This window comes from Opisthocomus hoazin, chromosome 1 (genome assembly GCF_030867145.1).
Source record: "Opisthocomus hoazin isolate bOpiHoa1 chromosome 1, bOpiHoa1.hap1, whole genome shotgun sequence".
Lineage (NCBI taxonomy): Eukaryota > Metazoa > Chordata > Aves > Opisthocomiformes > Opisthocomidae > Opisthocomus > Opisthocomus hoazin.
The window spans coordinates 61,923,179-62,171,928 of NC_134414.1; the positions used below are offsets into that span (position 1 = coordinate 61,923,179).

At 42.0% G+C, this 248,750-nt stretch overlaps 1 protein-coding gene across 3 annotated transcripts; it reads right to left on the bottom strand.

Moving 5' to 3' along the window:
• Positions 1–23,845: 23,845 nt before the first annotated feature.
• Positions 23,846–180,155, bottom strand: ABCC4 (ATP binding cassette subfamily C member 4 (PEL blood group)). 3 transcript variants are annotated; one of them, XM_075423791.1, is made up of 31 exons: positions 180,013–180,155; positions 165,265–165,375; positions 162,959–163,079; positions 161,727–161,951; positions 156,689–156,778; positions 156,087–156,250; positions 151,801–151,926; positions 148,717–148,966; positions 144,143–144,247; positions 139,709–139,798; positions 139,157–139,348; positions 137,518–137,612; positions 137,326–137,412; positions 126,545–126,641; positions 125,216–125,431; positions 123,190–123,330; positions 121,772–121,809; positions 121,310–121,410; positions 118,152–118,298; positions 90,167–90,246; positions 71,312–71,462; positions 70,557–70,676; positions 66,599–66,709; positions 65,001–65,101; positions 62,638–62,829; positions 58,161–58,316; positions 54,072–54,161; positions 53,428–53,600; positions 46,948–47,053; positions 29,654–29,788; positions 23,846–24,899 (listed from the first exon to the last, which is right to left on the bottom strand). In XM_075423791.1, exons 1-31 carry the CDS (start codon positions 180,084–180,086, stop codon positions 24,792–24,794), a joined length of 3,993 nt encoding a protein of 1,330 aa, XP_075279906.1. In that variant the 5' UTR covers positions 180,087–180,155; the 3' UTR covers positions 23,846–24,791. The 3 variants fall into 3 exon arrangements, with proteins under 3 accessions (XP_075279906.1, XP_075279912.1, XP_075279920.1); XM_075423797.1 differs by lacking the exon at positions 161,727–161,951; XM_075423805.1 differs by lacking the exons at positions 23,846–24,899; positions 29,654–29,788; positions 46,948–47,053; positions 53,428–53,600; positions 54,072–54,161 and adding an exon at positions 55,208–55,662.
• Positions 180,156–248,750: the final 68,595 nt, after the last annotated feature.

Genomic DNA, 248,750 nt, shown 5'->3' on the forward strand with positions numbered 1-248,750 from the left:
CCTCATTGCTCTGCGTTTCTGTGGGCTTGCTTACACAGCTCTCAATACTCCTCACAAGGTTCTGTGAAATATATCTCCCTCCCCAGCACTGGGACAGGGAGCTTGGGACTCCAGAGGGTGCGGAGCAAATGCATGTCTCCATCCCCAGGCCTAACCCCACACCAAAACTATATACAGGTCACTGTCACAGACATATTAAAGCCCTAAGGATGGACTCGCGGAAGAGTTTTAAATAGCGTTTTGAGACTAATGGATAGCTTCACAGGGTGAAATGTGCCAGCCTAGAGTAGCTTCTCAGCATATAAAGAATCAATGACTGTAAACTAGGAGTGGAAATTGGAAGAGGCAAAGCACAGTGCAGAACTGAAAAGAAATCACTGAGCAACTAATGTGATAGAGGAGGAATTGAAATGGAGAAACGCATCCTATTTCTGTGCCTGAAACAGGTGGAAATGTGAAGAGGAGATTTTCTTAAAAAAAAATAAAAATTTAAAAGTAGTAGAAGGCTTTCCATTAAAAAAATGTTGAGGAAAGCCTTGGCACAGCTATGGGAGAAAAGAAAAAGGTGGCCTATGATCATGCTGCAAAGGAACTTGCCTCCGAATCCGAAACGTGTCACGATGATAAATGGAAAGAAGTTAAACCTCCAAATGCTATGACTACCCTCAGTTCTGCTCTGGACAGATGTTTGATGTATTGTATCTCTCTGTGACAGAGACCTGAGGGTTCTGAGGCATTTTTTTATTATTATTATTTAATATTTTAGCAAAACTTGTATAGCTTGTCATGCCAGCAAGGTATTTTTTAATTAAAATGAAATGTATGTAAGTGGGGTGAGCCAGAGTTTATGAGGAGCTTCTTCAGGGGGAAAATGAATCAGTCCAGGATTTTCAGGAAGGATTCCAGGCTAAGCTCGAGCTTACTAACTCAGGAAGAATGTAAATTAGAGTGTACTTACCAGGCAGGGAAATCCTGGGATGGGAGTCCGGTTCTCCAGCCGGGGAGGGCGTCCGTGGCGGCAGCGCTGCACGGCGGGCAAAGCAGGCGTTTTCCAGCAACAGGGGCGACACGAACGGCGCACGCAGTCGGTAACGTTTGGCACGGCGATGCCAGGGCCAGTCGGCGGTTAAAAGGCAGCCTTACGGGTACCTCCAGGCAGGACCCAGCGCCATGGGGTCAGTGGCTGCCGAGCGCGTTTCCCAGGGAATCACACAATCACAGAATGTTCGGGGTTGGAAGGGACCTCTGTGGGTCATCTAGTCCAACCCCCCCTGCAGCAGGGTCACCTACAGCAGGCTGCACAAGACCTTGTCCAGGTGGGTCTTGAATGTCTCCAGAGAAGGAGACTCCACAGCCTCCCTGGGCAGCCTGTTCCAGTGTTCCGTCACCCTCAGAGGGAAGAAGTTCTTCCTCATGTTCAGACGGAACTTCCTATGCTTCAGTTTGTGCGGAGACGGGCCAAGGGACACATGTGCCTCTTGCAGAAGGGAAAAGTGACACTCGGCTCCTCTCCGAGAAGCCGTCACGGCGGCCAGCCACTGGCCGGTCCACAAAACTTCGGGCAGGTACTTTTCCCTTTGCTCCATCTAAAAGGTCGTCCTGCTGCCTGGCTGGAAGGGCTCTGGAAACCGGGAACAAACCGTCTCCTCGTTCTGAAAATTTGCTGCAGCTGTGAAAAAAGCTGCATTTACCAGGCCTGATAAGCTACGTTTTCGTGGCTTTCCTCTGCATTAGAGAGGCTGTTAATAAAAAACAATATTTAGTATCATATTGTATTACATATTTTTCTATACAGTGCATTTAGTATCATAGTGTAATAAATAATAATATTTATAATAAATAATAGTACATTTTCCAGTGATCACAAAAAGGAGCCTTTACTGTCATAAAACTACAACAGGGGACGTGAAAAGAGCCCCACGTTCCGGTTTGCAGCACCAACACTGCTCCACTTTATTGGGACCAAAGTAGAAGTCTTCCCATCGCCCCAATTCCTGGATTTTGTCAATGAATTCGTCTCTGAAGGGAAAATCTGGTCGCTGAAGAACCTGACCAAGAAATGGCATTACACCTGAGCGTAGGACTAGGATTAGAGACTAACGAACAAGGCAGACAGTCCTTTCTTTAAAGGCAGTTGTGTATAAGCATGTACCAGGAAACAAAAGAAACTTAATTGACGGTAAGAGCAGCAGATGAGAGGTGTAAGTTGCTTTCTTCTTATGACACTTAACAAATGCTACGAATATATTCTATTTTCATATCACTCATACTAATTTCCTGAACACATAATGTGGTCTGTTTTTTCTTATGCTGTAGATGAATAGTTCTCCTCAGTTTTTTTATTATTTTTTGTGGTTTTTGATTTTTTCTTCTTCCGTTGATTTCATAATGTGATATACCTGTAATAAGCAGTTGTCCTCTCTGAAATCTTTCTTGATAAACAATACATATGAATCATCATTTTTCAACCTTGTTCTGAACCATTTCAAAATTAATAGACTAATTAGTAACCTGGTAAATTATTACCATAACCATTTTAAAAAAACCAACCACTTTGGTGTGGCCAGAAATTGCTATTGAGATAATATCCATGACAGTCTTTTGCAACCCTCTGCCACAACCCAAGACATGAAAGCTTCCCTGCTATGTGCTGAAGCACGCTCTTGTGGTAGGACTCAGAGTGCCAACTATGAAACGGTGACTCACGTTCCCCGGGATCCGGCGATCCTCTCCTCGAATATTTCACATAGCTGGATCCCTAGTCACCCTGCCTAACTCGAGGCGCCTGGCTGGGATCTGTGGGGAGGTGCAGGCGCAAGTCCTCACCCCACCGAAGGTGCCTGGGGTGCCAAAACTCCTCCAAGAGGCATCCCAGTACAGGGACGCACCCGGCCTGAACTGGGACATATATTCAGGTGCTGGGTAGAGGCAGGGCCACACCAGCTGTGGGCTAGCTAAATTTCACTGGCTTTTTCTGCTTTTGCAGTGCTGGATATCCCTCTCCTGGTACTCTGTCCAGCCCCTGTCCTGGCTTTTTCCATCTTTCTGGAGTTCTAAATCTTCAGTGACACCGGTGTCCGCATTAGTGCGATGCCACCGAGGGATATTTTTAATGCTGCCAAAGCAGGATGACAGCCACTGTGTGGTGATCCTATATCCAGCTGCATCTTCAGTCTCTCCCCACTACCCAGGGTGTTAACCAGATTATGCTTCTATCCGTCTTGCGCAAGATGAATATTTCTAAACTGGCTATCCCAGTCTCACAGTCTGCAGCACTATCTGTGTCCGCAGCATGCATATTTTAATTTAGTCTCCCACTCTTCAGGAGTGATTCTTCTTTACCCTTCCCCAGGCAGCCTCTCTGGAGGTGCCCTTTCCTATTACACCTTCTCAGACTCTCATCTTTAAATCTACGTGCAGGAGGGTGAAGGGGATCTCCCCTCGGATGGTGACATGCTTCTGCCCGCTTAGGTCTCCTCCATGTACCACTCGGTGCTGCAACTATTTTAAGTTGCTCACCTTCTGTTCTAGCACGGGGCTGAAACCCTCCCACCAGCCCCGCTGTGTTTCCACAGGCACAGCAGCATCGGTGGCACGATGAAACATGAGCTCTGCCTCCAACATGGTCCTCGCCCCATTACCGCCAGGAGCGACCCCACCTCCCGCTCAAGCCATCACAAAAATGACAGCTTTCTGGTCATGTCCTTCATGGTGCCGTGGCTTCGCCCTCCTGTTGGTTTCGCTGCTGAAAGCCCAGTGTATCTCAGTAGTGGCATCCCATGTGCCGCGAGAAGTCTTCCTGCAGTGCTTTATAGTATTTGCCACTGTTTTGTGACTTCTTGGTTGTAAATTGAGCAGGAAATTGCATTTTTTTTCCCTCCAATATATGTAATCCATTTAATCAGGCTGCAACTCTCTTTTTGGTGTTTTCTGTGTTTTTTAAAAAAATAATTTCCACTGATCGTCTCTACAAAATAAAAAAAAAAATCATCCTTTCTCAATACAGCAGCTGTTTTTTCCCATGTAACCTGCCTTCCTCTTTAAGAAATCAAACAATTTCTAGTATTTACACTGAAAACTCATGTAACTATACTTTCCTTCCTTCCTTCCTTCCTTCCTTCCTTCCTTCCTTCCTTCCTTCCTTCCTTCCTTCCTTCCTTCCTTCCTTCCTCCCTTCCTCCCTTCCTCCCTTCCTCCCTTCCTTCCTCCCTTCCTTCCTCTGTCTGTCCACGGCATCCACCTGTCCATCCTCTTTGCCAAGTAAAAAAAACCCTTGCCACCAGATCTCCAGAGCAATTTCTGTCCCCAAGTCCATGCACCTAGTGCTACTTCGGACACGCCGGGGCTGCTCACTGGTCCCCAGCTGCTCCTCCAGCCTTCTGCAGCCATGTGTCCCATCAGCCAGCCCCACGTCACACTCCCCGGCGTGACAACTGTGGTGCCTTTAGCGGGTAATACGTAGCTGTTTATGTGTACACTCAAGCTGTTTGTATGTACACTCAGTAAGAGAAAACACTTTCTGTCACAAACTGCACACAAATGCCATACATCATTTCCATCATCAGGTTCCACGCAACCGATGACCGAGGCAGCGATGTCTCTCGCACTCTGTGGCAATGGCTCTGGCTAAATTTTCAGCGTTTTTTTCTAGTGGCACGCGGGAGGGATGTTGCCTGATTAATGGGAAGGCTGTTGCTCCTGTGGAATAATGAGATTGGCAACACAGGTTTCAGATGCTCTCCCGGTATGTGCATTGCACGACATAAAAATTTGGCAAATGAGACCACAGTTACTTGGGGGGTGGGGTGGGGACAGACAGGATCTTGTTCTAGCGTGTCAGCAGATACAAAATGAGCTGAGCACCTTGCACAGGAAAAGGAGAGGGAGCTGCGACACTGGCAGCAGCTGTCCACCCGCCTGGAGAGGCTTGGGCTATTGCAGAAGAAAAGGCACTAGAAAGCTCCAGAGGAATTTACCTCAGCTGCATCTCTGGATGGAATAAATCCTCACCCTTCCAAGTGAGCCAGTCATCAAGCTCCAAAGCAAAGACTGTGCATATCTTCAGCTCCCAGGACTGATTTCCTCCTTCGGCTACCCAGAAATAAGGCTGTCTTGTCAGGATTTCTATCCTGAGTCCTTCCTTTCATACCACTTGAGGAAGAAACCCATCTCTTAATGAGTCAGCCACAGTGTAAGTTTAGTGACTTTAACCCTCCTATTGGTTTTCCACAGGCTTACAAAAGCTGATGCATATCCCTCTGGAAACAGATTACCAGGTCTATATGGGCATACTTGCACATCTGTATACCTCCATTGGCAGCAGCTATGGAGTCAAAGACAAGTGCAGTCACTTCTTGACTGAAGTCTCCGATCCCAACTGCCCCTGTCTTGTGGAGGAGGCTGTCGTGACCTGGAAATCTTCACAGGGAAGTCCATGAAAGAAAGCAAAAAAGCCAGGAAGAAAAGTTTGTATGGTGCAAAGCATCCTCCACATTCCCTAGAAAGCACGTGTTGCTCACAGCAGGACTGCCATGGAGCAGAAAACATTTGCAAACTTCCCCTGGGGACCTGTGTTGAGCCTCTGCAGAGTCTGGGAGGAAGGAAATAGGAAGGCAGATGAGGTTTACAAATTTTTCTTTCAGCTTTCTCTGAATTAGAAGGTGGACGTTTCAATTCAAAGGGATTTACATGTGAATTTAATTCCTTCTCTTGACAGAAGGTAAATTGTGACCTGGGTAAAGGGGTTTTGCACAACGTCTGCTTCTCCTTCTTCCCTCTTCTCTGGTAGATAAACCTTTGCCTCCCCATGCTCCTGGGGTTCAACACCAAGATATATCTGCTTGTGGCCACCAGCATTTGGACACTCACAACAGCATTAGGGGAGATTTTGGCGAGCATTATGACCTTCTGGTATTGAATATGGAGAAAATAAAGATTGACAGGATAGCACAACTCATACTTACTGCAGGCAGTCCTCAGTATCAAGGGCTGTGGAGGTGTTGAGGTGCCACCTGGGCTACCAACTCCATTACGCAACACAGCTGGAGAGAAAAGGCATGGCAGAGAAGATGGCATCAGTGTTTCTGCGTCCTCAAAGGCTATCTGGGAAGAAGGTAAACTCTTCCGAGGTCTATTTCAAACCCTGGGCATTGTGTTGCCCACTGTTGACCAAAGGAAAAACAAACAGCCCTGGCTGCCAAGAAGGCCAATGGCATTCTGGGATGCATCAAGAGGAGTGTGGTCAGCAGGTCGAGGGAGGTTCTCCTTCCCCTCTACTCTGCCCTAGTGAGGCCTCATCTAGAGTACTGTGTCCAGTTCTGGGCTCCCCAGTTCAAGAAAGATGAAGAGCTACTGGAGAGAGTCCAGCGGAGGGCTACGAGGATGATGAGGGGACTGGAGCATCTCTCCTACGAGGAGAGGCTGAGGGACCTGGGCTTGTTCAGCCTGAAGAAGAGAAGGCTGCGAGGGGACCTTATAAATGCTTACAAATATCTGAAGGGTGGGTGTCAGGAGGATGGGGCCAAGCTCTTTTCAGTAGTGCCCAGTGACAGGACAAGGGGCAATGGGCACAAACTGAAGCACAGGAAGTTCCGTCTGAACATGAGGAAGAATTTCTTCACTCTGAGGGTGACAGAGCACTGGAACAGGCTGCCCAGGGAGGCTGTGGAGTCTCCTTCTCTGGAGATATTCAAGACCCGCCTGGACAAGGTCCTCTACAACCTACTGTAGGTGACCTTGCTTCGGCAGGAGGGTTGGACTAGATGACCCACAGAGGTCCCTTCCAACCCCTACCATTCTGTGATTCTGTGATTCTGTGAACACCATTGATACACTATGGAACACTTCCTAGCAGGCTTAATTAACATATAAATACACCGAGGGTGCACATGGTGAAACATTTTATTTTTTCAGACTTTGTAGCTTTCTGTTGTGTTTGCAAATCAGTGTATCTGCATGTCAAAGTGCTATTGTAACACCAGTATGACCAGGTCCCATGATCATCGCACATATGTAAATACAGTTTTCGTCCCCAACAAACGAGACCTTTAGGACTGTAGCTCAGCATCTGAGAGCAGCAGGTCATTTGGTGTGTTTAACACCAAAGAAATGTCCTTCATGGAGTTGCAACATTGATTTTAAAGCTCTTAATTACAGACCTATCAAGCCCAGGAACAAGGGTTTCATATCTTTCAATCAACTCCAGGAGCCTTCCTGACTGCAGCAGTGTCTTCAAGAAAGATATCAGAGCTGAATGTGGTCTGAGTGTGGTCACTGGGAGAGCAGCACTGTATTATTCATAGAAATATGGCGGGTATGCAAACTCATGTTGAGTTTCCAAATTGCATTCAGCTTTTCCAAGAAGTACTCCTGGCATTTTTTTAATTCAGAGAGGAAAGGGACTCCCACAAAGCAGATCAAAGGGAAAGGGGAGCTTACCACTCAGAGAAAAGATCCTTTCCTCCCTTGTGCCCTTTCAGCATAGGGAAAAGTGACAAACAAGTTCCCGCATTACCCGCGGCAAGGTAGGCAAAGCACAGTGCCCGAGAGACATCATATCAAAGGGACGAGCCATGAGGCACCGCTCCGTGCCACAAGCGCTGCTCGGCCTCCCTTCACCCCAGCCGGCACTGGCTCTCCCGGTATTATCTTGCAACAATTTACTTCTATGGGTTGTAATGGGAAGCAAAGACAATCCCTTTCAGGAAGAAGAGAAAGGGCCCAGGTAAATAAAAGGGCCAAATTACCCGAACGCACCAAGAAGAAACATGAAAGGATGAATTCAAAAGAGTCTGCGTGGCGTACTGGGTTCTGTCATCAGACGACACCGCTGCCAGCGGCGGCAGGTCAGAGCAACACCTCTCTGCTCAGGGAGTCTGCTGAAATGAAGCCTGGGACGATGGGACTCTCTGTGGAGCCAAGTGAGCCTTGATGAGTCTCAAGACCAAAATCTCTGTGTTTGGGTGATGCTTTTTCTCCCTCTCCTAATTTTGAAAGAGAATGCTGGGATTCAAAACCATGTTTTCTGCTATTGTTTACAGAAAAAAAGGGAATGGCGATGACAAGGTGAAGCAAAAGGAAGAATTTTCTAGAACAGAAGCAGACACGGTGATATATTTTCCTCCCAGTTGTGTCCTGTAAGCTTGAGCAGCCCCATAGGTGAGGGAAATTTCAGCTGCTCTCTGCAGGGCCCCCAGCCGGGGCAGCTCACCAAGAAATGCTGTGAGATGGAGCTGGGAAAACAGGCCCAGATCCCTGAGAAAGTCTTGATGGGACCAAGCCTTTATGGCCAATGCTGGGGCAGGTGTGGTGGCCATGGCCAAGCCCTCAGCCCCCCGGGGGAAGGCATCCCACTGAGAAGCCAGCCTTTCTAAAGAGCTCCCACACAAACAGGCACTTCATCAGTAGGTAGACGCTGGGCACCAGGGTGTCAGAAAAGCAGGGTAAGGGATGGGTAGGAACATATCAAAGACAATTAGGTGTAAGTAGTTTTTTTTTTCCTAAGTTTTCTCTTCCTCATCCTGCAGTGGAAAAATCCTGAGAGATCATGGACGGAGCACAAAACAATGGATAAAGGAGAGGGCTTAATTTATAGGGGAGCTTGAATTTTTAATCCTGTGCCCCAAAGAAACCACTGCCTAGGCAGCCAAATCCTATCTACAGTGACTAATGAAGGCAGGAGGTACAGCACAGACCCCCACAGCAGCCCCATCTATCTAAGCTGGTGAATAAGCAGACGCTTCAGCCTTCTCCGCCCAGGAGGCTGAAATTCCCCTCATGAAGGGCCCTCTAACATTAATTGCAGAGACACAACCTGCCTTTTTATAAGACAAATTAATAATTTCCTTAATCCATCATCAGGAAATGGAAGGCTTTGATGCTTTAATTCCTTTCCTGTGACCATGGCAACAACAAAAAAGGAGGGGATGTGTGCGTTAATTTGCTCATCCATGAGAATTTCGGCAAATAGCATGTTGGTGTTCTTTGTCTGTAAGTGAGCCTTTGCTGGAGAGGAATCAAGAGCATTACAGGAAAGGCGGGTAACAAAACCGAATGGCTGGGACACGATGGCACGATGATGGGAGGGAAGTCAGAGCTAGGCTCTAGGAACCCTACTCCGGTCAGAAACAAAACGTAGAGGGGCCGTAGCACCGTGATTATTCACCCCAGTCCCGTCATCCTTGAAGGAGAAAAATCAGCTCACAAAAGTGTTGTGCTGGGGGCATCGAAGCCCACTAACGCTCAGCAAGGGAGACCCGTTAAAATTAGCATGGGTTGGCCTACGTTCTCCAAAAAAAGAAACAGAACAACAGGCCATGGTTCTTAGTCTGCAGTATAGATAATTCTAGCACTAAAATTGGGTATCGCATAAAAGAGCAGCATATGTATGCATGTGTGCATGTATATACATACATGTGTTTACGTATACACGTGCATGTGTGTATCCCATGTCCACACCTCACAGCCTAGCGCGTGTTTGCACACACACCACCAGCTGTGAAAGAAGTTTCTAGCACCAGGACGGCAAATCCTTTTTACGTCGTGCACGACTTGCAGATGCATGGCTAAACGCTGCTTCCCGTGCCAGGGAGTGCACCCACTGCAAAGCGTGCCCGGCTGCTGCACAGAGCTCATAACCCTCGAACTCACTGGTGTAGGCAAAAACCTCTGCACCCTTTCTTTAGGAGCACAGGCTCACCCCCTGCGTCCACAGCCTCACTCCTATAACTCCCATCGGTCAGAGTAACCCATGGCACACTCCCACCAGCCAGGGTTCAAAAGGGACGGCTCACGTATGAAAATGCTCGCAGAGCTGATGCTAAAGGTGACTCCACTGCCGGAGCTTACGCCGGTTACTCTGCAGTAAGGAGAGGCTGGATTCCTAACACATGAATCGGGCTGCATGGTCTGAGGGAGGCTGATTCACCCAAGTTTGACTTTGCCAGAGCTAATGGAGCCAAGGCTTTGCCCAGGTGAAGGTATCGGAGCAAGGATCTACCATGCGTAATCCTCAAATTGAATATGCCATCCAGCTGGGAGGAGTCCGCACTCAGCTGCTGTGCGGAGGCCGTGTCTCCTCAGGTCCTTGGCACAAACATTGGTGGTGGGCTGCCTGGTCTGCTCGGAGGAGATGCATCCCTTGTGCTTGCACTCTTTAGTATCATAGAATCACAAATCATAGAATCATAAAGGTTGGAAAAGACCTCTAAGATCATCAAGTCCAACCATGCACCCAACACCACTACGCCTGCTAAACCATATCCCAAAGTGCCACATCTACAGATTTTTTGAACACCTCCAGGGATGGGGACTCCACCACCTCCCTGGGCAGCCTGTTCCAATGCCTGACCACTCTTTCAGTAAAGAAATTTTTCCTAATATCCAATCTAAAACTCCCCTGACACAACTTCAGGCCATTGCCTCTCATCCTATCGCTAGTTACCTGGGAGAAGAGACCAACACCTGCCTCACTACAACCTCCTTTCAGGCAGCTGTAGACAAGCAATAAGGTCCCCCCTCAGCCTCCTCTTCTCCAGACTGAACAATCCCAGTTTCCTCAGACGCTCCTCATAAGACTTGTTCTCCAGACCCTTCACCAACTTGTACCTCTGGTGTACACCCTCTGCTTTCTAACACACACTGTTGGCACACACTCCTCTTTCCAGATGCTGAAGTACCGAAAACACAATAAATGCTGACTAATATCTGCTTTCACAGACATTAAACAAAAACAAGTTTTCACTTTATGGCTGCTGTGGGAGTGTAATGTGATTACAGTTAGGCAGAGGAATACATTCCCAAGTTTCGAACAGGCAAAGAAGTGTCTAAGGGCACATCTGTATTCAACGCTAAGCACTCTCTGATGAACTTTGTGTACATGAAGCTTAGCTACTGACAGAAGCTGGGACAATTCCCTCCTCCAGAGAGCAAACCTCGTTTGGCTAAGTCTTTGATTGTCCATGGCGAGACTCGGCTGGTAGGCTTTTTGAAGCTAAATTTTACCAGCTTCATGAAGCAGCCCTCTTACAGCCTATGCAATCACAGGAGAAAAGGACCTTTGAAAGCCACTGAGGTTGTTCAGCTGCTCCTCAGGGTTTCCTCACCAGGGAGATGCCTCCCCAAGGATCATTTCCTACACAACTCGATGATTTCTCCAGACAACTGCTGCCTGTTGCATTTTTCTAGATCATTAAAACCCAAGGCAGTATTTTGCCGATAGCGCTGAGAAATAGGAAATATTTGCTGCAATGCTGCATTTCATAAGGCTGGGGAGAAATTTCCAAAGAGAATTCTTCATCAGTCCTGAACTAATGCAAGTTTGTTTGCATTCAAAGAGTAAGAAAAGTTGATAAAAAAAGTATCGCACCTCTCAGGGAACCAGAGATACAAAAAGTCCCTAAAATCTTACAGTTCAGAGATGGCACTCTCAAATAGCAGTGCAACCTGAAGATGATTTTCTCTCAGAAATATGAAGACCCACATGATATTAAGATACCCGAAAGTGGTTCAGTTATTCTGACATAGCAAGCTGAAATTTCCACAACAGAATTACAGTTAAATAGAATCACAGAATCACAGAATGGTAGGGGTTGGAAGGGACCTCTGTGGGTCATCTAGTCCAACCCTCCTGCCGAAGCAGGGTCACCTACAGCAGGCTGCACTGGACTGCGTCCAGGCGGGTCTTGAATATCTCCAGAGAAGGAGACTCCACAACCTCCCTGGGCAGCCTGTTCCAGTGCTCCATCACCCTCAGAGGGAAGAAGTTCTTCCTCGTGTTCAGACGGAACTTCCTGTGCTTCAGTTTGTGCCTGTTGCCCCTTGTCCTGTCGCTGGGCACCACTGAAAAGAGTTTTGCCCCATCAAATACATTTATCTTTCTCTGTGTGCTTAATCTGAATTGCTTAAAATACATGTGGGCCCATTTAACCTCGAGGGAACGTTTATTCACTGAAGGTGGCTAGTCACTAACTGGTCCCGCTTCAGCTTAATATCTTGCCTTTTGTACTCCATGCCAGCTCCAAAACCCAGCTGTAAAAAAGAGTATGCTGGTACCCGTCCATCCGCACAAATCCCAAATGAAGAAGAGTTTGAGCATCTCTACTGGCTATCATTCAGCTGAGATGCCCATTTCAAAAATCAGATTGCCTACAGAAGATTGGCACACAGGCCTTGGACACCCACTGGGAGAGTGAGCTGGAGTTCTGCGTTAGGAATGCCCTCCGAATGCCTGTCATACAGAGCGTGAGCCTGTGTAAGACAGGGTTGCTTACAGCAAGGTCTCACGGCGCTGTCATGTTTCTGTGAACTGCAAACAGGGAATGAGGGAACCTGTGGGAGTCAGGGCCCTTTTGAGCCAGTGGCAACCTTTGCTTGGCTGTGTGGGAGGACAGAGAGAGGCACAGATGTGTATCTTGTTTACTGTTACAGAGATTAGTTTTAGCACATGTGTGTGTGTGTGGGCTTAGAGGATTAAGCATGATTGTGCATTCATGGTCAATACTATTTGCATTTTATCATGTGTAAATGATATTAACACAGAAGTCATGACGCAATGCGTGGCAAGTTTCATTATCCCTCATTAAAGCAGCTCTGCCTTGCAAGTGCAAATGTACTGGAAGGCTGACCTAAATGTAGGAGAAGCTGAATGCTGATCCTTATCTTAATGAACAAATACAATTAGCCAAGTGTACGAGTGTCAGGTATTGAAATGATCCTCTATAATACCTTCTTTCTTTTATTTCTCTACGATGAGCATCTCCGGATGGTATCAGAGCAGCATCGCATCACAGCACCTGGCAAAAATTACCCGAGGGTCCATGAAGCTTCATTATCTGGGCAGTCAGTCCAGTCCCAGTGTAACCAGCCACGTCTACTGCAGTTGGACTTCCTTGAATGTTCTTTCAGGACATCCTAGTAAAAGTTTCTATTTAACGCCTTTCAGCTTTCTTGACTGTCTCTGAGAGTAGAGAAAGCCTCATGCCCCTCCAGCAGAGCTGGTGTCCTTCATACAGTAGTGAACAAATGCTTACAGTCAACAGAGAAGGGAATCAGCGTGGCTGAAAACGAACCTAACCAGATGCTGATGGTCACTCCACTGGCAGTTCATGATAATGCAGATGTGAATGAAGGGGTTCCAAGAGGTCTTTGCCATTCTTTGGGGAATTCTCTTGACAAAAGTGTGGCAAGGACAGTGACATTCTTTCTTTATTTTGGTTGCCTGATCACCTTTGATTTGCGGTATCTGCTACAATAAGCCAAAAACTTTAATCTTTCTTGTAAAGACCCTACTGCTGAGCCAGCCTCCTCCTCTCTGGAGTGAGGTTTCTGCCTAGAAAATGAGGGGGAAATAACAGATTTCCATAGATGGAATGTTTTAAAAATAGGTTACACACAAAATTTTCAAGGTTGCGAAATTGCATTTGCATAAGCTTTATTTGTATAATCTCACCACTGAGTACGAGTTGTAAGAGTTGACACTGATCCAGACTTGACTCCATTGATTAACAGGCACCATGTGCAACACATTCATGCTTTGGGAAGCAGAGTCTTCTTCCCCCTCAGTCAGGGCAGGGGACGTTTTGCTTGATCAGAGCAATGGAAACCTGACTCTGTGTGATTCTGCATCGAAGAGACATCTGGGACTGTCTGGGCTTTTCCAGTCAAAGAGCTACATCAGAATTGATTAGCCAGACAGTTTCAAACGAAACTTCGCAGAGCGCAACGATTAAGACTACTTGTGGAGGTTTATTTCTAGTCTAAAGTCTTCTAAAGTTTTCAAAGCAACAAAAATTTTCTTACCTGCATATACAATTATGCAAGCACATCCTGCTTGATCTCGCCTCTATCCCCGGTATTTTTTCAAAGAAGCAAGTAATTTCATCTGGGTTTGACGACCTGACTGAACTAGAGAAACTAAGGTTAGACTCGGGAGAGTTCTGGGCACTGAAATCCCTGAGTTTTAGGTGATCTGGCCTGCAGCAGCATATCAGCTGCACTCAGACTCCCGACGTGGTTGACGGCGAAAGTTGGGTGCTTGAGTCGAGCGCGACAGAGCCGGCAGGACACAGTGGGATCTTCCTGAAGGGAGCATACACGCAAGCAATAGGAAAAGCGGCGGACAAGGGTGAATCTGCAATTCTCTCTCCAACTAAAAGCCCCTTGAGGCTTGGGGTGAGGCAATCCTGTCTGCTTGGGATCCATTGTCTGAAATCTTCTCCTGGAGATTGGTACCTACGCCCTTTCTTTCAAAAGACTCCACGCAGATCAGTCTTTTAAAAACAAAGCAGGAAGAAGAAAAGGTGGTGATAGCTTTTATTATATCATGCTTTGGTATTCAAAGTATACGCTGAGGAAGTGGGAGGTCTGGGTTCCTCTCCCGCCTCAGCCCGAGGGGCCCAAACCCACATCTCCCACAACCCATGAGCGCACCCCGACAGCCGGGCTGGAGGCTCCCTGGGGCGGAGGATCCTCCTCCAGCCCTGCTTCGGAACCGCACCGCTCCGCAGAGAGGGATTCCAGGCTCAGGAGGCCGCGTGTGCCTCGGGCCGAAACCTGGCTCTGAGCCCCGGGGAGCCCCGGGCAGCCTCCTCGCTCCCCTGACGCTCGCCGTCCGAGTAGGTTTGCGCCCTGACTGCGGCTTATGGCATCCACTTTCCTCCCCTCTTCTTGGCACCACGACTTTCGGAAGGGCTTCCAGCAAGGTGGCACCATGACGGGTGGAGACAGTCTTTACCCCCAGGCCCCCCTGCCCCTGAGGGCACCTTGCCGGAAGGCAGCAGGCAGGGTCCCCCTTTGCCCCTCGTCCGCTTGCTCTGCGGGTGACATCTTTCGGCATCGCGTGGGAAGCCACTGGGCACGGCTATCGGGGCCCGCCGAGCCCCTGAACAAGTAAAATACCACTTTTCCCCATGCCAGTGAGGCTTAGGTGGGCATGAGGCACCAGGCTGCCTGGTCTTGGCAGCCCTGGAGACCCCCCGAGCATGGCTCTGGGTACCCGGCTAAGCACCAAGGTACAGAGTTGGCTGTCTCTAGGGTTTCCAGGCAGTTACGGGGTTAAGCGGGAGAAGAGTTGAGTTTTCCAGACAAGAAGGACACATGGACTTCAGTTCAGTTTATACCATTTGGTTTTGATCCTACCTACAGCAGAGGAGGTTTCTTTCTTTCCAAGCGGTCATGCTGGGTGGCAGACGGGGAATTAATGTCCCCTCCCTGATGTTAGACAATAAATCAGCTCCTCACTAAAATTCGGGATTAAGGGCCATCCAGATAAATCAAGCTTTTTCCTCAGCTTCAAGGCAATGGGTTTGAGATGAGGGACACACTCAGCTTGATTCACTCGGTTATGATATGATTAGGTGTTAAAACTCCAGCATGGCTGATGTTTCTCCCAGCACAAGATCAACTTTCCCAGTCAAAAAAAAAAAAAAAAAGAAAAAAAGAAAAAAAGGAATTATGCAAACAATTTAACAGCAGGGGCCAGTCTTTATTACAGTCCCCTCAGGATGGGCAAATGAAAGCCCTGAACAGCTACCAACAACAGTAGCCACAGTTACAGTAACAGGGCTTAAACGTCGTGTGAGCTTGGCAGCTCTCACCCAGCAAGAAGAAGTCACGAAAAGGCGCACCATACGTAGCAATATCTGATAGAAACGTGCCTCAATATCAGTTCCAGGGAAAGGATGAACTGATAATCGCTTCTTGAGGGGAAAAAGAAAGCTGGAAGGAAAAGCAGCCTTTCTGGTAAATCTGTGACGACAGCATCAGCAGCTCTGGCTGGTTTGTTGCTCATTCCTTTTGACAGCCCAGCAAAGTCATCTCCCAGAGATCTGAAGTTCTCTCTGTTAAGTAATCATTGCGCTCACATTCATTAGGCTGCAGCAAAGGCATCCCCATTAGCCAATTAACCAGGCCATTTAGAGGTCCTTGTAAGCACTGTGGGCTGTCAGGCCTTCCTTGCAGAGCACCCAGGAGCTCCGTGGGCTGCCGTTCCGGCACGCACCCTGAGAAGAGGAGGAAAGAGCAACCTCTGGTCTGCGAGATGCGAATCACAGAATCATAGAATGGTTTGGGTTGGAAGGGACCTTAAAGTTTATCTGGTTCCAACCCCCCTGCCATGAGCAGGGACACCTTCCACTAGACCAGGTGGTTCAGAGCTCCATCCAACCTGGCCTTGAACACTGCCAGGGAGGGGCATCTACAGCTTCTCTGGGCAACCTGTGCCAGTGCCTCACCACCCTCATGGTGAAGAATTTCTTCCTAATATCTAATCTAAATCTGCCCTCTTTTAGTTTACAGCCATTCCCCCTTGTCCTGTCACTACACACCCTTGTGAAAAGCCCCTCTCCATCCTGCCTGTAGGCCCCTTCAGGTACTGGCAGGCTGCTGTAAGGTCACCCCAGAGCCTTCTCTTCCCCAGGCTGAACAGCCCCATCTCCCTCATCCTGTCCTCGCTGTTGTTTCCTTCACACTCTACGAAGCTCTCCCTAGAAATTTTTCCTTTTCAGAGGGCTCCTCCTCCAACAAAATAAGCCGGATAACTCAAAATGGGCAGAGGCACAGCCAGCCAGCACGCTCGTGAGGACGACACCCGAGGGGAACGGGCTTCGGCCATGCCTGGCACAGGATAAACAACTTCTCGTGCTTACCAGCAGCGCTTGGCCTTTCACTTTCTGCTTTCAGCAGCGAGAACTGGTTCTGCACAGCATCTGTTGCAACTTCTTATGAGCGCAGAAACACACAAAGAACTCAGGCAAGTAAAACCAGTGCAGGGAGACTCCTTCCAGCCCTGCTCCATCCCAGCAGACCGCAGGCAACTCATTGCTCTCTATGTTCTCTTGGCATGCGCGCAGGCACCTTCCTACTCTCTCAAGGTCACCATAGTCTCTATCGTTCGCTATAGAGACTTTTCCATAAAACTACTTGAAAAATGCAGATTCTCTTCCCTTCTGTGTCGATGTGCACACATGATGTGACACGCCATTCAAGCAAATCTAGCTTTACTGACTTGGATACTCGCAGAAATGAACACACGCCTGCATGCCCCAAACCAGATGAAAACAACGATTTAAATTCGCAGGTACCGACAGTTACACCAACCGATACAGGGACAATACTACGTAGTTTCTCTGACCTATTATGAATACAACTCAAAAAAAAATCAATAAACATGAACCACATACACAAATGCGTGATCTACACAGAATGCTTAGAAGTAATTGCAAAAGGATTTGTTGAGCAATTACAAAAAAAAAAAGGAGGAATGATTGTCAGGAGGCGACTTGGTTGTGGGAAGAGGCACTTCATTCACCGCATGACTGACTCACGGTGAATTACTTGCGTAACGCCACTCACAGAAATCATCTCTCTGCAAAAGTGCGCACATGTTAAATCAACCAAAACACGGAGCGGTCCATGTTCTCGGTACAACGCCGTCTGCTTGAGATGAAGAATGAACCAAAATCCTCCCAGCTGGGCAGGAAGTGGGGAGAAATCCTCTTTTCTGGTATCCTGACAATGTTTTCAAGAGACAGCTCGACAGTGCTCGCTTGCCCTACTCATGCCTGGCATTTCTGCTAAAAGGAGAGTCTGGGCCTGTAATACTGCAGAGCAAGCTCTGATAAATCTGAGGCTGCGTTTCCCACCCAACTCAATTGACTGCCATAAGGTAATTACGGTCCTTTCCTGCAAAATACAGAGCTCTGTGAAGAACGTCAATGGCGTGAACGCTAGCAAGATCTGCTTTCTTCAGGCCGCTCTCCAGGTAAAGAAGTCCTTCCTTCATTTGCTATCTGCGGTTGAACTGTGAGGTAGAAAGCTTACCGGAATTAAACAAAGGGCACTCTTTTTCACTGCCCCCCCTGCCTTTAATTTCCCATAGTAAGTCTCCAACACTAAAAAAAAAGAATAAGGAAGGAAAAAAAAGCCATAGCTCCTTTCTAAGTCTGGCGTGCCTGACCCGATCCACCGGCCATACTCCAGGAGTCAAATTCAGATGTTGGAAGTGACCAGTGATAACACCGGCCCTCAGCTGCAACACAGTAACTTAAACGGCATAAACCAGGAGCTTATTCTCTGGCTATAGTCAACGCAGAGGCTTCAGCTGGTATTTCAGAGCTCTTCTGTTTGGAGCTTTATCGATTATAAGGAAAACCTTGGTCTACAGGGAGAGGAGCAGCTGCAGTAGGAATAGCCGGGTACAGAGAGCATCCCATCCAAAGCAGAGGTCCACGAGGCCGCGCCGAGGGCAATGGCGTCTGTGGGGAGGCAGAAGAAGCACGCTCGCTTTTGTAGAGCTGCCCCACAGCTACAGCACCGAGGCTGCAAGCAGCAGGCCTGCGTGTCGCGGGAGCTGCTGTCCTGGCCACCGCTGCCCAGCTGGGGCGAGGGAGCAGGAGCCAACACAAGCAAACGGATCCTGCTGCCCGGGGAGACCCCAGCCACGCTGACGCGAGAGCCTGGGAGCGGAATCCTCAGCTCCTCCTGGGGTTTCTACTGACAATCGTTGAATGAAGTGCACAGATACTCCCTAGAACTGGGACCTCAGCCTGGGACTTCCTTTGTCCCAGAGGAAACAATCCCCCATGTCATTCACTCATGGTGAACAGCCCCATCAAAAACATCCTGAATACTATGCTTCTGCGACACAGAAGACAGAAAGACCCAAGTGGCTTAGGCTGTGGAAAGCCTGCAGCCCCTGACTCCCGCTTCTCGAATGTGTGCTCTAAAAACCCAGGGTGCCCCATGCAGGAGAGGGACATGAGCTGTGGTGCAGCTCCTAACTCAGCTGTGAGTGGGGACCTTATAAATGCTTATAAATATCTGAAGGGTGGGTGTCAGGAGGATGGGGCCGGACTCTTTTCAGTGGTGCCCAGTGACAGGACTAAGGACAACGGGCACAAACTGAAGCCTAGGAAGTTCCATCTGAACATGAGGAAGAACTTCACCCTGAGGGTGACGGAGCACTGGAACAGGCTGCCCAGAGAGGTCGTGGAGTCTCCTCTGAAGATATTCAAGATCCGCCTAGACAAGGTCCTGTGTAGTCTGCTCTAAGTGACTCTGCTTCAGCAGAAGGCTTGGACTAGATGACCCACAGAGGTCCCTTCCAACCCCAAACATTCTGTGATTCTGTGCAATCCAAGCACCCTGCACCAAGCCCCTCCAGTAACAGTCAGTGGCAGGACGCGGCCTGGCTCCCGAATGGCAGTGGGACTACCGCACCGCCAGTTTCTCCTCAAGGTCATTGTGCTTCTGAGCATGTGCTGGATCTGTGGCCAAGATCCACAGAGAATTCTGTCTCTTGAAATGGACGAGGCTATTGATTTCAGGCAATTTTGGGAGTTCGGTGGTGCCAAGGCGCAGACAGTGGAAACTTGATTTCAGAGGTCAGAGCACGGCCCTAATTTTTTATATGCTAATATTGCTCCAAATCCATGAACCAGCTTTATACACCGATTTTATAAAATTCATGCGTGTTTTGTGGGCAAACTCATAAAACACATCTTTGGCTTTGCTATTTATCAGCATCTCCCTTTCAGGCGAGCAGACAAATCCACCTCACCCATTTCTAAGAGAGAGCTGTTGTACTAACACGGGAGGCACGCGCGTTCAGCAAGTGCATGCTCCAGGAGGACACTGCACGTACCACACATGACTTGTACTGTGACAACCTAAGCCAAATTCCCTCTCAGGTGGTTAAGACAGCTGCATGGTGGTTGCGAGGCAGACTTGTGGTAGAAACACGAGACATCTGTAACGCCTATTCCAGCATCATGTTATAAACGGACAGATGACAACTCATGTTGCTTCAAGTCCCGGAACTTGCTGCACTGAAGGATTATTGACAAATGCACATTTCACCTTGTACTAAAATCTTGCACCAAAACAGTACTTAAGTGCTTGGGACAGCTGGTAGACATAGGGAGAAACTTTGCGCAGTTTTCAGAAACGAGCCGTTTTAGTGTCTTGTTAAATGAAGCAAGAAACTGATCAGACAGCAGCACAGGATTGAGAGATGACACCAGATTTTGGAGTCACGCTGCTAACCCTCTTCGCCCCTGTGTCCATTAACCTTCCACCTCTCGGCTGCCCAGCCCATGGAACATGCCAGCTGCTCGAGGCAGAGACCGCACCCAACCCGCACTTCTGCAACTGCACTGCTTCTTCCATCACAACTTCTCAAAATCTATTTGGATGACTTTCTAGCCTTCGTCACTGAAGTAAAAAGCTTGATGATGTGATCCAAGATATCTTAGACCGCAGACGACTGGCAAAATCAAGCTGGGATGTATTATTCTGTGTTACACCTCCAAATGGAGGATATTCAGCTCCTGGAGCTGGCAATGCCAGCACAAGGTGTCTCAAGATTTCTGAAGGCACGACCTGACTTTGCTCAGCCCAGCATTTCTGCCTTCAACCACACACTCGCAATGACCACAGACTGCTGCATGCTTCTGAGAAACTTTTATTGTGTGACGGGGATCATCGCACAAACGTCAACAAAAGACATCGTTACACAGCAATACCAAAACCAAATTATTACACAAATGCAAAAAATGAAACGAACCCAAACCAGAGTTAAAATGACGAGAAAGCAGCGCGCTGTCACACAATGTAAAACACATACAGAGAGCCACATTCTTCTGCTGAAGTGTCAGAGGCTCATCTCCATCACAGGAAGTGATTTCAACTCTTTCTTCCCCACCTCTCCCCCCCAAAAGAGAGGCATACTTTAAAGTGAGATATTTCAAAGGGTCAGATTAACACACAAAGCAGCATTTTGTACTTTCATTTGGATCATCTGTCCCGTTCTGATTCTTCTTGCAATCTTATTTTAAACATGTATTGGGGAGGTTACAAGAAATTGTCAACATCCCTCCAGCCACCAGCATTACTGACATTGGGCAGCAGGTCCCCCCTCTTCCAAAGGGCAGTACGAATGGTATCGCAGAAGACTGCGTCTATCTGGCAAATGAGCTCTGGTTCAGTCCACCAAAGAGAACTTTGCCCTTAAAGTAAGCAAAACGTGAGATAACCTACCCTTGAGAACTGTGCTGGTTTTGACTCTCCCAGTGGTCTTTTGCGGAGGGCTGGAGCAAAGGCGCACCAAAACGAACGTCTGAAGAACAGTTCTTGAGATCAGAACTAAAGGCTGTTCCTAGTCTTTTACACTGAACAAACAACAGTTCTGTAACTGATGATTTTCCCTATTACTGTATGAAATTATATTTATTAGAAATAAGACTCCAGAATACTTTAAGGCACCTCATGGTGAAGAAGTATTTTAAAGGCTTGAATAACTCAGAAGACTGAGTTCTTTTTCCAAGATCCCCAGGAAGGAATGTAGCTTATAGGAACCAGCTTTGCCATTTCCAAACAAAAGCATGAAAATCTTCAAAGTGGAAGTTTAGAACTATTTGAACTTTTCTTGAAAAGGAAACATAAAACACCTTGCTGGAAAGATAATTCATCCATTTAACGGACGAAGACTTTCACCAGAGGAAGGCCTTACTCATCCCTGATCTGAGTTTCGCCATTCAGGTATGTTGTACTTTTTTATTCAGCTGAAATTAAACGGGTCAGTCAATCCTGACCCACAGTCATATAAACAAAAAAAAAACCTATCAACAATAAAACCAACAAAAGAATCTAAAAACCAATTTTCTCATTAAAATGTTTTTGTTAAACTAAAAAGATGGATACAATGCCAACGATGGACATGAATGACTTGCTTTCACAGTCGTTCTACTCAGCAATTTATGGGTTTCAAGTGTGATTTTGTAAAAAATTTGTTTTCTCTGATATTGACATTTGATACCTACAGCTAGTAAAGTTCTGCCAAAACATGCGAAGAAGCAGAATGAGCATTTTCAGAGATACCTAACATTTCTGTGCGCATTCAAAAAGCTACAGGATCAAATTCATTCTAGTTTATAGACTGACAGCTAGATCTGTCAAGGTCTCATACCAGTGACTCTGCAGCAGCCAGTGTTTTGGAGCTCTGCTCTGAAATATAACTCACCATAGATTCATTTCAGAGCTGAAATGAACTAAAACTGTAATTATACCCTTGGTTTACGCATGCTTACCTCCTCGATCGGATAAAAAAAAAAATACAAACTCAAGGTATATGGCCAGGAGAACATACTGTTCTCTTAGGGTACTTAAAAATTTCAGTGTATTATGCATCATACTTACTCTATTGTAAGAACTAACTATTTAGAAATAAAAAGAATTCACTATTGTAAAACACAGTTAGACTCTGGATGTGTCCACACTGCTCAATAAAAAAGGTAAACAAACGAGCTCAAGCACCAGACTCCACTAAGCGTCCGCAGTGCCTTACTCGTCAGCTCACTCTGGCTCTGTTTTCGCCCACTCCAGCCAGCTCTCCCCATGACAAAGCTCGAGCAGAGTTTGGGCATGGCTCACACCACAGATCCCTTCCAAAAGGGCAGTTACAGACAAGACCATGGAAGGTCGAACTTCCCCCATGCTACACAGTCCTCTGCAGTACCTCTGCAGTACAAACGCCACTACTGAGCTGCACAATAGCCCTATCCTTATTTCAGACAATTGGAATTGAAAAGGAAACCACAACAAAATTCACTAGATGGTAACTGTGTGCTAGGTCCGTAAGCGGACTGCACGAGCCCGCAGAAGACCAAGGGCCACATGATACAGAGCAGTGGATGTGGCTGGTGTGTTCTAAGCAGGACGAGCCACAAGCACTGCACACATGAGCCAATCTGTGCCATGCGGCTTTGGGGACAGCTAGCTGTCCCTCACCGTCTGCTATTTAGCACCCGATGTAGCACACACCTCACGCCGTGCATCACTGCGTGAAGTTCACTTCCTCTGGTCTCTGTGGGATCTGTTATAGTATAAGGGGCTACACAATGCAGAAGAAGAGTCAGAACCTGCCGAAAAACACCTAGGGGCAAGAGCACTTCGTTCTGTAACCTCCTGCTAATGACAGCAGAGGATGTCACCTGCAAAACCAGATGCCTGATGTTTGTTCTTCCCTCCCTCCTGGGGAAGCTGGCTGGTGGCACTGCAGGTAGCAAGAGGTCCTGCCCTCTCTCCTGGGATCTCACAGCAGGACAGCAAGCCCCTGAGACTCGCAGCAGGGAAGATGCTGCCACAGGGAAACAAGGATTCTGCCTCTCATCAGCCTCTCACCACTGGGCTGACTTCTGAGCAGGACAAAGCCCTTCCAGACGAGCCCTTGTGCTGAGGCACAGGCTTTGGCCTCAATTCGCTTCTCAACAAGGACAGAGTAATTTTATATTTGAATCAGTTATTTGCTTGTAGAACTGCTTGAAATGAGAAAGATTTGTTTTTGCTGTACTTTTAGGCCTCTGGGTAAACATGGGGTAAAGAACATTTGTCTTACAAAGGTAATAGCCAGCATCTGCAGTATTTTTTCTTAAAAGCATAGTATTTTCCATGTCCTGAAGAGATCCGTTCATTGCCTTTTAGTCTCTTCTGTGCTCTTGAAACAGTAAGATGCACAGATTTATTTTCTACCAGACTTCAAAAAGTAGGTATCTCACTAAACATGAAAAAACCTGAAGCAGCACAGCACTTGCTTCATTTTTTTTTTTTTTAATTATTTTTCTTTTATTTTTAAGCACAGGAATAGTGCCTTTGTGTTAAAGTGCTTTGCTGAATCAGGACATGGCTTACGGAGACCGAACCCCTCTCTCTCACTGCACTCCCCTCACTATCTGCAACAGCCATTCAGAACTGCAGGTTGCACTTTCCTACCTATTCCGGTAGGATGGTAACTTCAAACAGCTCCAGTTCAACAGAACCCCTGACGCAAAAATTTAAATATACTAAGGTTACATATTTTTAACACACATTTAATGAATTTGTTGTGTACCCTGCAGTTACAGCTTTGGCTTGAAGGCACAAATATTAAGGCACAATAAATGCAAATAATGTATACATTTCAATGTGTTGTGTTGAAGATAACTTTGTACTACACAGTATTTAGGTATAATGACATGTCATTCAAACATTTCCTAAAGTTATTTTAATACCTTTTTTCCTTTGATAACCTGGATAAAAAGAGGAATGTATGTTAAATTATTTAAATATTTCTCCAGTGCAAATGTGGTACTTTTCTTCTAAAGTATAGAAGACTGAGATTGATTTTTCAGCATTTGGATTTTAGCAAAATAAAACTAATATTTACATATTGAACAGCATTATTTGAACCATTTATAAAAAAAGTATATAGTACTTTTTGCTATCAAAAAGAAAAAGTATTTTTGGCTTGTTCAATTCTTTCTTCTACCAACCTGCAGAGCTACTTGTGAGAGGCAGAAAGACAGTTGCACACTACCAAATCGGCTGTTTAGACACAGCTGTCATGCTACAGTGACACTGGAAAAATTTTGGTTTTGCTTGTTCTCAAAATATTTCCAAAAAAGAAAATGGGCACATTCCATCTTTTTTAATAAGCTCCAAATATGCACCCTAGACCTGCTAGGTGTCCTGCACCTGTTTAAATAAAAGACATCTCTACCACATAACTTTCAAATAAAAACTGAGTCTGCCTAATTTCCTTAGCAATACAAACATAATTAGATGGAAAGGAAAACATATTGCACTGAAATTAAAGAAAGAGGGACAGTAAAAATTCTCCTCTCAATATTAAATAGGAAGGATGTCCAGTGCAAAAAATCACCCCCTCCCTTTCCTCTCCCGCTGACACCTGCAAACGTTGTGACTGAGTTTAGACGATCTCAGGTTTATACTCTATGGAAAACAGTTACTGTTATTAAGAATCACAGTGCAGTTTCAGTTACGCATAATCCCGTGGAAGGATCCAAGGAGGAGTCTGTGGCAAGTTGACCATTCTGAACTACTTCTGGGTAATTCTTACTGAAGTACACCTAGGAAAAACACCAGATTCTGTGAGTAATTATGCCTCAAACACCTTTCAGTTTCAAATAAAATTTCTGGAGATAAATACGGTAGAGACAAACACATGTCCTTAAGCAACTCCAACAGGAGCTTCAGGTTAGTGGCATTCAGTAACTCTGTGTAACTGAAAAATTAGTGAAATTACTATAGGATCTTACATTACAACAAAGTGTGAGAAAAATCCCACACAACCTGTAGATCCACTCCAATTCTGGTAATTCAGATAAATAGATATATTTTATCACTTCACATTAAACTGATAAGTGAAATCATTTTACTAGCTCAAAACATGGAGATAAATTAAAAACAGGATGACAAAGAAGCTGTGAAATCTTGCGTCTGCACAAGGGTTTCTCATTTTCACACATAAAATGAACACAATGGATTTGGATGTTAATATCAGGTTGTAATCCCTATATTTTACAAACTATGATTGACAACCATTGAAACTTCGAGGTATATGTATGAAATATCCCAGCGTTTAATTTGTGCTGCAGAGCAGTTACAGGGCCTATAGAAATGTGATCTCTGGATAGTGAGCCACAATAATGAAAGAAGAAGCAAAAGCTTTAACAATGACTCAACCAGGCAACTTCTCTAAAATGTAAGATGATACCAAATAATAGGACAGTTCTTTGCCGAGCCTTTGAGTTCCTGAATTCTACCAATTTCTAGCTCAACTAGAAGAGATACAGGTTTCCTGATAAATGTGTAATCAGAACATAAAGGAAATGAAATGCTGTCAAGTTTCACTGTTCCACAATCATCAGTTTTTAGTAGCTGTATCATATCTCTGTTCCATGACAGATGCGCATAACAAAATGAAATAATGTCAAGACTTGTGTGCTCTTATCTAAAAATGTGTTTGGGTGAAAAAGGACTTCAAATGCATTTTTTTCGAAGAAGAATGTGAGAAGTTTTGTTTGAGTCTTAAAAAACAGAAAATACACTATCTTTCTGAAGCTGACATGTGTCACGAGTCAGGTCTCATAGCCAAGTCAGACTGCTTTGACTACGGCTTATGAAACATTTCTCCAAGTTATATTCAGGAGGGTTGTCAACAAAGTTCAGTTTGTTTGACAATAATGTCCTTCTCATATATATGAATGCATGTATAAGACACGCGGGATAAAAAAGAAATAGTCATTCTATAAAAACATTCCTGTAAGTACCACTGTCGGCTTTTGTGCGCACACGCTAACGTGGGATATATGCATCTTTACCAGTTTCACAGAATATTAAGGTCTGATTTGAATCAACAAAAGAACTGGAAGCCCTGTTAAGAGGCATTCCTCAGTAACTAGCCACAACCGGATGCAACGGAGTGACGTTAACCAGGCACCTGCCTGCACACACGCTGCAGAGACGGCAGCACCAGTTGCGTGTTCCCATCCCCTTCCTGGGTTAAAATAGAAAACTTTGGCGTACCTTTAATGCAGCTTTTGAATGTGAATTTTTTTTTTTAAAGTTAACCAGAAAACCTTGGCACATTACTAGAGATGTAATGAAATGGCAGCTCCTTTTCAACTGTCTCATTGCAATTCTTCCCCTGAGCCCAATCCCTCAAGATATTAAATGCTCAAGTCTTTAAACTCGCTTCTTCCACTGCCAACAGAGCTGCAACCTTTTTAAAAGGCATCACTAAGGTGAGATAACACTTAGTATTTAATATTTACATCTGTCATAGCTTTAAAATAAAATCACCCTTATTTTTTCCTCAAAGCACTCAAAAACTGACTGACGGAAAACCAATCCTATCCGGACGCCACCAAAACTTGTGGAAAATCCTCTCTCAACGCTGCCCAGAGCGCAGAGAACACACCAGGATTTTCTCCTAACAGCTTCCTGTAAACTGAGCAAAGATAAGAACACGGTCTCCCAATGCCAAGCCCAACCCTGTCGCAGTCAGGCTCACAGGCTAGTTCACAGACACTCAGCAGTCTCCACTCTGAGCTGCGCCTGTGCTGTTTCCTTTGACACTTGCACAGAAAACGGGGATACCGAGTCACCAAGTGAGACGTAAAAACAGCAGTGCTGGATCAGTTCGGAAGCCTGAGCTAAGGTTCCAGCAATAGCTCAATCTTGCAATGCTTAGCCAAGATGCCCACAAGATTCGTTTGAAAATTAGGTGTCTTCAAAGATGTCCAAAGTAATCTTCCAATTTAAGGTGTGCAGTCCCTCTTCATTTGCACTTAAAGGATATATGCAGAATCCATACTGCTCCAGAAAACGCATTTAAAATCTCACCTTACTGAAAGAAGCTCTTGCAGCAAGTTTGTTCTGTGCAAGATTCAGGTCCAAAATGCAATAAATCAAATAATCATTGCCAAAGCATGGCCACATTCCAAACCATTTTACTTAGCAACCCACTGTAACGCCTCTTGAAAAGTATGTATATATGCCATATTACCATTTTTTTTTATGTGCAGCATGCTGTTTTTCAACAACAGAAAAAAGCTGTTCTTCATAAAAACAGTTCTTAGTAACCACAGTAGGAATGTACGAGACCAACAGCAATACATGTAACAGACCTACTAGTGTAGAAAGAAAAGCCATCACAATCAGCTCTCCTGACTAAGAAACTTCTCTGAAAGTATGCACGAAGCACAAGGGACAGCAATACCGAAAACCTTGAATTAATTTCCAAGTCCTTCAAACAGAAAGGACGGTAAACTGTGCTTCTGGGTAGCTGCTGACTGGAGATATAGTCTCTCGATTCCCGTATTTTTGGGCTGAGTGTGGATAAGCACGACGCTTTGCATTCTTGGCAGATGCTAAGGCTTGTATCTGCCTTCTAGCCTGGGAGTTAGCAAACTTTTTCATCAAACCACATTTCAGCAGAGACTGGTTCCTGGATCTCTTCCCTTCCTGTACAAAATCACATAACGTTGATGTGGTAACTGCAGATGACTATATGGGCAAGTAACATCAGGCAATCATTTTTATATATTTTGAATTATCTTTGAACGCAATTGTGCAACTGGGGAGGGCTGCAGGGAAGGAAGAAGAGACAGCACGACACAGCTAAATCTCTACAGATGACAGCCGGACAGCCTCACCTCTTGCCATTCCAAGGATCAAGCCGCAGGAAGCTGACCTTCACTTTACAGACAAACAGTGGCCATACGAATTTGAAGCTATCCCTTTAAACACCATTTATATAACCTCCAAACTGTCATACACACACCACAAAAAAACACGGCTAACTCATTCATTTCTAGTGATAAAGCAAAAGAAGCTACACTGCAGCAATGGAGAAGGACAGCACAACTCATCACATAGTCTCGTTAAGGACAAAGCTGTTTCCTCAGTTCTGCGATTAGTGCCACACATGAACTTACAGTGTAAGCTCTCAGCTACACAAAGCTTCATTTGAAAAACTTTAAAAAAAAAAAGAGAAAAAAAAAAGTGAAGTTTAGTCACTCTAAAAAAAAATCCTAAGAATCTGAACAGATACAGAAATCTCTTCCCTAATCTTCCAAAGGTCCAGTAAAATAACCTCCATGACAGCAGCACAATTTATCATTTTTTTAACAACGTGTGGCGATGCGTCTGTGTTTACTAGGAAATAGCCGGGCACCTGCCATTTTGTTTCCTGTCTTTACGTGTTGCTTCCTGCCTGTTGCCCTCCTGTTTCCCCAGGGAACAGTTTAGAGTTGGTGTTCCCCTAGCTCTGCTCCACACATACAGCAGCTTAAGGAGAGGAACGCATGGAGGCTAGAGGCAAGACCTTTGCTTGTCTTCAGCAGGCTCTCTTGGGTCTCTCTGTGCTAAATATCGGCACCTTACTTGCATGATGAAAGTAAAGTTACACGAAAATGAAGCGAGTTGCTGCCAAACTGAGCACTGCAGTCTCAACTGAGGCAACGCTGAAACTTCAGGAGCACTGAGCGAAATAAAACCTTGCTCTGGACATCCTGTGTGGTAAATTGTCAGGAAAAAAGAAATCAAGTCAAAAGCTAGTCAAAATGAGTTCCTCTATCAGAGGTCATTTCTTTATCTTCTTTTGTCTCTGCTTCAGCTTTCCATCTGAAAAGCAGAGATGATACAGCCTCACCTCAGAGGCGTATTACGAAAATTAATCCATTGATGTTTCTTAAACACTTCGATTGCCAGAGGAATGCTCACAATTACGTTACTAATTCTGTACTCAGAGTAGGATTTGAATAGCAAGCAGTAAATCAGGCACACAGACTTGTAAGGAACAAGGAGGGAACACAACATTCAACAGCTGTGCAGATCAGAGCAAGGGTACAAGAACAAAGCAAGAGAAAGCACAAAAATCAGAATGCGACCACACTCCCAGAGACCATAATATAACGCGCAGGTACTCAACCTCAAACTAGAATTTGATAGGTCCTTTAAAAAATATAGAAATAACACATAAATGCCAGACTCCGCAACCCTAACTTGTTTTTACAGCAAGTGTCTCTAAGATCAATGCCCAGCACAGGTGAGCATGTCATACATTATTTACACTTAACCGTTCTGTGTACATACAGAACGACGCAAGAAATCCAAACAGTCTTTCAACTCAGGGTATACAAATACACTTATCATCTGGAAGTCTGTGTATATCCCACTAAAAGAAGTGCTGAAAATGCTGGCTTAGCCTTGCAAAGCCGACAGATTCTGTTGTGGAAGGCTTACTGTAACACTGAATATGCTAACGAGGTAAACAAACTGCAGAGACAAACTTGATTATCCTCTCTTCTAAAATTACCCGTTTCGCTGTTTCAATCAGAGAAGTCGCTTCAGTCTTGCCCACTTGTTGCACCATTTTGTAAAACAAGCCATCTTGTTCTTGCAGCAAAATGTAAGGTTCACCATATTCTTTCAGTCTTCCTGCATCTAACACCTGTTAAAGCAGCAGAAACCAACATATTAACATAAGAAATTAAAAAATAAATATTAGAGACTACAAGAACGTGGGGAATGTATGCACTTTAAGTGCTAAGATGAATTTTGTATCCTGAAAATTAAATACGTCCTCTTCAAACTAGCATAGCTCTTCTTCAGTTTACAGACCTGTCGTATGATTTCAGAGTGCCCTACAGCCATTCCACCTATAGGAATCCAATGCAAAGTTATGCAGAATACGGAAATACAATGGCTGTGAAGCCAACAAAGCAGATTATAAGATTCACCGTGTAAGAAAGAAATAGAGAGGCCTAAAATGGGTTCCAAAGTAAACGGCTGTGGGTAAAAACCACGCGATAACCACCAAGACAGTTAAGGGGAGAACAAGTAGGTCTTTTGGATTAGCGGAGGTGAAGATGTAATTAAAGAAAATGAGGGTGTTGCTGAAAAGATAAACAACTTCTCGCATCAGTTTCTGCCAACTACATTACAAAGATACCTTACCCTGAACCTATTCTTTCTACATAAAAAAGGATGAGATGCCACCAGGGACATAGGTACCCAAAAGAGAGGAAGGGAGAAGGGAAAAACAACAGAGAAATTAAACAGGCATTAAGTCAGCAAGCCACAGAGGATATATACAGTCAAAATATCAGAAAAAATATAAAAATAAGATGACTGAACCTCTAAGAAAATATGCTCATACTAGTGACTCTATTTAAGGACTACATGGTAGCAAATATTGTACTTACATTTTGAAAAGCTTTATGGGATTAATTCAGGGAACTTTTAGGCTAGCATATATATTTTGAGATAAGACAGCAATTTAGTTAAAGCAATCATTAAAACACAAGTAGCAGACACACAGATCACAGGTAGAATTTGCTCTCCGCAGTTTTAGCAAAAGTAAATTGTACCTCACAAATGTGATACAATTCTTAATGCACCAGAAGAAAACTAAAGCAGAAATGGTCTATATGGATTTCCAGAAAGGTATTTGGCGTAACTAAATAGCTGTGCTACAAGGGACAAATTTTTTTCAAGAACTTGGAAAGACAACAGAGATTAGAAATAAACCGTGCGTTTTTCTTTGTGGAAAGGTGACCAGGTAAGAACTGGTGAGAACCACACCATTCTGGCATATGTGGTAGCTACGTATGTGTTAGTCATCAGAAAAAGGGGCTATCAGAAAAGTGACAAACCTGCACATGACACAAACACATGCAGGTAAGTCTAGACCACAGGAGGTTCAGATACACTTAACTAACCTAAGAGAATGAGAAACACAATGGCAGGGAAAAGTCAATATTGACAAATGCAATGCACTCAAATACTTAACTGGCTTATAAATTAATGGTATTGACTCAAGAAAGAGATCTGGGTATCAGTCTACAAGCTCAGTGCTTTAGTCCAGCTGTAGAAGAGAAGTAATTCAGAAAATATTTTTGTTCTTATACAAATAAAAAAATGAATACTCAGGGCACACAACTGAAAAATATACTGCCACAACAGAGGGACTTCAAGGACTCATAATCCAAGCCATAACTGTGGTGTACACACTTGTAAGCAAAATAAAAAAAACTAAAAAATTAATAAAAGATATTATAAGGACAACTTCCAAAATAACAAAAATAGTTTTCAAACTTCTGTTTGAAGGAAGAAACTCCAATAAGCTTGTAGATAAATTCAAAGTCCTGTGAGGAAACATTCAAATGTGCGCTTTGCCTGTGCACCTCCTTAAAAAGCAAAACATCCTGATGGCCAAGAGCTGGGCAGATCATCTCCAGGTGGCCTGGCCCCCTGTCAGTGACAAAACCCGCTGTGAAGTGTGACAGCTGAGCTAATCCCTCTGCCTGCGATGGCGTGAAAATTACACACTGCCCAGGCGGCTGCCGGCTTGTTTGACAACAGGGACCCGGCACCAGGGAAAAAGGCGCCCACTCCGTTGCTTCTGGTTCAACTAAGTACATGGCTTTTGAAACGAAAATAACTCAGTCAACAACAACCGCACAATTACGTCAAATTTTATAAACTGTATACGCAGAAACCTACAAGAAGTTATCTGCTGTTTTCAAAAGCTCGTATCTTAGAGCACTCAGCTTATACCATGATTCTCCTTTGCAGGCGATTTCTGACACTGTTTGGCATGCAGCGGAATAAAGTGCTTGTGTAAAAATTTTGAAGTATCAGTAATACTGCATAGCACAATGTATAGTCACTTAATATACTATAGATGCAGTGCTCCACCTGCAAAGGCATGCTTGTGCAGATGTCAGTTTTTCAGTATGTTTAGTCCTATCCCATTTAATTTGAATATGTAAGGATTAATTACAAATACCATTTTAATTCCCATCTTTTATTACTTTTTTTTTTTACTACAGTATGTCACAGGTAAGGACAGCTTCTTTAAGAATGCAATAAATTAATCTATCATATACAGTTCTACATAATAATTAAAATGGGGTGCCACAGCACAGGACATCTCTGGTGCCTTGATTAAGCGTAGGTTTTTTTCAGCATAGCACTAGATTATGTAACCACTCGTTAAGAAACAGAACAAAAAGCATCTTAATTAAATGTGTCTCTGAAGTAAAAAACTACAATATAAAAGTCAAGGATTTTAAAAAATTTACATTACTGTGGTATTTGAATTTTAATTTTGCAAATATCTGAAACAACCACAAACATGGACAATCCTTCCTCTCCAGAGAACCTGGGAGGGAAAAAGGAAACATTTAGTCTTCCTTGACAAGTTTTAAACAGCCAAGTCCAGAAGATGAATGGACAGAGTAAGCGATTTGTGTGTCCAGAAAAATTCCATTCACATTTTAAACAAACTATTAATCTATTCATATCCTTTTCTTGGGGAATAAAAACAAACGTGTTATGAAAATAGACAGAACAAACACAGGGAAAACAAGCTGTGTTACTTTCTTTCCTTTCTTTTTTTTAAATCTGGAAAAAAAGAAAAAAGAATGAAACTGAACAGACAACATCATTCCTAGAAGTCAGGAACACTCTACAAACTCTGTTCACCAAGGAAAAACACTGTTTCTACACTAACTGCTGTCATCTACGAGACAGGGGACAATTTAAGCTCATTTACTTGGTAGTTATACATTTTTTAAAAAACGCTTAGACAAAGAGATAGGTTCTCTGGAGAAACACGTGCTGATAAAATTTAAATAAATAAGTAGGTACTTTGGCAAAGGCTTTGCATACTCTTACTCACTGACTCCAAGCCAAATTAAAATCATTAGGACTTCAAAAAGCCAGCTAATCATTCAGGAAAGGCGGAATCTGCTGTTTACTAGCCACATATTTTCTGATCAATTTGCACACAACGCTTATCACTACATAATACGACCGAATTGAACTCAGATGCGTTCCAAGGCAGTTGTACCAGTGGAACTTGACACAGAAAAGCCAGAGAAGCTTGTAGCTGGCGAAATCAGATCGGCACCACGATTACGGAGGACACGCGCAGGAGCACGGGACTCTGAATCAGACTGGGATTTCATTACAGACTTTAACGCAGATATTGAGAGAGGGGGATTTGGGAGATTACATTCAACTTTGCAGCTCCTTGGTCCAACCTTTTGTAAAATACACCAAATATAGCCTCATAATCATCCTGTGGGAGTTAAGTGCCTGTGAAGTACTTGAACAGCTCAGAGTAAAATAAACACAAAAAAAAGCTGTATAAATCTAAGAAGCCATATGCAAACCAGGGCCAGATCGTCCACTGTCTTTCATGGGCACTCTTTTACCTCGCCTGCACTCTTCCTGCCTTTTAGTCAGATCCTTATGACCACACTGGTATTTTCTCAAGCAGAAGAGTAACTCCAACACAACAAAAATTACAAAATTGGCTGCTGATGATCATGCAAAAGAGCACGCAAGAAAATTCTTATTCAACGGAATTTGCTGACCTCCTTGTATGAGATGAAATTGCTCTTATAGCTATCCAACCCACCCTTACTCAGACAGCATTATTCAGACATTTTATGTTTAAATAGGGCTTAAATGCTGTATTCTTCTCGAGTTAAATCCTCTCACGCCAACTAATTCCGCTCCCTCTAATGCTTCACCCTGATTGAACAGTCCGAGGCAGGCAGCGACTGCTCATCCCAGCTGTGAATTTTTCAGCAGGATAAGCACTATGTTGGGTAGATGGCAACACACTTTTGAACAGCACTTTGACATGTGGAGGCACAGAGTAACACAGAAAGAGTGGGATTTAAAACATGTTAGGGAAGGGGTAGAGAAACACAAAAGAAGTATTTGAATTTGACTGACCTGCAAAGGCAAACATGAAAATGGAGTTATTAGCCACTTACATACGTTGTGTATGCTAGTGCTAGCTAGCACAAAGGACTACTTGCCTATGCCACAAAAACGTTGCTGAACTAAATTTGTGTAAGTTTTGGCAACTACGAGATAGTTGTCCATTTTTGCCTCATCTGTATCCCACCAGGGTATCTACCTCCACTCTGTCTAGGCGTCCCCCCCAACCCCAAAGGCTGCAGTACTTCCATTCCACAGCCTTATAGTTTAATGTATTAACCATGTCAAAAAAAAGGGGAGAAGACAAAAAGGAAAACATAAAATGATGAAAAAGAAATCAGAGATCTGTTTCACAAAGAAAAGAGAGAACCAAGACAATGAAGTACGAGGACACTACAAAAAGATAGTCCAGGCTCCAGCAGAGACATAGGCAGCAGAACCAGGACAGCATCACTTCTATCTGATGATTCCTGCAACTAATCTACGTTGTTCTGTGGCACAGGACTTTGGAAAAGCAAATATTCAGTTTGTAAGTGAATTTAAAGTCTTCTTTGGGGATTAATATAAGTAAGAGAAGTGTCATTAGCCCCAGAAAGAACACAGACCCTTAAAGAAGCTGCAACAAAGAGCCTGTACTTATGGCTATCCACAGACACAAAAAGAAAGTTCTAAATCCTGCATTTTCTAACTTTCAGCAACAAAAGCAGACAAACCAAGAGAACAATAGTTATAAAACATTTTGAGAAAAAAAAACAGTCCAAGGTTGGAAGTGTTCAGCTACAGAGGAGGGGGGCATGAGAATTTAGTACAATTATTATTGAGGAATGACTAGTATTCCTATTCACGTTCATCTTCACCATAAAGCCAGAGGGAAAATGGGACATTTAAGAATTGATCATAAATGTTTTTATTTCCTATTCAAAAGGAAAATAATTCAAGCAAATTATCTCCTAGGGAATACATCTGATTTAATTTAGACTTTGGAGAAGACATCACCAAACAACAAAATTATTATTAAAGTTCAAAACTCTGCTAGGAGTACAACTTTAAACAATGTTTTCCTCAGAGAGCACACATCAAGATGATCTTCAATGAGGTCCTGGGAAGAGGAGAATATTCAGGAGATGCTTCTGGTTACATCACATTATAAGAAATATATTTACCCAAGACAATACATAGCTTTGTGGGAAAGAGTCAACAGCCTGTGCTCCAGTTGGCATTAAGTTCAGATGCAAGCACGTTCTGTCTCCTCCGTCCAACATGGTTTGTCAAAACAGATCAGAAACATGTACATACTTCTCTGAAGAATCATTTATGAATATCAACTTATCTGAACAGGTTTGTGAACACTGAAGAACAATGAGAAGGCTGCAAATATCACTCAGGAACCATTTTCAAGTTTGGTGGGGGTTTTTTTTTGCTTTTAAAGGGATTTTTACTTTTGTTTTTTTTTCCTTTTTTAAAAATGTTTGGTGGTGGAGCTTTGTTTGGCTGTCTTTTGTTTTTTCTGTTTTGATTTTTTTTTAGTCTTCAGGTTTAATCTAAGCATTCCCCAAGCTCCTTCAGGGTTCCTAGACAAATTACCAGTAACCCCAGACAAATTTGGTATCAAATAATGTACATTTCGTATATCATGTGTACAAACAAAGCAGAGCACACTTGGGCATTTACCTTCTTATAACTGAATTATCATTTCCAGACTTTCCAAATAATTCACCTCAGCAGAACTTAATTTTGCTGTAACAATGCCAAATCTGCCAGAGGTCACTGTGATTTGACACGTACCCCCTGCTTGCCTTACCGATTTCACAGAAAAGGCAACTTCAGACATCTTGTTCTGTAACCAGAAATGGTGGATTTCTTTAAACTGAAATTACTCTTGAGCTATAACTCAGGGAAAACTGAGCATGCAACATTGGCTGGTAAATTGTTCCACATAGGAGTTAGCTACGTTTTTCTTGCAGAGGCTTGAAAATCTACCCTTCTTTTCTTTTTTTCTCCATCTGTTGGCCACACCACTGCAAGCTGGCTGGAACGTTGGGGGAAAAAATATCAATTATATATGTAGTAATAAGTCTTATTCTACATCATTCGATATTAACTCCTTCTCTATCCTGTTGCAAGAAAGAAGCCTGTTAACCAGTCACTGCAGATGTTTCTTGTATTGGTCAGTTTCCTCACCTCAAAACATCTGATACACCAGCACAAGTTCAACCTTTCCCTTAGAGAGTACGAAGGGACCTCATGCCAGTTCTTACCAACAGCTGTACATGCTGACAAAACTCTCCCTTGGTCAATCAGTAATGACTGCTTCCGTCACTGTAAAGCCACATTTCTCAATGGGGATTGCAGAACGACTCAAATGTGGCCCCGAAGTGATATGAGATACACTTCAGCTTAAGAAATCCCACTCTTTAATAAGGCTTTTGAGGGTCTTAGGAAGTCAGATAAGCTACAAGGATATTCTACTTTTCAAGAGGGTAAGGGATACTGTTGCAGATGATTGGGCTTGTCTCTTGGTTTTATCAGTGTCTGATGACAATGAACATGTGGCTGAGCTGCCACGCACACAGCTTTACGTTACCAGAAACTCTCTGCTCAAAGCATCAGCCACCAGCATGTCCAGCGCTAATTTGGTTTTAAACAGTAATATAGTATTTCTGGGAGCACAAAAAATCATTCTCTAAAGATGTGTTAGTATTTCTAGCATGGTCTGGATTCCATACCATCGTGTTTAAAGAAACATGACCTGACCGTCCTGTCCTTACACTGATGGAAACACACTCACTCACAAACGCCTGACAGAATGAGAGATCAAGGCTCATCAAACATTGGCTTCACTTCCTGCAATAATTCAAATCCAGCTCTCCATTTGAATGCTCCCAGCTAAAATACTGCCTCAGTTGTTGCATTTAGGCAAAAGAAGAATCTTGTTGGGCAGCCCTCTGGAAATTGGGAGCAGCTTTTAAGAACTCAAAGATGCCAAGGTTTTGGAGAGGTGTGGCTTAAAACTGGCTAAGAGAATTAACAATCCTAATATCTTTTCAAGCTCATTGGGATTTTGACTCATTTTAGAGACAGCTGGGCCAGGTGTGATATTTACAACTGTCATAGACACTAGCTCAGCTCACAACACTTACTCTGATACATGACCATAGCACACAGCCGTTATTTTACAGAAAACTTGGCCTAAACATCAATGTAATTTCTTCTCCTAATGGTAAAGATGCATAAATTATTAAGCTTTGAAAACAATTATGTTCACTGTTGATATTGGTTGAACTTGTTCATTAAATTCCAAGAAGGAACGTGGAAGGATCTGGTTTTCCCTTGTGGTTTGCTAAACACGAACCCAGTTTCAAAAGATCAGGGAACAGTGGAAGCTGCCTTTGTTCAGATTCAAAACAAAATGATCATTCCTGAAAAATCACTTGCTAAATGCTCAGCTCTTCCAGAAACTCTGTAAGTCCTGAGTTACCAAATGAAAGGAGAAACCTAACAGTTCCCAGGCCCTCTGCTCACCATCAGTTGGCCAGATAGGCTCCAACACAGCCGAGAGCCAAGCAGGTAGGTTGGCATTAGTCGCACCCAACATCTGGTGGAACTGCTTAAAAACTCCAGAGTCTCTCTGAAATATTTTATCAGCCCTTATAGTTAAGTGTTGAGAATGTCCGTAAGTTTTCACATTTGATTGTCCAGATCCTGAAAAACCTGGACATCCACACAATTTACCAGTCATCTTACCGAACACATGTACAGAAGCAATGTTTTTGCTGTGTACATACTGATATTCAGGTATGCTAAGACCAAGTATTCTTCCACCTCTTCTCTGCAAGGCATCTCACCTATCGCCATTAATTTCTATCTTCTGTTCTATGCAGGTTCCCTATCCTTCATATCCCTTTCCTTGAGGGAAAGGCTGTGGATGTTGTCTACCTAGAATTTAGTAAGACCTTCAACACTGCTCCCCACAGCATCCTCCTGGAGAAACTAGCTGCCCATGGTTTGGATGGGTGTACTCTTCACTGGATAAAGAACTGACTGAATGCCTGAGCGCAGAGAGCGGTGGTGCATGGAGTTAAATCCAGCTGGTGACCAGTCACAAGTGGTATTCCCCAGGGCTCAGTTTTGGGGATAGACTTGTTTAACATCTTTATCAATGATCTGGATGATGGGATTGAGTGCTCCCTCAGTAAGTCTGCAGACGACACCAAGCTGGGCAGGAGTGTCAAGCTGCTTGAGGGTAGGATGGCTCTGCAGAAGGATCTGGACAGACTGGATCAATGGGCCGAGGCCAGCTGTATGAGTTTCAACAAGGCCACAACAACCCCATGCAATGCTACAGGCTTAGGGAAGAGTGGCTGGAAAGCTGCCTGGCAGAAAAGGACCTTGAGGTGGTCAACAGCCGGCTGAACATAAGCCAGCAGTGTGTCCAGGTGGCCAAGAAGGCCAACGGCATCCTGGCTTGGATCAGGAACAGTGTGGCCAGCAGGAGCAGGGAGGTGATCGTGCCCCTGTACTCAGCGCTGGTGAGGCCGCACCTGGAGTACTGTGTTGTTTTGGGCCCCTCACTACAAGAAAGACATTGAGGGGCTGGAGCGCGTCCAGAGAAGGGCAGTGAGGCTGGTGAAGGGTCTGGAGAACAAGTCTTATGAGGAGTGGCTGAGGGAACTGAGATTGTTTAGTCTGGAGAAGAGGAGGCTGAGGGGGGACCTTATCGCTCTCTACAATTACCTGAAAGGAGGTTGTAGTGAGGTGGGTGTTGGTCTCTTCTCCCAGGTAACTAGCGATAGGACGAGAGGCAATGGCCTCAAGTTGCGTCAGGGGAGGTTTAGATTGGATATTAGGAAAAATTTCTTCACTGAAAGAGTCATAGAGCATTGGAACAGGCTGCCAGGGAGGTGGTTGAGTCCCCATCCCTGGAGGTGTTCATAAAACGTGTGGATGTGGCACTTCAGGACATGGTTTAGCAGACACAGTGGTGTTGTGATGACGGTTGGACTTCATGATCTTAGAGGTCTTTTCCAACCTTTATGAATCTATGATTCTATGATTCGTATTTTTATCTTCACATTTCTTTACCTAAGAGATTTTGGTCCTACAACACACCTGAGATTTTTCTTAAGTTGAATAAAAAAATAATAAATCTAGTTCTAATATAGTCCTAGTCCGTATTTTCAAGACAGAGCCTCAGACAAAAAAGGAGTTCTATTAATGTCTGTTCCTTTTCAATAATGACAGCAGGTACACAAATATGAATGTAGCAACTTTACAATGAATTACTGCATTCAGATCCACAAAGTAGTTTAAGGTTTTTATGAAGAATTAGACGCCTAAGTATCCTTGGAGACCTGATTCCTTGTTTTCGGTATTAGGCTTTAATTCAAGCTACTATAATCCAGTAAGGTCCCTTTATATTCTTTTAACAGAAAAGACTTCAACAGCACAAGTATAATATCCAGTAATATCTCACCACACTCCAGACACTGGGCTAATATAAGGTCAAAAACCCTTTCAGCTCTGTGTTACAGAACAAAAAACCCACCCATTTTATATTCTTGGAGTTGTCCTACTTTAGAATTTGGAAGGACTGAACAACAGCTCTGGACGCACCCCTAATTAATTCTATTTTTCACAAAGTTTCATGTTTTACCATCCCAGAGTCTGGGAAAATTTATGGTCTTGCCAGCTGACCTGTTTTAGACATCTTTTGCACCTGAGGGCCTGTACATGACAGTAGGTAGCTCTCCACCAAAGAAACAGTCCTACACGCACATACAGAAAAGACAGTCAACACTTAAGAACTGTTTCACAAAGAACTGTTCTACAACTAGGACTGCACATTTCTGTATCTTGTGACTTACTTAATTGTCCCTAAACAGAATGTCTACAATTTACTGTAAAACACATTAGTTTTCCAGCAGTGATATTTAAATAAGCGGCAAAAAAGCCACGAAAAGAAGAGCCAATAGACCACAGCATTTATGGCTTTAACTCAGTACTACAACTTTAAGTGTACCACCACTAGCTTCCTACATTCTCCACATCTCCACCTGAAGCTGGGCCACTGCAGTGAAAGCTCACGTGAAGCTATCAGCAGGGCAGCTGGGGCTTCCCCACTCCTTCAAGACCTCTGCATCTCACTGGGCTGCAGATCCAGACTCCCGTGTGCTTATCCTCCCTCTAGCTCCCTGACTCCTGCGTTTCTGGCAGCACAGGGCTTCAAAGGGAAGGGTGGAGGCTGGCCTTAACCCGACCGCCCTGCGTATGCTGGTGGGTACGGCATCTTCCTGGGAATGGGGAGCACTGTGTCCAGACCTCTTCAGACAGAGGACAACGCAGAACACAGACTTCTGCGCTTCCTGGAAGAGTGCCGTCACCCCCATGCTAAGGAAGGGCAGCACTGCCATAACTATCATGTCCATTTAGCTGTCTGTTAACACCGTTGCCTCATCTCCAACTGAATGAAGGATACTAACGTGCAACACTGGGTCAGATACCAGAACTGCAGAGGGAGACAAGTGCTCAGGCCTTGTCTGCTGCATCGCATTTTCTGTCCAGCTGTAGGTGACTCCCCTTTCACTATGCAAACTGCCTGGATCTCCCTCCAGAGCTTCCCCTTTGCTTTCGAGGTGTTTACACCAACTCCTGGTGGACTGATTGCCCTGCTGAGGTTAGATATCTACAGTGCGTGAAACACGGTCCCTGATTTATGAGGCTCGGATGTTCCGCCACTGTAAACATAATGTAACATCAGAAAAATGGGAACAACTGAACAAGGGAGGCTCACCGTAAAGACTTGGGAAGTAATTTTCTACTGACCAAAAAAACAACTCAAGTCTAGCTGTCAGGTACATTGTATTGTTACGCTGAATGTTAGTCACTTCAGAATGTAACCACAACAGGTTTTCCCATAAATAAATCAAATCTCTTCCCATGATTCTCTTAATGGAAAACTTCCTATTTGAATGACAGTTTTTAATTACTAGATGAAGTTCTGCTTGCATAAAGAGTTTCCATTTCAAAGACACATTGCACTGATATGAAAAGTCTCTGTGGAGAAACATCCTTGTCATTGGAAAATGTACAAGTTTTGACTACTCTGTGGCTTTCCTACAGAGAGACCACGGCATGGCATATAGAACAAACAACTCCATCAGGCTCTTGTCAGCTGCATAGACTTAATTTGCTACTGATCCACTACGTCCCTGGGTGAGCCTGAATTTCTGTACGTTTCTGTTTACCCCTCTGCAAAAACACAGTTTCTAAAAAGTATTGCTCAGCCTGGAGAAGGGAGTAGAGAGGAGGGGGAGGAGTGGGTGATAGGGGTTTTATGAGATCCCACTGGAAGTCTTGGGAGTGGTGCCTCTTGGCTGCCCCAAGCTGCTCCCGGATGGGTTTGGTGAGCTGCAGATGCAAGTTAGACAAAAGGCCCTTGCCCTCTAAGGTGAGGACAGGACAGGGAAGCCGCTGCCACGGTGGCAGGGAAGCTATGTGGAACAAGGGATGAGTGGAGCATGCCCCAGCTTAGCTTCTGCCAGGACTTGCCTTCAGAAGAGAGGCAAGGGCAGCACTTCTGCCATCCTACCCCTCTGCCCGGCAGCAGGGTGGCTGCCTGTGCCGAAGAGCTAAAACGGGCACTGCTAGCACCTGACGGGAGGAGTTACAACGCGAGTTCTCAAGCTAATGAAGAAAAAGGAATGAGAAAACGTCTTACCAAGCTAATGAAGAAAAAGGAATGAGAAAACGTCCTACGAGACTCTGGAGCAGCACAGAGGGAAGAAAAGAAAAGAAAAAAAGAGCTTGAAAACCACTGGATTATAATTTTATGGTAGTATTATTTGATGGCCTGACTTAACAAGTCTTTCCAACTTTGGTTCCAAAGATTGTACGGATACTTCCCTATCTCACCCAGGTGTTTGAAGTTTAATTAATTAATGTTTGTAAAGAGCGTTACAATTTCCAGATGAAAGGTCCTATGCAAGTGCAATGAAGTATTACTCATTGAGGTGATTGGGTTAGAGAGTATCACATTACACAATACAGCTCTTCCCTCAATGATTTTAAGTGTTTGAAGTTCTGATAAAATGTATTTATCACTAAGATAGATATAATGGAAATAATCCTAAGGCGTGACCTGGATTATGAAACCAGAGGTATGGTTTTGGGAATGGAACAAACGAGAATTAAAACAACTCCTGAGGCCAGATTTGTCTACAGTTGTATAAAATGTATTCTGTTCTTTTTCTCCTCTTCCAGTAGGCTTTTCTTCTCTTCTAAAATAGAACCGGTTATTACGATGGGTGTGAGCAGACATGCAACAGTTCACGTTCAGTTCCTATTTCCATACTCATCCAACTTGACATTTTCTCATGACTTTCTCAAAAATATTTTCTATTCTAATTTTTTTTTTTCTTCAATGTTTGGATTAACCCTAAAGGTGAACATTTTCTTTCTGGAAAGTTCTGCTTTAATCAGCAGTTAAATTGAATTAAATCAAAAGCTTGTGGACAAGGTCAAACTGGAGATTGCAGTCAATACGCTTAAGACAGGGTTAACATTAAAGCTATTTAGATCTAGACAGGCTAAAGGAATAGGTCAGCATGAACTTCATGACACTCAACAGTGACAGATGCAAAGTTCTGAATCTGGAATGGATTGACCCCCTGCACCAGTACCAGCTGGGGAGTAACTGCCTGGGCATCAGCTGTATTGAAAAGGAGGTGGGTTCCTGGTGTTCAGTGAGCTGAAGAGGAGTCAAGCAGTGTGCCGTGGGAGTGTCACAGGAGAGCAGGTCAAGGGAATCGCTTTATTCAGTGCTCATCAGATCAGATCTGGAATACGGTGACCAGTTGTGACCTCTCAGTACAAGAAAGATGAAGGTAAATTGGAGCAAGTTTGAAACAGGGTTACCAGGGCGGACAGTGGACTGGAGCACTTGACCTATGAGGAGAAGGTGACAGAACAGGGCTTGGTTCACCCTGGAGAACAGATGGCTTCATGGGACTCAACGGCAATCTTCCCATACCTACAAGGAAGTTACTGAGAAAACTGAAGCAGGCTCTTTAGTGAAATACACAGTGGGAAAACAAGAACTGATTGCCATAAACCGAAGGCAGGCTTCATCTGGATATAAGGGAAAAGAGATTTCATGGCAGATAATTCAGCACTGGGTCAGGTTGCCCACAGACTGTGGAATCGCCACCTTTCCAGGTTTCCAAGACCTGACTGGAAGCTGATCTGAAATTAGTGCTGACCCTGCTTTAAGTGGGATATTAGACTAGAGACCTCCTGAGGTTCCTTTCAACCTGATTCAATGGGAAGGGAGACAAAACCTAGCTTACGTTCAGGTTATGCATACTTGTTCAGGAATGGGCTTGGACTTTTGTGCTTAAGTTACGAGAGTTGAACAAGTTTGCTCAATTTTTGTTTGAAAAAATAACATTACTCATTATTTGTCAAAAGACAACTGTTAATGTTCCAACTGCCATATTCCATCTTTGTTCTTTTTCCCACATTTTCTAACAAACTTACCATGATAGCAAATGAAGGCATTATTGCACCTAGAAGTCTCAGTTAAAGAAGAAACAAAACCAGGGTTTTTAATACCACCAGGTAATGGAAGAACAATGCACTTCAGTTTGTGCATTTTTACTCTTAAAAAAGAATCTGCATGAAGTTATATTTGTGAATTACTAAAACACATTATTGACTGACCAAATTTTAAAATACACTGAAAACTTTCTTTTGCTGAGTTTTCTCAATTTTTGTGATATTTAAGTAAAAAACTAATTTTCCATGAATGTTGTGTTTATTATTAATGGCGCTCATTAATAGTTAGTCTTCCAGAGGGATATTCTTTTTCCTTGCATTTCTAGCACACATTTTTCACAGAATCACAGAATGGTAGGGGTTGGAAGGGACCTCTGCGGGTCATCTAGTCTAAGCCCCCTGCTGAAGCAGGGTCACCTACAGCAAGTTGCTCAGGACCTTATCCAGGTGGGTTTTGAATATCTCCAGAGAAGGAGAATCCACAAATCCTCTGGGCAACCTGTTCCAGTGCTCCATCACCCTCAGAGGGAAGAAGTTCTTCCTCATGTTCAGGTGGAATTTCCTACGCTTCAGTTTGTGCCCGTTGCCCCTTGTCCTGTCGCTGGGCACCACGGAAAAGAGCCTGGCCCCATCCTCTTGACACTCACCCTTAGGATAGTTGTAAGCATTTATAAGGTCCCCTCTCAGCCTTCTCTTCTTCAGGCTGAACAAGCCCAGCTCCCTCAGCCTCTCCTCGTAGGAGAGATGCTCCAGTCCCCTCATCATCCTCGTAGCCTTCTGCTGGACTCCCTCCAGTAGCTCCTCATATTTCTTGAACTGGGGAGCCCAGAACCGGATGCAGTACTCCAGATGGGGCCTCACTAGGGCAGAGTAGAGGGGAAGGAGAACCTCCCTTGACCTGCTGGCCACACTCCTCTTAATGCACCCCAGGATCCCATTGGCCTTCTTGCCAACCAGGGCACACTGCTGGCTCATGGTCAACCTGTCGTCCACCAGCACTCCCAGGTCCCTCTCCACAGAGCTGCTCTCCAGCAGGTCCGCCCCAAGCCTGTACTGGTGCATGGGGTTGTTCGTCCCCAGGTGCAGGACCCTGCACTTGCCCTTGTTGAACTTCACCAGATTCCTCTGCGCCCAGCTCTCCAGCCTGTTATTATTGTTCCAAAATTCTGCTATATTCCCACTAGGAGTTACATGCCTGAATAAACCAAACAATTAGAATTGTAACAAAAGCACACCAGCCATAACTCTGATTATTCTAAATAGGCGATCATACTTCTGACTTGTCCAGAAAGAGAATCAGTAACTGAATACGGATGTTAAGAAAACAGGTTTGTTAAGGGGTCACGTGTCATTTTCCTCCTTTTTTCTGTCCTATGCTTGTCACTCTCCTCTCTCCCCCCAACATTACAGGAATCTGTAAGAAGATCAAAATGGAGCAATGTAAAAAGATAAAAAAAAAAAAAAAATTTAAGAGTTACTAATGACTGTGGACTCAAAGGTACGTCTTCTTGCAGATCTGTTCCTTAATACTCTGAAGCGGTCAAAGGCATTTGAAAAAGACTGTATTAGACAATGTATGAACATAAATGGACTTTTAGGAAACTAGAAATCTTAATAGTGGCTGAGCTGAAACAACATAGTGTTAAGAATTATGTACAGACTCTAAAAATGCAACAGAGTAGCTATACAGTTGGTAATAATACTGAGCAGTTTAGGGTGAAAGGCAATGTCCATGCTTTGTTCCAATGATTTTTGGCAAAAAACCTGCATAAAACATCTAGCTTTTCATTATGACTGCATGATATTAAAGGTAAAACTAAGAAAATATCTTCATGGAAAGAGCATTCTGTGCATAACATGTTAATGGTAGCTAATGAACCAAAACCCACAGAAAACCCTTTGGACAGCTAACAAACACACACAGCTATTAATTAGGTCACAGCTGTTTCCTCACAAGTCTTTTGTTCACTTTAGTTGTAGAAAACACCAACATATCTATTAGACCTGTAGGGAGGTATTCACCAGTGAAGAAAATATTTATTTATTATACGTTAAATGCTTGCAATTATATGACTACTTACGGCACTTCTGCTGGTTTCTCTCTTTGTAAGTAAACTATAATCATTCAGTTCACAATCTATCCTACTCCTCAGAACACCACTCACCTCAGTAGATCCAATTGTTTCATTTTGTGTACTTCAGGCAACCATTGTAACTCAATCACAGATTTTGAAATGTTTTGAGCATCCAGTAAAAAAACACATGGAAAGAATTAACACGCTTCATTTTCACAAAATAAAATTGAAGAAAGTTGTTTGTTGGTTTTTTGTTTTTGTTTTGTTTTTTTTCAGGTGACCACCGGGATGCGAAGGGTTATTTCTATCTGAATCCCAGTTAAATTTGAGTTCCACTCATGAACACGGTTTGCCCACTACGCCAGTTACTTCATTAACTGGCTGTGAAGAAAACATTTGCAAAGGGCTCCTGTTCCTACTGCAGAAAATTGCAAAACTGCCGGCTGCACATCATTGCTAGGACACAAACCAGCCTGATTTCCTGAGAGCCTAGGGGAGACCATTGCCTTTATGAAAAAAATCAGGAAGTATTTCCTAATTTCCACACATGTGCAATGCACCATGGGGCAGACAAGAAGGCAGAGAAGGTATTTCACAGTGGCAGAGTATATGGCTGCTCTGTTGGGAAAAGAGATGGCAGAGGCTGCTATATCAGTAGTGCTTCATCTTTTCTGTCTGAGCCTTGCTTTAGAAAGCTGGCCATGCTCCTTACCTCACCAGTCTAGTTCCACTCCTCCCACCACCACCCTTGCCCCAGGGCAGCTGCTGCCTCCTTACCTCCATGTCTCCTGCCCCAGAACCTCTACCACTTCCTCCTCGCACATCCCACACCATAAACTATTGTCACTGCCTCCCTCAGCCCACCGAGAGTGAATTAATAAATCTGACCGAATCCAGCTGACTCTGTTCAGAGCCTCCCGGGTGTGTCTTCACAGGCTCCTAGTGCTTGGCAGAGTTTATTTGCTCAGGTCTGCTGCTGCGCCTCACCTGCAATGGGTTCATGCCTCACACGTTGGAAACCACAGGGCCAAGGCAACATAAGTAGTCTTTTCAGGTCATTACTTCTACAGTTTTATGAGTTGCCAATCACAGTAACTAGGATAGCTAGGTTAACTAGGGTAAGTCTAAAGTACAACTTAAACCTCTGCCCGCTTCTGGATCAAAGTTAAGAAGAAAGAGTCAGTAACATTATTCTTCATCAGGAAAAAAATAGAGAAGAGTTTTAAGCAGTTAACTGTCTTACCATAATTCTGTCACTGTCAATAATGGTGTTCAAGCGGTGTGCAATGGTCAGCACCGTGCAGTGAGCAAACTTTTCACGGATCGTCTTTTGAATGAACTCATCTGTTCTGAAACACAGCAACAGCAATGCAGACAAAAATAAGATGTTTGCATGGATAACCGAATGGCAGGCAAGTTTTAGGACTTCATCAAACATGACTGTACAGTATATGCTTATAAAGTCATTACAGTGCTTCTTCCTCTCATTATATTAGATGACTTGGAGGCGTATCATGAAACATACTCCAAAATCTATCCTCTAATACTTGAGGTCGAAAGAGCTCTTCTTGCAAGTAGAGCAAGAAGTTTCATTTCAGGAGACTAATTTCCCAGGCTTTGATTACATAAAGAGGAATATTCTGTAGAATCAGATATTCCCAGGTATTTCTACACCAAAAAAAGTCTATTCCTACAGATTTCTACACCAAAAAAGTCACTGTTATCTTAAGCTTCAGTTCGTGTGAGCAGTGAAGTTGGTGAAAGTAAATATCCTTCACTGTAAATCAACGGAAGAATGAACGCAAGACAGCCTGTAACTAAGGTTCTTGATTTCAGCTGCAAAAGGGGATTTAATAAAGGAGGTGGTTGGTAAACTCAACTAGGACTGGATTAGCTCAAGAACTTGAAAACAGAAAAAAAGAAAACTTGGCATATTCCGTAAATCAAAGGCATTAACTGGAACACACAACCCAAGGAAAGGGATAAAAGCTTTGAAGTTAAGATCCTCAATCAACGACATGAATTAACCCCCTAAGAAAAGGTATCGGGAGGAAACAAAAGACTTGTAAAGACTGACAACTAAGCTAGAGCACACACATTGAAGTACAAGGTTAAAGTGATAACTGTCACAAATAAAGCTGAGAACCCTGAAAAGGACATAAAATTATACCAAAAGAATCATAAGACACTAAAATGTTCTTCAGTTGTACCAACAAGCATTACAGCAAAAGAGGTGCAATACTCATAAAACTGGAGATTATTCAAGGAACTAACTGTGCAAGAGAAGCATTGACACCACCTAGCTTAAAGCATACCAGTCAGGCTTAAATGTGGAAATCTATATAGTCCCCTCTCTGGTCACTGAAAGGGGAAAGGCGTGGCTGGAAGGTGCATGGGAGCACCTGAATTAGGCAGCCACCAGGTGATGAACGCCCTCTAGAGGCACCCGACAGCCCACATTGCTCTGGGAGCCTCGGCTCCCAACCCCGGCGCAAAGCCACGCCACGTGAATACTCCCACACCACACATCAGCCTTCAAAAAAAATGATGAGTGGCAACAACGGAGAAAGAGGCAGTGTGGGAATGCAGGTACAGAAACGAAAATTCTCATCCAAGATAAAAGGAAGACACAAAGAACTCAAAATATACTGTGGTTAGTTAGACCAAGGAAGCTCCAGCCTAGAAGTCAGGCACTTGAAGGCATGGGTCTCATTTCCAGGATTTCTATTAAAAAAGGAAATTGTACTTTTATATAATGACTGGAGAATAATATATGCTGTACATACGGTTAAACCAAGACAAAGGAGATACCTGCATAAAATGTTATATTCAGGCAGCCATGCTACCTTCAACCAGTTTCTTGCAAAGACTTAATTCTTCAAATTGATATAAGTAACTAGAAAATCAAATAAACCACAATGAAGATTCATGCAACACATGTCTTCCTCTGACAAATTATTATTTTTTAGACAGAAGTAGTACTCTACATTGAATCTGTCTGCACATGATAAATATTTGGTATCATTTCATAAATTAAGCAAGAAGATTTGTTCTAATGACACCATATCAGGAGGCACTAACAATAAAAAGTGAACAAAGACAACTTCGGAAGAACAGGATGGCTTAGAGGAATGGAGTAACCATTAAGTTTTCACAGTAGAAAGCACCAGCTCGTGCTCTGAAGGACTGAGCAGTAACTTCTGTTACAAACTAAGTTTAAGCAATCTGCATGACAAAGGAATAGACAGATCCCTGCCGATGACAGGACTAATCACCAGAGAGAAGGAAGACATGAACAGTTAAGTAAGAGTTCCCACACATGCTGACTGTCATCTACACCTGGGGACAGAAACATTTAGGCTCTGTCACAAGCTTAAGAGAACCGGGTTCTGGGTCTCAGTCTGAGAAGGCTTGGTCCTTCTGCTCCTGCTTCCTAAAAGAAGCTCAAGAACATGGTGGGGAGCAGGTGTCCCTCAACTCCTCTTTTTGAGCCAAGACCAGTCCGCAATCAGGGAAAGAGATGGGAGAAGCCACGACAGGCTCTTTAGCCCTGTGTGTTCAGAGTCTCCTTAAGAAAAGGAAGTTGTTCATTCTCAGCGCCCCACTAGCATGTGCACGTCTCACATTGCAGCCATACCGGTGCTCTTACCCCAATATTGATGCACATATCTCTTTTGCAACCTTCTCAGCAATGCCTCCATGACCTGACTACTCTTACTTTCAAAATTAAAAAACAGGGCCATACTTTAAAGCACTCCATAGGGAAGAGGCTTATATAGACAGTGGGATGTGTCCTCTGCAACCGTTAGAGATAGCCTACACTGAACAATGAAACAAAAGGCTCCATACTCCCTAGAAGAATGCAAAGAAAGTGCTTTTCTTTCCTTATAGTCAAGCTCAAGGCGAGGTTTCCTGCAGAGCTACTAAGGAGCACAGAGAACTGCAGCTTGCTCAGGAGTTTTGAAAACAACTTTTTGAAAGGCTCAAAATGATTTTTAACTCTCAGGCTATTCCTGCTGTTATCTGAGAAGAATGCCTCATTCTTGAACATCCCTGTCCTCTGCATTCATTTATTATATCTTCCTTTATTACGTGCATTCCTTATAGCACCACCTCTTCTTACATTTACAATAGAAACCACTTCTCATTATTAGATAGATACTATCTAACTTTTATCTTAAACAGGTATTTCTTTAATATAAGCTTATCCCTACTAAAAAAACGCTGGCCATATTGTGGGTGTGACAGATGTTATAAAATGAGACTACAAAGTAATCAGAAACAGACCTAATAGCTCCATCTTTGAACATCACAGTATGAAATCTCATGCAGACACGCCCACTGATAGGGTCTCAACCTGATCCTCTCTAAGGTTCATGGTAGATCTTGGAGTATAGTTGTGGGAGTGGCAGGCAGAAGTACCATCAGTAACTCCAGGAGAATGTTGGGAAGAAGGTAGGAAAGGCAAGAAAATCTAAAAGACTATGAAAAGTATCTCTCTACAGAATTACATGCTGACAGACTGCAGAAACCATATCACATGCCAATTAGAGCCGTCTACCCTCTAGAAAAGTGTCAAAGGAAGCACTTTTTTCAGAGCATGAACGGATCCTTTGAGGTGTCTACCCATACTGAGCAAGCGGCCAGGCAAGTGCCAAGTGATTCCATCACCCACCTCCGTGGATCAAACCCCATCCTCTTTCAGGCACAGCAGAAACCAAAGATGCAACCCGAACACTGAACTAGGGCTGCTGGATGACACAACCTCAACCCCAATCTGATTATATGAAAATGGGAACCACGACACTCCCCATCACAAGGAACAGTACAATAAGAAAGCACAAAATGGTGGTATGGGTGTCACACTGGCACTGCAGGTTGAGGATCTAACATCAAGTTTCAAAGCAACCCAAGATCTGGTGTAACCTGAATCAGTTGACTGTGTAGAAAGAAAGCTATCTAAAGAGTAAGAATAAATATGAGCTGAATGAGAATCAACAAAGCTGCTGAAAGGAACACTGGTTAAGTCATTATCTTCAGTCTACTGTCTTCCTGGGATTGTCCTGGAAGCGTATGTCACACTATACAATACCTGAATGGCTTTGGATCATTTCTTCAAAAGAGAAACAGTTACAGACAGCAGTCAGATGTCAGGAAAGGTTAAACCTTACAAGGTTAAGATGGCTAATGAACTGAACTACGAGCAATGGCTGTTTTTACCAGACTCAGTGCATGACCAATGCAAAAACGTGGCAGTGGACTGGTCCCAAAAAGTTTTCTCCTCTATAAGCAGTAAAAACACAAGTTAATGCATAATACTGCAGTCTGTGCGCAAATCGCTTAGTAAGCTCAGCTTGCTCAGTATTTAGAAAAAGTCTCACTTCGTAAAGATTTTGTTTCATTGTATCACCAAAGCAACTACAGAACGATTTTCAGCTCTCCTGCTCCAGATTTCACCCAACTTTCCAGAATGGTTCGACTGCTATAAAACAATTCCACTCTTTGGGGTAAGAATGCCAGCTTCAGGACCAAAAAGGTAAGATCAAATCCAACATTTGTCAGTCATCATGTAAAACATGCAAGTAGTCAGACTTAGGGCAACCTTCTTTATGGCAAGCTTCTCTGTGTCACGACAGCGCTGACCCCCCTGCAGCACGCAGAGCAGTTGGCAGCTATGAGGAGCAAGGGGAATAATAAGGGTACATATGGGAGCTGGAAGATGTAGGAAGGAGGGAGAAAGGTGCACTCCAAACTCCTTCCCTTCACTGCTTTGCTGAGCTGCACTCACCAGCAGAGAATGGCCCAGCTGAGCTGGAGAAACACAGTGGGGAGTCCCTCAGCCCTGGGAAGGCACACTGCACACCTCTCACCCTCCTGCTGCAGCCACTGCCTCATGCCACCTCACCTTCCCACCCACCCCCAAACCCTGCCTTCTCACATTTGCTTCCAGGTTGAACTGGAGAAGGAACATGGTTGCAGCAGCGGTTGGCACGAAGAGATCAAGAGCCAGAAAAACGAAAAATAAAAGAAATAATATGTCCAGAGCCGGCAGCAGCTCCCCATGGATTCCTATCCGAGGTGCTTGATATGATGTGTGCTTGACAAGGGTGCCAGGTATGGGGGTTTTGCATCAGAAGAGGAGGAGGTTTTCGTTACATGCCAAAAATGCCTCCCTGACCGCTCAGTTAAGCAACCCACACCAGCATTTCCTGTGAGCGTCCTATCAGATTGCGCAGCTGAGAAATACTCAGCTCCAGTTATAGCAACACGTTAAGGAAAAGGTAATAGTCACTGTAATGCAAACTGAATTCACAGAAGAAGTTCCAAGTTATTATTTTTATTGTTATGCCTAGAGTTGATACAAACAAACATTTACCTTATTATAATATATATTGCAGCACACATTAATCAAGATCAATTAAATGGATAGTGCAAGTTGAGAACACACACACGAGATGCCAAAATAGGGAGGATGAGTAAGATGGTATTAAATTTCCACAGCTATGATTAGCTGTGATTAATCACAGTTAATCTATCAAAGCTCAGCCAAAAATAAACTAATAGTAAAAAAAAAAAAAAAAAAAAATTATAAAAGGAAAAAAAAAAGAAAAAAGGAGAACCTCTGGGAAGGGAATGCATTTCTCTAAAGGTTTTAGAAATACACTGTCAGCTGAACTGCAAAGCTACCCTAGTGGCACCACTTCTCCCCCAAGAAGTTGTTATAAAAATGAGTCACGCCCAGATGACATACAAAATCCTTAATGCAGCTGTTTGAGAGACTTGCTGTGTTATTGTCCTCTTTGGACTTCGAGTTCTCCCTCAAGCCACGGTTTGTTGGAACTATATATTCAGCTCATACTAATTGATGCAGTACATTTGCAGTATTGTTTCCAAAATATTTCCACCAGTGTTTCAAATGTTTCAAAAATTAACAGTGGGGGTACTTAGCTATTGGAACAATTTAACAAGGGTTGTGATTGATTTTTTTTTTTTTCTATTGAGGTTGGATGTTCTTCTAGAAGTACACTCTAGTTCAAACAGGAATGAACTCAGGGAAGTGCTGATGGCCTGAGTTATACAAGACAAAATAATGAACGATAAATGAGTCCCTCCTGCAGCTTTAAACATCCCCAAATCTGTTTTGCAATTCCTGTGATGTTTAGGACGCTTACCTTCCCCATCACCCCTATTTTATCTGTAATGTACTACACTGGCATTTGAGCCATCTGAAGGGACAGGACCTCATAAAGAGAAGTATCTGGTTTTGCTTATAGCCGTTTTTCATCTTTCTATTTTTCCGGGTTTTTTGGCAAGCAGATTAATTAATTAATTAATTAATTATTTCCAAGAGACATTTCTTCCAGAAATCAAGAGAACTCAAATTGTTTCATGGCTATTCTGATGTTACTGATGTGCCTTTCCAAGGAGGTTCTTGTCTTCTTGTCTATGGCTGCAGGACAACTAAACTTTGAATATTAACTTCCCTACTCTACGGAACGCACTGAAATTAGGGATATTTCGAGCGCTTATTTTATATCATCTACTCTGCAGCCAAAGCTCAACCGCCCCATTTTGAATAGACAATTATGATGCTATCATTAAAACCATAAAATAGCAATACAAACTACAAGAAATACAAAGCATTTAAGTGCAGCTCTACTGTGCAGATGATCATATTAGAAGAAAAAACGGCTTACTGTAACATGACAGATTTTGCTTTTACCTTGGGTCCACATTTGCTGTTGCTTCATCGATGATAAGGATCCGGTTTTTTTTTAGAACCGCTCTGGCAAGACACACCAGCTGTCTCTGACCAACACTAAAATTAGATCCAGATTCTGCCAGCTGTGTCTCCATTTTATTAGGTAGATCTTCCACAACCTCCTTCAGTTGCACCTGTTGACATGTCAACATATTGTAGGATGAGTAACTCTCTCTTAAATCAGCTATTGTGTGTCTGATGACACAACAATAAGTATGCAAGGTTTACCTTTTATATCCTGACACAAAATGAGTAAGTGCCAAGTTGGATTACAGAGTGTGTCAGTTATTAGAATTCTAAAAACATTAAAGCACATTGTTAAGAATCTATTAATGTTCATTAAAACTAAGATATGAATCAAAATGTAACCAAGGCATCATCCCACAGGATAATTTTTTCATAAAAGACTTATATAACAATATACGTGTCTACACACACATGCACACACACACACGCAAACGTGCACACAATGGTCTACCTTTTTCCATCAACAGCTATGTCCTTATCAAACCTGATGAAAACACCTAAAGCCCAGCGCACACAAGCACTGTAGTGTTATTTGGCTTGCAAATATCAGATGTACTTTATTAGATTTAATAAGTCACCTCTTCTAAGGCATTCCACAGCTCTTCATCGGTGTGTTCATTGAAAGGATCCAAGTTTTTCCTCATAGTTCCAGTGAACAAAACAGGCTCCTAAAACCCAGTAAAATTAGCATGCCATTATAAACACAGGTTTCATATTGCAATAGGTAATTTAATAATAATCAGAACTAACCTGTATCAACAATAGCACAGAAATATCCAACAACAAGCAATCTTCTATGAAATGCAAAGGAGTATTTCACAATAGCATGCTTAAAGGGGTGGGGGGAAGGCAAGCATTCAACCTCTCTGCCTGAAGATAATTTACCAAACAGGACAGGTCTGTTTGCAAATTGCTGTACACAGTTATGTCAGTACTCAAACAGGCATTTACATGCCACTGTTTTGATGCCACAAGCTATGTATATACTTACATGAAATCACTGCTACCCTCCTGGTATTGTTAATGAAAACCAGCAACTACCTCTGTCAATGAGCTCACATTCCCAAATTATGTTTGGGCAGTTTTTAAAATTTGTTTTTGAAGTACATAAACCAGAGAGGAATCAAAGAGTTCACAATGCCTTTCTGGTTTTCCTTGTCTGTTTGGTTGTGTTTTCGCATTTTTTTTCCCATTTCATACCATAAAAGCGCTTCAATTTTACCACCACAGCCTAAGAGCAACAGCTTTCACCATTTCAACACAATGTTTAAACCTATACACGCAGAAGTTAATCTATACTGCCACAGCATCAAAGCAAACTCACTTGGAACTGGAGCACTGCTGGCAAAGCCCTAACCCAAAACACACTCGGGAGTCAAATCAGTACCTTCTCCCATTCAGGTACCAATGTGGGTTTGCCTGTGGTTGCAGCAAGTTTTGTTCTACTTCAGTTCACGGTCAGACCAATGAAAGACCATTAATCAAACTGGCACAAAACAATTCGCACTGGAAAATGTAGTGTTTGAGAACTGGGAAGACGACTTTTGGTCAAGAACTCCTTAAGCAACAGATCAGTATCCACTAACGTGAGTTGCCAGACCTGAGAGTCATGCACTGACACGGCTTTAGGGCTAAACTCCTCTTAATACCATACATAAAGACAACAAGAAGAAGTCAAAAGCTTATGTAACAGTGCTGATCATAAATGGAGACCATTCATCATCTTGTCAGTCGTCTTTAAATTGGAGAAATCTTATGCAAAATGTTTTCTTTTTTTTCTCCCCTATGAAACAGTCTAACTTACATTGGGTAACTCCAGCTTACTCCGAGACTAACCTCTGTCGTGACTTATGCCCCACCGAACCCTAGTGATGCCCAGCTCCAAAGGGCTGCAGCAAATCAGAACAGAATTTAGACTATAACCCGTTTATTGCGTCTTCATTTCTAGTGTAGTAGTTTGAGTTTGCACAACACTGAGTAGTTTAAAAGGATTAACAAAGACAGAACATGCCACAAGTAATGTAAAAGAACACATGCATTTCTTGACATAACATGCCAATTATTTGAAAGCATCAGTTCCATTGGCAACATGTCACTAAAAACCTGTTGAATGAACAAAACGATTAGAAAAATATTACCAGGGTAAAGAACATCTTTCTTCAAAAACACCTAGAAAGCAATTTGTTTAACAATACATATTTTAATACTCCATTTGCTGTGTTTTGAAGGTATTGTTACATTTATTTTCCTTTTCAATCCATTTTTATAGGTTGGCAAAATAAGAGGCTGAATTTATAAAGTGTTCATAACTATTATCAAAGTCCTAACAACAGACGTGTACTGCAACAGAAGATAAGGATAATTTTTAATTATCATTTCTGACACAGATTATTATTTAAAATAGTCTGTTTTATGAGAGGAAAGTAATAAGACAAACCTGTAAATAATTGTTGTAAAAATGCTTGCAGTCAAGGAGGCAGACAACATTTGCATAGAAAAGATTTACAAACACAACCTTCACACAGCTCCATCCAAGCAAGCAATTAGAAGCCTAAGCACATTTTGATTTCTCCAGGTAGTATTTAAACTCACGTATAAGAAAACTTCAGTCATGCCTCATCACTCTCTAGGAACAGTTCTGTTTAGCATGTTTTATGTTATAATTGTAATAAGCATCCCTCTCTCTAGTTTCTTAGCTTTCCACATAATTACGAAGATATTCGCTGCAAAATAACTACCTGATGTTACATTACTATTTCTATTGTTGACCCTACTACTAACACAGTGTAAGACAACGCCTATCGCTCAATTTACTATAGTATAAATCTTCTTCCAAACTGTCCTCCTCCTCTTACTACCATCACTTCACAGTTTTGCATATTTTCAGTGCAAATAAGTCTTCCCTTATGTGGAAAAGAAACGCCTTTTGGGACCATAATGAAAACCTCATCATATAAACTTGATAAAAATCACAGAATTCAGCTGGATTAAAATAGTCTTACAATCATGTCAACAGACCAACGTATGAAAAAAACCCATGTATAATTAAATGCAGTGCACTCTGAGCATCTGCATCCTACACATGTAGGACGTGTATTTGACCAGCAGTTTTCCTATCTCAGTACTCTATTTCATTCAGCTGGGTTGAATTCTTCCAAACATAGAAATCACCCACAATAGCTACAGGCAAGGCTTTCAAAAAGCTGTAGACCTTGAATGAACTGATGATGATCTGCTTTCTGGAGAAAAGAATGCTGCACACAAACAAATAAATAGACCTTAAATCCACATAAAGTCCTCTTCACATACACAAGATGACTAGTTCCAGTGAGTACCTCCACTGTGCAATAACAAAGCCTTCAGCATGTAGAAACAAAAGACATCCTGCATTAGACAACAACAATCCAGTTGTTGGGGGAGTACCTCCCTCCCCCCCCCCCCCTTTTTTTTTTTTACAATAGCTACCTGGTTCTTTTCTCTGACTCCTATTCTTAGGAAAAGAAAAACAAAGCAGGTCATCAAGAGAGGCTTAGAACCACTGATCATTAACATTTTTAGCAGATTCGCTAGCTAAACAAAGTAATACACTCTGAACGCCATCCTGCCAACAGGCTACCAAACATTCAAGTACAAACATGATGTAAGGACTCTAAATACAGCTTCTGTAATAAAATACGGAGATCTGAGAATTAATGCTAAACATGGCAAACAAATTCCTCCACTTTCCAGCCTGCTAGAACATCCCAGATGAATGATTTGCCAAAAACATGACTTTGCATTTACAGCATATGACCTTTTCCCTCGTCGTCCTCCTCCAGTGCAGAGCAAATGATCGTGGAAGAGATCAGGGCTCTCATAAAACATGGTGACCTGCACAGGCTCTGCCTTCAGGGAGATATGAGGTTATACATAACCCTTCTCTGAATTGATGGCTTGGTTGAAAGTAAGACCACAGAAGACCTGTGACCTACTGGACTTCTTGGAACATCCGTTCTTCTGCTCCAGCACCAGAAAAGAAGCTATTCCCAACACCATCTTAGTTTTTTCTCCTGTATTGCAGCCTTTCCTGCATTCAGCTTCTACAGCTCACCAAGTTCATGGGTCATAATGACCCACACTTTTGTCCATTCCCGTGGTCTCTTCCTGTCCAACCTTCTCCAAATAACGGAAAGGCTGGTAGCTCACTTCTAGTCAGCACATTTTTCTCTTTCTAGATCTAGCCTCAGCCACTTTGTACAGGGGTGACTAGAGAGGTGAAAGTGGTCCCTCAAAGTCCCTTACTAAGGAAGCTTCAGGCAATGCATCAGGCAGGAATTGCTGCCAAAAGATCAAGTGACTTCAGAGGACTGCTGCAGAGTAGTATATTCCTGTCAGATTTTCTCTGCTCTTTCCCAGACTATAGGAGGGCAGCATACTGGTAACATGCATGCAGAAGTACTCAGGAGGAAATACACAGGGGACAAAACTAGGAAGAAAACGCTCCAGACGCCAAAGCAGGTTCTGTTTATCTTAAAGTAATCCAGATCTTACTCAAGTAAGAACAATTCGCTGAAGTTTCTATGTCTACTGCACACAGGGGTGCAGCGGGGAACATATCCCAGCAAAGCATTTTAAATACTACAGTACTGTATTGAAAATGTTTATAACAGACCAAGTCACTCTCTTACCTGAGGTATAATTGAAATTTTCCTCCGCAAGTCATGGAGCCCTAGCTCTGACGTCAGGTACTTATCAATCCAAATCTTTCCTTCAGGTTCCGCCAGGCGAAAGAGGGCTGCTATCAGAGAGCTCTTCCCAGCTCCTGTTCTTCCCACTATTCCAACCTACAGAGCAAGCCAAGGTTGTACCATTAAACCATGAGCTTTTCAGGATAAATTAATGTGTCAAGCAGCAGTTTTACAGCATCACAGGATTTATAGAACAAGCACCAAATAAAACTTCTTTATAATTAAAATTTTGAGAGGAAAAAGCCTCCCCCCAAATCAGTTTGGATTCAGGTGACATTTGGATACTCAACAATTTCTTGGATCATGTTCAAAGGTGAAAGATTTTCCCTTAACGTGTGGTGTTTTATTGTGTAAACAAGACACAGTGGCTCGGCGCATAGAGTAATGTGATTCAAGGCTGCTAATTCTTATACTAAACCTGGTTTGCTGAGCGATGTTAGGCAAATAATTTCAGGCATGCATCTACTTCTCAATCCAAAAAAGGACTCCCATAAAGCACTTTGGGAACAATGTATGAGCAGTATTCCCAATTTAAATAACTGAGACTTAATTTGGTTAGCATGGTTAATGAGAAGTACTTTTAAGTAGTCAAACTCTAAAGCCAAGACTAGCAGGATTATAAACCGTATTCATGCTTCAGAAAGTTTCAACAGAGAGGACACAAATATTGAAAGTACAAGGCCATGTGAGCAAGCTGCAATTTCCGATCAGAAGAAAGAGTGAATAATGTGATATTACTGTGATAATAAAATCACAGTGATTCAGGCTTCTGCATGTTCCGAGAGAAAAATACGAAGCTGTATGCAATGTGAAATTCTATTGCTTTCAGAAAAAAAGAGGTAGCAACAACGCAAAATGTAGGATTGCCAACTTCAGTGACAAAGGGTTAAGACCTACAAATATTTCATATGAAAGCCACACTTGGGAGAAAGCAAGTCCATTATAAATAAATGAGAGACATATAATTAGTGGTGATTAAATACTACTTCAACAGCAAACTTTTTTTTTTTTAAATGTTGTCTTCAGGTAAAGGATCCTTAGAGAAAGCAAAGTACAGTAATCAATCGTATCAGAGAAGGTGACGGGCGTAACCCTCTACACAGATCTGATCTGGCAGGATCAGTTATTTTCTGCATTCATTGATAATTGCCACATTTCCAGAAAGAAATCAACACACTGGAAAGAGTTCAGAGAAGTGCAACATAAAATTAATATGGGTTGGAGATACTGATTTGATGAGGATGGATTTCTGAGGATTAAACATATACAACATAGCCTGGCAAACTGACTGGGGTGCAGAAGGGAGGAAGAAACATGAAAACCTTTGTGAATATACGTACAGACACCAGAGGGCAATTACCCACTGCCTGAGACTCAGATGTATGCAGTAATGACTGCTGGAATGAAATCAAGCAGAGGAAACATTACGTCGAAGAGCAAGGAGAAACGTTTTAACAGTCAGAGACACTAAGCTCAGACAAAGAAGCAGTACCCACAGCTGATCAAAAATATACAAAATACTAAAAAAGTATACTGCAAGGAGCAACTTACACTGCATAATCTAAAAGGTATTTTCTACTTCTACTTTCTGATTCAACAATTTCATCCAAAAATTCATTATTGTACTATTGTATATAAACTACTTAACATTTATACAGTGCTTATTATTAAGGATACAGCCTAATTTAAGCAAGTCTGTCACAATAAATGATAAAATGTCTAGTATTCTAAATCATATATGTGAAATAAAGGAAAAATAGTTCTGAACAGTTACACTACAGTTCAGAAAGAAAATGCTGAATGGAGAACACAGACACTCAGAGCTGTGAAAACAAAAGTTCAATTGTTTCTCTGTAAATATCAGTGATATAAAGTATTGTAGTAAGGATATAAAGAAAACACATTAAAAATACATTGATACTTAAAATAAAAATGCAGCTGCTCTGCATATTGTCAAAATCCCACTTTCAGTTTGGCATCAAATGAAAGAACTATGCTCTCCAGTATTTAGAGGAATCTATTTGTATTTTTGGTCCAACTGACTACAGGCTGCTGAAGATTGACAAGAATTTGAAACAGCTCTCAGCACACACATTTATTTATTTTTTTTAATACATCATATTCTTCAGAGACCCATGTTCATAGCCAGTGCAAACACAGCGACGGTCTGCAAACAGGAGTCCCAGCCACCTAACAGGAATCCCACGGCCAGGATTTTGTTGCCCGATGTAAGCCATGTGCACACACAGCAGCACACCTGCTATGCCGGGCTCATCATTTACTCAAGCGTCACTCATACTTCCAAGCTGCACAAAAAACGAGTGAGATTTACAGCATGTCAGCTACTCCACTGAAACTGCCCAGGTCTTTGTTATCCCTCAGGCAACCTCCCTTTCGTGCTACCCTGCGAGAGTATTTACGCGAGCAGCTGCCACGCTGTAAATCTAGACCCTCACCCTCCTTACTTTTTCACGTAACCACACCCTCAGATTTAGGATCTGTCAGGACAAGGTGCATTTAACAATATATCAGTCAACAGGTATTCACAAGCACCCTAAAACAACAGTAGCGGTGTTTGAAAACTACGGCTGCCCATGCTAACCCTCTCCTGCTGCAGCTGCAGTGGCTGAAGCGGTTAATCACAGCAGCTGCCGGCAGAGCTCCTCACCTGAGCACGCGCCTCGCAGAGCGTGCTACCTTAGCAAAGACGGGTAAAACAGAGGGTACTTCCTAGCCTGCTTTGACTGTAGGGAAATACTGAACACAGAGACAAGCAGATCAAAACAGACCCTAAGCCCCGAGTGATCTGCCAGGAACCACCTCCTCCATTCTTACTGTACCTACAGCTTCCCAAAATGGGTGCTGGGGTGGCTACAAGAAAAACGACGAGCATGGCAGAAGTGTAAACTCATTCACCCAGCCAGTGGCACTGCAGACACCAGAAGTCTGTACCGCCCAGGGACTGGAACAGGCATAAGAGCCATCACTGACAGCCGCATGGGCAGAATCCCTAGTGGATCTGGAAACCTGGTTCTGAAGAGACTCTTCTCCATAATTAAAACCAATATAAGGAGCACAGATGCTTGGGGGATTTATTTTACGCAGTGACAGTCTACTGCAGTATTGTGGAAAACATCACAGAAAAACACAAAGTTCTTGGCAATAGTTTCAAGCTAGGCAAATTCACTTTAGGATGACAAAACCACAGCATAACCACTCAGCAAAAATAAATACCACCAGTCAGCACTCCCCCTCCTGCCCCCACCAAGGACTGAGTCATACATTGCTAACATCTCTTGCTTCTGTTTTTTTATTTTATTTTATTTCTGTCTCTCACTAAGAAACGTAAATCTTCTTGTCTGCTATTACACTGGAGTGATACGTAACAGCTAGAGAGACGGCCCATAGGCAAGAGTAGATAAACATCCCTTTTGCTCTTCTTAAACACCATTTTTAACTCACCCATACCTAATTCCATGAGATTATCTCCATACAGCGAAGTTGGGTTGAATTCTTGTAACATGCATGTTATTAAAAAGGTCTACTTGAGGAACGAAAAAGGTCTGGGACTGAATGGAAAAGCATGTTACAAATGAGGCCAAGGCAATGATTGTAGGGAGCTGAACCAGCCTCCTAGGGAAGACATCCTAATCAAAAAAGTACATGTGCATTTGAAATGTAGCAAAGCACGAATTAACACTGCAGGGCTCTAATTTAATTTTGTCTGTGGGGGAGACCTTCCCTGCAGCACTCTTTCAATTGGGATAGCATCAAAATTGGGGAAGAAGAGTCAAATTTACAGAGGAGAAAGTGTTTTATTTCTACGTTTCTTTTGGCTACCAATCTAATTAATGGCAACAGTTAATTGGATTGGTAGCCGAAAGGAACTGAAATAAAATCCCAACTTCTAAAGTTATGCAACTGATTTGTATTTCTTTCTTCTCTCTTCCATTCGGGGCTCTGTGCAAGGGAGTGTACATCCCTCATTTTCAGTTGTCTCTGCTCACCTTGTCTGTTGACATCCTTCGCTCCATTGAGGTTCCCTCTACTGAATCCCAAATTTCCTAATGCAGCTCCACTTGCTTCGGATTTCAACAAATGTTTTGGGCTTAGTTGGTGTTTTGAATGTTTGCCACTTTCTGATGCAACCCAAATTTTATCAGATTATCAAATATGTTTAACCCTTTGTTTTGACAGACAGATACGTCATGTTCCCAGATGCATTTATGCGACACTTTCAGGAAATAAATAGGCTCAGGCTTTTGTTATTAAATATGACTAAGGGTTATTTTTAAAAAGAACATCACTAATTTCCTAATATCCATATATTTAGAATGTATTTTTATCATACAGCTCCTTGTCAACTTATCATCTTTGCTTAATTTCTATGAATGGCCAAAGACAGCCATATACATACCTTTTCTTTTGGTTTAATTAAAACAGACAAATGTCTTAACACCAAAGGTCCATCTAGACTGTAAGTGAAGTTAACATTTTCAAATGTTATCATTCCTTGGCTCGGCCATTCAGGTGGTGGATGCTTGTTGGTCTCCCAAGGAGCTTCTTTTTCAAGGTCTGTGTATTCCATTACTCTTTCTACTGATATCATCTAAGAGGAGGAAAGCAGACATATATACACATATTTCAGCTTTTTCAATATATTGTGTGCATATGTATGTGTGCGTGTGTGTTTTTACTATAAGGATTCAAATCAAATTGTTCCAGAGTTTTTCTTTTAAGCACAGATAAGAGTATTTGGTACCATCCTATGTTTACTTTATATAACTGAAAAAGTGGAAAGAACGCATCTCATGTCCTACCACAGACCCAAATCTATCATGATACATAAATCCACACATAAACATTCATATCTAATCAGTGGGATTAACTACAAATCTAAGTACGTGCATAAGTGGTAAGAAATTTAAGTTATGAACACTGTCTGTCAGTCCTGGCTAAGATGACACCATTTCATTGTGTGTTGAGAAGACAAAACTAGAAATGGAACTGCCATACCAGCTACAGGTGGATGCACGATAGCTACTGGCATCAAGTTACTGGCTTCATCATCCATTTTTCTGTCCTCATCATTACCAATGCACTCACTCCCAGCAAATCTTTTATATATGTTTGTCACAAGCAACTCCACAATCCAAGACAGCTGTCACCTTTTATTAGTGATTTACGTGCAATAAAACTTGTTTTCCTATGTGTTTTATGCCAGATATGGAAGAAACTGCGATATTTGCTGATGCCTCTAATCTTGTAAGAAGGAAGAGAAACAGAAGTTGAGCTATCTAGACACTTTTTTCCCCTTGGGCAAACAATAAAAGCTCTTTTTAGGCTCTGGCATGCGTCCTCATCCATACATCTTCTCAATACAATTAAGTGTACTTAATAGTACCCACGCACAGATGGATTCTGAAAAAAAACCCACCATAAAGATATGCACTAGGCTTATCTTGCCTGGAGTGGCTTTAAGGGCAGAGGTCACCAGGCAGCAAGTTCTCTCACCTCATTGTCATCTACCCTTTCCACATTACAAAATAAGCTCCAAGGAAGAGCATATAAGGAAGTAATGACGGAGCAGAATAGAGAGGAAATGTTCTTGCCTCCGCCAAACGCAGTCAGCCTTTAATAACAAGGGATTTTTGGTGGATGCCCACCTGCCAAATAAGCTGACGCTAATCATAGCTCCATAAAATGATCAGCATTTCACAAAGCCAGTTTAGTGAACAGCAAGCCTTTCTTCTCCAAAGAATTTCTGAATCACAGCCTCCAAGAGAGTAATTCACTACATAAGAGAGTCCCACAGATTGACACTTCCAAAACTTCCCAAGTGATAAAAAAACCCTGAAAGCTTTCTTCCTATTTCTCACCTAAGCCTGTCACTAATTTATTCATGTCTGAAAAATGTTCTGAAGAAGCAATGTGTTAGACAAAAAAATACAAATCTAACATTATTATTAATTTTACCTGTTATTAAACATGGCTTTGTAACTTCTACAAAAGGACTACATGTATTACCTAGACTATGGTCAGCAAATCGTAATTACAAGTAACCTTCACTTGTCAACACACACAAAGCCACCCAGGTTTATGCTCAGTACGTTCTTTTTATAGTCTTTTTTTACATATTAACTTAAGAAAGTAAACAGGCAAACTAGAACACGCTACTAAATACCGTAAATTGGTGGAAGGCATTTTACTTTACGTATTTTGGAAAAAGCACAATCCTCTCAGCTGAACATAAACAAATACTTCTAAATATTTGTTAACTTACAACAAATTAAGAAGATATAAGCCTTTACAATGAATTAACAGGACCCTAAAAATGCTATGACAGATATACATCAAATTTTAAAATGCAATAATAAACAACAGTAAATTAAAAATCCCAAATCTAAAAACAAACTTCTTAAAAATGTTGTTCTTACAGAGGGGGATTCATTTATTTTAATTTCAGCATGTTGCAATGCAGTTGTCTACACTGCAACTAGACAGTCTCCCTTCTGCTGTAAAGGGAGATTATAAAGCCTTCCTCACTACGAATGGAGAGGGACAGTCACTGGACACAATCCATCTCAACAGATATTCAAAATCCGTCAGACAAATTACATCCTAGAAGACGGTGTTTTTCTTTATGGACTGTAAGTAGTGCCTCAATCACTTCCTAAGGTATTAATGCCCAAAGTTAATTAAGAAGAACTCCATCCTTAAGGCCTCATGTCACAACCATGAAGAGAAACCAAGAGGCGAAAAGGAAGAAATAAACGTTACCAGGTTTTCAACTTCAGCACTTTGTCTGACACCCCACTGGAACATTCCCATGAGGGTGATTGCATAGGATAGCGCCAAACCAACCTGCCCCGCATCCAAAGCTGCAGAACAAAGAAGAAAGAGAATCAAACAGGTACACTGGTGATTACACAAAATCCTCGTTAACTTCACTTTCATGAGGTTACTTACAGGATGGAAGCATCACAGCCAGAATTTTGTTTGGTTACACTGTACTTGCCATCTGTGCAATGAGTAGCTCCAGGCAGAACAGCTACTTGCTGCACTTTTTTTTTTTTTTTTGGGTACATTTTGGAAACTGTCAGTGTATTTGAAAAGATAACCCTAATTCTTCTTGGCCTGGCATTTCATCTGAAAACTGAGGTTCTGTCTCAAGACCATACTTACACAGCTTGTCAGGATCATCCCTATGTGGTTGAGCATTAGTAACTTTTCACTTTTTTTCTAAGGGAATCAGAGCAGCCCCTAAACCTAAGCAAAAAATGAGCATAAAACGATTTAGAAATAAGTTATGAATACTTACATCAACTTTGTACTTTTGTATGTGATCAGACAAAATAACAGGACAGAGTATTTCTTCCCCTGTTTATATAAGCATTTATTGTGTTTGGTGGATCTACTCTCACAAAATAAATTAATTCTGTCTGCCCCAATATCAAGCATGATTGTCCTCTGACTTGCTTGAACTTTATCCTAGCATAGCTCTATTGACTTCAAGAGAGCTACTCCTTATCCAGAGGCAAGGAAAGATTCAGGACCATTGTTTTAACTTGTCTTTTTGCATTCTAATAACACCAAACCCAGCTCAAAATTTTCAGTGTTGAGTAGCATAGAGTGTTCAAATTTTAAAACACGCGCGCATATACAGAACTTATCCAAAGGAAAAAGAAAAGAAACAAAACCAGCAAATTAGCACTAATTTTCATGTCCAAGATAATTACATCTTACTTCAGATTTTAGATGACTATCTCATTCTAGTACGTCTAACCCAATTACATCCTGGATGATGTATACACTAATGACAGTTCATGAGTGACAGTGAACATAAAATGTATTATTACAAGGCGATTTTCTTTCTGGAACTGGCCTATCCTGCTGATCCAAAATATCAGAAGACTAATCCTAGGAATTTTAGCTTGCCTTTTGGCCTACTGTGCCATGTGTAGAAAGAAAAAAGTTGTTAAGAAGCAGATCTGTGCGTGTTTCGGTATGAAAAGCAAAGCCCTGTAGGACCAAAAAAGAAAGGCAAAGGTGGGGAAAGAAAGATTTATTTGCTATTATTAGTCTGAAAGCCAGAATCTCAAAAGTGAAGACTACACATCTGCAAGTTTGTCTGTGCATTTGGGGATGATGGTAGATACATGCCTAAGCCCAGAAGATGTCTGAACTGCCTCCAGTATTTGCAGGAAAGCAGATACAGCCCCAATGCCCTACACTGAGGAAGAGATCATGATCTAGACAGAAACATTTAACTTTAATTACAGTCCTTAAACAATTAGAAACAGCAAACCATGAAAAAGAATTAGGCACTACTATACATGGTAATTACTGGGTGAACTTTTTCTAACATCTGTACTTACTCTTGGCGAGAATCAGGGAACCAAAAGCAACCACTATAACAAAAACAGCACAGATGGCATCCAGACGCACAGCAAACCACCTCGAGGTCGTCAAAAATAGAAACCAGGCCTCTAAAGTGTATTTTACAAAGACATAAGAACAGTGGATTATTAGAAAACGAAGCTGTATAATTATTATTATTAAATTAATCCATGTTAATATTCTAAGTTGTTAAAAATAAATCATTGCCATGTTCAAGTGCATGTCTGTATGGACTGATGATGATCAGAATATTGTCCAGTTTTCTGAAATGGTCTAACCTAGTTTTCACACTAATAACAACCACACCTAGTATAACATACAGTAATACGAAGAAAAAGAAAAGCAGTCAAGGCCTGAAGCATGGTCCATTTATTTAAAATGGAAGCTTTTTTTTCACTCTAGTGAACTTGGAAGTCTTACACAAAAAGCAGAAGTACAACTACATTTGCTGCAGCTGGACTGCAGTCTGCAGGCTTTTAGCTAGAACATAACACAACACAACTGTGGGAGCCAAGACTTCAGGAGGCAGCTACAGCTGGTTAAGCTCTCATAAGAGCTACTCAGCACAGCCAGTGGAGCTACAGAGCTATTCAATTGACTAAATGCACATATCCACTTTCGGGGAAGCTCATAGGTGGACATCTCCACTGGGCACTCACACCCAGGTGTCCACAATTTGGTGCTAAATTCCATCCCAGATAGACAGGCTATGGTACAAAATACAGGAGACAGCAGGAAGAGACACTGCAATACAGAAGGCAAAGTGTTTGAATGCAGGGCCAAAACCAGAAGTCAAGTAGCCATAACAAAGTATGGCATTATTTATTGCTTAGGCTGCAGTCAGATGAATTGTTCCAGCTGCTACCAAGACACAGCAGAAGGCTACCAACCCAACCCTTTCTGCACTTCTTGTCAGTGCTCCATGCTACAGATTAGCGCTGCTTCAGCTGTAGTCCAGCGGTGGGAAAGAGTCAAACTGAAAAACCCCTCCCTTTTATTAAAAAAAGGAGGTAAGTCTGGTTGTAACCCAGATCATTTTGGATTGCCAGACTATGGAGTGATCAAATCAGTAATTCAGCCAACAGAAGTGCAGGATAGCAGTAACTTCAGGAGGGCAGCGGAGGAAAAGAGTGAGGACGACAAAAGACAGCCAAGTAAGGTCCAGAGCTGGTAATCTCTCAGTCGCATTTACGTAACTCTAATTGCATAAGCCTAACCAACGGTTTCATTAAGCAAAAGACATCTGATGTGGTCTAATGGACAGTCATACACCTAAGCACATGGAGTGACATATCCGGAAGAAAGTGCCACATCAAGTCATCAAACTAGTTCCAGAAATAGAATTCACCATGATAATTTAGGTACCTCTCTGAAACCCAGAAGCTGAGTGACCCAGGAAACAGAGCCTACGACAGCTTCCTGGTGACATGGAAGGTCATTTTTGGTGCAATAGTGTAGTTGTAAGACCAGGAAATGGGATGCTTGGGTTGTAGATTTTTCAGCTCCATGGTTTTTCTCCATTAATCCTGTTGTCCAGGAAGGTGCACTGAATGGCCAGCTGGAGACAGGTCATTCTGCAACCCCCCTACGTGACTGGGGCCACTGCGTATGCAGGAATACTGCATTCGGGGGGACTAACAAAGACACATCATGATGTAACTTCTGATGACTCCTGAGCTTGCTTATAGAGATGTCGCACTGGCAGGAAGGAAGCCTAGGCTTGGTCAAACCTGATCTAAAGATTATTTAATAGCAAATTCACAGGTATCCCTGAAAGAGGGTTTGAAGCAAGTGTTCTGTTTCCCAGGCTCACCCTAAATGGAGAGGAGGATACCACTTCAGCCAAAAGCACTAAACAAAACCACCGCTCGCTGGGAGAGCCTTCTGCGATGCAGGAAAGAATTTAAAACTCTTTGGGGGACTTCAGAAACCGGGACTCCAACTTCGTGAGCTATTATGCAAGGCAACCTCTTCTATCAGCTATTGTTTGCACACACGTAGTATCAAAGAACCTTCAGGGTGGAAGCAACCTCAGCAGGTCTGTAATTCAACCTCCTTCTCAAAGCAGGGTCAGCTCTGAGCTCAGATCATGTTGCTCAATGCTTTATGCAATTGAGTCTTGAAAATCTCCAGGGACAGAGCCTGCACAACAGCTCTGGGCAACCTGTTCCTCTGCTTGCCCATTCATGAGGTGAAAAACTTTTGCTTCTATCCAGGCTAAACCAATCTTGTTTCAGCTTATACGCATTTTCTTGCTCCTCCTGCCATGTAGCACTGTCAAGAACTTGGCTATCTTTGTGGTAAGATCCTTGCAGGTACTGGAGGGCAGCTATTAAGTCCTCTTCAAGCCTTCTCTTCTGCAAGTTGAACAAACCCAGTTTCCCCACTCTCTCCTCATAGCGAGACCTCTCTTCTTAGTCCCCTGACCATGTTAGTGGCTACTCCACTGAACTCACTCAGAGCATCTCAGAGTTTCTCAGAGCATCTCCTCCATCTGGGGGTCCAAAACCAAATGTAGTATTCCAGACACAGGCTAACAAGTGCTGAGGGGGATAATCACTTCCCTCCTTCCACTGGCTGTGCTCCTACTAATACAGCCCAGATGTTGTTGGCCTTCTTTGCTGCTTAGGCACACTGTTGGCTCATATTCCCTCTGAGGACCGAAACCCACACACACACTAAGCATGCTGGTATACCCCAAATACTGTGGTGGGAAAGACACCAAGATAAGCACGTAGGTACAGAAAAGAGTGCGACTTTAAGCACTGAGGATTTATCTCGAAAGCAGGTTCCTGAACTGCCCAGGAGGGGTGTTATTGACAGTTTTGTTAGAGAGATGCATAACTGTGACTGGAAAATAATTCTTTATGTTCCTTAGATATAATCATAAAATACAGGAAAATATTTACTTCAAGGTCATGGTCCTCTTTTATAGTGAAACTTTTATATGCAGTTAATCCGCTAAAGGTGTCTTTTAATACAAAGTTTAAAAACAACTTCATGTTCCCTCGCTATCAGCTACTGTCAAATTGATTTGGCCAGATACGTAGCGACTTGAAAATGTTAAGAAATGGGGAATTCAAAGCTAGAGGTGCCTCCCTGGAAGATATGTTTCCGTTGACACAGGTTACTGGGCTCAACATGGAGGTCAGTGTGCACAATTCTACAGCCTGTGGCAAACCGTACTTCAGAAAAGATCAGCTGGTCTGGTCTGAAACCTCAGAAGTCTATACATTACAAAAAAGCCATAGAATATACTTGCATGTCTTACGACAGAGGAAATTCAAGATCTTCCCTAACAAACACAGAATTGCAAACTTGCATTTTGCTGTATCTTGAAAAACACTGTAACAGAGAACATTTCATTGACAGAAGGTAAAGAAACACAGCGCAAATCAAAATTATACTACTTATGATTGCAGAATACTAGTGTTTTACACCTTCCGGTCATGTTAATACCGCACACTAGATTTGAGCCCTGAAAGCTGCTCAAAGTAAAAAAAAAAGGCGAGGTTTATGAAACTTTTCTAAGATTATTTATATTAATCATCTCTGCTCACTCCTACCACACCGCTTAATATTAAATGCTTTGTAATATAGCTTGTTTCCTCTTCTCTCTCTCTTTTTAAAGATGGAATCCAGGAAAATGTAAAAAATGATTATTTAAATATTCTTATCAGGCATACTTTAAAATGTTTATCCTAGACATTGTTAACATACGCGTGGTATCTGAAACTATATTACAGCCCTAAGTAAACTCTCCAAATCTAGACAGATAATAACTTTTTTGTTCTAAGAGAGAAATTTTACCCTAAAGAGACAAATGCACAGCTCCTACTGATTTAACTGTACATTATATATATGTGGCTGAGGGCATAAGATATTTCCCTCCTACAGAGCAAAGTATTTGATTTTTCATGTCAATTCATTACAAACCTGAGTGGAGGTCTTGGTGTGCATCAAATAATTTTTGAAATCTTTCCTCTGCTTTCAAAGCCCGAATAGTCCAAAGTCCCTGGAGGGATGATGACAAGTGGGAGAACACTGGACTTCGAGCTACAAAGGGAAATCAGAATAACTTAGCAACAGCTGAAGGACAACATTTAATTCTTTTTGTACCACACTAATCTTTAATCCTACTACTTTATATTTAACCATAAAAGTTACTGTATTGCATCCTTTTAGAATAAATATGGATATCTTTTAAACAAAGTCTTCTTACTCAATTAGAAGCAGTCAGACAGCCAAGCAGATTAATTTATACAAAAATGTTATAAGTTTTTAACAATAGCTGTCACTGAAGAAATTCTTTGAGCTTTATTAATGACATCAGGCACCCAAGTTTGTTATTTATAATGCTTAATATTTCATATCATAGTCAAGCTAAAGTCAGGCACAGGAGTCAGATTAGGTCAGAAACACCACTAGTATGTGCACGCAGGGTCCCAAAGACCAGCAACTTAGCATGTTCTTAACTAGATTTACTTACAGATAGTACTTGTATACCTAAGGTTTACCATTATGCAAAACAGCAGTTAAGCATGTAATTCACTAGTTGAGAACCGAGGCAATAAGGAAGTTATTTGCATAGCAAAAGAAAAAAATCTTTGATGGATTGTCTATAAAATATGAACATTTCACATAATAATAGGCAGGGTTCAAACTAACATTAAGTCCTGCCAACTACATACTTGTGGATTCTAGACGTTTAATATCTCTTGAAGTGTCTAAGAAATACCGTCGAAGAAAAATGAAAAGAATAAATAGTGGAATTAAGGGGATGAGTATCCAAGGAATCACTGCCACAGCCACAGCCACCACACCAAAAATCTGTAGGAGAGTCTGCAACACAATAGAAACAAAATAAAAAACTCTTTGCCAGAAGAATTTAATTTAGCAGAAGTATAAAACTGTTTAACACTATTGAAATGCTTAAATATTTAAACAGAACTACCAAATTTAAAAGCAGATGCAATTTATAACATATGAGCGACATCTATTTTTGAGCAACTTGAAGAAATTACAGTAATACTTGATTTGGTTAATGGTGCACTTTATGTTTTTCTTCTGCATTTTTTCTTCTTTAAGAAATGTCTTTACAAAACCGATTGACTGAACAGTAGTGTCTTTCTTTCTGGACTTATTTTGTGACTGCTGTAACAAAGTAACAGATGATTAATGACACAGACAACTAAACTTTAATGTAGACTCAAGCTACATGGTGAATCAAGGATATGTTTTCTTACTGCAGGTAAACAGAAACTGTTGGAAGACTGACTTTCAGTTGAAAGACCTAACAGCGGGAAGAGTGACTTTCAACACAGGCTTGTAATTTTTTCCTAAAAACAACTTTGTCCCATTTAGAAGGAAAATCCGGTATCAGAGAAAGCAAGCTTTCTCTTCCCAAAGAATTGCATTGGGAAATGTTACAAAATAAGAAGAAAATGTTAAACACTGCAAGAAGCATCATACGAGGCTAGTTTTACCAGAGTACAAGATGAACACTGGGCTAAACGTAAACTTACTCTTAGAAAACTAAATATAATGTGGAATGAAGCCTTGTGGATCCCGGCCAAACTGTCTGAATTGAATTTCACTTTTCCTGCAGACCAGTTCACATCCTTCACATCAAACTTTCAGTTTGAACACACTACGAAAAGCATTATCTGCACACAAATTTCTTTCAGAACACCAGCTGTGTATGTATGTATGTCAGGAGTCCTGGCATACTGAAATCAGAGAGTGCCCATTTGCTCCTTAAAAAGGGGGAAGAAAAAACCCCACATGAAAAGAAACCAGCTCCGTACAACAACCAGACAACTGAAATTCTAGCCCAGCACTAAGCTCCCGTATTATTTTCATTAACAAATTCCTTAGAAATGACAATATTTTCTAAAAGGTCTCAATTTTATGGACCGTAGAGAAGCCACCCTCTTCATCAACACATATGACACAGAAGTAGATTTCAGCTGAACTTTGTGGCTGCCTGATTTTTGGACGCCAAAAATGCATTAGTGACCACTGAGTCCTGAGAATGTGTGTCTGACAGCAAAAAGGCTTCAGTCCCTTTATCTGTGCACTGAGTTGGAAAAGTTAAACAACATGTCAGCTAAGGTCAGATACCAGAGAGCTACCTGCATTTTCAAAGACTTTCAATGGCAGTGCCTATGACACACTGCATTTTCTGTTGCACTTCTGGTAGTCCGCACACGTATGCTCTAAAGCCAAAACCGAGCGCAACCATTTCCCCTACATCTGTTTTTTCTTGAGGCTTCTCTGACTTTATCCTAATTTCACCTGACCAAAGAGCAAACTCTAACACCTTACACATTACGACTACGTGAGTCAGCACAATTCAGTCCTCGTCTCTAAGCAAGATCTTAGCTCACGATAGAAGATTTATCAGCATAACAGCCTCTTACAGATCCTGAAAGCACATTATAGGATCTCATAAATCTGTTAAGGAAAATAGGTATAGGGTAGGTATGGGGTATGAGCTCTGAAGGAAGCTGCATTACCACCACACTGCTCATCGGTGGGTTTAGGTGTTGACGGCATCAAGTCGTTTGACCTTCTAGATACATACAGCAGATAGCAAACAATTTACCTAGATTTCATCATGAGGAGGTAAAGATGGCAGTGAGAGAGCACAGCACTTCACTTGGATCAATTATACACACCGTTATGTCAGCACAAAGCAAAACAAAGCAGCATTGCCATCAGCCCTTCTCCACCTTCTACTTTTCCGGCATTTAAAACCCTGTATTTCATTCTTATTGTGGGATGAGAAGAAGGGAAATAAAGATTCCTGACCTCCTCCAAACTTGCCCCTGTCTAGATGACTGTTTTCCCCAGTACTGCTCGTTGCGCCTGCCAAGCCTGTCAGCCATCCACATGCTAGCCGATGTCCAAAAGCTCCTGCACCTCCATCCTCAACAGCAGAGATCGAAGTCTGTTCCTTGCTTCTGACAACGCGCTCCCAAATCTGCTTTATACGCCTGCTGCCTCCCCCTTCTCCCTCCGCCACCTCCTAGACAGTCACAAAAAAGCAGTCTCTGAAGTGCTTCTGCCTCCTCATACCACCAGCTGCAAACCCAAAGTGGAAGTGCTGAGGAAAGTTGCTTCAAGGAAAAGAATTCTGAGGAAAAGAAAATATTTCTTAATAAAAAAATAAAAAAGCCAAATCGAACTTTTAGTGATGATAATCTATATTATGTTGCAAAGTGCCGGTGGGGGTGGGAGTGGGAGTAGAACTATTAGGATCCAGCTCATGTAAACAAAGCCTTGCTATGGTGAAAATACAGGGAAGGAAAAGATGGTTAGGATGACTAAAGTAAAAATCTGACACCGCCTTTGGAAGGAATTTCAGATGAGCCTGCACCACCTTATCATTATAAAAATTTATGATAGGGTGGATCAGTCATGTGTGTTGTTTTTTTTGAAAACCAAACTTGCATATAAATTAACTCTTAATGAAGTAGTCTGAAAGCCAGACACAACCATTTGCAGACTGTAATCATGTAGTTACGGCATGAGGTAAGGCAAAGGTTTTAGTTTCCGAGTTTCACAAAGAGAAAACTAACTTCTTCAGCTGGAGACTCCCCCAGCTTCCAGTAGACTGACTGTGTGCAAGCAGGAGGACCCAAGATGTTCAGCAGGCTGACAGTAACGATAGCACGAGCAGTCTGACTGCTCTCCTCTCTGGAGACAACCAGCGAGCTAGGCACTCAGTCTGCACAGCAAGAAATGCTCAGGACTGGATATCTATACCTGGTCTAGCAGAATCAGCTTCCAACTCAAAATTGTAAAGAATACACAAAGAAGTATGGCCTACAAAATAGGCACCTTTTACCATATTTCTTAACTTTAGCATTTAAACATCTTCTGTAATGACCGTGCAGAAAACAACAGCCAAATTAAAAAAAAATAGGATCTGATTAATTACATTTTATACCTATGTGCACAGTATTGGAAACAAGACCAACTCACACAAAAGACAACAGATGCACAGGTTACTGAGTCTGAAAAGACCTGGACAGAGAAATCTCATTTGCTTCCAAATGGAACCATATTGTCCAATGTCCACCTTCAAATCTGCTTCAGTCTCCCCGGAGGAAGAAGAACCTCCCACTCACAGTCTGCACACACTCTATCCCCGGAATACAAAAAAGCACGTGCTGTTTCTGTTGGGAGTCATCCTCTTGCTTGCACAAGTCCTGAGAGCTTTCCCTCATGCTTTGGTCAGTCACTCCATTCACCGCGGTTTATTTTTCCCTCAGGAAATCTCCTGCCTTACTGTCTCACCAGAGCAAGCATGCCCTCCTATAACCCTCTGGGGAACTGAATGCCCTGATCAGCACATTCACTTGCGAAACGTACGCTTTCCCTTCATCTTCTGATGACCTACATATTCTTAAGACTTACAGGTGCTGAGAGTGGTATCCTGAAGTTTCTATCTCAAACAGGTCTTGATCTAGGAAAGACAAGGTATTTCTGTACCACGACCACACAACAAAAGCATTTCATGTGAGGTAAAGAAACAATAAGAAAAAAAAACAAAAAAAATCTGGAAAAACATGGGAATTACAAGCCATACACATATCTCAAGCTATAAGCCTTTCCCTTTGTTGCAGAAACTATACAATTTATGTAACATTAGAAATCTTACAACAAAATGTAAGTTGTTTGAAGTAATTTAATAAAGTTGACAGCACAAAAATGCAAAAGCAAAATTTAGAGTTCCAAGATGTCTCATAAGAATGCCTACCCTTCCACGACACAGATCACTGCCCTTCCACATCAGTTATACCCCGAGCTCGGCATTTCATGTTTGGCTTAAGTACTTCTTTGAAAAAGGCACCTGGCCTTCATGTAGAAACCCATTTTGAACCTCTCAGGTCTGCTGGCACTTTGTTTCCACGGCTGCTTAGAGCCCTTTATCTTCTCCAGAAAGTACCTAAAAATCACCTCTCCGTCTTGTCTCTAATAAGCTCAACAGCATCAGATCTTTGAGGTCTTCCACTTTCTTCCATAATTTAAAAATGAGTTTTGTGCTTTTGTTTGGTTTTCAAATGGATCTCTTCTAAAACATGCACACAAGGGGCAGCGTGCAGCTGTGTGCCTGTGTAAGTTCCTAGTGTGATTTGTGATGCCAAGTCATCTGCATGGGTTTTACAGCTAGGATACACGACCTACTACCATAGGAACCACACCATTCTGGACATGAAGCAGGTGACCTGGTAGGATCTCTAATGATTGAGCGGAGCCCCAAAAGATAGGATTTGAGACTTGGAAACCTGAATGTAGGAGTATACATGTGACCTACACAGTGAAACTCCTGTCCTGGTTTGGAAGTTTAGAAAGTGATTCATCTAACCTTTACGTGGATACCTAGTGACCCTATGGTTGAGTATTTCTCCAGAGCCCACTAACTGTATCAGCAAGATGCCCTCTGACTACAGCAAAGTAAGCACCTAAAGCCCAACAGACAGACACTGAAATTCTGAGGACTGAAATCTGCAGTCAAAGCCCACCCAAGCACTGTGGTGTTCCAGAACCGGTTTTACCAACATGTAGCAGAAGTCAAACACACCTACCCCCCAAACTCCTACTCCCAGGACCCCAATACGCACTCCTAAGCATTATATTAGCCCATGTACGCTGCCACAAAGCCATACAAATCTAGTAACCGCAACGGTGCCTATCCTGCATGTCCTGATTTCAAGTTCACCACCTTAACTGCATTAACTCAGGGCACCCTCAGTCAGGCTCTGCTGTGTGAAGTGAAGCCAGGTCAAGAAACTACAAAACCCCAATCTGTCCGTACTTGCTTGGCATCGCCCCTCCTCCTCCCTCTGACTAAAATTATTTCCTCCTTGGCTCTGCCAAATAACTGCACGCACAATCAATCCCTAATCCAGTTCTGACATCTTCTTCTTCCTTGAACACGTTTGGGTATTTTTGACGCGCTTTTTCATCCCGGACTGTTTGGGCTGACCACCCCGCAGCGCCGTCAGAGCCCCGCTGCGTAGGCGGCTGGTTACGCCGGCACACCAGAGGACGAGCTGCCCCGCGGAGGGGGCACTGCAACTCGGGCCCGCTGCATCCAGCCCAGCAGATCGAACAACATCGCAGATTTTTTGCGGTTTTCTCCTTGATTACTAAAAAAACCAGGAAACATCCAAATAGAAACCCACTACCTTTGCAGTGTAATCCCAGAACATAAACAGTCCTACTCAGATAAAGTGGCAGAGCTGAGATCTGTAGTCTTCTCTTTACCTTTTTAATAAATTTTTTTTTTTTTTTTTTTTTTCCAGAACTGTTTAAAAAAGTATGTATGGCTGTTCGCACTATTGCTTGCATCAAACTGTCAGGAACAGATTTGTTTCAGGAGAAAAAGAATGAAGACTTATGAGTACAGGAGAAAACGTGTTGCACATAACTCCAATATTTAAAAGACATCTCAGATTTGGTCCTGTTCTGAAGCAATCAGCGACAGCAATCTTTGACAGGAATGACAGCTCTCAGTCAGCGTTAATTCAGCTTTAGGAAAATGTGCATCCTCAAGAAAACTGGGAACAGAAAGACAAGACAACCTAAGCACTGAAAGGGGGGGAAAAAAGGCACAGTTGGGAATGAAAATTGTGTTTTCTGATAAACTGAGTGAAAGAAAAAAGTTAGAACTAAATATTGCCAGCTCTAAAAGCTTCAAAAACAGCAAGCTCATCTTGTCTTCTGCGAAACACCCTCTCCTCCTCCGAATCCTGCTATTGCTATTAGCCGATGAAAGGTTACCTGACTAAATCCATAGCACACCTGTAAGATGTACCACAGAAATGTATTTAAAAGTCCCAATTACAGCCTTAATGCTAGTACCTTCTATTTGATCTCGCCTCTATAAATAGTTTCTCTAGTTCGTTGCTTTTTTCAGCAAAAAAACATATACTTAGCTCCTCAGGGCAAATGTTCTCTGTGCCACCAACATGCTCATTCATTTGACTTGGCATGCATCTTACCCTAATAGTTGTTTGAGATCACGGTGAACAGCATCCAATTGTTCCTTAACAAGTGACCTTCTAATAAAAAAATGGTGTTTTCTTTAATAAATGGGGACTGCTGCCACTCTGCTGTATTTAAACAGCATCCTATCACTAATCTCTTAGACTACAACAAGGGCTAGAAATAGGCTTTCTGGGCACTGGGGGCCAAGAGGCTTAAATATCTTATGAAGGTCTCTATTCCAACTGCAGCTCTCAAAAATCACAGGCCATTATTGTCTGAGACTTCCAGATATTGATGCTTCAGAAACTGACGCATAATCAAGCTCTGGACTTTGTGATTCTGCCAGACACTCAAAACACTCACCCTTTAAAATTCTGCATTGGATTCCTACATCATATAGAGGTTATTTTCTTTTTTAAAATAAATTATCTTCACTCATGTGAGAAGTTAGTTTCCAGGGCCCTTTGGCCATGGTAATAAGTTACTTCAGGCTAATACAGATTTTCCACGAAAAGACAAGCTTTTATCAGAGCCAGAGATATGGCCCCTACTTATGCATCTCCACATGCAGCTCCTGTTCATACCCACTGTACACAGACTGGAGCATGTCTCATATGATGAAAGGCTGAGGGAGCTGGGCCTGTTTAGCCCAAAGAAGAGACGGCTGAGAGGGGACCTTATAAATGCCTATGAAAATCTTAAGGGTGGGTGTCAAGAGGATGGGGCCAGACTCTTTTCAGTGGTGCCCAGTGACAGGACAAGCGGCAACAGGCACAAACTGAAGCATAGGAAGTTCCGTCTGAACATGAGGAAGAACGTCTTCACTCTGAGTGATGGAGCACTGGAACAGGCTGCCCAGAGGGGTCATGGAGGCTTCTTCTCTGGAGATATTCAAAACCCACTGGACGAAGTCCTGAGCAACTTGCTGTAGGTGACTCTGCTTTGGCAGGGGGGTTGGACTAGATGATCCCCAGAGGTCCCTTCCAATCCCTACCATTCTGTGATTCTGTGAAACCAATACTGTCACACAAAAAAGGACAGAGCCAACAACCATTCTTGTAAATGTCTGTGGACAATGTATTTTTCTATTTATAAGCAGTAAAAAAATGAGGAGGACCTTTAATTTTATTTTTCTCAATGCTTTTCTTCTGTTGCACCTTGTGCCTAACTAGGCACTGCTGCACAAGTGCTCTCAGTGATTTGGCCAGGAAGGCGTAACTCTGGAATAAGTATCTATATAAAAATGAGACATCCTATTCTTGAAGTTAATAGGGAGTTAGTTATAGCTTTATTCTGATCTCCCTATAAAAATGATATAAAAGTTAATATACTTTCTTGTTCAGGAGTGCTAGGTTTCTCATCTTCTCCTCTAAATGTCCACAGTCCCTGGCTATATTCTTACACAGATCTCCTCTTAAGGAAAAAAATGCATGCACACAAAAGCTATTCACGTAAACTACAGTGCTCTTTGTTCCATGACAAATATGTTGTATCTTCCTATGGAAGACCTCAGATGCCAAGCACAATTTTACACAGTAGCTTGAGGAAACAGCATTAATCAGAGAGAGTGCAGAACATGCACACACGCATGCTTTGTCTTCTCAACAGCTCTTGCCAGAACCTGCCTGAAACAATACAGGAAAATGTCTGGCACCAGCCAACTCTCCCAGAGTTACTCTTCTTCATAGGTAGTGGAAAGCATCCCTTTCCATTAAATTAATTTAGGAGTTTTGTGATCTATATGTAAATAAGGACTCCAACACCCCCCCACCATTGCCAAGTGTGGTCACTTTGTTGGCTGTTCCACTTGCTTCACGATTCCCAGAGCAACGCATTTTCAGATCTCCTCTATCAGTCCTTGCTGCCAAATAACTGATATTTTTAAAGGAAAATAAAGAATGGCCTGACAATTTCTGCTTTCATTCCGTAAGAAGGGATACATATACGGAGAACAAAATAAAAAAAATCAACAAATATCTTACTGCTTTCAGGCTATTAGATTGCAGGAGGCAGATGTTACAAGCTAATACAAGATGATACAAAAAATGGGTAGTAAAAGGACTGGGCAGGATAGGCCTTTTGACACCCTCAGTACAAAACTCTGAATGCCGGTGTACTGAAAAGGGAATGGACCACAGAAAGCAGCCAGAGAGCCATGCTCTCCCCAAATAGCATCTCCTACTGCTACTGCTGAGGACAGACCACCGGCCTACATGGACCCCTGCTGTGACTCTGGCATGGCATAATTAAGTGCTTTTACGGTCCAGCCCATTAACTTATTTTCTAAAATATTGTCCACTATTCCTGCGAGGAATTTCTCTGAGCTAATGATAATGTCATCACAACCTTTTCATCCGCGCTGTGCACATTTTTTTCCAGTTCTTCCAAATGCTTGGCAAAATTTTGCCTACCACAGATGCTGCTGCCCTGTATGTTGCAGTTTTGCAAACTCCATTTCTGAGCTGTATGGACTTTCCTGGCTCACGCCTGTTGTTCCTCATGGCCATAATGCCAGCGCAGCCCCCACCCTCCCCAAGAATACTTCATTTTCAACTGCATGACCTTTTCTGCTCAGCCAAGTCTAATTGTTTTGCCAGAAGTCAATTCTGGGTCTTTCAGCAACTTTAAAAGCTTTGTGCTGCATTTGAACTGTGGGCTTTTCTGTTAAAAAGAGTGTAATTTCTTCAGTAACACAGTTCTTCAGCCCTACAGCAATTACAAGCTTTTAAGCATTTTACTGTTTGTTCTTGCTATTTAAAATATACTACTCATATATTTATTTTTAGGTGGAATGAAGTACTACTCATCTTTTTGTAAGTTCCACAGCGACCTCTCTGCGTCAGTTAAGTGAAAACTATGAAAAATATGAAGGACTACAGCATGAGCTATCCTAAGAAATAAAATTACCTTCTGTTCTTTTCTGGTCATGGTCTTTCATAGCAGATATGCAAAAAATGCTTTTTAGCTTGTTTCTAGTTTTTTTCCTATCTTCCCCAGAGCTTTGCCACTCTGATAGGGCTATAAAATACTACTTTCCTATGCAAAATAAACTCCTGACTCACAGTTCTTCAGTACTATGTGTAGTTCAGTGATCACTCAGCTTCAGGAAGCTTAACAGTGGCCTGAAGATTTCAGCAACCCTATTTTAACTAACCAGCACCAGCTTCTCACCACCACCATCAGGTTTCACTCAGTTCAGTCATTCTCTACAGGTGCAGAACCCAGTGGCACCTAAAGAAGTAAAAAGAAATTTCCTTGGCAGAGACCAAATATTATTTACTATGGTCAGCGCGGGCTCATTCATAATTTGTTACAAATATGCTCCAAGATAATCAGGAAGACTTTTCAGAAGTTTATTTATCACAAACCGTCAACAAACACCAAAGTCACTGATACCAGGTCTGACCAGAGACTTTCTATCAGTGAGAAAAATGAAAAATTATTTTTCTCAGTATTATGTTCTGTTTAACAGAAGGATAGACAAGTGAATTGGATACCAAAGCCAGCATGTTTGCAGTTTTAGAAGGGAAGATCTAAAACCAGTATTTTAGCATACAAGTGACTTTGACAGTAAGAGACCTTTGCTTATCTAAACATGAGACAGACTTCAAAACCAGTAGGAAAAACAGAAAGAAAAAGGGATTTAGGGACATGATCGTGGAAAACAACTCAATCATACAGCATCCTGTTCTTCCACAATGCAGGAATAGCTATTATGGAGCCCTTGAAAGAGCCTTTCTTAACACAAACATTTTTATTCTTTCAAGAGTGCAATCCAAACAAATCAATTTTTCTAAATGATACAAAACTATCCTGTAACGTAGATGTAACACAAAGAGGTATAAGCTCCCCAAAGACAAGTGACATTTGGTTCCCAGCTGAACTCTCATCTGCTGTATGAAACTGCCCACACTGAAGCCTCTGCCTTTTGAAGAACAAACGCACCTGGAGTTTTCAAATCAGCTGCAGAGTTCACCAGGCAGCCATGGTATCAACTTCAGCAAGAAAAAAGTTGTTACATTCTGCATGAGTTGCACATGTAACCCTGGCAGCACATTTCTATGAAATGCAGTCTTTTTTTTGCTAAAGATATTTCCTTGTCCCACATGTTTGGTTTGGGCATAAATATGCATAATAATTTAATGCACACACAACAGCTGTATGGCTTAGTAATTCAAATTACTTCCAAGTTTCTCCTTCCCTCTTGAATCAAAAGTGAAATCCAGTCCTTTCGCCAAACAGTGAAATCCTAACTTGTTTGTAAGCACACATTGTCCTATCTATAGTATATCAGTAGTTTAAGGCAATCTAGAAGATTTGTACTTATCACCATTTGGAACAGGATTGTTACAGTCTATGACTGACAGCAGAATTAAAAGATTTCTAGCTACCGTGAAGCATTAGAAATGTTAATGATTGTCAGAAGTCTTCAAAAATAATCATCAGTTTGAGTTACAGATGGGAAAGGTTGCAGTAATGCTTAAAAAGTCAAGTAAATACCTATAAATAATAATAAAACTTCGTACTGTGGCACCAAAAGCAGAAGTAGTATACAAAGAAAGATGGAACAAAACAAAATGGAGAAAACTGCGGAACGTAAGGTCACTTAAGAGTATTTCTTTGCCCTCTTTCACAGTAAGTAAAGCAAACAAGAAAATACCTTCCAACAGATATAAAGAGCCCCAGATGAACAGAATCTCTCTCTGGAACTTTCACAAATTCCACCTTAACCAAAAGCAGGGAAATTTCCTGACCAAACAGAACTGGGACACATCACTGGACTTCCATACAACTATCCTGCTTTCCAGTAGCTGAAAAATGTATTGAGAGTAATCTGATAAAGAAAGCAGAGAAGCCAATCTGGAGAAGGGCAGAGTTAAACCTGACCAGAATTTTGTATTTACAGGTTTCAGCCAGACACAACAAAATACTGCAAGAACAACGACATTTCTGTCTTTCTACCACTAAGCCATACCCCGTTCAAAATGTTAAGAGAAATGAAGAGGAAGACTGCATCTCATGATGCTCACGTGCCCTAGGCAAAGAAATACAGAAAACAGAATTCCACTCAAAGAAAGCTAGCTTTATTTTTCGGAGTAGTATATTCAGAACAGCAGTATTCCACGCTTCCTTGAGAAACTGGAAGGAACAGCACAGTAACAAAAGTAGTATCTACATATTTACTATATGACTAGAAAAGTATAAAAACTAAAAGAAAAAAGAGTTAAGAAAAACAAGAAAGGCAGAAAAGTGGTAACGGAAACCGCAGGAAGCAAGATGACAAAAAAACTAATGAAATAACATTTTTCAATATTATTTTATCTTCTTTCCCTCATTACATAACAAGTTCTGTTTTCAAATTGTATTACTAGTAAGTAAATAGAAACTAATTCATTTTGTTACTACAGTGGTATCTGTTGCCTTGATGCTAATATGTGGAGAACGACACACCTACTGGTTCTTACTAAAATTCTACATGCTCATGCAAATAGGAAAAATAAATGAGATGAGGGAAAGGACTGGGCTGAATTAAATATGAATACTATAGTGAAACCAGACCTTTCGCCTTCCCTAGAAAACTGAGGACCACGTAAACAGGAATCCACCTATTAGCAGTGACTCCAGACCTTACACTTTTTATCCCATACACATGCCAACAGTCTGAGTAAACAAGGAGTATGCATGATGCAAGACACTCCTCCTTACATTGAAAGGAACGTGATGACAGGTACAGAGTAAGACCAGCAACAGCTTTGGCATAGATCATCTCCATTGCTGGTCACCATCAAGAAGACTAATTGGCTACTGGGATTTAACAATCAAGGCATTCAAGGACAGAGGAATGAAAGGTCAATAAAGAACTGCATTATTTAGACAAGTGTCTGCGCTAAACTCACAGCTCCCACATGTCGTTCTTGGAGACACAAATGCAAACCAAGCCTCTTCTTCCTCAACCTCCCACTCTTTTTTTTTTTTTTTTTGGGGGGGGGGGGGGGAAGGGGGAGGAGGGGAGAGACGGGGGACACGGGGGGACGGGGGTTGCAGGGCAGGGAGAGATGACCAGGCAGGCGGGATGGACAGGTTTTTCTTTGATTTTTTTAACAACACAGTGTATAACCCCTTTTTATTTCAAAGAAAATAGCAAAACTGAAAGCACATATGAATATCAAATAACCATACTACAAATGAATAACAAATAACTATACTACAAATTAGGTTTTTACCATAACAATCCTTTTAATCTTTTCTGAAATTAGAGCTCAAAAGTAACATACAAAAAAATATATACCCCTATTAGTTTTTTTTTGTATTTATCATTTTAATTGGTCTTTCATTATGCACTAGCAAGATGCACTGCAGAATGCATCTTGGTAATGTACAGTTAGAGCATCAGTGACACAGAGAAAAAGTTCAGCAAGATGTCTGTAGTCATGCGCCACTAGGCAACTGCTTTTAAAAATTTATTTATTTTTCATTTAAACCTCAGCACAGCGGCAGAATCTTGTGATCTAATCAGCAAGCAAAACTACCAGGATTAAGCAGAAGGGAAACCAACAGGTTGTCTCCAAGATACAGATCTACTCTATGCACCAGGCTAAAGAGAATATGCTGACACTTAACATAGATCCCACCACTGGTTATTTTCTCACAACATATTTTAAACGCTCATGTGCAAACACAGAGGAAAAAATATTCTTTAACGAATAAAAATATCTCTTAAAACTCACACATGCATACATACAAAACCTGGCTGAATGGGAAAAAACAACACAACAAACCTCCCAGAACCCCACCTCTCACAGAAATCACAAAATAACAACGTCATTGTTAAACTAAAAGATCCTGGAATTCCTTCTACACACTTTCCCTGACATCTTCACACAATAAAATGCAGGGGTCAGTGGTACTGAAACAAGGCATGGCAGTTCCACTCCTGTGCACATACGAAAGCAAGTGACCCAAGCTATTATTCCAGTCTGAGGCACTTTTTGTTCCTAATATCCAGATGCAGCAGCTTTTTTTAACTTGGCCTTTTTTAAAAAAAAAAAAAAAAAAAAAAAAAAGAAATGACTGTGGACACCTCCTTCACATTTTCCTTTTCTTCAGCATTTTCACTTCATAAAGCTGCAGTCAATGTGTTTTGTGTGTGGTGAGAAGGGAATGGCACATTCAGTGGTGGTCTCAGCCACAGCCTACATTGGTGGCTCAAGTAGTCTCAGGATTAGGTCTTTGTGTGTGATGAAAGGATATGAAAAGTCAGTTATTTAAACTCAGTCAAGCTGTTGATTTTGGGGAGGAAAAAGGTTTTGCAATTCAGTTTTCCTCAATAAATCACTGCCCTTTTCCAAGGGCAGCTGCAGATAGTTCACATGTTCACAGTGTTCTCCAGAAACAAAACAGATCATGTTGTTCCCCCCCCCTCCAACGCAGGGGAAGAAATCAAAACGAAGTGCCATCACATTAAGTTACTCAAATTCACTAGAAACTAAAGCAGAAAATCAACTCTGTTAACAGGTAATGAGATCACTGAAGAATTAAAAGGGAAAGAAACTACCGGGAAAAACCCACCCTTTAAAATTTATCATTAACAACACAAAAAAGAAGTCTGAAATACATTTCACCATCCTATGTATTCAATCAGTTTATAGATATGATTTTCAACCAGTAGTTTATCCGTTTGGGTATGCATCCTGCATCACTTAAAGTCACAGTTTAAAGGAGTCAAGCCTCTGCAGATCTATCTCAAGTCAAAGTGAGATTCCGGTCCTAAAAACAAGCCTTTGATCAGCTCTCAAAAATACAGCATCCAAAATACTGGCCTAGCAACATCTGGGTTAATGTGCATAAAATGCTATTAAATATAATGGATCCTTAATTCCTAATATATCCTTGTTAAATTCTTTTATTCTGTTCCTTGGCTGACCTTTTCCCAAATCAGTATAGTGTGTTTTATCAGTGCTGCAGTGAGCTAGACATTGCTATGCATTTTTACCACGACATTTTAAACTACAAGCCCCAAACCTACCAGTGAAGTCCACATCAGTGGAACCTCGCACTCCCACAAAGCTTAAGGCAGGAGGAGGAAGAACAGTTGGTTATAGCACTGAGTAAATCAGCTGGTATTTTCAGAGGAGCCTAAGAAAATACAGTAACAAAATCCTAGTCATCTTACATGGCACCTGACTTCCTAAAGTCCCTTTGGACTTACATGATGATCACGTTTGCACCAACTAAAGCAAGAATTTCTGCAATTATTTGTGTTTAGGTGGTTCTTTGAGGCTGCTGTCAGGCCTGCCCTCTGAATAAACTAACAAATACATAAATAAAGCATATATATCTAAAACGAAGTAGATGTTTAAATCCTCTTAGAAAGTTTTAAGAGACTACTCGTGTGAGGTGCTTTACCTGAGGAGATTGTAACTTAGCTGGAAAAGACTTGCCAAAAATACATAACTAAGGATAGGAAAAAGAAAGCGAGATGCAGAACTGAGGCTGAGGAAGCTAACAGTACTAAGGCAAGTAATTAAAACACATGCAAGCTCACCAAAAAACAAAAATACACCATCTTCACCAAACAAGTTCGTTCAGCTTTTTGACTGTCTGAATCAACCTACAAATATTAATTACGACCTGATTTCACAAACATATTTAGTGCTGTATTTAGTAGAAATAACAAGTGTCATAGTGAACACAGCATCGCATTGCATTTTATTTTTCAGGAGAGCTGGTACAGAACCTTATGGCCAGCCAGAATCCATTACAGAACACAAGGCCCAGGCTTAGACTGCAGACTGTTAAGTTTGTTTTTTGCTTTAATAATCTTTGAACCGGACTGTAAATGTACAATTAAAGGTTTCTCTGTTGAAGCACCCAACTTTAACTTTGGTTTCTTTTCATTTTCTATACTTCACATCAAGCCACAAAGTTCTGTTCAACAGCCATGTATTCAAACATAGCCATAAGTGTGCTCTCGTAAAAGACTTATTTTTTATTTATAAATCTTGTGGATACAGGAATAATTTCTACAAAAAAAAAAATAGTCAACTGCACTAACATGACATGTCTCACACACTGTTAAAATTCAGCAGTTAAGAAGAAAAATGACTGCCTCCTCCAAGTGAGGACTGCCCCTCCTGCCCCCAGTCTCTCCAAAGACAGGTGTGCTATATTTTCATGCACTTAAAACCAAAAAAAAAAAGGGTGGCAGGAAACTTAAAACACAGTGAGAGTTGCTACTTTGAGAGCCACTGCAAAGCAACAGTTTTATAAAGTCTAGCCAGGTTTTCAGGGGAATACACAAGGTCTGTGATGCATTTTTGTGTTTGCCACATACCTTTTATTTTTGCTTTAACAAATAAGTGTACAGTAACTATCGACTGTCTTGAAGAGTACTGACTGTTTCTTCTTCCTTGACTCAACAAAAGATGCAAAAATTCAACTCTCAGTTCAAGGAATTAATTTTCATCCAGTATAGCTGTCTAGACTAATCATGCTCATTATGACTGTAGTGCAGTGTATAAATCTTATTAGGGACTTTAAAAAGAACATGATGAATTTTTAGCATTGACTTAAAATCTGTACTCAGTGTAATTACGAAGTCTTGAAACTAGTAGATTTTATTCATTTATTTATTTATAGGTATTTAAATGGGCTTATACTGTAGTTTTTGGGTGTCCAATCACATTGTGTTTATTGTGCAGAAATGATACACTCACTTGCCAATATAGTAAAAGGCTGGAATGCTTCACAATGATCCTAGCAGTAACTCGGAAAAAGGACCACTTCTTCAATGCAAATCCGCTCAAGAAAAGCTTCTACATACAAAGATGAACCAGTTACTGCATTGTTTATTAAGTTTCACTTGATTCCTCCTGACAACCATTTAAACAATGAATGTTGGGAAATGTCTCTCAAAGAATCAACAACAATGGCTGGGATCAGAGCTTTTATATGTAGCTAATACTGTTTTTAGAAAGGAGAAAATATTTCTTCCTGAAGGGATTATAGGAAGTCTTATAAAAGACACCTGCAAACAAAACAAGCGACAAAAGATCTCTATCATAATTGATAACACTTATCCTTTGTAAAAATCTGTGCTTCTTGAGAAACAAATATTATATCATTGCTATTGAACTTCAAAAGGCATCCACTAACCAACAAGCTTGCCGATGAAGAACAGTAAGTTTTAGAAAACCTGCCAAGAAGGAAGTGCTTTTGTCTTATGGATAGCAGCGTGTTGTTAATCAACAGCAAGCTCCTACATTTCCTTTTCTGATGCCAAATGGAACAGGCAAACTTTGAAACACAGTATCTTTTTAACAGTGTACTGGACATGTAATATCTACTTTATTTTTGTGAGAACTTAAAATTCAAACTTCAGAATTTGACAAATTATTCAATAACCAATTTAAAAGAAATGCACAAAGTAATCAATACGAAGGGAAATGTTTACAAAATGCGGTTTACAGTAGAAGCTTGAAAAAAGAAAACAATCACATCTAGAGCAACAGCCTTCATTCCTTCATACCAGACCAGTTAAGTTTTGGTAAGCATATACTGCCTAAAGTATCTACACACCGGTCAAAACAACTAGGTTTTCCCATTTGCTAGTAGATGGCTCAGTCCTCTGTATGGGCTGTACAGGCTAGCTCCTTCCTTAGCTCTGTTTTGGAGAAAACCAGCTGGGTACCTCAGAAAAAAGAGTTCTTCTCAAGACAGTTTGCTTCAGGGTCTGCTCCCAAAAAGGAAGTGCGTACAAGACCACACCAATTTTGGCTCCCTCTGTTTATGCAGACTTCTCTAACGTTCTCCCAGCAAATCTGGCATCCTCAGATAACCCCACAATGCCTCTAAACCACATGCCAGGGCATGCAAAACACCCACTCATTTTCTTGCTACAGAAACACCACGCAAGCGGGCTGCAACACAACTCTCACATTATGGTAAATGCAGGGAACTAAGGAAAAGGGTTAATTGATTTACCTCAAGAACACAGGATGCAGAGGATGCTCTGACCATGAGCAGTATGTAGTATGAACCCACACAGCGCAGTCTGCTGTGAAGGTGACAAACCTGCGCAAATACAAACCCCACTGCATTGCTTGCTCTATGGCCGAGCAGCACTATGCAGAAGAGATGGTTTTGACTTTGTGGATGTACATTCTTTGCTAAGAGAAGAGGATAAGGACTGCAGGACAGCCAAAAAGAAAGGCATGTATGTATTGTCCCAAGAGAGCTGAAAAAAACTAAGATGTTCTGTCTAATAAGACAGTTAAAGAGACTGAAGAAAATTTGGAGTCTGTATGAACAGTAGAAAACAATTAGTATATTATAGAAAGATGTTTATATTGCACTTTCAGGAAAGAATTTGTCATGGCCTTAAAAGCACATGAATTCAAAATTCACTGTAAGCAACTCCCCAACTCACAAAAAACCCCAAGTGCTTTGATAGGTAAAATACATCACCTACGTTTCTTCTCCAAAATGACATGTGCCACTGTAATGCTTTGAAAATCAAGCACACACATCAACTTTAACAACTTTACTACACTAGGAAAATTACTTTGTCTTAAGAAGTGTTTTTACTAACTCCTTGGAATATTTTTATTTCCTATTTTCAAGAGTTCAGCATTAACAATGATTAAACTGCTCAACCCGAAATGTCTTTGTTTCATTTTTCGAGAAGTCAAAAAAGGGTTAGATCCTGAGTAAGTTATCTCCCTAAGAGACGAAGCAAAGTTAGCAGCAGCACCTTAAGAAACATTTCTGACTTCAGCGTGACAGGTCTGATCCACTAAGTGGATCCAGATGATCCACTAAGTCATTTCTTTCTCTAGTCTCCACATCTGTGTATTCTGTGATTCACGTTATTTTGACACAGTATGATCAATGTTTTTGTAGCTTTATTCTTCTGCAGTTTTTTACAAGGAGGATTAATAGCAACCGCAACAGAAAAATTACCTTGATGTCACATATAATACTTTATCTTTTCATCATCATGAAAATCTGAGTGCTTTGTCCATCTTTCTTGTCTGCAGCAACTTATTTCACTTGTTCATATTAAGGCTATTATATTCACCCTATTACTACTAATCTTTTCTTTGTAAATAGCCACACCTATTTTAATCCAAAATGGTGTGGTAAGCATTTGATTCTTTGTGGAAGTAGACACGTAATTAGGTTAATCTGTGCTATCTTTTCATGTGAGTTGATTGTTTCTTTACTATGGACATATTTCTTGTAACAGCAATAAGCTTGCCAGACTGCTTGGAGGCAAATCAGGAGCAATTTACCAAGCATGTAGCTACTATGAACTGAAATCTTGACATAATAGCAAGCTGTGTATAGCCACTCCTACCTGCCAGTTATTACTCATGTTAGCTTTTTACTGACACATTAAATTTCAACCGCACCTTTCTTTCACAAACAAGTGCTTCCATTCAGCTCAGCTACATCTGTGACAAATAGCTGATCTTCGCCAAAGCATACAGGAATCTAAATTCAGAATGCAGTGCTGAAGTCTTTGACAGTAGCAACAGAATTACCTGCATGAAGTCCATAAACGTCAATGGAAGCAAGTCATCCAGGTGGCCAATATCTTTGGAAAAACGATTTAAGATTCTTCCTACAGAAACAGGGTTGGAGAAGAAAAATAAAGCAAATGTAATTCCTGAAAAGATCAAAATATCTTAAAATGTAATTCCTGAAAAGATCAAAATATCTTAAACGCACCATCTTCTACAGTTAAAAGGAAACAGCTGGAGTTTAAACATAAAAAGACACTTTTTGAAACAACCACGAATTGAATCTTTCACAACCACTGCAACACATTTTTGAAGAAGAATACTTTTTTACAAATGCCTTTCACCCAAATATAAAACCTTTACTTAAACTGTTAGGAAAAAATTAAAATGGGCTTTGAAGGTAATAGTTCAAGAGAATTTAACAGGTGAAACACACGTGCTTCATATGCTCAACACGTGCAGGTAAAGATTTACAGTTCCGTCAACTTGATGCAAGTTTCATCAAGTAACATCAGCCAGAATCTGCTCCTGTCCTCGACTGAAACTCACCAGTGCGTGCATGTCCCAGATAGATCATAGCTGATCTAACTGATCCTTTCCCGTATTTCTGTTCCCACCCCTCCACCATTATACACGGATTCAAATTGTAGGCATTTCCAAAATAAAATCTGGGATGCGTTTGCATTCATGCAGCCTTACATTTATACTTCTTCAAAACCTTGACAATACTGATCTATATTAAAGCTAATAAAACAATTTCAATCTGCTGTCAGTGAAGCATTTACACTTCTCTATTTTCACAAGTTCTACTCGAGTGAAAAAATCAGTTATAGCAAGAGTTCTTTAATAATTAAAGTCACAACGCTGCCACCCATAAGTGGATTAGTATCTTTCTCTATTAATTGATATCTCTACTTACCAGGAAAGAAACTAATCTACTGCTGGGAATCTGGCCTTTTCTAAGGTGTGTAATGCCTGTACATGCATTCACATTGCTTTTTTATCTACATATATCTTGATTCAATTATTACTTCTAACTGGTACAAACACATTTGCTGCATTGGCAACAAAAGACTTTTTTTTCCCTCTCTTTTCTTTTCAAAGGAGCTCATTAAACTGAAAGTAGTTAAGCTTAAAGTTTCCACGGAGTGCATTGGAGACGTCATTCAGAGATAAAAGATATTGAAATAACCTCTCTAGCAACCATTGTTCTAGTTTTCTGTTCACAGCTTCTTGGAATTATGAATTTTGTTGCATAACATTGATTTTTTTTATATGGGAATTTCTGTTCCACACCAAGCAATATGCAAAACATCCTCTCCTCAGGCCTGGGACACAACTCCAAAGATAGGTACTGGTAGCAAACAGCTTGTTCTGCAGTACTCTGCTACCAAAGGCAGTTACTTAAGGCAGACAACAGTAGAATTCATCCTATTTTTAGGCTTTGCACACAGAGAGGAAGAGTATATAGCAGCACAAGACTCAACAAAATCTCTTTCATCTGTTTCTAGTGGGAATGGCAGCTGGGGATGTTCCCTTTCACTTTTTCATGTTGGAACAGATACACCAGAAGGAACTCCAAGGCATTTTTTTTTTGAGGTTTCCTTTTCCTGTGATTTCCTTACACAGGGACCGCCCGTGGAAGAGTGATCTAGCACATACCACATGCAGGCTGTAGCTAAGACTTCTTAGTATCCCTAAATACCACATTCCAGGTTATTTTCAAATGAACCAAGGCTTCACAGGCAAAAAGAAAGTAATTCAAAGAGGTTCAAGGCTTCCTTCTGACAGGGCTTTCCTTTGCGGCCTGTCCAGGAGGGGCAGATGAGAGAAACAAGATGGCATAACAGATTTGGCTCAGGGTATTAGCAAACTGTTCCCAGCTTTGTCACTTGCCTCCTGAGTGACTTCACTTTATTTTACAAAGTGAAGAGCAGAGCAAGGAGAGGGCACAGTGCCGAGCCCCTCCGTGAAACTGTGAGACCCACTGAAGACAAGCTGTATGCAAGGACAAAGGATTATTCCTATAGCGAGCAAACGCCCCCTCCTTAACTCAGCCTTAGAATCCCCCTTTGCCTTTTAACCCAAAATAATTTTTATTTGTAGTGGTTTCAGATTGATGTAAGAAGCTACTGTGCAAAGGCCATCCCATGCAACACTGATGAGAGGCAGCAAGGTCACTCAGGCTGGCTACCTTCCATGGCCATAGTGCAGGTCAGGTCAATGGTGGTACACCAGGGCTAGATGAGTGGTCGGTGAGGTGGATTGAGAACTGGCTGAATGGCAGAGCTCAGAGGGTTGTCACCAGCGGCGCCGAGTCTAGTTGGAGGCCTGTAACTAGTGGAGTTCTCCATGGGTCAGTACGCGCCCCATTCCTGTCCAACTTATTCACCGGTGACCTGGACGAAGGGACAGAGTGTACCCTCAGCAAGTTTGCTGATGACACAAAACTGGGAGGAGTGGTGGATACACCAGAAGGCTGTGCTGCCATTCAGCGAGACCTGGGCAGGCTGGAGAGTTGGGCAGAGAGGAACCTGATGAAATTCAACAAGGGCAAATGCAGGATCCTGCAGATGGGGACGAACAACCCCATGCATCAGTACAGGCTTGGGGCGGACCTGCTGGAGAGCAGCTCTGCGGAGAGGGGCCTGGGTGTCCTGGTGGACGACAGGTTAACCATGAGCCAGCAGTGTGCCCTGGCTGCCAATAAGGCCAATGGGATCCTGGGGTGCATTAAGAAGAGTGTGGCCAGCAGGTCGAGGGAGGTTGTCCTCCCCCTCTACTCTGCGGAGGACTACGAGGATGGTGAGGGGGCTGGAGCATCTCTCCTATGAGGAGAGGCAGAGGGAGCTGGGCTTGTTTAGCCTGGAGAAGGCTGAGAGGGGACCTTATAAATGCCTACAAATATCTGAAGGGTGGGTGTCAGGAGGATGGGGCCAGACTCTCTTCAGTGGTGCCCAGCGACAGGACAAGGGCCAACGGGCACAAACTGAAGCACAGGAAGTTCCGTCTGAACATGAGGAAGAACTTCTTCCCTCTGAGGGTGACGGAGCACTGGAACAGGCTGCCCAGGGAGGTTGTGGAGTCTCCTTCTCTGGAGATATTCAAGACCTACCTGGACAAGGTCCTGTGCAGCCTGCTGTAGGTGACCCTGCTTTGGCAGGGGGGCTGGACTAGATGACCCCCAGAGGTCCCTTCCAACCTCCATCATTCTGTGATTCTGTGTGATTCATGACCTCCCTCATCCCACAAGTGGAAGAGCACATCCAAACTTGTTCCTAGAAAAGCACTGTGCTTACTCTCATTTTGTGTGGTAAAGATGAAGCCTTAAGGGCTAGAGGATCGAAGCCATTACAAAATGCTTGATGTTGGAAGTTGTTTTAGTTTCAGTTCCAACAGCATCTCAGAGTTCAGTTCTCACTTCTATTGAAGAACAACCCATTGCAGTTGCTCAAGGAGAAATTTTCCTGATTTTGAGTCTGGGTTTTGGGGTTTTTTTCAGCAATTGTTTGGAGGCTGTGACAATCTCCAGCCATTTTCTGAGACAGTTTCAGTGCTGCGACAAGGAGAGCTTTAGGCTGCAAGCATGATACAGCTCTGCTGTGGTGCTTTTGGGGGTAATAAACTGGCATAGATATAAATGAGAGCTGAAGAATATTTGCCTTCATCCTGCACACCAAGAATGATTGTGGCAATGCTCTCCTCCACAATAACATCTCTTCCAGTGACGTTCTTTGAGGAACATCGTCATGAAGAAAAACTTAGCTCACTTGAGCTGGCCTCGTTAGTCCTCGGGTCTTACTATCTCTTCCATACATCCACTAACCACCAACTACTCCAGTTCCCATTAGTCATCAAGCTGCTAATTAATTGTCAAAACTGTATTTCTGGCAATCGCCTTATGAAATTGTTAACAGTATTTCTGCAGACTGTGTTTTGACAGAGCTGCAAGCTGCCACTAGGAAAGTGGAAATTAATCTAATGTTATCAATAAAACATGAAAACATCTTCTCATCTGCCTAATCCTCTTTAAAATGTAAATACAATAATTCTGTTAAAAATGACTGGGATTAAAATAGAAGTGAGCAAAAGAAATAGTGTATCAAAAAGACAAATCTTGAAAACTGGAACCTTTTACAGTCCACCTGATACAAATAAAGCAATTTAGACAGTGGGGACATGAATCAGCCACTTCCCAAATAAACATTCAGGTGACTCTTTGGTAGCAGAATTCCATTTTTTGAATTTTCAAGTTATTGAAAAAAGCTATTTATGGTCTATTTAGTGTTTGCACATAGTAATTCTGCAAAACAACACCTGAAGTCATTAAGCTGATGAAAATACCTCACTTGCTAAGAGGTCCCCATCTAGCTCTCATAACACTAATCCAGTGAGCATTAATGCTTTTCTACTGTTAAAAGCAAGCGACAAAGCCACAAGCCTTAGCCCTATTCTTGTTGCTGGTTTTCAATGACAGAACCCCAGTGACTGTACAAGAGAAAACCCAGGCCTGGAGATGTATTTCAGATCCTCTTCACATGGATATAACTGAACTGGCATTTTATTCAGCGCTTCCTACACAGAAGCAAGCTACAGTAGACCACTACAGCAAGCAAGTTCCCTCACCATACACCAGAGAGAGCAGCGCATCTCCAAGCAGAAGTGCTACGCGTTGGGAATACCCGCAGAATGCCCCATAGCCATCATGATATTGCATCCAGAGTGATTGCTACATTTATAAGGATGTCTACAAGTAAACGAGGTCTATTTCGCAAGGTATGAAGAAACAACTGTTTCCACTTACTGGAAGCACAGTAAATCAGTGCCTTGCTTATGCATTATTAAGCACGCAAGAGAAAACATTCTAGATAGGAAAGTTAAAGTAGCCATTTTGGGTCAGGACTCAAAATGCTTACACAGTTATGATCACAGTTCCTACTGACATTTGCAAACCTAACTTTTGGGGATGGTTCTTCAGATTAAAAAAACTGTTGCACCTGCTATTCAAAACGCCCAGGACCTGCACTACTCACAAAAAAAAAAAAAAGTATTTTTCTCTGCAGAACTTCTAATAGCTTTCTCTCTCAAACTTATAGACTATCAACATCACCCTCCCAAAACACTTCATACTTCCAAAAAACCTCAAATTCCTTAAGTGAGCATTTCTGTGATATAGATATATGCCACGAGACAACAATTCTTACATCTAGTCCAATTTACAAAAATTTTCAAGCTCACTTCATACTTGTACCCTTTACTTACCCCAATGAGTTTCAGTCTGGGGGCTTCAAAAGCAAAAAGAAAAAACTAAATCTCAAACTTGTAAGGCAAAAGAAATTTCAGGAAACCACTAACCAAAAACACTTTTAAGAAATCAACAACTAAGTATGCCAATGTTAAAACAGCATCCAAATTTGTGATAGTATCTGCTGTTTTAATCACACTCAGGCTTCCACGTGGTGTGCAGCGTCAGTAGCAAGCTGCAAAAGAGAACGTGCTCTCTTCAACAGTCTGATGTTTGTTTTTACATCAAATAACTTAATCAGAACACACACTGTTGTTAGATTTATTCCGAGGTAATCAAATAACTATTCAATGCCAATTAATCACAGTTAAATAAGGGTCTGTCACCAAAGTGCTATGTACACATTTCAGACTATTTAATGGTCAAATACTTGGCAGTATCAAAGTTAAACAATGATTCATTAAGCCTCCTCCACTACACAATAGTTAGGCTAAACTTGAAGTGAAAGAATCAAACCTCTTTTGTTCTCCACAAAAAAGACATCAAACCTCAGTATGTGATATTCTTTTCTTCCTCACTCTGTAAACTGCTTTAATTGCATGAATCAGAATGTGTTCAGGTGCTACATACCCACTTTGCTTCTGCAGGTGCCTACTGATACTCTGGAATAGATGTTCAAACCTATCATCCAAATAGTGAAAACACTTGACAGTGTGCCACACCTATTTAAAATGTTTATACATACTTCATGATGAAAGAAATATAATCCAAACTGAATCAACACTTAGGATGTAAATACCAGAAAAGAAAAGGATTTTTTTTTTTTTAAACAAGAAACTAGGATCCTCCACTGGAACAGCCAAATGCCACCAATAGCATTCAATGTTGTGCAACCTGAATTCCAAGCATCAAGGACCCTAAGAGCAGCAGTACATTATTTCTAAATGTATTTGGCATCTCTAGTATACTTTGCTGGCCAGTGCATTCACTGAAATACTTCTGTATAACAGAATAGAGTGGGCAGATCGATTTTACATACCTTGCAAAGAGTTTACAAAGCCTTTATGCCCACGTGCTTCATCGCACATTGCAGAAATACCTTGTTGCTACTTCTCTATAGTCCACTGACTCGCCTCTTTGGAAAAGAAAGAGGTTTTAAGAGAAGGACCTTCTATGGACAGAAAACATTTGCCACCTGTGTATGCATGTGTGTGCAAGGGTGCACACTCCTGGAATTTTTTTCCCTGCTGAGATCAAGCTAATTCGCAGTCCAGGGAATTTTAATTGCATCACACTTCAGTTCAATACGCAGATGCTACTAATAAATACTGCCTTGCATAGCAACCTAAACTCCTCCATGGCAATTGGCCTAAATACCATTTTTCACGTACAAGTACACTGCATTTACCAGGGGTAAAAAACATTCAAAATCTCTTCATCCACTCTGCAACAGCGAAGCCAGGAACGCTCCCCCAGCGCCCAGCCTCCACGGAGAAAACGTAACAAATTAAGCACCACTGTCTCCCACTCCTCGCTGCAAACTCGCAGAAACCTGTACCGCTAGGAATGGATCCAAGAAGACAGGAAGGTACTTAGTCATACACGTGTAACTGAAAGTACGCAGCCCCAGCCGGGACTGCACGCTTGCCCGCAGGCAGCCACCGAGCCCCGGAGATGCTCTTTTGGAGGATCACATGGAGATCCCCCATTTGGAGAGACGGACGTCGGAGGGCTGAAGGCACGCGCTCCCCCAGCATGGAGCGGCAGGCCAGCGGGGCGATGCGACGGCTGGGCCACCACGGCACGGCGTCCTCACCCCGCTCCCTCCCACCCCTCCGGCTGTGCATGGGCAGAGGTGTTCGCTTGCCTGAGAGAGAGAAATCGCGTACCTTTCACGGCCCAAGTCACAGCGTAGAAAACCAAAGTCATCTCAAACGTACGCACGGCAGCAAAATAATGCCCAGAAGTGTGTATGTGGTAATAGAAGCATACTCAAAGGTAGGAATAAAAAAAATAGCTGCCCAGAACTGGGTATGTTTAAACGTCCATCAATTTAACTACCTTGAACATGGCTCCCATTCTGCCAGTGGTACAAATCGACAGCTCCCCACATATCTTGCTTTTAAGCCATGGCATTCAGTGACTGATAAGTCTTCAGCCGTGCTCAGTTCACACACACACACACGCCGAAAAAAGAAAAAAGAAGAAGAAAAAAAAGTACTGCAACTACAAGCAGCCTTCCATTTCATCAAAGCAGCGACAAAGTGGATTGTCCGTATCAAATGTTGGCAGGAAGCAGACATTACATCAACCTAGTAAAATACAGCTATGAAATCAACAAAATAATTAAAGACGGATTACTGACTTCGAAAAGAATTGGAAGTTTGTGAAATATTTCTTCAGAAAGAAATCTGGAAATGCATCTCCTGCATAGCTGTCAATTACTGATCTACTCTGGCTTTTCTTCCGTATTTCTACAAAGAAACGTCAATAGGTCTGTTATCTTTTTTTAATATATGTTTAGCACCGCATGTCCACACAAACTGCCATATACAGCATTACTGTCTTCCCCACAGGCATCCTATAAATATAAATAGGTAATTCTACCCCATTTTTTTTTTCTTTAGCAGCCTGAAACTGACAGGAATATTATCACTTTCTTAGACATTTGCAAATGGACACAGTGGTGCTGGGCCAAAATACGCTGAGATCATAATATCCATTTATCTAAACTGCCAGCATGTAATGAATTCAGGTGGGATGCCTTCTATCCAAATTAATTTACTACCTGAAAAGGACTTTTTACACAAATGCTGTCAAACAGGAAAACAGTTAGGAAATTAGAAGAAAACGTAAATGTTGTGTTTGATCTTATTTTTAAGTGTAGGGTTTAAAGAAAAAAGGATAACTATGATGAAGATAAGAATGGAAAACAGGCTTCTTTGGAAATGAATTTCTATTTGTACTGCCGATGGAGACATCTACATCACCCAGTACGAATACATTGATCCTAACTGTACAGTTGTTTCTCGAGCTTTCCAGTCCGCTAGAAACACACAGTATTTTAACGACCTGCTGATTAAAATTACCCTGCTTGTAGAAAATCCAAATAGGTCCATGCTCCATGCAAGTTGACTTACTTCTTTGCTAAATTATGTGCTACAGTGGATTTGTCTTTTTTCCTGGATGTGCTAAGAAAAGCATGTGTATTAACATCAGTTATCACCAGCCAAAGTCTATCTCCTCACTTAGGATACAATGCAGAAAGGATACGTAAAGTCTTCATTAAAAACAGAAGCACACAAAGAAAAACATCTTGATTGAGAAAAAAAAATTAAAACTTTCCTTCTTTCTCAAATTGCTTTCATGAAAAACCGTGAAATACCTTCTGCATTGTAAGTGCTTCTCATATTCTGTATGATTACCAATTAACCAAGTCAGCTACAGTTTCAGCTGTAACAATCTACAAAACAGCTTTAACTTTGGTGCTCTATTATACTTGCTAACGAAATGATCTCTTCTACAAAAGCATGATAGATCTAGGATTATATATTCATTAGAAACTTTCAAATTACTGATCCTTGCAATGATACCCCTACCCAATAATTAACATTAATACCAGAATCATTCAAAAGAACGAGCTTCTGGCTATATAACAAAGTTTTATCCCATAACCTCAGTACAAAGCTACATCTCTGCTTCATAAGTAGAACGACAATGCAAGCAGACACCTGTCCCTGTGTGTCCCCTCCCTCCCCAAATCCCTGGGGTGATATTAAACCTTTCATTCGTAATTCTGTGATGAAGATTACTGGAACGAAGTTCTAATAATTCCAGAAGTTCAGCTCTGGATACCTTTTCTGCTTCTTTTTAAACTGATTTTTATTCACTGGAGCTATTTCAAATTACTTTGAGTTTAATGAATAAAATCTACATTTAAGCATACTGAAACAAATAAAACCCTAAAACCAAGCCACCAATCTTAATGTACTGTCAAAATAGAGCACACCTTATTTTCTGCTGTATGCTACAACATAAGCAACAACGTATTTTTAAGGCACACAGTCCAAATGAACCAAAAAACCCCAAGTATTTATACACAGGACAGGGTAGAGGAAGAGTTGACACTTGCTCCTGAAGGGGAAAAAAAAAATATTAAAAAAAATGGTAACCACTTGCAACTTCTTATCAACTGACCTTGAAAAAGATTCAAGCTGTACACTATCTACAGAATTTTCTGTTGATTTACACCACCTTCTTTTTCTATCCCAGATGTAAAGATACCTACTTCAACTTCTCACAATACAAAGCATTAATATAATAGAAAGTTGGAATAGTATATACGAAATATAGTCCTCTATTGGATTTTTACTAGCAAGATTATGAATTTAATTCTTTGCTAAACTATTCAACCACAAACATACCCATTTCTGAAAGAGCATTTGTGAAGTCTAGTTCTCCGTTCTGCTATAAATCCAATTTGGATTGAAAATATGTCCCAAGTGCTGTTTTGCTGGAGGTGTGCTTACACTGAATTAAAACTGAACATTACAAATCAGGATGGACTGAAATATCTGAAGACCATTCTCTTGTTGGAATTTTTACATGAGAGGAAACAATCAGCTTTTAGAGCTTTCAGATTTGGGAGTTATATATAAATATACATCAACACAAGGATTAAAACAAAAATGGAAATACATGTCATCTTTCTTGTAAGGTTTTTCCAACAACAAAAAGGAGTTTTTCTGTGCTATTTATACTATCAAGACTAGGTTAAGAATAGGCTTTAAATACTGTACTTCAGAAAATATCAGAGGGGAGGGGACTCTTACATAGCTCTTCCATATATATTCGTTTTTTCCATCTCCTAAAGATAACTCAGTGAGTAAGAATCTTAATTTACTTCTTTTTTAATACTCTTCTTCCCCACCCCCTTTTTTTTTTTTAAGGTGTTGAGGTTAGAAGAACTCAATCATCACTCCAGTCTAAGATGACAATAACCAGGTCGTACACTACTGAATATAAAACTTTCGCCTCCTGAAATCTTCAGTTGCAACTGCTATCTGGCTGATACAGTTTACCATTCAGAAAATGAATATCGTCCTGTATTTTACCAGTCATATATATTCAGATCCCCTCCCACACACTGAAGAGAATGATTCTGAGGTAGTCCATCAATTTTCTCCCTTTTTTGAAACCATGGAAAAGAATTCTATACGGACTGTTGCTGAGAAAGCCAAGCCAAGACTTTTGGCCTCTATGTAGCCCACCCATTTTGAGGATAAAGCCTTTGGGCAGCACACAGAGCACAGGCATTTCATTGCCTTCATCTGACTTTGTAAACTCTCATCTTCTGCTTGGCACACTCCTTTGGTTTGATCATTCATTTTACTTTAGCTTCAGTTTCTTTTTCTTTCTCTCCTCTTCTGCAAAATGTGAATTGTTTGGCAATGAGAGATTCTCTCTAAAGTTCATTCATTATATACCCATGTAATGATTCCTGAAATATCTTTTGCTTTGTAACTACTCATACAGACTCATAAAAAGCCACTGCAACAACATGGGTTTGGCTATCCAGAATTCACAATGGATGACTGGATAATTTTCAGTGTTTTAATTCACTGGATAATTTTCAGTGGTTTTTTTCCTGTCTCACATGGAATGTTCTTACTACTAAATCCAAGAGAAATTCTGGTATAACTATCAGAAAATTAAAACTGCGTCTCTTATAGTTTGCTGTGCAAATAATGGAAGAATTTGCTTGGAAAATTTGCTGTGTGATACAAGACATCCCCCATGAAATTAAAATTTTGCTTCAATTTAGGACATTTTAAACCACATGTTAGAGCAAAGTCACAGAAAATCTGGAAACAACTAGATTCACAACTTGGGTACCATTCACAAAACCACAAGGAGGAAGACACTGGGGAACCTGTTGTCCTGTTTATAAAGGTACAGCCAAGCCCAGGGGTGAGGACACTTACATGATGAAGGTTGGGCAGAGACGCAAGGAAAGGTGTTATTCGTACCAGTCGGGGCACACGCACTGAACATGGGTTGCCCACCTCTCCAGCGAGCGTGTTAATCGCTCTACTAGAGGCAATTCTGCGGTAGGCCTCCTTCAGTCTCTGCTCTGGAAGCTGCTCTCCCTTTGGATGAATCAGTAAAGGAGTATGGCACCGGAAGAAGGCAAACCACTGCGTGCCTGAAGGCTACGGCAATCAGCATGGGAGGCACTACTGTTGGATTCAAATCCTTTTTTTTTTTTAAACTTGCCTAATTCAGGGCATGGAATGGATGGGCTGTAGGGTATAAGAAGGGATGACTTCACCTCCTCTTTGGTTATGTGATTGGCACCAAATTCCACTTGCAAATCTCGCCTGAGAAACAACCAAAAATCTTTTGTCTCAGAAAAGCTGAAGGCAACCACATCCCAAGCGTTTTCTACAAGCAAGGAGTGCTGTCCAAAGGAACCTAGATATATTCTGACAATGCATTTCTTTGGGCCATCAGCTGCTGGGAAAAAAAATATCACTATAATGTAAACTTCTTTACAATCTAAACAATAATTAACAACACTGAAATGGAAATGCAGGGTATAATATAGATTCAAATGAGAAAAAAACAAAATATGACCTCTTCTCTACTGCATACTATATTCATTACATTAAAAGAATGAAATTTTAATAACTAAGTGATAAATGTTAAGCATTGTCAGAAGTCATATTGCACTGCTTTACTGTACCCCCTCTACTGGGCAAATGTTAGAAAGCTTCACCTCAAAACCAAGAAAGAAAAACATACTAGCAGTAAGTAGCTGCAAATGAGGAGTAAGGAGCTGCTGACCATACTAAAACACTAGTAGTGTACAGACCAAAACCAAACAACATTTAATGTTCATGTAGAAATATACCTTAAATTCATCCACTTAGATTTTTTGACAGCTGAATGCTAGAGGTCAAATTGTTTTAAAAACATATGCTTACATATATGTTGCTTAAAATTAAAGAAAAATCTAACATAGCTCTGTAATTTTCTATTTTTTTCATGGCTTTTCACAGTAAGAAAGAAACTTGGGATGATATATGTTAACAGCAACATTTCTTCACTTTTCTATAGAGAAAAAAAATTCACACACATCACAGAGAAAAAAATGGCTTCACTGATCAGCCATTCAAGCAAAAGTGAATACAATTTACAATCTATTTTGTCTTCGTTGAATTCAAAGACAGACTTCACTGTAAACCGCCAATTTACAGCTCTCCAGCACTTTGTACTCCTAAACAAATAAAAAGGCAAAACCAGAAGAATGCCGCCCGCAACAAGGGACTCCTGAGAACCCTGCCATTTGTTACCTGCACGACAGAAACACCCAACAGAGGATTAATGTATCTGAAGTGGGAGGCAGAGCCTCTCTAGGATGCACACCGGACCATCACGTAGCCAGCAGCGCGCCCTGCCCTGAAGAGTCTGTTGTGTCAGTTACGAGAAACCACCACCATTGCCGATAAAAGGAACAACGAGCAAAGGGAAGAGGTAGCAGTAAGGTGGAACAGAAAGTTGCACGACAAGATGTGTGCCTTTTTTTTTTTTTTTTAAGTACAGGAAAACAAAAGGGTCAGGGAATTAGTGCGTTTCTCCACCCATATGTTTAACTACTCTCAGTGTATAGTCATATTGCGGTTACAATGATACTGGTGTATCTTGAGAGATGATTTTAAGATGAAGAAGAGCCAGCTGTGGATGAACTTTACTGCACAGAGAGCAGGAAGTTACAAAGATGTAAGCACAAAAGATAAGCAGGCAAAACGATGACAGTGGGAAGAAAAAACACAGGAATGTGCCAGCAGCTCCAGTTACCAGCTGTAGAAATAGTAAACGCTTTGCATGGGAAGAAGGCTAATGCTAAAATGAAGTCACACTCCTTTCTGTACCTCCTGGTAGCCTCCCTCAAAGTACATCAGGGCCATAAGGTCAAGAAAAAGTTTTGTCTCCATCTGGCCCTGGGGAGGAGCTGCAAGACAGAACTGCCAAAAGACTAGCTGGTAGTAACCGTCACAGGAGCTGCCGAATCTGGGATGTTTGGGTGTCAAGAGAGCTTTGTACATACTGACTTGAATTTTTTCCCTGTGCAGACTGGCTGCTTGAACATGCCCTCTCCTTCACCCTCTGCTTCCTTCACTGCATGCCTGCTCCCCGTTTCCTCTCCTCCCTTGTCCTTCAGCATCACTTCTTCAACTCCCCTTCCCCATGGAATGGCACAAGCTCTGGATACAAAAAAGCACGCCTGAAAAAGAGGAGAGAATGTCATCCCACGCACAACCAAGGCAAGAAGCCTGACACGGCGAGGCACAGGCTAGGAAGCGTGGAAGAGCTTGGGACAAAGCAAGTGAGAACAGAAGGTGAACAGAACGTGGCTGCAACACTTCAACCAGAAGCGTGCCTGAATTAATGTTCTGGAAACACAGAGTGACAAAAAAAGCCAGATAGGGGAACTACAATAACTACACACGAGCCGTAAAGGCAAGAGGAAGGGTGTTTTACGCTTTAAAAACATGGGAAATCCTTACAGCAAGCAAGAGCCCAGGTTCTGAAATAGTTCCCAAATTAAAACTGGGAGCCAAAAGGCCACTGTCACCTGAAGGGAGATGGAGAAGTGTACCCAGGACAGACCTGCATAACGGTAAGCGTTTGATGCACACAGATGGTTCACAAGGTTATACTTAGATGAGGCAAGACTCGCTATCTATTGACAGGGATGCTTTAGAAAACAACTCCGAAGATTTTAGATACTTCTTGCTTTAAACTGCTCTTACAGGAGCATGTTTCACCCCACAGACCTGCAGGGGCAACAGCTGATCGTGTCTCAAGTTAGTCTTTAGAGTATACTCTAATTAGTTTGCTTAATTTCATTCACACAGGGTCTTAAGATCTCACAATATCAATTAAGATTTCAGGTAGAGGAATTTTCAGTAAAAGTTTTCTTTCTTCCTTCGAAATAAACATGTCTGTCTGAGTCTTAACTGTTTGCTTATTTATGCATTCCTTTTGTTTCTCAGACGTTAATTTTCACAATTTTTTTTTTTTTAAACCAGCAGCTTCTCTGCTGAAACTACATCAGACACATTAGGATGAAAGCAGTTCCAAGACTGCAAGGAACTGGACAACTAGAGGAGCAATACAAAGACTATGACAAAAATACCTATCTATCAGGTATCTATATCCAATATAGACAATACAATATAAAATCCAATATGTAAAATCCTCTCACAGACCTAAAGCACAAGTTAAAATTTGGAATAAACACTACAAATTTGTAAATAATTACTGATCATAATTTGATCCCAGACATTTTGGGAAAGTCTGCTTTAAAACAACGGCTTTGCTGTTATTCTGTGCTAAAAAAAGGCATTAACAAGATCTCTGATAAGGCCGGATTAAAATGAAAAAATACACATATATTAATGAAACTAAATGACAGAAAAATACCTTGTGTTTTTCCTTTCCTCTTCACAAAACAGCATGAGCACAGAACTTGATTCTGGATCAATTTGTGGGATTAAATTATTGAAACATACAAGACAGAAGTATAACTTCAAGTAAAAAAACCACAGAAGGCAAAACTGTGTCGATAACCCACCCACTATTAATATTACAGATTATTAATTACTAACAACTTAGCACTGTAGACATTTAATTACAATATTTAGAGAACAAATGTTGGCTCTGATGGTTTTAAAAATGTTGGTTAACTTTAGAATGCATATGAAAAGAATCCAACTTTTCATCACAGCTGAATGGCATTTACAATGCCTCTTAACTTTCTGAATGTCTATTTTGTCCTTGACTGACTCTGGAGAGGAAGTCCTTAAATAGCAATTCACATTCCAAATGTGAGCATTCAATTCCTAAAGTTCTTAGTGGTCAACTACACAGTGGTCATGCTTTCAGGACAAGGTCACAAACAAGTTTAAGTGTTTAGATCACTCTAAAAGCTTTTAGGACCTTCTGGACAATTGGGGTTTTGTTGGTTGTTTGTTTATTCTTTCAAATAAAGGAGACTGAAATGCCTCTTGACATCAAGGTTTTGTACTCTTTCATAATCCAGTGTTCTTCTGGAAAACCGTCATATCACAGCTGGTATAGAAAATGCTGGTCCTGTAACACAAAAGTCTCTAGTACAGCATATGATCCATGTGGTGAGGTCTATTCCACCTTCCAGAAGGTTCCTTACTTCAGCGGGTACCACCCCTCATACCTGCAGAAGCCTGTACACAATGGACCGCTCAGCACAATTAGGACCCTGAATTTTAAGTCAAGACATCACAAATTACCTGAACTAGAAACCCAAACAAATACTGAAAACAAAACCTGAGGTACGCTGTAAAACAGTATCACTGAAGTGCTATTGCTTGCATGGGTCACACTGTTTCCTCCTCAGTGCATTCCAAGACCCAAAGGACCATTATGTTCAGAAGAGAGATCCTGGAAGAACTGAAAGGTTCTGACATCAGAGAATTTAAACTAGCTGTGAATCTCATTGAGGGGGTATGACTCATCTCTGAGGTTTAAATTAGATTATCAACCAAGTGAAGCAGCACAGTAAATCTACAATAAAAGACAAATGCCTACAGGAAAATAATTTTTGCCCCTAGTGGCAGATGCTTGAACTTTAAAGGATCTGAGACTAAGCTCTTTGTCTAAGACTTCCTGACAGAAAACAATCAAAATAATTTCTTTAGTTGGTCCAGCTTTCCTCCATATGCCACATGGAAACAATATCTAAACCCTGTAAAAGAAAGTATATTGCCACTTCTAAACCAATTGAGGATCAAACAATTTACAGAAACCAAGACTTATTTTGCTGACAATTAAGCTCTATCACCAAGACTTGAGATTCAATGAAATTTGACAATTGTGAAGAAAGAGGCTTTTGTCTGAGTAAGTCTGAAGCATTTGGAAGAATCAACAGAAAATCAGAAGACTGAATTAGATCGAAGTATCAGAGCCTTTGAGGATAGTCTATAATTCACTAATTAAAACAACTGCCTTCCTTGCTCCGTTTCCTCTCTGAATTGCTCTGGTATTACACCAGAAAGGCATACAGCAAGAGGCAAATTTGGTCTAAGGAGCAAGCGTTACACCCATCACGCTTCCTTGTACAATAACAGCATACTGTGTCCATCCTGCTGGTCAAGCTCCATTACGCAGAGCCACCGTCCCTTTAAGATCAGATGAAAGACAAGTAAAAATCACTGCTGTACACCAAACCCTAGAGGTGTGAAGGGCCTTTTATGACTTTTTTTTTCCACGCTGAAAGCCATCACATTTACTCTGGAGTAATTCAGATACAACCCAAAGACATTTGCAAATTCTAGTCTATTCTAGTGCTGGAGGTCACTAGCTGGGATAATATTCTTGCATCTCCTCATGGAGTCAAAGAATGAATATATTCTTCTGTTTTTCCAAGGGCCATAATACTAACTTATTCTCCTTCTGCCTGTTTAATTGAAAAATTACAGAAGATTTCTATTCAAAACACCTCCATGCCTACTGTACAATTAATAAAAAGTAGTCAATAAGCATTTGAATGTCTTGCATCTCACGAGAAGCACAAACAACAGAAGCAGAGCACAAAGGTAGCAACAAATTAAGCGGTGCTCAAAGCACTACACTTTAAACTGAAAACATCTCAGATTATTGTAGAAACTCAGGATTTTGCATCTCACAAAACGTTTGTGTCTCTATTAAAAGTACACAAAAATACTGCTTTATTGTGTGGCTAAGATGGGAAAACAATTAATGAAATCCTGTTTTTTCCACAGGAATGTTCCTATTTTATAAGCAAACAAACACTTCTGGAAAGTGTCAGATTGGACATTTCTACTCTCGAGCACTCAGCAGGTGAACAACATCATCTGTATAAACCCTCATAATCTTTGAGAAACACTTATTTCTGAACAATCACTTCGAAACACTGTTCCTTAAGCCTTCGGTAGTAGCTGAGCAACACTGGTTATTAAATTCAGGTGCAGCAGAGTCTATTTTTTCTTATCTCAATTTAAAAAAAAAATGTTGGGATTGTTTTTTTTCATTTTTTTCTGTTGTGGATTTTTGGGGGTTTAAAAAGTGGCATTTAGTGAACAGCTTTGAATTCAATACTAAACCACACTCATAGTTCAATTATGAAAAAAAGATCATTGTCACTACGTATTTGGAATATTAAAACTTGTCAGCTTTATAAAAACCTCAAGGCACTTCCTTCTCTCAAATTTGGTTTTATTTTGAAAGCTCTCCTTAGATAAGATTTCTTAATATTAGAACAAGTCTACTATAGCTAGTTTTCTGTTGAAAATACTGGGGGGGGGGGGTAAATGTTCTCTCTATATTGTTACTTCAATAGAAAAAAAGACAACACTTCTAAAGCTAAAACCATCCACATTTAACAATTCTGGTGCTTTCAATTTGTAGAGGTTTCTGCAGGTATCTTTTGTCCTAAATGAGCATCAAATATTTTTTATTCTCCAACTGTAAGGGAACATTAGCTGACTGAAGGTAACTACTACCAACTCTTCCTTAAACCATTTTACCATGTTTTAGTCAGGAAATACCAGAAATATTCTGGAAGGCTAACAGTAATTGTTTACTTTTGGCTGGTTGTTGAGAGCAGGAGGAGGGAGAATTGCTCTTCTAAGAGCAGACTGGGGATTGAAGTAAGGGAGAAAGGAAAGAATCATTATACTAACCATCAGGCAAAGCATAAGGGTTTTATATATATACATATGCATTTTTAATGCATATTTTTATATATGTATGTGGATATATATAAAAACAATTACTAAAATTATTGTTCATCCATTTACATTAAATTTAGCAGTAAATTCAGAATATTGATGATTTTAAGATACCTATCCTTAAGCATACAGGCAGCTAGGCACCCTGAGCCCCCACACTGCAGTGGGTAGAAAAGACAGCTCTCCTCCAGCGAGATTTAGAGTAAAAGCCTAACATTAGTGCTCTCAATAATGCCCTGGAAGAGCCTGCCTCTCTATCACGTACCTGGCAAACCTAGGCTAATGTTAACCTTTCTGAACACCCTTCTTTGCCTGGTCATTCCTCATTATACATACTCTTCAAACTAGAATCCTAGAAAATAGATATAATCACTGATTTGAAGAAGTTTTATTATTTTATGCCAGAAAATTGTGGATTTTACTCACTGAACCCTTAACCTCTATTACTGAAAGGATAATCTTACCATAACAAAAAGATGCCGTTTGTACTGTATACTTAATTATTTAACCAAGTAAGCACCATACAGCAAATCTGGTCTGAACAGGCATAGGAACCCCAGAACTTCAGTTTGTTTTTTAGCTTCTCTTTCTGTGAACTTAGGCTCCTATCTCACTAAAATTAGGCTCCTATCTCATTAGGCAATGCACAGATTTACTGATGTTTACAGGTCATAACAAAAATAGACGGTTCCTCATTAAGTCGCCCAGTATTAAGGATATATTCCCCTATTTCAGTGAGAAGGAAGAGAAAGTAACCACAAGTGATAGACAGCAACAGTACTTCAGTACTTCTGAAACTGTCCATTATTCTATGTAATGAGAACATTAACATTTCACTGCGTACAAAACATTTCACATTCTAAACCCAATCTCTCTATGTGAAGACAGACACCACTTTCTCTCTGAAGACCAACATGACAGATTTTAAATACAAAATAAGTGCACTGGAAGAAGAGATGAATGAGATCGTGTAAAGTTTATTTACATCTTTAAATGTTTATATTAAAAAGGAGAGAGGGGGAAAAAAATGAACACGGAACAAACGTCCCCGGCATCTAATCACTTACTGTCCTCTGGGCATGTCCTAGAAAGGATAGGGCAGGAACAGTATTTCTCTACGAGAAAATACTTATAACATCTTAAAAATGGATGTAGGAACTTTGTCTCAAAATTTAGACTCAACTGTATCTATTTTGAGTTGTGAACATTAAACTGATGAACAGGAAATTATGCTGAGACATGAACACAGGGACAAAGGAACGTGTATTCCCAATGAAGGGAAGCTTACCGCAAAGCAGAGGGGTTTTTCTTGCCTACGCACGAATTAGCAATATTCCGCATTGCATCATTTGCATATTAAACAGACAGTAACTTCATTGAGAAAAAACAGGTTTACCACACACAGAGAAATCTCAGCGCATCTCCTAAAATGAAAACCGAGCAAGAGAAGACTTAGGCCATCTATCCTCCACCCATTGTACCTTATAATTGCCAGCAATAATGTCCATGTTCCAAATCTTCACCTTCTCAGTTTTCCATGCACCTTCAGATTATTCTGCGCTCCGTGCCCCAACACTAACACAGGCTAGTGAAGATTTATGCTTGAAGGAGGGCAGGACATATGCAGAAGACACCGGAAAAGGGTTAGGAGAGACAAAGAGCAGCATTCCCAGACACAGAAAGCAGAGGATAAATTCAGGTACACGGTGGGTGAAAACTGACAAGAACCATGTCGGTGGACAGAAAAAACACGAACTTATGAAGAGTTTAACTTTAAACTTCCTTTGAGTTTACGAATGTCATAAAAGTTGCACAAGTGGCACATGATAAAAGCTCAAGTTTGAGGAGTGTTCGTGACCTCTATATTCTTTTTTTAACTGGCGAATCAGGAAGAATGAGGGGATGCTACAACTAGAAGACAAGCAGATCAGTAGCCATTTGTGAGTCTTCTATGGCAGCGAGAAGTCCAACACGGAAACAAAACCACCACCTTCGTGTAAAACGCATTTCTACTCTAAACCAAACAGTTGAGAACGAAGACTTTGACACCCTTCTCCCATATACCAGTCAGCTTAGCTCGCTTCGCATGCTGGCTCTGAGAATTCAATTTCCTACCCAGCATTAGATGAGTAACAGCTGAAGTAGCCTCAGCTTCTCCAGACATTTAGGAACCTCACCACTCCACAACCTCTTGTTAGGGACCACCACTACTCAATATTCTGCTTAAGCCAAAATCAAAAGGTATGGCAACAAAATCCGCAAATGAGAATCACCTAGGAAAACGTTCAACAAGAGCCCAAATTTAAATGAACGCTAAAACAAACCTCCATGACCCTGCAGTTTCACTTTCGAAGCTGCCTACCTCAAAGCTGGTATTGCCAAAAGCAATAACTAATGTCCATTACATACTATTATTTTATTTACAGAACTACTGCCCAGTAACTAATTTAAAAAAAATAAAAAATAAAAAAAAGTGCTTCGTGTGTTTGACGCTGTTTTAAAACACTTTGTAAAGCTCTCTTGCGACTGGTAGTTGTCAACATATACAGCTTGTCATAATGCTGCCTCCTCCAAATACAACATTATCTTACCTAAAAGGACATGAAAAATCAAATCCTGAAGGAGGTCCTGCATATGTATTCACATGCATACATAACAAAAAGCCTCTGACAAAGTACCTACCAATTCTGAGAGAAAAAAAGAACACCTGGGGAAGACAGGGTGGAAGCAAGGAAGTAATCTTGTCTTGTACTATTCACAAATCGCTTAGTAACTAACTCTATCAAGTTTGTATGTTTTAAACTGAACAGCATACTGAAGTAGAGCTCAATTCAATACCTTTGCATCCCTAACTGTTGATTTCTATCCTTTGGTTTTTATTCTGGATTCCCAGAACAGGCATATTCACATACAACATCCATTCTTCTCTACACGAAAATTTTAATTTTGGATTGAGAAGTGCCTTTTGTTTCCAAACACTCTCCAAGATCACCACAGGCACAAACTAATCTCCACTTGTTGCCTGCATCTTGCAGATTATGCAATCTCAAAAAAAAAAAAAAAGAGACTAATTAAAACACCCAGATGCTGCAGTGCAGATTACCTAGGATCATCTGGGAGAAAGATTTCTGCGCAGTGTAAAGCAGAACAGTGCTAATGAAATGAGTTTGCACTGTGATAGTATTCTTTTTATTTTATTTTACAGGCATTCTGTTTAAAAAAAAAAACTCCAAAACATCAAAATAAGCTGTTTTTTCTGCCAACACCACAGTGGTCCAACTCTGTCCATTGTCCGTAAGAGTCAGGAATGCAAGGATATAGCACAGGGAAGAGCCCAGAAAAGCCAAGAGGCTGATGGGTAGGGCTCTCACCTGGGAAGGGAGAGCCTCGTGTCCAAGGCCCACACTAAATCGGAGAGGGAGGTGATCTGGGCTGTCTTCCCACGTTCCACATACATGCTTTCACCACCTGGCTATTCATTAACCCTGCCCTGCTCTTCCCCAGAGTAATTTTTCTGGAAATGCTTCTGCCTTGTTCCAAGGTGGAACAAGTGGGGTTTTGATCAGTTTTTCCTCATTTCTCAAAAATGCCCATTTCCCACCCAGAACAGGCATCCATGAACTGAAGAGAGGAGGTCCTATCCATGTGGCGCCTCCAGTCCTCACTATCCACAAGAGTCACAGCAGCATCCAGCAATTTTTAAGCAGATTAAAACCAGCAAAAAAGTATATATTTAAAATAGTTATTATCAAGACCAAAAAACCCCTCCATCCTTCAGATTCTCTCCAATAGCTTCTTTGCAGCCGCACCACCTCAGCTACGCCCTCTTTTTAAGCCCCTTGCAGTTTTTCCATCGATATTACAGCAATCTCTCCCTCTGTTTCCAAGTGTCTCCAACCAACATATCCTCACCACAAATCTCATCAGAACTGTCTGCCGTCTACGCGAGACTAAAACGTAACACTGTTTTTACCTTCCCGCTACCCCTGCGGGAAAGATACGTCTCTGAGCAGCCCCTGTGCAGTCTCCTAAAGCCAACACTTTTAATTAGGTTTCTCTGTCTTGGTCGACTCCTCCGTGCCCCCTTTTTGCTTGGCTGAGGTGGAGCGAGAGCAGCTCTCTCTGTAGTTGCTTTAGCAAATGAAAAAACTAGACTTTGCAGTATCTGGGCAGGTCAGCATACGGTCAGAAATGAGTTTCGCAGCAGGCCGTTTTCCCCACCGGGGGATCTTAATGTGAAGAAGATAGAAAATCTCTGTGAAGGGACATGAAATCTTGTGCCAGGAAAGCAGCAGACTGCACTTGGAAGTGGCTGTCAGTACAAACTTCGTGCTGTTTCCCTATCAAATAATGTCCCGTCCCCTCCTACAAACAGCTTTTCCGCAAACCTTTTAATTTTATCTCCGGTATTAAGCGTAAAAATGGTGAGCAGACTCGGTGAACTGAAAATGTAATGGGCTTGTCTCATCAGTTTACAGCCAAGTTTCATTCAATTATCATTGCAGAGAAAAATAGGATAGAGTTGAATTGAGTTATGCTAATAGATAATAAACGTAAATGTAACTCCAGAATACTATTTACTAACTTTAAAGACTACTCCTATAGCAATCAACTTTATAAGGTTCCTGACAGAATCATAATGGTGATAAAACACATGGAAGCGTAAGACTATTTAAACTCTTAACAAAAGCCATGATAATAGTAACAGTAAATGAGCAACTCCCACAAAATATCATTTAATAATCACACCCTGATAAGGTTTGAAGTACATATCGCCATTGTTGCATGAAAAAACATTAAAGGGTTGGTTTTATTTTTTTAAACATATGTAGCAACCTAACAGGTTTTAATTACCACACCTACTTCAGTGACAAGCTGTTCCACTCAAACACCCAAACATAATGTTTACAACGTTGTGTGGTCATTAAGGATCTTGATGATTGATGGAACCTATTGTGTTGCCATCTTAATAACAACAAATGCAAGTGATTACCAACACGGAAGAGAGAATCTGTGTTTTTATTTTACAACAAAAGGCTGTCCTATAGGGACTTTTCAACATAAACTAACAAACCTGCGCACACGTGAATGTGCTTTAGAGCTTGGCACAGAGAGTAAAAAACAAAGCCTCTGCTGCTTTAAGGACAATGTATTTTTTTGTATTAGCTTAAGAGAACAAGAAAGCTGTCAAAAGAGCTGGTATAGTTTTTCACAATCCCACAGAATTCATCTTGACCACAAGGAAATATCCGAAAACTGCATCAGAAAGATAGCATAGATCTTGTTTCCGAAAAAAAAAGAAAGCAATTGAGTCATTGAGTCAAATCGGAATACAATACATTTTCTGGCATCGCCACTGAATATTTATATCACTGATGAATGAGACTACAAACGAAATATTTTAACATGAAGCTTTGCCTTGTTAACTGCATGATATGCCAAAACACCACCTACTGTAAATCACAGGGTTTAAGACCAGTATTTCTTGTTTAAACATGCTACTTGTTCAGCAGAATCACTTGTGTGAACAAGCATACATTAATGTACACTAACTAGAGCAGTTTCTCTACCCAACTGATAGAGTGTAATTTAACAAGCTTGTTATCAGCACTGTAATTTTCAGGCTGCTGAAATATCATATTTGTTGCAAATATTATATGGTTTAAATACTTTAACAACACTACCCATTTGACGCTTCTGTCAGATAAAATGCAGATAGGCACTTGTGCATTGATGAACGTGCTTTTAATTCTACAAAGAAACTTTCTCTGTCAAATTCTAGGTGTTTCAACAGTTGATTTATGAACACCATAATTAAAATCGTTATGCCTTAAAGAAAAACAAACTCTTCATTAAAACAACAGCTTTCTTTCACGTTTTTGTCTTTTAATATTCAGAGTTTGCTTTTATATGCCTGCTATTAGTTATCAGTTTGACATGTCATTCCTGGCTGTCAAGACAGGAGAATATTTCTCTTTATAACCTGGTCAAACCTCAAAGTCGGTAAGCACCCAAAGGGATCAATGTTTATTTCTCAATGTTTATTTCCAGCTTCCACAAAGCATTTGTAGGAAAAAAGAAAAACCTGCTAATTTAACTGGTATAGGACCACCATCACACAAACCAGTGCTTTCAATTTCTAGGAAGGCCAGAAATGCTGTAATGTCTGCTGCCTTCTATGAACTGACAGAACCAAGAATATGGAGAGATACAATTAAAAAAAAAAAAAAAAAAAAAAAAGAGCTAGATTTTCATACGTATTCCTGTAGCGGTTCTGGTTCAATTTGAATTTTAGACAGACCTCTGGAGGGGGAAGAGATTCCTATTTTATCTGAACAAATTCATGCATATCATTCATTCATTCTTACAGCACCCATCCGCACAGCAGCAGCAGATTTCAGTTTCCTAAACTCAATGCAGTTCAAAATTACACACAACCTCCACTCAAACTACCATTACTGAAAGTGATGCAGTTACACATTAGCATCCCTTCTCTAAAGAAATCTCTGTCCCCAAATCCCAGAAAAGAACAATTCATTTACAAGCTAAGCAAGTAATCTTGAATCAAATCCTGAAGCCTGTCAAAACTAGAATCTCCTAAACTATCAATAAGAACCTAATTTCAAAAGAGGGAACTCAATTCAAGTCACTGCTGCTGAAGTCTTGGTCCCTTTTGCCTAGGTTTCTACCAAATTAGTTTCGAAATGTTACAAACATCTTGAAAAGAAATTAAAAGGAATAATGGCTAAAGGTCTCCTCCTTGATGAGACCAAAGCATCAGACTCTATAGGGTTATCTGACTTTTGGCCACTCATTACAAAGCCAACAAAGTTCCTGAACTCAGCACTACATGAAGCAGAAAAGCTTACCATGTAAAAGATTAAGAGAAAATATTACACTTGCAAATAATGAGGACAACTGAACAGAATCACATTACAATTGCACAGTGGTGAGGTTGAAAATTCAGTCCTCAAATATCATCTCTAAAAACAGATAAATTTTGTTATCCTTCTAACAAGCTGTTGTAATGCTGGACTGGGATAAAACAGATCATGCTGCCCTCTTGTGCTAGATGTGCACAGCAATCAACCCCTTTATTCCTGCAAGTGACACATGAAGAGGAATATATAAAGCATTCACTATGAAGCAGAAAACCTCCACGTTTTCCTCCTTACAGACACATTGACACACATGCAGTTCCCTTACTGCGATGTGGACAGAAGAGAGAAGGACGTTTCAAGCAAAAGAGTCAAATTCTACACCCCCAAAAATAAAGCAAACAAGTTTTGTCAACAGACTAGTCAGATGTGATAAATCCTAAAATACAACCACACAATCTATAACTTCCCATCAAGCTTTCACTATAGCTGTTTAAGTGATGCTGCATAGATGTCTACTGACAAATTTGAATTTCAGTCATAAATATCAGACCATTCTTTCTGAATGTCAGATAATGCAGTAAGATTTAGTCACTTAGGATTATCAGCTCCATAGGGTTAGGTTAAGTGCTTAAGGAAGACACAGTCGTTTATTAATACAGTTCTTCCAGTGTAAAACATCCTTAAAGCAGTAACATCTAACAATTTTTAGATCAATGCCATATTACAGAAAGGTGAAATCTCTGTACATACAAATATTTTTGGGTGGGAAGGGAGAAAGGAGTGGGGTTTTCATATTCCTCTCTGTCTCTGCTATGCAATCCAGGTTCCCAAAATATATTCAAATTATTCTATCATCTGGGTAAGACTCTCGTTATTATTCCCTTTACAACCTTCCCCTCCCTACACATTGCTAATGCAATCTGTAAAGAGAGATCCTGGGCTCATGCCTAAACTGATTCACAAAACAATTTTTTTAGAAACAAGTCATTTCATTTATTCGCCACTACCGACTGGATCTACACTGCTGGGAACCGACAGACATGTCATGATTCACCACGTATTTCCATCTCTTAATGTTGACTCCCTGACGCTGCTCATTAGTCTGTTCCCCCACTAGGAACTATCAAGAGCTTGGCATATCGATTTAAGTTTCCTTCCTCGACTTTGGAACATGGATCACTGTGTGTTCAAAATAATGACCATGGCATTTTTTAATTGCCGATTATTTTTAAGAGAAATAAACGAGCAAAAGTCAGTTCAGCAATTGCTTCTGCTAAGGTCTTAGGGAGCTCACACAAATACTGAGAACACACTGGATGCTTAAATGACAGATTTGTCACTGCAATATCAGCTTTGCTAATATGGGACATGATAACTAATAGCTTGGCTTGGCTATTACAATCACAAGCCTAGAAAAACGAGCCTCCTATAATTTCAATTTCTTTTTAGTACATTTCTCATAGTCTTTAAAAGAGAAAAAAAAGATGACTTCTACTTAAAGAAACCTCACCCCAATGCAAGAAAATAGCATCTCAAGTTCTAAAAGACAAACATGCCATAGAACCCCAAGTAAATCAGACAATGAAACATAGATGTTAAAAACAGAATTTCAGAACTGCTACATGCTGCAGTTCTGAACAAGAGAATCATCGCACGTGTCATCCTTCCCCTTTTCTTTTTTCCTTTTTTGAAAGATGCATAGATCAGAACAGCAGTACCTTTGCATGCTACCATGACCAAAAGAAATACCAAGGGAAAGAAATATATGCACACTGAAGTTAATCTTCTGAGTATCTGCTGATAAATAGAAACACATATCTGTAAGTCATGACAGCGTGTGAACACCAGCGATACGCAGGTTTTATGAATGTCACTTTTACAAAGCGCTGCTAATTTCAGCTTCACAGTACGTTACAAAGCAAACTGTTATTCCTCTGTATTGTCCCTATGTTTACTCTATAGTATAGTATGTTTGTTATGATGAGCCACGCTTACAGGCATTCTTCCATGATGATTATGATTATGTATACCCTCAAAAATAGTTACTGCATATGCTATCACACAAAAAAAGAGTAAAATCCCTGTCTACGTGACAAAAAAATCCATCAGCACTACGATTTCTTGTATGTGCTCTCACTAGCTCTCCACTAACCTGTCTCCCGAGCTTATGCCATCACCTCTAATTCCTGCAGTGGCCTTGAATTTACACTACCACAGACTCACAGTGTAAGCAAATCAGCCTTCAACTTGTGCAGTTGCAGATTATTTTTTCAAAATAGGAAATTGTACTTTTCATTCATCATATTACTGACATGAACCTTTTCTCCGCATAAATATTCTTTCCCCCTGAAAATATTACTAATTTTAATAACTACTCTAAAATAATAAAGCCATCCCTATACAACCTTACAATCATTAAACAGCTTCTGGAACTATGAGAACAAGCCTGTGTTCCTTTCTTCAAGGGACTGAAGGCCATCAGATTCCTGTTTCACATCTCAGACTGGCTATTAAATCAGTACCACCACACTTTGCCACTCTCTTCACTCTGCTCCAGCTTCTCTCTCGTTTCTTTTGAAGAAAATAAGATCTGGATTATAGTTTAAAATTGCATCCTTTACGCTTTTCTCCATTTTGGAAGGATAGTAAGCTACGCAGTTTCTCAAGACCTGTGAATTACCACACATGCTTAAAATTACTTTCTTATAGGACACGTCATTTTTGGGCTTAAACTTTCAAAGAAAAGCACAAGAAAGGCATCCCCAGAAAATGCATGCATGTACATTCAGCATATGGAAGAGACTTAACCAGAACACCAGCAATGCAACCAGCAGGTCAATGTAAAACAATGTACAATTCATTTTTCTGTAAACTGCAGTTGAAAAGAGTAAGACCAACCATCAATAAGCAGTCAGTCTGCCTTAAATTTTAATGAACACATTCTGATTTAAAGATTTTAATTAAAAGAAGCAAAAAGCCCCCACAAGTGTGCAAAAATACTGCAAGTTCATAATTCCCAGAAATAGTATAGTTAACAATCAATGAGGCAGATTAAACATTAAGGGCATTTTCACTATTAAACTTACCTATAGGATTTCTGTCATAAAACAAGACAGGAGCTTTCAAAATGGATTGAAACATTTTGTTGTGCAAAGTCTGACCAGAATTAACGAGAATTTGAAACACCAGAAGACTTCTTATTATGCCAAACAGTATTGTAGCCACTGTTAAACCTGAAATTAAAAAAAACATGGACAGAGCATGCATACAGATATGGATCTTCCACAAGGAAAATAATTTAAAAATGAACTAAAACCAAATTTTGTTGACTTCTGTATATAGCAAGAATTCAAACTTAAGCCTAGGGACTCAGACTGAGCACAGAACATGGACATCTTATATTTGTCACTAGCTTCAGTTACTATCATGTCATCGATTTAATCAATTTCTCTTTTTCGGTCTGAAATAACTGGTACTTTACAGAAATACAGGAAATGCCTGTTAACCCATAAAATAAATCTGTATTAAAACCTCCTGCATAACAGCTCTGCTAAGAAATTCATTTCACAGTGCCGTGTGTAATTGTGGCTTGCAGAGGTCACTGTGAAGATTCAACATTTGCCAGCAGGTATTAGCCAAGTAATACATACATGGCTATTTAGAGACAACCTTGAGTTATTCTCAATCAGCCCAAACCACTCATGCCATTCTTCCCCTTGTAAACCACATCAAATCATTTAAATTATGTGTATTTCTTTAACACAGTATAAAATGCATCCCTCATGCCATGTGAAATAGAGCCCTTCTAGGGAAATGGTCTGCAGGCTGTTTGTCTTTCTTCTGGGCACATCTCCACTTACAAGACGGGGGTGCTACAGGGCAAAAGATGGAAATAAAGAACGATGAGATTGCTGCTGCTCTGTTTGCTGCATGTAACCTCCAACACACCCACCCAAATTCCGAGTTGATGATGACGAACAGTGAAGGTATTAACCTGGTATCTGGCAGGGCTTTGGGCTCCAGGTGATCTGCTCCAGAAATGGAGCACAGCCACAACAAGCTCAGCCCTTGAGGATACCCTTAAGTTAGACCCTAATTATCAACATAAAACATGGACCAATTCTAAGGACAGGTTAAAACTGGACGCAGTTCAGGTACACCCATAGTAGCAGTGGGGAAAGACTGAGGTTTTAAACTATATGATGTGGTTAAATCAGTCAGCCATTCCATGCTGCTCACTGCTGTATCCTCCCAGGATGCAAGAAAACATTTCACTACTTGATTTGTCTGCTCGCAGTTTATTGCCTATGTTCAGCACAGTGCTGTCTTTAAGAAAAAAGCACGTGGCTGAGATGAGAGCTTGTTTGCCTTGTCTTGACTCCCCTATTCCAGGCCAGGTAAAAGAAAACAACTTTTCCAAGAGTAACTGCACATACCCAAATAGGAAAGCTGGGTCATGCAAAAAGAGAGCAGAAGAGGTACTAAGCGAGAGGCTGTGGCAGAAGCCACGCCTAACAGCAGGCTGTGGGAGCAATGGGAGGAGAGGGAGCGTGTCCTGGGAACCTCACATTTCTGTAAAACTTCATTCAGGCTTAGAAGCCACTGGAAGCTGCTGGCACGACCCTCACCAAACACATCACCTGAAAAAAACTGACGACTGGGGAGAAGAGGCAGGAAGGAGGTTTACTTTCAAGTCCTTCATCCAGTCTGTCTCATGCCAAAGGTTTTTGCTTTCCCCATTTACAAGCTTACCATCTCAGCATGAGAGAGACAAGGACTCTTTGCATGCCCCCTTTATAGAAAAGGTGTGGAACTGGCACCTCAGTTCTGGCCAACAGGGTTTCCCATTAACAGAAACTTTACTCTTCTAAATCTTTGTCTCATAGAAACAACACGGACTAGGAAGGAACTACCATGGTGATGGTTTTTTTTTCCTCCAAACACTGAGAATCAGAAATAAAAATGTTAAATTATTTTTTATAGCTTCAGAGGTTATAGAAAAAGGTAAGTTAGATTATTATGTACTTCATATGAAATGTACTATCTTTTTGTAACTTATTCAAATTCACTTACAATTTTAGTAGGTAAATCAATGCTGTCTGTTCAACTATTGCAAATATCTCACTAAACCATCTGAACACTTCAATATAAAGGTAACTTTTGCTGTTCTGCTATCTGGAACAAAATTTGCCTTAAAGGATAAAATTTTCCGTAAGGTGGTTTAGGTTACATGGTCAGGAAAAGCCAAGTTTGCCACATTTAATCATACTGTGCGGTCCACTGGAATGGCTCATGAAATAAGACCTTCCACAGAGAAAAAACGAGCCAAGTTTATCTGGCTCCTAAATTGTTGCTTCCCAGGCCAAGTACAATACTTTCTGTCAAGCACTTAGATAACACGGATTCCCCCAAAAAAACCCAAAGAAAAAATCCTCCACCTATCCTCTCACCCATAAGAGATGTTTCTGAATACATTCAATGCATATTCTTCTGGTGTTCCACCTGTTTTCTCAGACCTATCATTTACATCTCCACCAAGAAATTACCACGCCATACAAAACTGTGCATCACTAGAAGTGCTAAATGGCAGAGTCTGGGAGCGTATTGCTACACATGACTTTTCTATACCAATTTTTACTACATTTCAGAGCCGTATTTCAAGCTGTTTGGATGCCTCAATACAAGCATCTGTGCCCTTTTCTGGATATTCAGAAGCACATGACTACCTATTAAAATATATTGAAATGTTTTTTAACATCCTGCTTTGCATACCCATCTAGCATGCTTTATAAAAACTGGTTCTTTTGCTATGGCACTTCAGAAGGAATGCAGCCAAGCCAAGTTTTAGAACAGCGCAGAAAGAAGAACATTTCTAATCCCTCTTGCCCATCCATATAATGACTGAAGATTTAGCTCAATGACCTATTAGTATAGACAATAACCACAACCTTACGCTGACTGAGTTTCTGAATACTCAATTCCTCGTTTACTTTCCAAAATCCAGGCAAAGCAAATTAAGAGTCTGCATTCAACCTATTTCTTCTGCTAGATTTTTAAATTTTATTTATTTCAATTAATTTAGTCAGGAAGCAAGACTCAGGCTCCTAATCTGTTAAGACACTACTCGGTTACTGCTAAAAACCACATTTCCCCACATTGCCGTTGCTTCGCATCTCTCAAAACCGTTTATTGTAATAGGTCAGATAATAAACAGTCAGACACACACAGATGCATGTGTAATTACCTGCATAAATTCCCAAATAAAAGGTAAGGTCTAGGCGTTCAGTCTCATTTGCTCCATTATTTCCATTTGTTGTGAAATTCAACTTTTCTTGATGATTTGCCCTGCAGAAATGCATACAAAAGATAATGATCATCAGATCACATTCTACAAATATTCATGAGTACATTTAACTGTTTCTAGATTCAACTCTGTTGGAACCTTTAGTTCAAAAGATCCCATGTACCAATGTTGTCATGCACGACACTATGAGCAGAAGCGATCACAGGCTACACTTCAGCATAAAGTTTAAATGTTTTTCCACATACAAAATAAGTGAAGATCAGAAAAAGATCAAGCATATTCTGAGCATTCCTAGAACAGGGGTTTTCCATCCTCCCACCTATACAACACTGATTTCTACCAGACAAACAGCACTTGACTGAAAAGACAGAAATGGCTGACCAGTTAATATCATCAACTTACCAGTACGAAAGCCACCAGTCCTGGAGCACATATGCCACCTTGAGTAAAAGAGGCAAATACAAGAATCATCTTACAAAATTAAAAAAAACACACATTAGAAAATTAAATTTCTTTGCTATTCTTTCATGTTCTCTGGGAAAACATCACATATTCAGGAAAGCATGCCATCCAGACTTTCAAGACCAGCAGCAATTTGCAAAGCACATTAGAAGGTGCATCAGAACCCTCTACAAAGAAAGAAGTTACCTTAAATTACCTTACCTGATAGCAAACTAAAGGAAAGCAATATACTTACGCAAACAAAATATAGTGGCTCTTACTAATGTATGTTAATTGCACATTAAAGAACGCATTTTTTTCAGTTCCTAAATTTGCCACTAGAGATATTTCAAAATGCTTTTTGATTAACAAACTTTCTGATGTTACTAGTCCACAAATTTGTGTTTATGGGAGATAATAACCAGAAACAGGGTTGAAGGAGGATGAGAGAAGAGAGGGAGGGAAAAACTCCTACTGCCACTTTCCTTCTGTGCTGAGAGGTGACTACAAACTTTTAACAGGGTTTTTTATCTCAAAATACACCTCTGTTCATGTGAATTTCAAGTGGGCAGTCTACTGCAGAGCTTTGGTCTTGCTCAGCTATCTTCACAACAGACTCAGTTCAAGAACAAGCAAACACAAACTAACGTGTCTAAATATACAGACTATATTTTACAGCTAAGACCAATCACTTCCATTAAATTAAGCTTTCTCAGCAAGAAACAAGAGAAAAACACAGTAAGGTATCTTCATGCAGTTTCCTCGGCCCACCATTTCTTTCAGTAAGTTTCAAAATAATTTTCCTTGTTTAAAAACTCTTCTACGTACCTGCTACAGACCGCATTACTACAATATTACCTATTCTCTTCCTCGCTTTCTTCTTCTGCTAAACAGCGACCCTCCTTCTAGCCCTTCTCATAACACACCCTTACCAGCAGACAAGGTTTTCTTTTAACATTTTTGTTAGACTCCCATAATCCAACCTCTTTACCCTCCCTGAACTGAAAACATACTGATTGTTCAGAAATGTTAAACGCTATTTTATACACCTCATGATTTTGTTCTCTATCTCCGAAAATTAGACTGGCTTATAATTTCCATGCCATGCTGCCAGTAAAATAATTCTTTATTGAGGTGTTAAAAGGGTTGAAATAAGGATCAGTGCAAGATCTCTCAATGCTGTACTAAAACTCCATGCTGATATATAAAATTTGATGAGTATACTACAAAATTATTAAAGAACACAGTGTTGCCAAACATTCTAGCTGAAACATCACAGTAACAAGCATACACTGTTTTAAAAAGAAAAAAAAAAAAGAAGAAAAAAAAAGGCAAACCCAAAAAACATTCAGTTCTATTTCTGGCTCCTGAGAACTTACCTGTGCCAAAATATTGAATAATAAAAGTATAAAAATCACAAAGTAGTTTGCTCCTGCAGTGAAATATTTTCTGTAAACCTTAAAGTTTATTTGTCCTTCAGAGCGACTCTCCTCGGGCACTGCAGCCAGTGCACTTTCAGCCTGAAAAATAAACGCAGAACAAAAATCATCAATCTTGGAGTTACAGATTCAGAGTAAGCCACTTGAAAGCCATAGTTCAGAATTAGTAAACAATTAAAGAGATAACTTTAGGTTTGACAAAAAAAAGCAGTCTCAGTGTTGTAATACTGAAAAATCTACCCTGCAGAATGACACTGTGAGGATTTTGTTTTGCATTGCATCACAGTATGCAACATTTCATTTACAGCCAGAAACATTTACTCTAACTGCTAAACCAGGTTTTTCTTTTCTTATACACTACCTTGAATTGTAACAGCTCTGAAAACTCAGGCTTTGACTTGGGAAAGATTCTGTTTTCAGAACGAAAGTGTGTGTAACCCTTCCTTTTCAGAAAAGTATTTAAAGTAAATACTCTTCGGCAAGTATGCACCAAAATCAATCAACATATGCTCGGAGTAATACATTACCCCTAAAGTTCTAATCACCTCCCTGCAAGTACCAACAAAGTACCTGTTAATTGGGAAAACAAGTAAAATGACAAATGAGAAATCAAATTAAGCAAACAATGGATGGGGGACATTGAAAGACAGAAACGGAAAGAATGAGATAGGCATACAGAAAGTAGAAGAACTATTCAAATGAACAAAATTCTGGTTTGGATTCTCTTGGGTTTTTTTTAACAGTATATGTGACAGAAAAACTAGTGCCAGTTCAATGGACACTTCACACTTGATTTTGTTGTCAGCAGATACGGCTGTACAAAAGCAGTGGAATCAACCAACCTGACTCAGCTGTGGAAAGAGAAATCCCACCTACTCACCTATAAAAGATGAGAAACCTATCTCGGTTTTTTGTTTCTCCAGCCTCCTTCCCAGTCCAACACCTCTAACGCTGCTAAGAAGTTTCAGACACCTCTGTGGATTTTACAGTGGAGTCACCACTGGGATGTCAATAATATCGGGTAAGTTTACCGCTTTTGGGCATAAAATCATTCCTCCAAAAAAGGTATGAACAACAAAAGTCTGTAGTAGGTTGGGTTTTTCGGTATCTCACTGCTTTTCATTACAGAAAAGAACAGGAAATAATAAATACTCCTAGCATATGGGTGACAATCATCAGGGACACACGGAGATTACTTGTTCCACGTGTTCCAGGGATGCAGTGCTACCACAAGCCTAGCAGGGTTACAGGGCTCCTGCATGGTTTTGTGGGAATACAAGCACACCAGCAGAAGGCCACCTCTGGCACAGAAACCTTACGGCTGCATTTGCACAGTGCAGACCAAGAGACAACACGGCACCTGGAAGTGAAGCTGGCACCACACAAAGCATGCTGTTTTCACCAACAGAAGGGTTAGGAGAGCAATGCAGTGGCGTCCCAAGGTTACCCCCTCAGGGGCAGCTCAAGATCATGTGGGTATGTTAATACCAGACATGCAAGTGTAGACTTTGTATAAAGCCATCGCTTCTGCATGCACTTTCTAGAGCACAGGATTTCAGGGAAAATATTAATTTGAGCTCAGCACTGCACGATCAGACAGAACCTACCCACTACAGTGGTACTGGCCCTGTAAAGCACTGCTGTCAGAGGACAGGACGAAGGAAGCGCAGCGTGGTGTCCCTGGATGCCTACAGCAATGCTTGCTGCACCAGCAGAGCTGATGCTGAACCTGAAAATGCTCACTCCGACGGGTTTGAACAGAAGAGTGCAGAGCGGCGGGATGCCTGCCCTGTGCAGCCCCGGTGGCAGGACCGCCAGCCAAGCACAGCATTGGGTGGACCCTCGCCTGCTAATGCGATCCAACCATCCCAACTCAAATGCAGCAGGGGAGGAAAGCCCTCATCACAGGTTCAGTTAAAAACCAGCCAGACAAGAACTGAGGCACATCTACCCTTTGAGCACTCACAGGTGGTTGTTCCACTGCTCCATCTTTCTGTGACGGGACAGAAGAATCCTGGGACCAGACGGAGGACTCCGAGAAGGTTCGGCTCCGGGCGGACTTCAGGTTGGGGGTTCCTGGAACTGACAGCTGTTCTACCTCCTCGTCTTTTTTCAAAAGGGAAGCAAAGTCGATGCCAGATCTCAGGAACTCTGAATAGGTACCTTTCCCCACCATTTTACCCTACAATTAATACAAGCTTTGATTATCTTCATTACACACTTTCTAGAAAGGACAATTTTTCCTGTCTGTCGCTGCTGCCTCTGAGGTTTTGCAGCTGCTGAGCACACATCCCACAGCAGCGACTGAGATGAAGCTTCTAACTATCAGTTCCTCACTTAGAAGAGCAGAAACAAGCTCTTCACCTTCTAACCAGTCCCCTCCCAGCAGCTAACCAGGCCAAAGAGCGTGCAACCGGGATGACAAAAGTCCCAGTTACAACCAGTGAGAACTACCTCTTTGGAGAAGCTGCGGGAGACAGCCATGCAGCTTTGGGACAAGCTGTTGAACTACATACGTAACTTTAGGTGTTTTTATATTACACCAGGGTAGGGGTAAACAGCAGCTTAATCTTCTAGTCCTCACAGTGCTCTACAAGGAGCAACACAGACCATTTCCGCCCTTCTTACAGCTCTGTCACAAACAAATGTCTAGAAAGCTACGGTAACTTTTAGACAGATCTGAATGGGAGGAAAAAGACAGTGTCGCTTCTTGCAACTTTGTGATGCATCAGGAGTAATTTGAAGTACTTCCCTACTCAACCTTAAAAAAAAACAAAACAAAACAAAAAACACAGCTTAAGTTCTTGCCTTTGCCCTCTACCCGTGTAATCTGGTACAACGAAGTTTCACTGAAGGCCTGCTCATTCTCAAAGTCATCTATGACCATTTCTTGGCCCCAATTTAAAAACAGGATTGGCTGCAAACCTAACACAGTTCTTAATTCACACAAGTCTAAGAAACAAGAATAAAAGCAAAGTATTAACATAGCCTCAAAAGCAGCCATTCTCTCTCAGTATATTTTATATATGTTAAGATAAAAGTCAATATGTAAGATTACTTACATGCATGATCAAAAATCAAAACACATTTTTCAGGGAAGGTATTCTAAGAAATTCATTCACAATAATTCATTAATAATTATAAATATTTTAAAACATATATGGTCATCAGTACACAGAAAATGTATTTACAGACACAAAAGAAAAACCTTTAACTGCTTATTTCCATCCTTAGATTATAAAAGGCAATTAGACAGTATATGAGATATAAAAGTATAGACACCGATACCACTTACATCTTTTAAGATTAGAATCTGATTTGCAGCATGGAGATATTGCAACTGGTGAGTGACCAAAACAGAGATCTTCTGATGTAAGGCCTGACAAATGCATCTGCAAAGAGATGGAAAAAGAATCAAAAAATGAAAATGAAATGTCCTAAAACATTCTGACTGTTTCTGGAAAAATTCTATTCAATAATACAGTGTTTAAAATAAAAAAAAAAAGACACCCATGATTATCAGAGTTATCAAAATTACACTTAAGACAACACGTTCCGTATTTAACTTTCTAAGCTTTCAAGGTAAGGAAAAGAAATTTTAGATTTCTGGTCCAGGGTGAAAGAGGAGGAAATATCTTCAGGACATTTTATCAAAATTGTATTAAACATCCTCCTAACATATGTACATGTCATAAGCTGAATTACAAAGAGGTTATTTAACAAAAATAAAACTAATGGAAAGAGGAAGCAGGGCAACACACTATGGGCAATTCTGGAAAAATAAAGCCAGTGAAAGTAACTGAGACAAGCTTTCAGAGCAGCTGCTAACAGTACATCACTGGACTGCTGGAGAAGTAAACAGTACTGTTGATCTGAGCTACATCCAGGTATGTACTGAGATGAGGGAGTTAGATCCTTCAACCATCTCTGACCTTTTCCCATGGCAGCAGGGCTTACCTTCCTCTCCAGTATCTGACCTGCTCACCACCCCTCACTGGGCATCCGAGGCTTCCCTGGAAGTTTGGGATTTGTGAAGAAGGGACCGGATATGCCAGAACCAGTCAGCAAGTGCAGTTCAACTCCCCACAGTTTTAGCAGAAAAGGTATCTGATACCTTTCCAGAAGAGCCTTGAAAGGTCGACAGAGCAGAACACACACCCCCCCAAAATGCAGCAGTGTAGCAATGGTTTACAAGCGCAGAAGTCTGCAAGCACACTCTGCACGTGCAACAGGGACAACACAGACACAACTGAGTATCCAACACTCCTGCTGCCTTCATCCCCACACTGCCACAGCAGGGATACACACCCTGCGAGAGGATTCTCCTTTCTCAGCCTCTCGCTATCTTCAGAAAACATGGAAAACTGGTATTGTCTAGAACCGAAGTGTCCAGCGAAGGTGTGTATATTAGCATTTTCCACTTGGATCAGGAACAGATTTTGGAAGATCATTGCCCAGTTACCTCAACTCATTGTGCTGCGGCTCATACCGCTGCGTGGTACTGGGGCCTATGAACCAGATTTCTCCCAGGCGAAACCAAGCGGGAGCCCACGCTACAGCAGCACCCCTCGCCAGCATCCCGCTGCCAAGAAGAACACTGCCCATGGGGCCAGGCTGCAGCCTGCTCAAAGCAGAACCTTCTGCACCACACAGGGACCTGGGCACCGCACCTTTTGCTCCACAGATCTGCTCCTGTTCAGCTCATTTTCACTAACACGCTAACTCCCGTTTGCTAACATGACACAGGAGGGTGGCACTCACCACAAAAGAAAAACAAGCAAAAAAACACACAGAGATTCTCTCCCTCCAGCCCCCCCAAAAAACACAAGCAAAACCACAGCAATCCAGTAGCACAAATTCAATGGAGAAATGCAAATAAGCAGTAAGGGGAATAAGGCAGAAAAAGACCATGAGCTTAACAGCAATGATATCATACTGCTTACAGCGTTTCATACATTCATGTTGTATATCCGATTAACTTCCTATGCAGCTTTTAACATCTATTTTATCACTCCTACAAACACTGTAGGAAGTACAGTACCATAGCATGGTTGACACTAGTACTAAGCATAATTACCCACAGAAAGCACATTATACTGTTCCAATTAAACTGTGCAGTAACCTTGAGTTAAAAGCAACAGTCTTCCTGAGAAAGTTACGTGCTTGCTATGCAGCATTCAAGCAGCAACTATAAAACTATGGTGTCACTCTTAGGTGTCCAGGATAACCATTAATCAAGGTATTTGCAGCAGCTTAACAACTGGAGCAGTTGCAATTATTTACGCACCAAGCTCTTCATGGGAGTATTATTCTGGTGTGGCTACTGTCCACCCTCGGAACAGTCACTGAAACAAACCACATGGCAACCAGAGCACCAGCTGAAGACACGCAACAAAACATAATCTTCACCAAAACCTATACAGAAAACTGGACAAAGATCAGAAAGGATATTTACTTGCCTAGCAGGAAAGCTGCTAAAAGAGAATACATCAAGTATTCACCATCAAGAGATCTAGCTTTCCCTTACATGGTCCCACAGCCTATATACCACTCTGATCACTGAATTTTCTGTGTGCCAGGTGTATGTCTAACAGCTTACAGGGAGAAACTAGCCACTAGAAAATCCAACGGCTGCTAAAACCTTTAAATCTTCATCCTCATCATGGTGAGCCCACTGCACTTCAGGTTTGCATTTGGAAGGGGAAAAAAAAAGAAGAGAAAAAAAAAGTGGGTTATCGCAGCATCAGAGCAAACCAATTAGAACCGTCAGAGCTGTCAGCACAGCAACCTGCATGATCTTGATCTCAGGAGAGAAGGCAAAAATGACCTCTGTGGAAATTTATATTTTCACTGATACATCAGCTCACTCAACTGAGAATTTTTTTAAAAAAACAACAACTCTCGATTTGATGTCTATCTGGGTAGAAAGAAGCTAGCTGAATAGTTTCTTGATAACAAGTGAGTAGAAAAATTGTTGTCACAATTCACTGGCATGAGCACAGGGAGGAAAAATCACAACAAAGAGTGTATACTTAGATCTATTACTGAGTTAAACAACTCACTGCTCAGACAGCTCACTAGAAAATTTTGCCATTTAAAATACTGTATCATCATGAAGCACACAAGTTGCAAAACTAGTAAAATACTAAGTATATACTTAACATCTGTTTCAAAACAAACTCTTTGAGCTTTATGTTGGAAACCTTTTTTTTTTTTTTTTTTTTTTTTTTTTTTTAATAGTCTCTCCCCCATTTGACAAAATCCATTCTGCAGCTTGCAGCGAGCATTAAGTTTGTACTGGGCCTTGGCTGCCACAGAAGACTGAAGCCAGAGTTCAAAGAGCAGCTCAGCAAAACCAAACGTGATAAAAGCGCTGGCACAAAACTCAGAGAGCTCACCACATCCTTACTAGTGAAAACTTGGTATTGTCTTAGAACTGAAAGAGAAAAAAACAAACAAAACCAAATCACCCAAAATAGTCCATAAGTGTTTATGGTATTAACTGGTTCACTAAAGCTTAGTTTCATCGCGCATCTCCTTTTAGAAATACTGCTCTGTGTAACTGAAGAAAAGCAACCATCAGTTCTGCGTGAAACACCCAATTCTAGGTGAACTGCCATCTGATCCTGTCTCCCTTTCTCGCCAACGATGCAGAGAGCCCAGCGAAAGTCTGCCTCAGAAGGAGACATAGCTGGTCCCAGGGTTCAGATGTCTGCTGGAGCACGCCCAGAACTGCCACCACCTTTTCACCTGCTGTTTAAAACTCCACAAAGCTCACCTTCCTTGTTCTTCTCCGTTGCTCTTGAGGGGCACACTGTCAGTTAGACTCTGAGCACATTCGGTGTATGACAACAGGACAAATTACTGCACAAATTGCAGTCACCATTGCCACATTTTTTAAATACACAAGTGCACAGAGACACACACAGCCAGAGAAGATCCAGACATGGAAGACCCAAAGATTCTTCAGCACAAGGGAAAGGGTGACGAAGGAACTATAGAAGTTGCATCCTCTTCCCCAAGTAAGCATCATTTTAAACTTCAAAGTGTTCCTGGTGGATGTTGGATGGGTTGTTCTGCATGCTTATTTGTTTTCAGCTCAACAACAGAAATTCCAACATCTTTGAAAACGTATTCCAGGGGCAAGCTGCCTTCACTGTCACAAAATATTTCTCTGAAGTCCAAGTTTATGTCTTTTGGTGCAATTTAAATCCACTACTTCCCAAAGGTCAGTAGATCAATTTATTCATGTGTACGCAGTCACTTCATACACTAATACATTGTCTTTCTCTTCTAGACCCGGGGGGGTGGGTGTCCCCCAAATCCAAATATACTTATTTCTTATTTTCTTTCTTTCTTTTTTTTTAAAGTGACGAACAGTTTTCTCTTCCCCCCTCCCCGACACCTGAATGTGCTTGATGGGCTACACTGGAGTCTGAACCTGGTCTACATTTTTTGGATGTGCACAAAATTGAAACATTATGCCAGTTGAGACCTTAAGGTACAAAACATAATAGGAAGATTACGCTATCTCTACTGCCAGCTACAGTACTGGACATAAATCCCAGGGCACAGTTTCCTTAACAAGAGCATGACATTGTTGACTCTTGCTGGATCATAAGATCTACCACCATCTGCACCTCCTTTTCCATAAGACTGCCACACTACTGATCCCTGCTCATTGTGTGTTCATGGAGCCAAGACTTTGGACTTGTCCCTCCAGTATGAGTCTATTAAGTGACATCCTGTAACCAAGACTTTCCAAATCCCTGTCCGTCTCCAGAACAGCCTGAAGCATTGCCCAATTGTCTATCACCTGAGCATTGCCCAGTTTTCTATCACCTGAAAATGTAGCATCAGTGACCTTCACTTATCACCAGCAATACCAGACTTGGGACAGAACTCTCCAGAAATTACACTCTTCCAATTAAAAACAAATTAACAAACAAAAAATATTTTAAGTAAACAAATCTAAGTGACAGTATACTATTACCCATTTAAAAAATCCATTGCACTTTGACAGCAAATTTCTACACAATTAAAAAACAAATTAGCTTGAGCTTTGATACTTCAGAGCACATAGCAGAAGACACTTACTCAGAAGGGGGCTTACAACACAGTGCTCCTCTATGCAAACGCAGTGTCTTGGTGCTTTCGTGCATACGAATCCTCATCTGTTCTTCTTTCCCTATCAAGGTTTCTTTTCTTTGAGACAAGTTGGTCTTTAATCTTTTTTAAGTTTTTATCTCCAAGCACCAGCTTTCTTTCACCTCTGCAAAGTGCCTCTTCTTTAATGATTCCACTTTCTTCCTTACCTTTCTTTTTGCCTCTCATTTTTGGAAGTTCACATGCAAGTTTAACTTTAGTTAGTACTTCTGTTTGCTTCAACGGAAATAACCACCAAGATAAAATTAAAGCACATGCAGAAGTTCTCACAGGCATAAAGCCTTTGTTATATTAATTTACTTACTACATTCGCTTTCCTCTCCTTTCCCTTTAAATTTAAAGTGGTTTAGGGAGAACAATTCCCCATCTGTTTTTGTACACTTCGAAGTCTACAATTTTTCAAAAACAAAAAAAGGTGTGATATGTTTTCCAGATACAAAAACCCCACACCTGCTTGTGCTATGCTGTTTCTATTTCTATGTTTATCTCGCTAACCATTTACCTCCATCTCATGACAAGTCCCAGCCTCCACTGGGCTAATGCGTAAGGGCAACTGTTCTGGCACAAAATAAAGTGCCAGTCCCAGGCATCAGCCAGCAATGGATGGCTGAAGAAAGTATCTAAGCAAACATACAATGATACTTCCTTTGGTACACATTTCCAGATTCCAGAGTCCACATATTAGGGACTTTTTGAGACCGAGATCTTAGTGTTTAAGTAGCTCTTCGCAAACTTCTATGAATTTGCGTACCTCCCTCTCAAGCTTATTTCTGGTTTAGTATTCGTAACAACTGTTTTGCAACTGCACCCACAGACCATTTAAGCACAGAACTACACCGGAATTTTGCAATTGCTTTTTTTTTTTTTTTTTGCTTTTGTTATCATGTGAGTTTAAAAACCAAAACCACACATATTTCTGCAAGACAAACATAAAATTTTAGTTTTTTGAAAACCCACAACATACAGTGATCTCACTTATGCTTTTCACTTTTTGGGGGGGGAAAAAAAAAACAACCAACCCCAAAACCCCAAGCAACATATTCATACCTTTTAAACATATTCCCTACAATAAACACAACGAAGCTCAAGGAATTCCAATGGTGTCATCTAAATGTAAACGTATAGCTAGTATGTTTTTAAGAGCAATAGCTGTAATATAAAAGAAGAGGTATACGGCATTCAAGTTTGCCCAGTACTTCTCTTTAGCGCTGTAACCACTGCAGTGGTATCTGAGACATAGTGAGCATGGATCAGGTGTGAAACACAATGTGGGAGGCCTTAGAGACATCCTTGACTTAAAGAGATCCTACCTGAAAGGGAGCAGAGTGAAATCCTTAAATTTACACACCAGCTCCTCTGTACGCTTATCATCAGTGGACAAAGCACGTATAGAATCATAGAATCATTAAGGTTGGAAAAGACCTCCAAGATCGTCAAGTCCAACCATCAACCCAACACCACCTTGCCTGCTAAACCATGTCCTGAAGTGCCACATCCACACGTGTTTTTAACACCTCCAGGGATGGTGACTCCACTGCTTCCCCGGGCAGCCTGTTCCAATGCTTGATCACTCTTTCAGTAAAGAATTTTTTCCTAGTATCTAATCCAATGTAATATGTATATGCCTTTAAACACAACACTGACTTGTTGCATCGTTCCTCTGACACACTGATTGTGTCTGTAATCCCTCTACAGAAACAAGACCTTCTACCTGTTATCTGCTAGTTTTACAGCACTTATGAGCTCCACTTGCTTTTAATTGTCTACACCACTATAATAGTACTTTTTCTTCAAAGCTCCAACATTACAGATCTACAGTCATAGTCCACTTTGAGAGATACAAGACCGAAAGCATTCATGGACTTGTAAAAGTTCCAAAAATCAAATTACTTTCAATGAAGTAAATATTCAGATCTGTGTATTTAATTAAAAACAAAAAATCCTTTTACTCATTTTCCTTACTTCATTTTGCTCCTCCCCTCAAACACTTCAGGGGCTTAGGTAAGAATGCACTACGGAATTCAGGCTCTCCTAATCCATGTGCTTCACATGATGGAATTTCCCACTCCCCTTTGCTGTCTGTTCAATTCTTCCTCACCTTTTTCTGCAATTATGACGGACACCTTTGCTACAAAACCACGCCTGCTCCCTTCCCTCTCTTGCAGAGGGATGCTCAGTTACCTCAGATGGCAGTGGAGACTTTATCTTTGACGACACCCAGTCAACTTGCCAGGTGACTCTCCAAGTCAGCCTCAACACATGGTTATCCCGTGACCCACTGCCCAGCTACATGTCCCTTGAGTTCCTACGGGAGGCCATCGCCTGGTACCATGGTGCTCCATCTGAATGGATGCTAAGGCTCATTGCTTCATAGTCAGTACTGTGATAAATGTAATGATTTCTTCTGCAGCTTTTATCTAGCTGCAGAGGCAAAACAGAGAGAAAAGACAAATGACCACACATTCAAAACAGCTTCCTGCTAAAAAAAGACATTTGCAGAATTCTGTTTGATAATAGGAATGATACACCCGTGCATTCCACTCCAAAGCATCACCACAACTTCCGGTCTCATCTTGAAAGATTCCCAAACTGTCCTGCAACTCTGTCTATTCTCACAAGCACAGAGAAGGAACTGAAAGAAACCAGGCTGATCATCAGCTTAGACTAGCGCACAGCTCCTGCCACTGCATAAGATACAACAGAAGAACAATGCCTAGATAAAACCATTCATCTCGACAGACTAATGGAACATAAATCTCACTCTTAAAAACACCATTTTTGAGTCAGTATCACTGATGCGACACAATTTGATTTCTATCTAAAGGTGATCTAAAACCATACAATCTATAGAAATATGTTTACAAAGATGCACAGGGAGAACAGGGGATTTCTTGGGATCCAAGCACAACAATGATTTTCTTAGAATATCACAGGTCATTCCAAGCTTCATCATACAAGGAAATGTGCTACTACATCTGTATGGGCATCCCTCATTTCAAAACTACAGATCTCCAAATATCACACTCCTTAAGTTAATGAAAGGCTATTTTTATTTATATATATATATACACACAAAAATATATATGCATATTTTTCATACACACACAAATACACACAAAAACACAGAACTATACTGACGCCCTCTCACTGGGAAAAGGCTAAAGCATGCCTACTGCTAACTCTAACTATGACGAGAACTCACAGGAAGAGGCTACAAATAACATAAAAACAAGGAATCTCCAGTTATACCTTACCAGGCCCCAAAGAATCTGACCAGGAGAGAGAAAAATCATTGAAAAACTGGCTTTATCTGCTCCACCATCCACGGAACAACTTGTCTGTACGATGGAGAAATTATTAATAAGGGATTAGGTCTCTTAAGAATATCATGGACTGTTTTCCCACTGGAGCTGTGCTACTCACATTCTTTCTCCTTTGAAAAGTATTTATATATTTTAAACTCTCTACTGCAGTAGTTGAAAAGAACGAGGAGAAGCTGCAAACGTAATGAACCAGCCATCCACAGATCAGAGCTCTGGGGAATTACTAGGAACATACCTATCTTTCGACGTCAACACATACAACACTTGACACTTCTAAAAAAATTAAACATTAACATAAAATTACAAGGCAGGGGGGAAGTGCGAGTGAACTGAACAATATCCATTTCAGATTCTCATTTAATAACCCTGTTTCTTCCATCTTGTCCATTGTTTCATGCCTCGCGGTTTGGACTCCTGGGGGCAGCCTGTAGGAAGTGGTCTCTTCGACATTCCTCAGCACCATGTTCTAAGAAAACATTCTCACCCAAGTGCTCGCTCTCTTCTTCACATTCCTAGCTCTATTCAGGAAGCATTAAATGACATGCCCTGCCTTGTTATTCAAGGCGAGCTACTGTAAGTAACACTCTCCCCACTACCCCCAGCACCTTTTACAGCTGCCATGAAGGCCCCAGAAGACAACTTCTGTTTGTACAAAAGCCCTCCCTTAAGATCTTGATCAGGGAGGCATTGCTCAGTTTTCCTTGCCACTACCACTCCACCCAGTCCATTTTCGCCACAAAATGCTGTCATTCTACCTTTATCTGTTTCATTCAAGCTGATCTAGAGTTGGGGAGGAAGAGTAAATGAAAGTAGACAATCCCAGCTAGTTTTCTGCGTTCCAGACTCTCTGAGATAATCTCCTTATTCCTCCTTACCTCCATAGGTTTATCAGCTAAGCATACACTGTGCTCGCAGAGCAATGGTCTCTGGCTCCTTTATGGCTTTGAACATACAAAAATTCAGACTGACAGTTTTGCAGCAAGATGCAGACGTTCCCAATGTCACAGCTCACATAAAACACAGAATAAATTGAAGAGGCAACCCGACCTCTTTTGCAAAGCACTACTGTACTTTCCCGTTTTCCCCTTTGTGAAAAAAACTTAAGGGAGAGACAGGCTGACAGCTCAGGTGGGTGCATTTTCAGAACTCAGGCACTGATACACTCAGGTGCTGGAGTCGTGGAGCGATCTTGTGCGGAAACAGAAAAGCAGCAGCTAACACCTAGATAGCTTGAACAGGCATTAAAGGAATATGGTAGAGGATGTGAACTACAGAAGTAATGATCTCCATTCATCAGTCATGGCAGGTGAAAATGATCCTGCACAGAATAATGAACACAAAGCCTATGCATCACAAAATTCTTAACTCCATACCGGTTGATGGAAACAAATAGTAGCCGTTTGAAGAAATTAATAAAATAAACCAAAATGCTGATGGGGTTTCAGAGGCATCTCCAGATTTGAAACTGCAAACATCAACAGGATGTACAATTCTCAAATTTAGATACTAAAAGCTTCACCACATGGGGAAAAAGAACACGCATGTAATGGTAGTCAATGCAAATTCTATGATCATTTCTGCAAGACAAGTCTTCATGATTGTGTAGGGGTGGAGAGGACGGAACAACAGTAAAACCAAATCAATTCATGTATTTGGAACACGAAATTCAAAGGACGTAAGTATGCCCAAGAAAATGCTCTTATTTAAGGCTTCAACCAAAGCCCACTGAATTCAGTCAATGTAAGTTTCTCCTTGTATTTCTAACAAATTCTAGATCATACCTTTTGATAGTGAGAGGAACAGGCTATGAAGAACCAAGGACAAAACACTAGCTGGGAATAACTGGATTATTCTCATACTCACTATGTGCTGTAGATTAGGCAGCGTGAAAGAAGAGAGAGATGGAGAAGAGGAAATTTATTGAGAAGGGAACCTGACTTTTAATGAACACTGTCCTATTTCTTCAGAAATGAGGGAAATTTCAATAACTCTGTCTTTCATGGTAAGCTTATACATTCTCCTTTCCTCTATTTCCACTCTCCACAGTCTACTTTGCAGACCACGGTTCCCTGCTCCACCCACATCAGAGAAATTTCAACTATTCAAGAACCAAAGTGAAAAATCACTCGAGAATCTAAGAGAGTTCTGTCCTTTCCTTTAGCCACCTGAATTAAGTGCTTATTACTACGCAAACTAAACTACTCCAGCAAACTAAGAACTGATTTAAAATTCCACCCCACATTATTCTTCAACTTAGTCCCAATATTCATAAAACCCAATACTCATGTATGAAATCTGATGTTTTCCTCAAGAAAATGGCATATATTCCCTTAAGAATAATTGTAATCATCGTATCTTCAAAACAGACTTTTACAGACTTTTATAAATAAAGAACAAAATGACAGAGACATACAGGAAAAAAACTACGCCTTCCAAACACATAAAATGGAGGAAAAACAAATGCAGAAAGTGAATGTGTTAAGTTTTGTGAAGAGATCCATCTCCCCAAAAATGCCTTCTCAAGTTTTTCTACATGGAATCAGAAGATAAGAATTCTATTTTAATTGAAAATAAAGCGATAACATACTTTTCAAACAAATGTCTTCCAACTTCAGCATCTACTGCACTCAGTGGATCATCCAAAAGATAGATGTCTGCATCTTGATATACAGCCCTACAATGTTTAAAGAAAAGTCAGTATCACAAAGTCTTAAGCTTGTTTACTTTAGTCACTGAAGCCTGACAAGTTGTAAATTTTAGAAACAGCAAAATCACTAGCCTGGCGAGATTTACACGGGCTTTCTGTCCCCCACTCAGTGTAGCTCCACGATCTCCTATTACTGTTAGGTCACCATTTTCTAATAATTCCAAGTCCTGTGAATGTGAAAGAACAGATAGCAAGATTTATTTGGGGTTTTTTTAACCATTTTAATTTCAAAGACTGACAAAGCCGCTTCAACGTAACGTTTTCTTGTTTGAAAAGTATTAACTTATCTCACATTAAAATACAAGGATTCATACTAAATGAAATATCTGCAATTACTCTATGACTTTGTACCTTCAGCAAAAGATAATTAAGAAAGCAGGAAAAATAGGTGAGATCTTAAAGTTCACTTTTTCTACAGCTTTGCCAGAGGGAAGTGCACTACTAGTCTTAGTGTTACATGGAATATTTGCTGGTGATTCAGAAAATCAAACTAAGAATTATGAAGCATAACAGTAAGTTAATTATTTTTTACTAGAACAAAACGAGCTGTCACAGTAAATAAAACTGAACTATTATCAGTACATTATCTTCCATTTCCCATTGTCCCCAGGAACTGCATTAGTTTTATTCTTACTGCAGCGTACCCAAGAGAAATAATCATAACATTCACCACACAAATTTGGTTAATTTATGGGGCTTGGGACTACAAGTCAGAGAACAAAATGATGCAATAATATGATGTAGAACACTATTTCCTATTCAGGAAATACACATGTTTTATATTAAGCTACAAAACACATTCTGAAAGTTTATTCACAGTTTTTGTCAGATACATACATTTGAAAAGAAATATGAAAGCAAATCTATCATCAAATATGAAGTGGGGGTTTTTTCCAAATGCAGTTTGCTGCCTTTTAAAGTCACTAAAACCTTACATTTAGACAACTGCATATGACTGAATATCAGCAGGAGATATTAAAACTCTATCTACCATGTCCAAAAACCTTGCAAAAAAAAATTTTCATCACAGTAACCATCTGCTTTTCACCTGTGTCTTTGCTGACAGGAATATCATAACATGCTGCATAAAATCTGTTTAGCTGCCAAGCAAAATGTCCGTTTCTTGACAAATCTGGCTTAATCCTCTTCTATATCTCATGTCACAAACTCCTTTGCGCACAGACCTTTCAAAAATATTTTTTCATAAAACTACTTGGGCTCAGCAAGTTCTCCAATATATGGCACTAAGGTTCTTTTGATAGCTGTCAGCAATGCATAATACATGATATCCACGACATTTATTTTTAAAAAAAGCACAAAGGATATTTCTAAAATGGAAACTGCAGATATTGCTAACTTGATCATTTGTTTTCCACCTTTTATTGTATTTACACACACCCCTACCATAATACCAGTGAAATAGGCTAAACATGCTTATGAAATTAAATAATTGGGAATAGCTGTTTCCAAATTTGTCTGTGCTTCACATAAGCTGTGCCTCCCTCTAGTGAAAGTTTTAGGAATTACAAGAATGTGCTTACTCAGGGATGTCAAAAATAGTTACTTGTATTTCTGTTAAGTGATAGGATTATTTCACATGATAATAATCAATTCTATATATTATATACTGTGGCATGTACCACAACTCTGAAAAAACACTAAGATAAAAACAAAGACAGTGAAAATAAAACATACGAAGACAAAACCATACCTTTTTCAGAGCACAGACTTTTAGAACTTTTTCGTATTTTTCCTTCTCATATTTTTTGTCAAACAGTATATTACTTCTTACTGTACCAGAAAACACCCAAGGCTGCTGAGAAACATAGGCAATTCTTCCAGTAACATTTATCAAACCTTTGTCTTTAGGCAGCTCACCAAGCACAGCACTTAAGAGCGAAGACTGGAAAAGATTAAAAAAAGAAAAGTAAAAATTGAAAAGTTTGATTGCATTAAAGACATCACAGAGATTGAGCAGTGTATACTGGCACGATGGCCTGTTTCACCTTGTCACTCAAACTACTTGCTAACAGTAGAAGAGCACTAGAATTCTTTAGATGCAGTCCAGAAGCAACGTACAAAGTACTGTTTAACACCGAACCACCTCCTCTCCACCCCCAGAAGGATATTTGCCTTTCTTGAATACCAGCATCTTGATGTGAAGTGTATCATACATAGAAAGGAACCATACATTTTGAAGTCTCTAGTCCTGTTTAACAGGCTCATAAAAACTCTACAGAATGGAGTAAACATTAAGACTTACTTTTCCAGCTCCTACAGGACCAATCACAGCCAGTAATTCCCCTCGTCTGACAGTAAATGAAAGTTGTTGAAGTGCTGGGCTTTCTAAACTCTATGGATTTGAGAAAAAATTGGGCTTCCTCAGTAATGAAATACACACCTTCAAAACAACTCTTTAGAAACAGAAAACAATGCATATAAACACTGAAAATTAACAGCCCTTATGCCCACCATATTTTCAGACATAGTTTGCCTCTTCAGTAATTCACAAACACTTCTGAAAGACCCCGATCTTTCAGCACAAACATATTACAGACAAACCAGCGTTCAGGGAATAAGGAGCCCAAAGGCAGCAGAAGCAATGCCTCCCCAAAGCCCACGCATCCTCACTGCAGCTCAGCGCAAGGCTGGGGCGGCAGTCTCGGAAACTGGACCTCTCGCTGGCTGTCGCACCGACATCCGCAGCCCCGGCACAGCACACCCGGCAATGCCGAGGAGCTGGACAAATGCTGGAGAAAGGGAGGGCTGAGGCGCTCTCAGAAAAGCCAGGTCTGTTTTTGCTCTAGTCAAGGCTCTATCCAAAGCGAATACAGAAAAACGTCATTTGATTTTACACAAATTCATCTTGTATATCATGGATTCTCAGAGACGTCTCACAGACTACACAGTGGGCTAGTTGTGTGAAAATACACTACCCTAGGATTGTTTGTTTAATATTCCTTTTTAGTATGCCTATCCTTTATGTTACTCTACTGATAAGAGCTTATTTCCCAACACATTTTGCACTTCTCCTATCAAGGCTGTAAAAATGCCTATTTCTCATGAAAGGGTGCTCACGTCTTTAATAGCTATGCGAAACTGCAATTCCTAAGGGCCTGCTGCAGCTCCCCCTCATTACAGCAAAACACCCTCGTAACAAGATCTGCCTTTACATGCATCTTAGACCGCACTAAGCATGACTGACACTAAAATGCAAATAGGAAAATACATGCATTTAAAAAAAAAACAACAAAAAAACCCAAAAACCATCAACAAGAAAAAAAGAAGCAGTATTTCTGTTAAAGGACCAAAAAAAACCCCTAGCCTTAAGCTTCAAGAAAGAAGAGCAAGGTGCAGAATATCTAGTGTACCTCCTAACAACTTGCAGCCTGCTTAAGATCTCCAGCCCCTGTTTGAAGCTGAAAGGGCTGACCTGGCCACCTAAACCTGCATGGAAGATGCCACATGGCCCAGTTCTGGGACCGTGAAGAGGGGAAGCCTGCAACTCGTTTCAACTTGTATGGGAGAGACACAGTACGGTATCCACGCACAGGCACGATGGTGAGGAGATCTAGGTTGGCACACACGTTTTCACCAGTGCCAGGAGCAAGGCTCGGTTCGGCGGCAGCCAAACCAGAGCTCACGGCTGCGCGTCCCCCACCACAGCTCCCACCTCGCAGACACATGAAATCAGTCGCGCTGGGAGAACCCGAACTTGTGCATCTTGTGTGCAACGCTGCAAAACTACTTCTGTTGCTATTATTCATTTCCACAAGGTGGCATCAACGGGGCTTTTTTCCTTCTCTCTACCCCCTCCCAGTCAGCATTTTACCACGAATTCGATTTCTTGGTCCAGAGTACATCGTTCACCTGCTCAGCTAGTGCTAAGGTCAGGGCAGCTCTACCAAATTCTGGCAGCCAAGGCTTTTTTTTTTAATTATTATTTAACGCAAAGGTCGTAGGAAGAGAAAATACCTCCTATTAAATCACTTAGTCTATATGGAAAAAGTAAATAAGCTTTCAGACACACAGGCCCTTCTTCAGACCTCTTGAGGTTGTGCTTCTGTATTGGCAACAGTGCAAAGATACTCCCACCCACACTAAGGTTTTCAAAAAACTGTAACATCAGAGACTCAAATCATTACAGAAAATTTAAAACAAAAGTTTTTAAACTATTACCCAACTATCATAAGTTCATGCGGTATTGTAAGATATCATAGACCCTATACGAAAGCAGTAATGCAAGCAAACAGCATGGCCACAAACACCTAAGGGGCACGGTATTTTCACAAAATAGCATGCCTTATAATAAATTCAGGACAAATTGTCTTTAGTCACACCTATTTTGAGGCACATAAATTAGAGCAGACTAGTATCACAGCTCATTTCATCTGACGGCTCATTTCCACCAATGCCCCAGCAACCCTGTGCCCTGTCTTTCACCACCTACCCATGTCTTTCACCACCCTCCTGCTGCTGCGTGTTCTTGCCTAACGTTGCAGACGGGCTGCTCACGGGACTCAGCTATCAGAAAACAAACCACATTAGAAGTGACTCATTTTTTACTGCTTTATCCCTCCGAACTCGTTCACCACAGGGCTGCACACACAAGCATTAACACCAGCACAAGGGAGGGAACAGACAGGCAGGGCGCGAGGACAGGACACAAGCATGATCCCTTCAGGGGCAGCGACTCTTTAGGTGAGCTTGGGCAGGCCTTACGTGTCCTACAGTCAAGAGAAAGAAGCAATTCACCCCACCTAAGAGATGCAGAGATCATATATTCCACTGAAGTGTTATACTGCTGAGACTCCTCATTTAAGTGACTAAAATTACAAGGGATAAATTTGGCCTCTGTTCAAACCCTCAAATTTTAAATCTAAAGTTGCTCATTTGAGCAGACAGACTGTTCAGTAAACTCAAGACACACCAGCAAAAACTCGTACTGAAAAATCCCTAGTTCCATGCTGGTGGTATCAGCCTAGCCTGTGGGACTCAGATAATACTTGCCTGAGCAAAACAAGAGTGCGACCATGAATTAATTGGTTTTGTTTATCTTTTGATAAACTGTAACACACCATGTTAGGTTGTTTTCCTAAAAGTATAACTAATAATCCCTTTTTCACTTCCAGTGATTTTGGATTTGTGGGTTGTTGCTTTTCTTTTAGTATCTCTTTTGGCTCGTAATCTTTAAAAATAAAAAATCATCATCCAGCTGTACACTGCCTATACAGAGATACAAAAAGTCATGAGACACCTACTCAGGGTAGCAAGCTAAGTTGGTTACTTGACAAAGGATAGGAAATCTTTATTATTCCTTTTATAACTCCGCTCTCTCAGAACTCATCTTTTCAGTGAGCAACTCTGTAAAGTTATTTTGCATCACTGTAAGAGTATGCAAGAGAAACTTTCTGAGCTGCTCTTGATAGTTCTGGGAGAACTATTCTCCCACGCATACTGCAATTAAATATGAAAATGAAAATTACATTAACAGTTTTGTGAGTGGTTTGTTGGCTTGGGGTTTTTTAAAATCAAAAGGAAACCAGTAATTCCACTCATGCTGCCCTGCCTTATGCAATATAAACAACTCATTAAAAAAAATTAAGGTGTTTTATGGGCACACTTTGCAACCATTTCCTACAAATTGTTAACAGTGGTACCGATTCTGGTTTGGGAAGAAAATAAAGACTAAGAAATACATTTCATTTTGCATTAGAATGTATTCACCATTAAGTTTTTCAGATCAATTAAAAGTCTGTTCAATGTGTCAGAAAGAATTCATGTCACAGATGCAACTCTGAGAAAATAAAGCACAATAATGTAGCAATTTTCTTTTGTAGCTGAGTAGTAGTAGGTAGATCCTCATACCCATTTTCACACTGTATCTTCCTTGTGACACAGTACATGCAGGAGAAGAGGGTATACAAAGGGAAATACGTGACGTGTCTTATTTCCATTACATTTATATGCAAAACTCATTTTTAGAGCTTCCAGCATTTCTTATGGAGACTGAAGCTTCTCTTGTGCAAGGATACTGGCAGCTCCTCATAGCTCCAACAATTCATCACAAATTGCTTAGCATAGCAATTGCAGTTTTAAAACAGAAACCACAGTCAATCTTTGCCTTTCTTACAGAAAAGGATATATAACAGATTTATCACCTGTGCATTGTCCTTTTTTTCTAGTAATTTTGGTGATTTTTTAAGCAGAGAACAATTTGTAGCTGAACAGTCTCAATTAAAATACACAGAGTAACAAATACGTACAGAGTAGTCTCTAAAGCTTTCAAATCTATTATAAGAAGTATAATATTGTACTGGTTCTAGACTAATGGACTGATCAGCATTCAGTTCGCAGAAAAAAAACCATGCACTAAGGCCTGTCTTACTTAAATTGGAATTAAGAGCAGACAGCACAGTATCTCAGCAACAGTACAGTGCTGTTTAATAACAAGGTATTTTCACACAGAAATGCATAGATTTTCATATAGTATAATATTCAGGAACAGCTGCTTTTAAGATGCACTTGATACTGTTTTCAGTACTATTCTATAGAGTTAGCTTAACATACTAAAAGCATTCTCATACACAAAAGACAGAATACAAAACATCAGCACACTATACACAGATATACTGCTTTTTAGACTTCAAATGCCTGCAGCACCAATACACTTTACATTTAGCAGAAGTAAATTTACCTTATCCCAATAGCAAGTCAAATCCTGAACATGAAGACTGATATTCTCATTATTACCATGCAGTTGTGGCTTGAAGTGCGAGACCTCATCAAGTATCAGAAAGTTCTGCAATAAAAAAAAAGCACAGGATTTTGCCTGAAGTGAGACAGGGAATGGGAAAGGAACCCAAGCTCATACTTTTGCAAACAGCATACAGAACATTAATTAAGGGGAGAAAAAAAACAACCACAAACTGATCAAGGCATTACATTTCCAAAGCAATGCACAACTCCTTCAGCAGCATACCTCTAACTGGCTAGCAGTCCCCTCCAAAAATAATCCCAGAAGTGCAGACTTTTTAGCATGAAAGTACTATGGGACTCCTGAAACAACCTGCTCAATAAAAGAGAATTCCTGAAGCAAACAGATCTTAAGAACCAGCCCTGTTTTTCCCTGGAAACACTGACATCCACTATAACTGTTTGATTGCCCCTTCCCACGCAGAAGAGGCGAAACCCTCACTGCAACACCTTATCATTCCACTGATGGTGAAGGCTTATTTTATTTCAGTCTTGCTCAGAAAAACAATGAGGGCAGGGTAAGAAGCTGTCCACTGTTCCCAATAAGCTCTCTTCCAGTGACAAAAATGCTGCAGAACACTATCCTTTTAAAGTCCAGGGAATAAAAAAAAAACACCTTGCCAATGCCCACATAACTGGTTCACTACTGTGCTTCTACACTATATCCCAGTCAGAGAACATTTACTTCAAGCTGCACAAACGTGCACTTTTGTACCACAGCTGCACTGCTAGGACACCTTGCCCAATGCCAAAATACAAATAGCTCAAAGGCATTTAGGAAAGAAAGGGGCAACCTCTACAGAAAATTTTCAAGGATAACAGTTACCACCAGTTCAAGACAAAAACACTGAAAAATTCTGTCACACTCTGAATCACAGAGCATAAAGACCTTAAAAAGGCCTCCAGCAGAGTATTTTATGAAAAGAAGGAAGGCCTTGATCTTGGCAGCCAGGACTAGTTAAGAGGTACTGAGCTAACAGTTCACAGATGCAAGACAGCTGCTGAAGACTTACAGAAGTCAGTAACTGAGAAGAAACAGGAGGAGGATGCCAGGAGCCAGGGGAGGGCAGGAAGAATACTGCTAGGTGTTAACAGGCACAGCGGTACTGCTCAAGCTCCAGCTAGTGGGCATCGTTCCAGAGCGCGGTGAGAACCGGAGCGTTTTAACGCCGCAGCCTGGAAACTCCATGTGCAGGCACACACATCTCCAGCAACAGGCCAGAGTGCAAAGCCACACACGGCTGAGCGCGCCGGCCAGGTGAGCACCGCTGAGCGCTGTTACAGATAGGCAGGCCCAAACGGGTACATGCGTAAAAGAGAACACAGGGTAAGAGGGTGGTAGGCAGGGAAAGAAACTCCAAACGCAGTCTAAATCAGTACTGGGGTGTGGGGCTTCAGAAAAGACCTCAGAAGTGTGATCTGGATTTAGATGATAGCTGAAATACCAGGGCAGTTATAGGCAAGGAATCGGTCTCTGGTGGTTTCTGCGTTTACCAGAAATTTCACTTCTAGCAGTAGCGTTTATCCCAGGTATAAATACTAACTAGCCGTTTAACTAAAAAATGCTACTGTATCACATATGGAAGATTTCAAATAAAACTAGTACAAATGAAAAAAAAAGTTAACACCATGAATTTTAAACGGTAGAGGAAAAAAAAAAATCAACACTAGAAATTAAATCTTCAAATGCAGTAAAATAACTTAAGCCTTAGAAACTCATTAACTTCTCTTAAAACATTCTTCCATTCTTTCCGTACATAATAATATTCTATGAAGGGAAAAATAAAGCTGCTGCCATCCACAGGATGCTGAGAAACAATATGACCGTGTCCTTGACAGAGAAACCTCTATCTTTTATACCCAGCTGAAACTTATCCTCTTTTCTGCATGTTTGCCAAAATAACCCTCTGAAAAACAACCACTCTCACTTGGTTTCACGAGGGGACCTTGAGCCTACTGCTTATCACAAAAGAGTGGATGAGCTTCAAGAGGAGATGCAGACCAGCTCTCAGATGTGCAGCTAGGGTGAGGGGAAAAGAGCTTAGGTGAAAAACACAATAAGGAGACCACAATATACTTTTTGCCACACAGTTCCTACATATGTATAGATGAATATGGAGGGAAGGCTCCTACTTCCTATCTGACTGTTGCTTTGCATTGTCACCTGAAGCATAGTATCTCCTGCTTTCTGCTCTCCATCTGAGTGTACTCTTGAGTGCAGAAACCTCACTTTTTCTACAAAACCTAAGAGAAAGCACTTCCTTAAAAAATATATTATTTTCAGTTTTGCCCAAATACACCTAGCCATCATCTTAATCACATTTCTGTATTTTTCTGTACTCCCTTTTCCTCCTAATTCCTTCCCGCTTATTTACATTTCAGTAACACATCTTTGGTCAGGCAGTATATTTCCTCTCAGTAGCAGAACTTCCAACCCTGAAAAACCATGCAGTTTTGGAAATGGAAGCTAAAAGTTGGTGATGGCATCAGGGATACTACAGATCCATTACGACAACTCTGTGTCCAAAGAACCTCAATTCTGGAGATGGTTTCCAAAAACCATCCTTAAGGAATTGTAAGTGCAGGGAATTTGGTGCCAGCTGTTAGAAGCAAAATCTTGTGACCACCAGGATATGCTAGAATAGGAGACAGGACTAAAAAGAGGAACAGATCGTCACTGCCTCTGCTGAAGTACCATTCTCCTGTTCCTAAGGCATCTTTTCCAGCCATCCATGTGTCTCAACCTCCACAGCTTGAAAGATCCTTTGAAAGAGCACTGCCCTGGAGCTGAGCACTGGGCATATGAGAGTAGAGAAAAGACAGTGCAACATCCAGTATTCCAAGCACTTCTCTCCCCTCCCACAGTTTAATTTAAGCAGGAACAATAAATGCCACTGCCTACAATATTACCGTAGTTGTGATTTTCACGTTAACCTTTTCTAACCACATTTGCATCAACTTTGACAAAATGCTTCTTTGAAATGCAAAGACTACTTGTTTAATACATAGTTTATCTATGGGCTTAGTACAATTTGCAAATTTATCAACAAAGAAACTTGATTTATTATACTCAAGCACATAAAGAAGAAAATAAAATAGGAGATTTTAAGCTACTTTCATCAACAAATGGGAAGTGACACTGTGCAAAGCCATATCATTACATGTAAAGCAGTTCTGTTTTCCCCATTCTAGACTAAATTAACCCGACTTTTTTACAAAATGAAGTTCTAACATGGCTTGTATGCTTTAATCCTATATTTGGATAACCTGACAATCTGGGATTTTTTAAGTTTTAAATTCATAACACAATTTGCATTTAAATCTTTTGCTCTTGTAGTTTATGCTAAAGTACTGTATGTAAAGAAAACACGACTATTTTATTCACATCACACTAAGCACAGCAAACCAAACAATATACAGTCTCTCTGCCAAAAAACAGCAACATTTCTCATGCTCATCCTGACCAAACTTGAGTCACAGAATCACAGAATGTTCAGGGTTGGAAGGGACCTCTGTGGGTCATCTAGTCCAACCCTCCTGCTGAAGCAGGGTCACCTACAGCAGGCTGCACAGGACCTTGTCCAGGCGGGTCTTGAATATCTCCAGAGAAGGAGAATCCACAGCCCCTCTGGGCAGCCTGTTCCAGTGCTCCGTCACCCTCAGAGGGAAGAAGTTCTTCCTCATCTTCAGACGGAACTTCCTATGCTTCAGTTTGTGCCCGTTGCCCCTTGTCCTGTCGCTGGGCACCACTGAAAAGAGCTTGGCCCCATCCTCCTGACACTCACCCTTAAGATACTTACAAGCATTTATAAGGTCCCCTCTCAGCCTTCCCTTCTTCAGGCTAAACAAACCCAGCTCCCTCAGCTTCTCCTCGTAGGAGAGATGCTCCAGTCCCCTCACCATCCTTGTAGCCCTCCGCTGGACTCCCTCCTGTAGCTCTTCATGTTTCTTGAACTGGGGAGCGCAGAACTGGACATGGTACTCCAGATGGGGCCTCACTAGGGCAGAGTAGAGGGGAAGGAGAACCTCCCTCGACCTGCTGGCCACACTCCTCTTGATGCACCACAGGATCCCATTGGCCTTCTTGGCAACCAGCGCACACTGCTGGCTCATGTATTGAAAGCAGCCACAAGACACCAGGTAGGGCTCACCTGTCCTTCACAGCGGACAGGGTGGTGCAGTGCACATGGAACATAAACCTCACAGCTCCCACCAACCTTCTTTGTCCTCCAACTCCCAATTGCAACATATCTGCACACATGTTCCTCTTACTTCAAAAATGCCTACAATACCTCTTTGCACGTGCTCTTTTCTCCTACATTCCAGCCTGCCCTACAGTGCATTTCATGTTTTTGCACATGGTCACACAGCAACACATTCTGTTTTCAAAACAGGTTATTTCATTAAAAATCCCAAACTGTGCAAAACTGAAATAAGGCTGCTTTTGTCAGTGACATTAAAAGAATATTAGAATAAGAGAAGAAATCCATGTACCATTCAAACCAATGACCATACCTTGATTCGCCGTATGCTAACCACTGCCTCGGATACTCTCTCCACAGCCGCAGGGAAGAAGAGAGTTACCGTCAGTCGTACTGCACCATACAGCGACGCTGCAACAAACACCCGACTTGCAGAGATAACATTGCCAAGTAGGACATACGCCATGAAAGTCATGAACACGGTTATTTTGCTTGCCACAAAGAAAGAGGCTAAGTTCAGTCCTCGAAGGTAGGAGCTTTTCATAACCATGGCAATCTCCTTCCTAAAAATGCAAAATATAAACAATCACATCAATCTCTCTCATTGCCGTTGCTCTCAGCAATTGGATGAGGGAAACCCACTTGCAGGATTTTCTTTTATATACTTTCTCCTCCCCTTGCACTACCCGAATTCATATATAAAGAACTGCTAAGAAAGTATATTATATGGTAAATAACAAAAGAGATTTTAAAAGGTTTAGAAATTGAGTGGGGAAAATTATTATCTTTAATATCTTAGTGGCTATAGAAAATAATTATTTTTCAGGGACAGAAAACCAAAATACTCTTTTTTTCTGCTTTGGTCAAGCTAGATTTTTAATTCAGATTCTAGTCTGCTTCAAATATTTCTGGGTTGCATACAAAAGCAAAAAGGAAAAAACCTCTGTGTAAAGGCCAAGCACCCACAAACTCCTTATCCTTCCAATGTCAAATTCTGGTGAAGTTCAGTCACAAAACTCCTAATAGCATCAACACATACTCTGCAGTTGAAAAAACAGGGCAACTTCCAAAAGATACAGAGTTCACCCATGGCCCAAGTATCTGCCATTATTCAGCTGCTGCTCCTCAGTCTGGGATCATGGGATTTGCAGTATTTCCTTTGATCTCAGCCTAAATCCTTCCCAATTTGGACCCTGCTTATGGCTTCTTTTGCTCTAGGAATTCTGTTTCATAATTCAGAAAACACTGATCTGTGAGGCCAATTGTTCCTCCAGTCATTACCCGAGCTAAATAGTGACCGAAGTACTGCACAGATGCGTAAGTCTCCCTCCAGCTACTGAAAAGCTGCTGATGCGTATGTTCTCAATTTCCACTTCAGCTAAATTTCAGTTTCCACTGCTAAATGACTGATGAAGTCCTATCCTCAAAATGTAACTGCACTGTCTACAATGTGGATGCCATCAGGCTTAACTTCTTCTTAATATAATAGTTATTCTTTAGCAAGGGAGCCACAACAACTTACTCCTTCCCCATATAATCTAATTTTATCTGCTTGAAATAATACAGAATATAAAAATCCTGAAACAATTCCTAATTTCTCTTCCCAAATATTCTGTCAATTCTCAGGGAAAATCTTGATTGTTTTGATTACCTTCCACTTGGAACTATATACTATGATTAGAAACTCAAGCTACAATTATACAATTTGAAGTAAATTAAGTCCTCACTTAATGGAGAGAAGAATGCAAGATGCGCTACTGGAAAACTAGTTAAGCAGCTTTCCCACTATACTTGCCAAATTGGCTGAATTGACAGACTTTCAAAGAGTTTCACAGACTCCTTTTTTCAGCTTAAGGGCTTACAATCTCTGATCTCCTCCAGAGTACAGTGAAAGAACATTTGTATGTAAACTATTTGAGTTGGGTCTAATTCAATTACTTCTACAATTCTGGACGAAACACTTTTCCCACCCTCTAATCATTCTTAATAATCCTCTCATTATCTGTGGATAATCAGCAAGTTCTTTGTGCTACTCTCCATAAATATCAGATAAAATTACAGCCTACCCACAGGTTGTATAATATACTACACTGTCTTAAGGCATGGAGTTATATAAAAGGATACTAATACGGACAGCCACAGGAAAAAAGAGCAATGGAGGAGTTCAGATGTCATCTTAGAAACTGTCAATGGCCACTGTGGAAACACTGGGCAATAAATCACCTGGCTGAATTTAAGACTTTCAACTACAGTTTTCCACAGTGCAGTTAAAGAAAAGAAAGAGGGATCAGGATGTGTTTTGGAAGAGCTTCTTTTGCTCCATCATTAAAAAGGAAGCCTCTAATCCAAATGAGATGTTGCACTTGGAAATCTAAAGTTTAGTGATGTGAATACACCCACTGAGGAAGCTTTCAATGAAGAAATATCCTCTCTGGCACCACGCAAGAGAGCAAAGCTTTCAGTCAATCAAGAACACTCAATCAGCACAAGATCCTACAGTCTGAAGGAGGAAGAGATTATGTGCACGGGAAGAAACGTCTCAGGAATATTTGCAAGTTAGCAAGCCTGCACATACATATCATGGAAAAAAATTCCTTTTAAAGAAAGGAATTCCAAACAAAACAAATCTAAAAAAAAACCAACCTAAAAAAATTGGAGAATCTACAGCAGGACAGTAGCATACTACACATATGCTGGAGACAGATATAACTTGAAAATTAAATAATCAGAAATATGCACCTGAACTCCTACAGTTATCCTTTAGCACTGAATGCTCTTAAACTGTCAAGTAAAAATATTGACTGAAAAGCTGAAAAAACTAGTAAGTTTTAATCAGATGCTGACATACCTCTGAAATGAAATGTCTTAGGATAGCAAACGCAGATGGGTCTTGCCAGCTGAACAACTACAGAATTTCTGAGCTGCTGTCTTTCTCCCCACCACCCTTCCCAGATGGCCTGAGCAATACTTCAAAAAGCAGAAACGGAAGCAGAGTACTACCCAAGGGTGCTATCATTTAGGACAGAAAGCCAGATTCCATATATTTCTCACAAGGGAAATGTCTGGTTATTAGTTCCTTCCTATTAGTTTACAGAACTGCGAGGATGAAATTGTTCAGTTAGAACTACTATGGTGTATTAGTTGCTGTTTTTAAACACAACCGTAAAAGGAAGCATAAAAGACCACAGAATTTACAAATATCAACTTTTTTTTTTTCTTTTTCTGTCCCCTTAGGATGTATTTCCATTCCTTCACACTTGCTATAGAAATTTTAAAAAAACACGCCAAAGAAGTTCAAGTAAACTGCACTTTAAGCACAAAATAACGCACTTCTTGACAAGTAAAAAAATGGAAACAGATATAGATCATATACCAAGCTGTATCTTTTCAGAATTACCTTCTTAAAACATTCACAAGTTGTGCAAACGATTTTTCCCAAGCATACATCTTTATTATCTTCATACCACTTATGACTTCATTCATCGTCCTAATCCTGACATCTGTTAAGGCAGCTGTCTTGCTTCTGTAAATAGCACAAAGTAAAAATTCTCAGATTCTCAAACGAAGGGAGACTATTTTTGATTGCATAACATACTCATAATAATGAAGTTCCTGCTTTTACTTGTAAATAGGATTAATATCCTTGTAATTGCATTGAAGGATCTTCCTAAAACTGTATCTTATTAAAGCTGACACACACCAGACAGACTTGGTATGTCTGTATTCCTGGTATTCCCTATTCGCAGGAACTGAGAGTTGATTCAATATTCAGAATTATGTCAGCTTGTACAAACACATGGTATTCCTTAAACAACATATTTGTGTACACGAAAAACATCAAAATAAAAAAAAATTACAAATATTAAATTTAGAACTAAGCAAAAATCAGGAAATTATAAAAATTGTTTTGAAATGCCACAATAACAACCCTTCTCATAAGGCTCTTTTGATGTTGTTAAACAAACTGGCCTCTGTTTCTGTCTTTTTAAGATTAACTCTAGTTGAAGCAAAGTTTACTTAGTAATAATACATGAGCTTTAACTTAGGATAGTTTATCTAGATACGTGTTTTTAAATAAATAAATACTATCTAAGCATTAATTGTAATCAACACTAAAGTAAATAGATCTATTTTAGTGCCATATTGTGTTTGCACTGATGAACAAACTGGAAAATATATATAATTAAATAATAAAGTCACAGTTTTAATTAGGAAAAAAGCATTGAAAGTTAGAAGCCATGTAATGAATGCATAAACCATGCTAATAAGGCCTATTACAATTCTGAATTCATTCATGTAGACAAACATACTTCGCACATAGTGAGCTATGGTAGGTCCTATTTTGATAAAACATAACTTTTCCTGCTAAATTACTTATTTTTGTATGCAGCAAATAAAGTTCAGATTCGGAGAGAATTTCTTTAAAAAAAAAACAATGCTCTTTAGAAGGGGTGGCTGTGTTTTGTCAGCTTAACCTGCCCCCTGTAAGACTTCTCTGATGCTCTGGACTAAATAGCCACGTTTAAGGCACTTAAGTAGAAAGAATGTCAGGGTATTAAGAAACACTTATACAAGAAAACTGACAAAAGAAATGTAGGAACTTGGCTCTAATACAATCAAGGCTTCTTATTAAGACTGAGGAAGACAGCTTTGCCTAAACCAACTGTACTGACACAGAACAACATTATCTTTGCTTATCAAAGCACGGTTTGGGTTGGAAGGGACCTTATGGACCATTTAGTCCCAATCCCCCTGCCATGGGCAGGGACACCTTCCACTAGACCAGGCTGCTCACCGCCCCATCCAGCCTGGCCTTGAACGCTTCCAGGGAGGGAAAGAAAAACAATTCCTCAAAGAATGCAGGAGCTCATCCTTTCTTCCCCATAACACACCATCACTGTGAAAGGCAAAATTTAGCATGTCCTGTTCATGTCTCTGCAGGAGCAAACAACAATTCTCACCTGCAATCTTTTCAAACACTCACCTTTCAAACCTAATGTCCAGGGTTGGTCTCCACATAACAGAAGGTTGAAGATGATTCAAAATAATCAAGTTAACAGAAGTTTCTTTTTTAAATGGTGTGAACCAAAAAGCCTATAGTTCTCATAGACCACTTTTTCAGTTTTCCTGCTGCAATGTTATCATGGTAACCATCCTCTTTCAAATTGCTTTAAAATGTTCAGGGTGGGGGGGTAAGGGGACTGGTGGCATATTTTTGGTTTTTTTAACGTTACACTCCTCTACACTGCAGAAAGCGTATTTTGTACACACATACCAGAAGCCACAGTCTCAGAGATATTATATAACGGTTTAAAGTACACAGACTTCCAGTGCACTGATGGCCACTGACATCAGAGGAAGTCATGTCCCCAGTTTTAAAAACATCAAGTTCACAGTACATACAGATCAGCACAACTGGGAAACACATGCTCACACAGCATGCTTAAGAGCACAGCAGGAAAGGACCTGAAAATTCTTGAAGTGTCTGAGAAGTCCCCTCTATGATACTAATAATCTTTCTAAATAAATCAAGCTGCAGAATTCATTTTTGATTTCATGAGGTGTATTTGGTAGGTTTTAATCATGTCTGACAACAGTTCCACATAGTTTTTCTCTTAGGAAAAAAAAAGGGGGGGAGGCTTTAAATGAGACTATTACAGTTGCATGGCTAAGCAGTGAAAGGGTTAAGCTCTTGTGAATAAATATATAAAAATAACCTTCAGTCCAACAATCGAACTATTTCTCAAATAATGTATTAGGTCATGTGTAGTTTGTAAAATTTCTAGTACTTGTGCTGGTAAAAGCAACACTGCAAAATACAATGTATACCATCCTACGGGATACTGAGTCCATTTCTACAAACTCCTACAGCACTGAAGGTAATGCCTGCATCATAAACTGATGTGCATATTTGTGTTTACAAGACTGGGTCACAAGTACAGTGCTGACTAATAGCACACATTAGCTGCAACACTGGGCATGCCCGGATTTTAGTAAAAGCTTTAATCCTTAAATTGCTTTTTCATAGGCTGATTTCCTTAAATCCACACAGATTCCCAGCAATTGCCATGTGAACACACTCATCACTACAGAACTGGAATCCATTTCAGTTTTTCCATTAACTCCTGCTGTTCACTGCACACTTCCATTCGCAAAGATCTGTGCACGTGTAGACAAGCAAAAGTTTTTCTGGTTAGCAAATTCTTTCCCTTGCACTGCATCCAAACAAGTGGCTGTTAATGAATGGGGGAAAAACCCAAACAACATTACATTGCCACTGATTAACCTTTAAAATACATACCTTTGAGAAGAGATTTTTGTCACCTTGCTGTCTGACCCTGGATATTATCCCTGGGGATAATAATGCTTACCACCATGCATAAGGCACTAGTTAAGAGCTAAGTATTTTAAGTATTGACTCAAACATCAAAAACTCAAAACACCCAGCAGTGAAGCAGCTTGATCCTTATGCACACATATTACACATGCAGTGAAAATGCATATGTAAGAATATATTGGAAGTGTTCTACAAACAGGTTTTATCCTAAGAATTTGACAGAGAACACTGAATGGCTCATTATTTGAGAAACAGCACGTAAGCATAATAACTAAGACTTTCAACACTGGTTACAAACAGAAGGAAATCTACAAGCTGGTCTCATTTTTTAACTCTCAGCTCTCTCTTCACACCTAGCCATGCAACGGCAATACCAGTCTCAATACCCCTGGAAAACTGGTCTTAAAACACAACTCGAAAACAACAGTGACTCACTAAAAAAAGTTTTACTTATCCAAAGAGCTAGAATGAACCCATTCACCCCAAATACAAATGCAGCAAAGACACATAACACTACTAAGCATACGTGTTCACAGCAAAGCAACACAAAAATATTCCCGTTTAGACGCGAAAGCCATTTATAAAATCATGATGCAAGTAGAGCATGATTAAATTACAGAAGAAGAAGAAAGTTAGGAAGTGAGAACACTGAAGGTAATGTAATACTCCCACTTGAGGCAAGTCTTGTTCTTTGGAAGAAGTCACAGAAAAACAAATTAAATTTGTCTGGTAATGGAAAATTACTGCAAACTCATTTTATCTCCACAGCCTAGAATCTTACACTTAGAAACCTCATAGCTGGCATCAAAACCACCATCATAATTTTTTTCTTCCTTTCTCTCTCAGTTCCTTCCCCTTTTTCCTCTCTGCATATTTGTTGGACGAGAGAGCGCAACATCTTTGAACACAAAGCCTTCAGAGCTTTCTGCTACAACTCCTGTATCACCCCAGTAAGTCAAACTTACAGCGGGACAGCCAGTATTGCCTTTGTAGTAACCACTCCCTAAGCATCAATGCAGGAAGGCAAAGCTCAAGGAGTTACACAATTCTATGCCAAGAGCTACAGCAAGGTAGCTACAGAACTAGCCCAACTCTTAATATACTGGACAGCTAATGAGTAGCAGATATTTTCAGCACATCTGAAAGACAAACCCCTTTAAGTCCCTAAACAGCAATTCACAAATCTCACATTAGCAATGATGAAAAACATTGGCAAAGATAAAACACCACACAAAAAAACTCAACAGACAGAAGCTCATCTCAGGGCAGTATTCCATCTCCATCCAGAATGCACATTTTACAATCCAGGACAGAAAATATCTGCAACCCAACACGTGCAACCTTACCTTAGGGAAGAAAAAAGCCTCCCAATGCAGGTCTGGACAGGAAGAAGAATAATCAGAACTGCCATTCCTGCAAGACATGATGGGCCTATCTCCATCCACAGAAGTACTGTTACTGCTACCGCTTGAATTGGTCCAGCCCACAAGAAGTGCAAGAAAATTGTTACCTAGGCAAACAGTGAAGAAACAAAAATTAGCTTTTGGTCTTAGCTAAAAAATTAAACCCTCATAACACAAAGTTGAGGAAGCACCTTTGCCTGTGGCAGGTACTGAGGCATCTAGTGTGAGCTCTGCACCAGATTCAGAGCCCTAAATGTACAGGAAGGCGCCTAACCTGCAGAAAGTAAGCAAATCACCATACTCATTTTGTTCTATTTTCATGCACCAACGTTTCTCTGAGCTTAGGAAAACGGCGGGAAAATATTTAAGGCGGGGGAAAACAGTATGTTTTCCTCCCATATTTTAATAGAGTATTTCTCTCACTACAAACTTTGAGAAACAAGTAGAAGAAACGTTCATAAGAAACACTTAATCACCAGTTGTAAACAAAAACTTAAACCCCACAACTTCTTCAGCCCCTTGGAAAGATCTGTTATACTTCTTACCTGATCAAATTTGTTCACATCATTTGACAGCAGATTTACTATTTGACCAGTGGTAGTTTTTGCCATAGCTACGTTACTGAGACGAAGTGCCTAAAAGAGTCAGAACAGTCTCAAATTGTCACAGCTTATCCAGCACAATAAATCTAGACACAGAAGACTCAATACACAAATACAATACTGGGCAAAAGCTGAAGGCACATCTCAGCTTTTGCCTAAGAACATCTGGGCACAGTTCAAAAACCTTAGATAACATGTGGGTTCGGTTAAATATCCTGAAGAAAGTCCCAAAGAAGAGAGTATAAAAGAAAGTCTAGGGAAGGACTGTAAGAACAAAAGAGCCATAACTATCTTCATGGCTGAAGTGATTAAAAATGGGAAAATACCAACATAGCAAGTTATTAAAACTAAACAAACAAGCCTGTAACTTGCTCTTCCCCACATTACGCGCGTCTGTTCAAAACTAGAAGAGACAATTCCACCTGAAGACCAAATTAAAATCAGGACAATGTTTGGCCAATTGAAAGAATTCTGTTTTGAATGAGATTGCTGACAGCAGACAAAACCGCCAAGTTATTCATTTTACACTGTCAGTTCTTGCTAACACTGCAAACTGCTTTCTGGCTTTGTAATTCAGAGTTAATATCCCTTTACAAATTAATAAATATTTACCTTAATAACTCTTGCAAAATCATAAGATTGCTGATTTATATTAAATGAAGTTTAACACATGCTATGAAAAGCAACAAGAGTAAATATCAAATATTTTTATAGGTTAATAAATAAATTAATCAGTAGAAAATCATATGTGATTATAAAATACTGTCCAAAAAAATCACATCTGGAAATATGCAGTCTGAACATTACTGCAAAGATCCAAACTGAAATAGCTCAAAGATGCAGACAACAGACCCTGCTTCCTTCTACACCTGCTAGAAAGAAAACACAGTTTTGCAGCACAAGTAAAAAAATATACAAAACACATTACACGTTTTTCTGTGACAGGCATAGTTCACCCCTCAAAAACACTTTGCAGTTTTAGGCGGTGCACATCCACTTCTCCTCCTCCAAAGAGTTATTATCAGGATTCCTTTTTGACCAATAATGTAACCTGAAAAGCACTAATTGCTTCAAAAATATTGTTCCAGTGTTTAAAATCAGGTGCAAGAACATCAAAGTACTAGTCAAAGCATTTCAAACCAAGTGCCTTACATTTCTTGCACCTCCCTGGTGGATCACAAAGGTGTTAAGCACAGAGAGAATCCTAGCCCTAACTTCACTGAAACCAGCAAGCAGAAACATTTAAAACTCCCCTCAGAAATTGCCCTGATATTCCAGAAATAAATCAGAGATACTGGGTATATGAGACAAGATTTAATTATCTGAGAAAACCACTGCTTCATTCCCCATCTTAAGCCATTTTCTCTCATACATCTGAAATCCCCAAGAAGCTGCCTGCAGGTAATGCAGCCACAGCACATCCCTGTTTCTATCATGTTTATTCCACAACACAGATCAAGGTCGATCAGTTCTTAGATGTCCACAGACCACAATACTAGGACTTCAAGTGATGCCTGTTGGAAGAAGTTGCCTACCATGGTGTGTTTACAGCACCTACTGCTACTTGCTCCTTTACGACACAGACTTCTCTGCTGTTTGAGGTCCACCTGAGCCACCCGGGAGAACGTTGCACTGGTGTCTTCCTTGTGGCCCAGGGCCTGGGTCTGTCTCGGACCCGCCACCTGAGTCACCTTTCTGACCTCTTCCCAGCTATTGCAGGCACAGGCAGCGAAAATGGTTTCAAAATGTACTAGCCCAGTTCAGTTTTGACGAACGCAGTCTCAGGAGGAGCCACGCAAGCATCCAGGGTGAACAGGCGGGGGACTCATCTGTGACGGATCTGTCTTCTCAGGGAAGAGACAGCCATTCCCATCGTCAGTGGCAATGCAATTTCATTCTTTTCCTCCCTCCCTGCTTCAAAACTACTTCTGAAGCAGCACCAGGTGTTTTTTTGGTTTTTTTTTTTTTTTTTTTTTTAACGTGAAATAATGGAAGGGGTTCAATAAGCCTTATGTTTTCCTGGCTGAATGGACTTGTCTAGACTGCAAAGTATACAGAAGGAAATGGAAACACTGGACACAAAGCAGCAGTTTTATTTATAAAACCAATTTCTACCAAAAAGTCCTGTTTTGGTACTTTCCCTTTCTATTGCACCCGAAACACAGCACTATATGAGTTGCTGTGAAGAAAACTAACTCCATCGCAGCGGCTTTGAATACTGCATTGACCATAACATTTATAAATTCACCCTGAAGGTAAGAAATTCTATTGAAGATTACCTAGAGCCACACACCATTTTAAAAAGCAACTGTAGTTTGAATTTACATTTTATTTCACATTTGCCAATCACCTGTTTTCAGCACAAAGATGTGCTTGATTTTCTTTCTATAAATCTTCTGCACAAATGTATTTCCCAGCAAGCATCCTTTCTCAAGGAAAACAGGTTTTAATTATATGAACTAATGAGGGCAGTTTGTACACTTAATGTCTTAGGCAAAACACGTTTTCCCCCCACCAGATGCAACTGCACAGACCCAATCTCAAGTCTTCAACCACTCTTTGCCTTCTGCACTCCCGCCTTAGTGTTTTAATCTCTCCCTGCCCCAAACAGTTAATTTAAAAGCACATGAAAAAGGGAGAACTGACCATAGAAAGCCATAATATAACTGTCCAGTCAAATAACTTGACACCTCCTTGGCTGCTTTCTGTCTCAACCAACTACTCCACAGCTTAAACTGCTTTGGTGTTTATTCTGAACCTCAAAGAACTTCTAAAAGTTAAGTCTTGGGGGGGAAAAAAAAAAAAAGATAATCAGCCTCCCACAAGTAGCCTCTGGTTTTAAAACATGAGATTGTGAGTCATGAGACAGATTCCATTTTCATTTTTGTTACAGGCTTCCTGCGTGCATCACTAATACTTCTTACTGATCACAAAACATCTTGGAATACAGGGATTTTGCAAATAAGATCTTAAATTTCCAGGAAATGAAAAAGGGTCTCAAACTTAGGAATTACAAGCATTTGAAGTTCTCCACTAAGGATGCTCTCTCATCCAACCCACTCATCCTTGCAAATCCAAGTTTTTATTTACTACAGCAATTAATGAACACCACAAAAGTGCTGGTAAATTAGCATCCAGATTCTTTCAAAAGCCTATACGAGGATAAAGAGAAAGTATGACCTATCTGTAAGTTTCAGATAATGAAGACAAACGATTAGAAAGGTTTATCAATGTTCTGACCTCAGGCTTCACCCTCAGGAGTAAACATTTGTGAGATGAAGGAAGATTAATTTTCCATTTAATCACATATCTAGAAATAAGGGGGCACGTTATGAACATATATTTTCCAAGCTTCTAAGCTAATATCAACACAGCAACAAACATCGCTATATACATATTTCATGAATTTCAAACTGTTATGATAATCAGTTTAGTAAATTAATACCTTAGAGAGATGTTTGTGTACAAGAAAGCAGTGTGCCATGTTAGAACCGAGTTCCCAGAGGATAATTTCCAAGGTATCAGAAGAGGGAGAATAAATACATGCATGAAAAGCAATCGACACTTACAATGGGGCCATTTTTACTCTCCTCACTTTACTGCTTTGCCCGAAACCTTCACGTGACCTGTATCAGTCGTACAAGTGTTTGCCTTAAGTGGATGGTACCTATGTTTCATCATTACAACAACATGGATTTCCTCGCACCCTAAAGAAACTTTACAGTCCCGATCCTTCAACAGAATTTATTTGCTGAGGTAAGGACTGGCAGGGCACTGTTCTAGCAGTATTAAAGCTAGAAAGATAGAGCATTTTCCTTCCAGCATCCCGAGCAGGGACTTCCTGACGGGAAGCAGAGATGGACTCAATGGTTTGGGTATTGCCAACAGCTTCAGAAGAGGGAAGCAGACATGTGCAATTGGGTTGCTTGCTATCCCAAGGCCAGCGTTTCATCCTGGATGGTGCTCAACTCGTTCCTGTAGGTAATATCCATAACGTCTCTTGTTCTACTTTCCATCTGACAGCGGCCTCGGCTCTGTCTCTAGTCGAGGACAGCTATTTCTTGATCAGGACACACCGACAGCAAAGAAGCCACAGCTTACTGAGCGTACATTCCTTCTCATGCTTCATTGGCTTTAGGAAAGTACTCCAGTGCTCCCACAGTAAAACCAGTAATTGATACTAAAATATGGCTCTACCTTACTTTTAGGATTCAGTTTGATTCTGACTCATCTCTCCTCTGCCCACTCCTCTCTCTCTTCCCCCCAGGTACGAGGGATACCAAAGAGACCTGCCTGTGAGGACACCGAGCACCCTGCTGGCCTGGAGTACCGCAGTACTGCTGCCTACCCCTCAACTAACCTGATGGATGCCCCGAGAGAGGGGGGCAGCCTCTCCGACCTGCAAAGGAGGCAACTCACTAACTCCACAGCACTGCTGCAGGAAAATATGAATAAATCCCACCATTAACCACAACAGGGCCGGTGACGCAATCAGACAGTGAAGCAATTCCCAGGCAACTGCGAGTGCTGAAGCAGATGGCGACAGCCCAGCACAACCTCCTCCCTGGGGATGAGGCTGCAGGGCTGAGTAACTGCAAGCATCCCCTGGGAGCTCTGCCCCTCTCCTGCTGTACGCTGGCAGCCTCTCACCGCTCCAGCACACAACCCTTCCAGCAGCAAGGGGGAGGCTCCTCTCGGACAGCATGGGCAGGTGAAAATTAGCAGCTCCTCCTAGGCTTTAGGGCTATATAATTCACCACCTTCACTAGGAGAACTGAAGCTGTCATTCAGACACCACATTACCAAGCAGAGAGCAAAAGCCCATATATACATTTAAGGTCTGATACATATTAGCATGTATTACATTTCAACAAATGAGTAACTTCAATGGAATTGCAAGCATGAAGAAATAACTATTTTTAAACTCCTCTGATGTAACAGCTGTCAAATGCCAAGTATACCTGTAAACAGGTTTGCTTACCTTCCGATAAATCATATGGCACATAGCTACCCTCAGCTTCATGCCAGCCCGCTGTACATGATAGAAGTATAAGTGGTGCATTATAGCTAGAATAAGCGTGCACACAGACAGAGCAGCTGCGTAGCAATATGCAAAATTCAAAGCTTCCTCATTTGAGGAATCATAGTTTTCAAAATAACTAATAATTTTTCCCAAAAATATTGGCTGAATTATTTTGAGGGTTTCCTGGGAAAAAAAAAAAAAAGGGAAAGAAGTATTAACAATTTCATACCGTACCATGCTACCCAAGTTTGTAACCCAGTAACCAAGAGTCAAGTACTGCCACAAGTCTCATCTCCTATTATTTTGTCTTTCATAGAATCATAGTATAGTTTGGGTTGGAAGGGACCTTTAGAAGTCATCTAGCCCAACCCCCTGCAGTGAGCAGGGACATCTTCAACCAGACCAGGTTGCTCAGAGCCCCGTCCAGCCTGACCTTGAATGTTTCCAGGGATGGGGCATCTACCACCTCTCTGGGCAACCTGTTTCAGTGTTTTACCACCCTCATTATAAAAAATTTCTTCCTTCTATCCAGTCTCAATCTACCCTCTTCTAGTTCAAAACCATTGCTCCTTGTCCTGTTGCAACAGGCCCTGCTAAAAAGTCTGTCCTCATCTTTCTTACAGGCCCCCTTTAGGTAGTTTCTTGCACTCTAAAATGTCAAGCCAATTTTTATCGACACATAATCCCAAAGAAATATGTTCCACATTAAAATGTAGCTGAATCTTTAAAAATAACTCTCTCAATTACAAATGAAAACTTTGACTTTATAAGAACTGCAGGAATATTTATTACATTTCCATTTTTAAAGATGACATTGTCTCCTGTACAGCCACTTACATACAGCAAAAAACCCTTTTTCTGTGAGGGACCCCACTTCGATACATAAAATACAGCAAAGTCTCACAAAGCAAGTCAATGGCTTTACAAAGTCAATGGCTTGTAATGTCTCAAAAATATTGCACTAAAAGTAGCTTTCTGTTCTACATCCATAATCCTGCAGTTGTGATTCAATTTTTCAGTCTGTACGGGGCTGTAGCTCTGTTTCACTTTTCTGACAGAGTACACAAACATTACAGATTCTCTGAACAGCCCAGCATGAAGTCACCAGTATGCATCATGCAATTTAAGAGGCCGAGTTTCACACTGCTGTTAGCTAAGAAGTGTGTTGTATGACATTTTACACCACTTACCTCAATCACTGTGAAAATTCCAAATACTAAATAGGATTTCCAGTAACAAAGAATAATGGCTTTTGTTAAATGTGGCGTTTTTCCTCTCTTTTTTGCTTTTTGCACCTCTTTATCCCAGTACCTGACAAACAAAACACAAACATGTTGGAGAAGTAAAATCACAAGGTGATCACTAGGAATAAAATACTTTCAGACTTACAGCCAGGTTACCATGATCACTTCTGTACAACAAAGTAAGTTAACAGTCATGTTTTCTCATTCACATAAACACATTGTACCTACTATTAGAGACCTATTTGCTCTTGCATAATCACAAACAATTCACCACTGTTGACCACTATCGCCTTTGACATATTTGCAGATGAGGAACCCTTTCTTTCTTTCTTCTCCCCAGTTCAGACATCCACTCACTTTAGATAAGAGGCTATTGTCATATGATCTCCTGACTACAGACTGAACCGAGGCAACACGCAGTGTCTTTATCTTCTTACAGGCTCTGTGCTTCCCCAGAAAAGTTGTGATGCACAACCGTTTCTCATGTCTGGCTCTTTCCTTTTCCCACCACGTGCTTCGATGAGGACAAGCAGAGAGGGCACAAGAGCAGAGGGACCTGTCTTGCAGCAGTTTTATCACCTAATACTGCCCACGTCCCTCTGAAGGCAAGGATTACAACAGTAGAGTGGCAAAGACCCTTGTGTTACTGCGTGCCTGCCCACAAGCAGGGCACAATCTGTTTGCACTAAAATCAAAGGCAGAAATAACAAGCATGATTTTAAAAAGAAAGTATCAGAACTTAAGCAGACTTGTTAAAGCACACTTGTGTCAGACAGGACACTCCCCTTGCCTCTGGAGGCTAAATATTTTCTGCCTCTGACCTTGCTAGTTTGAGGGCTGAAATGAGTCTAAAGCCAAATTATTTTGCAATAAGGCACACAAGTTTGAAGCATACCGTATGGATAGGAAAAAAAAAATTTTAATTTTTATCCTCTTTTTTGCTATAAAGATTATAGAGGTTTTGTCTAAATGCTTCAGAACTGCAACTGTGTAGATTCTGTGGGGTTTGTTGGCCCAAGAGAAAAGCTACTTCCTTAGGTGGCTATTTATGAATTACATTCTCTGCTTCTCGGCCAAGTACACTAACGAACTAAAAAACACTCTTTTTTTTGGATGTGGTATTTTCTACCATTTCCTGACTCATACAAAGTCTGTGCTTTTACTGTAAGAATCACTGGAAACAGGCCATCTTCCTCCACAGCAAACTCCCTGAACCGCTTTAGGACACCTCCGTGGAATTTGGCAAAGCTCTCCAGCTAGAAAAATGTTAAAAGCTACACTCCTGTGAGCTTACCACCATCCCTCTTTCTCTAGTTAACTCAGCCAGAGCAGGATGATGTAAGACCTGGTCATAACCTTTTGGTTTTAGATTCTTTTTTACTTCTTGAGGAATTTCTCATCCCAACAAAACTATAAGGAAAGTTGATTTGCTCTACCTTCAGCATAAAGCCAAGAAATAGCAAGCCCACACTTTCTTAATACAGGGGCCACCTTTCATTAGGAGACACATCTTCCTCTAATTATATTTCAAAAAAGATTATTTGAAGACAAAAAATTCTTCCCTACTGCAAGGTTAAAGACAATTTACATAAACTGGTATTCTTGGAAGGTATTTCACTATTAAAAGAAAAAGACAGATCCGTCTGGGTTCATGATGATATGAATTGGAACACAGTCCATGAAAGAGTATTTCTAACAAAATAAAAACACCTCCTAGACACAAGCTTTTAGACATCCAAGACATTTTATCCACTTTGTCAAAGAGTGGCATATTTTCAACATATATACATTTATATACACACATGTACAAAGGGTACACAGCTGTCACTTAATTCCGTTTGTGCTCAAAAACAGCAAAGAAAGAACCTAAAATTTCTTCCCTATTTTTATTTAAATAAAGTTTCCATAGCTGTTCTACCACAGACCAGAAGACTCATTAATTTCTTAAGGATTACTGCAGTAACAGTGCTTGGAAAAGAAGACTTTTCATCAATTCTGCAACGTGTCATATTAATTATAAATGACATAATGGAAATACTCTAATACATCTTCACTATGTGTAACATGAAAAAATTCAAATGTTTCCATGATAAACAAGTTCTAAATATTATTCTTAGCTCTTCAACATTTTTAACAGTAGACCTTGTTGAATTTTACAACCTCTTTTAATTTTAGAACGAGAATAAAACCCTCACCTTCACTAGCAGACATGAAATGAGACAATGAAAGAGAACAATGATTTCTCTCCTTACCACTGCAATTCCTCTCCAAGCTTCTCTGAGGAATCTTCTGGCAGCAGTTTATACATATCATCTTCTTCAAGCTTCCGTTTATGGCCAATAATAAATAAGGGATTCAACCACCTATTTGAATACAAATTATTAATAAACTGATCAGCAGACCAAGAGAGTAATATCTTTACATATTAATATTTACATATTAATTTTTTTACCCTTTTCTTGCCTTCTCATCTCCCACGTCACTCAACAACCACACATTTTATTGCACTTTTCTCTTACCTAAGAACTGTCACCCCCACTTTACAAATGGGAAAGCATTTCCCATTTCCTAAAGCTGTTTATGCCCCATAGCACCTTACGCTCAGGCAACGAGACAGTCAGCACAACTTTTCTTGGCCTTAGGACAACTGTTTTCTTACAGTGTTTCCTTATATTTAAGGACAATCAGCATTCGTTTAAATATTTAGGAAAATAAAGAACCCAACTATTAAAATATTGAGAAAGTTGTAAATAAAATTGTAATACATATTAAAAGACATTTTTTGTAACTAATGTGGCCATTTATATGAGGAAAAAAATAACTGCTGTTCAACTGCCGTCTTGACAAAATATTAAAGGTCAGCAATTTCAAGACAACCACTCAAATGTAAAAATGGGTGAATAACGGATTATCACTAGAACTGATCTTAGCCATGTTTGGAAATACAAACAAGACAACAACTGTCACAGTGTGTAGGTTCAAAAAAGGAAAATATTGTCTAACACCTCAGTTTCCTCAGCAGACAAATTTTTAAAAGCTCAAAATTTTATGAGCACTTTGAAAACAAACTGTAATAGCGCTACTGTAGGTTTCTTGGCAAAGGCAGCATTTTGTTACACCAAATAATACTGTCAGGGAACAGGAAGACTAGTTTTTATGCACCTAGATCCTTCTTCAAGTCTGAAACATAGGTCAAGGAGGTCCAAACAGTTACAGCTGTGCTCCACAGAGCAGATGTATGGCAGAAAGCACAAAAATCACAGAATCATTGAGGTTGGAAAAGACCTCTAAGATCAAGACCAACCATGTACCCAACACCACCATGCCTGCTAAACCATGTCCTGAAGTGCCACATCCACATGTTTTATGAACACCTCCAGGGATGGGGACTCCACCACTTCCCTGGGCAGCCTGTTCCAATGCCTGACCACTCTTTCAGTGAAGAAATTTTTCCTAATATCTAATCTAAACCTCCCCTGACGCAACTTGAGGCCATTGCCTCTCATCCTATAGCTAGTTAGTTGGGAGAAGAGACCAACACCTGCCTCACTACAGCTGCCTTTCAGGTAGTTGTAGAGAGCGGTAAGGTCTCCCCTCAGTCTCCTCTTCTCCAGACTGAACAGCCCCAGCTCTCCCAGCCGCTAAAAAGTGACTAAGTTGTCCATGAGATGGAGCAAAAGAGAATGACACTTCTGAAACAGGTATGGCTTACTGAGAACAGGGCAGGTAAGGAAACTGCAGTTTGCCACTTAGTTTGTCTCTACGGAATCCATGATCCTTGGTTTCCAGGAGGAGTGCAGATTTTGGCTCTCAGGCTTGTTTCCTACAAGTACTTTCTCAGTTGGCCAACACAATCAGAACCAAGAGGTCAGGGATGGACCTGCTTTGGAAAAATACACTCATGGCAAGATGACATCGAGTCATCAAGTCTGATGTTGATTGCCTGTGAAAGTTCCTAACTGCTGTTTAGTTTCTGATGCTTAATTATCTCCTGACTTCATCAACACAGTTTTGAAAAGAGCACCTGGTACACTGGGTGAAGCGTATTATTTTCTGGAAGGCCAACATGTGAGAATTCAAAACTGGGATGATTTACAATGAGGGCATTTATTTATTCACAACCACAACAGTGGTTATGAATACTCATCAACTAGCTTTGCATTTCTTGCTTGGGCATGTTTCAGTTTAATTTTGTATACACTGGCTTATGAGCAGTTTTTTGATTAGAGAGGGTGGAGGGGCAGGCTCAATGTTAGAAGAGGGGGCTCAGAGAGTTTCTTTGAAGACAGAACTGTTGCAGAAACCTTTTTCACAGGCTCCATGGCAGAACTGCATGTAACAAATGGCATTAATAGTGGTTTTCCTTCATCACTTCGCATGTTAGCACAGCGTTTCTGTGACTCATTCAAAGATTAAGTCTCTGTCCTTAGAGTAGCATCTTTGATGCCTAACAGCCCTTTTTAAACTCTTGGAGCGAGTACTGAAGATCTGTATGATATGTGAACTGTTAAGTCCTCCATGTATGCTAAATCTACAATTAGACAGTACTTGTCAGACAAGTCTATTCCTTGGACCGCATGGCCAAACAGCATCAGGGCCTGAATCACTGCCACAGCTTCCCTACAGCTCCTGACCAAATCTCACAAAGATCAATTGCTCCAATCAGCAGACAAGCTTCTGCCTGGTTTGACACAATGAACCTGCTCCACTGAAACATTTGTTCTTCGGTTTCAGTTATTGCTGCCAACCACAGATAAAAAACAGATACGAGGCAAATAATCTCAAGGCCATTCAAACAATTTCTAAGTGCAGGATGAGAGAGGCTCTATTTGCTCCAAGACAGACAGTTATGGGAAAGATCTGCAGACTTCAGTTGACTCATGTGGCTGATACCAAGCATTCCTCCTCTTGCAACATCAGTATTAGCCTACAGTGTACTCCATAACCAAGTTGCAGGTCTCCTTTATGATAGAGAAGGATAAAGAACCAAGTTATCTTCCCCAACTCCTTTAGCATCGGAATCAGTATGAGGCAGCCATTCCAGGAAAATACAGAGATGAATCCTTCTCACAAGATTCCACCAGCTACTGCTGCCAAGGTTGCGAAAACAAAAGTCATTCTGACATTTAACAAGGAGCATCAATAGGATAGTTATTACAGAATCACAGAATAGCTGAAGTTGGTTAGAAGAGACCTCTGGAGGTCATCTGGTCCAATGCCTCTGCTCAAACAGGGCCATCTAGAGCCAGCTGCCCAGGAACACATCCAGACAGCTTCTGAATATCTCCAAGGATGGAGAATTCACAACCTCCCCAGGCAACCTGTGCCAGTGCTCGATCACCCTCATAGTGACAAAGTGTTTCCTCATGTTCAGAGGGAACCTCCCATGTTTCAGTTTGTGCCCATTGCCTCTGGTCCTGTCACTGGGCACCATCGAGCAGAGCCTGGCTCCATCTACCTTGCACCCTTGCTGCAGGTATTAATAAACACTGATGAGATTCCCCTGAGCCTTCTCTTCTCCAGGCTGAACAGTCTCAGCTCTTTCAGCCTTTCCTCACAGGAGAGCTGTTCCTGTCCCTTCGTCTCCCTTGTGGCCCGTCGCTGGACTCTCTCCAGTATGTCCATGTCTCTCTTGTACTGGGGAGCCCAGAACTGGACCCAGGACTCCAGGTGTGGCCAGTGCTGAACAGGGCTGTCTGTTACTGGCATGTAGTGGAATGCAAAGAGAAAAACAAAACACACTTCAAAAATATACTTAACTATACACTTCTAAAATATAAATAACATTCTTAATGTTACTCTGTAAAACCCCATTCCTTTACTTATACTTTTCAAAACACAGAGAAAAACCACAACCAGTCCACAGGAAGAACAATACTTCTGTTGAGGCTGACTGTTCTATCCTGATGTCAACTGGATGCAGCACTACAGCCAACAGCAGCAGAAAGTGTCGACCACAGCCGTAGTGTAGCCCACTTGCAAACTAATCTGATGAAGGATAATGGTCTCAAGTCTACAGAATTGCTAGAGTAATCTAGCTTCTCCCTTGGCCTTAAACTCTCCAAAAAAATTACTGATGATATGCCCAGCTCCCCTGAGTTCTTACGGTTTGTAGCAAATCCTTTCTGTTCCCCCACCTACACAGCAATCGAGTACTGTACGTACTATGAGACTGAATTTCCAAATTAAGTATCACATGGAGATCATAGCGCAGACTAAAATCTGTCCAAAATCCCAAGGTTCTCAGACTACTAGTTCCAGTGAGACCTAAAGCAAATTCAGGGCTTCTCACATTTTTCTGTTAGTTAAAACCATAATTCTGAAAACAGTAATATATTGCACTTACAACCTCTATTTTAACATTAAAGATGGCAAGCAAAACCAGAGTACGCAGAAAACTGTGGAACTTCATTTCATGACTCATTTACTATAACTGACAACATGGCGAAGACTCGGCACAAGTCCACATGTTTCTGTAGGGTTAGGGAAAAAAATGCATAAAAAGAAGGAAAAAATGTTAAAAATCGCCCACTGTTGAGCTTTCTGACTACTCTCCCTCAAAATGCTGATGTTCAAGAGCTACTGCTATGGAGGTCCTTAAGGGTACAAAAGCTTTTAATAGTACGTTGTGTTACTGTAGACTGTACTTGAATATTGAAGATGTTTAGAAGGTTAAAAAAATCGATTTTCAAATTTCAAATTACACTTAGTCCTTGATGAGCTTTTAGCCCAAGAACAAGGTCTTTTATTTGTCCACTGCAAATTCTTGGCACGGCAAGAACAGTTCAACTTTCACCATCTCACTGATGTGTCCTGAACTTCACGCTGGAAGGTCTACTTTGAGACAGAAGACTTAGCAGATGTTCATGTTCAGTCATTAAAGCAAAAATTTCCACCAGGATGCCACATGCAGACTACACCCTGTGGAACCCTCTGCACTTAGAGCAGAATTGAGACCAACCTATCTCACACAGCCTGCGTTACTCGAGTCACACGCTTGTTACAAGCAAACGAACTCAGTTAAATTAAAGAGTGCTGTGAGAGGACTGTTGAAGAAAGCTGGCAAATAAGGCAATGCCCTACACAAAGAGCATCCCCGAAACCTCCACTCAGCCAAACATGAAGACTGCTCATTAGAGTGGTATGTCTTTTGTCCAGAGATCAGCTAACACTGATCTCTTCAAGGGGGAGATAAAAAAAAGCCCACAGAAAAGTAGAATTTGTTATGAACACAGAAATCGTGGCAGCTGCATTATTATTTAATAAAAAAGCTAGAATAATAAACAAAATTTAAGATGACCTAGAGAAACAGAGGCAATATACAGACAGTGATGCAGACTACTCCTCTTGTCCCAAGGATGGGCATACAATGGTCTCGCTACCAACATACTGCCTGAAGAAAATTAGAAGCAACGTGGTGGGGAGGAAGGGCTTGCACCTTAGTGTCACATTTCTAGATTTCCTTCTGAAGAAGCTGTTCAACTTAAAAACAGGACCCCTTAGTCATCGCCTTCTCTTTCCCCAGGTACTTTCCTGCTTGCGACGAATTTTTAACAATTATTTGTTTCTCACACATCACTTTAGTCACTCTTTCAAAACACAGGGTTCACATGATGTCTTTCAAAGAGCTTAGCCCAAATTTTTGCTAGCACTAACTACACATAAAAATGTGAATATCTAGAAGAATCCTGAGCACCTTCTGTTCTGCTGGGAACGTCTCTGTTCTGTCAAGGAGATTAGCTGATCAAAGACATCAGTCTGGAAAGAAGCCCAGAATTAGTCCCTGTTACTGCCAGAATACTGATGCCACTAGGAATAAAGATTTAAAAACAAATAAATCACTCTGTAACCTGGTGCAAACCCAAGAGACAGTCAACTGCAAAACAGTAACTCACTGCTGTGACCCCAAAAAGCTTTCCACCTCTACAGCAGCACCTTAAGCACTGATAAAAACAGGAACGTGACTGATTTCTGAACCAGCAGATACACACAGACCACAATATAAACATTCACTTCCTGCATTTCCCTACTCCTGGCCCTGACATTACACACCCTGCAACATTACAACACAGCCAACCAGCCACCATTTATTTGGTTGTTCAGAAAAGTGCAATTTTTACCAGCTGTAATCAGAGCAAGTCCACCAGATTTTGGAAAGCCTCTAAGGTCTACAGAAAAAGCTAAGAAACACAGGGTTTTCTCACCCTCGTTAAGAGAAGTGAGACCTCCGGGGTCTCAAGCCATCTCCTTCTTCATGGAGATGGCATGTAAAAGAATCAGGCCCTGGTATCTGAAAGGCAGGGTTATTACGCAATCAGAGTACTCATGCTACTCCATTTCATACATTAAGTATAACTTCCTAAATAAGAAAGCTTTTAAATTACGTTTGCTAGCATCTCAAAAGAATCTCCTTTCAGCCAAGGAAGAAATACATTATAGATGGGTAGATCAAACTCATAGTAGTGTCCAGCTCAGCTGGTTCATTACCCGAGGGATGGGACCTGCTGTACCTGTGGATTCATAGAATCATAGAATCATTAAGGTTGGAAAAGACCTCTAAGATCATCAAGTCCAAACATCAGCCCAGCACCACCATGCCTGCTAAACCATGTCCTGAAGTGCCACATCCACACGTTTTATGAACACCTCCAGGGATGGGGACTCCACCACTTCCCTGGGCAGCCTGTTCCAATGCCTGACCACTCTTTCAGTAAAGAAATTTTTCCTACTATCCAATCTAAACCTCCCCTGATGCAACTTCAGGCCATTGCCTCTCATCCGATCGCTAGTTACTCGGGAGAAGAGACCAACACCTGCCTCACTACACCCTCCTTTCAGGTAGTTGCAGAGAACAATAAGGTCCCCCCCTCAGCCTCCTCTTCTGCAGACTAAACAGCCCCAGCAGCTCCCTCAGCCGTGTCCTGCTTGCAAATGCTCAAAAAAGTACCATTCTCACACTGCAGAAGACACCTGCAGAGCCTTCCATAAACCCACACTTACGTTGCCATGTTCTTCATGAACTGAGAAAGGTTGTCACAGAAGAAGCATTTGCAAATACATTACAAAGCTGGCACAAATAAAAAATGTCCCAAGATCAAAGGATGTGTTTGCCAGGGTCCTGGGTGCGCCCACAGGCTTCAACTGCCCTGACTCTAGTCGGTCACTAACATATTACGGTACTTTCCTCTGCAAGTGCAAAATGTTGTTCTCACCAGTTTCACAAAAGCCCTCACTTTATCACTGGCCAAATCAGAAAAATCAGACTAAATGGACTACTTTTCTAATAAAAAAATACTTTCTTTTTGTCCTTCTTTATTTGTAATTATAGGCAGAAGTTTAACTTCTGGGTAATTTTACAGCCCCCAGTCAAAGCCACATCCTGTATACTCTTGTCAACTAATTCCTAAAGGAGGTGGTTTACAAACTGCATTTTCCCCATTCCTCTTAAGCCTATTTGTGCATTACATTACAAGAACCATCTGTTTACACTCAATGGTCAGTTATTTTTCAACAGTTGCACAGGAGAGTCTTTGTTTATTCAAATTCTTCCCTAACACTGGGATTTCGTCTCCTTGAGCAGCTTGGATGCACTACCTCAAGTACTACGCTGCAAAGTAACACATATTTCTTTCTCGTCACCTACTTTTGAGCTGTTTTCTTTAGTAAAATAAATGGGGTTTCCTCATGGGACCTTTTGATTATCAATCCACTTTGCTTATCCTCCACGGCTTATCTCAGGTGTCTGCCTGCTTGGTAGTAAGGTTCATTACCTATCTTCATGACCTGAAGTTCTGCTTCAGCAGTGCAAACCCAACATTCTATGTGCTTGTTCTCGCTCCAGAGGAACACTGCGGGGATGGGATGTACAGACAGAAGGACACACACTGACATTCTCCAAGAATTCACAAATATCGCTGCAACAGTTTGTAGTCATCATGTGATTTTTTTTTTTCCAAACCCTTCTCTATTTCACAATGCCACCCTTTCTCTTCAGTAAGCTGCCTTTTCCCACTTCCCGTCACTAAGGCATTCATCTATAATTAATAAAGCAAACTGAGTAAGTTCTGGTATTTCTTCAAATGCTTTTCAACTGGTATTTTGGTTGCAACTTCCCTCCCTGGCTTACTGCAGCTTAAACAGTAGATCTTCTCATTGCTTACAACAGGAAGAAATATAAATACAATGAAATTACTTCAAAGCCATATTAACTCAAAAACACACTTCAAGCTTCCAGTTCCAATGCCAGACTTACAGACAGTTAGCTTCACCTCATCTTCCGCACTGTTGCTTTTTCACACCACAGTGCAAGCAGCTAAGCTGCTGAACATCCACTTTCTGATGCTGCAGTAACGCAATTGGTATTTGATTGCACTTAGTGCAGGCTATTTTCATGCTGTTCACCTGCACTGCATCAGCCAGGTATGAAATATCTGATTACTCTAACATACTTCCTGATATTCCAGATGGCAAGAAGAAGTACAAACAGGGCAACAGGGAAGGAAAACAAAAACCATACTGCGGCTAACATTTTCTGCACAGCATGGAAGCAGAGAATGGAGGAGCAGCATCACCTGTACCTGTGGCATTCCAAAGACTATTACTAAAATATTGATTTCAAGCCCAGCATCCACCTGCCAAGAACATCCAGAATACCAAAGATTTGATGCAAAGGTCTGAAGATTATGTGTTATAACAACAAATCTTAGTACAAGCCATTTAGGGCCTAAGTAGTCACACAGAACAAAGAGAAGAGAGCTCTCCAATTTTGCAGAAAATAATTGGTCATCCAAACAAGTTTCTAATCTCAGGTTAGATAACTACTGAAACAACTTGGTTGGAGCGAGCAGCTTCTTCATCACTTGAAAAATGCATCTAAACACTGTGTTACAACTCACATATATGTTTAATAGAAAAAAGCAACCAAAACAACAACAACAAAAGGCTCAAACTCTGAAACCAAAGTTACGCAGAAAGTCTAGCTGAGCATAATGGTCTCCGATTTCAATTTCTAAAAGGAAACGCAAATGCTGAAACCTAATGGTAGCAATTTCTGTTTTAACACCCTTTCCGGCAAGTAATGGAAATAGGAGGAATTAAAATCACCTCTGAGTTCACAATGGTATTACAAGTGGTTGGGCACCAGGGATATAAAAATATAGATGATCGATCTCTTTAACCTTCCACTCCCAAAATCTAATTGTGTTATCTCCCTCCTCCACTCTACTTAAGGCCTTGAAGAATGTTCTAGAATTGGGGGGGAAAAAAACTTGATTTTTGGAAAAAAAGAAAAAAACAACAGCAAAACATACTCCTAATGTTGACATTTTGCAGGAATCATGAGGGATATTTTCTTTCATAAATGATACAGCATGCTTTACAAAGGGTATTCCAAAGGCAAATCACCTCAGTGCTCTGCAATACTCAAACAGTTCATCTAACTGCGTATCTGAGCACAGATACTTACTGTAGACAGTAAATGCTAACACTCTGATTGTTTACACACCCTTTCCATAGTCGAGAATCTACTAAGCACTCTTTACCCATTCATTTTATCTTCACTAGCTCCTAAATCATGACTTTCAAACAATATTTTCTTCTGCGTAATACAGCTATCTTGCAACACGTCCTGGTTTTGGTTAAAACAGAACCGATTCTCTTCTCGTGAATATTCCTTACAGCTAAGTTCTTCTAAGTAACTGCATTTTTCTGAAGCTGGCTGCATATTTTTCGGACACTGTCTGCTCCAAAGCTGGGAACACCTAATGTTTACAGTTATACTGAGCTAACGGTAGGAATGGCAGGCAGGAAAAGGCCCCTTTTTATAATTATCACTATAGCAGCCAAGGTCACCGACTGATCTCTTAGGTCCCACAAGTGAACGGTCGTGCAGGGTCGCACTTGCAGGGAGGGGCGGACAGGACAGGTGACCCAACATTGACCAGCGAGGTATTCCATGCCATGCACGTCACACTCAGTTTAAAGCTGGGGGATCACGAGGGTCTCGCTCTCTTCATCCATGGCCTGCTTCTGAAGAGGACCCTGCTCCTTCTTCTGCCTGCGATCCTGATCCAGATCCCAATCCGTGTATTCCTGGGTCCAGTTCCCATCTGCTGCCGAGTCCAGTCCGGGACTTCCTGGTGCTGCCTGGCAGCTGCTGGCGGACACCAGCGCCCAGCACCCAGCTCCGGGAAACCCAGTATCGGGTCTGTATATTTTGTTTTATTCCTCTTATTATTAACTTTAGTAGCAAAGCTGTTTTAATATTGAACTTGTAAGTCTCTCTCCGTCTTCCTCCTTTTCGCCTTCCCCTGAGGGTGGGGTGGGCAGGGGTTAACAGAGAGCATCTGCCACCCTGCCTATCGCCGCCCTGCTCCAAACCCAACCGTGACAGGACACAACCAGCAAAGCTTACAAACGGATGCGGTAGTTCCACCGACTGAATGATTCAGGTTTGACTACAGGACATTAGACAACTGTTAGGCAAATAAACAGGGCACTATCTTTAAAAAAAGTTCTCTTCTTTCAACGCGGAGAAAACAAGAAGCAAGTGCGATTCCATTCTCTGGGTACTGAAAACGCGTAACCTCAGGCACTGCCAGTGGGAACTCAGCAGACATCAGGTGAGATCCCAGTCAAATCACAAAGCCTAATGCTGCTTGACATTTTCATTCATAACCTGAAGTAAACTCAAAATCCTCACAGGCAAACCTATTCACCGACACAGTCAGGAACGTGGATCAGTTTTAACGGTGGCACTGCTGGAAAGGCACGAATTCTCCTCCTAACTTCTTTCAATGCAAGGCAAGACACGCTTTTGAAGAGAGACAAGTTACAGGACTAAAATGCAGGTGATTCTAAGCTATGGGGTGAGACAGAAGGAAGAAGTTAAGGAAACTCGGTAGTTACTTACACTGCTACAAGAGGCGCGTGACACGACTGCGTCTGGTCAGACAAACAGCTATATACTGTGCAGCCACCACTGAAAATCTTGGGACTTACGTGTCTGTGCTCAACCCCGTTCCGTTCACACTTAAATGTTTACCTTTTTTGGTGTTTGTTTTTCTTTTTTTACTCTTCTCCCACCACATTCCAAGTCAGAGCTGCGAAGACGACTTAGCGGTTTTGTCATTCTCCCTAACAACGCTGTCAGACACTGACAGGTAATGATAAACCAACTGTTTCCTCCTTGGAACCATAACTGTGTGGATGCCTTGGAGCAAGTTTTTTTTATTAATGCTGCTATTGTAATGGCAATTGCGACATATCAAGTGATGATGTAAAAAGGCATCCGGCCTCAGGATGCTGACAGCGTCCAGTGCTCCAAAGGAGCCGAGAACCTGTCATTGTCACAGTGAGTCTGTGGCTATGACAAGGAATTACTACGCTTATTAAAAATAAATTATAAATGTATGAAATTTAGCAGGACTTTAATTTCTTTTACTTCTCTGAACAAAAATGCTGGATACCCTTTCCAGGGTGTTCCAGTTTTCCCTCCTTTCCATGTCATGAACGCGCCAAAAGTTATCCAGTCTTTTAAAAATTTAATCATAGGCCACGTTTTGTAACTTTCCACTGAAGTGGACTGGATGCCTGAACAACAGAATGCATAAAAATTCAACTGCTGTACAGCTAGAACACCTTTGATAAATCAAGTGAGTAAATGCTACAAGCAAATAAAAATATACCTGCTACTTCATGAACACGCAAGCTCAAAGATGGGTTAACAGAAAAGAGAAATAATCTTACTGTGTACAGTTACTAATTTAATAACATATTTATTTTAGTTACTGATTTAATAACACCCCCTACAGCAGGAAAAAAAGATGTGAAAAGTGCTATTCTCAGCTGCATAAAGTATGGAGTATAAGACTTTTTAAAACTCGAAACACTTTCTACAACGGAATAGCTGTTTAAACACAAAAAACACTGCACTGAATTCTCTCTTAGACAGACTGAAAAAAGAAAGCAAATCCTGCTATCCATCGTTCAAAACCCTCATTCTCACCAACAATAAAAAAATACAAACTCCCCAAAAAACCCCCACACCAACAAAACATAGATGAAGTAAATCAGAAATATACCCAAGTACTGCTAACTCTGTAACTGAACTACCAGCCAGAGCTTAAAGAAGTTCAGTGAGCATGGGAACTTGCGACTCCGAAGGTCAGTAGTTACAGTAAAATCTGGAACATCCAGAACAGCAATTTGGGCTTTGATAATCCTATGTTAATATAGATAATTCAGTGAGAGATGTGGAAAATAAGAATATTTTGCAGTTTCCCTGATCTTCATACTTCTGTCATAAATAGTTTTTTATTCTTGTAACATCCAGACTAACATTACACAAGGGATGCGCTATAAAAATAACAATATCCACACACAATCCAGATGCTTCTTTTTCCCATGGAGGTAGTACTAGAGCATTTAATGTTCTTCAAGCTCATACTTGTCAAAGTCACAACCCAAAAGCCAGAAGACAAGCTTTGAACAATGGGAAAGAATGTGTCTTCAGCCTACACGCTCATTACCTTAGTTTATAACTCAATGAAAACATCCCTTCTTTTCTCCTGTGAGTTTGATCCCGTTTCTGCCAGGCAGTAATTTTAGCTTTTGATCTGCACCACTGGCAACAAATGAGAGGGTGCTTCCTTACAATGGCAAAATTGCACTTTTGGAGCAAAACATGAATGAAATAAAAATAAGGAGGACCCTTGCCCAGCTACCTGTAACATCCTACTTTCTACCCTCACTGATACCAAGCAGCGAAGACCTGGGATTTGGAGAGCAGAGCAGGTGTGCTCAAGCAACAGCACGGTAGTGGTTGCCACTAGTCCCAGGACGGTCCTCCTCAAGCACAGTTCTTCCAGTTCTCCAGCTGAAAACATCTCAGAACATCTGTGTGAGACAGCAGCTAAAATGAAGCAGTACTCACACAGCTGTCTGCCAGATGCTGTACACTTTATAGGAAGGAAGAACAATTCTTAAAGCTACCCTTAAAGTCAACTTTACAGCTAATCAAGGGTGTTTTAATACTTCCTTGTTTTTATGTAAAACAGTATTAACTTGCAGAAAAGTGACAGCCCCTGCTTACTCAATCTAAGCCACTGCAGACATCCTTTCAGCTGAAATTGTCACTAAGAAAATACCAGTGATTTCCGACTAGTAAACGACAAGGATGTACTGGTATTTTGATGATCACATGCAACACAGGTAAGAGCAGAGATTTTAAAAGGACATTTCCACTGCTGTTAATCTTATTTCTATGAAAGCCTGACAAACAGTAGAAAGGGCAATTTCTAAAGCTTTTCATATACCCCACGAGAGCCTTCATCAAAGCACAAGCCCTGCAGTCATACACTACCATCTGATGGCAACGCATGCAGCCCCAGTTGATCACAGGACTTCCAGCAGGCCTGTCGTCCCACAAGCACAGGCTTCCACCTGCTCTTCCCTCTGCACAACGAGAACCTACAAACGTGTTTCGGGTAAAAGGAACCTTTCAGGTGCTTGCCTGAAACTTGGGAAATTCTAGGTACTTTGTTGCTGCTGTTGAACACTTCACTGCAATACATGGAGATTGATACAAAAGGCCTAAAAAAGGACGATAGGAGCAGTCAGAAAACTAGCTATGAGCACTGCAACACTTCCTTTTTCATGCCTAGCTGGGTTGTTTTTGGCAGAACTGCCAGTGACACTGCAAGATCCCGGCAAGGGAAAGGGAACAGACCAGAAGCAGCCCTGGAATGCTACGTGGCCAACCCAGGCTTATCCCATTCCGTCTGGATTTCCTAGCAAAGCCGTTTCCAACACGGGCACTCCTGGTGTGAAAGAAGCAACTACAAGTCAAAATGCTGAACACAGGGACTTCTGCGCAAGCGCACAATCTCCTTTTTTTGTTTGTTTGTTTTTTACCTTTTGCACAGATTACCTCCGAGAACGTACCCTTGACTGAAGATTTGTTTAGCCGCAATTTATCTGGGCTTTTAAAACCCCCGCTACCTTGCGAAAGGGATTCCGGCACCTGCTCACGGTCGCTTACAGGATCAAGGAATTAAAGAATTCTTTATTTCTGTTTCAGAAGTTTCCAAAAAAGGAGCCTCACGTGCCATGCCCTCTCTTCCTTCCCCCTCCTCCACCACGCCGCACAGCACGTGCACCCCAGCTCCAGCGGGTGAAGCCGAACGAGCCGTACCCCCTCCAAACCACGCTCCTCCAAAGGGGGTCTGCTAAGACACCCAACCCTGACGCTCTCCCATGCCACTCCGCACGCCTTTTCCTACCGTATTTCAAGGCAAGGCTCAACCGCTGAGCTGCAACTCCTCAGCGCTTGGCGTAACCACGCGTGCCCGCGCCGAGCTCCCCGCCAACAGGAGAACAAGCGCGAACTTTGGGCTCGCAGTCACCCTGTGCCACCAGAAGTTTGTGGGGACACCGCAGCCCCGGCCCCCCCCGGCCGAGCCACGGCAGCCAGCTGCCGCCCAGCCGCCCCTCACACCGGGGAGCTCCCAGGCAGCTCGAAACCGCCCCGCTCACGGAGGGGGAAAGCCCCACGACGTCAGCGAGCCTCGCCGAGTCCAGCAACACCCGCCCGCCGTCCGCTACGCGAGCCGGGGAGCGGAACGACGCCGGGGGACCCGGCCGAGGAGGCAGGGGACGCTCCCGCCTTCCCCGCGGCCACCGAGGGAATCGAACCCGTGCTCACCGCCCGCCTGAGGGTTCACCTCGGGAGACCTCGCCGCGCTCCCCGCCGCCACCTGCGTGCGAGGGGCTGACGCGCCGGGCCCGGGCCGCGGCTGCGGAGCCGCCGCCGGAGGAGCGCGGGCAGCGCCGCCCGCCGCCTCCCACCCCCCCGGGAGCCGCGCCGAGCTGCGAGCCGGGCGGCCCTCAGCCGGGGCTCGGCATCCCACCCCCCCCCACGCCCCGCAGCCGAGCAGGCGCCTTCCCCGCCGGCGGCACCCCGGGGCCGCACCTCCCCCCCTTGCCGTCGCCCGGGCGCTCACCAGAAGAAGAGGCGGGAGCAGAGGTTGGCATCCTGCAGCGGGTTGGGCCTCTCCTCGCGGGGCACCGCTTCCATGCCGCCCGCCCGGGCGCAGAACCGCAGCCGACTTCCCCCCGCGGCAGCCGCCGCCGCTCTGCCGCCGGCCGGCTCTGTTTCCGGGAGGGAGCCGGCACCCCCCCCGCCTCGTCCCTCCGTCCCTCCCTCCCGCCGCAGGACGCCTCCTGCCGGCACGGCTCCCCCACCGCGCCCGCCCCGGCGCCGACGCCTCCCCGGGGAGGGCCGCCCCGCTGCGAGGGGGCGCGGGCCGCCGTCGGTCACCTCAGGGCGGGCCGCGCCGCCGGGGCCGGGGTCAGGCGGCCGGGGAGCTGCGCTCTGCCCCGGCGGTTTCTGGGCTGTGCGTGCCCTTCGCTGAGGGAAGGCGTCTCCTCAGCCCGCGCCGCGCCGAGCGGGCCTTTCTGGGCAGCGAAACAGCCGAGTGAGGGGCTTAACGGGAGCAGCCGCCCCCGCTGCCACCTCTCCTTCCCGGGTGTTGCAGAAATTTCTGTTGAAACAAAAAAAATACTCCTTGTCGTTTGACAATGTCGAGGAGAGTTTGGTGGCAGAAAGTAAAGCAGCTGTTTAATAATTCCAGGAGACGGTGCGTCGCGGAGATGCTGGAAGCAGTTCTCAGAAGTTGGGCAAGCCATCGCCGCGCTCCTCTCCGGCGGCGTCAGCGCGGCCTGCCGCGGGGAGCGTGGCCGAAAGGAGCCGAGGAGGCTGCGGCAGACCTGAGGGAATCGGAATGCAGGGCTTGCGTCTGAAGTCACCAAAGAACTGTTGATCGCCATGAAAAAATCATAGGCTGAGTGGGTCCCTGACGTGCCGTTACTTCTCTGCAGTCTCAGAATCGTGGGATGGTTGAGGTTGGAAGGGACTTCTGGAGGTTGTTTGGTCCAACCCCTCTGCTCAAGCAGGACAGCCTGGAGGCGGTTGTCAGGACCATGTCCAAATAGCTTTTGAAAATCTCCAGGGTCTCTACAACCTCTCTGGGCAACCTGTGCCAGTGCTTGGTCACCCTCACAGTGACAAAGTGTTTCCTGATGTTCAGAGGGAACCTCCTGTGTTTCAGTCTGTGCCCATTGCTCCTGGTCCTGTCACTGGGCACCACTGAGCAGACCCTGGGTCTTTGCACCCACTGTACATACTGATGAGATCCCCCTGAGCCTTCTTCAGGCTGAACAGCCTCATCTCTCTCTCAGCCTTTCCTCGTAGGAGAGACGCTCCAGTCCCTTCAGGGTCCTTGTGGCCCTTCACTGGAGTCTCCAGTATGTCCATATCTCTCTTGTACTAGGGAGCCCAGAAATGGACACAGTGCTCCAGGTGTGGCTTCACAGTGCTCAGTAGAGGGGAAGGATCACCTCTGTTGACCTGCTGGCAACCCTCCCCCTAATGCAGCCCAGAACACCATCAGCCTTCTTTGCCACAAGGATGCGTTGCTGCCTGATGTTCAACTTGGTGTCTGCCAGGACCCCCAGGTCCTTTTCTGCCAAGCTGCTTCCCAGCCGTTTGGCCCCCAGCCTGTACTGGTGCCTGGGGTTGTTCCTCCCCAGGTGCAGAACTTTGCCCTTCTGTTTATTGAACTTCATGATGTTCCTGCTGGCCCATTTCTACAGCCTGTTGAGGTCCCTCTGGATGGCAGCACAACCTCCTGGTGCATCAGCCTTTCCTCCCAGTTTGGTATCATCAGCAAACTTGCTGCGGGTGCCCTCTGCCCCATCATTCAGATAATTTATGAAGATGTCAGACAGCTTCAGACCCAGTGTTGACCCCTGATGTACACCGCTAGTTACGGACCTCCAACTAGACTTCATACAACTGATCACAACCCTGATCTCTGAGACTCCTTCCCACTGCATTGCTGAAGAAACAGCATCAGTTCATGCTTGCAAGAATGTCATAATAACCGTAAGTCAGACAAATCAAGCTTAAGCTTGCTGTCAGTGAACATTGATGGGCCTGGCAACAGCATGCGCTGCTGCTTGAGCGTAGATGATGTGCCACAGAATTTCGCAAGCAATAAGTAGTACACTTGTCAACAATGGCCTGTAGATCCTTCCAGATTCAAATAAGGAAATAAACTTAGGTAAACAGCACAGTGGTTTGAAAGGGCAGGCTTTAATGAAATAGTGCTTATGTATTCCAGAACTAGAATAATTAATTTAAATCGTCTCCCAAAATGTATAAGGAAAAGCTCTGCCCATCAGCAAAATCTGGCAGGTGTAGATTTCTGTGAAGTAAATTAGTCTAACTAGATACTCATAAGAGAATTAAAAGGTGTGACAGCCCAAAGCAAGTCCCAAAACGTCAGTAAAGTTTGGGTTAGGCAGTGGGAGAAAGAGAGGTGTAAATCTTAAATCTGACTTCATGAAGCATTACCTTTGTGAAGCAAATGTGCAATGAAAGATTATCCAAACATTCCTTAGTTTGGGCAAGGAAACGGAATACTGGTCGTGAACAAGTAGTTTATTTTAAGAATACAGTTTAAAGTATTAAAGTAAAATACTAAAGTAACTTTTTCCAGTATTGTTGTTATGGTAGAAAAAGGACAAAGAACAAACCTTAAGAAGTACATTTTTCCTTTGCCGGCATTATCAGTGACCAATGTTGACACTACTTAATTTTAAAGTAAATACTGGTGTTTACTTCTAAGTTTGAAACAAAACACTCTACAAAGTTTTGGAGAAGGGCCAACAAAAAGCGGAGGGGAAAAGAAAATTCAACCAAACAAAGAATATCCTGAAAGCCATATTAATCCATAACTCCATCTGTCAAGTGTGCGAGTAACCATTAGAAACTGATGCAGCAATAAAGAAGTGTGAAGCAATTAGCAACAGAGATGCTGAGGAAAATCTGAGACTGCACATGGAGAGGAAGGGGAAGAGAAAATGGCGCAGTAATGAAATCAATAATCTGCTTTCTATTTGAGGTGAAAAGAGAAGCAACTGCCAGTTTATCCATTGAGTATTTTGCTATGGCAACAGTATATTCACAAGATGGAAAGAGCAAGATATATAACAAAGTATTAAAGTGCATCTTAGTAAATCTGTAATATGGCTAGCAGCTGAGCAAAGCCAACTACTCGAACAGGGTAATGGCCGAATTAAGCCAGTGGCGTCTGAATTAAACCTGCCATGCACATACGTTGTTTTAGGGAGATCAATTTGATGATCACAGAGGAGGTCACAAACATGCAAACACAGAAGATGCCTTATTTATTCGGTGCACAAGAAAGATCATAGTCACTAAATAAGCATCTGTATGATGTGTGGCCTTAAGCCTGCTTTGCTCTATTCTCATTCTGAATACAGTCAGACTGACAAATTTCTTCATTTGGGTTTTCTGTGACATTTAACACCAGAGTACGAGGAGTTCACAAACATCTGCTCTTCTCAAAACCTTTAGGAGATAATTGGGCAGCTTCAACTGATTTCCAGGTGGTGAATGTGGATCTCAAGGTGAAATACAGCCGCTGATCTCGATTACGCAATAGGAACCTAAAGCTTAGTCTTTCAGAGGACTTAGCACTATAACCTTTCCTTTTCAGGCAAGCGGCCACTGATTTCAGGGCTGAACGGTTTCTTCGTACCACACCCTAGGGCCTCAAGACAGGTACCTAGAAAACCAAGAAGATGTGAGCATGGGTGTGTCTGAAAAGTCTGAATGAAAGATTTGCCGAGCACTGCGTGGCATCTCTGAGGCAGTGCTAGGGACAGAATCCGATTCAAAGCTGTTTGAAAGGCGTTAGAGGGAGTGGTTTCCCAAAGACAAGCTGTGACAGCAGAATGTGAAGGCTTTACAAGAGTACATTGTTTGAGTTTAATGTTTTTGACTGAAGCCAGGCAGAAAGGCAGACCGTATGCCTGCCTGGGAAACCGAACAGGCAGCCTTGTTTCCCGCCGTGCCGCGGGCGAGAAAGCAGGCTGTCCTGCTGGCTGCGAGCCCAGCTTGTCACTATCCGGTGGCCTGACTCATCATCTTGCTGATGTATCCACTGGAGGATAGTTTCTCATCCTTCTGCAATACAGACATATCGGTCTGTTCTTGCTCAGCTGCAGAACAGAAATGTCAGTGCTGCAGAATCAAGTTGTAAGCAATTTTGCTATTTGGATCTGGTCATCAGTATGTAATACCAACAGTCTTCTTCAGGTGCTCTTCCGATTTCTACCTGTTACCCAACTCGCCATCTGTATTTTCCCCGTATCTTTTTCTGCATCCCCATATGAATTTTCTACATGCCATAGTTTCTTGTTTATACTGACTTATTCATTCGTCTTAAATTATGGTGCAATTCAGGTGCCTCAAGCACAGGTGCCTTCTTCCATTTTAGACATGGTAGGGTATTCCACTGGGCCACAAGTTACCATTCCAGAAGGTTTCAAGTCTTCCATTAATTGTGTTGTATCTGCCCGTCCCATGCTGATGTCTCTGGTGCCTTATAAACGACAGTAGGCACGTATGTTTAAACAGCTGAATCTCACCCTTACCAGCTTCACTACTGAATCAGTCTGGGTTTTAAGCCAGAGTCCTCTCCATCTTTGACTACCGCATGAAGGTTATTTTGGCCAAGATGATTCTTCCTAAGTAACTTTTAATTTCACAGAATGACAGAATCACAGAATGGTAGGGGTTGGAAGGGACCTCTGTGGATCATCTCTCTGGGTTCACTCTGAGGGTGACGGAGCACTGGAACAGGCTGCCCAGAGGGGCTGTGGAGTCTCCCTCTCTGGAGATATTCAAGACCCGCCTGGACAAGGTCCTCTGCAGCCTGCTGTAGGTGACCCTGCTTCGGCAGTGGGTTGGACTAGATGACCCACAGAGGTCCCTTCCAACCCTGAACATTCTGTGATTCTGTGATCTAGTCCAACCCTCCTGCCGAAGCAGCGTCACCTAGAGCAGGTTGCACAGGACCTCATCCAGGCAGGTTTTTAATATTTCCATTCACATTTTTTTACCGAAGTGTCACACACACACATGTGCACACAATATTTCTGTTAACTTTCATAGTTTAGCTATTTTGATGTTTGGATTTCCACTTAGTTGCTTTACACAAAACTATGTCAAAACCATTTATCCATAGCATATAGTTTTTTTTGTCTGCAAAGATAAGATTCAAACCAGTTACTCTCTATTAAATTAAATGTTTGATGCAGTAGAAAAGTATCAGAAAAGGTTGCACTAAAAGTTAAAATTGACGCACCGGCCACCTGTTCAGTTGCCCCTAGCAATTTCATCCCTGTACTTCATACACAGATACTTAAGAGACTGATATTTCTGTAGGATGATTTGGATGAGCTTGCAGCAGGCCTCTATCGGCGGCTCTGTCTGCTATTAGTTAAAACACTGATCCACGAGTATTTACAATATTGCTGTCCTGAGCTACATAGCCCTCTCTTCTGTATTCCTAAGCAGCTAAGAGCTTATTTCACTGTTCTAGTCTCACCAGGTAACAGACATTAAAATTCCTGCTTCTATTCACTACAGTTTCAAGTCTCCCATTTTTTAACCCACATTTCTAATATTGATAATACAGCTTCTAAGGAGCAAAGCCTTTCTTTACATTGTCTATCAACCAATATGTTTCAGAAAATCTGGCATTTTGTTTCCCTTCTTCCTATCTGGATCTCTTGCTTTTCTAGCTCTGTACTAGCCCGCACAGCCCAGGATAATCTCCAAGCAACGGTGAACTACAGTAACAGAAAAATTAAGTGGAACTAGTTTCAGGGCAAGGGTGAGTCAGCAAACAGAAAACAAACTTATGTAAGTATTGCGCAGACTGTGACTGATGGCCTAGGGAAATAAAGACTTCCCATCCCTGCCATTTGAAAACCCAATTAGGTTAATCTCTGTCATGATGTTTGCTCAGCATAGGCAACCTAGTCCAAGGGTAGGAAGTGGATTAGCTGACCTCCTGACATCCATGCTTTCTGTGAATGCCAGTGTCCATGGACTCGTTCGATTAGGAAAGATTGCCAGGGTGTTGCCATGACTTCCACACAACAAATGGGAAATTTATTTTTTAAAACCTCTGCTCAGAGCCTGGAGGTGAATGGTAGCTCTCCACTTCAGCTCATGTAGGTCTGATTCCAGTGATACTGTGCTCTTGCTGTATGGATGAGGATCCTGGGCATAAGAGTTTTGTCTTGATTTTCTAAAGCAACAATTAGGACATACAACTCTGAAAAATGCAAAATTCGAGTGGCTTTGGTAAGAAAATTCTGTTTTCAGAAGTGCCTAAGAAGACATGTAACAAACTACCAACAAACAATGTTCTTCCACTCAAGTTAGTAAAACCTGTGCTTCTTTCAAAGTTTTTCTTGATCATAGCATTGTCTTGCATTCTCCACATTTATTTACATGAACGTGGTTTCCATTGCATGATCTCTTTTATTTGGTGTCAACTTAAATAGGCAAGAAGGACAGGAGAAGGGTGGAAAGGGGAAGCATGGAAGTTCTCCCTTGCCTAAGGAGTAAGAAGGAAGGAACAAGTACACAGTGAGCACTCACGAGTTTACAAGCCACACAGGAAATCAGCCAGCAGGTCCACCATTATGGCCCAGATGTTTCTGGTTGTTCTTGAAGCCACTCTGCTTCCATGCTAAAATCAGAAGAATGGGCATTGTACAGACGGCCAAATAAAACTGCCTTTCTTCCCAGAAGAATTTCTTTCCCTCTAGTAACGACACAAATAATCAACAAGGTCCAGAAGAAAAGGCACATAAGTCACTTTTCAGAATGAAATGTCACCGTCAATATCATCTAGATCCTGATCGTATTTCATTTGTCATTGCCAGACTTAAGTTTAGGAAAGTGATTTTGGGCAGTAACAAGGGGACAGAAGAGAACATGGGCAAATTCATGCACAGATCTGAGGTTTTTCCTTCTGTAACATAAAGCCACAGAAAAGCTTGCTTAAGTTGAATAGCACAGTGTGGCTTTTGCCCTGCTGGGGGTACCAGCTGTGGTGGGATGTTGGCCACAATTAAAATAATTTCTCTTGTTATAAGACAGTACTTCTGACCTCAAAATAGAAACCGCAGATGGTGCCAGCAGAAGTCTTTAGTCCATGCACTTTCTTCAGACAACAATGAACCTAAAAAATGTAATGTCTGTTTCTTCACTTTTTCTGAGGCATGTTGATAGTATTTGCCATCCATATTTGCTGTCAATGAACTAAGCAAAAGCCCAAAATGTCATCCAGCATCCCAGATAAACATGGAAAGAATCTAGAATACTGCTAGGTCAACTATTATTTAGAGGTCACAAAATTAAGCACTCACTGAAATTTTAATAGCAAATGAAACACAGTCACACTACGCACTAAGAACTTGATTTCTACCTTTACTAAGAACCTCACAATGCAAAGTCAAATACAACTGTGTGTGCATACACTGTTAGCTTTAGATAACAGAAGGCACAGAAGGTCACCAGCCATTCTAGCAAGATGCTAAGGGCAGGAAAATTAATAAAAAAACCCAACCACAATATATATACAATTATTCTGAATTTTTCTGCTGAGAAAGGAGACGATCGATTATTCAGTTCTCAATACTTTACTGGAAAGCTAGTGAGAGATGAAAGGGGGAAAAGGCATTTCTTTCCCGATAGAAATAAGCTAAGGCCAGCAGAGCCGTCTTCAAAATATATCACATCTGACCTGGATATGAGGCACTTACCGTCAAGTGTAGGCAGTCAAATCAGAACACAAAGAGCGTTAAATGACTGCAAACATAGTTACTTTCTGCCTTGGGCAAGTCAGTCTGTGAACACTGTTACCACTTGGCCTGCTTCGGCTACCAGCTGCCTCAAGCAGGGTCTAGTACACGTAGGCCCGTGGCCTGACGTTTTGGCTAAAAGTCACATAGAATTTCCGCCTTTTCTGGGCACCCACAGTTTGAGAAGAAACAGGAGTTTCTCTGACACCTCTGGGCACAGCTCTCAGCAGACCACCAGTTACCTGCCAGCGCAGAGCTCCCAACAGGCAATATTTTCATCCACATGTCTTTGGCCCGTGTATCCTACTCCTCTAACCACACACCACTGGGCAAGGCTCTTCTTCCTTAATTCTTTCTTGGCAGACCTGACACCGTTCTTGGGTATTGTAAGCAAAGATGGACTAAATACCAAGAACACAGGAAGCTGTTTCTGAATTGCATGCCTTTTGCGAGTCAGAATTTACATTATAAGATTTGTAATGTAATTGTTGTACTATATTCGTGCTGAATTCATAATTTATTTGGTTTACTTTAAAATTATAAATTTAAGCCCAAATGCTACAAAAGACATATTGACTCACAGGCACTAAGGAAATTTACATACCCAATATTTTTCTCTGTGTAGAGTCTTACAACATCTTAATCACTGTTGCATCTGGGTATCTTCTAGCAACACATTAAGTACCATGACTAACACATGTCCAGTGTTGTTTATTCTTGACCTCAATCTGTTTTGATTTAGTGCAACTTCAGGCTAATATGCCCACAGCTGTGTTTAGGTTAGAGAAAAAAATGTTGGAGCAATACATATTGCTGTTAGAGCAGAAGGCAGTGAGGTCTTCCTTAGTGCTCCCATGCCATGACTATGTGTTTCTCAGTCTCAGACAAACCAAGGTGGAAAATTTTGTCTCCTACACAGGGAGGCTTGCTCTTGCAGAGGGACTTTCTACTTCTTCTCTGGTGGGAAGATGTTTAGCTTGGTTGTTTAGGCATTTATTTAGATCTCTAAGAACAAGCAACAGTGCACTGGGAGGGCATGAACTGAGATCTCGCATTTAACAATAGTTGATGGAAGACAAACCAGAGAACAGACACAGATATATGTGTTTACAGTACTCTGTGTTGCCTTGGGGGTGTGCACTTTGTATTCTGCACTTCAGGGTATTTGCTATGGGCTGAGGGCTTCACATCCAAGTGCACGGAGTGGGTGTAGTTCAGAGGGAACAGGCAGGTGGGTAAATGTAAAGAAGAGAGAAGAATGCCATGGCTCCATATGCATCACACCAAACTAAGTCACAGTCTCCTATTCTATGGGAGATAAGAGAAAGAGGTACCCATGTCTGCAAATATGCAAAAGGTTAGCGTTGATGAGAAATGTGGGAGCACTCCCATGCCATGACTTGAACTGCCCAAATGTAAACTCCTACATATGCACCTCCTGCTCTTGGTCTTAAGCTGCGGAGCATTCCTGGGAATCCTGTGGCTGTGTTTGCATTCATTATATTTTAATTTTTTCCTTTGTTAGTACCCTTGTCCTCGCCAAACAATTCTTATTTCTCTGATCAAATCCTCTGCCTGCATATTCATTCTGATAACTTTTCAGCCTTTATACCATGGGCCAGAAAGATATTAAAAGGCTGTGGATGTTTTCAGAAGAGGAGTAGTAGTCCCAGGCACATCACAAGGAGGAGAAGTAACCATGAAGTTAGAAATGTCAGCATAAGATCAGCAGTTGTGGCAGTAAGGACTGCTAGGTGAACCGCAGAGAATAAGAAGAGAACAAGGGCTGGGGACAAGAGTTCTCCAAGGCTTGGGAGGATGTGGGTCCAAACCAGTGCCTGAGAGACAAGAGAGGAAAATGAAGTAGAAGGATAGAAGACTGAGCATGATAAAAATAAAAGAGAGGTGAGGTTACCCGTGAAGGGGGGACAGGGGTGGATGGTGGTGTCAGGTGCTAAGATGACCAGCAGATGGAGAAGGTGGAACAGCTGCCTTCTCCAACGAGCCAAGGGTGTGCATCAGGCCCCGGCAACAACTGAAATTCAAGACCGAACTGACACAGAGGAAACAAATCCCCTCAGTTGTGACCAGGGGCAGGCAGGAATAGGGGGGATAAATTTGTGTGCGTATTTATAGGCTTACATCTCTGTACATGGGAAGGCTTTAGGCTGTATCAGTAGTCACAGCTGTAGCTCTGTTTCTGTAACTAAATGCATTTCATACCCTTCAAAACACACTCCACAGCAGCAAACTGTTATACCGTCATCGCTCTTGACACAGAAAGTCAGTGCCACCATGTGTGCTCCTTGCTTCTCCACATCATCTTCAAAAGAGATGACCAGCTGTCAGGGGGTTGCACAAAAGTACCACCCTCTCTCTGGCAGCAACTAGAATGAAACACAAAAGTTTCCCACCTCTTAAGTGCGGGAAGCACCAGAATTACCCTTTCCCAACAGGAGGCTCTGACTGAATTAATTTTCCACGAACCTGCCACACTGCTAACAATGTAGATCAGATCTTTTTGTATCCCCCCTCCAACATGGCTCTTCCTTCATAGCTCTTCTGGTAAACAGAGGAAAGTGGAGAGCAAAAAATCTTGGTGAACTCTAACAGTCATTGTCCTACCAGATAACCTGTATAATGCAGAGTTTTCAAGAAGATTAGATAGATCACTGCCCTGATACTTTGATGCTTAGCTGCTTTGGGGCTTGACTATCCTTTTTGTTCTTTGATTGTCCAGTACTGGTACAGTGATTCTACTTTTGGAACAGAATTTTCAGGAGCTACATTATCGCTGAAAAAGAATAAGAATAATCTGGCCAGCTTTTGTTCTACATGTTAAATAATGACCCTTTGAATGAGCCATTTAACCTGCCAAATTTTTAAAGAAATTTTCCTTAAGTGATTTTGTAAGAATGATATTGCCATATAGGAAGGTGGTTCTTTGAAAGAAGAAGGCTCACCCAGAATAATACGACCATGGCATTAGTAATTTCTGCATTGGAACACTGGTGAGGAGGTGAGCTGGGTAACTGCTGTCCACTTCCTCCTGCAGAGCTTTTATTCAGCAGGAGTGACTCTGCACACCCAGTTGTTCAGCTGGACAGATCTGCACATACATTAGAGTGAGAGGACCCAAATATGTAAATAGGAGTAAATAGGACTTTTGGAAATGAAAACAAAAATAGCATCCTACTGGGCTCCCGGTAGGCTCCAAAGCCTGTTCTCTTTCTTCGTACAACCTCTCAGATGAGTCCAAATATGAAAGACATCACTAAGCATCCCTACAGCTCTTACTTGTTCAGAAAGATTTAAGCTGCTGGGAGTCCAGATCAGATACAAAGTGTCACACGTTGTCACTTCTATGTGACCTTGGTGACATTTCAGATAATGTACTTTATTCTAAAAGTGTGGCAATGTTACAAAAGAAATATGGAAATATAGTTCTCGTTGTCTTTGCCACAAGAAGAAAAATCACACATCAACGCAGTGGTGATAGAATATGGCCTAATTCCATAAACACCTAACTGATGTACGCCTGCGTTTCAGTTTCTGCTAACTCTGACTTACAGTACCCAGTAAACAAGTTTAGAGTTTTACTTCAAGATGAGAACTATTACAGGTTATAAAGCAAAATGCTTGAGCTAGGCGCATTCTTATCTCCCTAATGGGACATGATGCTGAAAGCATAATTGGCAAAGCATGTTTAGGGTGGATGTAATTTGTATGAATGACAACGGACCAACACAGAGAGCAGAAAAGTACATGTTCTTCAGCAGACTGCAACTTAAAAAAACCCACAACTGAATTTGGTGGCAGCTGAACAAGTAGAGAAGAAAGCAGAGAGAGATCTACACTACATTCCTAAGGCCAAAGAATAAATCTCTAGTAGCAGGGGCTCCCAAATTTGTGGCCTGACCAGTGAACGATCACAGCTCCCAACCCTTGGACAGGGAAATTTTAGCTGCCATGGCAACCATTTTTTTCTGGTTAACTGCACTCTGATAAATATTTGATTAAACCCTTTTTATTTATGATCTCTAATATCTAAAAGGTTTCTTTAGTGAGACAGTTAATGTAAAGGTTTTGCTACCTGATCATGCAGCAACTAGCACAGTTAAGCCCTGGCTTGGATGAATGGCAGCACCATTAAATAATAACAATAAATGACAGATGACAGAGAGTCAAAGCAGTAAGGGAGGTGGCAGACGGATGATCTTTCGGTGGTTAGATGGATGGATGAACCTATGTGAATGATAGTTTTTTTATTATTTAATGGCTATTGCACAGAAAAGGTTAATTTCAGGTTTAAGAGAGCTTTTTATTCAGCCTGTGAATCTGAGCACTTTATGTTTTTAATCTTAAAAGAAATTCCAAACTGAACAAGCAATTTCAAATAGAAGAATAAAAATGTTTTATTTAACATAAAAATAATATTTTTCTTTGCTTTTGCTGTTATTCTCCATTTGGATTTTTTTTACACAACTCAGTGAATCCAGAACAAATTCTCTTGCTAGAATTACTTGTTTTCCATAAAAGACTACTGAACATTTTGCAACATATTTCAAGAAAACTATGATCCGAGGAACCTTCAGAAAATTCTTTTTTTAAATTTTATACTTGGCATATCTTAATCCCTGCATATCCCCTTCTCTTTCTTTTCATGCGGACTCAGCAATAGAGATAGTACTCCTCTACATATTCCCACTAAAAAAATAACTTTAGAATTTGTTAGCTAACTTTTAATTTATATTTTATTAGGCCTGAAGCAATCTCTCACTGCATTTCATTTCTCTGGGCCCACACTTAAATTTATCACTAGCTGGCTTTTTATCAACATGCCCTTCTAGCAGGTGATGACTAGCAGGCATCGATTCTCGCCTCCTCTAGGGCTACAGGTTCATGTGTTCTTTTTAAACTGACTCCTAACCAACGTTTCTAAAACTTGTGGTACATGGGGCACATGTTTTTTTCTGTCTTAAAACTGGATGGTTCATGACGGATATCAGTCACTTACCCTGCTGGCTCTATAACTCAGCGGTCCTGCCCTTCAGCTCTGGGGGCCAGCAGCTCTTGCCAGGCTCACGCCTCTTCTTGCACGAAACCTTCTGTGAGCTACTGCCCTGAGTAGGACCAGAAGGCAAACAGACGGACCTGAGCAACTGTGGAGAAAACAGAAGGTAAAATATCGAACAGGATGATGGGTTTTCAAACCAAGAATGTTATATTTGTTACTGGATTTAGTCAGTATCTGGTTTAAAGATTTCTGCTCTTCTGATCCTATGAAACAGCATTTTTATCTTCTAGAATCAGTGTATTTATGGGCTGAGGATGCAAGTAACTGAAGACTTAAATGAAGCAATATATAATGTGTTTCAACCCTCCTGATTTCATTTATGTTTCTTCTTTGTTGCTGGGATATAAAGCTTTGCTATTTTACAAAGGGTACTCAGAATAGAATTTGTCTAATGAATGTGGTAATGACAATATTTTTTCATAGTTTTTAATACTTGGTTTATTTGCTCTGCACTCTCAAACTTTATATTTCTCTTTCCTTTAAGGATTTTTCTTTTTAAAATTTGGCACAGTATTGGGGTTTCTCCTTTCTTTTGTCTCTTTGAAAGTCAGAGGTCTTCTTTGTTCATGTTCTTTCACATAAAAGGCATTATCAATAACATCTGCACAGGCACTGGAATAATTAACCTTTTCGTTTTTATTATAACCTTTTTATGATTACATAGATGCATTTCTATATTAGTCAGAGGATGCAATCAAAATTGAAAGCATGCACTGCACATATTCTTACACAGACATAGACACAGCCACTTCCCTAAACAGCTGCGCACAACTGTCTCCATCCAGTCGGTCTCCTCTCCTGCCCAGAAATAGATCTGACATGAAATATCACAGCAGACAAAAAGAAAATCTTGAATATTTAAATGTGAATGTATTTTTTTGAAAATTACAAAGAAATAAGAAGCCACTTATCCCTACTCGTCCTCATGTAGAACTTTATTGCCAACTGCCCAATTTTAATGGGTACCACAACATATGTGGGGATGTGCTTTAGAAGAACAGTTTCTCCCTAGCTATGCCATTTTGAACATTAAGTGCACACTTCATGCGCAAGTGCTTTAACCACAGTATGAAAGATGAGCAGCACCAATAACAACTCCAGCAACCATTTTAAAAAAGGAAGCACTACTCAATCAGCAGTTTTGCCTAGGAGACCACTGTGTATGCTGCAGAGCGCTCAGAGTGACGGGGCCCAAAGGGGGGGCACCATACCCGTTCCACGCCCCTCACCTCTCCCACACACTGCCTATGCCACACACTCCTCCTGTGCACGTACACCCACTGACCGAGGCCACACAGCTGCCTCGTGCCTTTACCCATTGGGGTCTAATAGCAAAATGGGAGGTAAATATCAAGAACCAGCCGTCCAAGCTAACAACTTTCTATACTGTCCCCGAAGGGTTTTCCTGGGGTATACCTGGCAGCCCTGCTGGGGTCATGGGCCTGAACCCGTGGCCCAGCCTGCCTAAATGCTGATGTGGGGCAGGACCTTTCTGCCTCCCCACTCTATCCCACAGTGAGCCATGAGCTTCCCTCTATCGCTGGCTTTTGGCAGGCGAAGCCAGGAGAAGGGGCTACTTCAGGCAGTAAGGCCCATCTGCAACAAGACACATTTGCAACCAACAAAAGCCAGTTACCATTGCAGAATTGAGGATAGATGATTTTCATTCTTCTCACAAAGGCCGTGGGCAAGTGTAGACCCTCACAACCAGCACCTAAAGAACAACAATCCTGTACTCTTGTGCTCCCTGTGGGCCTCCCAAGGCAGTGTAACATGGGGACTGTCACTCTCAGACCACCACAGAAAACTTAGAAATTTGGCATTGGGTAGTGGACCTTGACCATCGAGGGTCTGAAAGACTCCACAGCATCACGTGAAACTGTCCCTGCTATACCTTTCATGGAAGATTCCTGAATTAAATGTGCTTTTTTGCCTAAAGCTTTTAGCTCCATCCAACTCAGACCAGGAAACTCAGCCAGCTAATGTGGTTAGAACACCACAAAACTATCTAATGAGAAAGCCCCAAGGATAAAACAAGATATCTAAGCTCCCCGCAGTGCCTCAAGGCCCGTTCCTATTTTTTACCCTCATTGCAGAAGGAGCTTGCAGTCTGTTGCAGGCACAGCCCCCAGCCAAAACCAGGCTCTGGTATTCTTCCAGGACAAACCATGAATTTTTTTTTCTCAGACACGGGAGAGCAAAGTTTATTTTCTGTCAGAGATGGTGCCTTTCCACATCGCCAGCTCTGGCAGGCTGCGTGCATTTCTAAAAGTCCTGGAAAGTATTTTTCCCTCCCCCAGATCAAGCATGTTAGACCACGGGGATGGCTGCATCTCTGCAGAGGAGCAGCACGACACCCAGCCAACACTGAAAGCCTTGTTTGCTAATGCTGTTCTGCTGGGAATGCCTTTGACAGAGCAACACCACTTCTGTGCTAAGAAACTAAGCAGTGCCAGGGTCACAGTTTTAGGCTGTCTAGGTAACACAGAGTACACTGAATGGTGTTTCCTTCTTGTGTGTCCAGTCTAGCCAGAAACTACGTAGGCGTAAGACAGGTAATGAGTCAGTTGTCTTGTGCCATCTTTTTTCTCTGAAGTGTGTACCACTGCAGTTTGTGGAGAAGGTGAGGGCAGAGCCAAGCTTTGAGGCCTCTGAGATGCAGGCTGGTTAGAGGTGGATGGGAAGAGACAGCGAAGGCCATGAAGAATGGTCGTTTGACTTTCCTCTCTCTCATGTTTCTGTGTACCAGCTTTGGACGGTTCTGGTGCCTACCACGGTGTTTATGCTGAGACACATGCTACTGACTGAAGAAACGAGGGAAGGAGGACCATGTCCAGGCAAACACAATGTGATGTAGCTGTTGCATTAAAAGTGACATCAGCCTAACGGCAGCAGCTAACACACACCGAATAGCTGGCGAGCAGCATGACATCATCACTTAGCTATGCTTCATGAACTGGACAATTTTGCTTTCTATTTTATCTGCTATTGCTTGTGACATTAATGTGCTTGTAATAAGCTGAACTCTTCCTGTTGCATTTGGTTGTACAGGACCTTGTCCTTGAAGGCATTCCCTTGACGGTGTAATAGCACAACAGCCCCTGGAATTGAGACTGGCAGGGGTATGTAGGTGCCTGGGCCCTACATTAATTTAAAACATCCAATGTAAGTATCCGTGTGACAAAGCCTGTGGGTTTTGCAAACATGAGCAATGATCATTGACGATACTTGCACATTAAGGCAATCCACTTGATTTCACTGCAAAGCAATTGCAAAAAACATGATCAATTTGCTCTTGCAGGATTAGGATCTTAGTACATATCCTTGTGAGCGGCTACAGGACACTTTGTGAGTTGCAATAAACTTCTTAACTGCTATTACTTTATCCTCCACAGGCCCAATCTGTGGCACATTTGTAGCATGCCTGAATTGAGTCCATTAGAGATTTTTCAACAAAATCACCATGACAAAGTTTTAAAGAAGATCAGGCTTTTTAAAGGCATTGTTTTGTCTGCATTTTAAATAGAGAGTAGTACTCTATGGAGAGTAAAGCCTATCAATTTAAAGCACTCTTTACATTTGAAACTGCATGGAAAGCCAGAGATAGAGACTTTAAAGTAGATATCGTCTATGTGAACCCCAAGCCTGAGTTTCCAAATACAGGTCAGGTCAAACATCTTAGCAAATGTGGGGTTTTTTGTTCCATCTGAACCCTGAGGTAATCAAAAGTTTTAAGACTGTCTCCAGAGGAAGGTAAAAGCTCTGCTCCTATTCAAACTATTGAAGAAACAGGGGAACTGCTAGACCTGCTGTTCCTTTTTTGCAGCAAAGAATGGGACTTCTGTTACTTCGAAACATTTGAAAATTAGATTAAAAGATTTTGCAGATGATCCAGTCATTACACATGCAGGAATTTTTAATTTGTAAAACTGGCCTAGTGACAGTGACTCCCTCAAGACCTTGGTAGGAAGAAGCAGTTCCAGTAGCATGGTCACGCTGCAGGCACCTTTTGGAAGCTGAAGGATACAGAGGCACTGAAGCGTTGCCACAGGAGAAAGAGCCCAAATCTGCATCCAGAAAGTGAACCCTGCACAGATTGCTTCCACACTGTGTGGCAGAAGGTATTGATTTCCTCACTCATGTGGAAATTATAAAGATGTTGTGTCATTTTTGCTTTAATGTCACCCTGAAGAATCTCAAAAAGTTTTGCACGCTGCAGAAGGAGTTTGTGTCCCACTAAGTGCTGATATCAATTATGAGGGGAGAACAATCCAAATGGAAGCTTTTCTACTTTATTGATTTTGAATGATAAAGATAACACAAGCCTAGACTCTCTACATCAGCCTGTGTTTAGGTGGTTCCTCACATCAAAATTGTTTCAGCTTTTTATCCTGTTATACTGGATAACATAAAACATACAAGAACTGAAAGATGAGATTATGTTAGGTGTCTCCGTATCTGACTACATCTCTTACTTACTAGACACCAGGGTCAGGTCTGATGTCTTTTCTGAAATCATGAACCTTTCATTGGTGGCTGTGTGGCTGCCTAGGGTAGTGGCTGAAGTGTGTCTCCATCCCACTTGCTCCGTAACCCACTGGTCACGTAGTCTGCAGGATTCACCTAGGAGCTGAGGGATTTGGATTTACACAAGTCAAGGAATGGGACTTCCACTTCTTTGCTGACCGATTTAATTAATATATTATTCTTCAGAACTGATTGCTGCCTTTTCCCTTTTATTCCTCTTCGCCGTCTTTGCTAAGGAAGCCATGAGCCAGTGATCTGCATCCCAATGTATAATGTATGTACTAAGCACAGAACTGATCCAGGCCTCACGGGAGCACTTCTTGTAGCCCTTAATGGGATGCTTAGTGACTGAGAGAGTTGGGGCTGTTCAGCCTGGAGAAGAGAAGGCTCCAAGGAGACCTCACGGCAGCCTTCCAGTACCTGAAGGGGGGCTACAAGAAAGCTGGAGAGCGACTTTTTACAAGGGCTTGTAGTGATAGGACAAGGGGCAATGGCTTTAAACTGAAAGAGGGTAGATCTAGATCAGATATAAGAAAAAAAGTCTTTACTGTGAGGGTGGTGAGGCACTGGAATAGGTTGCCCAGAGAAGCTGTGGATGCCCCCTCCCTGGAAGGCTGGATGGAGCGTTGGGCAACCTGGTGTAGTGGAAGGTATCCCTGCCCACGGCAAGGGTATTGGAACTAGATGAACTTTAAAGTCCCTTCCAACCCTTCCAACATTCTGTGATTCTATTGTTCTAAATCCAGGAGACAGACAGCATTTTAGACCACCATATGGTACTCTCTATTAAGTTTCACATGTTCCTTAACCCTACAACCTCCTGGTGCTACAATTCCCATTTGTAGTGCTTACCTCCCCACAGTCAATGCATAACAAACTCAGACACCTGCACAGGCACTCCCAACTGGGTGCTGGCTGTAGCACAATCCATGTCCCTTGTTCGATCCAACCCTTCATTTTGAGTTCATACCAGCATAGCATTAATATTTACCTCCTTCTTTGCATATAACTGATCCACATTTTCTTTCTTTGTTCTCTCTTACTTTGTACATATCAACACCTTTTGTCATTTACTTTGAAGTTCTCCGTGAGCTTTGAGTCGGTTTGATTTTTGACATTCCTGATGTTATCCCATTGCATTCTGAACTACAGATAAGTACTTTGGCAGGCTAAAATGGTCTCTGTAACTCACTTTTTCCTATTCATCCAGTAGGTTTGAAGCTGTTTTTTTCCCTGTTGTAGAGCTGCAGGTTACAGACTTCCTCTACATTCAAGTCCCTAAACTTAATGCAGCTGATTTTACTGGTAAGTCCTATGAATTCATCATCACTTCTGCTTTCAAAATCAGGGAGCTTAGTTGCAAAACTCCCTTAATTTCTCCTTTTATCTTAAATTGAATCATCTTGTGACCCCTTCAATTAAAGTTTTACCCCAGAACTAGATCTTCCATAAAGCACACATTTCAAAAACAAGTTTAAAATTACATCAGTTCCTGATGTTTAAATTACTGTTCAGAGAAGAACCTGTCATCTCTCAGAGTCGGAAATAATATGCTACAAAAGAAACAGGAAATGCACATACTCAGTACATATCTAGAAAGTCTGTGAGTACAAGGAGGAGTAAAGCAGCTGCTCAGGTAGCTAACATTTTGAGATGACATCCGTCTATGTCTGCCAAGGTTTTACACTACAGATTGGACAGGTAGGAAAGGACTAGTCAAGAAACAGGGCGAGGTGGCACAACAGGAACAACAAAGAACAGAGATAGGGAGCAAAAGAGGCTAATCAAGAACAGACAGAAACCGCAAAGGAATTTGTTGCCAAAGTATCATGTCCTTTTTGAATTCCGAAAAGTTACGTTCCACCACAGTGATTCCAAATTATCAGAGCTATTTACCTTTTAGATACAATTGCCCAGGTTTGTGTTCCTCTGCAAAACTGAGTTAGGTCGTCTTTACCAGCATTACCCAAGCAGGTCATCTTTTGAGGGACTTTGACCTAGATGGCTTCTTGTCTAGCCACATTTTCCTTCCTAATTTTTTACAATATTATGGCATTAGTGATATGCATATCATGTTAGTGATATGGGCTGCCTTCATATTTTCTTTTTCTAAAGCAATATATATCCTCTCAAATGAGTATTTCACTCTTAATTTCTGCTTCGTTGTTTGTATATGCAGTCACATCCTTATCTTAGTTTTATCAGAGCAAAGTACTCAAAGGCAAAGATGCAAATTCCATGCTTTCATTTAAAGAGGATAAAAGACATGTTTTGTAAGTACAACTTTCAAAACATTATCTGTCTATCTGTGTTCAAGAAGCAGTGTTAGTATTCAACACCTGAAGTGGGTAGAAAATATGTAAGTAAATAAAACAGGTGAGTAACATCAGCTTTGTGGAAGGTTTTCACACCAAGGGCAGTTCCACTGACCTCAGTGGAGCTGTGGCCAAATGAGGCTCTGCTCTTGGAGCTGGACTTTGGATGGAGATCTGTGAAGTAGGTGTGTGATGCAGCTGAGCATGGTGGGTAGACAAAGAATTCTACACTTTAAAATGTGTTTTGTCATGCTTCTCTGAATGAGATTTTGTAAGTTTCCAGAGCCGAGGAGGTGGCAATTCAGTAGTTAATCTTCTCTCACAATTGACCTTCTCACTAAACATACAACTCTTGCTTCCATCAAATCCCAAATAGGCCAGTGATTGAAGAAGATTATAAATCATCAACCAAGAGTCAGAGAATGGGTATATACCTGTCAAGAAATGCATTCTCTTGTAAGAATTAGCATGATGAATTGTATTGCATTGTAACAGTGATGAATACCAGGACATAACACTAAATCAAACCATATTTTTTGCAAAGGGCATGTTTTTCACTGCTACCAAACTATGCATGCTATTGGTAGGAAACAAGTGACTGTACTGACATCTGATAACAGCTGTGTAAACCAAAGTCCTCTACTTTCTGAGCCCACTGAAAATCTGTTGAAAGGCACAGGGAGAAACACTGGAACATTTGGAATGCATGTGTAACATGATAAAGGCTTTGGCATGGCATCACTCAGCTGTAAAATACCTGCTGCAGAAGGTGTTTCCACTTAGTCCCTTCCAAAACTCTGAGAACCATTTGCTTTCTGGAATTTGACCAACTGCAAAAAGAAAATGGCAGCTAAAAAGTTTGGCAGTGCCAAGCAGATACAGAACTTTCAGAAAGATTGTAGCCGCCAGCCCAAATGCAAAAGTATTTTTTTCTATGCTCACTAAAGTTGTGTCAACAGTCTTATTTTGCCTGACACCTGTACGCAGTCTCTTTTAGACACTCTTTTAGAGTCCATCCTCAAAAATGAAAAAGCTTCCAGAATGAATTATCTCTTGGCTGTGAGTAAAGAACTCTCGCGTGCGAGATGAACGATGATTGAGACAAGGAAGTGATGTTGGCTCAGACAAGATGAATGTTTTCAAAGCTCATCCCCATGATGCTGCTCCATCAGACTCAAAACTGTAGCCGATCTCCTCAGTCACCCAGGGTGAGGATGGAGGTTTGGTTCAGGATGTCCAGGCAACAGGCTTTTGGAACATAACAGAGTAGCTGTTATTCCCACTATGTGTTAAGCATTCGCTTCAGCCCTAGGCATTGTCCCACTGAGCTACCAATGCACATCCATATTCAGGAGTGGTTCAACACCAGCCAGTGAATGTAACTGATTGCAGAGTCCTCCCATCCCTCACCCTGTCCCCCCCTCCTTTTCTCTTCCCTTCCCTCTCCTCCCTTCTTACTCGGTTTCTGGCCTTGTCATCGGCTTGTCTTTCAGGAGGGAGGAGGTGGGGAGAGGGAGAGGAGAAGGAGCATTCCCTCAGCCCAGGGCCAAGGACCAGATAAGAGGAGGCACAGCTCGTCTCACTTCTACACTGCTCCTGGACCTGTGAGAAGCCAGCTCCACATAGGAGTACAAAGTGTTCATTCCTGCCAAAGCTCAGCCTCTGAACAAAGCGATTATCAGTTCTCAACTGTTTCAGAAAGAACTTCCCAGTGGTGTCATTCCCCATTCCTGTGCCATCCTTGCCTTCCCAAACCAAATGAAATAATAACAATGAACTACAAACACTGACATAATGTATGATGACATATAAATACCATCATCCTGCTAATGAAATTAATTTCATCTCTGAGCCTGCAGACCTCACGCTGCTATAAGAAATGGCAAAGTTTTTCCTCAGACATAACAACTTCTGTTACGAAATTGCAAGATTAATTGCATTAATTCTTGTCCTGAAGTGTTATGGAGTTTGGCTTTTCAGTGTTTCTGAGAACATCTCAGGCAAATATGCAAACATTGCTGGGATATGACCAAGTACATACAGAGGCGTAAAAAACACTGTTTACAAGAAAACACTTATTTTGCTCTTGTTGACAAAGTACGTAGCACCACAAAATTAAAGTAGGTCAGCCATTCATTTCCCATCGTAAACTGTGAGACCATGACTATGGCACATTTTCCAAGCGCCATGCAATACATTTGGCTACTTATGTGGAATTAAACAGAGCACAGAATGGGAAAAGAAGTTCAGTAAATGTGAAAAGGTATGTCTGGTATGATTACAAGGTTTAAAATTTTTAGGAAGAATATATTTTAATGTTGAAAGGTCATTGAACTACTTGTTTTCCAGCTGGATTGATTTTGCTCTGCCAAAGCAGCTGTTCGAGTGCAAGATCTTCTTGTCTAAGACGGACTTGTTACTTAATTTCCAAGGACTATTACTTTTACCAAGACTTTTTTTGTATTTATAAAAATTTGATTGCTGTCTTTCATTTAGGACAGTAAATGAGCAAGCCTTTTTTGACATAGGTAGCATCAAGTATAATTTTCTCTTAACAGACTCATTTGTAAAATAGCACATGGAGATTACTCAGTTTCCATTTCTGGAAAATAATGCTTTCAGAAAGTGCTCAAGAGACATAGCTGAATATGAGTTTCCAATGCAGTACTGTGGAAAATAAAGTTAATCAGATTATTCTGGATAAAAAATAGAGTTGGTACTGGAACAGGCAATACCAGACTATAACTTTCCATTCTGGTGCCCATAATTTCACAAGAATGTTGAAAAATTGGAAAAGATGCAAAAAAAAGCCCCAGAAAGTGTCTGTAGTTCAAGAAAACACTTAATGCAAGAGACTGAAAGTGCTTAATGTGTTTAGTTTATGAAAACCGTAATTAAAGGTCAATTATGCACTGACTCCAGTATAACATTATTTCACAGAGTACCCCAGGTTGGAAGGGATCTCAGAAGATCACCTGGTCCAACCTGGTCCATTTCCAGAATAACCAATATTAAAAGGCTTTTTAAGAAAGCAAAAGAAGAGGCACTGAATGATGCATTTAAGATACTGAACAGACTGCCCTTGGAGTAAACTGCTCAGTAGCGCATTCCTGTCTACATCTTTATCCATTAAATCAGAAGCGAATGCCTTCTCCAAAGATAGACTTCAGTCAGACTAGCGTCAGTGAAAAGGGGAAATTGTTGAAATCTATTCCATGTTGTGACATACAGAAAGATGAAAAGATTGTAAGGGTTCCTTCTTGCCGTAAGGTGCCGCAATATCAAGAGCCAGTAATCCATGTGAGAGGCGGCTGGTGAGTGATGAGCAAGATGCAGCACTGCAATTCCGATCCTCTTCAGTGCTTGCCCTGCTGTGAACAGGGAGCTGAGAAGGGCTCAGGTCCCACTGAACACCTTCTTGGCTACTCTCAGTACTGCGTTCATCTGATGGTTTTTACAAGACAGGTGAAGCTGGGCTCACCCCATGGAGGGATGTGATCATGCTTTACCAGCTCCTGACAATTTTGGAAGACATTAATATGGTTAGCAGTTCTCAGTCAGGTGTGGGGGTCATGGATGATGGACTGCCTGGGTATGTTTTTAATTAGCAGCAAGGCTGGATTTAAGCAAAGGGCTGTAGCTGCTAGGCCTAGGTCCAGTTGGGTGTTAAGCTAGGAACACACTAGCAAAGAGCCGGGACATATCTCTAGCTCCTCACATATGCTCTCCACCTGGTCCGTTTGGAGGTGTGAGACAGATCTATGTAGTCACCTCACTGCTCCTGGCAAGCTTGATGGCATTGGTTCAGCGGGCTGAGATATTCAGAAAGGCTACCAGAATAATGCTGGCTTTTTTCAGTTTTACAGACTTGGGCTCTGGGCAGTATCAACTGCCCTCAGTCATGGCTCGGTCTAATGCATTGGTACCTGAAAACTGAGGAGGTGGAGGATTTCTTGCGCATTGCAATAAGCTTCCCTTTCAAGGGAAGACTGGACACCAGCCATACCTGAAAGCTGATCCTTATGTGTTGTATGAAACTCCAGGTTTGGGCTTTCTGGCAGGGTAAGCAGTACTGTTAAGATTCAAGAGGGAAAAGCAGAATATATAACCCCAAGAATCCTCTCCTGCTCTAGAGGAAATGGTCAAAGGCAAACACAGCTGGAACAAGAATGGAGTACTTTGGGCTGCTCCCAGAAGAAACCCAAAGAATTTGCAAGAAGAAACTATCTGAATCCTTGTATTAGACCTTGATTAAAGCGATGAAGACGTGTGTCTGGCATGTCATGGATTTGAGATGCTAGTGGTGACAACAAATATGTTAATGACTCTATTGAATATGATTTCTTAGTGACATAAAAGTACTAAGCTCTACCAAATTCTGCTTTCAGGATCATACGAGCACATCACAGGAATTGACACCTGGGTGTAAAGGCATAGTTCTGTGGTTTGTGCATCAGCTTCAGGGGAAACCACCTAGCCATTGTTGGTAGAGAGTGTGGTACTAAAGGGCTTGTGTGAGAACAAGAGGTTGATGTTGCTCAAAGGAACTTGCAACTTCAGTATCTCAGTTATTTAAGACAAAAGGAGTACCTACCTGTGCTTTTGAGCAGATATGTTTCTACTGCCTTTAGGGAAAGAAACACTAGCCGTATAGCAAAAGTCATCAGAGCTGCATATGGCCAGATGCCCCACAAATATAGTAATTCAGCAGAGGGGTTGGTTCCTCACCACACCAGAAAGGGCAGTGGGCTGAGTGGAGGCACCCTCTCGAAGGAGGCGGAGAGGTGAATTGGTGCAGGAAGGCAACAAGACTTCTGTCCTTCTTGCCTAAATCCCATGAGAAGTGACACCATCCCAGAGGGCTGGTGCCACATCAGGCTGGTACAGGCAAAGAGATCTGTCTGCCACCCTCCTTAGGAGATAGGCTGAAGAGATGTGGAGACAGTTTTGCAATCTGATTGTGTGTTGTATTTTTAAAGAGCTGTATTATCAGGTGGAATACTGCAAAGGCATGAAAACCTTTTCTGATCTGCAAAACATAGTATTAGGAAAGAAATTCAGTAACTCTTTTTCATTATTAATTTTCATAACATCGTTACTTTATGTCAAAATATTTTATGCAATTTTGATTGCTTTGGCAGAGTTGGACCTTATCTCCAAAATTTACAATATTATTTCAGGTATGTTCTTCATGTTAAGCTTTTTTCTCTCTGTGTCCGTACTCAAGAACATGGTGCAGTACTCAGGAAGGGTTTTTTGCATGTACTTTTAAATATACTCATTCAAAACTACTAACACAAACAGGTAACATGAACTATGCATAGACAGGATTTCTGATTCCTCAGTTCTGCCACGGTTTCTGCCGTTAATGCCCAGACACTTGGATAATGGCTTTTCAGGGCATGGCTCCCCAGAGGGCATCGGGGCACGACCCAGCAGCCAGGGCCCATCCCACCGCCCCAGCGAGGGAGCTGGCAATCTGTGGTGACAGCAACCGGGGTCGCCAGGCAGGTCCATGGCGATGAGACAGGTCCAAGGTCAAGCTGGGAAGTCAAGTCAGCAGGTCAGGGACAGGGTCCGGCTCCGGATCAGCGGTCTGTGGCCCAGCGGTCTGGGCTGCCAGGGATTGGGTGCTGTAGCTCCGGCAAGGGCAAAGCTCTGGAGTGCCAGCCTACAAGCAGATCCCACGGGGTAGGGAGGAACGCTGGCCGTGGCTTCCCCATGGCACCGGGCTGGCTGGGAGCCTCTCCCCACATCTCCAGTGGGAAGGGGGTTGCCCTCTGCTGTGCTGTTTGTAAGCTGGCCCCGAGCCCCAGCAGCCAAACCTCCAGGAGGGGAGGATGCACTCAGGGCCTTTACATGGGTTTTCTCCAGGTTGAGTTCACCTGGATGGCAGACTAATGCTTTTTTTCAGCATTCTGATGTTCTGCTTCAGTGTTTATGTTTATCTGTAGCACTTAGATCACAATATTTCCGTTACTACCCTCTTTCCCTGTTTCCCAGCCTCCTTCCTTCTTCATCTGTGTTGCAATCATTTCACTCTGTATCTGCAATTTTCAAAGCATTGAACTCTTCTGTCCACAGCACGCTGGTGCTTGTGCGTGTCTATTAGTACCGCTTCCAGAAATGCTATCAGCATACTGTAGCACAGGCTACTTCAAATAGTGGCTGGGTTTGGCGAGTTGGCTCTATAAAAAACGTGATATCTTCGTTTAGCCCATTACTTCAGCAATGTCTGTTCAGAAGTTCTCAGCGAAGCACAATGACCTTGAATTTCACCCTGGCTTTCAGCACTGATCAAACATACGACACACTGCCATTTCAACTTCACTGCATTTTAGTGTTTTGCATTTTTTAGTTCTATGTAGATGCAACCATTTTGGCTTTCTGCCACTTACTGCATGTCTAGGCAGAATGTGCCAACAATAACAACATGCTTAATGATAGCAAATGTCTTTAATCCAGATATGTTTGCTAGTGTCCAGTGTCAACAGCATAAACTAAGGATTCTACTGCTAGATCATCCAAAAGTAACTTTTTCAAATCCATCTTTTATCGTTGGTGTTCAGTTAAGGAACATAATGAAAGAGACAAGGTTAATCCTGTCATTTTTCACTCTCCCACCAAACACTGATTTGAATCAGTTGTTCAAAATCCCACCCATTCTTAAGCAAATATTCAAAAAGTGCTCGTGTAAATAATGTGCATAAGTAGTTTGCCCATTAAACATCTAACATGTAATGCTTAAAAATGTAATAAAGCATAACTGGTATCTGTATAGATATTAAATACACACATATGTGAATATACATATTCACATATATTCTTAAACACATGTATACCTAGCTTGTATAAAGTCAGTGTAAATCCTGAATGGGGTTACCTGCTGTATCCATATATTCTCAAAGCAATTCTCCTAGTGATGAGTACATGGAGTTTCTCTTTCTGTTCTACAGCAATAGAACAACTGTACTATTAATAATAGGATTATAACATAGTATGTAATACGAATAATATGATCATATTATTGTATTGTGACTGCAGCGCTCAATAAAAAGCAACAACTTTGTAAGGAGCATAAGACTCTGAATTACCTTCTGTAGCTGTGTGTGTCACCCAGCGCTTTGTGAGTAACAAGGTGTGCAGCAAACATCTCAAACCACAACTGCTTCACACCACCATAACCTGATGTTGTCCTTTTGCTACAGCAAACTGTGAAATTGTCTTTTCCCTCAACTTTCCCATTTCCAGTGATTTAATTTCTCCTTGAAATTCCTTTCTAGGCAGTGCCCCTTCAGCCTTTGCCTGCTACCCTGTTTACCCAGAGTTTCTAGGGTGCGTGGATCAGGAGGAGACAGGAGGATTTGGCACTTGGCTGGAATACGCCCTTCCTAGTTTCAACACCATCTCATACTTCACTGCCAGTTCTCAGGAACTCTTTTTGTGTTTGTGTTCTTGGCCCAGCCATATTGCCATAGAGCTTTGCCCTTGCCTATGTTGAGTAGTGATGTCTCCAGGCTTTTTGATTTCTTCACCACTTTACACAATACTTTTACTTCTCCAACTTCTTCACAAGCCTTGAGTCACTTATTCAGTCTCTGTAATGTCTAGTTTTACTGCTTGTCCAACTTCTCCATGGTTGTTTAGGCCTCTTATAACTTCTTCCACAGTGCTCAGGAGCAATTTGCATTGTCCACCCACTCTGCAGAGGTATGTCATTGGCATTAGTAGTTATTTATCTGTCACATTGTCTCCATGTTACCTCATCTACCTCCTTTGCACATCTCCCCTCTTTCTTATCCAAATGACATCAGGATTGATTTGCATTTAGTCCTTTTTTTTTAATTTTACCATAACTTTCCTAACAACTAATTCAGTTTAGCTAACTGTGTATGTCTTCATGAGGGAAACGTGTTGTCAGCAGCCAGATCTGTATCAGCCAACATACCAGGCTTGGGAACTCTTCCAGCTAGCAGGTTACAACAATTAACGTAGGCTGAAGTAGAAATCGCAAACTGGAGGCTACAGCTTACCTGTGTAAACATTCTTTCCCTGCTGTAAAGATGTCAGCTGTGTTTAAAAACTGGCATTGGACTAATTTAAAAAGAGAATATCAGCAGCAATAAATATATCGCACGTTACTGACACAGTGTTCAATTAAACAGAGCCAGCAATATGTCACATGATCAGCTACTGTATTTGTGGAGTTTTGGGAAAATGGTTCAACAAAGAGCTGTAGAAATGTTTTCCCTTTTCCAACTCTGTATTTAAACACTCCTTAAGCTCCCAGCTATTTTCCAACTTCTGTCTGTTCAGTAACAGAAAAAAGAAGTTTTGATATAATGGAAAACGCCATTAACAGGTCAACTTTCAACTTTGCCTTGAACTTCTTAAATGACTGATTAACTTGCTTCCTGACAGTTTACAGAAGAAATGAGGGTTGTAAACAGGACTGCTTACTTCTTTCTTATCACTTGAGTATCTGTTTAATTTATTCATCACTCACGAAGGGTGAAGTGCTTGTAACCATGAATTCCGCAGTCAAGCACTACACAAGAATCAGGATAAAGGCCAAGAAACCACTAAGTCCTGCTTAAGCCCTAAAAGTGTAGTCTACAGTTCAAGTGGTGCCCACAGGCACTTTCCACTAAAGTGGCTTGCAGTGTCCCACCAGCATGACACTCATGAGTGAATGTGCACTGGATGGGACCTTCGTACACGATCATCTTAGAGTGAGAAGGGGAAACGACTTAAGAGTTTGTATGGCAGCGTATCTAGAAACAGAAATGTGAAGTCCCTTCCTGGCATGATACTCGTTTAAAAGAATGAAGTCTTACTGAGGAGGCACCACTGCCTTTGGCCCAGGTCACTAAGAAGCAACCAGGCAGCCCTGTCCTGCTGAGCCTGGGTAGCTCCTCACAGGCTATGTTGATAAGGCACACTGCTATGTGTAGCAAAACGCGGAGCAGGGAGGGATGGGACAGTGTTTGTGTCCAGTCACCTTTGCTTTTCCAGCCCACATGAGCAGCTTATCAGGTTTTTTTCTAAGTCAATGAGGAGAACACTCAGGGAAAGTCCAGAATGAAGCCTGAATTTAGCATCAGATGTAAAATGTCTCTGAGCTTCTCTGAACACTCAGTCAACATCACTGACACTGGGCTGGTTTAAAAAAAGAAAAGTTGCCTAATGACATCTCTTCTCAGTCTCCTCAGTGAACTAACACAGCCTTTGACAAATGAACAAACAAAAAACCCGAAACCCCACCATTTTGTATGGCAGAGGTACAACAAAAAAAATGTTTCCTCTCAGGGATCTGCTTCAAAGATGGACCCATTTCTGTATTCTCCTTTATACCCTTTCAAATTCAGTGAAAAGATGTATGGAGGATTACATGAATGTTGACCCTTGGCATAAGGAAAATATGTTACTGCGTTATCTGACAGCAAGGAAAAATTGCTTCCTGTCTGTCTAATGTTGCCCTCATCATTCAAACAACCAGCTCTATTGTAATGTTGCTCTGTAGCAAAACCGTTTTCCATGGCTGTCAAGCTGACTGCGTTAATAAAAACCTTTCTATTTGCCTTTGATGTGTGGGATGTGAGCCTACTAATTACTCTGAAAAGAAATTCCTTCTTGTAGCATAATTCTCTGGTCTGTGTAATCATACTTTTGGGTGCTACTTCTCAGCGCTGAGCTAAAGGCTGGTTAAAGTGGAAGTACCAGGTGATGGTTCAACGGGATAGTCTCAGTAAAACTCCTCTTGATCTTTACATGGAATGTCAGTGATGTTTTAGTGTCCTTGATTACCCCTCCTTGAGCTCTGAAAAGTCTACAGAAAAACTCCAATGCCGAAGTCCAGTTGGTGTTTATCACAGCTGTAACAGGGAGAAGCAACACTAGAAGCACCCAAAGGGGAAAAAAATAGACTACTCTCATTGTCAAAACTGATGGTGTACACTCAATGTCCAGGGCAACCTCCTGTCACCAAATGGCATACAGTAACACTAAAGAGAAGAGACACGTGCTCCTTCCTCAGAGAGGAGGCCAAAAGGACCAGAGAATGAGGAGAGTCATGAATAAAGCTGGAAGCTGGCATCTCAAAGGAGTGAAGGCCACATGTGTCTGCAAAACCATGTGTTGGTCCCACACCAGTCGTGATAGTATATTCAGGAACCGGAACCAGAATAGCTGCTTCAGTGTGGTGCTGTCAGTGCCTACTACTTTAAAGATGATTTTATTAAATCAGTGATATTCTTCAAGGATTTTTCAAGGCATGAGGTTGCAGGAGCTCAGACAGTGGTGGGACAGATGTTTCTGCACTACGTTCGTTGTGCAGAGCAGACATACCGTAAGAAGCAGTGAATTTTCTATGCTGACCAAAGACGAAGCCTCAGTGGGGGCTACACAAGGTTCGTTCTGCTGACTACTGCAGCTGCATCACTGCTCAGCGACCACTGGCTCTTTCTGCTGTTGCTCTAGATTTGCTGTTCTACAAATACATCCGCAGACACGGCCTCCACGATGTTACTGTCTTAGAGTTGCTTGTATGGTGGCTGGTTATGGCTGAATTAATTTCATAGCCTTTTAAAAATTGATTTTTCAAGTGTTGTGTGATCCTGCTAAAATGTTATGGTAATCTGTTAAATAGCGCTGTACAGTTTGGACTCTGAACTTATTTTGCTAGATGCAGTGGTTGTAAGTTTCCAATTAACTAAAAATTAAGCATTAACTGGAATACCTTAATTGAAAAAATATAAAAATATTTTAATTAATTTTTACAATTAGAAATTAGTAAGTAAGTGCTAGTAATTAGCTCCCATAAAGCTGTACCTTGACTTTCTTTCTCATCATTTGCAATGCCCAGGGCCTTTCTTAAATCAGCCAAGCATGACAATTTCTTTCAGCCACATTAACTTTCTGTAGCAAGTGTTACTGAACTTGTTCAAGTATAATTTGCTTATGTTATGCCTTTTTGCTTACTCACATGACTAAAGCACTTTTCTCTCCATGCAGTGGCATTTCGAAGTCCCTGGGTTACAGAGAAACATGCTAGGAATACAGATAATAGCTTTCATATTTTGTTTCTGTGGGCTGGGAGCTGCTATTGCTGCCACTGCATCGAATGAGTGGAAAGTCACTAGTCGAGCATCATCTGTTATCACTGCAACCTGGGTTTTCCAAGGTCTTTGGATGAACTGTGCCGGCAACGCACTAGGTGCTTTTCACTGCAGACCTCACTTTACTATCTTCAAAGCAGAAGGTAAGTAAGTGTAATTTAACTGGAACATATGGAGAGCTATGTGTATTGCAAGATGTGAGCCTGAGGAGAAAAAGATTATTTTGGCTTGTGCAAGAGATTATGATTAAAGCATTGTGATGAATATAAGTAAAGGATATTGTAGGCAGAAGATCAGAAACGACTTTGTAGGAATGATAGGTATTCCAAGAAAGACAGTAAGCTCTACTCTGTGGTTGGTAATATGCGATAAATATACTGGACAAAGTTCCAGTAAATATGCTATCAGTCACAAACCACTGTTAGCAGAGGGATGGACTAAACTGTCTTCCAGCTCTAATTTCCATGCAAAAATAAGCGTCGTGCTTGCTGGATGGGAAGAGGAGGAAAGATAGCAAGGTCTGTGACAGCTATCAGTACTCTCTTAGTATCTAAGGAAATTAGATAGCAAAGAATCGCGTCCATGAATACTGTGCAAATATTAATGTGCTGGGTATTAAGTGCGCGTGTATATACTTGCTGTATCACAGGCTACTATTTTAACTGTAAAGATCAGGGGTGTGCTGTTTCAGAATGTCCATTCTAATGGAAAGTGTTGGATTTGGAAGCCATCAGAGTGTAAAAACAAATGGGGTCTTCTTGCCTTGTATCAGGAACAGATTTTCTCAGAGACAGGGACTAACTAAAAGTCTGCTCCGCGATGTGTTTTCTGCTTTGCTCTGTGTGTAAAGCAGCAAGTGAAGAGGTTTGTTTTCTATCTGCTTTTAAGCCTTGAGACCGTAGGCAAGATAGTGTTTTCAGTGAAACTGTGTGTAAGCACCCATGAGGGCGAGGGCAGAGGGACTGCTTTCTCCTGGAGGTGGGCAGCACACGGGCAAGATGGAGTCGGGCTAGAGTAGGGAAAAATGGATTAAGACACTGGTATTTTAGCGAACCAGAAAAGGAATCCGGGCTAGACAGAACCAGTCTTCCAAAGCTTTTATGAGACCAGAAAGAAGCACAATTCTAAGATATCAACAGCCAGTGGCTGAACAAAATATAAAATGTACTGTTGCATAGTTGTTACCATTTTACATATTCAGGGTCATAGACACACACACAGCTCGCACACACGTGGAAACATGGAAACACAGGGATGTTACAGATCCATACCTTTTCTTGCCTCTCGTGCCCCTGCCATGTCAGACTGCATGCTGGGGCATACAAATCGACTCTTACACAGACAGAGGATTTTGAGATAAAACTCAGCATCATTTTTGATGCTGACGGTTTATCACGCACTGCTCCAAACCATCATAAATCGCACAGGAGGGAAGTGAATGGATAAGAATATTTTCAACTTTTTTAAAGAATGCTGTTCGTCAAAAATTACTTAAAAGGCATAGAAACTCTCACCTACGCTTTAAAAGTTAGTATTAAATCTTTGCAAATAACCATTTATGCATTATTTCTGCCGAGATTTAAAGAAAAAGAAACCAACTCTTCTTCTCAGGCGTATATGATCAAATTTGCTGAAAACAACATACAGTACTTCAGTAACTAGAAACTATCATTACTGCTGTGATTAGTAGTACAAAAGCTGCTTTCAGAATAATCAGCTGTAATCCATTTGCCACTTTGTATTGTTACTATTGTTTTGATCAGTGGCAGATTGAAACTTGAATAAACAAAAAACGCGTCATTATGTGTGCATCCTTTAAATATAAACTTAAGCATCTGAGTAAGATTTTGTTTATTTGCTGTTCAGAATAATATGGACAAGAAATTCACAACAAATTAAGGTAGCACGCTCTTGTTAAAGAGTAACAAGCTGCTGTACTGACATTTAGGAAGTCTAATTTTAACCTGCCAGTGCACGCACCAGCAAAGGGTAACGTTACACGTAGCATAAACACTACTGGGAAAGAGTGAGGTATTTTGTTTGGAAAACCTGCTACACATAAACTCCTGGTAATCCAAGGAAAACAAGAGTTCAACAAGGAAAGAGCTTTGCGCTCTCTCCGTGGTACGTTGTAAAACAATAAAACACTTAGATTAAAGATGTAATGAACTCTCATCTCTGTCCTCAGAGTTTCAATATGTTATCATTATTAGCATACTGACGCCAGGGTGGACTGGCAATATAACGTTTTCTTCTGCACGTTTATGATTTTATGAAATCTATTTGCAATTTGTCCCATAGCCAAAGATAACTCTGTCACACAATTTCCTCACTCCATTCCACATGTCTTGCTTTGAGCAGGATGGCGCTGCGGTCACAAGCAGTATGCAGGTATTTACCAGCACTGACTTTCAGCTAAAGGACTAGTTGTGACGGTAGAAGCACAGCTGGTTCTTATTGCCAAGGCAAGAAGAGCTCAGCTTCTGCAACCCAGCCCACCTACAGATCTTGAGGGGTTCATGTTTCTGGAAGTCTGGGTCAGCATGACCACACTGCTGACAGTATCCAAGCTGGGCTGTTGCCAAATGTACGTGTGCATTCACATGTACAGCCAGCGTACTCCGCTGCAGTGACTGACACATTCCGATGAAAGATCCTGGAGGAGTATGACATATTTACTGTAGCATGAATAGTAACAGTGTTGTAGCTACAGTCATTTAAGGCAATGCTTGTGGGAAGAAACAATATCTTTTATTAAATCAAGTGCTTTGGGAGAAACATGCAACAATATCGTTCATCAGATCTGACACATATACAGCAAGCTTCAAGCTAAATACTGTCTGGGAACATCGTCTCTTCAGTTAACTTGGTTATGGTTATCAGTGCACCAGATATACTCAGCGAAATTATGTGATCAAAACCAAGGGACCGTTACACACAGGCATAAACTCACACAGTTAATAAGTGCCAGAAATTAAAACTAGCAGAGAGACAATATTGTTTAACAAAACCATTAACCTCTCAGTCCTTATCAGTACGAAAGACCCACGAAGACCCTTCAAAGGGTGAGCCTGGGAACTAAAGCTCCTGACTCCACTGGAGTCAGAGCTGTCGTGGACTCCAGAAGGAGACCGACTTTTTCTGGCATAGTTTCTACCCACCCTGTCTTCTGCCAGCTCCTCAGTACTCCACAGGCAGTAGTTACCTCTTCTCATTCCTCTCATGTTTATCACCCTGAATTCTTACAATCCCAGAATTATCCAGATTTGTCAAGAACTAGCTTTTAGTTGTCTAGCACTGCTTAGACACTTCATTTAAGCATTTTGCTTTCGGTGACACTACAGAGAGCTCTTTTGTGCACATAAAATACAGACGTGTAACTAGCAAACTGAGTTGTGCCCACATCCCTTTCCTATGACACTCCCCAGGTTCGTCAGGGCAGCTGCTAGGCTTTCTCAAACCATTAGTTCAGCATTTTGCACACCTAGCCTATGGCACTGTTTCATGACTCCTCTGCACTCCCTGGTTTTCCAAGCCGTGCATTCAGGGAGGTGTACCAGAAAGTGAAAGAAATGTGCTTCCTTGAACGTTTGCTGGTTTGAGCCTCAGAGCTTCTGCTGGCATCACTAAGCCTTGCTAGTGCCTGTTTTGGTGGAGCCAGGTGGGGCAAGCAGTGCTGTCCTGGTGACGGCCAACACGGGAAGGGCAATGCCCAGGCATTCTGGGTCTCATCAGCAGGCAGATTCAGAGCTGCCATTTCACGAAGCCGCTGCTGTAACGCAGCTAAGGGCTGAAAGGGAGCTGGAACAAGGCAGCTACCACTGCAGCACCTGCACCCAGAACACCCGGTCATAGTCAAACTCCGTCTGAGTTCATTGGGTTGTGGAAAGCAATTCCAGCCATGCTTCGGGGTGACCGAAGCAATTCCAGCCATGCTGGCCCTGGACCCGGGGAAGCGCCGGCTGGGCCCAGGGGTGAGCAGCTCGCTCCGGTCCCGGCAGGGCAGTGTGCCTCGGGCCCGGCTGCCCCGGGGTGAGCGGCTTAACTGCACCCAGAGCCACGGCAAAGCAGCGGCAAAGCGTGCTTCTGGGAGCGGCAAATGGCTGGGGCCGTCAGCAGGCGGGGAGGAATCCCTCAGGGGGGGGTCTTCAGCCTGGTGGCCTGTGCTGAGGGACCTGCGGGCAGTCACAGGGACAGAGTCACAGGAGTCCAGTATCAAGGCTAAAGGATGACTGTGTCTAAGAACTGTCCCGTAGCAAGCAAACCCTTCTAGGAAAAGTGCTGACTGAAGGGCCTGGATTTGTGTTCGACAGACCGAGCCACCCCTCCACTAAGTTTTTCTGCCCAATGAGTACAATATCCATTTGCTGACCTAGAAAAACAGAGCCAAAACAGCGTTGGCAAAGTTGCATCAGTATGAAAGGAAATAGACGCTAGGATCAGTAGTGCAAATTTGGGAATGCTGACCATAAGACATGGCGAGAATTTCTCCCAGAGTTTTATGGCATAATTCCAAAGTACTCAGTAGGAAGAAGGGCCACTGTGCTGGTTTTGGCTGGGTTAGAGTTAATTTTCTTCACAGTAGCTAGTAAGCGGCTATGTTTTGGATTTGTGCTGAAAACAGTGTTGATAACACAGGGATGTTTTAGCTGTTGCTGAGCAGTGCTTACACAGCGTCAAGGCCTTTTCTGCTCCTCACACCGCCCTGCCAGCGAGCAGCCTGGGGGTGCACGGGAAGCTGCAGGGGCACACAGCCGGGACAGCTGACCCCAACTGACCAGAGGGATATTCCATGCCGTATGACATCGTGCTCAGCATATAAAGCGGGAGGAAGCAGAAGGAAAGGGGGGATTTCTGGAGTTAAGGCGTTTGTCTTCCCAAGTAACTGTTACGTGTGATGGAGTCCTGCTCTCCTGGAGACGGCTGAACACCTGCCTGCCGATGGGGTGAGGTGAATGAATTCCTTATTTTGCTTTGCTTGTGTGCGTGGCTTTTGCTTTACCTATTAAACCGTCTTTCAGGCCACAAGTTTTCTCACTTTTAGTCTTCCGATTCTCTCCCCCATCCCACCTGGGGGGAGTGAGCAAGCAGCTGGCTGATGCTCAGTTGCCAGCTGGGGTTAAACCACGACAGTTACTGTTTGGACTGATTGAAATGCTGATTCCAGCACGGGCACTTTTGTGTATGGAGAGAAATAGGATGTTAAATTGTAGCAAACTTCTTTCCAAGCTCATGGTCTCTGTTCTGACACTAGATGGTTAGGTGTGCTCTCCACTCAAGGTAGCCTGAAACACATGTTTGGTCCCTTGAGGAAGCTGGTAATGCACTAGAAGTCATGAGGCGGCGTGACAATGCAGAGCAAATGTTTCTGGAATCTGTTATACATCATATATTATTGTGCATCCTCTCCCCTCCCCCCAGCCCCCAAAAGTGAAAGAAGAAAGTATATTAAACAGTTCAGCCTAGGTAGGAGTCAGTCTGAGAAATAACAAGTCTTATCAGGGTGGTTTCAAGTGAGGGAAGGAATTGGTTCATATGTAGCAGAGCCATTCACAATGCAGAGAGCCATGTCTGACCTAGCAGCCCCTGGCAGAACAGATATGAACTGAAGGAGGGGGCTAACTCCCAAGTATCCAAGAGATTTTCCCCCAGGGAGCTCCAGCAGCAGCTTTGCAGTAGATCCAGAGCAAAAACTAGGGCTTCCATGGCGGTGGTAAGTTCCAGAGCCCAGGATTCTCCCAAGACGCAGGACAACTCTGTGAAACCTGAATTTTTGGATCTCGGAGCTGAAACATAGGTTAGAGATTTTGAAGTCGTTCACAAGGAATCCTGCTGCCAAATTTTGTTTTCTCTTCGAGGTCTTTGTTTCCAAGATTTTAATCTTAAGCTCTGAAAATTCTTGAATCTAAACCACAATGAATCACTATTTACTGCTATTTACTGTGAAGACTGTCTGGCTCTGGCCAATTACTTGAACCAGAACAGTCCGGAGCTATGGGGCAGACTGGAAAGAGGTGTGCCTACTGGGGGCTCTGCAGCCACAAAGATAGCAAATGGAGTCCAAGAATTGCAGGACTAGACTGTGCGGGGCCAGCTGGAAAACACAGAGGGTGGAGGCTTTCATAGCCAGCTGCCAGTTTTGGAGGAGAAGCTGACGGCAGGTTACAAAGGACAGACTCTGACACTGCTTTAAAATCTGCACGATTCCAGGAAAACACAGGGCATTGCAGGCCAGCTCTCCTTTTTAGCTCTTGTTTGCACCTGGCAGTTTGACAGCATCTCTGCAATCCTCTTTTTGTGCTGTAAGCCTTCTGTCTTCCCACCACTTCACAAGGGCAGAGGTTACAGTGCTGAGATCTTTTTCACTTCTGTCAAGACCCGGACAAGAGTTAACGCTTGGTGGAGGGTCCTCCAGAGGTGGTCTTCATTTGCAGACAATCAGCGAGGAAGTCTGGAAGATGCAAAGCACTGCTATTTGCTAGCATGCTTCCCATGTAGCTGGTGCAAGGATGGGAATGCAAAGCTTGTTATTGGGGCATTAATAACAAAGTTCTTTCATCTTCTAATATTTACGCTAGTATAGATTGTTATCTCTGCTTTGCTCTGAGCTTTCTTTGATTACTCCTACATAGCAGCAGAGAGTGTACTGCAAAATGAATAGGGCTCAGCAGTAATTGGTATGCAGCCAATGTCTTAAAATACCTCTGCTGAAACAGGTTTTGTACCCTGGTCTGCCTTGTGAGCACTGAGGTGGGTGAGGGGAGCTTCCCTGTAGCGTGTGCTGAGGAGCCTAGGGCCAATGTACCTCTTCTAATCTTTTTAGCAGCCGCGCTACAACCAGAGCTTCATTCAAAGTTACAGAGATACAATCCATCTCATTTTCCCAAGTCCCTGCAGCAGGAGGGGAGAGGAAACCTGGTAAAAACAGCCATGGTAGGCAGATGGGTGAGAGAAGGGGACTAAAGTACAAAGCATTAAAGCTGATGATTTTGGAATTCACAATGCTGAGATTTAAGATTTTAAATCTTTAGTCTTCTAGCACATATGACATTTCCAGGGAGTGGTGCAAGGGGAAGGAGAGAGGCTGAGCAGCAAATAGCTTGGGACTGCTTATGGGGGAATGAGTGTAGCAAATCATCATGAGATGAGAAACTGCAGAGAAAAAAATATGCGTACATAAAAATCTCTGCTGTAGATACCATGTGGAGTTGGCTGGGCAAGTGTGAATGAAGCGCCAAATTGGCAGAGGAAACAAATCGCGACACAGACAAGAGGGGTATTAAATCCCTTAATACAGGTGTTATTCTGTGTCTCATGGTACTTACACGTAGTTTTGCAATGTCAAGCAAGATGACAGATGACCTCAGCCGTTTATATAGAGCTGCACACATGGGATTTCTCTCCACATCCCACACACATCAAGTCCTGCAGCGTCTGGTTATCCTTATAAACCTTCCCTGGAGTGGGTTCCATGGGGCTCTCTGGTGGTTTAGAGGCCGATTGATGCATCCGCTTGAATGTTTCACAGATTCAAGTGAGATCAAATGCTTGGAGCAGGAGTGTTGCCAGGGGTGTTGCTGAGGGCTTCAGATTCCCACTTTTTCAGGGCGCTGATTCCTTGCCTCAGTGCTGGTGCCAGTACTGTGAGGGACCTCTGGCAGTGCCCAGCAGACGCCTGCAATCCGCTCGATCTTCTCTCTACAGGCTGTACATGGAAGCCCAGGGCTCCTGTGTGGCTTTCCTCTCCAGGGATGCATTTCCTAACACAGGATAGAGCACATCAGTTCAGATGGCTGTGCCTTAAAGCAGGGGTTTGTTATGTACGAGGGCGCTTTCTTTTCCCACTCCATGCCTCTCAGTCCACGGCCTCATTTGCCCTGCACAGCCATGCAGCAGCTCGTGGACCTGCTGGGCAGATGATCTCGGCATGGGGGCGAGCAGCCACGGTGCAGGAGGTGAGGCAGAGGCCTGGAACTGGGCAGCTGAGAAGGGTCCCAAGCTGAATGTATAAGATGGACAGGCCTGGCAGCGGTCTCATGAAAGAAACGCTTCTGATGGCACTTCACTGACAAAGTGAAGAAGCAGTACCTTCCCTTTGATGGTATTCAGGATTTAATAATAGTTTTGTGTCATTAAAATCTTCCTGGATTTTATTACTTTTATTCTTTTAAAACACACATACATTCAAAACGAAATTCAAGTCACAAAGCCAAACATTCAAACCTTCATTAGTTTCACTGTTCCTAGTACACCAGCAAAGTCTTTCTATTCCAAGGGATGCTTTCTATTGGAGAGAAATGAACCAAAAGGCATGAAACCAGGGTCAAAGAAAACAGAACAAAATATTTTAAAAGCAGCCACTTGGTGAGGTAGCACAGATAACCAGCAACACTGAGTAGACATCTACCAGAATCTGTTAGCATAGACCCCACAAACTGGTGTTTAGCTAGCTGAGATCACTCAAGAACAAGGATGGTGGCTGAACAGATGGACCCGTAGAACAAGATGGCCTTATATCTACATCATGCCAGGTGTAGGACTGACAGGGGATGAGTGAATGTGCTGGCCTGGAGAGAAAGCTGGGAAGCCAGATTCTTGTTCTTCCCCTACAATGACATTTTGTGGGATGTTGGGAGACACTGTTGCCTGCCCAAATATTAAAAAATCCAGAACTTAAACATTTACGGTCTTGATTCAGCAAAGCACATATTGAAATTCAGGCACATGCAAAGTCTCCTGAGAACATTTTTTTCACCTCTCACCTTACATACCTTGTACTGGTCACCCCGGCTTTTGTCCTTTAAATTTCTAAGAAAGGATCTGAAACAGTTAAAAAAGCAGAGACATTGAAGACTTCTAAAGACCATGCCTAACAGTCTACCAATGTGATCATTTTACAGTTATGTTTCTTTTTTACTGTGTTAACTTTTCTAAAGAAAAGGTATGCTAGTCTGGAGGTAATTAACCAAGCTCTAGTAAAACACGTCCTCAGGATTAACCTGCTTAAAGACAGAATTTTTAAATCCCACATCTTGAGCTAAGAGTTACGTTGTACTATTGAATAGTTTTCCATAAATCAAGACTTCCATGTGGTAGATTTTAATACTGTACACCATCATCTGGATATGTCATTTAATCTTCTTTTATGAGATTATTTTAGGTTAGACTCCAAAACTTCCCTTCTAGCCCTCCATTCTCCCAAAAGTTAATTACACAGACTCTGCTGGCATTTGAACGAGTGCAATTACATAACCTGACAGTGAAAATGAGAAGCAAAAATGAATACTTGAAGATTCTCGTGAGTTTGCTTTCATAATAATATGTACTGGTTTTCCACCATGTCCAGTCCACCAATTCTTCTACTTGCTGTTATTTTTACATCCAGCAAAGATGTGGGGCTACTTTTCTGCAGATACCGGTCAGACTCAAAGATGTGTCTAGGGCTCATATTCAGGGCCGTGCACACTGATTCATATTTCCAAAGGAAATGAGAGCTCAGAAGTTCTAAATTTCCACTGCAGATGGAAATCCGCCAAAATCTTCTGTTATTTGGAGACTGCCTTTTCCTTCTTCACAAATGAATTTCTAAACAATAACACAGAATGTCACATAAAAGCTTTTCTATTGATACTTCATCCTGTAAGCAGCAAAAGTAGAAACCAAACCCCAGCCACTGAGAAACAGTGAAAGTGACTCACTAACTGTATCTCAGTACGGTGTTTAATTGGGTGACTGGAGAACAGGACTCTGCAGAGGTACAAACAGCTTCTCCACTGCAGGCCCACCATGAGCCCAAGCTGCTGCCCCAGGATGGCATCCCATCCCAAGCAAGCATCACACCACATACCCTCAGTCAGCCACCTTTTGTTAATAACAGAAGTAGTTATCTCACAGAGTGGGGAAAAGAGGTAATTTAATTAACTAAGTAGTCGTTAATGGCATTTGGCTTTTCCACAGTATATTTTCAACAGAAACGTTCCACTTTACGAAACAGAAGATACCACTGTATTCCAGTCAATTTTACTTCAATTTACACCATCTTTCAACATCTTCATGCCACAAGTAGTTTCACTTTGCTCAGTGGCTATTACAAAACCTCCAATATTGTGATTATTTAATATTCTCTCTAGAAGCACAGTGGTTTGCATTTAATCTTCACAGAAATTCAGCATTTTGAAGTGTCACTGACTCTTGTGCCTCTGTGTGCAGCAAGGCTGAGGTCCCCTTTGAGCAGACCTATTTGCCTGGCTTGGTGGAAGGCTTTTGATTCTCATGAACGCATTCCCGTTCAGATCAAAGCTCCCTGCAAAGACATCCTTTCAGGGCAAAAGCCAAAGCTTCTTCAGCTCTCCCGGTGAGCTGGGTCTCATCTTGCTAGGCTGCAAAATCTCTGCATCAGCTGTACTGATGAGGTGGGATTTGTTGAAATCCCAAGGTGATGTGACCTGACCAAAAAGCCCCACCGGCTGAGAAGTCACCCAGGGTCGTAGTCAGAGCCCTGGACCTCGACTTTTAAAACAAGGCCACCACCACAGCCGGGGACAGGATACAAGTGGAAGGCAGAAGCTTTGTTTTCCTCCCTAGCAGGGATTTGGGTCAATTCCTGCTGAGTCAGAAAGACTCCCTGCCATCCCAGCCAGCTGACAGCAGCCAGGGCTCCTCGCCCCGCAGTCCCCGAGGCTGAGTAAGCACTGCGGGCTGGTGGCTCTGCTCGCTGAGCTCTGCTAGGGACGTCACTGCCCGTGACGCTGCGAGCACCAGCACTTCCCCACAGCGTGGCCCTCCTGCACGTCTCTTGCCAAACCCACAGCCTTCATCATCTTTGCTTTTCTCCCTCAGCCCTTTTCTCCCAGCTGAGACCACCACAGGGCTCCCTCCTCCTGTGTTTCTGGCCCGGCGCTGGAGCTTGACAGCACAGGCTGCAAACAGACCATCGCGTTACCGCTGCCTCTGTGTATGTGTCTGGGAAGGGTACATCCTTCCAGGAGGCACGGGGAGCTCAGCTGAGGTAGAAGGTGGGATAGTCAAAGGCAAAGAAACACTCTGCAGCTGGAAATGTGTGTCCCTGAGGGAGCAGGAGGCCACGCTCGGTAAAGCCACCTTCCCCTAAAGCAAATGAGACGCAGTGTGGTTGGAGATGGTGAAGTGCAGCGCAGGCGCATAGCAGGGAGCGAAGGGGTTGTGTTTCTCCAGCTCTGGGCATCTTGGCCGCTTTCCAGGCTGTGCTACAGGGCTCAGTCTCAGAGGATCACTGGCCAGTTGGGACTCCACAGCTAGGACATCCTGCACGGCCACAGCCATACTTTGGCCTGGGCTTCACAGGGGGTGCAGACATCCCCAACCCACAGCTCCCTCCGAGAGGCCAGGCTCCCCTGCCCTGGCTGGTGGTGGTGGTGGTCCCTCTCGAGGGGCTGTGGTCAGCATGGCTAGGGAGAGAGGTGGGAGGAGAGACGGGCAGCCGAAGCTGGCATCCCTGTCTGCAGGCAAACTCCTGCCCGGACACGCGGCGCAGGGTTGCGGTGGGCTGCGAGGGGGATGGCTGCGTGGGGCGGCGAGCCCTTCCCCTCCCTCCCCTGCCCTTCCCCTCCCTCGCCTCGGCACGCACGGAGCAGAGCGCTGTGTGCGCTAACAGGAACAGGCACAAACATTTCCAGCCAAGGTACTTAGCACAAGTCCGTTTGCCAAACGGCTTCGCTGCCTCCTTTGGTTGAGGTTAAGAGAAATGTTGCTCAAAGGAGAAAACAAGTGGGGATGTTTTCCCCCCTCACCCTTCCTGTCTGCAAAGCCAGGCATCTCTGGTCCGCAGTTCCTTATAAACAAAAGAAGGAGCTTTTGTGGAGCCCGTTGATAAGAGATACTCCACACCACCCCACATCCCGCAGAATTTTATTATTGTGATGATGATGTTTGCAATAATATGCAAATGTTTGAGCACTTCCTAAGGTCACTCTCACTAGCTGCGCAGCATTGTGGTGACTGCTCTCGTTGCTGCAGAGACCTAAGGGCAAGCCCAGGGCAGAGTAAGGTGTGACTGGCTTTCTGGGCCAGCTGATAGGATTTGCACTTAATCAGCAAGATCTGAGCGTGCAAGGCTCAGACTTGCCACGGTGGATGGAGAGTCAGGGAGGCAGGAACAGCTTTCTCTTTCCTGGGAGCGGTTTGCCATGAGACAAAACGCCTGCAGCCAAGGAAGGAGAGTCGGGTGTGCAGCAGCTGGGGCACGGGGCTGGCAGAGAGCTCTTGACAAGACACATGGGCCACAGCCACCCAAAATACGCCAGACAGCTTGACAGAAGCAGATCGTTAGGAAAGCAGAAAGTGAGCTTGGGAGGTGCAGGGCTCTGCCTTGACCTAGTGATGACAATTGTGCCACTGCTTTCAGAACAAAAGAAACCGAGCGAAGGCTAACTGCTCAACTGGGAGAAATTAGATAATTTCCAAAAACTTCTAGCATTTCAATCAAAAGAATGAGTTGGAGCCCTTATTTAAGGAATCTGAGTGCTTTCAACCACCTGTTCTTTACAATTTTACCACCTTAAACGGTTTCAAATAAAAATCTGTGTCCAGCAACAGACTTCTACGTTGTGCCTGCTTGCTCACACAGAATCTCAGAATCACAGAATGGTAGGGGTTGGAAGGGACCTCAGTGGGTCATCTAGTCCAACCCCCCTGCCGAAGCAGGGTCACCTACAGCAGGCTGCACAGGACCTTGTCCAGGCGGGTCTTGAATATCTCCAGAGAAGGAGATATCTTTCAGCAAGATGGTAATAGTTTGTAATGATAAAGGGAAAGCACTGCTGAATGAGGGAGAAGAACTAGGAAGCAAAGAAATTTATTTTAGGTGTGCAAGGCTTATGAGTACCTCTGTAAAAGAAGAAGGAATAACAAGGAAAAATCTGTTTCCCAACAAGACTCATTTCTATTATGCATGAGTCATGCAAAGTGATTTTTAGAGCCAGAGATTTTTTTTCACTGGCATTGCTCACTTCTCTCAGTAAGCAAAAGAAATAACATTACTTCAGGGTCTGAAGTTCACTGGGTTACATCTGCTTTCACTCAATTCTACCAACAGCAATATTTTATAAATGGTTTTATTTCTTTTTTTTTCTTTTCTCTCAACATCTTTGCAGCCTTACTGTCTCCTTCATGCCACTAGCAGAGACAGGATTATAAATTAGTTCAGTGCTATGTCTGACCTGGTCCTGTTGCTCAAGTAATGTTAAATTTTCACAGCCTATCCCCTCCTTTGCCTCAAAATATCCACTTTCTCCTTTCTAAATAACTTACTTGAAACTCAACAGAAAAAAATTTCCACAAGCTTCTCGTCAGCTGTCAGTCTGTGTAGATGGACCAGCAGGGATCAATCCAGTATTCAGGACCCTCTTAGTTGGGATCAGGCAATGCATGACATACAGATTGTACTGTGTTGAAAAAAAAATAAAAGCAAGTCTTTATAAAAAAGGACTTGACTGTAAGATGTCAGATGGCTTCTGCTCGGTCCAAGTAAAGCCTCTGCTGCAGTACTGTGTCCAGTTTGGGTACTACACTTGAAGCAAGATGCAGAGCACTTGGAAAGCACACAGACAAGAGTAACTAGAATCCCTCAAGTTTATGAAACATGACCTATGAGGAAAGACTGGGAGAGTTCAGACTGTTTAGTCTAAAGAAGAGTAGACTAACCAAAGGCACAAAAATAGCCTTCAAAAAGTGGCTGCAAACAGGAAGGGCATAATTAGGTCCCCATGTCCAGTGGCAGTACCACAGCAAACGGTGAGCCTGGATTACCACAAAGACTATGAGCAGTTTTAGCATTATACCCTAAAAACAACTGTCCTTTTCTGCCTGTCTACGGACAGACTAGACCTAAGCCTTAGCTTAATTTTTTTACTCTGTGGTTGTTTTACTCCGTGGTTACCTGAATTAGCTCAGCCTTATAACCCGTGGTCAGTTCTAGCTGCCAGAAGTGAAATGTGCCCCTGAAGTCCTTGCCTCTTCTCTCTCAGACTCCCCCTTGCAGCCTGCTTAGGTGGAAAGCTGTAATTCAGAAAATATAAAGTATCAAAGGTCCACTGGTTAGTAGCCTTTGGTCTACAAAGATCTTTAAGTGGCCGTTTAGTTTGCAAAGGTTGGTTGGTATTAAATCCTCTTGCGCTTCTTTGTATACATTTCCCAATTTTTGCCTGAATTTGGAGTAGGTATTTTGCTCTGTGCTTGAGGAGCACATAGCTCTGTGTGACATATTTGATGCCCATGATTTGGCCTAGAATAAGGCTGAGAGATCTACAGCCCTGAGCAAAGGCAGCACACTCACATTCATGCAATTTCACTTCTCTGTGCTATTTTCACTTCCAAACAATATTCTCCTAACATAGCTGAAACAGCCCAAAATGGAGGAGGCAGAGAGTCAATTTAGGCCAAAATACTGGAGATATTCAAGCTGTACATTATCATCCTTGTATTAAATATAAACAGCATTTAGGCTGGAATCTGAACAAAAAAATATCCAGCTAATGGCCAGCTCCAGGAAGAGTCAAGTGAGGCCGGCAGGGAGAGACAATGCTTTGAATAAGCTTCATGTAACAGCTGAGATTTGCCATGAGGTTGCAATCTTGTGTACATAACAGAGTCACACATTCGTAATCTTGAATGGTGTGGGTCCCATAGTGCTCCTTTCTACCTACCTAGGAGATGTTGTCCTGCTTCCTCAAGCATCTGAAGTCTGGCACAGATGAGGTGCTAAAATTGCTGCACTAGATCTTAAGCATAGGTTCAGCATTTATCCCAGACCACTTTAGACATCTGTGGTGTAACATGATGTGTGGGAGCTAGTCACCTTGTGATCCTCTTATAATCAACAGGGACGGGGAATTCCATCCTTCTAGGACAGGATCCATCCTATCCCTAGGAGACACCTACACCAAGTCAGACGGCCAGTCTAGACGTGCCAATTGACTGTAAAGCAGATGGATGATTAGGGAAGGAACCCTGACTCAGCAGATACCTGCAGGTGAACCCTACCCTACCTCGGATCAGCTGGATGTCATTTATGCCCACAACTTTCAATCCAAACCAGAGTACACACGGAGAGCAATTTCTTCCTTTTCTCCTGCAGCTGATTTTCCCATACTTCACAATCCTCCCCGCTCCCAGTCTGCGCCTGAAGGCAGCAACAATTTCACCCAAAGCTGCTGCAGGGATAGAGCACTGCAGCCTGTAAAATGTCACGTTGGATTGAGGACCCCCTCTCCATCCCACATTATTTGGTCTTCATTGAACAGACTTTTAGCTGACCAGGACTCAAACTGTCCTCGATGTGCAAAGCCTTGTCACTCCCACTTTCATAGAATCATAGAATGGTTTGGGTTGGAAGGGACCTTAGAGATCATCTAGTTCCAACCCCCCTGCCACGATCAGGGACATCTTCCATCAGACCAAGTTGCTCAGAGCTCCATCCAACCTGGCCTTGAACACTTCCACACAGCCTGGATGTCTCAGTGAAATCCATGTTCTTCAGCAATAGTGCAATGATGGGCATGAGTACAGAAAACAAGTCTCTGACAGGCATTCGCTGACTGCCTGGATCTCACTCATGCAAGAAATAATGCCAGGTATTTCAAAAACTAAGCCTGCCATTTATTCTTTTGATCGAGCTTTTACATCAAACATGCTCTGTGTGCACACACGCGCACACAAAGTCAAGCTATCCCTTATTTTCCTTGTGCGGAAATAATGCTACCTTTCTTGAAAGATGCTTTTCTAATACCAGGCTGGTGGAGAAGTAGTTACAGTGGGCAAAAAAGCTAATTAAGAGGAAGGGCTGGTTAAGCTCAGTTGTTTAAAGCTATATTGTTGCCAGGCAGCTTTTGGGAATCAGTGGGCATTTTCATAAAGTGTTTAATAGTTAGAATGCACTGAGACAATATAAACCCTTTCCAAAGGAGCCCTTTGTTGAAATTTTGGCAGTATATCTCTGGCTGGAGTCAAATAAATTAGTCATCAGATAAATCAGTCATGCCAACTATGAGAGCGATACCAAAATAAATAGAATGTTTTAGTCAAATCCATGAAACAAAAGGATCAGCAAATCTTCTTTAAAATTCCCCCATGTAATTGGTGCATAATTAAGCTTCTAAACATGAATGCAAGCGTGCTGTTCCAGAGTATGTGACGATGAAGATTGTATCTTTGGAAGTAAATGGGGATCTCCGGATGTGATTAAAAGTAATATCTGAGTTGCCGGTTCCAAGTTCCTACTGGCAAAATCCAAGAAATTCAAAGCCTGAGTCATTCCTAAATTACTGCATTTTTGATGCCAGGGAAACTCCAGAGATTTTGATGGAGTTATACCAGACTCGGACTGAATCAGGCCCTCAGAACCTAGTCCTACAAAAGTGTATTGTCAAATATTTTTAAAAGACAATGTCGGGATAAGTTTATAGAAATTCCATTCTACAACAAAACCAGCATAATAGCGGCAACTTGACTGCCTTAGCCCAAACATGTTGCCTTAAGTAATCAGCCTCACCAAGTCTAAAATACACAAACATCCTGAACTCTTTTAAATTTTTCTTGTTCTAAAATACAGACAAAATAATAACAGTGATACCTTTATAATTACCCCAGTTATCTTTCTGTTTAGCTCATATATTAATCATGGTTGGACTTCATGATCTTAGAGGTCTTTTCCAACATTAATGATTCTATGATTCTAAAATTACTTTCATATAAAATACTTTTAAAAAGCTACTTCTTTTACCAGTGGCCTCACCCCACTCCTTGGGATGCCTGTCAGCCTGGCAAAGGACCCAAGTCCTGGGAAGGGAGAAGTAGGGCATGAGAAGGAGACCATTGGTTGCAGCAGTGTGACCAGGCGGCAGCTTGTGGGAGGGAAGAAGCACTGCTTTTAAATGGGTTGAGGAAGTAAAAAATGTTATGAGGAAGCTTTTCTTATCGAGTTAGTGTTTGCTTCCTAATAGCTTCTATCTCAGCCCAAAATGTGACCCTTTGGGTATCTAATGTCACATGAGTAAGCAGATTAATTGGCCTTGTGTGTAGAGAACGCAAATTTCACTGTCTTCAGTTGTCCGAGCCTCTGAAGTCAAGTCCGGAAGGGTTCAGGGGCAGATTCTCCTTTACCCGGAGTGCATTTTGGCACATGAAGTCTCACAGCTTTGACATGAGTCTCCCACGGTCCTCTCACCCCGTGCTTGCCCGTGCCAGTGCCGGCGCTCCCCTCCTGCACAGCCATGGCCACCTCTGTCCTGCTCCGATCCTCCCGATGCCAAGTGCAGCTGACGATTGTGTCCTTCAGGCAAGGAGACCTGCAAGGGCACGGCTTGAGCATGGGTGACCCATACCTAAGTATTAAAGCAATTAGTGCATTTCAGCTCAGGTTGAAGATGGAATTCCTAACAGAAGCAGTACAGAAAGTCTCTCAGAGGTAGGATTTCCCCTCCTTTCCATTACTGAGCACTTGCTCCCATGGGATACGTCTCCCAAAATGTAAAAATGCTTGTCACTTACCAAATCCCTTAGTGGGACATATCCTAAAAGTAAACAGCCTTTGTCACATTTACGCATTAATGTTGTATTCAGCATGTGTACACAAGAAAGGACAGGCCATCACCTCTGTGCACATTCACCAAATCCCACTGAAAAGAGACTACTGAACAAGCTTCAAATGTATATTCTTTGATGGAATATCCTCACCGCAGAGAAGTGTAACATTTCCTCATGGACATCTAGGAGCCTCGTTGAGACTTGGCAATATGTGGCCAACAGCAGTGATAAAGTTTGGCTTACATTACTTCCCTTTGACAGTAGCTTGTATACTATTGAATTCCATACCTACATTTTAATTCCAGCAATAATGTTGTGTTCTTTCTCTTGAAGGATCAGACTGAAGCTAATGCTGTATTTGCATTGGAAAGGCTGGGCCACTTTCATTTTTACCAGAAACCACACAGATTTTAGAACTGGCAAGGAGCAGGAGGAAAATATTGCTCCACAGGGTGCTTAGGGCATTTGTGAATCTGATTCTGCATCATGAGATATTTTCACTACTCTGCTGATGGTCAGCTATATTCACATATTTTGGGGATTACATCTCTCTCATGCAGTGCTCCACAAAGGAACCAAACACAGGCATCGTGCTCTGTTTGCACTTATCAGGAACCACTGAAACCAGAACAAATGTTTATTATTTATTATTATTATTGGCTTCTACGAGTATATCTTGTAAATGGCACTGTGCAAACACAGAACACAAAGGACAGCTCTGTCCGAAAGCGTTTATAATCTAGGGAGCAAACTTCAAAAGAAGCGGATAAGTTTATGCCATAAATGAGGAGGAAGAAAGAGGTGGAAGAAGATCAAGCTTGTTTGATCACACTGCTTCACAAAAAGCAAAAGGAAAAAAATCCTTTGGCTTGGTGGGGTTTGTAGGCTCTTTGTCAAGCTGTTCCTCCATGGTGCTGGAACTTACTCCACCAGTCACTGCTGCGTTTCCCAGCTTGGAATCATTTCTATCAAAATCGAGAAGGTACAGCACCCCGGCTCTCCTTTTGAAATGTTTTATAGTTTATAGTTCTTTGTCGGCTTGAAGAAAAGGATCAAACGTCCAGTCAGACTACACCCAGAAATGAGATGGGAGCCAGAACTGTTTGCCGTAATGTGACCGCCAGATAGGAAACCGCGTCTGCGGTGGTGACAGCCAAGTCTCCCTGCGCCAAGTGGAGTTGACAATCGTGTCCTTCATGCAAGGAGAATGGGCTCGGCAGCCCCTGCCTGCTCTGCAGTGCCCACGGGACTGTGGAGGGCACCTTCCTCTGCTGCCAGCCCACCAACAGCACATCATTAGAGATGGGAAACTGGATCCAGTCCTCTCCAGCTCTTGAGTTTCACACAGAGCCTTAGCGTGTCTTAGGGCAAAACACAATCTGTGTGATGAGAGGGCTTTTTGGGGTGATCGACCGACACTGGAGCTAGAGAACAAGCTTGTGAAAGACAGACTAATTATGAACGAGAGGAAAACTCAGATCTGAAACCCCATGGCCATTTGCTCGAATTGTTTCTCCGTTGGCAATAGCACCAGAATCCTCCTCTGGCATCAGTACACGAAAGCTTCAAATAGTACCTCCACTCACAGCTTCAGACATGTCATACATCAAATTGATTTATCTGTTTTCCAAGGAAGAAATAATTTAACACATAAAGGGTTTGATTGTTTAGCTCCAATCTATTTTACACAGATAATGCTTTTAAAGAGGGGTATTGGATTAAAATAATTAGAGTTTCTTGAGGAGGGGACATTAGACACCAGAGATTTCCTGGGAGAAAGATATCTCTAACTTTTACGCTATTCAAACAATAAATCTGAGGCTCAGAAGAACATAGGGAACATTTATATAAATTGATAAAGACTGATGTCCTGATCATACAGTTTCGCAGTAACCACCATGGAGGCGAGAAGTCTCAGTGGTGGAGATTCCCCATGCTGTCCTTCCAAAATGATCAAGGAGGTTGTCAGTTGATACAATCTAAGAATAGATAAAGGTAAGAGTCCTCATTGATAATATGCTCTTAATTGCATAATTTGAAGCCTTTATCCCATAAAACAATTTGGATTTTCCCCTTAAGCACAGTTCATGTATCTCACACTGTGCTCTTCTTCTTTATGCATTGGGAGAAATTAATCTGCAAGCATGGGAAGTAGATTTCGATGTAGACACCAGTCTGGTCCTAACCATCTGAGCAGGAATGAGTTGGCCACTTATCCGAGCTTCTGTGTAATATCTAAAAAGAAACAGATGATTTCTTTAAGTTTGTGTCTTGCTTTTGTGCTAATAATTCTTTTGTCATTGTCCATTAACATGTATATGACAGAAACTCTTATATAGCCACTTACAGTTGAAACTAGGGTCCAAGAAACAGTCATAAGCAGAAGAACTTTATGTAGATGCATCAAGAATTGGCTTGGTGGCAGAATTAAAAATTTTGACGTGATCCTCTGGGATAAACATTTCTGAAAATTTGATTTTGGGATCCCCAAATTACTGTGCACACAGAAAACCAAATCTTTCTCATCTACAGACAAAAAGCAGAGGACAGCATCACATTACCCAGGCACAGGTGTTTCTTCTTTCTCCAGTTCCTCACGCTCTTTCTGCTGGCATGTTCAACTGGACTTTAATTGGACTTTAATTTTCATCCTTGAAATGCCCGAGCATGTGAACTTTGTTTGTCTTTTTTTTTTTTCTATGAATTTAAGTCCTGTTTCTAGACATTCAAAAGTTCATCAGTAAAAACCTAAAATCAGTCTGTTAGTATGTTCAGTCCAATTATGACTAAGACACGTAAGAGTATACAAACCCAGTAAGGTTTCCACAACATGCAAAACATTATCAAATGTTGTTTACACATTTCATTTGAAATGCTGTCTTACACAACCCCTGGATGTTAACACAGGTGATTAAAGTTTAAACTTACACCCAGCCCTCACTAATCTGCTTATAGCTTCCCTCAGCAATATCAGTGAAAAGGTACACACAAAGACTGATGTAATTAACCTGGGTTTATGTAAGTCTGGGGCATGACATCTCATTGAAAAGGGGGCTAGCACCTCATTTCATAAGCCTGGGAACTCCAGAGGAGCCTTAGCTGGGAGCACGGTGGTGTGTCGGGCAGCACCCACACTCGGAGACACCAGGGGTTGCCGGGGAGCTAGGCACAAACCTAAAAATAGTCTTGCAAATAATGTGACAGAATTGGGAATACTTTAATATACATGCATGTAGTTTCAATAGCTCGCGCTGTAGCTTGACCACCAGTAACAAGAGTTCCTACTTGCTAGCTAAGCTGAGGAAGGACCGAAAAGCAGCAGGATCCACACAGATCCCTGCAGACCCCTTCTGAGGGCGTCATGGACAGAAAGCCACTGATGATTCAGCGGGTTTTCGGGGTCTCTGCTTTAGCGTGATTTCAGCAAACTTCATGGTGTTTTTACTGAGTGTAAAAAACTCAAGGTGTACAACATTTAAGTACAGCTTCCTAACCAGAAGGCTTTCTACTCTATCAGGAAAGAAATCAGATTGATCTGACATGACTTATCTGTACTGCATCTCTTCATTGTCTTACAGTACTTACAAACAGTTTATTTCACTACCTGTTCCCCAAAATTCCAAAAACTGACATTAGGTGTATGAATTTTTAGTGTCTTGACGTTTCTGTTGTGGGTTTTTTTTATAAGTTTGGCCCTGCTCGTCCTTTTCCAGGCTTCTGCCACTTTATAAAACTTCCATGGGCCCATGAAGGCTTTGTCTGTGGCAGGAAATAAAACGGGCCAGACTGGTGTTCAGGATTGCCCAGGGCACGCTCCAGAGCAGAGGTGTCTTGGGGAGAGCCAGTTGGTGCAGCCCAAACTGAGCCATAAAGTTGTACAACTGACGCCAGAGCTCATTGCTTGGGCCCTTCTATCTCTAGAAGTATGCATGTACTGAAAGTTGCATTAATTTCTCTAAGACCGCTTTGAACTCGTTATCTCCTTCCAGGCTGTGTATCAGACATCTGCCTTCTCCCCACAAAGCAACAGCTCTGGTCTGCCAGAAGTGCCGCACACAGGCGAACCGTCCTGGCTGAACGCCCACTGGGGAATTCCTGCCCCCATCAGTGTGCCACCGAGACACAAAGAGGACATAGCAAGGGCAGAGAACTTTATCCAGAGCAATTTTGCTGCCGCTTCTGATCTTTAATGATCGTTAAAGTAATCATCTGTCTTTAAAACTCTTATTAGTGTAAAAGGAATGCTTCAAACAGGTAGAAATACAACATCACACATACCACAGCCGTTCAAATATATAGTATCTAAAAATCACCCTTTAAGATTTTGGCTCTAAGTCTGCATCTAGGTGTTTTTCAGCCAACATTTTTGCCTGATCCCTCACAGGAGAGCAGACAGGAGTCAGGAAGCTTCAGGTCACAGTTTACTTCCAATTATGCCTTATAGTGTCAGACAGGAAGGTACCTCTTTCCAGACCTGATGGGTACCACTCGCACAGTGCCCTGGATGCCTCAGTGGTTCTCTGTCATCCCCAAACCCTACTCTCAAGGGAGCTTTGAAGGCTAAAGGAAGACCGCCCAGATAACAAAGCGGCAAGGTCTCCTGACCCTAGCAGATGAAGATAACTTAGCCCTGGCTTCCTTTGCTCTGTGAGAGCTTTCAGACTGGAATAATGTGAGGGCTGTTCGAATCTCACCTGGTACTACACAGGGGACATAGAGAACAAGCCAAGTGTCTCAGCCGTGGGTTTTGTTTACCAAGACCTGGCAGTCTGTTCTTGCAAAATGCTTGACTCTCTCTCCATAGATTCTTTGGATCTGCTTCCCTCTAAAGGCCATCCAGTGAATTATGGTATTGCCCTGAAAGTCAATCAAGTCTTAACGCAAAATCAGTTCTTGGATGTATTCCTTATCTGGAGAGGTGTTTGAGCTCTATGGATGAGAGGAATAAATACTTTAAGGGTTGCTTCTTGTTGTAAGAGAGCTTAAAAGAAATAAGGTTTAAGTAAAGTCCTAGATTTTATCAGCAAGCAGAGGATTTTGTGATAAAATTTGTCTCAAACTGAGCCTCAAGCATACGTGCTTTTGAAATAGTACCTTATGGTACAGAACAGTGAACCACAGAGGTGCACTGGCTTGTCCCAGGCAGAAACCGGGATCTGGCCGTCCTTGCTCCCAGCCCTGTGCTCGGAGGAGGAAGAGATTCTCTCCAAACAAGCTGGGGCGTTCCACTTCTCAGCCGTAGCTGCAGGATTGCTGCAGTTTTGCATGACCCCAGGTGAGGAACTTTCTGGTATAGCAGAGTTTGGGCAGACTGTGTCTTACCTGAAAAGGTGAATTACTGCTTCAGCTGAGAGGCTCAGACTTGCCATGAAATTGAGACCTTTAACTGAGGTGTTTGACTCCCACTGCACTCAGTGGATAAAGAGAAGCCCAAGCTGGAGTGTCACGCTGAGAAGTCGGTCATTTTGTCTGCTTGGTTAGGAAAAGAAAAAGGAGGTGTTTAAAGTTTACCTGTTTGTTATCTGAGCAGACCATGAGAAACAGGGTAATCTCCAATCATACTTATAATCTGAGTAGTAAACATTGTCAAGCAGCATTTATGCTCAGATTCAGCACTGTATAGACATCTCTGGAGGGGAGGGGATCAAATTTCAGGTAAATTGAGTACCTCTCTCCAGTCCCTTCTGCAGGGGGAGAACAGGGCAGTTACATTCCTGAATTAAATTGGATTAATCAGGATCTGCGAGGAGGTCTCATTTAACTTAGAGAGAAGGGAGAAATTGCGGTGTTTAAACATAGGCGATCTTAAAAGCCCTTAAAGTATCTGACACTTTCCACAGGCCTGGCAAATACGATAGAGGAGCCCCACAACCTGCAGCCAGGGCCCTGGAGGACACATTGGGGCAATTAAAATGGCACTCGCCACATATGCTTATGCACCTGCATTGCTCCTTAGTTGCTTTGTGTACCCTAATTGCCCTAATGAGAGAAGGAATTGTTTTTTTGGCCTTCTCTCTCTGCAAGCTATAAGAATCTGCATGACAACTTTGGGGTAAATCTTTTAGCTAACGCTGGCTGCCCCAGCTTAAGGAAGCAGCAGTAGGGCTTCTCCTAAAAGTGCTGTAGCCTCTCCAGATGCAACACAGTGACCTCCGGCTCCCTGGGGTCCCATTCTTCGAGACTGAAGTCTCCAGGTGCAGACTTGACCAGACTGCTGAGGGATCTTCACCGGGCCCTTCATCGTCCTGACATCGTTATCCACAATCTGTCATTTAGTTTGTTTCCAGGATTTCTTTTGGAGGTAACTAATTAATTTGACCAAAACATAAACCAGAGTGTAATTCTGAGGACAGCAGGCTCCATAGATCTCTATCAACAGGCAACACCTTCTCCCCCACATGCCCATATGCTATAATGGGTGTGAAAACCTTAAACTCGGTTTCATGATATAAAAACTCTGAAAAAAAATATCTTAAAGTTCATAATTATGTCTTAGAGCCATCACTTCAGATCTGGAAGAGATCCAAATGAAACAAGACACAATAAGATCCTGGACGGTTTGCTTTAGCAATAGCTAGAGGGTGGATATAAGCACCCTGCAAATTTGGCCTGAGCACACCGGCTCACCCCCAGGAGTGCCCGTAGCTATGCAGAGGCAGCCCGTAATTCTTACGCCTGTGGGAAGGTACCAAAGCTGTGCATGAACGCAGCCTTCACGGCGGCCAGCCCAGCTGACTCTGCAGCTCACAGCAACGCTCTCAGTCAACAGCAAAGCCATTGCTACTAGGGACCTGCCGAAGGTATTAGTCACAAAGGTATTCCAAAGGAAATCCTTTATCCTCTTCAAAGCAAAGAGAACAAATCTGAATTAAGTCTCCTTGGTGATCTAGCTACTTTGAACTAGATCCATATCCTGAACTACTGTATCATTTTTTGAGGGTGCCCCTTCTTTGTTCTTCAAGCTGATCCTGAATCCAGTTTCAGTGTTTCTTAAGACTGCTCATCTTTGCTTTACGCATCCATGCAGCCCACCCTGCAATCTTCTGTGCTTTACTGCTGCTGTTAAGTAGAGTATTGCCACATCGCACTTTCCAAGGTCAGCCCAAAAATACAAAGCCTAAGCAAGCAATAGAACATTCAAACCTAATGAATGAGAAATTGTTAAAATAGGTGAGAGAGCAGATATTGCCGGAGGTGTTTTGGAACGGCTACAAAACATTAGACATAACCAGTTTTGCAAGAACTGTGTCCAGAGTATCTGCAAAGTCCAAACCTCTGCAAGAGACTCCTGTGAGAACAGAGAACAATATACAGTAAAATGAGATATCCTGAATACAGTTAAGTATTATTTACAGAAAACATTATGTTCTTCGGCAGGTGACAGGGACACAAAGAAGTGTTAAAATGGGAAAGGAAGTCAAATAAATCTCCTACCAAGAAGTTGTTCATAGAAAGAAGTTGTATAAAACCAGTAAGATTTTACCACTTGTAGACCCAAAGCAGCCTACAGCTGTAGCTCGGTCCAGTAAGTAAGGAGATACACAGGTTAGTAAACAGGTTCATTAGGAAGCACTGTTCAGAGTATGACTGGCTTGCAGGAAAACTTTTCTCAAAGATGTATGGCAGTCCTCAAGGTCACTGAAGATTAAGCAATCAGGGATTTCTTGTCCATGTAAGTGTGCAGAAAGTGCAAATGACTAATCCTATCTCTCCCCAGTCATGTAAATCACTATTCTGCAAATGTGAAGAAAAACATAATACCACAAAAATGATCAGAGGGCTCGAGCACCTCTCCTATGAGGACAAGCCGAGAGAGTTGGGGTAGTTCAGCCTGGAGAAGGCTCCAGGGAGACCTTATTGTGGCCTTTCAATACTTCAGGGAGGCTTACAAGAAAAACGGCGACAAGCTTTTTAGGAAGGCCCCTTGCAATAAGACAAACGGTAACAGTTTTAAACTAAAAAAGGGTAGATTTAGACTGGATATAAGGAAAGCATTTTTTACAATGAGGGTGGTGAAACTCTGGAACAGGTTGCCCAGAGAGGTGGTAGATGCACCATCCCTGGAAATATTTAAGGTCAGGTTGGATAGGGCTCTGTGAGCACCCCGATCTAGTGGTAGCTGTCCCTGCTCACTGCATGGGGTTGGACTAGATGACCTTTAAAAGGTCCCTTCCAACCCCAGCTATTCTGCCATTCTATGATTCTTTCAAATACTGTACGACTGGAGGTATCAGATTGTTGCAGCTGGATATGGAAGTCCTCTAATGTCCAAAAAATGGAGGCCAAGGGGACAGTAATAACTAAATAACTGGTTTCCACTCTACCTACTGCCAAGAAAAAGAAAGAGGCAACTCACCCCACCTATCTCAGACAACTATTTTTGCATATGATGTCCTCTCCCTTTGTTGTCTCTGTCATGCCTATAGAGAAAGCCTACAGAATTGACATGAACTACCCTCTGAAATTTTAGTCTGCTCAAGCTGGGCTAGATGAAACACAACTTAACAGTGCAAGTTTCTTCAGCAGTGCCTCATCCTTAAGCTAGGATGACCACCTCTTGAAAGGAAGCTTTAATTACCTATCTGTGACACTGGCAAGTGGTCGGAGCATGCTATTTGTCATGGTCATTTGGTACCTGTGCTTCCATAGCTGCCTGTGCAGGTAATTTTATCTCCCTAATCTGAAAGCACCAGCTGTAGAGCCTGTATGTTATGTTGCCAGACAGTTTACATCTCAGGACCGTGGAATTCAAAAGAGTTGCAAAGCCTAATTTTAGTAAAGGTTTCCAGGGAGTAAAGCGCCCTGTACTCAAGCCAGAAAAAGGTCTGGTAAATTAGAGAAGAAAGTTCATAGAGGCACAGTTTGGTTATCTCAGGAGCCATTGGTACTAGATCAGTTACCCAAAGTATCACAACTGCCTCAGCTGAGACCTGCTGAAGCACAACCAAGCCAGGGACATCAAGACCCTTGCCTTGGCTAAGCCATTTAGATAGCACAGGGCCACAAACATCATCCCACTAGTGGCGCACCACCCCATCACCTGGGGAAAAAGTTTGAGTTTAAATAAAGATTTAAAGGTTCCTTAAAGGAGTGCCTCCATGAATTGCTCAAAGTTAGAGAAATTAATCTGTAGTACTGCCCCAGATCTGAGCTCCAGGCATTTAACATATGCATTGCTCTGCAGCTTCGCGTTTTCCCACCCCCTGATTACTCCAGAGATCACCCATTACGAAGGCTGAGTGGAAGGCAGGAGTAGCTTCATGCACTAGTGCTAGGATGTGCAAACATAGGATTCTTGTGGATATTCAAGTCCAGCCTGTAACGCATTGCCTGGTAGATGTGAAGTCCTAGATAAAGTTAGGGAAGGTTTTAGAAATGGAAAATATTGTATATCGGGGTAACAGAAAGGTCTGCTTGTAAGAAAAAATAGATGAATAGAGAAGCCATTGAGGAAAAGATACAGAATTGTGTTACAAATACTGCAAGACTCAGATGTGAGAAACAAAATGATAAGGTATGAGGAAAACAAATGCTTTCATGTGTTCAGAAGGACGACCAAGCAGGTCACTTACTCTGATTTACTTTTAATTCTGCTGAAAGGCTTAAATGTAATAATACCTGGAGAACCGATGCTTGGGAGGTCAAGCAGACTCATTCACCAATTCCAAATAATAAAAGTAGCGTTTGCAAAGTACCATCAAATGGATCAGACAGACACATAGGAAAAATGAGGAGGTGTAACAAATCAATGCCATGCCAGCTCAGCTTTTTGTAAAGGCAAGGGAAAGGCAGCAGAACATCTCCCCCCCCCCCCCCCCCCCCCCAGGTCTCTCCCCTGCAAAAGCGAAGGCATGCCCCAGCCCAGGGAGCGATGTGCTACCGATGGTCACTGCGAATGGAGCTTGCCTTGGAAGCAACGGTGAGGGACAGCTTTATGGGACCTTGCAAGATGCAGGCAGATGGCCATTTTATGCTGTTACCAGCATGTTTGTTCCTGTGTTCCTCTCTCTCATCATAATGGGAATGAATCCCTGCACCCAGAAAACTCTTGTAGTCATTTCACAATTACAGTGCAGGTAAGACAAATGAATCCCCAAGAGCAGAAAATAACGTTCCTCTAAATATAAGGTCCACTATCATAGGGGACATATAATTTGCCCCATAACATCTGAAACTCTTCAACACAAGACAGATACAACCGAGGCATCTAAAAGAGAAAAAATAAACAGTAACTAGGTGGGATAAATTTGAAGAAGTCAGTACAGAGGGAAGGAGTGATCCATATTCTTGGCTTAGGGCTGTGGAAGGGAAAAAAGTAAATACACAATAAAAACAAAAGTGACGACAGAAGACTAAAAATGGAGCAAAGGACTTCAGGTAATAAATGAAGCAGGTGAAAAGCTGTTCCCTCCCTCACAGAGAAGCCGTGAAGTGTAAATGAATACATGTAAAAGCCTGTCAGGTAGCTTAGCTGAAGAGCATCATGGTAGTTCGACAAACAAGCACTCATTAAAAATCCAAGCCTACTCACTCGGAAAAGTTTGCAGCAGTAGACATTACCTGGGAAAAGCAATATTTTTAGGACAAAACCATTCACACTGGATCTTCCCTGCTACCGCATTGAATGACAAATAACAGAAAAAACCCAGACATTTCCATAGAGATCACTTTGCACAGCATACATTTGTCTCAAAATCTCCCATTAACTCCTCCTATTGCACACCAGAAAATGCAGCAGTCTCTTAACAAGTGGCGAGAACAGGTCCAGAGCTACTCCCAGTGGGCACCTTAGAGGTGTACATTAATCAGATCTGAGTAGCAGTGCAAGCGCCGAGTAGTAGAGCCCTCCCCCGCCTCCCATGGAGCGCCAGAAGGACCTGGTACCAGGGACCAGAGCGGCAGCAGCCTGCCATGTCTTCCCCTCAGAGGTGGTGAACGACTCGATGAACAAGACCTATGTGAATACGTATCTGAAGACATGGCCGTAATTCAACTGAGGGCAGTAAGAGGACATGCCAAGGCAAACACATTCCAGATGACTTGCAACACAGTGTGAAATTTCACCCTACAATAAATAACACAGTAAATGAGAATGTTGTATTTCCCAAGGTGCTGGTCAGACACATCCTTCTCCCAGAGGAGCGGATGTGGAGGAAATTTAGCATCCCTTCTCCTTACCCTTGAAAGGCAGATCGGAGGGATTCCTGCTGCAAGGATGACCATGTCACCCACTGATCCCACCTGCTGTCTGCCTGGGTAAAGAAAGGTGCTTCAAAATCTGAGTACTCTGCCAGGGTCCACACAGCCCGCAAATTACATAAATACCGGCAGCTCCTGGGAAGACAATGAACAAAGGTACATTCCTACCCCTTTCCCAACGTGACCTTTTTGCTGCGTTCAAGTGGCCTGCAGTACAATACCTCCATTCCACCGTGATCTGAGGCCATAACCTTCCACACACTTAAAAGCCAACCCACTTTTGGCTGAAAGCAGATTTTTTCGTCATGTCTATACCTTATTAGTCAACGGCCAGGCTCATCCAAATACAGCTGCAGCAGGCATCATCTCAGAGGAAAGAAATCCTTCCCAAGTGTGGCCCCAGGGTCTGTCCACAGACAGTAAATGGTGCAGACAGGCGCCAAACCGTGGACAGTATGTGCAGTCCATCACCAGTCCAGAAAGTTGCCCTTCCAGAGGCGCACAGACACAGTCACTCAGATCAAGAGCACTGCCTCTTCAGTTGAGCAGTGATTAGGAGGTGGGACTCACCTCACTGATTTTAACAGTCGAAAGGGGATGGCTAAGGTAATCATCTTAAACTCCTTCTGCAAGAAGTGAAAAGAGACAGGCGTCCCCAGAGGGCAATGCGTATGTGGGCAATGGGATAGGTCACCCTCTGGAAACGTCCTTATATTAGACATGGAACTTTGAGTCAGTGGCTTAGGCTAAATCACAGAATCACAGAATCACAGAATCACAGAATCACGGAATGGTGGGGGTTGGAAGGGACCTCTGGGGATCATCTAGTCCAACCCCCCTGCCAAAGCAGGGTCACCTACAGCAGACTGCACAGGACCTTGTCCAGGCAGGTTTTGAATATCTCTAGAGAAGAAGAATCCACAACCCTTCTGGGCAGCCTGTTCCAGTGCTCCGTCACCCTCAGAGGGAAGAAGTTCTTCCTCGTGTTCAGAAGGACTTGTTGTCCACAATTTTAAGTCCTAAACTTCAGAGAGCCAAGTTAAGGGAGACAAATCCTATCCAAAATGAGTAGGTGGCTTAGGCTTGTGGCTCATAGGTGAGACAAGTGGTTTGTGTATTACAGATTTGTCATGGACTCCTCCGTATTCATAGCCCTGTTACGTGGAGAGTCTTTCTCACAAGATGACCATATATCTCTTTTTGTTGTGCCTTCCTAGCTCCATGCCAAAGCACTCCTAAGTGCTGAGAGGTTCTTGCTCAGGGCTTGCTAGGTTCTTCCTCAGGGCTTGCTCCTGGTTTTCATGCCTGTCTTTTCCTTGCCTTTGGGCAGCATATTCTGAAGCGCCACAGTTTTCCATGTCTCCTGTATCCACAGAAGTTTCTTTCTTCTACTTTCTTAATTTATGAGAGCAGCTTGGCCAGAGCTGCAAGGTCTCCATTTCAGGGGATTGGATGATGGCTTTGGGAGAAGCAGGAGATGCTGGGGATCTGCTAATCCTGTGTGACTCTGCCCGCCACACAGGGAAGGCTGGGGGTCGCTGCAACGCCCAGGACTGAGTAAGAAGTGCATGGTAGGAACCCAGACCTTTACTGATGCAAAATATGGAGATTTATAACCAGCCATTTTTGTGCAGTTGTAGTTAAAAGCAGCTTCAGACCCAGTCTACTCTTTGTGGAATAGCAAAAGGACGGGACACGAAATTTTTATATGTACTCCAGTGTTGGTCCTTCCCCCAGAAGAGGTGGCAGGTCCACATCTTTGCATAGAATCATAGAATCATAGAACGCTTGAGGTTGGAAAGGATCTTTAAGATCATGGAGTCTAGCCGTAAATCTAACACTGCCAAGTCCACCACTAAATCATGTTTGTAGGCACCACATCTACACATCTTTTAAATACCTCCAGGGATAGTGACACAACCACTTCTTTGGGCACCCTATTACAATGTCTGACCACTCTTTCAGTGAAGAAATTTTTCGTAATATCCAATCTAAACCTCCCCTGGCACAACTTGAGGCCATTGCCTCTTGTCCTATCGCTAGTTACCTGGGAGAAGAGACCAACACCTGCCCCACTACACCCTCCTTTCAGGTAGCTGCAGAGAGCGATAAGGTCCCCCCTCAGCCTCCTCTTCTCCAGACTAAACAGCCCCGGCTCCCTCAGCCACTCCTCATAAGACTTGTTCTCCAGACCCCTCACCAGCCTCGTTGCCCTTCTCTGGACACGCTCCAGCACCTCAATGTCTTTCTTGTAGTGAGGGGCCCAAAACTGAACACAGTACTCCAGGTGCGGCCTCACCAGGGCCGAGTACAGGGGCACGATCACCTCCCTGCTTCTGCTGGCCACGCTATTCCTGATACAAGCCAGGATGCCGTTGGCCTTCTTGGCCACCTGGGCACACTGCTGGCTCCTGTTCAGCCCGCTGTCGATCAACACCCCAAGGTCCTTTTCCGCCAGGCAGCTTTCCAGCCACTCCTCCCCAAGCCTGTAGCGTTGCATGGGGTTGTTGTGACTGAAGTGCAGGATCCGGCACTTCGCCTTGTTGAACCTCATACAGCTGGCCTCGGCCCATCAATCCAGTCTGTCCAGATCCCTCTGCACAGCCTTCTTACCCTCCAGCAGATCGACACTCCTGCCCAGCTTAGTGTCATCTGTAAACTTACTGAGGGAGCACTCAATCCCCTCATCCAGATCACTGATAAAGATGTTAAACAAGACTGGCCCCAAAACCGAGCCCTGAGGAACACCACTAGTGACTGGCCACCAGCTGGATTTAACTCCATTCACCGCCACTCTCTGGGCCTGGCTATCCAGCCAGTTTTTACCACAGATGTGGGATATGGTTTAGTAAGCATGGTGGTGTTGGGTTGATGGTTGGACTTGATGATCTTAGAGGTCTTTTCCAACCTATGATTCTATGATTCTGCCAGCTCCCTCAGTACCCTTGGATGGATCTCATCTGGCCCCATAGACTTGTGTGTGTCTAAGTGGTGTAGCAGGTCGCTAATCATTTCGCCTTGGATTAGGGGGGATTCATTCTGCTCTCCGTCCCTGTCTTCCAGCTCAGGGGTCTGGGTATCCTGAGAACAACAGGTCTTACTGTTAAAGACTGAGGCAAAGCAGGCATTAAGTACCTCAGCCGTTTCCTCATCCTTTGTCACTATGCCCTCCCCCCTATCCCTTTTCAAGAACAGTTAGCAAAGCAGAGCTAACAGTCAGGCTGGTCTCTGACTTGATGCTGCCTTATCCAGACTGGAGAAGAGAACTAGCCTGAAGGACAGCTGATTTCACAAAACAGATCTAATTTCGTCTCCCTGGCAAAGCTTCTTTTCCTTCTGAAGCTCAACATGACTGGAGGGAGCTGATTATTCCAGTGACCCTTTGCAGACCATTAGCTAAGACTATGCCAAAGAAGTTATGACCAGGGTTAATACACATTATCCGTCTGTCAGCAGTATGAAGAGCAGTTTGTGGTCTTTGCAATTTCTATCTTGTAAATCCATCTGTTGATATAAGTGTTTATTTGCTGTTCACTTGCTGATACCTAGCCAGCACGCAGCAAACTTCCGAGCGATCACACCTCTCCAACATGTGAGCGCACAGTACCAGCGGAAAGCAGATGCTCTGCAAAAACTTCTGCTGAGAGCAAACAGCCTGAGGACTCTGGTCACTGCCTGACCCGTTTTAGCTTATCTTGTTTAAATGAGAAGTTTGGAAGAGACATCATTCAACTGAATTGGATGAAACCACTCAGAGACAGGAATGTGCAGATCCCACCTGGAAATCTGTCCTACTCTTCTCATGCCCTATTTTATACGTTTCAAGTTTCAGACAACAAAACTCCCACGAAAGTGGGCCAGCTGGTAGCTCTCTTTTTTGATAGCCAAAATTACCGTTCTTCCCAGGTCAGACTTGCAAGGTCCAACCACTTCTTTTGCTTGCGTTATCCGTCTGCCACATTTCAGCTTGTTCAGGGAGATAAGGCTTGTGGTGTAGCCCTGAAAAGTGCCATTTCTTCTTACAAGTGAAATAATAATTGCTGTTTGCTTTCCTGTGTCTGGATATAGACTCTGATTATGAATTCATAGCTGCATAAATCTTAACGCTGTAGACACTAATCGAGTAATGTTGCTGTAAAACTGCCATAGTTGAGATCTTATTCAGAGTTGTTCGGTCATTTTTTGCTCTGGATTTTCCAGGTCAACAGATATGAGTAGACTATTTTTTTTTTTTAATAAAAAACCCCACCTTTGTTTTCACTAAGCTCCGCTGTGATCATTTGGAAGTCGTATTTCACAAGAGACCACCATGTGGTTATTAAATCCAACAGATAAAGTCACAATTCAGGAGCCATGTGTACCGGTACTTGCAAGTGATCAGAACTGAAGGGAACAGTCAGCATTTAACAAGTTGTTCATCATAGCAAGTCTGCCCTAGAAAAAATGAATAGAGGACTTCACTGTACAGACATCTTTTTTTTTTGTATTTTATTACATCAGTGTGCCAAACCTTCTTTCCAGAAGAGGGCGCAAAATTTATCTTCAGCAGTAGACAAGAACTACGCTCCTGCCAGCCTGTATTTGTGTGTGCCAAAACCTTTTCAGACTGTTTCTGTCTCCATTTGTAAATATAGGATTCGACATCAAACATTGTAAAAATCCCATCCCATGACATTTACAATGTGGATGACTACATATGAATCTGTCAGTCTTGGTTCCTTTTACAGTCAGTAAAACAAAACCAAGCACTTAAAGCACACAGTTCATCCCATTTCACCCCATATTTGGTCAGCTGAGTAGCTCTCCAGGCTCCTTTGACAATATTGCCTGGAGTTCTGATGACCACTGTGGAGCCTAGACATCTACCTAATGTGTGGACGTCTACAACTAGATGCCTAAATCCAGATGCGTACAATCTGGAACTGAATCCTACATCTAGAGTAGGATTCGCCTGACCTATTTTAGATAGAGACAAGGGTGACTAGCTCACACGTGGGCATCTGGACTTTGGACACCTAAGTTAGAGAGAATCCCACCTCTTGCATTTGCCAGGTAATGCTCTGCAGTGACAGTCTGGGACAGGGCTACCCCTATTGTGCTTATTGCCTAACACCAGTTGTCATACTACATCATATTCACCCTAAATTTAAGTGAACTTACAGAAAGTTCTGATTACTTCATTTGTGGAGCTGTTATCGACATCGCAATAGGGATGAGGATGAAGGGCCCCTCGCAGTGACGCTAAAGATGTCGTGACGAAAATGGCTGCAGGGGAAGGGAGAGGAAGAGAAGTATCCCTGTGGTTAGACCACACTGTTGCTTATGTCAACTGTCGCACAGATCAATAGCTCTGTTTATTCACATGTCATCAATCCCTGTTACCATTTCACGTGGCCTTTGTCAGTGCTCTTTAAACTTCACAGACCGGTGGATCTTGAGCAGGGGTTGAAAGCTTGAAGTAAGCCCTTCCTGCTAAGCCTTCCTTGTGACTGTTCACATGAAAATGAACAAGTGTGGATCATGATTCAAAATAATGACTGAGTTCAGAGATGTACATGCTGTGTAGATTGTATCACCTGCACTGGATACGATACAGTCTTCAAACACAGGCCTTCTGTGATTTGTGTATTCACAAAGAGTCGCTTTCAGCTCAAAGATGTGACCCTGCCCCTTAAGCATATACACAGAAGCCATCACACGAAACCACTTCTGTAAAGGTGTCTCCGCATACTGAGGTGCAAAACAAGTGTCACATTTCTAGCCGTGGCCCAGCCAGATGGGGAGGTTACACAGTGTACTCTCCTGTTGTCTCAGTCTACAACGGTGGGGATAATTTTGCATTTCTCTGGGGTTTCTGTACTGGGTTTGCATGGCAAGGTTTTGGTAGTGGAGGGGCTACAAGGGTGGCTTCTGTGAGAGGCTGCTAGAAGCTTCCCATATGTCCGACAGAGCCAACACCAGCCGGCTCCAAGACAGACCCGCCACTGGCCAAGGCCAAGCCCATCAGTGACAGTGGTAGCGCCTCTGTGATAATGTATTTAAGAAGACGGGGAAAGAAAAACTGGAGCAGTTGAGAGAGAGGAGCAAGAATATGTGAGAGAAACAACTTTGCAGACACCATGATCAGTGAAGAAGGAGGGGGAGGAGGTGCTCCAGCTGCCGGGGCAGAGATTCCCCTGCAGCCCCTGGAGAAGACCATGCTGAGGCAGTCTGTCCCCCCGCAGCCCATGGAGATCCACGGTGGAGCAGATATCCATCTGCAGCCCATGGAAGGGACCCCACACCGGAGTAGGTGGATGCCCAAGGGAGGCTGTGACCCCGTGGAGAGCCCACGCTGGAGCAGCCTGTTCCTGAAGGACTGCACCCCATGGGAGGGACCCACACTGGAGCAGTTCATGGAGGACTGTCTCCTGTGAGAGGGACCTCGCGCTGGAGCAGGGGCAGAGTGTGAGGAGTCCTCCTCCTGAGGAGGAAGGAGCGGCAGAGACAGCGTGTGATGAACTGACCCCAACCCCCATTCCCTGTCCCCCTGCACCACTCAGGGAGGGGAGGAGGAGAGAATTCAGGAGTCTAGCCCAGGAAGAAGGGAGGGGTGGGCGGAAGGTGTTTTTAACATTTGGTTTTATTTCTCATTATCCTACTCTAATTTGACTGGTAATAAATTAAACTCATTTCCCCAAGTTCAGTCTGTTTTGCCGATGACAGTAATTGCTGAGTGATCTCCCCCTGTCCTTATCTCGACGCATGAACATTTCGTTGTATTTTTGTTCTCCCCTGTCCAATTGAGAGGGGGAGTGACAGAGCAGCTTTGGTGGGCACCTGGCCTCCAGCCAAGCTAAAACAACACAGTTTCCCATCCGAAGATTGTTTCCCAGGCACAAACGCATTTTTCTCTCACCCCCGCTCTCATCAAACAGGGAAAACAAATAATTATGTAGTAGCATTGTCTTAGTTTAAGAAGCAACAAAATTAAGTCTAAGATAAATTCAGGAGCATGCTAATACATAAGGCAAGGTCAACTCTTACTATCACAATTTAGAGATACTTCCCGCAATGGGCATCAGAAAAGGATGTGGGAGCTGGAGGAACAGCATTCACAGCTGCTTCACATCTACATTGAAATACTCTGTTATTAACATAATAACTAAGTAAATCCCTCACTGACTTGCCTCTTGTGGTGCTGATCCTTCATTGCTTCCAAAACAATAACAAAACGCACCAGGCTATAATGAAGAAAGAACCACTGGCAATTGGTATTGGATGTGAACTACTTGGTGAAGTGGTTGTGAGCAGACATGGTTCAAATAAGACCATAAGTTGCTGGATGCACAGCGCAGAAATAATTGTGCAAACCAACGGCTGGCTGTTCTGAAGGAGGACACTAGGCAGAGCAGGACCACAGCGAATTTACATGAGCTGGCAACTTCATCCTTTTAATACAAAATCTGGCAAGCTCTACTGACGAGTACAAATTACTCCAAAATTACACGCACGAGAGAGTGATTACAAAAGGGCCACCACAAAAGCTCAAAAGTACTCCCAAGCTTATAAATATATTGGGACAGTGGAGCTAAAGTCACTGAAGGTGACAAGACTCTAAAGTGAAAAATACTGTGTTGTAACGGTACAGAGCACGCCCACAGAAATGCTGAACCCTACCCTTATTGCAGATCTGAGTACCACAAAGGGCTCGAGATAGCTTATCTAGCCGGATGTGCCTGCTACCACAAAAGAAAAAAGTGAAATCGGCATCCAATGCTGGAAACCAACCTTGAAAGAACCTCAGAAACACCTCTCCATTCAAGGCTACTGCAGCCCTATCGAGAACAAATGGAGGTTGCTCCAGTACCTGACTTCTCCACTACAAAAATCCCAGCTGTTGCCCAAACCAACCAAGCCAGAATGTCACACCTCGTCGGAACCTGCTGTCTGAGTAGAGCTGGTGACAGATAATGACCTGTGATTCACAGCTGGCTCATTTGGCTCATCTGCTCTAACAGATTAAACACACTAAAGCCGTTTCTTACTAGCAAGAACACAAATAGTGTAGAAGAGGGGGGGAAAAAAAAAAGTACGAAAAGCAAAATCCTAATGAAATTAATGTCCTGATGGGCATTTTTAGGCCAGGTGGGTTTAAGGCAAAACTACAAAGGAAGCACCTCTCTGTTTTGCAAGTAAATCTAGATAATTACTGACAAGGTTAATGAATTGCTGTAATTATTACATGCAAATCCCACTTCTAGCAATGAAAAATCCTAGGGATATACAGGTGCTAGGTAGTAGTATATAGGAATATCTAATGCAGAAGAGACTCTATGAATAGAGAGAAGCCCTGTGATCAGCCACGATTTGTGGTCCCTGGTTGTAGATTTTTGTAAGGAGAGGGAAAAGAACATTTTTATCTGCAAAGGCGGAGGGGGGAAAGCGGGGGGAGGTTGGGTTCCTCTAATCTCCTCTACTTATCCTAAGTCTTTCTTTGTCTCTTGCTTTTTTCCGAATTGGCTTCAACAGGTTGTAGTGGTAATGCCCGCTTGTTGAGCAGTGTAGGCACTTAGTTTTGTTAAGAACAGATGAAAAAGTGGTTGCTGGAGTTGGTTAATAATTTTGCTCCTATATCAAGGAAATAGCAGTTTTGATAAGAGCCTGATCTCTTTTTCCTGTTCTTAGGCACAATATAAGGCAGGGATATAAAAATGTCTTTATATCACATTCTTTCAATATATACAAACATTTAGATATGAGTGTGCTTGTTTGCTTTGTTCTAAGATGTGAGCAATTTTCTTTGTGAAAGATCAGCGATCGGTATTTCAGTCCGTTTGATAATCTGCAGAGCAAATTTTGTTCTCAGGGATGCACATCCTAGTCCAATGGCTTTATTTTATTTACTGATGTATATTAATATATTCAATGATGCATGTGCAACACACAGGACTAGGGATAATTTCTCGGCATGATGACTATGTGGCACGAATCGTTCTCCTAAGCGCAGTTACAGGTTTTAATGTACTCAAGGGAGAGCTTCCTCTGCTGAGTTTAAAGTCCAGAAGTTCAAAGGCACTTCTCATTAGAAATTAACCATGACACTTCAAAAATGAGAAGAGAACAACCTACTGCATGCCTGAAGAACTTGGCAAGGGCCCTCCTCACAAGCCAACAGACACCGGCGTGCCGAGAAGCGTCTCGGAGAAGAGGGA

Bases quoted from the DNA above. Each gene is read 5' to 3' on its own strand.
- ABCC4 (XM_075423791.1), bottom strand. From the start codon at position 180,086: ATGGAAGCGGTGCCCCGCGAGGAGAGGCCCAACCCGCTGCAGGATGCC. The intron at 71,463-90,166 runs GTAATTCTGTTG...ATTGTGTTGCAG, and splicing joins CGTTTATGGACTTCATGCAG to ACTCTCCTACAGATTTTTGG. The intron at 65,102-66,598 runs GTAAGTACAGAT...TTTGTTCTGCAG, and splicing joins TTCCCTGATTCTCGCCAAGA to CTTTGGATGCGGGGCAGGTT.